The sequence below is a fragment of the Oncorhynchus tshawytscha genome, linkage group LG20 (assembly GCF_018296145.1).
Source record: "Oncorhynchus tshawytscha isolate Ot180627B linkage group LG20, Otsh_v2.0, whole genome shotgun sequence".
Classification (NCBI taxonomy): domain Eukaryota; kingdom Metazoa; phylum Chordata; class Actinopteri; order Salmoniformes; family Salmonidae; genus Oncorhynchus; species Oncorhynchus tshawytscha.
In genome coordinates this window covers 11,470,996-11,759,353 of record NC_056448.1, presented here as the reverse complement: position 1 = coordinate 11,759,353, position 288,358 = coordinate 11,470,996, and the positions used below count along the sequence as shown (strand labels likewise).

Here is a 288,358-nt window from a genome sequence, read left to right as displayed (position 1 = left end):
GTATCTCAGATTGTGAGAAATATCTGAACACAAAAAACATATTGAGAGGAAGGATGTTTGACATGCTTTTTACATTTGTATCACAAACCATATTGAGGGGGGGGGGAAATCATGATGAAAGTGGCCATCTTAGAGATAAATGCCTCCAGTAAGTAAGACCCCATGATCTGTGAACCGTACATGATACAGACAACATCTGGGTGTCATTATACTCCTTATAGTGTTCTCTTAAATATGGAGTATGTCTAGATACTGAAATAGTATTATTAATATTTCAAAAGCACTCTTTTTGATTTTGTTATTTTTCTCCGTAGTTTGAAATCAAATCAAAATGTATTTGTCACATACACATGGTTAGCAGATGTTAATGCGAGTGTAGCGAAATGCTTGTGCTTCTAGTTCCGACAATGCAGTAATAACCAACAAGTAATCTAGCTAACAATTCCAAAACTACTACCTTATAGACACAAGTGTAAGGGGATAAAGAATATGTACATAAAGATATATGATTGAGTGATGGTACAGAGCGGCATAGGCAAGATGCAGTAGATGGTATCGAGTGCAGTATATACATATGAGATGAGTAATGTAGGGTATGTAAACAAAGTGGCATAGTTTAAAGTGGCTAGTGATACATGTATTACATAATGATGCAGTAGATGATATAGAGTACAGTATATACATATACATATGAGATGAGTAATGTAGGGTATGTAAACATTATATTAAGTAGCATTGTTTAAAGTGGCTAGTGATATATTTTACATCAATTTCCATCCATTTCCATTATTAAAGTGGCTGTAGTTGAGTCAGTGTGCTGGCAGCAGCCACTCAATGTTAGTGGTGGCTGTTTAACATGGCCTTGAGATAGAAGCTGTTTTTCAGTCTCTCGGTCCCTGCTTTGATGCACCTGTACTGACCTCGCCTTCTGGATGATAGCGGGGTGAACAGGCAGTGGCTCGGGTGGTTGTTGTCCTTGATGATCTTTATGGCATTCCTGTGACATCGGGTGGTGTAGCTGTCCTGGAGGGCAGGTAGTTTGCCCCCGGTGATGCGTTGTGCAGACCTCACTACCCTCTGGAGAGCCTTACGGTTGTGGGCGGAGCAGTTGCCGTACCAGGCTGTGATACAGCCCGACAGGATGCTCTCGATTGTGCATCTGTAGAAGTTTGTGAGTGCTTTTGGTGACAAGCCGAATTTCTTCAGCCTCCTGAGGTTGAAGAGGCGCTGCTGCACCTTCTTCACAACGCTGTCTATGTGGGTGGACCAATTCAGTTTGTCCGTGATGTGTACGCCGAGGAACTTAAAACTTACTACCCTCTCCACTACTGTCCCGTCGATGTGGATAGTGGGGTGCTCCCTCTGCTGTTTCCTGAAGTCCACGATCATCTCCTTTGTTTTGTTGACGTTGAGTGTGTGGTTATTTTCCTGACACCACACTCTGAGGGCCGTCACCTCCTCCCTGTAGGCCATCTCGTTGTTGTAGGTAATCATGCCTACAACTGTAGTGTCGTCTGCAAACTTGATGATTGAGTTGGAGGCGTGCATGGCCACGCAGTCGTGGGTGAACAGGGAGTACAGGAGAGGGCTCAGAACGCACCCTTGTGGGGCCCCAGTGTTGAGGATCAGCGGGGTGGAGATGTTACCTACCCTCACAACCTGGGGGCGGCCCGTCAGGAAGTCCAGTACCCAGTTGCACAGTGCGGGGCCGAGACCCAGGGTCGAGAGCTTGATGACGAGTTTGGAGGGTACTATGGTGTTAAATGCTGAGCTGTAGTTGATGAACAGCATTCTTACATAGGTATTCCTCTTGTCCAGATGGGTTAGGGCAGTGTGCAGTGTGATTGCATCGTCTGTGGACCTATTTGGGCGGTAAGCAAATTGGAGTGGGTCTAGGGTGTCAGGTAGGGTGGAGGTGATATGGTCCTTGACTAGTCTCTCAAAGCACTTCATGATGACGGAAGTGAGTGCTACTCTTCAAGCACATCACATTTCCAGAGTGGCTCTCTGCTACTTGAATACTTATGTAAATGTGATATTTCAGTTGATTTTATTTCACAAAATCAACATAAATCAACATAAAATAAAATTCTAAAAAACAGTTTCTGCTTTGTCATTATGGGGTATTGTGTGTCGATTGAAGAGGGAAAAAAGCAATTTAATCCATTTTCGAATAAGGGTGTAAGCTACCAAAACATGGAAAAAGTCAAGGGATCTGAATACTTTCCGAAGGCGCTGTGTGTGGAGGGAATCAACCAATCACTGCACACCGTACATCAGTTTGTGAAAAGAGCAGCTATCCTACACACAGTAGACTACAAACCATGAAGTCCAATAAGGAAATGATCCAAGATATATGATCTACAATTCTGTCATCATTCAGCCTGGGCTGGTCTAGGCCCGTCAATAAGGGGTTAAACACCACCGTTAACATTTAAAGGGCCGGTAAGTGGATCCATTAGCCTGGCTGACTACTGCTGCTGCGGGGTAGGAGGTAGGGGAGGTGAGTAGGGGACAGGCTGGGGATGAGGTGCCCCTGAGACATCCGGTCGTGGTGGAGGCAGGAGCAGGGGGAGGGTTAGCTAAGATAAAAACCATCATCTGCCACACACATATTAAAATGAAAGCTGCTGCACAGTTCTGCCATCCATCCCAGCAGACGTCCTAGTCACAGGAAGCACCTCGGGGGTTGGCATTTATTTGTCATGAATCTTGTCATGGATGCAGCTCTGCAGGGTGGTCACTAGCTGGAAACCGCTCAGCTCTGCCTCCAGGACAAGACTCATCCCAATAAATGTCAACCTGCCCCTCACAGGAAATGAGAGAGAGAGAGAGACTTTCATTCATGTGGTCTATACTTTTACCTTCAAAGAAACAAAACAGCACTAAACCCATCTGAATCTTACAGGGAACTGAGCATCGGTAGAGTCTTTCGTTGTCTATTAGTAGCTCCTCAGTAACTTAACCAGCACATCTAATCACTAACCAGCATAATCCCCTGTTCTCCTAATTGGGAAATGAGGATGATGTCAGGGGAATACTAACGAGTGCGTACCTGTTTATTAGTTAGGACTGTTCATCAATAGTTGAGAGATGGTCAATGCCTTCCTGTGTGGGCAGTGATTGGTTGTCTGTGATGGTGGTTGTGGTTGGCTAGGCCTCCGTGTGTGAGGGTTGTGTGGGCTATACAGGCTATGTGGGCCAGGCTGAGGTTGCCGTGTTCACACTCACTCAGGCCTGCAGCAGCTACCCCTCTCTGGGCCTCCGGGCCCTGCTCCTTCAGTTAGCACCTTCTAACACACAGGCCTTGGGCTGAGCACCTACTGCAGAACACACTGACCCACCAGGACCCTCCGAATCCAACACACACCTACTCTGTCACACACACCTGCTCAGGGTCTCTGCTTACGGTCGGCTATATCATTACCTCATGTGACTCATGGAGCCAAGCCAAAGGCCAAGCCAAAGGTTTAAAGACGAAAGTAAAAGTACCATATGCTACTCTACTGAACCATCACAAACTAAACACGCTCTAGTCTCTACAACACAGAATCACACACACAATCACCTATAAGCATGTTTCCCCTAGTAAGGCCAGCTCTAAGTAAATAGATAGGACTAGGTTGACCCACTACATATGTCACCTGGTGGGACTTCCTTTGAACTGACACACTGACAGCACTGGGCTCCTATGGGACCTTGTTGTATCACACACACACACACACTCACACACTCACACACGCTGACTGCTGGAAAACAAGGAACACATGCCAAGCTGAATGTAACTGTTCTGACTTCTGCTTTCTCCCTGATAACACACACACTCAATCACACACATGCACGTGCGCTGAGGAGGAGAGATATGAAATTCGTATTTCATGTGTCCCAGCCTGCCGCTGTCTGTCCTTTATGGGCCGGCCCAGTAAATCTATGATGGTGAAGATGGGTTCCAGCCAGAGCTAAACATTTAATTCATTAATCTACAGCTTTCATTTCAATTTGAGCTTACACAACACAGCTCAGCAGTTTGCCTGGTAGTAAGGGAAGATCTGAACCCAGAGCTTTAATAAATGTGTTAATTCGTTGCTCACGAGGTAGAAACAAGGCCATCATCTGAGATACATTTCCCCTGCCTCCGTCAGGTCCACAGGGGAGGAAATTAAGACCATACATCACATCACACAGCAGCCATCCCTGTGTCTGTGACTCAAATACAGCTCTGTGTGTGTGTGTGTGTGTGTGTGTGTGTGTGTGTGTGTGTGTGTGTGTGTGTGTGTGTGTGTGTGTGTGTGTCTCTATCTGAGGGTGTTTGAGTCTACAGTCTATGGGCTCAATATTTAATCAAACCTGCCTTGCGGTAAAATTACATGGTGGGAAATGGTTTCTGGGTACTGAAATGAAAAACAGGTAACATCCTCATAGTTAGTCACTCACAGGTTTAGAGTTAGATGTTCAGTGAGCAGTATTTATGTAACCCAAACTAAAACATTAACATTTTGGACCGAATGTAGCCATACCGTATGTCTACTTGTGCGAAGTCGGTGTGTCTGTCGTGTGTTTGGTGTGTGTTTCTGTCTTTCTGAGCCAGTGTGTGTGTGTGTGTGTGTGTGTGTGTGTGTGTGTGTGTGTGTGTGTGTGTGTGTGTGTGTGTGTGTGTGTGTGTGTGTGTGTGTGTGTGTGTGTTTGATCAAAAACATAGTAATGGACCGAATGTAGCCATACCGTATGTCTACTTGTGTGAAGTCGGTGTGTCTGCCGTGTGTTTGGTGTGTGTTTGTGTCTTTCTGAGCCAGTGTGTGTGTGTGTGTGTACGTGTGTGTGTGTACGTGTGTCTGTGTGTACGTGTGTCGACCTCTTGAGCAGCCAGGAACTTTCTTATTACTGAACGAGGCTCTGTTGAAGTGCTAGCTGCTTCTACTGAACCTAAACACTTCTACTACTCCACCAGCATAGCACAGGCACAAAATCCTTTCGCTGGTCTTTGAAGGAAAACATCTTTACAAGATTACTATGTCTGATTACTATGTTTTTGAACCAAACACTTCACACTCCACCAGCACACACAGGCACAACACACACACTGGTCACAGGAAAACATCACAACACACACACACACACACACACACACACACACACACACACACACACACACACACACACACCTTTGAAGAAACTGGGGTCTGTCACGAGACCTAGGGTCTCCCTATTTTCAAAAACACAGAACCCTTGTGCCAGGCACTCTGTCACAGCTCTATTATTAAACTGCAGAAAACACACACACACACATGCTCACCAAGAAATGGAGAGAAGGAGAAGAAGGAGAGAAAGAGAGGAAGCAGAAGTTCCTCTCAAATATGATTTCCTTTCCACACTGCTCGGAGTGTTTGTTTTTGATGGAAGTGGAGAGTGTGTGGAGGAGAAATGTACTGAGAAGTCTGGCTCATTAGTGGGGTTTACCACCATGTGCATGACAAGTTCATAATGAAGACATCTTCTACACAACATCACACACCACAAATCTAAATCACTGCCTATGTGTACTGCCACTGAGACTTACTAACAGCCTGCACATAGACACTGGTGGAAAACTCCAGTCGAGTGTTTGGAGAAATAACTGAATGATTGATACAGACAAGGGACTATATCAGCTGAGTAAGTTACCCTGCTAGAAATAAGAAGCTGTCATAAACTTGGCATGCATTTTTCCAGAACTACACTGTATATACAAAAGTATGTGGACACCCCTTCAAATTAGTGGATTCGGCTATTTCAGCCACACCCGTTGCTGACAGGTGTATGAAATCGAGCACACAGCCATGCAATCTCCATAGACAAACATTGAAAAGATCAGTAATGTTCCACATGGCACCGTCCTAGGATGCCACCTTTCCAACAAGTCAGTTTGTCATATCTATGCCCTGCAACAGTTTGAGGAAGGCCCTTTCCAATTTTAGCATGACAATGCCCCCATGCACAAAGCAAAATGATTTTGTAATGAGATGTTCGACGAGCATGTGTCCACATACTTTTGGTCATGTAGTGTATGTTCCACTATACTCTTTTGGTCTTCCCTGCCCCTTTCCCACCCCTCCCTCTCTATAGTCATGGCTAATGCTCTCTGGGAATGGGATTGTATGTACTGGAGGTTAGAGGTCAAGTTTGTCAAAGTCTGGGATTGCTCAGAAAGCTCCTCGACTCTGACAGGCCTACATCACACACACAGCCTCTAATCTTCCCCCAGGCATCCAGTTAGTGCCCCTCTTACACACACGTGCGCGCACACACACACACACACACACACGGGACTCAGGTTCCGGACCATCAGTAACCCTCCACTCTACCACCCCCCCCTGTTTCCTGGTAATGTCTTTTTAAAAGGGGGCACTGAAAGCTTTTCTCCTTCCTCCTTTCAGAGTTTGTTTAAACTAGCTAATTAGTGTGGGTCCTCAGTCAGGTCTCCTGCTTGGCCAGTCAGGCCACTCTCTTTGTGGTGACAAAGGCCCAGTAATACCTGTCTGACTGACTGACTGACTGATGGAAGTAGTTAGGAAAGAGAGGCACACTGTAGCTCAGTAGAGAACAGCTGAGCTGTGGAGGAGCATTCAGGGTGACACAAAACACAGGAACTACAAAGTGGTAAAAGAGAAACATCTCACTAACAGTCCATAACATGACTACAAAACAATGGCTGTATTGAGAGTTAAATGTGCAACCGTCTCCATGAACTTCTTCTTTCAAGTCAAAGTAAACTCCTTGTTGAGTCTGATTACAGTGCAACCCTGAGGTGACCTGTGTATTCTACTTCTGGGCCTCCCTGAGGCAACACTACAGCAGCCGTACCTGTATTGACATCATCATTGTAAAACTGTGGATTACAGCCTCCCTCATGTATGAGTACTCCTAATCAGTATGCATCAACGACTACCCCCAATCAATAAATCACCAATGGCAACGCTTTCTCCTCCCGGAGAGCAGTCCTTATTGATCATAAAGGAAGTAAAAATGGATCTGCAACTAGCCAATCCATCTAAAGCATCTTATTACTCACCTCAGGAAATACTCTTATCAGCTCTAATTTATAGCTACCTATGTAATTTCTCAAGTCGTCTGAAGTGAAATGCTATAGCTCATCAACACTTCTACATTACTAGTGTCGTCTCATCAACACTTCTACATTACTAGTGTCCGCTCATCAACACTTCTACATTACTAGTGTCCGCTCATCAACACTTCTACATTACTAGTGTCCGCTCATCAACACTTCTACATTACTAGTGTCCGCTCATCAACACTTCTACATTACTAGTGTCCGCTCATCAACACTTCTACATTACTAGTGTCCGCTCATCAACACTTCTACATTACTAGTGTCCGCTCATCAACACTTCTACATTACTAGTGTCCACTCATCGACACTTCTACATTACTAGTGTCCGCTCATCAACACTTCTACATTACTAGTGTCCGCTCATCAACACCTCAACATTACTAGTGTCCGCTCATCAACACTTCTACATTACTAGTGTACGCTCATCAACACTTCGACATTACTATTGTCCGCTCACCAACACTTCTACTTCAACATTACTAGTGAACGCTCATCAACACTTCTACATTAGTGTCATTACTAGTGAATGCTCATCAACACTTCTACATTACTAGTGTCCACTCATCGACACTTCTACATTACTAGTGTCCACTCATCGACACTTCTCTCGACATTACTAGTGTCCTCTCATCAACACTTCTACATTACTAGTGTCCGCTCATCAACACCTCAACATTACTAGTGTCCGCTCATCAACACTTCTACATTACTAGTGTACGCTCATCAACACTTCGACATTACTATTGTCCGCTCACCAACACTTCTACTTCAACATTACTAGTGAACGCTCATCAACACTTCTACATTACAAGTATACGCTCATTAACACCTCTACATTACTAGTGAATGCTCATCAACACTTCTACATTACTAGTGTCCGCTCATCAACACTTCTACTTCGACATTACTAGTGTCCACTCATCAACACTTCTACATTACTAGTTACGCTCATCAACACTTCGACATTACTATTGTCCGCTCACCAACACTTCTACTTCAACATTACTAGTGAACGCTCATCAACACTTCTACATTACTAGTGTCCGCTCATCAACACTTCTACATTACAAGTATACGCTCATTAACTACATTACTAGTGAATGCTCATCAACACTTCTACATTACTAGTGTCCGCTCATCAACACTTCTACTTCGACATTACTAGTGTCCACTCATCAACACTTCGACATTACTAGTGTCCACTCATCAACACTTCTACTTCTACATTACTAGTGTCCGCTCATCAACACTTCTACTTCGACATTACTAGTGTCCACTCATCAACACTTCTACATTACTAGTGTCCACTCATCAACACTTCTACTTCTACATTACTAGTGTCCACTCATCAACACTTCTACTTCTACATTACTAGTGTCCGCTCATCAACACTTCTACTTCGACATTACTAGTGTCCACTCATCAACACTTCGACATTACTAGTGTCCACTCATCAACACTTCTACTTCTACATTACTAGTGTATGCTCATCAACACAGAGAGGTGAGAGAGAGAGAGAGAGAGAGAGAGAGAGAGAGATAAAACTCAGGAGTGTGAGAAGGATTGCATGCGTGATGAACCTATCCATCCCCTGCACACCTGCTGTCCCTGTCATTCACAGCCCAGGCCTGCTCTCTTCCTCAATCCTCCTAATGAGTTATTTACATGAGCAGCGCCGGACTCTGTCCCTCTATCTGGTAGCAGACACGCTAACACCATCAATGCTGACATTGGGAGACTTGGAAATCAAAAAATGCCTTCAAATGCCTCATTTCAGCTATCTGCTCTAGCCGGCTCTATTCCCTATTGGAGAAGCTAGACTCTGAAGGGAACCAGACTCAATATTGCTTGAAGCGCCCCTCTTCTCCTCTTTTTCTCTCTTCTCTCTATTGGTCTTCCCCTCTTTCCCCCACTTATATGTCTGGGGATTGATCACACTTCTTTAATGACCGAGATTAATGTTAAGTAGAATTATGTTAATGGGGGCACTAGACTCATTCCACTTTATTAAATAAAGCTGTTAGAAAATGAATATGATTATGGATTTTGCTATTGTTAATGAAGCGTGGCAGAAAACAGTGTAGAGTATTTAGCTAATTATTGTTTTGATATGATTATTAGGATCTGTTCCGCTGGGCTCGGTACTGTTCTGAGCACCCAGCCACAAGGGTTCTCTGTCACTCATACTGTGTGTGTGTGTGTGTGTGTGTATCAAAACACAAGATCGTACTATAGTTTCAACAAGCTGTACAGATTTTCAGTAGCACGGAAATCAAAACCTGCTCTTTCAAAGTATCAACCATACACAACTTCTCTAAGGTTTTGTGAGCCAGTGTGAGATCCCAACCTCCCTCTGAGGCAGATCTGAAGATCTTTGAAGACAGAAACATGAGAACTGTCTGGATTAATATACATCTCTGAGATGCTCCACCTGTGTGTGTGTGTGTGTGTGTGTGTGTGTGTGTGTGTGTGTGTGTGTGTGTGTGTGTGTGTGTGTGTGTGTGTGTGTGTGTGTGTGTGTGTGTGTGTGTCTGTGTGTCTGTGTGTGTGTGTGCGCGCGCGCGACACTGCACACGTGGGACAGAGGCCAAACTCATAACGGCTGTCTCCCAGCTGTGGACTTTCTCCTTTGGGCCAATCTCTACAACCTACCCTCCTGCTAGTCACCTCTCCTGCCATCCCTACATCCTGAGGACCAACCTCCCTGAGAAGCAGACACCAGGGCACTTAACCCCAGTAGCCCTCCCCAGAAAACAACGTCACTTCAGCTCAGCTCACATTTAGCCTGGCAAATAAATGATTCATGAAATAAGAGGGGGAATAAACATGGCGTTTGGGCCTGCTGCTGTCAGTGGCTCTGTGAGCTCTTTGTGTTCTGCCAATCCAAGATGTCTGAGGTTGGGCTCTGCAGAGCGGCTGAAGGTTTGTCGTTTTAGGCTTCAGCGTTGAAAGGGAGAAGGCCAGAGTCCTCCCCCCTGTCCTTGTCAGTTTAGTTTCTCTCACTGAGAGAACTGGGATTATCCACCAATTCATTTGGCTAATTACACTGGAATGTTTTCCCCCAACAACAAAGTAACAGATGACATCAAATGATGGCGTATCTGTTGGATCTCTGGATCATAAACATGTTTTCTGGAATCTTCCATGAAAAATTTGTGAACTACAAATCTGAGGCAAAATGTACAAATTCAGTGAAAAAAGTACAGAAAGCTATAGATAACAAACCGATTTCTTTATCTCTCTTTCATGCAGAGGTAAGTTTGGTACTCCTGCTGTGGAAAGGTGAGCAGGACCTTTTTCAGCAAATTGATTGGTTTAAGAGTCTGATGATTCACTATGTACAGTACGGTTTTAAGTGGTGCAACCTCTTCTACAACCCCCCCCACACACACACACACCGTCTGAGAGAAGGAGAGGGGAAGGACACACACCGTCTGAGAGAAGGAGCGAGGAAGGACACACACACACCGTCTGAGAGAAGGAGCGAGGAAGGACACACACACCGTCTGAGAGAAGGTGTTAAGAGGGTAGGGAGTAGCCTAGCAGGGCGAGGTGTTAAGAGGGTAGGGAGTAGCCTAGCAGGGTGAGGTGTTAAGAGGGTAGGGAGTAGCCTAGCAGGGTGAGGTGTTAAGAGGGTAGGGAGTAGCCTAGCAGGGTGAGGTGTTAAGAGGGTAGGGAGTAGCCTAGCAGGGTGAGGTGTTAAGAGGGTAGGGAGTAGCCTAGCAGGGTGTGTGAGCTGTCTCAAAGGGCAGACTGTACTGTAGGAGAGACTGCCGGTCTAACGTGCTGTACTGACCTCATCTAGTGCAGTTCCATTAATAATGACCCCACCCTTCCCAGAGTCCTCTGCATTCTCTGTACCGACCGACTTGCGGTGGTGTTAGCTCCCAACAGGAGAAAATCCCGAATTTGACATAGATTAAAAGTTCAATTCTGTTCCAGCTCACCTAAGGTGGAAAATGTGCTGTATTCTACTCAGACATTGTCAATAAGCTACACAGGCGAGACAACCCCTAAAAGCAAGCCAAGGGCGACAGTGATGGTGACAGCAGAGTGCCACAGAGCTCCCTGAAGTTCATATGGACTTACTGGTAGGAATTATTTTGAGCTCAGACAGCTCTCTCCTACTCGTCATCTCGCTCTCTCTCTCTCTCTCTCTCTCTCTCTCTCGCTCTCTCTCATTACTCCCCCACCTCTCTCTCTCATTCCTCCCTCTCTCCATCCCTTTCCTATGACAGTTAAGGTCGCAGAGTGTTACATGACAGTGGCGATGCCCTCCCTAAAGCCCTATGCTCTCTTGCCTGTCTGTCTGTCCAGCTCCTATTCCCTGATGACGCCCAGCCAAGCCAAGCCTTTTCACACTGAATGAAAGAGAATATAAAATCTCTTGGAGCGTTGAGTGATATTGTAAGAGGGTGAATGGGAGTGGAGGACACATGAAGCCTTTCCAGCGGGCAGCCGGGCACTGTGTGTCTCTACCCTCCACATTGGCTGGGCCTGTTGGCTGGTGCTGGTACGCCAGGCCAGGGCGGGGCGGTAGGGGTGGGGACTGGCGGGCACTGTGTGTCTCTACCCTCCACATTGGCTGGGCCTGTTGGCTGGTGCTGGTACGCCAGGGCGGGGCGGTAGGGGTGGGGACTGGCAGGCACTGTGTGTCTCTACCCTCCACATTGGCTGGGCCTGTTGGCTGGTGCTGGTACGCCAGGGCGGGGCGGTAGGGGTGGGGACTGGCGGGCACTGTGTGTCTCTACCCTCCACATTGGCTGGGCCTGTTGGCTGGTGCTGGTACGCCAGGCCAGGGCGGGGCGGTAGGGGTGGGGACTGGCAGGCACTGTGTGTCTCTACCCTCCACATTGGCTGGGCCTGTTGGCTGGTGCTGGTACGCCAGGGCGGGGCAGTAGGGGTGGAGACTGGCAGGCACTGTGTGTCTCTACCCTCCACATTGGCTGGGCCTGTTGACTGGTGCTGGTACGCCAGGGCGGGGCGGTAGGGGTGGGGACTGGCGGGCACTGTGTGTCTCTACCCTCCACATTGGCTGGGCCTGTTGGCTGGTGCTGGTACGCCAGGGCGGGGCGGTAGGGGTGGGGACTGGCGGGCACTGTGTGTCTCTACCCTCCACATTGGCTGGGCCTGTTGGCTGGTGCTGGTACGCCAGGGCGGGGCGGTAAGGGTGGGGACTGGCGGGCACTGTGTGTCTCTACCCTCCACATTGGCTGGGCCTGTTGGCTGGTGCTGGTACGCCAGGCCAGGGCGGGGCGGTAAGGGTGGGGACTGGCGGGCACTGTGTGTCTCTACCCTCCACATTGGCTGGGCCTGTTGGCTGGTGCTGGTACGCCAGGCCAGGGCGGGGCGGTAGGGGTGGAGACTGGCAGGCACTGTGTGTCTCTACCCTCCACATTGGCTGGGCCTGTTGGCTGGTGCTGGTACGCCAGGCCAGGGCGGGGCGGTAAGGGTGGGGACTGGCGGGCACTGTGTGTCTCTACCCTCCACATTGGCTGGGCCTGTTGGCTGGTGCTGGTACGCCAGGGCGGGGCGGTAGGGGTGGGGACTGGCGGGCACTGTGTGTCTCTACCCTCCACATTGGCTGGGCCTGTTGGCTGGTGCTGGTACGCCAGGGCGGGGCGGTAAGGGTGGGGACTGGCGGGCACTGTGTGTCTCTACCCTCCACATTGGCTGGGCCTGTTGGCTGGTGCTGGTACGCCAGGCCAGGGCGGGGCGGTAAGGGTGGGGACTGGCGGGCACTGTGTGTCTCTACCCTCCACATTGGCTGGGCCTGTTGGCTGGTGCTGGTACGCCAGGGCGGGGCGGTAGGGGTGGGGACTGGCGGGCACTGTGTGTCTCTACCCTCCACATTGGCTGGGCCTGTTGGCTGGTGCTCGTACGCCAGGCCAGGGCGGGGCGGTAGGGGTGGGGACTGGCCGGCACTGTGTGTCTCTACCCTCCACATTGGCTGGGCCTGTTGACTGGTGCTGGTACGCCAGGGCGGGGCGGTAGGGGTGGGGACTGGCGGGCACTGTGTGTCTCTACCCTCCACATTGGCTGGGCCTGTTGGCTGGTGCTGGTACGCCAGGGCGGGGCGGTAGGGGTGGGGACTGGCGGGCACTGTGTGTCTCTACCCTCCACATTGGCTGGGCCTGTTGGCTGGTGCTGGTACGCCAGGGCGGGGCGGTAAGGGTGGGGACTGGCGGGCACTGTGTGTCTCTACCCTCCACATTGGCTGGGCCTGTTGGCTGGTGCTGGTACGCCAGGCCAGGGCGGGGCGGTAAGGGTGGGGACTGGCGGGCACTGTGTGTCTCTACCCTCCACATTGGCTGGGCCTGTTGGCTGGTGCTGGTACGCCAGGCCAGGGCGGGGCGGTAGGGGTGGAGACTGGCAGGCACTGTGTGTCTCTACCCTCCACATTGGCTGGGCCTGTTGGCTGGTGCTGGTACGCCAGGCCAGGGCGGGGCGGTAAGGGTGGGGACTGGCGGGCACTGTGTGTCTCTACCCTCCACATTGGCTGGGCCTGTTGGCTGGTGCTGGTACGCCAGGGCGGGGCGGTAGGGGTGGGGACTGGCGGGCACTGTGTGTCTCTACCCTCCACATTGGCTGGGCCTGTTGGCTGGTGCTGGTACGCCAGGGCGGGGCGGTAAGGGTGGGGACTGGCGGGCACTGTGTGTCTCTACCCTCCACATTGGCTGGGCCTGTTGGCTGGTGCTGGTACGCCAGGCCAGGGCGGGGCGGTAAGGGTGGGGACTGGCGGGCACTGTGTGTCTCTACCCTCCACATTGGCTGGGCCTGTTGGCTGGTGCTGGTACGCCAGGGCGGGGCGGTAGGGGTGGGGACTGGCGGGCACTGTGTGTCTCTACCCTCCACATTGGCTGGGCCTGTTGGCTGGTGCTCGTACGCCAGGCCAGGGCGGGGCGGTAGGGGTGGGGACTGGCCGGCACTGTGTGTCTCTACCCTCCACATTGGCTGGGCCTGTTGGCTGGTGCTGGTACGCCAGGCCAGGGGGGGGCGGTAGGGGTGGAGACTGGCAGGCACTGTGTGTCTCTACCCTCCACATTGGCTGGGCCTGTTGGCTGGTGCTGGTACGCCAGGGCGGGGCGGTAGGGGTGGGGACTGGCGGGCACTGTGTGTCTCTACCCTCCACATTGGCTGGGCCTGTTGGCTGGTGCTGGTACGCCAGGCCAGGGCGGGGCGGTAGGGGTGGGGACTGGCGGGCACTGTGTGTCTCTACCCTGCACATTGGCTGGGCCTGTTGGCTGGTGCTGGTACGCCAGGCCAGGGCGGGGGCGGTAGGGGTGGGGACTGGCGGGCACTGTGTGTCTCTACCCTCCACATTGGCTGGGCCTGTTGGCTGGTGCTGGTACGCCAGGCCAGGGCGGGGCGGTAGGGGTGGGGACTGGCGGGCACTGTGTGTCTCTACCCTCCACATTGGCTGGGCCTGTTGGCTGGTGCTGGTACGCCAGGCCAGGGCGGGGCGGTAGGGGTGGGGACTGGCGGGCACTGTGTGTCTCTACCCTCCACATTGGCTGGGCCTGTTGGCTGGTGCTGGTACGCCAGGCCAGGGCGGGGCGGTAGGGGTGGGGACTGGCGGGCACTGTGTGTCTCTACCCTCCACATTGGCTGGGCCTGTTGGCTGGTGCTGGTACGCCAGGCCAGGGCGGGGCGGTAGGGGTGGGGACTGGCGGGCACTGTGTGTCTCTACCCTCCACATTGGCTGGGCCTGTTGGCTGGTGCTGGTACGCCAGGCCAGGGCGGGGCGGTAGGGGTGGAGACTGGCGGGCACTGTGTGTCTCTACCCTCCACATTGGCTGGGCCTGTTGGCTGGTGCTGGTACGCCAGGCCAGGGCGGGGCGGTAGGGGTGGGGACTGGCGGGCACTGTGTGTCTCTACCCTCCACATTGGCTGGGCCTGTTGGCTGGTGCTGGTACGCCAGGCCAGGGCGGGGAGGTAGGGGTGGGGACTGGCGGGCACTGTGTGTCTCTACCCTCCACATTGGCTGGGCCTGTTGGCTGGTGCTGGTACGCCAGGGCGGGGCGGTAGGGGTGGGGACTGGCGGACACTGTGTGTCTCTACCCTCCACATTGGCTGGGCCTGTTGGCTGGTGCTGGTACGCCAGGGCGGGGCGGTAGGGGTGGGGACTGGCGGACACTGTGTGTCTCTACCCTCCACATTGGCTGGGACTGTTGGCTGGTGCTGGTACGCCAGGCCAGGGCGGGGCTGTAGGGGTGGAGACTGGCAGGCACTGTGTGTCTCTACCCTCCACATTGGCTGGGCCTGTTGGCTGGTGCTGTACGCCAGGCCAAGGCGGTAGGGGTGGGGACTGGCGGGCACTGTGTGTCTCTACCCTCCACATTGGCTGGGCCTGTTGGCTGGTGCTGGTACGCCAGGCCAAGGCGGTAGGGGTGGGGACTGGCGGGCACTGTGTGTCTCTACCCTCCACATTGGCTGGGCCTGTTGGCTGGTGCTGGTACGCCAGGGCGGGGCGGTAGGGGTGGGGACTGGCAGGCACTGTGTGTCTCTACCCTCCACATTGGCTGGGCCTGTTGGCTGGTGCTGGTACGCCAGGCCAGGGCGGGGCGGTAGGGGTGGGGACTGGCGGGCACTGTGTGTCTCTACCCTCCACATTGGCTGGGCCTGTTGGCTGGTGCTGGTACGCCAGGCCAGGGCGGGGCTGTAGGGGTGGAGACTGGCAGGCACTGTGTGTCTCTACCCTCCACATTGGCTGGGCCTGTTGGCTGGTGCTGGTACGCCAGGCCAAGGCGGTAGGGGTGGGGACTGGCGGGCACTGTGTGTCTCTACCCTCCACATTGGCTGGGCCTGTTGGCTGGTGCTGGTACGCCAGGGCGGGGCGGTAGGGGTGGGGACTGGCGGGCACTGTTTGTCTCTACCCTCCACATTGGCTGGGACTGTTGGCTGGTGCTGGTACGCCAGGCCAGGGCGGGGCTGTAGGGGTGGAGACTGGCAGGCACTGTGTGTCTCTACCCTCCACATTGGCTGGGCCTGTTGGCTGGTGCTGGTACGCCAGGCCAAGGCGGTAGGGGTGGGGACTGGCGGGCACTGTGTGTCTCTACCCTCCACATTGGCTGGGCCTGTTGGCTGGTGCTGGTACGCCAGGCCAAGGCGGTAGGGGTGGGGACTGGCGGGCACTGTGTGTCTCTACCCTCCACATTGGCTGGGCCTGTTGGCTGGTGCTGGTACGCCAGGGCGGGGCGGTAGGGGTGGGGACTGGCAGGCACTGTGTGTCTCTACCCTCCACATTGGCTGGGCCTGTTGGCTGGTGCTGGTACGCCAGGCCAAGGCGGTAGGGGTGGGGACTGGCGGGCACTGTGTGTCTCTACCCTCCACATTGGCTGGGCCTGTTGGCTGGTGCTGGTACGCCAGGCCAGGGCGGGGCGGTAGGGGTGGTGACTGGCAGGCACTGTGTGTCTCTACCCTCCACATTGGCTGGGCCTGTTGGCTGGTGCTGGTACGCCAGGCCAGGGCGGGGTAGTAGGGGTGGGGACTGGCGGGCGCTGAAAGGAGTGATTTAATGGTGGTCCCCAGGGCCCTGCGTTAGAGAGGTCATATAAATCTGACTGTGAGGACTGCTCTACCATGCTCACACACACACACACACACACACACACACACACACACACACACACACACACACACACACACACACACACAATGCTCTCTCCCTCGCTTGTTGTCTCTCTCTCCCTTACTCTCTCTTCTCAAAGTTCTGTCTGATACACTCTCCCCCTCTCTCTCTCCCTCCCCCCCTCTCTCTCCATCTGACACAGTGTCTTATTCATTATTCAGGCAACACACGGGTAAATCGCTCCCCTGCCCTCACCCCTAACCCTTAGCCACCCGTTCCCTCAGATCAACATTCCACACTGGGTCCAAAAGGCTCTGGCACACGAGCAGGAGCAGGTATTCGGGGGAAATAACCCACATTTGAAGAGGTTTAGGATTTCATCAACACACCTTGATCCTTTAAAGCTCCTTTAAGCCTGATTCCATTTCATACGGCAGAACAAAGTCTGGTATGATGCTTAAGGGAGAGAGATTGACGAGTATCATGTGAGAAATAGTTAGTAATATAATACATGTGTTTGTCCCGTCAACAACACTCTGTGTGACTCTCCTGTGTGTCCGTGAGGGGACCGTATGCACCGTTTCCATTTTGTGTGTGTGTGTGCACGCCCTCGTGCGTCCATGTGTATGCATTGTGCATGCACGCAGTTGCCCTCCCCACAGGGTTGCTGTCCCTCAGACACATTTTCTCCTCATCTGTGTTTAAGGCCATTAATATTGCACCAGGCGCGGTGACAGGGTTAAATGGATGAGAGAGGAGAGGAAAGGGGGCTGAACGTCAGACACAACCACTCCTCCTCCTCCCTCTCCTCTCTCCCTCTCCTCCGCTCTGATGCAGCGTGACATGGGGAGTCCTGGGTTTGTCATTCCTCGGGACAGGATCAGGATCCAGAGGCCACAGCAACAACATGTGTTCCCTGTTTGGATGAATCTATGATCCTTTGTCTCGTTCATTTTCCATTTGATCCCCATTTCAAGAGGATAACAGCACACCTCTGTTTGCCTTATTCCACTCCACTATCATTTAAATTCCCTCAAATAACCCCCAAGTCTATCTTTCTATTTAAAGGGATACTTTGGGTTTGGAACTTGGTAATGTACACTAATAGAGACCCACAGACTCCCAGTCACTGCGCTAACGCTAGTTAGCATTGGCTCACGGAACTTCCTCTAAGGTCCTTCCTATTGGACACGGAGACATCTGACTCTGGGGAAGTAGATTTTTGCCAAAATTAAACTAGAGGCATGTGAGAACCTGTATGAGTCAACTCAAACACGTAAATAAACCCATTACTAGACAAAGGATCCTTCAGCATAGGAGTCAGTCGTCTAAGGACAAAATACATTAACCAACCCCTTTCTAGTCGACAGAGCTCAGAGGCTAAGAAGGATTGACATCAGCAGGGTCACCTGGAGGTTATGCAAACGGAACGAGCAACTAAAAAATTAAAGGCATGAGCTCACGAAAGCTGCACTCAGAGCATCAGGGCACAATTGGTAAGATCTGGAGAGGAGCTGTGAAGAGCCTGTGGACACACACACACACACACACACACACACACACACACAGAGATAGGTATGCACACACACACATCCACACTCTGCTGGTATTAATGCAATGCATTCACTGCACTGACTCCACATTGCCTTCCACATGGCTAACAGACTTGCACACACACACACACACACACACACACACACACACACACACACACACAAAACACATTCACACATCTATTCCCAGTGATTGACTGCTCAGTGAAGTGAGAAGTGAGGGATACAGACAGAACCTCTACAGATGCACAGATATACACTCCCATGGACAGATGACAGACAGATAAGGCATACACACATACATACACACACACACACCACACACACACACACCACACCACACCACACACACACACACACACACCGTGCTCCCTGTGATTGAATGCTCAGTGGAGTGTAAGGTGCAAGCTGCACTCTGTGTTGTTGGGCAGGGTCAAGGGGCTGGGTGCTCCATGCACTCCATCTCTCCAAGGTTACCTGCCCAATTACAAGCACTGTCAGTACGCACCACTGGAAGAGCCAACCACACACTATGATAGGCTGGACACACAGAGGGGGTGGATCTCTGAGGGGGAGGGGCTATAATTGGGGAATGATAGGGACCCCCACCCCTGCTTTTCCATAAATACACACAGCATTAATCTAACACACAAAACAAACTGCAACACCTCTAGAGTAGACATGCCATTGTGCTACCTATCTTAGGTGCTATGTGCTATGTGATATGATATGTGCTATGTGCTATGATATGTGATATGTGCTATGATATGTGATGTGCTATGATATGTGATATGTGCTATGTGATATGATATGTGCTATGTGATATGTGCTATGTGCTATGATATGTGATATGTGCTATGATATGATATGTGCTATGTGCTATGATATGTGCTATGTGATATGATATGTGATGTGATATGATATGTGATATGTGCTATGATATGTGATGTGCTATGATATGTGATATGTGCTATGTGATATGATATGTGATATGTGCTATGATATGTGCTATGTGCTATGATATGTGATATGTGCTATGATATGTGATGTGCTATGATATGTGATATGTGCTATGTGATATGATATGTGCTATGTGATATGTGCTATGTGCTATGATATGTGATATGTGCTATGATATGTGATGTGATATGATATGTGATATGTGCTATGTGATATGATATGTGATACGTGCTATGACATGTGATATGTGCTATGATATGTGATATGTGCTATGATATGTGATATGTGATATGATATGTGATATGTGCTATGTGATATGATATGTGATATGATGTGACAGTGATGATTCTGTATCCCTTTGTTAGGATGTTGTTTTGCCTCTGCCTTCAGAAAGCATTCCCACCCCTTGACTTTTTCCAAATTGTGTTGTGTTACGGCCTGAATGAAACATTCATTACATTTAGATTGTGCCACTGATCGACACACGACACCCCGTCATGTCAAAGTGGATTTATGCTTGAAGACATCTTTACAAATGAATACAAAATGAAAAGCTGAAATGTCTAGAGTCAATAAGCATTGAACCCCTTTGTTATGGCCTAAATAACTTCAGCAGTAATCAATTGCTTAACAAGTCAGATAATACATTGCATGTTTAACATGATTACTACCCCATCTTTCATTTGGTGGAGATTTGGTGGAGATTTGGTGGAGATCCCACAACACAATGTGGAAAAAGTCAAGGAGTGTGAATACTTCTTGAAGGCACTGCATATTATAATTCGGACTCAACTGTCAGACCAGGGACTCACCTGTCAGACCAGGGACTCACCTGTCAGACCAGGGACTCAACTGTCAGACCAGGGACTCAACTGTCAGACCAGGGACTCAACTGTCAGACCAGGGACTCAACTGTCAGACCAGGGACTCAACTGTCAGACCAGGGACTCAACTGTCAGACCAGGGACTCACCTGTCAGACCAGGGACTCACCTGTCAGACCAGGGACTCACCTGTCAGGGACCAGGGACTCAACTGTCAGACCAGGGACTCACCTGTCAGACCAGGGACTCACCTGTCAGACCAGGGACTCACCTGTCAGACCAGGGACTCACCTGTCAGACCAGGGACTCACCTGTCAGACCAGGGACTCAAAAGGCCTTGGAATAAACTGTTTTTTTTTCTCTCTCTAAAATATTAACTCAACAACTCTAAACTCATCAAGTCACCCGAGTCTCGTGGACCAAGTCAGCATGCCACCAAAACTGGACACTTGGACTGTCCAAGGCAATTATCTTAAATGATGTTTACAAGTGGAAGTTTTCACATTTCCAGAAGCATCCTGACACTTCAGACACCAAATGTACCTGCCTCGTTAAAACTAAAATTGAGGGAAATAAATATAAATAATAAACAGCTATTCAATTATTCCCGAATAAATTGAGTTAGACGCTCTCCCCGAGGCGTTGTCTGAGGAACATTTTGAGCGTAGCCCTGGGTAGGCTGTCAGTGTCGCAGTGTTTGCTTAACTCCTACTGTGTGTGTGCTTGTCATTGAGTTTTCTATTTGGACTTTCTGGAAATAACCCCCAGAATTGTTCCCTTTTCCATTCCGCATAAGGCTTACGCAACCCCCCTTGGTAATACCAGAGAGAAATCAACTTTGTGTTGTCAGAAGTGGGTAAGCTGGGGTTTTTCCTTCTATCTTCAGAGTCCGTTTGAGTTTAGAGAAGGGGGGGGGGGGAGTTGTCATTGCTACTAGGAATTGGCTCATCCTGCCTCAGTGTATTTCAGCTGCTGCCAACTGCCCAGTGTTCTGGTTCCTCTGTGTGTTCCTCTCTGTGTCTCACCAGAACTGTGGTTTGTCTGTTAAGATGTGATTGATGCAGCCCAGATGCTGGGCTGAAAGTGTTCTGAAGTTGTTTTGCATCAGACGACGCCATTGAGACGGAGCGCCTGGGTTGGATGGCTAACCGATTCATTATTGAACTAGTAATTGAACTAGTAAAAAAAAAAAGTGTCTTTACTTGCTTCGTTGTTGTCTGCCACAAAGTGTGGCTGTCTCCAAAGTTCCATGGACAAAGTCATCAATTAGAAGCTTATTTGAACTATTTTACAGCCCCTGTCCTTGTTGAACTAATTGCCTTTCAATGAAATTGCAGGTGCAACTTCATTGATTTTAAAACATACCGTGTCTTGCCTGGACTGATGAAAGCAAACATCATTTAAGATCATTGAAATGAAAAACAACCTTGAATATCTTTGAACCAGTCCTTTGAGTTAGTTAGCACGACACATATCTCTGTCTATGTTTCACTCATCGCTGCACTGCAAACATTTTATGTGATAGCATAAGAGCAGTGTAGATAGGATACAAGGCTTTGGTGAAATTAGAAGGAAACACAGGCCTGTCATTTAAATTTAATAGACAGGATCACATCAAGGTTGAAGTGAAGGATGAAAAACTGGCGGGAGGTGTGTGAGAGATTATGTGTGTGTAGAAGAGGTGTGTGTGTGTCCTAGTGCTCTGCTTTCATCACAGCAGGTGCGTTTGTTTACTTTTAATGAATGACTACATGGGTAATTTTCACCTGTGTAAACGTGGCTCGGACCTCTTTCGTCTTCGCCCCTCAACCACACACATCCCCCTCAGTAGCATGAGACGCTATCTCACCATACCCGGCGGTCTCAACACGACATCACAACAACTCACACTATAACTGCCTTGTGTCAAAATCCCTAGAGAACTGCACGTCAGGTAAGTAGCCATCCAAATGGAAAACTCCACCAAACAGAAGACTAGAAGACTAGCATACAAAGTATGGTGAGAAACAGGCTAGTAAAAGCTAGCGAAATAACCCTCTCTGTTCAGTCAGTTCATTGTTCTGTTAGCTGGGTCAGACTGCTGAGTCCGGTTCAGAGGATGTCAGTGACTCATTCATTCGGCCCCCAGGGTCTCCTCTCTCCTCCTCTCATACTGTATATCTTCCCCTTTCCCTCTGACTGTGTCTCTCTTTCTTTCTTTTATCCTTTCTTTCTAATGGTCCTGCTTGCTCCCTCTGTTGCTCTATCCTACAACAGCTGTGAGGCAGGGTTAGGGTTGAATGAGAACACACACACACACACACACACACACACACACACACACACACACACACACACACACACACACACACACACACACACACACACACACACACACACACACACACACACACACACACACACACACACACACACACACACACAGGGATCTGCTACTGTTAGGCTTGAATGCGGCTGAGATGAGGGAGACACAGGGCTGTATTTTCCCATGCCAACAGTTGGCTGCTGGATAAGTCCATGACTGAGGAGAGAGACCTCTGCCGCCCCTTGTGTCCCTCGTCTGGCCCCTGGCCCAATGTCCCTGTCCACTCTCCTGCTGTGGCACTGAATGGACTGCCTGTGTATGTGTATGTGTGTGCCATAATAGCCAATCACAGGAGGGGTTCTGCCATTCAGCCACCAGTCCCAACAACCGGCCCCCGGCCCCAGGATCTAGGCAAATCATCTGTCTTCAAACTGGGAGCTCCCCAGCCTCTCCCTGGGGAGGCTTGCTCCATTTCTCTTCTTCCTCCTATATTTATTCCAGTTTTATGAATGTGTCTCTGTCTCTCTTTTTCTCTCTGTTCTCTCCATGTCTTACTATCTCCTTCTCTTGTTTCTTTTCCACTCCCTCCCTTCCTCCGTCACTCCATACCCCTCTATGTCCATCCAGTCCCTGAGTTTGTAAAGAGCCTCCCCTGCAGAGGGAGTTGAAAGCATTCTGTCATCAGGGCCTTTTGAATAACTATCCCAATAAAGTCAACAACAGTGCCCCCCCCCAGCCTACCTCTTTTCCTCCATCCTCTCCATGCCGGCCCAGCGGCCCCCTCCCTTAGTGGTGATGAATGGGGCCATCAGGCAGGCCAGCTGCCCCGGAGGTGAGCAGGCTGCCCCCGCAAGGCGAAACGGCGGAAGAGGAGAGGGGGAGGAGTGGAGATGAGGGAGGATGGGAGGACAGGGTTGGGCCAACATGCCAAAGCGCACACTGGGCTGAAATTGGAAGGAAGAGGTGTAGTGGAAACAGAGGAGAGGGAGGGACGGGGAGAGGGCTGGCCGAACAGAGGGGTACAGGATACACACACAAACAGGTGCCAGTCCCAGCGCCAACAACTCAGCAGGCAATATGGATACACACACAATGTGTTTGTGCCCACTGTCCACAGCTTCAGGCTTGTGACTTTCCATCCAGAGCTACCTCTCGTGACCCTCCCTCTTCTGAGCTTAGGGTGTCGACTGTTATTTTGCTTGATGCTTTGAAGTGAAATGTCATCATTCATCCCATCCCCCACCATAGATGATCATGCATGCATATTCATTTTCTGTTAAGGTCAAATGGAATTAGATGTAAGAGACATGAGAGAAGTGTGTCTCAAATGTTCTGCATGAAACTATCTATAGCATGCCTCAAGGTTCATAGTTAGGGCATGGACTCTACAAGGTGTCGAAAGCATTCCACAGGGATGCTGACCCATGTTGACTCCAACGCTTCCCACAGATGTGTCAAGTTGGCTGGATGTCCTTTGGATGGTGGAACATTCTTGATACACATGGGAAAACTCAGTGGTGCGCCTGGCACCTACTACCATACCCCGTTTAAAGGCACTTACATTTCGTTTGGTCTTGCCCATTCACACTCTGAATGGAACACATAGACAATCCACGTCTCAATTGTTCCCCCGGCTTAACATGTCTCCTCCCCTTCATCTACACTGATTGAAGTGGATTTAAGTGACATCAATAAAGAATCATAACTTTCACCTGGATTCACCTGGTCAGTCTATGTCATGTACTCATAAACACTGCATGGAAATTCTTGTATAGCTACTGCCAGCAGCTAGATGTCCAAGGTAGAGAGAAAGAGAGAGAAAGAGAAAGAGAGAGAGAAGGGAGCCAGAGAAGGAAAACAACAGATAATCAATGGGTAGGAAAATACAGTAAGACTTTGGGGAAGAGAGGGAGGAAGAGGGAGAGGATATAGAGGACATTTCTTCCGCGCATCAATCTGAGACTAAAGGAAGGGAGGATGAAGTCAGGGATGAGAGAGTGCTATTGAACAGGGATGAGAGAGTGCTATTGAACAGGGATGCGCATCAAGCCTGCAAAAGCCATATGGCTGAGGCACTATGTACTATACGAAACACATCACAACACTAAGTCAGTCAAAACATTAGGGAAACAGGTGGGCTGGAGTTCTGGGTAGTTTACCCAGAACTTCCTCTGACGCCCTTGATTTGTTTTTATTCGTCTTGGAGCTCCCGCTCCTCTCCCCGCCGGTGCAGCTAACAGACCAGAACAATTCTCTACATAAAACATCTCTCTCCAGCTCACTTGCTCTCCTTACCTTCCCATCCTTACTCAATTGGGAACTGTTTCTTTTCCTAAGCAAGCCGTGCTGCCAGTACAAATTCAGCAGAGCTCTGTGAAGATGGCTTTAAAGGAAGGAGCCCTGACCTCTACCTGAGGGACAGAACGTTGTCTCTCTTCTAGCCCCAGCCAGACCTCAGAGCCGGCCCAGCCACAGCTGTGTTGAATATTTCCCTCTCTGTTCAGTTCATTTGGAGGTGATGTGAGTCCTGTTAGCCCCCAGGACATGGTGTAGTGAACAGGGCTGGCTATCAAAGCAAAGCAGCAGAACCACCCAGTCAGACAGACTGCTAAATGAGGAATATGAGTCCATGGCCACTGGGGCTGCAGAGACAGGACTGGACAGGCAGCTGCACAGAGATGAAACCTTATACATTTACACCATTGGATAAAACCCACCCAGTCAGAGTGGTATGTCTGGAGTTAGACTACCATTTCAGTCTGGACATACAGGAGTCACCAGACCTCTGACCTGACTGTCTTAACTTCTCCTTGACCTTTACAACTCTTCCATGCACTCAGTGGTGCGAAAGATGAGAGCGGGCCATGGAATTCTGCCAATCTGCTCCTTCTCCTTCTTCTCCTCCCTCTCAGTGGTTCAGACTGATAACTGCTCAATCATTCATCACAGCTCAGGGCCGAGAAGCAGCAGAGGGCTTTAAAAGGTGACTGTTGTGCTGTTGCTCACTGGGAGGAGAGGAGTGCTTCAGGAGGAGAGGAAGTGGGAGGATGGATAGAAAGGTAGATGAAGGATGGGGATACCGTTAGCCAGCTCGGAGTTTTTCAAACCAGTGCAATGTGGTGTGCGGTTTGGATTTCCAGATCTGTGCATGTGTGTCTGATGGCGTGTCAGGCTGGTAAAGACACCTGCACAGAGCAGCCAGTGGGAGGCTGCGGGCCGTTCAATTAGAGAGAACTAATAGAGTTAAACCTGGATTGAAAGACTTGTCTTATCTCATCCCTTCCAGGCCCTCTGAGCCTCTCCTCTTAGCCTCTCCTCCACACCAGCTCCAGGCTTAGCAGGCCGTGTGTTTATGTCTCCAGGATGGGGATTTGGCCCGGACGTGACCACACAATCCGCTCATTCACAAAAAAGCAAAAACAAACAGTGACCTTAATAGGCCCAGTCTCCACGTGGCAGTGAAACCCTGAAACTTAGGAGCAGGCAGCTCAGACAGGCCAGACATACTTAGTGCTGCTACTGCTGCTACTGCCCACATCCTCCCCAGCTAAACCCAGGCTCACTACCTCTAATCCAGGGCGAGGCCTGGGGAAATGACTGTGTGTATCTATTGTAGTCCTGTAGCCTATTACAACACAACTATGTGTGAGGACCGGTAAGAGTGACCAGAAAAACAACACCCTGCTTATTGTGTTTAAGGTTTAAGTATTGTGTTAAGGGGTCAGTGACTTGGTACAACCTCACGACTACTATTCTCAGGCTGGCTTAGTGGGCATGCATAGAATACAGCTTCGGTACAGGAGAAACATTAACAGTATTGGAGTCTTAAATAAAGAACACACTGAAAGCTAGAATATCCACCAAAACAGCCGGCCACAAATACTCCACCCATCTTCTAGATTTGCTTCAGTAAGGACCATCCGTTCACTCCAGCAGCAGGAAAGGATGAGATGACCGAGTGATAATAATGACAGGCTATACAGTCAACATTGCATTAGATTGGAGGATGGCTTGTTAAACCAAGCAGAAGGGTTGAGCCCAAGGGATATATCTACTTATCTCCAGTGTGCAGCCAGCTCTAATGGTGTCAAAGTCTATGAGTGTTACTCTGCCCAAGAGCAGCACAGTGTGAGTGGCTAGTCAAGTTAAATGGCTCGCGCTAATGCTAATTGCTGCTAACGGCCCAGTAACAGGAGTCCATCATCATCGAGGAGAATAAAAGTACAGTAGCGGTAGACATAGGCGTATAGTGTATAATAAACTGCTTGTGGTCAAAGTGATATTCAGCGATATCAGTTATCTAATGTACCCTACGCTGCCTGTATGCTAGACGGTGTCCTCGCTAATCTCCCTTCTACTCAGACACTACTAGAGCACGATAGGTCATTTGGCTGTGCATTCAGCGCTCACTCAATTAGCCCATGTCAGCCAATTTGTTTTAGATTGGTAAATGAGTCTAGCGGCCAGCTATCTAAACTTGTCGTAAGCACGGTCGACCGGGGTGGGGTCCATTGATCATCACATTAAAAACTGCAAACATTTACCTCTACCCGATGGCAAAATGTGCAGAATTGCAGGGAATTAACTTTACATTTGTTATCTTCGCTGTCACAAGGGGGCCGCTCAAATGTTTTGCTCAGAAGGTGGTGGGGGGGGGTGAGCCACTACAGTCCCTCATGATGAGTTCTGTGTTTCTGTGGCCCCCACCCCCATCGAAGTTGCCCATCCCTGCTCTAGAGTTTCACCATCCGTCTCCTCTCCAGGGATAATTCCAGGAAGGGCTTTAAATATAGACTGTGAGTCTCGCCGCCCCAATTACCATGCGACACTGTGGCTTCTAAAGTACTACGGGACAGGGAAACCTGACAGACTTTGGAGACTGCAGTCTGTGGGCTCTTTTTTTTTTTTTTTGGGGGGGGACAGACACCCTGTGCAGCGCTGAGTGTAACCCTATTTTACAGAGAGGTAGAACTACATCAACTACAGTGGGAGTGAGTTGCACTGCCCAGCTATGTCACCTTACCATGTCCACTTTAATTGTATTCCATTAAATTCTCTTTCATTCCTGTTGTAGCACTTTTACAATGTAATTGCTTCAGAGGACTTTAACAAGAACTATAACCTTCAATACAGGGCTCTTTCTTTGTGACTCTCTCTCGCTCCATTTTATATTGCACTTCCTCTGTCTTTCACTCTCTTTCCTCTAAGGTATGAAAAATCTGCCTAGAAAAACGAATGGTGAAAAAAAGTTTCTAATTGAGTTCACGGGAGGTGTGTCAGTGTGTGTGTGCTGGCACAATTACCGTATAACCGCGGTTGTGGATGAAGATAACTGATAACCGTTTTAACATGGACTCTTAACAACGCCCCTTGCCAAAACATGCAAGGTCTTGCAGCAGACGATGAATAGAATGGGCTTGGAAACTATAACCCTGGCAATTGGATTACACTCGCAATGGCTGCCTGGTATTGTGATGCAATAATTCCCATGGTCATGTAGAATGTTTACTAATGTGGCTCATGCAATGGAATGTATTTTTTGTAATGTCGGTCAAGTTAAATCAACAAATCACAGCACATTTTTATGGATACACTTCCTGCTTCTACTTCCTGCTTTGCTCCTATGGGCAGAGGCAGAAAATGAAGCAAGATACCCCACTCACTGTTTTTTGTTGTTGTTTCTGGTTTAATAAAAGTCAATGAACAAAGACCAGACCCAGCTGCTATTGCATTAGTGTCTATGGGAGACACATCCAGTTAAGTACAGTGGAACTGACCATTTCTTTTCAATGGTAAACGGCCTTAGTGAACTATCTTCATTTATCCACCTTCTTTGCTATGTGTACACTAGCAATGGCTGCCAGTCCACCAATTATGACTTGAATGGGGGTGCCAGTTATTTTCATTATATTTCTATAGCAGCACATTCAGTCAAGGAGAGGAAGAAAGGATTTAATTTTTTTTTTGTTGCTATTTGAGCAGTTAATATGGAGAACGTGGTCATTTGGCTGACCAATTACCATCATCCAAAGATTCCATGGTGTCATAGCCATCCACTTAGTACCTTTTTTTATATCTAGATTATAATCTAAAAGGGTTCTTCAGCTGTCCCTATAGGAGAACCCTTTGAATAACTATTTTTGGTTCCAAGTAGAACCCTTTTCGGTTCCATGTAGGACCCTTTCCATGCAGAACCCTTGGAACCAAAAACAGTTCTACCTGGAACCAGAGAAAGGGAAGCCTTTTCTCTAAGAGTGTCGTGGAGAGGTAGGACGGTGAGGACTGTGAAAGGCCGCATTGTTGATCTCAGGGCCAGTCAACATCAGCGGGTCAGTTCAGTTTCAGTGGGAGTCCCTATCTCTTGGCTTTCTGCCCCTGTACACCCACTGAGCCCACCGTCTACCCCAGTACAGAGCCACACACACGGCTCCACAGCCCCCTGAAGACGTCTATACTCACCACGGTTTACTCTGAGCCTAACGAACAATGTTTTGAATGGTGGTGTAAACGTCAAGAGAGTTTAGGGGGAGCAGAGAATTACATGGTATCCTTTGTGTGTGTGTGTGTGTGTGTGTGAGAGAGAGCATGCCTACAAGTGTGTGCATGCAAGTGTGTGTGCGGTGTGAAAGTGTGCGTGCGTATGTGTGTGAATAGGCTTGGTTGTTTTCCATCCTGTTGGCTGAGGGAGAGAGTGTGTGAGGGCCTTCACTCTTCTCTCTGAATCTGATACAGACAGCCATTACACAGGCTTATTCTCCTCAGCCTCAAATGTGTTATTCATGACCAGCAACATTTTTTAAAAAAAGACTCATATCTTGAAGAAGAAAAGCTGAAGGAAATGTGATAACTTTATTCACTGTATATTTCAGATGATACTTACCTGGTATTTCCCTAAGAATAGATTGGACATAGTATACTGTATATTTCAAAGAATTCAACAGATTTTGTGCCAAGCGTGCCACCTACACGTCTGTGGTAGTGTAACGAGACTCCCAGTGAAGCAGCCCTCCTGTCCCCTCTAGCAAGGGAGGAGGGCCAACCACAGGGCTTTAATTACACAGCCTAAGCCCATTAGACCTGGGTCTGTGTGTGTGTGTGTGTGTGTCTGTGTGTGCGTGCGTGCGTGAATTAGTAAAGTCAGTCACCAGAAGCTGCGCCACCATGTCAGGAGGAGATTTAACAAGCTTTAATAACAAGCCTTAATGAGCTTAATTAGGCGTCCATGCGATCTCCATGGAAACGCCAGAACCCTACAGAATCTGACTCTGGGTGTCTGAGGCTGTTTCAATAGGATTACTGAGGCTAATGTCACTGAGACACAACGCAGAAAACAAACAAAGCGCAGAGGAGGAGGATGAAGAGGGGATGAGGGAGGATGAGTAGGAAGACAGGGGCTGCATCCCAGCAGCACAGGACCTGGCTGGGGAAAGGGAACATACCTACAGAGAGACAATGAGGGGGGGGTCCAGGATTACCAGTAGGATTAGTGTCTCTGAGATTTGAGGACAACGGCCCCTTGCCTTCCCTCTCTCCCACTGAAGATTATTCCACCCAACCTGACTGATATGGCTGACTCATACCCCTACCCACCTCAGCCTCATTATATCTCGCTTGTCGTCTCCTATTCTCTCTCTCCTACTCTTTTTCTCTCCTCTAACATTCTCTCTCCTCCTCCCACTCTACCTCTGCTCTCAACTCCCCACCAGCAGGAGGGGGGTGTACCAGATCGGTTGATCATGCTGTGACTACCAGAGGGTCCTGTGGAGAAGACAGGGACAATGACAGAGTGACCTTTCATATCACTGTGACATGACTGGCCACCCCTGTTCTCCCCTGCTCTCCCATTCCCTCACCTCCTCTCCTCCTTGCTGTTCTCCCCTGCCCTCCCATCCTCTCCCCACTCTTCCCTTCCTCTCCCCACACAGGCATATCTGATGACCCTGTCTCTGACAAACCAGCCCCCAGGGAGTCTCCCACACATAGATCCTTGTTTTCAGGCAATGGATCATGGGATGTCAGCTGGCAGGTAGGGCCAGGAATCCACTGTGTAGTGCACCCTGGGAGCTGCTGGGAACAGAGGAGAGCGGGGTGAGGTGGGAGGGGGAGATGATGACCTGCTAGACTATACAGAGGTCAGTGAGGTCATCAAGACAGGATGTGCATCATTTGACCATTTCTCTAGACCAGGGATGGGCAAATGGTGGCCCGGACCCCCTTTGAATGCCCTCGGATAAAAATAAATCAAATAAAACTCAGTCAGACCTCAACTTACTGTTGGGAATTAGAACAGTACAATACACAACGTGCATCAGCAGTTTCTCTCTTGTCGTGTCAGTCACTCATAGTCACTCAATAGGCCATGTCAGCTAACAATATTTAGATTGGTCAATTATTCTAGCGGCCAGCTTTCTAAACCTAGTAATCATGGTTGAATTACAGGCCGGGGGCCCCCATTGATTTAGTTAGTCACTCTCACTCAGATATCATATTAAAAACTGCAAACATTTCTCTAAAAACTGGCAAAATGTATAGAATTTTCAGGAAATTAGCTGGAAATCACCTACTTTTCCTCTCCGCCCCATGGCAAAATGCGTAGAATTGCACGGGGGGGGGGAGTTGTACGCAGACCCGAAAGCAACTATGGCCCCTCATGATGAGTTCAGATTTTTTTGTAGCCCCCACCCCCATCAAAGATGCCCATGCCTGCTTTACATCATAGAATGTACTTGATTTCAGGGGTTCAGGAATGGTCTCATTCTATTCCATAACTTCTCCCCTCCCTATAGCATCTGCCCTCTCGTCTTCTCCCCTCCCTATAGCATCTGCCCTCTCGTCTTCTCCCCTCCCTATAGCATCTGCCCTCTCGTCTTCTCCCCTCCCTATAGCATCTGCCCTCTCGTCTTCTCCCCTCCCTATAGCATCTGCCCTCTCGTCTTCTCCCCTCCCTATAGCATCTGCCCTCTCGTCTTCTCCCCTCCCTATAGCATCTGCCCTCTCGTCTTCTCCCCTCCCTATAGCATCTGCCCTCTCGTCTTCTCCCCTCCCTATAGCATCTGCCCTCTCGTCTTCTCCCCTCCCTACAGCATCTGCCCTCTCGTCTTCTCCCCTCCCTATAGCATCTGCCCTCTCGTCTTCTCCCCTCCCTACAGCATCTGCCCTCTCGTCTTCTCCCCTCCCATCTCTCCTCTGTACAGAGCGCAGCGTGGAGGCCTGCTGCTGTGGAATGAGGCAGAGGGCCATCATTATAAATCAGCCTGTTAAGAGGTAGAAACATATTAAGAGCTGCTCTCTGGATTCAAACTGGGCTCTCCAAGACAAATGGCTGCTTACATGGCAACACGGAACAAAATCAACACAACAAAATCCTTAGTGACCGTTTTCAAATCCCCAACTCCGTATTTCTCTTTTCTCAGTTATCTCAGTGTGTAACTCAACTTCCGTCTGCCAAGGAGTTGGAATGTGTAAGCGAATATTGTTCATATTAAACAGACAAAACCCCCACACATCATTTAAAATATACAGACACAAATAACAAGATAAGGACAAAACATCTGGTTTATAAAATACACTCCTATGATTCATTAGAAATCTGTACGTTTCTCAGTTTCCCACATGAAATATGGAGCCCTCTCAAACATAAGAATAAACAGGAAGCCGGTAGATATAAGACATAGTATACATGAGTATGCTGCAACACAGAACCCTGGATGAAGATTGATACTGTCTTGTGTCCCATACCTCAGGCTAATCTTTCAACACCCTCACCCTTCCACCAGGAGACCTCTACGAGTTCTCCCTTCATCTGCTTAACGCAATTAGGAGAAAGGACTCTAATCCAGAGAGACATTCTTTTTTCCTAACCCTCAAGTCAGTCCACATAGCTAACGGGTGGGGGAAAAAATGAAGGAGAGGGGAGGAAGAGGAGGAGAGGAGGGTGTGTTCCTCTCCTCCTGCTGTGGTCGCTGGCATAGGCCTAGCCGCAGACAGGAGACAGATAGCAGGCATCAGAGCCCTGGGAACGACAGAGCGGGAGGAAAGAGGAGAAAAACAAGGCCACACAGCAGGAGCATGAAGATGGAGGGGCTCGGAGAGGGGTGTGAAGAGATGCTGATTAGTGGAAGGGGAAAAAATGATGTAAAGAGTTTAAAAACACAGCAGCTAAACACACACACACACACACACACACACACACACACACACACACACACACACACACACACACAGAGAGAGAGAGAATGGATTTTCATTGTGTTGCTGCCTGAGGGAGGCTGCTGCGCTTGTTGCTACATGTGCTGTGATCGAATCAAATTTTATTTGTCACATGCGCCGAATACAACAGCTGTTACAGACCTTACAGTGAAATGATTACTTACAAGCCCTTAACCAACAATGCAGTTAAGAAAAATACGTGTTAAGTCAAAAATAGATATAAATAAATAATAAATAAAAAACATAGTTAAAGAGCCGCAGTAAAATAACAGCAGCGAGGCTATATACAGGGGTTACCAGTACAGAGTCTGCTCCTCGCCAGTGGGCCAGCGGAGGGGGGCGATTAACGACAGCAGGCAGAGTATGTGTAAGTGTGTGTAAGGCCTGATCGTTACAACGGACAACTCGTGTAACACAATTACAGGGGCTTGCAGAGAAACTGCTAATGTGCATGCAGGCAACTCCGTCGGACGGATCAGGTATTGAGTTCTCTCCGTTTAATTCACTTTCCAGCGCACACACTGGGTGCATTAGTTCGATTAGACCAGGGGAGGCTGGGGGGAGCCGAGGGGAGGAGAGGGGTGGTGGGCGACAGACAGATTTGTTTAGCGCGGCTTGTCAATTGCAGTCCTGACCCTTACACTAAATGGCTGCTCATCCCGTAGGAAAAGAAGGGGGAACTGGGGGAACTGAACAAAGCCTCGAAGTGATTGGTAAAGACAGGGCCATTTGCCATGGGAGATAACTAGTGACATGTTGTGGAGCCACACAATAACCACAATATCTAGCATGATGCCTCACCAATCAAACAGAGTGCTGCACGGGGCTTGAAAGCTCAGCCGTTATTCACATTGGGGGGAAATGACTGTAGTAAGCGTTGTTATTAACAGGTAGTAGCAATGGGACCAAACAATGCTCCGTGGCAGAGTTAGACAGGTAGGTACTGTGGAGAGATGAGCTGGAGAATATCTGACAAGCCGTTAGGAAATGCCACCTTTAATCCAACAGATGGATGTGCTAGAGGTGTATATCGTCTATAATCCACCCTACAATGCCACATTGATCTACAACCCCATTGGATCATTTTGAAATGATCAAACTCTAATCTGCATGCGGCCTATATTTTTTCCATCCTTTTTCAGGAAAGTTATTCAGCTTACTAAAGTGGAAAAACTGATTAAAAAACTAAGTAAAAATGACTAGCAATTATGTGGCAGAAGCTTTGAAAACCTCCCCAAAATGTGTGTCCTTGCGTCTGTGTAGAGCAATTACAGACTTTTTTCACCAATGCTGAGACTATCCACCTCAGGGGAAGATAAGGAGTGTGGCACTAGTTAGAGTCATTATCAGCCCTCTCCCAGAGATCAGCTAAATAGAGCATCAGTCTACTGCTGCCGCAAAAACAGCTCTGGTTCCACAGCTTCTTAGCTTCTCCAGTAGCTAAGTGAAGAAGAAGAAGAAGAAGGAGGGGAGGGGGGGGGGGGGGGTTACGGTTTCCAGCGTAAACACTTCCCAACCATGTAAACACACATCACAACAATATGGCCGCTGCAGCACAGCCAAGGGCTCGTAATCTTATCACTTAGTTTGAAAGGGGCCGGGGGGGGGGTGAACCATTATTGCTGTTTGGCAGTTTATTTAATTAAAATGGCTGCCTTGCTCCCCTGAGATCACCCCTATACAAAGGCGCCACATTTTGGCCATGTTACTGGGGCAAGGCGAACAGATGTAATCTTGTAAGCATTTTCTAAAGAACCCTGTCTGCTCCCCCTGACACTACACTTGCCCTCCGTCACCTCCCTCTCTCCTCGAAGACAAGAGGAAGCAAAAAGAGTGCATGCTCCAAAGACAAAGAGAAAGAGAGAGAAGTAAAAATGAAGAGTTTGCTTCGATGTGACAGGAAGTGAAGAGGGGACGTGGTGCCGCTGATAGAGGTTAGACAGTTACATCCCCTCTGTGTGGCACATCCATCACGCTCTTCATCACTGTAGTCCTCCCTCTTGTTCACCAGATACCCACACTGTGTCAGCACTGTTTTAGACTGTCCACTCCACTTACACCATCAGCCGCTGACTATCCTGTTGACCCTACAGGGGTGACCATTGACGCTCCCTGGATTTGACATGGACATTTCGGAAACGCTACATTCTGTCAACAAACTACAGGAACAGAGCCCAAATGGAAGCTACAAAATTAAATATTAGAGATGACGTTTTCTCATGCCCTAGTCTCTCAGAATAAAGCAATGGTGTAAAAAAACTGGCAAAAAGAAAAATGTGTGAGATTTTACTGGGGACTGGGGGACATGCCCCCCCACATTCTGAAATTGCATTGTTGTCCCCCCCAGATGTATCATTGGAATGTGCTACAAAATGAGGCAACGGTGTGCTTTAGAACCATGCGGACGCCTCCTAGAGGTGGACTGGATCATTTTATTTATTTTTATGTCCCCCCCACTTCTAAAACCAAAGTTGCGCCCCTGCTCCACATGACAGAAATACAAAAGGGTCCGGATTTCCATACCCAATCATTCCCAAGAAGACGACGAAGGGAAACAAACACACGCCTATGAGAGGGAGGAAGTAAAAGCAACCCAATCCCTACGAAAGATTAGTTCTTTCAACATTGTTGTGCTTGTTTACCAGACTTAAGGTTCTTTCTATGAACAAAGCAGCCAACAAAGCAGCCCAGAATAGATGTGGTTAATGTGTCTGGATCCTGCTGGTTCCACGATGCGCTCGTCCTGTTCAAACTGCCTCTTAAAGCCACACAGCTTAGGAGAAGCGGCTGTGCTATCTCTGTCTCCTTCCTCTCCTCCTCCTTCTCATCTTCCTTCTCCTCCTCTTTCTAGTCCTCCTCTCTGGCCTGTCTCTGTGCTTTTGTTGGCGGAGCCAGCGCTCGCTGGGGCTGAACAATAAAACATCTTGCATGGAACAACAGCGATAAAACACAGAAAATGTAACCGCCGGAAAGCTAGTAAGTTTTTGCAGCCTTGTTGTAAAAAACAAAAACATTGTGATTTAGTAATGTGTTCCTTTGCAAATGAGAGGAGTAAGGGAATGTGTAGGGTAGGATTTATGCAGGTGGCTACCGGCGGAAACTCCTCAGGAGGTGTGATTTACATTGCAAGGTATGAACCGTTCATACGGCAACCGTTGCCGTGGTGCGTGGCTTCCCCATCCACCTCTCGGTGGTGCGGTGAGTAAACCCCTCAGCTCATACCTGCCAGCTCGGCTTACCCCGTGTCAGCCTAAAAACCTGGGAACCCCAAAGCTTTGTGTGTCACCAGTGAGTTATCGGTTTCCGGTGCACATGTTGCAGCATAGCTACAGCAACCCATTATGGTGTATCGGTTTCCACTGGTGAGCTGGATCTCTTACAGCTGTGTTACTGTATGGGGTCATGGTTTATAGGGGTCTGGGCTGGCAGGAATAAGCCCCCGTCATCTCATTCCATATCAATCGTTTATTCCGTACACAAACCTCCTTCCTCTATAACAAACCTCTTTTCTATAACAACCAAGTGGGATGGATGGCTTGAGGCTTGTGAAAAATAACTGATACAAATCTACAGTCAAATTAAATAAACATTGCTTGGAAACATTCCAACAACGTTTTATTCATGTACATTCCCGTACACTGCCTTTTAGCATTGCATAAAACCACAGCACAGAAAGCCATCAGAAATGTCTTCCTCAGTCAGTCTAGACTATATTTACAGTCCTCTTAACCTTTGACCTTCAAAATAGCCATTTTGTTGTTCGTTTCTGTTCCGGTCTGATCATCACAACAACATTCATTATTCATCCTCTTCCTGCGGTCTGTTTGGTCAGCTACTTCTGGACTGTTTATCCCATTCTACCCTCTACCTACCTTAACTATTTCCATACTTTCCTCAGAGTATGAATCCAAATATGTGCTGTGCAGATGATTGCTATAGGGTGCCTCTGTGTGCCGACTCCCTGATGACCTACCGTTTGAAAAAGTCATAGAATATTGCACCAAAAATATCTTCACCCCTCAGATTATTGCTATTCTACACTTTACCTGTGTTTTCTTTCTCCCATCAGACTCAGACCCAGTTCTGGTTTTGTGGGACCATTACAGCCCACACACACACACACACACACACACACACACACACACACACACACACACACACACACACACACACACACACACACACACACACACGACCCTGACCTAATTTCCAGGTCTGTGAGTAATGATGTTTAACTTCCACCTAGCCCTTTATGTGCAGCTTTCTGTCACGTTCACATCATCCCCATACTGCTTTTCATTCCACTGGACTAAGTGGTACAAGAAGCGTCTCTCTGGGGCTATGGAGTAAAGAAACTCTCCGTCTATGAAGCCCTTAATTTGGCAGACAGCTTCAGATTTAACAGTAGTCTACACTTTGGTTCCTGACTGTGTGTCTGAGGAGACATACAGTACAAACAGCCTTTATCTAGCGAGCAGACATACTGTAACTTTATGAAAATGCGGTTCACAAACAGAATAAGTGAAGTCGTAAAGCAACCCTTCGCAATGGGGTTTCTGACTGGGCCCCATTTAAATGAGCCCCATTGAGCTTGGCCCAGTTTAACGGTGCCTGCCAGCGAGCTGCTCCTGCCACTGGGGACTGATCACAGAGATATGGCACACACACCAGCACACAAACACATGCTGTACAAACACAGAAAGTGCTGACACCCGAGAGCCATTTTGAGCTGAGAAGTAATAGTGGAATTACAGTAACAAGCCCCAAACTGGAGAAAAGAGGTCAGAGTTTGGGGAGGGGGTCCATCACACACACCACAACCACACACACACACACACACACACACACACACACACGAGAGATGCATTTAAACACATTAGAGGAATAAAACAATATGCAATATGGACAGAATAAGCAGAGTAGATTATTTGATGGTGAGTTCCAGTCTCCACTAAAACATGTAGAGAGCATTATTAAATCAAAACTAAAATAACAACCTTTCATAATTACGATATAATTATAGATGACTACAACACCGTTTGACTTCTAGGCACCTATGCCTTTTGACACACACAGTCGTCACATTCCTTCCTTTTATCTCAGTCAATGACGCGAGGGGGAGGAGAATCGATCAGATCACACACTCACCCACAGCACTGCAAACCAATGGCAGAGGACTTTAATTTAGCACCTCACTGAACAGAGTAAGAAACAACAACATCACACGTTGACATTCTGGCACACATTGAATGGGGTCTTGGTCATAATGGCCTGCTCTGTTTAAAAGTCTGTTGGCAGCTCTGTAGATAACAGATGGAAGAAAAATGAGGGGAATTATAAGACATATTGATTTCCTGGGGATGAATGGCCTGGTATTCTCACAGATTTATCTAGAGAAGACTTTCCTCCCAGGGTCAGACTCTGTTACTATCGGACACTCGGACACACACACACACGGACACACACACATACACTTTAACCCTGACCTGTCTAAATAAAGTGTGTGTGTGTGTGTGTGAGGGGGCGAGGGTCCCAGGGAAAACAGGTAAATGTTTAGCAGGACAGGTCTAGCAGTAATCTCTGTTTCTGCAGTGGTTAATGTTGTCTCGAACCAGCCTTAGGGATTTAGGGGTGAGACACAGAGCTGTTATTTCATTAGATAACACAGACACACCCTACAACACACACACACACTACCAGAAAATCCACTTACTCCTTCCTGGTAAGATTGGACAATTACATAGCTCTACCCTCATTCCCCATTACTGCACCCTCTGACTCGTTCAACATACAGCGATTAGAGTTACTGTAAGACCATTCATTAGTGTAGGGGGAAGATGAAGTAACACTGTCCTTCAAGCATCCCCAGTCTGCCTCCATTGAGCTCTAATGTAAACCAGAAACCATAACTCTGCTTGTGAGATCACAGAGCTGGGGTAGGAATGGAGGATGTCATTTAAGCCCCATAAAAACAAGGAGGCACAAACATTTATCTGTGCTGGCCTTTCATCAGGCGTTTTAAGAGCCCGGGGATAACAGAGAGGGAGATGCTGATAAACGTTAGACAGGAAACGCAGAGCGTGGGTCTCCTGATCTCATGTTTCCACTAAAGGGCACTGGTCCCATATCTCCCTCCCCCCATGTCTCCCTCCCCCCGTCGCCTCAATGCTGATATACACTGAACCCCCCAAAAAAACGCAACATGCAACAATTTCAAAGATTTTATTGAGTTACAGTTCATTTAAGGAAATCAGTCCATTTAAATAAATTCATTAGACCCCAATCTATGGATTTCACATGACTGGGATTTTTTAATGCTTCATTTAACTAGGCCAGTCAGTTAAGAACAATTTCTTATTTACAATGACGGCCTACACCGGCCAAACCTGGACGACGCTGGGCAAATTGTGCGCCGCCCTGTGGGACTCCCAATCACAGACAGTTGGGATACAGCCTGGATTCAAACCAGGGTGCCTGTAGTGACACCTTTAACACTGAGATGCAGTGCCTTAGACCGCTGCGCCACTTTGGAGACCAAATACAGACATGCATGTGTTGGTCACAGATACCTTAAAATAAAAAGTAGGGACGTGAATCAGAAAACCAGTTAGTATCTGGTGTGACCACCATTTGCCTCACGCAGTGCGACCCATTTCCTTCGAATAGAGTTGATCTCTTCAATGACTGTGCGAAGTTCCTGAAATTGGCGGGAACAGGAACATTTTCAGCTCACAGGAATTTTGTACAGATCCCTGTGACATGGCAGTGGATGAATGGCACCACAATGGGCCTCAGGATCTTGTCACGGTATCTCTGCATTCAAATTTCCATGGATAAAATGCAACTGTGTTCGTTGTCCGTAGCTTATGCCTGCCCATACCATAACCCCACCGACACCATGGGGCACTCTGTTCACAACGTTGACATCAGCAAACCGCCATCTGTCCAGTACAGCTGAAACCCGGGATTAATCCGTGAAGAGCACACTTCTCCAGCGTACCGGCGTACCAGTGTGTATGTCATATTTTTGAGAATCTTTTATTTCAGCTCATGAAACCAACACTTTACATGATGCGTTTTATATTTTTGTTCAGCGTACATACACCACAGCACTACCAAGACCCATGCCAGGTGAATGTCCCTACAATTGAAAAGGATAAGGCCCAGACAACTCAGGAAATAACGTGCTGATGGGGCGTGACGATTTTATCACCGTACAAATATAATTATATGTCCAAGTTTACGACATCTTCCGTATCTGAGTTTTTAAGCTTAACAAAATATCAGGCAGGAAGACACATGGTTTCTATCATGGATTAATGCTGTTTCAATTCTTTGAGGGGTCCTAACATTTGATTGAGTTATGTTCTTCTCCTAGTGTTCCACAGGGAAAACAGCAAGCTTTAGCTGTCTGCACAAGAAGACATCAGGTGACCGGATTAAAGGTTTAGCTTTGTCAATCATAGACGGCACATAGGCACAGATAGGAGCTCTCTGAAGAGGCATGATTTCCATAGCGGTTGAGTACAGTACACTAGGACCCAGATGATGCCTGCTCTGCTCCATACTGTGTGGTGGTGTTGGTGGTGGTGTTGGAATAGTCAACACACCCATCAGCTCAGACCAGCCACTTCCTGCTGCTGCTACTGGGAGCTACACCCAGGTCTTTGTCATCTGAACTGCATGACTTTAGGATGACTTTCTAACGACTTTCCACAGAAAGACGGCGATGTAGTTTTCTCAAATGTTTGTTTTTTTTTAAAAGGGGGGAAAAAAAGAAGCAGTATGCCCACTGCAGGCTTAGATTCTGTATCCTGTGGAGCTCGGGGGTCTGAGGTGCATCGCAAGTATGACACGGCACACAGTGTCCGTTTTTATTCACCTACCTCCTCTAGCTCTGTACAGTACTATAGCCTACTGTAGTGTACCTGCTGGGACGAGGCAGCGCCAGGAGTCTGAAAGGAACACCATTAAAGGAACAGCAGGGAAATAACAGCCATATGACTGTTTGGTGCTCATCAGCACTTTGGGGCTTTTTATAGTGTCTGCCAGTGTGTAACATCCGTGTGCCAGCAGCATTCCAATTCAGTCCCAAATCCCTCCACTCTTACTCCGCCTATTTTGTGTCCTAATCCTCTTCTTTTTAAAGGAAGACTAACATGCATAGCAAAAGGAGAGGATATCAGTTTGATTGCGTGTCCTCTTATTGTTGATGTCAGTTGTAGTAGGCAGAAAGGGGTATTTCACCAGGTGAGTTACACAGTGGCTCAAGAACTGTTTTAAACATACAGGTACAGTGCTTTCCATAGTGTGCGTTGGAGTATGAGTGTTTGGGTTGAATCTATTGTATATTCCAAATTCCCTGTCAGTCAACTCATAAACAACAATCTGCAAATGTTAAAAGCGTACTTGGGTATGTTGGCAACGAGGCCATATATCTACTTCCCCAGAGTCAGATGAACTCGTGGATACCATTTTAATGTCTCTGTGTCCAGTATGAAGGAAGTTAGAGGTAGTTTCGCGAGCCAATGCTAAGTCATTGCGCTAACACTAGTTAGCAATTGCGCTCGCGCTAGCTAGAAACTTATGTCAAAAATGCACACATAGAGGTAAAAAGTGTGTGCATCCGACTCTGGGGATGTAGATTGAAAAAAATATCCCTTTAATAGCAAAAGAGTTACAAACCATCCCCCCATGTCATGTTAACTCAGCTATGTAGCAGATCTGTGCTCAGTTGTGCTCGTTGCAATGCCAAACATGTAGCTTACGGCATGACAATGAATTACAAAAGGCTTGGATTAAGCACATACAGATTTAGATGGCTAGTCACATAACACAAAAAACATCCAATTCTGTAGCAACAAACATTGAAAGCACACCTAAGATCACATAAAATCCTGTATTTGACCTGTCCTGTCCCCTGGCTGCTCTCCTGTTAAGGGCATGGAAAGATGGAAAAGCAACAGGGTATTTGTGGTTGCACCCCAGTGGGCCCACAGGGAGAACAAAAGCCAAATTAAAGGGCAGAGGATAGAGTGTGTATTTGTATTCGCTCAAGATGTGCCCTGTCAGTCTCTGCTTAAAATGGCATGAGAAGGGCCACTTAACTGGAAATCACTTCTCCCTCGCTCTCTTTTTCTCTCCTTCTCCCTGTCTCTCCCTTTCCCTCTGTCCCTCTGATCCTCCATTTCTCTCCCCTCTGATAATAATGTGCCTCTCCGTGTGGAGTGGGGGCTGTAGTGTACCCTTGCACCACCTCTCCTCTCCTTGCCTGGGATCCTTCAGTATATCCACTGTAGTGTTCGCTGATTCACCCTCTGAATGTGAAATTACTGAGAATGTTAGCAGCCACCAACCACCTCAGATTGGGAGAGCCATGATTTGGTATTCACTCCAAAACAGAGGTGACAGCACAGGTAACCTTAAACATGATCATAACAGTCATCATCCCTTATCAAAGCTGGTAGCACGGTTGATTAAGTACAGGAGCTCTTTTTTTAATAACCATTTTTGTCAGTGACTACATGTAGTCAAAAGGCAAAATGGGACACAGTACTCAGGCAATAGCAGTTGGACAGAGTGTTCGCTCACTGAGCTCTCCAATGCACTGTGTCACTCCAAACACTGAGCTCTCTAATGCACTGTGTCACTCCAAACACTGAGCTCTCTAACGCACTGTGTCACTCCAAACACTGAGCTCTCTAATGCACTGTGTCACTCCAAACACTGAGCTCTCTAACACACTGTGTCACTCCAAACACTGAGCTCTCTAACACACTGTGTCACTCCAAATACTGAGCTCCCTAACACACTGTGTCACTCCAAACATTGAGCTCTCTAACGCAGTGTCACTCCAAACACTGAGCTCTGGTGAAATCAAAGGCGCACGCACACACACAGGCACACACCCACACACAGGCACACACAAGCACACAGGCACACACACAGGCACACATTATGCACAACACTTCAGCTGTGTGTATGTGATGTGAATGGGAGGCTTTCTGCTCTCTGGGTGGTATTGAAGAGGAGTATCCGTTGTGCTGAAACAGAGGTCAGCCGTTCTGGCACAGGCCTGCTTGTCAAGGGCTGCTACTTGTGCTGGGCCCTGCTAATGCACTGCTAATAGAAGTGAATCTTGCACTGTGACGCTCCCCTGTAGTTTAGAGTGTCACACTGCAGGGTGATTAATGACACTTTCCTCTCATCTTCTCTCTAACCCCGTCATCTCCTCCTCGTATCTCTCCCTCTCGTCGTCGCTCTCTCCCTCTCGACTCCCTGTCCTCTTTGACTCTCACCCTCTCCAGTCTGCCTTTCCTCTCTCCTCTCTACTGTATCTCTCTGCTCTCTGCCTCCGCCTCTCCTTTATTTTGTATCTCAGAGAATAAGGCAGATGACAGAGGATGTTGTGAGTCGTTATTGTGCCCATGATACAGTATCTAGCCGTATCCGCACAGCTGGAGATATCCGGATTCAACAGCACTGCTGCACACACATCAGGCCCAATAACAGTCATATATATACCCTTTCCCTTCAACAAAAATAGAAAGTGATGTCAGGTGTGGGGACACAAACTCAGCAGCCTCTTTTCACAGTAATTATCACCCTAAACCCCACTCACACTCCATCTGGAGTAGAGCCAACAAACACCATGTTTTTCTGACATCATCCGCCTGAGGAAAAGGCTCCAGAAGGCCATTTCTGATGACATACACAGCGTTGGTTGTTGCCCTTTGCCATCAGCTAGGTTGCATATGTTACTGAGTCTCACTTTCCCTCAATGAAATATGGGCCTGAAAGCATTAACTGCATAATCTTGTCACCTTCTGGGCATTGCCAAAAGGTCTTAGCGCTAGATAATTCGCTAGCATTCCTCCACAGGTACAATGTGCTCATTGTGCGTGCAGACGGCATTTGTGAAATGACTGCAGTGGCTGTAACCTTAGCAGCTCGGCTGGGACCATAGTTGTCAGGCAATTGGGGAAACGTTTAGAGTAATAATGATAGCAACAACATTCTCACTTACCCCGTTTTTTTAAACACACTGTGATCAATCTCGAAATACGAGTGTGAGAGTGTGTGTGTGTGTGTGTGTAAGCACGTTGTGTGTGTGTGCCTCTGCGAATGTGGTTACATTTCCATCCTAAGTTTCCCTTCACTTAAAAAAATAACAAACTCTTATACTGTCTGGTTGTTTGAACAATATTTTTTATTGTTCAAAGAGAGAGAGAGAGAGAGGATAGAGGGAGAGAGAGCACTGGGGGGGTGTAGTATGAAGTATAAGGAGGAAAGTTTAGAAAAAGTGGCTAATGGCTGTGTCCACAGACTCCCTAGGTTGGGTTTGGTTAGATTGGGTTTGCCTCTGCACAGTGTCTGAAGCTGCAGTTTCTGAAGATGACAGAGAGGCTTAGTTGGCATCACACTGGTCTTCATTATGAAACAGCTTATCTCATGTATCAAATAGGCCTGTCATTTAAGTAAAAATGTACTTAAATCTTGTTAACAGATTTGACTTTTAGTTCAATATATTGTGTCATTCCATACCGGAGTGACAGCAGGGTGGGTGTATTGGCTGGGATGTATTTGAAGTAGGCTTAGACATTGATTTAGATATGCACTGTTTGGAGAACGATCAAAGATAAACCTTCTCTTCCACTGCCTCTTCTCTCTCATCCTTAGCTCATCTGCATATTCAGACAGTCACAGAGCCCAGGTCTGCTCCTAAATACGCACACACACACACACACACACACACACACACACACACACACACACCACACACACACACACACACACACACACACACACACACACACACACTGCACACCCTGCTGTGTGAATGGATGATGGTGTGGACGCCTGCCCCTTCTTCAAGAATGCCAATCAAGCTACTGTCCCTGAATTGGAAAGCATTTGGCTGCTGGCTGGCTAACCCCATATTTCAATTCCTGCTTTGTAAAGAGTTCGGTAGGTTAAAAAGCTATCTTCTTTAACCCCCGTTCCCTGATAGCTAGACAGCTATCCTACTCTCTCTCTCTTTCTCTCTCTCTCTGCTGGAAACAAGCTAGGTGGATTACCTTGTCAAGAGTACAAGTTCAAACATAGACTAATAAGAAGCAGAGCCTGTTTAAATTCACCATGAGGAGCTACCATGCCGAGAGTCCGTCTCATACTATCTGTGTCACAACCGGCTTTGATCAGGAGTCCCATAGGGTGGCGCACAATTGGTGAGGGTTTGGCCGGAGTGGCTTTAGTTGGCTCATCGCAATCTAGTGACTCCTTGTGGCGGGCCGGGCACCTGCAGGCTGACTCCGGTCGTCAGTTGAACAGTTTCATCCGACACATTGGTGAGGTTGGCTTCCTGGTTAAGCGGGCGGGTGTTAAGAAGCACGGTTTGGCGGGTCATGTTTCGGAGGATGCACGACTCAACCTTTAACTCCCGAGCCCGTTGAGGAGTTGCAGCGATGAGACAGGTTGAAATTGGGGAGAAAAATGGGGGTAATTTTTTATTTTTTTATTACATTAAAAATAGAAAAGTCGGTTGCCGGGTAAGTGAGACACTAATCACCAACCGGGTGAGTCCTTTTGAGCTGAAGAGACTCTCCAGTGGAATTTGCACAGGCAGCTCATCAGTGCACAAAGAAGGCAGGGCCATTAATTACCCCCAAACAATGTTCTCCAGGCTTATCGACTTCTTAATGGACAGGGAACGACCTGGTTCGTGTTCCCACTCCAGTCAACGACACGACCCTCTCCGGGGTTCTGGAATGGCCATTATGTCATCCCAGCCCTGCCCTTTAGAAACCAGAGCTGTTTTTCCTCCTCCGTTTTTCTCATTCCTCATTAACTATGTAGGAATCACTGTGATGCTGTGGCTGAGGCTGGGGCCCGGGACTGAGAGCTGGGGCAGGATCTATGGCTGGGAGCTGGGGCAGGGGTTGGGGCCAGGACAGACTGAATTGGGTTGCTGACAGACCCTTTTCCCTGTATGGATCATCTGAAATTATGGTTTTAGGGCTGCAATTTGAGATTGCAGGGGACTCTTGGACTGATCCAGAGCATGAAGGGCGAAAGCGTGACTTCCAAATTACTCGTTAAACTGTTGGGAAAACATTCTTTCCTCCTCCAGCTGGTTCCGTGTTAATAGAGCCCTTAGTTCTGACATAGAAAATGTGAAAAATCCTCACACCATTACTTCCATTGTTACATTATGTGTGCGTTTGTGTTTGGGATATTCACAATGCATCTATGGTAAGAAAGAGGCCACCCACCTGCCTCCGGAGAAAAAAACACACACACAGGGATGCACATTCAGCACACCCTAGGGGATGGTTTTTTGCCTTTTTTTTTGTTTGACAGACAATCCAGCTCAGTTGGGAATGGATTTGGTAAATGGGTTTTGGTGTTCGAAGCTCTCTGCATGCTATTTGAGATTTGACTGCTATTTGAAATGGCAGCATGCAGGAAAATAATGAAGAAGGATACAAGCCTCAACAAAACAAAAATCAGAACCATCTGGAATTAATAACATTCAACCATTGAAACGTTATGCTGTATGTAACCAATAAAGCCTTCCATTACTATTGTTGACCAATGACTCTAGCCTCAGCGTTGTGGGCCTACCACTGCTCAGACAGCTGCAGGTGAATATCCAAGGACAACAGATGTGAGAAGAGCAACTCTCCTGATGGATGAGGCAGTGGCCTATGACCCTGAACTTTACCATCCTTTCAACAAGTGTGAGAGATGGAAGAAAGAGGGAATAATGGAAGGAAGAGGAAAATGAAAGGCGATGAAAATCCACAACAACAGGCGACAACTATACCTCATTATGAAAGTCTATGAGTGCATTAAAATCCAACGCTGAGATTGATCTAACTCATAGTTGCAAAAAGCTGATATAAAGGACAGAATATTTACCGGGGGGTTGTCGAACGTTTAGTTTTGTTTTGGGGAGGGTTGTGTGTGATTTTTTTTATTGGGCACAGGGGAGGGTAATGCGTTTTGTTCCTGGTTTACGTTTGCAGGTTTTACTATATAATGTCTTCCATCCTAGCTAAATGTCCTCATCTGCTTGTATGTACCTCCCTTATATCAAGGTGTTTTGGTACTTCCCTTTTGCACTACGCTTTCCTGCACTAGCTTGTACTATACCCCAGGTTAATATAGTCCAGTCTGTCTATCCCGCCCTCTGTCCACCAGTCATAGTGACAATAGTGCTAGGTGGATTGTTTGTCCAGATCTGCAATAGGCTGACTAGCAATCGTTCCACACATCAAATCAGTGTGGCCAGGTGCATCATGGAGCATGAAAGAGCAGTGAAGACGTGAGACGCACAGCTCAAACAGCTCCTCTATTGATCTTGTTCAGGGACAACATAATGCATAGACTAGCCGACAACGCCACATTGCAATGAATAGTTGCATTATTGTTTTCAAGGGAGTACAAAATTCTACTCCAGGCTGCAGGGAAAATGTCATTTGAATAACGGCGCAAAAGCCCTGTGATTTGAATGTTTTATTCCATTTGGATCAGTTGTGGGTCTACACTCAACAGTTTTAGAAGGCCTAGAAAGGGCTGTATTTTTACTTTTGATACTGAGATGCGCTGTCTGTTGCAGATCATCATTCTCCCTAGTCGTCCTAAAGCAATGTGGCTTCATATGCTCCCAACAAGGCCCAGTTATTCAGATACATCAAATATAATTCCAGTGTCCTCAAAATGACTTGACGTTAACCAGGTTTCCATCCAACCTTTTTAAGGGAGCAAAGTATGTATACATGTCGGATCATTTATCTGTTTATGTCATCATGGGAAAGCATGGAGTTTATTAGGCTACATAGGAAATAAGTTATGAGGGACTTCATGGGGTGGTAAACGTGCACGGTCATCGTGATGCTCCTTTCCAATAAATATTGAGGGTCTTGTTCTGGTGATGTATGTATTCTGCCGTTTGACAAATAAAATAATATTGCATTCGTCATGCAGTAGGCTCTACCCGCACTGTATCTGCCGCTGTTGGCTAGAACGCCAATGTCAACACCAGAGTGGGTACATTCCCTATACCTACGCAACATTTTTTTGTGACAAAAGCATCAGCAGGCCTAGAGTTGAAAATACCATGGAAACTAATTTAACTTGTATTTTTTTTATTCGGTATGGGAATTTAATACCAAAATACATTTTTTATGTGCACGATGTATTTATGCCCAGACTTTTATCCTCAACGAGTCAATTTGATGGAAACAACTCTGATGAGATTTTTTTTTAAACATTCACATGAAAATCTGTTGCCAATTGAATGGAAACCTAGCTACAGACACCCTAAAGACTCTGGAAGGTGGGCTAGTCCAGTTTCATTGATAATGCCTACACATCATGGTCCACCAGCAGCCCCAAACATCTAAAGACCAAGCAAAACAAGAATTGTACTTAAACTCCCCTCTCATACTCATCTGGAGGTCGAGCAGTTTTTTGTCAGCTTCTCTGTAATCTGTCTATCTATGTAATAGAGCCCCACATTGGAGGTGTCATAATACCCATAAAACCTAGCAGTAAAACAGGGAAATGGTTACAATCGTTTTTCCACCGTTCATTTTTCCCCACATGGGATTTTAGAAACACTTAAAATAAGCGCTGTGCTTCGTGTAGGCTTACCCTGGCATGACGTTTTCATAACCATGTTAATCTCTCTCGGACATGGTGACTTTTATCAATATATTCGGCTCTACTTAGTCTCAGACTCAAAAATGCTAATTAGCATCAAAGTAGACATGCAAAACTACAATCCCCTGCAAGCTCCTGCACCTCATTGCTAGCTGACACCTTTGCTAACAGGTATTGTGTCAATTTAAAACCTGCACAACACAGTTCACAGAATTGTCCATTTCAAGAAATGTTGCCAATTTATTAATTACCACATTTAGCTAATGTGTGATAGTTAATCCAGAGATTCTTACCTTTGCCTCGATTTGACTGTCTCAACCAGATCATCATGGCATTTGTAGTTCTTTAGCAGCTAATTAGCATTTCATTTTGGGGGAGTAAATACAGGCCAATATATTGATTAAAGTCACCTTTTCCTAGAGAGATTTGCACAGTTATCAAAACGTCACTACTGGGTAAGCCTGACTATGTGACTTCATACCCCTTCATTCAACTTTTTGTGTTACAGCCTGAATTCAAAATTGATTCAATAGATTTTTTGTTTTCTCATCTACACACAATACCCCATAATAATAAGGTGAAAACATGTTTTTTTTTGTTTGTTTTTTAAATATCTAATTTACATAAGTATTCAAATCCAAACTGTAACTCGCCACTCAGGCACATTCACTGTCTTCTTGGTAAGCAACTCCAGTGTAGATTTGTCCTTGTGTTGTAGGTTATTATCCTGCTGAAAGGTGAATTCATCTCCCAGTGTCTGGTGGAAAACAGACTGAGCAAAGTTTTCCTCTGGGATTTTGCCTGTGCTTAGCTCCCTTCCGTTTATTTTTTTATCCTGAAAACTCCCCAGATCTTAACGATTACAAATGTACCCATAACATGCTGCACTATGCTTGAAAATATGGACAGTGGTATCCAGCATTGTGTTGTATTATTGGATTTGCCTCAAACATAACACTTTGTATTCAGGACTTGTTGCAAACAGGATGCATGTTATGGAATATTTGTTATTCTTTCCTTCTTTTCAAACGGTCAATTAGGTTAGTATTGTGGAGTAACTACAATGTTGTTGATCAAGCCTCAGTTTTCTCCTATCACGGCCATTAAACTCTAACTGTTTTTAAAGTCACCATTGGTCTCATGGTGAAATCCCTGAGCGGTTTCTGTCCTCTCCGGGAACTGAGATAGGAAGGACGCCTGTGTCTTTGTAGTGACTGGGTGTATTGATACACCATCCAAATGGTAATTAATAACGTCACCATGCTCAAAGGGATATTCAATGTCTGCCTTTTAAACGTTTACCCATCTACCAATAGGTGCCCTTCTTTGTGAGGCATTGGAAAACCTCCCAGGTCTTTGTGGTTGAATCTGTGCTTGAAATTCACTGCTCAACTGAGGGACCGTACAGATAATTGTATGTGTGGGGTACAGAGATGTGGTAGTCATTCAAAAATAATGTTAAACACTATTATTGCACACAGAATGAGTCCATGCAACTTATTAGGTGATTTGTTAAGGACATTTTTACTCCTGAACATATTTATGCTTGCCATAACAAAGGGGTTGAATACTTATTGACTCAAGACATTTCAGCGTTTCATTTTTAGTAAATTTGTAAAAATGTCTAAAAACATTATTCCACTGACATTATGGGGTATTTATTGTGTGTCGGTCAGTGACAAAACATCTAAATGTAATCCATTTTTTTATTCAAGCAGTAACACAACAAAATGTCAAAAAAATTGAGGGGTGTGAATACTTTCTGAAGGCACTGTATTTATGTACAAAAAAAAAGGGACCACAATGGAAATAATTTCCCGACTTTATAGTGCAATCCCAGTTACTTGTAAAAATATTTGTACTGTGTGTAAATATATGCATTTTTTTAACTGAAAAATAAAACCAATCAATCCAAACTGTGCCATTTGATGAAACACCAAACACCAAAAAGTTGAATGACATTTGGATACTGGGTAAACCTACAAGGTAGGAAGGGATGTATTTTCTGTTTGTCCAGATTGTCATAGTCTATTTATTGTTGTGTTGAAAACACAAACCATGATATTGGTTTGTTTGTTGGTTGTGTGGTGCACAAATGTGGTGTATATATTTTATATAATTATAAATATGGCATAAAAAATTTTGAAAATCTGATTTCCCCCTAGCTGATCATTGTCTGCAGCCGGCTCTGATTGTAGTGTAATGAAACAGGCAGGGAGAGTGAGCTTGTCTGTGGTGGTCGGTGAGAACCCTCAACCTTCTGGCCTGTAGCCCTGAGTAGCATCGCCTGCACCACAAAATCATGCTGAAGTGGGAAAGTCTATATCCACGTTTATTAACACCGGGTCGCTATAGTTATTGTTATTTGTGGTATTAAACATGATTTTGAGTTAACTCTACGAGGGGGGTGCAGTTTATTTTAAATGTTGGGGAGACAGGTGCAGTTCTTTTGACACCTTAAGTTGGACCAGTAAATTTCGAACTGCCCCTTAGGAGTATGATGAAATATAATTAAGCCTCCACGGGCAGTTATTGAATTTTGCTGATAGGGTTAGAGTCAACGTTCCTTAAACGAAATATTTTCAATTGCTGTTTAAGGCCTAGGCTACTATGTAAAATGCCGGAGAAGATTATTTCTTTTATGTCTCGATATAAGACATCCCGCGCACTTTGATCCGCACGCAAAGTTGAAGTCAACTGCGTGTTTGTGTGTGTGTGTGTGTGTGTGTGTGTGTGCAGCGCGCGAGAGAGAGGGATAGTCTAAAGAAACATATTGTGACTACGATGACTCAGGTGTAGCTTGCTAATCGTTCGTTTATATAACAACAAAAAAACGATTAAAAGTATCTTAAAATTGAGCAAAAATGGCTATGGTCAGGTCTGTTTTACACCAAGCAAAGGCTTTATTGAAGTTGTGTCCTTTTAACGCATAGCCTTACACTTAGGTAATAAACACGTTTGAAAAACGTCGATATCCACCACATTCCAGTAGTCGATATGGAAGAAACAGTAATTAACTGTGTAAATATCCCAGAGCGCACCATAGTACAGCTGTGACTATATTTTTCACTCTATAAGGTATGCGACTCTGGGATTCTTCTATTTTGTTGGGCAGAAATGGACAAGTCTATGCTATTCATTTACGGTGTCAGCGAACTATGATTTTCTGTTGTTGCAAAAATCCAGCACAAATCTTCGACTTTGGCCATCCGCAAAACACTCGAGCGCTGGAGCTTTTTTCTGCATGCAGGTATGAATTCGATCGCTTACCTTGAGCAGCTCCGATATCCACGAGGGCAATTAGCAAAACGAAAGATATGGTGATCATCTGCAGTAAGTATCCTGTGACTCCTCTTCTTCCACTTCTTGCAGTTTGTACACTATACCCCATGATGAGGAGTCAAAAACTCCGCGATGAGGCAAGTCCAGTGGCTATCAAATGCTGTTTCAAAGACCTACTGCCTTGCAGCAGCTGCAATTGAAATCTTTAGGAGTCTCACACTTGACGAATAGAAGGGGAAGGTAAAAAAAGGGGGGGGATGGATAGAGAATGAACAAATTCCAGGACTTCAGAGAATGAACAAATTCCAGGACTTCAGCGAAACAGTTTTGAAATATGACAGATATTAAATTGTCTTATGAGAAGCACCGCCCTCAGTCATTTGAAGGTATGCATGAAAACCTTTGCAATTACCGTTTGCTCTGTTCACTTTTAATGCTTAACGTGTCTAGCTGACTACCTGGGCCGATGTCTGGTTGATATGAAGTTCATGTTCCGAATCAGAAAATTCACAAAAGTCCTCCGTAACTGCCGCTACCACGCTCCGCACTCTGTCTAGCGACAGTATACAACCTCAGTACCGCGCCTAGCGCTCTACTGATGGAATTGAATCGGACAAGGCTCCGTCTCTGTACCATGCTACTTCAACCAATCCAACAACGACCGACTCCTGTCTGTGGCGGCCATATCAAAACCCGGCTTGGAGCCTCGGAATGGATGTTATTTATCGAGTATAAAGTGGTGAGGAGGAGAAGCTCCATATCCGGAAGTAATTTGGCCATTCATAGTAGCAATTGACGCTATGTAGAGTCGTTTTTTTTTTTTTAGGTTATGGATACAAGACTGTGGACATATCTGGCTGTGTTGGCAAAACCACTACATATCCCATCAAACAAAGTGGGTAGAGGCTGCCTGTTATCACAGTTGGCAATGATGCCGAAGAGACCTTGAACCAGTCATGGCTATTCAAAAAACACTAAATAATTTTCAAGTTTCTTTCCAGGTAATTTCTTAGTTACATGATTGTATAACTAGCAAAGGACTTTTGAATTTGAGGGTGTAGTATTTATGAAGTTTGGGAATGAGGATGAAAACTAGCATAGCTTAGCTAGCCAGCTAGTTTAGCCAGGGAAAACAAGGTAAAAAAAAAAACAAGCTCGAGACAGGATATAGCTGTGCGCACTAGGCTAATTCAGGAGACAGATTGGAGTTGTTATGCCCTGATATCAGGAGCTGGCAGCGAAAAGTTTGATTAAACAATTCAGAGACGAAAACGAATACATCAGTTCACAAATATTTAAGGAGAACGAATCCCGAAATCAGCTGTAACTGTCAATATTAAAACAAAGCTTAAAATGATGTTTGAATGAACCTGAATCCAGGAAATGAATGGTGAAGTCGCTTCTGATAAGCATTAGTCTACCATCAATTATTTCCCTTGCTATGATGGTCAAAATGAGCAATCAGCAGTTGCTACATCCATTCTTGGACTTATGTAAATTCATGATAATATGTGCCCATTGATTCTTGAAGAATATAACTTATAAATGCCTCATGAGCTTAGTTCAACTGTAGTACCCCATCAGAACCCAAAGTATAAGCTTGTTTCACTCCTATGTTTGTAAACAAAGTAAATGTAAACATACACTGTACAGCCTAAAAACATGTTTAAAACTATAATTGTGATATCATGGATGGTCAGTCCTTGCATCCATAGCTATCTATGAATTTGAGAGTGGTTATATTTCTCCATCCCCATTCCTCAGCTTTTTTTTGGAAACAGTGGCAGTAGCAGTACTTTGTTATTATTTAAATTCCTGATTGCCGCTTTAAGTCGAATCCTCTTCCAAAATTCCACCAAAATATAAACAAATAGGTAAGGCTATATTGAAAAGAATAGCCTGTAGACAGTGAAATTGTTGGTTATGTTGGTTAACATGGTTGGTTATGTAGCAGTAGCCTATAATCGATTAGCTCAGAATTGAAATATAAGGTTTTTACCACTGATGTTCTACCCTAAAGTGACTATCATTTTAATCTGTCTATTACAATATCTTTTGTGAAGGATGTTTGAGCAAGCATATTGCCTGCTGAGCAAACATAAGGCAACATCGCTTTATACTGCTGTAAGACCGCAAATGTAATCACTGTTGAAATTCAATCAAGAAACACATTTTCTCTAACTGGCATTTGTTCTCGTCACAGTCGCACTGCTGATTCTCGTTTAGACACGGTCATTAGGACTAACATACAGCCATGTCTAAAGACCTGATCAATAATTACCACAGAGGGACAGTGGAGTCAGTTCAGCTAAACCTTTTTTTTTTTTTGGGGGGGTCTGAAAGTTGAAGCTCATTTACTGCATTTCTAGACAATTTTCAAACTCTAAAATGCTATTTGGAGAACACCAAAAACAAAACAAAAACGCAATATTAGGTTTAGAGGTCTGTGGAACGACATGTACAATGTGAACCACTACTCAACCTTATCCATAAATTGACTTGTGTAGTGGTCCATACTGTGCAACATGAAATAGATGCATAAAACATGCTATGCAGTCACAACGAGGTCGAATTCAAAAGTCGACATCAATGTGAAAGTAACCGGTCCATAAAAAAGCTGGCTTTGAGGCTTACAGGGCCGAGTTCAAATGCCTACATCAAATTAAAAGCAAATCGGCGCACTTGCTAAATGGCTGACCGGCAAAGCAAACTGTTTGGCGCTGTCTCTGCTCTCTGCTTTCTTAAAGTGAGGGAAAGGCGCGCAGCATGGCAACCTCTCTGAGCGATGCTCCGCATGGTCCTAAAGCAAGCCATCAAATACGCTAAACAGTCGTTGCATTTTAATTGGGATTGGAATGATTTTAGTGTTCTTTTTTGTAGCCTACTTTGACATTTTTGGTCTTGAGGTAGGGTATGGCGACTGCCTTACCCAGCTGACGGGCATGAATGAGTTACAACACCCTTGTCTGACTCCTCCAGTCCCCCAGTGCTCCTACAATCTGACTGGTGCAGATCAATCCTGCTTAGTACTCCAGGGGCAACACATTTTATGAATGAACCATGACCTGGTTGGCTATATCAGAAAGCAAGAGCAAAGTTGGAAACAAGTAAAAGTGGGGTTTGTTGAGTTTATACAGGCACACATTGTTTTAGGCTTTGGGGAGCTCATGATTCCATCCCAAACACTTTTCAGAAATCACTGCACTTCAATCAAGGTCTATGGAGAGTCTAATGCACACATACCATTGCCTTATTTAATATTTTTTGGACATAACTTTGTTTTGCAAAGTGAGAAAGTGGCAAAGCCTTTATTGTATTTAGGGCAATACTTTTTCCATTAGAACATAATGTTTTTTATTTTTTTAAATTTACTCCTGCTGAAATATTATGTATGTGTGACAGAATTGTACACTACCTTGACTTTCTGGGATTAATGTGAAATGTGAAGTTGACGGCCGCTCTATGCCTCACAAAATTGAAAAGTGAAAATGACAATTTTTAAATGTAATTTGAGAAACAGGGTATTCTCATCACCTTCCTTCCATTTTAGGTGAATGTACAATAATGTCAATGGGCCACTGTCATCTCACTGGCATTTCAGTTTGAGTTACGAGACGCAGGAAATTGCTTTTGGAACTCTTGTGGGATGGGAGAGACGGGTTGACTGAGGCATAGGGCTCCAAAACATCCATCCCTCAAATTGACTTCTGATCATCAAAATCTGGTTTAGTGCCATTTCATCCTAAATCACTTTCAGTGTGGTGATTTGCATAGTGGTACAGTTACTGTAATATGTTAATAGCTAATGTCGTGCCATTCGTTACGTTTCTCATGAGCCTGAGATAAAATGTTGTTTTAAAGCTAATTTCCTGCAACTCTACCCATATTGCCATGAAGCAGAGTTGAAAATCTGCAGTTTTATAGCTAATCTTATGCTCTTCTACACATGTTGTTATGAGGCTGGGAGAATTTAGGCATTTTTAATGCACATTTTCTGCCCCCTTATATCATTTCAATCAGTATTTTCATTGGACTCTCTAACTGGACTTTGAATGTCATAAATAAAAAGTCACTGCCCACTGGGCACAGACGTCAATTCAACGTCTATTCCACAATGATGTGGAAACAACATTGATTCAACCAGTGTGTGCCCAGTGGCTGGTATAATCGGTTGTTAATTCATGGGGAAAAAGCTGATGTTACTATCGCAGTACTGTTTATATGGTAATTGCATGCAATAAACACATCGGCTACTGTACTTTCTGCTACATATTTCAAATCATTTCACTATTTTGTAACTACTTTGTAAGGATTATTGAATCCCCAAGAAACAGAAAATGCTTATTGCGTAATGATATTAGCTAGTTATTGCCTCCTTGACACTTCTAAGTAGATACAGTACCATGTAAATAGTGCATGGTAAAACAGTACCACCAAACAGTGGACAGATGAAGCAGGCTGCTCTTTCCTCCACTCATACCGCTGTCAGATTTGAATTAAGGAACAGTAAAAGTGTATTAATGGTATGGTTGTTAATTAGAGGACAGGAGGAGAGGGAGGTGGTGTATTGTGGTAATGAGGTTGACCACACCACAGACTAAATTGTATACTAAACAGCAGCAGTTAAAACTCTGTGCCTCTCTATTGCCCTGCTGATAGCATAGTTAGGGATAGTAATGTCCCCACACTGTCCAGGCTCTAAAACACTTGAATATTCTCAGTGTCTCATCAGGGACTCCTTGGGATTGAAGTGTTGCCATTTGATTTTGGTACTTAGGATGAGGCATAACAGTCGCTGAGTGATTCCCAAAATTATTTCCTCCCTAATCAGCGTCTAACAACTCTTGCTGGGCCTTTGTTCTGCTCTCTTTAGCCGGCCGTCCAGATATATCACTAACAGAAACTGTGTGTCAAAGGTCACAGCATCTTTACAGAAAGTAGTACGGAACAAACAAAGCCTCCCTGTACTGATCGATCACCTCACTCACTCAAGCAGCAAGGGATGTGAAGATGATGTCACCACCCGAAAGAGCTTCTTTCTAATTTAGAAGATACACATCTCAGAGTGAAATTTGAATCGGAAATTAATCCTGCCTGTGAATTGCAGCGTCTTCGTAGGGTTGCCTGTCCCCTAACAGTGTGACACAGAATGAGGGTACCAAGCTGTAAGAGCGAGAAAGAGTTGGAAATTATTGCAACCGACCTGATATGATTTGTACACAAAGCAGCAGTTTGGAGGTGATTTTTATTACTGTAAGCCACAGAGAGACAGTGACTGTCTGCCAGTCGTTAATGACAGTATGTGACACACAATAAAGCTATTTTCCATGACTTCAGGCTCTATACTTTACTGTTGCCCTTGATAACAGTATTAAAAAGTGATTTGCAGCACCGTATGTGGCAAGGAATCAAAACTTAATTTCGGCAGATAAAGATGCCATTTTGCAGGGAGATAAAGTGCTGCATCATGGACGATGTGTCCTCCCTGCTCTGCTCTCAGCTCCTCACTCGGCCTCACAGATTTACAAGCTACTTTTTCCTGCCCCATAAAACGGCAAATCTGCTCACCAGGCGACACAGGGAAATGTTAATGGATTCATTTGTCAAGAAGCCTCCACTTATTTACAGTCCTCTTCCATTACCATCGTTTTTCCTGTAAGACAAAAATCAGGTGCCAAAGTCAAAATATCGATCTACCTGTCTGTCATGGCCATGAGTCATCGTAGAAAACACACAGAGCCAAAGATGCTGCCGACAGACCTGCCTACCGCAAGGATGGATTAGTCTGTTTCACATCAATAGCTTCACAGTCACATTAGCATAATCATTTTAATTTGCAATATAACAATTCTTTAGAAACTGACAATGAGTGTAATTACAAATACAGCTATGACAATATGCCAGAAAGACTCAGTAAATGAACGGTAAGTTGTCTGGCTCATATCACTGAATGCTGATTGCTTTCACCAACACAGTATCAATACTTATTTTCATTCTATTTCTTTAGTTGTTTTGCCACTATGCAGTGCCGTGTCTGACCTCTGTCAAGCAAAGTAGAAAGATCAGAGATGAGTGGTGCCCAGGAAAGTCCTACGATTTAGCATATGTCACAACCATTCCATTGACCTATGCCTCTTCTGTCTCAATGGCTGCAAACTAAGAGGTATTTTCCTTGCTCTCACTTCTCGTCCACAACTTCTGTGCCTCCACATTAACTGCCGCAGAGAATCTATCCGAAATAATTGGTTTTCTGACATGATTAATATATTCTGCATAACCCTGTGAACCTCTTAAAGAGACTGAAGTCTTTTGGTTTCTGAAAGGGTTCATAATGGCAGAGGGTTAATTTGATGTTATACTCCTCTGTGGGTTTGCCAGAACAAACTGGGCAGCTCACTACTGGCGAGTACATACTGGAGAAAGAAGCGGGTTGGACGAGGAAGAGCTAAACTGGAAAATACAGTATGCATTCATTTATCAGACAATGAAGTGGACCAAAATACCCAAATAAACCTGACCACAATCATTATTAATATACGCTATATGTACAAAAGTATGTGGACACCCCTTCAAATTAGTGTATTCGGCTAGTTCAGCCACGCCTGTTGCTGTCAAGTGTATAAAATTGAACACACTGCCATGTAATCTCCATAGACTAAACATTGAAAGTAGAATGGCCTTACTGAAGAGCTCAGTGAATTTCAACGTGGTACCATCACCTTTCCAACAAGTCAGTTTGTAACATTTCTGCCCTACTAGAGCTGCGCCGGTCAACTGTAAGTGCTGTTATTGTGAAGTGGAAATGTCTAGGAGAAACAACGGCTCAGCCGCGAAGTGGTAGGCCACATATGTACTGTAGTACGCAATTTTAGGGGACCACTTTTGACTCGTGAGCGCTACTTTCAGAACTACTGACTAAAAAGTATACAAAAGTACTGGAGAATCTCTTTAATACTGTATTTTGGCACACTTCATTGTCTGATAAATTAATGCATACTGCATTTGTCCATATGTGTTTGTTTCTGGTAAGGGACCACATACAGTACTGTACTATTCTGCCCTTCACATGACGAGTACTCTGCTTCTCCTTTGGAATTTGTGCCTACTGGGCCTCTGTAGACCACCACTAGTGTTCAACAGTGACTAGTGACTTAAGCCAGATCTTAACCCTAACCACTAGCCTTTGACCTTTCACCCTATCTTTCCTGTGAGATTGTGTCAGCAGTGGAAGAGATGGAAACCTGCATACTGTTGAAAAAATAGGAATAAATCCAAAATGGAGGCTTAAATGCAAAAATGTAGATGTTTTATTTGGATATCACGGTGGCCAAAACCTGATTGTGCAGAAAAGTGCATAAGTAAAGAGTGAAAACAAAAAGACAAACCTTTCGGCATCAAGCCATCAGTAGTGTGAAATAAAATGATACCTACACAGGACCTTTAAAGAGTGCTGATGGCCTCCTACCATTTCTGAGCTTGTGTCAGCACAAATTACCACAAGATAAGAAGGAAGACACTAAGGATCCAACATGGTGCTGAGGTTCAGCCACAGATCATCACTAAAGCTCTCTTTTCACTGTCAAATTCATGATATAATAGATGTCACACAGTATATTGTCATCTCAGTCGATGGCATCTCTTGTGACACTGTAAACGCACTTTTATGGCAGAGGGTTTGAATAATAATAAAACCACTTTGAATAATAATTCATAAGAATATATCAGTGATTCAATGAAATAGTTTGAAGACAAATATCAGGATCATTGACATAAAGTTTACAGGTCAAATCAAACAGCCCGAGACGAGGATAGAATCCAGGGTCTTAAAGCAGCTATTCTTCTCCACATGTACACACCATGGCCCAACCTTATAGCAGTGTTAAGAGTTCCATTGACCCACTGTCACTCCCGCTCTTGTACATAGCACGGAAACATGACAACCCTGTGACTGTTCCCAATAGCCTGTGATACAATAAGATTGGATAAGACAAATATCCATTTTGGCTATTGTATCGCAACCCTGTCACTGTTTCAGTAGCCTGTGATATAACTGGAAATCAGAAGAACACCCATTGAGTTATTGTATCTCTGAACCATTGTTTGATATACCATTCTAATCACCACTGAACGCAACCTTGGAGGAAATGTTTGTAAGCCTCTGCATCCAACGAGCATTCTATGACTCAGTTCCATAGAGATTTGTTGTTTGCCTTCTGTAACAGTATGAAAGGTTTTGTTTATTTCTCGCCCACCCCGGCACACAGGGTCCAAAGAGAGTTGGCACACAGAACCTCTGCTTGGTTCACTGTACTCCCCTGTAGGCCTGTGAGAATACCACACACAGTTCAACACATACACAACACACGCACACAAACTTTCTTATACACACACACATACGTCAAATGCATGCACGCAAACACACTCAAATCGAATTCATGGGGACCGTATGTACAGTATATGAAGCAATGAGCAATTGCACTTCAATGTACCCTCCCTCCACGGGAATGGTTTGGCCTTCCGGTGTAAACAGGCATTAATCACTCTATCTGACAGAAATGTCAAGGGGAGAGCCCAAGGCATCTGAGAAGGGTTGGTATGTAGGCGAATGGGACAGGGAGATAGATGTTGCCCCCCCCCCCTCCTGGGAGCTGGACTGCACCAGATGATGGGGTCAGTGTGCCCACCACCTTGAGAAAGTGTGTCAAGGACACCGAGTGAGGAAAGAGGGAGGGACTCTACTAGGGTCTGGCTGAATTCATCACTCCAACCCAACACAGCACAGACGTGTTAGTCCAAGAACCAGTAGCTGGCAGTGCACCATAAGTACTCCTATGTCCTGCTTTCAGCTGCTGCCTGGGACAAGCAACGATACTCAAGTGTATATCTTACATGAAAATAGATAGGGAGGAACAAAGAAAATATACCTCGAATTGCTCAGAGCCTTCTCTGCTGTCAGTCAGTAATATCACATAATTGAATTCTTTGAAACTATTATTTGATTTCTACTTTCGAACGTTTCATGACAGTGTGCAACCTAATTTCATTTCTGACAGACGCATTCAATTATCCTCCAACAACCGTTAGCATTCTTAAAATTAAAAGTGTGATCTCTCACCAAGCGCTAGACCAAAATAAGTCTGCCAGAAACACAACTGTCACGAGGAGTGAATCAGAGATTTTTCTGTGTTGGGTTGTCCATTACTAGCATGCTGCTGGAGGCTAGGTCTCTGGTACAGTCCCCTGCTCTTAAAACAATGGATCCCTGGCCTCCAGTATAAGACACAACCACTTAGACAGAGAGCATATAGGAGACATATGTCCCTCATCTTAAGTGGTGCTTTAAAAGATATTGATGGTTTAAAAGCAGGCAGTAAGTAAGTAGGTGATCAATGAGGAGATCCGTGTCTGTGGGTTGTCATCATGTTGCTGCCTCCTAAACAATGATATACTGTACAGATGGAGCCTGTCAGACTGCTCCGATCCTCCCTATAGACTCCTTCAGTTCACTGACCTCTCAATTAGATGACTGAATTCTCATTCAGTTCAGATTAAATTCCAAATCTTAGACCTCGCGATAGTCAATTAAGAGGCATCGGAGGTCTATTGTTGTCTTCCCCCCTGTGCCATTGTGCACAGAACATTGCCTATTTTTGCTGAGGTCTTGAGTAGTATTTTAGAGAAACAGAAAACGTGTGATTTGGGTAAGAAAACCAACTGTGTTGTGTGAACTGGCACTGCAGGAGCAAAGCTCTGCTGATTGCAATCAGTCAGAGTGCCAGGCGATGTTTGATTGCAATTGTACAGAAGGGATTTTTTTTCTTACTCAGTATATTTTTCATTCCATTCTGTAATGATCTAAACTCCGACAAATAGCAGAACAATTTGGAGCATGTGAAGTACACAGGTTGACTGTTATTTCATTGATTGTAGGCTACATAGTAAAATACTGCAGCCTATGTAGATTTCTGACACTGGTATTATGTGTATGAATATACAATTAGGATTATAGTACACTGTAAAACCCAAAGCATTTTTTCCTCAAATACTTCTAGTAAGTTGAACTCAAAGTCAATTACAAGTCTTTATTACTTAAACTGTTTATGTGGTACTGACTAAAAACTACATGAGAAGTCACATCAACTTTGTTCTTTAAGTTATGATAATAAATGATAACTAAGCAAGTACAACTTTATCACAGCAATTGTGCTTTTATTATTAAACATGGATGATGTTTTTTTAAGTAAGTGATTTAAACAACAGATATGTGCGTTTCATTTATTTAAAATTTACTAGTTTATTTTGTTTGGCCAAATAGTTTGTCTTGTTTTTTTGGTGGGGACAGAGCTAATTAGAATAATACCCAGCATGCTATCCAAATGTTAGTTTATACATTTACATTTTGGTCATTTAGCAGACGCTTTTATCCAGACTAACTTCAGTCAGTGCATTCAGCTGAAGTAGATTAAAAAACGTTTCTGGTAAGCATTACTGAGAATGTCGTTGTAGTTGTTGAAGTGGTCTGTTGGTTGGGCCATTTTTGACATGGGTGTTAATGACAGTTCTAAAAAAGCATACAGAAGTGCAAGAGACAGATAGGAGCCTTAATGTTCCCTACTGAATTCTCTGTTATGCTATTATTAATTGGAAATTAAACTTTTGAATGTGACATAATGCTTCCTTCATTAAGTTGTGTTAGAAACTGGATAAAATACTTTCTTTGTAGTTTCTTTGCGGTTGGGAAAAACAACGAAGTTTGGAAAATATTTTTAAGATTTTTGAAATATTAAGCTTGAAAATATTGACTAGGATATGTTCATGTAAGAACAAAATGTCTGTATTCTAAGTTCAATCAAATTAATATTAACAATTTCTTAACACATCTGTTTAGTCCCAGCCACTAAAAAGTTTTGCATTTAATTAACAATGAGCTTAAACTTCAATTAACTTTTAAAACCTTTCTTGATTTACTCAAAATTGTCAAGCTGATACAACTCAAAAACCGACTCTATCGGTTTGAGTAATGACTACAAAATCACTTCAAGTAACTGTACTCTTATGGTACAGTAGTGCAACGGGTTTGTACAGAAGTTTTGAGTAATGACAGCACATTGGGGTTTACAGCGTCTGTTCCCAGAAATAGGATTTTAGTTGACATCTATGGTTTTACCCATTTTATCTCTGTACAGTATTTCCATTTGGACCTATTTCCCTGAATTCATACGTAAGTTATAGTTGAATGAATACCATACTTTTTCAGGTCCACTTATTTTTACTGCTCAAAATGCTGAATTTTTAGAAACAACTTAGTATGCACACTATTATGCTCTCACTTACCTCCCCTTATTTGATAGCTCTAGCATTCGTTAATAGCTTTAAAAGCACCCTGACTGTCATTGTAGCCTACTCAGTTTGGCAGGGATACAAACAGAAATCCACATTCCTGGCAGGTTCGGGGGTGAAAAGCTTAACATAATGTACTGCGGCATTAGCGTGCCGCTCTCCACATTCTGGGAGACGCTTTCATCTCGCTCTCTGGAACTCAACCCTCTCGTTCTTTGTTAGGGGTGTGAGCTTCAGTAATGTTTCTAGCTGAGGCTACACAGCCAGCCATGTTTGTACATCCAGCGTAGAAATTCCTGACTAGAGAGGACTATGTGGTGATGTCTGGGCAGGATGTCAGGAGCTGTCTGTTAACGATGATTTATGATGGTTTCAGGGGGAGGCTGTGAGGCCTGTGGGAATGCAGCCGCTAGTTACAATGCTACTGTAAACACAGCGTAGGAAGCCTGATGAAGACCTCACACCAGAACCCAACACACTCAAACACATTCCTCTCTATATGAACCTGTCTATCTAACCTTCAGTAACAGTATCTTCCTCAATCCAGCAGAATGCTGTTCCTCTCCCAAGTCAAAACTGTTGCGCCGATGAAATAGATCAGTGAATATGTCTCAAACAGAGAGAGAGAGAGAGAGAGAGTGCGAAAGATCAGATGAGAAGTATATTTTGTTCCGTGAAAGTAGTTCTCAACTTGACCAGAAGCACTGCAAGCAGTGGGGTTGTTGTGACTCTCTATCAATAGCATTTCAGTGGCCTCTTTAGTTTGAAGTCCTTGGAGAAGGCTCCCTCTTAAAGACAGGGACTCGCTTATCACGGTGTGATCACACCAACATCACAGACATAGACCCGAATCCTATAACAGTTGTGTGTGTGGAGACCAGCACAGGGATCATGGTGTGATGTTACTCTAGACCTTGACCCATCAAAGAGGCTCTGATAAGCAGACGGGACATTTCTCAGAGTGCATCCTGTGGGGCTGCTGGTCGCCACGGTGACGGGAGGGGGCACTGTGTCAGACTCCCATCCTGCCCCATTACTCAGCACTGCCTCATTAACATATCTGCCATCTGATCTGCTCTGGTACAGGCGAGAGGGGACAAGTAAACACATAGAGAGAACAGGGAAGTCAGAGAGAAGGAACGGGGGATGGGGTGATGGGAGGTTGTGATTATTCGTGCGTAAAGCGCACATCACTAGAGTACTGCTCCTTACCCTGCAAGGTACGCAAATAGCATGTAGAAGCAATTATGTTGTGTACCTACAAGGTCAAATCAATCGAAGAAAAGCTGATTTACTTTTACTGCAGATGTAATCTCTAGGGGTTATTAAATTGAGGGAGGAGGAGGAAAAGTGGGGGGTTGTCCAGTGATGTGTGTGTGTGTGTGTGTGTGTGTGTGTGTGTGTGTGTGTGTGTGTGTGTGTGTGTGTGTGTGTGTGTGTGTGTGTGTGTGTGTGTGTGTGTGTGTGTGTGTGTGTGTGTGTGTTTGAGTGTGTGTTTGAGTGTGTGTTTGAGTGTGTGTTTGAGTGTGTGCATGTGATAGATCGATTTGGATAAAGAGAACATGTGCCTATTCAAGTGTGGTAGCATGGTAAGCACCTCCCTTGCCGATAAGGACCTGTTTGCCTCATTAATAGATTGTAGCTGAAGGGGAAAAATATGCAAACCAAGCAAGAAAAATTTGAATCTAAATATTTTCTGTCTTCCTTGGAGTTCTCTGGGGAGTGTCTCGACCTCTAGACAGGGCAGAGTGTGTTCAGAACACAACATGTTGTTCAACACAGCAAACACAGCTTCTACAGTATATTAACGACTTCCGCTTTAACATTCAATATAGAGGTGTAGGCTGGCCAATCAATACTTATTGCATTTCGGTTGTAGAGTCTTATACAAAAGTGTCTGAAGTGATTTCCTTTTGTGCAATAGATATTGTAGACTGCAGCTCAGTGAAGAAAGAATGCTTTAATCTTGGTACAGTCGCATCTTTGCCTTGAAACTAGAACAGCCTACCCCTTACTCCTAGGAATAATGAACAAATAGGAACACATGAACGAGTAAAAAGTCAATGTTCTGAAAACCTGGTAGAATAAGAGAATGGCTGAGATATTGCATCCGCCAGAGAATCCGTACTATGCACAGTAAGCAAACCACAATAGTTAACACAACAGTAAACAACAGAAAACAACAACAGAGAACACAGCACAGCATAGCATCCTAACCTAAACACAACAAAGCAGAGCAGAGAGCCCAACTCACCAGGAAACCAATGCCTGTCACGTTGACTATCGCCCAAGGTATAGAAACCAGACACCAAATGCCAAAACCCCAGAAATGGGAGGGAGGGGGCAATGATAAAACAAAATAGGGTTTTAATTCTACTTTTCTTCTCCCCCTGCTGCAGACTGTAGCCCTGAGAAAAGGGTTTGTGTCTCCAGCAAGGCCCCCTGCAGAGAGGGGCTGGTGCTGGGAAGATAGGGACTCCAGACAGACTGCTCTTCAGACTCAGAGCAGGGGATATGGGGTTTAGAGGGGCCCTCTCCAGACCGGGGGTGTGAGATAAACCGGGAACCCCTGCTCTGATGGAGCCCCAGGTTACAGCAGCCATAGTAGGGGTTCCCTCAGTCACGGAGGGGGGAGCTCACCCCTGGATGAACCAGGATGAACCTAGGTAGTTAAAGGGTAACTGTCATCAAACACTTTAATGTTATATACCTGCTCTGTTAGTCCTCATGAGGAAGGTACTGCAGGGGATATTGGGGACATTCAAGATGGAAGGGGGGAGGGGTTGATTACAACCAAATCAAACGGGAATCACTTGAATCATCTGCCACCCTTTAATACAAAGACTTCAGATTTGTCAAGTATCCCCTGTGGTAAGACATTTTCGGCAAGAGTCTCTTCCAAAACCTCACCACATCCTACCCATAAAATACGAAGAATATTTTCGGTGGTTGTTTAGAGCTGGGAATAGTTATGTGACGGACACAAAATGAAAACAGAAATCCACCCATAAGAAGAGAAAACAATCAATGAAGAAATCCAATCTTCCTGTAGCCTCTGAAACACTCAAATCTGTAACTACCGGGATCCATAGACTTTACTGTGCAATGCAAAGCATCCTGAAACGGAGTCTTTACTTCTCAAGAACCATATGGGTGTTATGTGGGTACTCAAATCAAACAAGTAAACAGTAAATAGTCAACAACAATAGTAAAAAACAACACCAGAAAACAGACTAGCACAAGATCCTAACTCAACCTAAACACAACACCCAAACACATACTTCTTTTATAACAGGCATGGCAAGGCAGACTCTCACAAGTGCTGTTTAACTGTGAATTTGGAGTGACCTATTTTTAAATAAGAGGGAGAAATGAAGAGAAATGAACTATTCATACATGCAAAAGGCAGCAGCAGCCTACAATAGACCAGACTCCTTTCAAATGCTGGAGAAATTGAATTTTCATGTAGGCAGCTTGAAGCTTTTATTCCACAGAGGCATTGCAGTGCATTGAACCCTCAGAAGTTTGAGAAGTCCTCAGGAACCAGAGTGCTGGTTTAACCTATCTCCATCACCTTCCCACACCTCTTTTTTTACTGCAAGGGGCGAGCCGTCTTGTAGGTACAATGCAAACATTGTTGGTCTCAATTTCATTGACATTGTTGCCGCACTTAAGTGCAGTCACTCGATCCCTACTGAAACAGAAGGGTTTCAACCTCGGCCAGAGGGCCGGGAGGCACAGAGAGAGGAGTGGGAAGGGAAGAGGGGGTGGTGAGGGATGGGTGTCGTTACTGCACTTACAGCATTACAGACCACTATGGAGGAAGAGGCGGGGGCCTTGGGGTTATTTAGATAGGGTTCCCTTACCCCTGAGATGTTAAATTCAAAATCACATTTATTATCGCGAAAAATGCTTTTCTTTCAACATCTGCTCGCTTAATGTTAATTATAGCTTCCCTTTAGAGGAGGGAGGCCATTAAGCTGGTTTGGGGTCTTAACTCACACTGCTCTCTCAGTGTGGAGTAGCTACACTGTTTCTCAGCTAAGTGAAGACTATGGAGACTATGTAGCTACACTGTTTCTCAGCTAAGTGAAGACTAGGGAGACTATGTAGCTACACTGTTTCTCAGCTAAGTAAAGACTAGGGAGACTATGTAGCTACACTGTTTCTCAGCTAAGTGAAGACTAGGGAGACTATGGGTTGAGGTTCATGGAGTTATTCTTCATTCTCTAATTGCCATCATTATTTCAGTAAACACTACAGAGTTTTCCACATTGAGAAAGCAATCCTCCTTAAAGGTGAAGGCAAAAACGGTCTACTCTAAAATGGTTGATTTTACACCAGTTTACAGAACAGCACATTGCTGGGAGGGAAGATCATTAGTGAGGTTTTGCATTGACTCGGTTGTTGTGGAGACGCAGGCGGACAAGTTATATTCTGTATAATTACCGGGGAGAAGTACAGTAGGTAGCTACAGTAACTGTAAACATGTTCTAGTTTAGTATTTATTCAAATGCTCCCTGCACGTCTGCATGCTGTAATCTTTGGTGTCTTTGTCATTATTTTTCCCATTTTCCCACAATGTACTATAAGTAGTTAGAGAGTACCCCACTGGAGAGATTAGCTGTGTTTCCTGTTGGTGAAGCTTTGAAGTTAAGTCCTCAGGGAAACCAACGCCATACAGTCCTGTTCCCTTCATCTGTGTCATTCAATGTATAGCACTGTACAATCACCTCCAATGTCAACCAGCCATTCACGCTCCTGGCTTTGCCCTCTTACACACAGCGATAGCAGGCCTGTAATTGGAACAGCATGAAAAAAAGAGGTTTGGTTTTCTCTTTGAATGTCACAGTTACAGCTTTGCATCTCTGCTGACAGAGAACTGCATAGTGCGACTGGGTGACTGGGAGAGCATCCTTTGAGCTACAGGACATTTTATCTGAATCCTCAATCAGTTCAACTGCAGTTGGCCGAAATTATAGTATATATAAGCATCACGAAGAGTAAGAGATGAAGTATGTTTTCAACACAATTATTGTATATCATTTCAAATAAAGTGAGGTTCAGTAGAAACATGTTCAAACGTGAGTGTAGATACAATAGACTAGACCTTCTGACTTATGTTGTAAGTTAGATTCCACCATAACATAAGATGTCTGAGTGTAGAATTGTTCTCTTTCAGGTGCTTTTAGAGGTCCTAGCAGTGGCCAGAACAGTAGTAGTTAGGAGTAGTGGTTGGAGGAGTGTGTGGTATAACAGTAGTAGTTAGGAGTAGTGGTTGGAGGAGTGTGTGGTGTAGCAGTAGTAGTTAGGAGTAGTGGTAGGAGGAGTGTGTGGTGTAACAGTAGTAGTTTGGAGGAGTGTGTGGTGTAACAGTAGTAGTTAGGAGTAGTGGTAGGAGGAGTGTGTGGTGTAACAGTAGTAGTTTGGAGGAGTGTGTGGTGTAACAGTAGTAGTTAGGAGTAGTGGTATGAGGAGTGTATGGCATAGCAGTAGTAGTTAGGAGTAGTGGTAGGAGGAGTGTGTGGTGTAACAGTAGTAGTTAGGAGTAGTGGTAGGAGGAGTGTGTGGTGTAACAGTAGTAGTTAGGAGTAGTGGTATGAGGAGTGTGTGGTGTAACAGTAGTAGTTAGGAGTAGTGGTAGGAGGAGTGTGTGGTGTAACAGTAGTAGTTAGGAGTAGTGGTATGAGGAGTGTGTGGTGTAACAGTAGTAGTAAGGAGTAGTGGTAGGAGGAGTGTGTGGTGTAACAGTAGTAGTTAGGAGTAGTGGTTGGAGGAGTGTGTGGTATAACAGTAGTAGTTAGGAGTAGTGGTTGGAGGAGTGTGTGGTGTAACAGTAGTAGTTAGGAGTAGTGTTTGGAGGAGTGTGTGGTGTAACAGTAGTAGTTAGGAGTAGTGGTTGGAGGAGTGTGTGGTGTAACAGTAGTAGTTAGGAGGAGTGTATGGCGTAGCAGTAGTAGTTAGGAGTAGTGGTAGGAGGAGTGTGTGGTGTAACAGTAGTAGTTAGGAGTAGTGGTTGGAGGAGTGTGTGGTGTAACAGTAGTAGTTATGAGTAGTGGTTGGAGGAGTGTGTGGTGTAACAGTAGTAGTTAGGAGTAGTGGTAGGAGGAGAGTGTGGTGTAACAGTAGTAGTTAGGAGTAGTGGTTGGAGGAGTGTGTGGTGTAACAGTAGTAGTTAGGAGTAGTGGTAGGAGGAGTGTGTGGTGTAGCAGTAGTAGTTAGGAGTAGTGGTAGGAGGAGTGTGTGGTGTAGCAGTAGTAGTTAGGAGTAGTGGTAGGAGGAGTGTGTGGTGTAACAGTAGTAGTTAGGAGTAGTGGTTGGAGGAGTGTGTGGTGTAACAGTAGTAGTTAGGAGTAGTGGTAGGAGGAGTGTGTGGTGTAGTAGTAGTAGTTAGGAGTAGTGGTTGGAGGAGTGTGTGGTGTAACAGTAGTAGTTAGGAGTAGTGGTAGGAGGAGTGTGTGGTGTAGCAGTAGTAGTTAGGAGTAGTGGTAGGAGGAGTGTGTGGTGTAGCAGTAGTAGTTAGGAGTAGTGGTAGGAGGAGTGTGTGGTGTAACAGTAGTAGTTAGGAGTAGTGGTAGGAGGAGTGTGTGGTGTAACAGTAGTAGTTAGGAGTAGTGGTAGGAGGAGTGTGTGGTGTAACAGTAGTAGTTAGGAGTAGTGGTAGGAGGAGTGTGTGGTGTAGCAGTAGTAGTTAGGAGTAGTGGTAGGAGGAGTGTGTGGTGTAGCAGTGGTAGTATGTATGCCTAGAGGTACAACATTAGTAGAAGTATCATCGTATGTCTGCCTTTAAAATGCTCTTACCTCTAAGATAATAATAGTTATGAAAGTCCCATCTGGTGCTGTGCACTGCTCCCTCTTGTCCATTTGCAGATGGAAAGCTGCGATTATTCTGCCAGAGAGAGAACATCACAAGATGAAAACCAATACCGCTTCCCTTTGTGGGTGTAAAACAGATAAGGATCTTGATGAAATTGGCAACGTTATTGTACGAATTATACTTTCAAATTAAATATAGCAAATATAAAAAATTGGCCAAATCATATAAAATGACACTACAGTATGTTTTTTGGTATTATATGCACCTACGTCAGTCTCATTAAGAGTGCAGTACTGGTAGTGTACAAGCTTTAATCACAGAACACAACATAACAAATGAACTGGAATGACAATCCAGCTCATGGGGGGGCCAATAAGCACAAAGTCACGCCCCCAACAAGCCATGCCTCCAAGTCTTCTAATAGGCTGCCACCATTAAAATAGATTTTGTCAAAATGCACTTTTGTTGTACTTGACACATACCAAAGCACTAACATGCATTTAAATAGTGGCTCCATGTCTTTTATGTGCATATGACAAGTAAACAATGCATTGCAACAACCACCCAAAAGCTATATTTTGGCATTTGTTTCTTTAGTCCATTGTTGACATAGTCCCAAAGTGTTTTGCTTGTCAGCAATCAAGTTGTCAAGATATGTAACTTTCAAAATACAGAAATCACACAGTATGAAGCATTTTGCATCATATGATGCTGCGTTTTGCATCAAATGGGATGATTTCAGTATCTTGAAAACCCTTTTGGAACTATGGCAACAATGGATAAATGAAACAAATACCAAAATATAGCTTTTGGGTGGAATTTTCCTTTTAAACCTCTACAGGATCGGTGGGTCCCCCGCGGGACGGTTGAGCTAAAGTAGGCTAATGTGATTAGCATGAGGTTGTAAGTAACAAAAACATTTCCCAAGACATAGACATATCTGATATTTGCAGAAAGCTTAAATTCTTGTTAATCTAACGGCACTGTCCAATTTACAGTAGCTATTACAGTGAAATAATACCATGCTATTGTTTGTTTGAGGAGAGTGCACAGTTATGAACTTGAAAATGTATTAATTAACCAATTAGGCACATTTGGGCAGTTTTGATACAAACATTTTAACAGAAATGCAATGGTCCATTGGATCAGTCAAACACTTTGCACATACACTGCTGCCATCTAGTGGCCAACATTTAAATTGTGCCTGTGCTGGCATAATACTTTATGGCCTTTCTCTTGCATTTCAAATATGATGGTGCAAAAAAAATACAAAAAAACACTTATTTTTTTAAATGATCTTTTACCAGATCTAATGTGTCATATTCTCCTACATTACTTTAACATTTCCACAAACTTCAAAGTGTTTCCTTTCAAATGGTACCAAGCATATGCATATCCTTGCGTCAGGTCCTGGGCTACAGGCAGTTAGATTTGGGTATGTCATTTTAGGCGAAAGCTGAAAAAAAGGGGCGGATCCTTACAGGTACTGGGACGTTCCACAAAATGAATTTCCTTTTGCATCACTTTGATGTGTTAATTGGATATTATGCACCAATATTGAATTTAAAAGCCTATTTAAAAGCCTGTTATAGGAAATGAAGTGCCCTTTAATATAGACCACATGGAGAATTCAATAAATACAATTTTCAATATGAATAAAGACTTAAGTGGCAAAATGTTGCATTTTGACATGTCCCTCTGTGCACCATCTGTGACTTCTAGGAAGATTTTAACCCACTAACGCCTCCAAAATACTCAAAGTTTTCCCAATCATTGAAAAGCCCTAGTTATGTCATTACTTGTACAAGGTTATTTGTGAAGAGTATTATTTATTTCATGTGATTAGTGATTAAGTTACCTCTGTTCCTCATTTTAAGGTGAACTCTGTTATGTGAACTGAACTCTCGTTTTAATATGGTGAAACTATTCCTTTTTAAATATCTGTTTCGAAAGAAACATTGAACATCTAATAGACAAATCATAGTGTAAAATAAGGGGAGCTGGTTTTAATCTTTTTGGATATTTTCTGGTGTTTTGTGGAGAAAACCTGAGTGGGTCGAGCATACCATCTTAACCCTGTTACACCATAGATAGGCTAGACATTTTTTAACAATTACATTTTTGGGGTGAATCTTGCATTCAAATGCCTCTCCCTGTTGCACACAACAAGCTTTGATTCCCCCGGTCACAAGGGGATTCGTGGCTGATTTAACTAGTAATTACCAGTTGGAGGGCCTTTCAAGTAGATTTTTCCCAGATGTGGTAAATTCCCACTTTCCACTTGGTTACGAACGCACCGTAACACCGCTAACCATTCGCTGTAGAGCCGTATAATACCACTTATTGGAAGCACAAGACCTAGACCTACAAATTGTAAAGCGTTGTACGATGGATGTATAGTTTGTGTTTAAATCGCAAAAAAAAGTCCAAAATGTGTATTTTTAAAACAACCTAGTGCCCGATCTTGATTGATTACCTCCATTGATCAATACGTGAAGAGTAATTTAAGAAGACGAATTAGGAAGCACTTTGGCCACCCTGTAGACTAGATGTCATAGCCATGCATTTCTGGAATATTGTCAGGAATTACATGCATTTGAGCAAAGATGGACATTTGACGTGACTTTAAATATATTGAAATGTATCTTTTTTTCGTATGGGTCTCTCGAAAGGACGGAGACCACAGTTTTTTTTTTAATTCAGCTTCTCAGCTGGGAGCGGCATGAGCCTATCAGCAGAGGTACAAAAAATACAAAAAACAGCACCAGCTGCAGTAACATACTAAAACAGGAAGAGAGACAGCGGCAAATCTGCACATGGACCTTAACTGAACGTTTCTTGCATGTGGAGAATATTCTAGTGTTTACTGTAAACTCTGCATTCTATATATTTCATATTGGGGCATGCAGAGACCATCAGAGGGGATTTAGGATGAGTGGGGGGACATCAAAGGGACCACGAGAGCTGAGGAGACAGTCAACTGAACAGCAGGGTGGGATAGCTGGGAAGGTTTGGAACAGGGGAAGCATGTGCGTACTGCTATGTACACGTATGTTTGTGTACTTTTTGTGAGCACTATGAACGGCTGTTAGTATTTTCTGTCCTTTAAAACTTAAATAAATGAAAAACATGTTATCCAAACACTAAATCTTAATAATACGACAGTAGGGGTTGTGCTATATTTGCTAAAAATCACAGAATATATGGGGTGCAGATTGACTAGAAACCAATACGGGGAAAATAATCCCATTATTCATGGGCATGTATAGCAGAACAATTTTGTTTTGGGGGAATGATTTTCATTCTACTTTATTTCTCTCCATTTTCTTCTTTGTAATATTAATTCTAATTTAAGCAATATTTATGGTTGTACCTCTGCTACGTTTGGCTAGCCTCACAGCTGCAGCCCCCCTAGAGCTGTCAACGTGATTGACGATTGAGACAGTGCATGAATTTAAAATCCTGCAGGAACATAAGGGGCCTAGAACATAAACAGGTACAAAACTCCCAAGTAATAGGACTCAAACGCAGGCAATTACAACTCTTGCATGTAAATCAGGTGCATGTGCAGCAGTCTGAGGTTTTTTGTTGCCATTACTTGTCAGCGAAGCATGGATCTCCCCCCTCTGCTCACTCATCAGAAATTGGCTAAAGAAAGCAGGGTCCCTGGGCCCTTTGCCGCCAATTATTGGCCTCTTAAATCCTCCAACCCCTGAGTGAAGAACAGCTTCTACAAGTTGGCCAGGCAATGTAACAGACAGACAGACAGACAGACACTCCCTGTTTTCATATTAGAGTATGGGAGCGTATCCAAGCAAGGATTTGAGTCTTTTTTTCTTCACAAGTAGGCTGATGCAGTTGCTTCTCATTGAATAATGTTGGCTCTGGTGGGACAGCAATGAGTCTCAGATAAGATATTTTAAAACACCAGATCACCTAAGGGACAGATTCTCTGAAAATAACAGAGAAAACCTCCAGGATGGATTGATATTCTCATGTGTCCTGTATGATGGCAGTGAATGAATGATTAGAAACATACTGTATGCATACTCTTTCCATGTACTCTTTACAACATGTGATAAATTAGTCCGTTTGTGTATGGGCCCTAGTCAATGTAGCCAATTGACAGCTTCTTTGATGGACTCGATTGAGCAGAGTTGATGAGAACACAAGACTGTGATTTACCAGATGGCACATTAAGTTCTTGTTTCTTGGCAGTGTGACCCTATTGAATATTTAAATGAGAGACCAGCTTGGGTTTTTGTGGAGAAAATGTCTTGCAGGGACAACGTTGCCTATCTTACTACACTGTACTTTTGTATTTGTTTGAATGTGTATCGACTTATTAAGTTCTTCCAAGTTTGCCTTCTCTTGTTTTATTAAGTAGGACAAGCCATTCTGGGAGAACAACCAAGTTAAACAGAGGCTTTGGAGTGTTTATATATTGTTCTGTGAAAGACTGTGATAATAGCGCAGATAATCAGATATAAGTACTCAGATATCCCGGAGCAAAACTACGCTGTTTGACACTAAGGGCTCTATTCAATCTGCATTGCTGAAGCATTACAGATTGCGAGATAGAAATGTAAAGGTCATTTCCGATTGAGCCGACATGCAGTGTTTCGCGTGAATGCAGTCTCAGCCAACGCGGGAACGTTGCCTTTAAATTTCAATTGGGCTTTGGCGCTGAACTCCCACGACAAAACATTCTAAGTTGGCTACATCTCTGATATCAGATCATCTACAGTATAGGACTACATTATGGGTTCACAAATATAGAGACTTAAAAAAAAAAGAATGTTCATTTGAATTAAACCCTCAAACATCTCATTGCTACGTACATGCATAAGACCTGTTTTGTAGAGTCATATGTCAATCACGACATGTTTCACCCCCCTGAGAGATACAAGTCTATCCAGACAGTGGCAAGGCCAAGTGCTCCGGGACAATGGCAACCAGCGTCAAACGTACAGTTGACATTATTATCATAAGATAAGTTTGGTACTCCCTTTTTAAGAGTATGTTTTAAAGGACAATCTCCAGTGTTTTTACTGTTACTCTGCTGGTGCAACACAGTACAGGTGTACCACCAGGACATCTCCCATTAAACAGCAGGCCTTTCCGGCCCAGCGGCCTGCTTCAGATTTGAACCTAACCTTAACACAGGCCCCCTATCTTTTCATCATGGGCCCCTAGATCCTTTCATTAACCTCTTTCATTAACCGCTGAGCTGGCTTTGTCACAGATTGGAAACAGCTGTGGGTGGGTGGGAGAGGGGAGTGGGCAGACCCAAAAATAAAACATGGGGACCCTCTCACCTGAGCACTGATCCCTTGAGTCGGACATATTAGACAGAGCAGAAGTTTATGAGGCTTACCTAGTACACCATTACACAGGAAGGCTGAAGGGAGGGGGTGGATATCGGTAAGATGTAAAACTAAGGTAGTAAGTGTGTGTGCATTTGTGTGTGTACTTGTCTGTGGGTCTGCATGCATGCATACCTGCGCAGATCTTTGTTTCTTTATGTCTATGTGTCGTAAAATGCAATGATAGCATAGTGACTGATAGCACAAATTGGGCATCAGTCATCGTACCGTACTTCACTGATTCATCATATCCTCAAAAAGTTCTACAGCTGCACCACTGAGAGCATATTGACTGGCTGCATCACCTCTTGGTATGGCAACTGCTTGGCATCCGACAACCAGGCGCTACAGAGGGTAGTGCGTACGGCCCAGTACATCACTGGGACCGGTCTCCCTGCCATCCAGGACCGCTATACCAGTCGTTGTCAGGTGAAGTCAGAGGAAGGCCCTATACCAGGCGGTGTCTTAGGAAGGCCCTATACCAGGTGGTGTCAGAGGAAGGCCCTATACCAGGCGGTGTCAGAGGAAGGCCCTATACCAGGCGATGTCAGAGGAAGGCCCTAAAAATTGTCAAAGACTCCAGCCACCTAAGTCATAGACTGTTCTCTCTGCTACTGCACAGCAAGCAGTACCAGTGTACCAGTCTAGAACCAACAGAACCCTGAACAGCCATAAGATTGCTAAATAGATAGTTAAATAGTTAACAAAATAGTTCCCCGGACTACCCTTTGACTCATCTCATACGTTGCTGTTACTGTTTATTATCTGTACATTTGAAGTCGGAAGTTTACATTAGGTTGGAGTCATTAAAACGCGTTTTTCAACCACTCCACAAATTTCTTTTTAACAAACTATAGTTTTGACAAGTAGGTTAGGATACCTACTGTGTGCATGACACAACTCATTTTTCCAACAATTGTTTACAGACAGGTTATTTCACTTATGATTCACAGTATCCAGTGGGTCAGAAGGTTACAATCACTAAGTTGACTGTGCCTTTAAACAGCTTGGAGAATTTCAGAAAATTATGTCATGGCTTTAGAGGCTTCTGATAGGCTAATTGACATAATATCAGTCAATTGGAGGTGTACCTGTGGATGTATTTCAAGGCCTACCTTCAACTCAGTGCCTCTTTGCTTGACATCATGGGAAAATCAAAAGAAATCAGCCAAGACCTCAGGAAAATATTTGTAGACCTCCACAAGTCTGGTTCATCCTTGGGAGCAATTTCCAAACGCCTGAAGGTACCACGTTCATCTGTACAAGCAGGAAGGAGATGCGTTCTGTCTCCTAGAGATGAACTTACTTTGGTGCGAAAAGTGCATATCAATCCCAGAACAACAGCAAAGGACCTTGTGAACATGCTGGAGGAAACAGGTACAAAAGTATCTATATCCACAGTAAAACAAGTCCTATATCAACATAACCTGATAGGCCGCTCAGCAAGGAAGAAGCCACTGCTCCAAAACCGCCATAAAAAAGCCAGACTATGGCTTTGCAACTACGGTTTGCAACTGCACATGGGGACAAAGATCGTACTTTCTGGAGAAATGTCCTCTGCTCTGATGAAACAAAAATAGAACTGTTTGGCCATAATGACCAACGTTATGTTTGGAGGAAAAAGGGGGAGGCTTGTAAGCCACAGAATACCATCCCAACCGTGAAGCACAGGGGTGATTGTTGTGGGGGTGCTTTGCTGCAGGAGGTACTGGTGCACTTCACAAAATAGATGGCATCATGAGGATGGAAAATTATGTGGGTGGAAAATTATGTGGATATATTGAAGCAACATCTCAAGACATCAATCAGGAAGTTAAAGCTTGGTCGCAAATGGGTCTTCCAAATGAACAATGACCCCAAGCATACTTCCAAAGTTGTGGACAAATGGCTTAAGGACAACAAAGTCAAGGTATTTAATTGGCCATCGCAAAGCCCTGACCCCCATCCTATAGCACATTTGTGGGCAGAACTGAAAAAGTGTGTGCGAGCAAGAAGGTCTACAAACCTGACTCAGTTACACTACCTCTGTCAGGAGGAATGGGTCAAAATTCACCCAACTTAGTGTGGGAAGCTTGTGGAAGGCAACCCGAAACATTTGACCCAAGTTAAACAGTTTAAAGGCAATGCTACCAAATACTAATTGATTATACAGTGGGGCAAAAAAGTATTTAGTCAGCCACCAATTGTGCAAGTTCTCCTACTTAAAAAGATGAGAGAGGCCTGTAATTTTCATCATAGGTACACAAAAAATCCAGAAAAATCACATTGTAGGATTTTTAATGAATTTATTTGGTCAATATGGTCAATAACAAAAGTTTATCTCAATACTTTACATACCCTTTGTATACCTTTTGTTGGCAATGACAGAGGTCAAAGGTTTTCTGTAAGTCTTCACAAGGTTTTCACACACTGTTGCTGGTATTTTGGCCCATTCCTCCATGCAGATCTCCTCTAGAGCAGTGATGTTTTGGGGCTGTTGCTGAGCCACACGGACTTTCAACTGCCTCCAAAGATGTTCTATGGGGTTCAGATCTGGAGACTGGCTAGACCACTCCAGGACCTTGAAATGCTTCTTACGAAGCCACTCCTTTGTTGCCCGGGCGGTGTGTTTGGGATCATTGTCATGCTGAAAGACCCAGCCACGTTTCATCTTCAATGCCCTTGCTGATGGAAGGAGGTTTTTACTCAAAATCTCACGATACATGGCCCCATTCATTCTTTCCTTTACATGGATCAGTCGTCCTGGGCCCTTTGCAGAAAAACAGCCCCAAAGCATGTTGTTTCCACCCCCATGCTTCACAGTAGGTATGGTGTTCTTTGGATGCAACTCAGCATTCTTTGTCCTCCAAACACGACGAGTTGAGTTTTACCAAAAAGTTATATTTTGGATTCATCTGACCATATGACATTCTCCCAATCTTCTTCTGGATCATCCAAATGCTCTCTAGCAAACTTCAGATGGGCCTGGACATGTACTGGCTTAAGCAGGGGGACACGTCTGGCACTGCAGGATTTGAGTCCCTGGCGGCGTAGTGTGTTACTGATGGTAGGCTTTGTTACTTTGGTCCCAGCTCTCTGCAGGTCATTCACTAGGTCCCCCCGTGTGGTTCTGGGATTTTTGCTCACTGTTCTTGTGATCATTTTGACCCCTCGGGGTGAGATTTTGCGTGGAGCCCCAGATCGAGGGAGATTATCAGTGGTCTTGTATGTCTTCCATTTCCTAATATTTTTTTGCCCCACTGTATAAACTTCAGACCCACTGGGAATGTGATGAAACTACTATTATTCTGATGTTTCACATTCTTTAAATAAAGTGGTGATCCTAACTGAACTAAAACAGAGAATTTTTTCTAGGATTAAATGTGAGGAATTGTGAAAGACTGAGTTTAAATGTAGTTGACTAAGGTGTATGTAAACTTCCGACTTCAACTGTACCTCAATTACCTCATACCCCTGCACATCAATTCGCTACTGGTACCCCATGTGTATAGCAAAGTTATCGTTACTCATTGTGTATTTATTATTATGTGTTTTACTCAGTGGTGTAAAGTACTTAAGTAAATATACTTGAAAGTACTACTTAAGTTGTTTTTTGGGGTGTCTGTACTTTACTTTACTATTTATATTTTTAACAACTTTTACTCCACTACATTCCTAAAGAAAATAATGTACTTTTTGCTCCTTGCATTTTCCCTGACACCCAAAAGTACTCATTACATTTTGACAGGATAATTGTCTAATTCGCACACTTATCAAGAGAACATCCCTGGTCATCCCTACTGCCTCTGATCTGGCAGACTCACTAAACACAAATGCTTCTTTTGTCAATTATATCTGAGTGTTGGAGTGTGCCTATGGCGATCTGTAAAGAAAAACTAAAAAAATAAAATTGTGACATCTGGTTTGTTTAATATAAGGAATTTAAAATTATTTATACTTTTACTTTTGATACTTAAGTACATTTAAATCCAAATACTTTTAGACTTTTACTTATTTAATTATTTACTTATTTAATATTTACTTATTTACTTATTTAATTATTATTATTTAATTATTTTACTGGGTGACTTTCACTTTTACCTGAGTAATTTTCTTTTAAGTTATCTTTACTTTTACTCAAGTATGAGAATGTGGTACTTTTTCCATCACTGGTTTAACTTTTCTATTATTTAGTCTATTTTCTTTCTCCCTGCATTGTTGGGAAAGGCCCATAAGTAAGCATTTCACTGTTAGTCTACACCTGTTGTTTACGAAGCATGTGACAAATATTTTTGGTGTGAAATATTATGAAGCACTCATTCCAACATAAGTCGTGACCTAGAGTAGGAAGAGTAGAGTAGGAAGCACCCACACACAGACCTACATTATTTATTAATGACTCTCTCAGTTACATCATGCCAGCACACATGAAATTACATGTTTGTGATACTTACCTGTGTGTTGTTAGCTTTAGTTATACAAAAGCTAACAATTAATTCACACATTGTATAGGAACTACCTCAGAGCCTTTTGATGATCGTATCTTCTGGCCGGGGGAGTTTTGTTTAGATCTTGACGCTTGCTCTAAACGTTAAACGTTGGAAACATAAGTATCTTTCATATCAGTGATAAATAAATATTTTTAAAAAAATAAAGTTGAAATTACTACACACCTTTATACAGATGTAGGATATTCATTTGAGCCAGTTTGCTACAGCAGGAAACGTGAATTACTATGTGGGTCATAATTAATGGACATTTTTGTAGGGGTTGATCCATTTTTCGAGCAAATGAAGTCTGACATTTTAAAATGGAAATGACAAACTTTCGAAGCCTTTTTAAACCTCGAATACACCTGCTGTGCAGGAAGATTCTCAGCAACAGAAGAGTGATCAAATGAAGGGTTAGGGTTCCCACACAGCTATATTTCCATGCTACACCGCTTGTTTATGGAAAAACAGACAGAAGACAGAGTGGACTACCTGTGCTAATTAGCTCTCTGCCTCTACGAACATCTGTGTGTAAACGGAAGACAGACATCTCAAAAGTGTTGTCACTGAAAAATATGGTTGGCTGCAACTGTGTTAAAACAGTGTACACAAAGTGTTTATTTTGCAGTTGTGAAGTCATTTTAATGTGTTATGAAAGTAGAGGGCTTTATGTTTCTAGAACCGTACCCCAATAGAGAATCGATTCACATTCACATAGAATATTTGGCTGTTTTGGCTGCCAGAGCCAATTCACCTTTAAACAGAACATTTAATGTCCTTGGACTATAAGGAGTAACGTTAGGCTCCTATAATCCATTATTGGGCTAAGCCTTACTTCCCAAGTCATTTTGGTGTAAGCTAACCTAGTCCTTTAAGGACCTTATGTTATGTTCAATGGTAAACTGGCTCTGGTACTCTCTCTAATACACTGACTGTACACTATTTTAACACAGTTGACAGTATTTCTCAGTTACAAAAAAATGTTCTGGTGTCCTTCTTCCATTACACACAGTTGTTAAGAGATGCTAGATAGCTGATTAGAACAGGTAGCCGCCTCTCTCTTCCGTAAACAAGCCATCATGTTAAAAAGTTGCTTTTGAAAATGTCCTCAATGGTATTAAAGTTAAGTTCCAAATGTTTCCAAAACTGTACTGCAAGTGAAGCGTATTAACGTTTAGACATCGCATCGGGCAGCAATGGAGCGTCTGTACAATTACCCTGGACAGCAGATAGGTTTGTGAATAGACAATATGTTTAGCATTACTGTCTATAAATGGGCTAGTCGTAGCTCAACCTTTCTTCTTCTTCTTCTTCCAAAAAGGTGTATTTCCGCCACCAACCGAACGGGTTGAAAAACAAAAACAAGGTTAAAAGAAAATCCATTTGTGATAGGGAAACTAACTTCATCCACCTAAATAAAAATAGTACATTGACAAAAAATAAAAAATAAAAATCTCCCACTTCTTCCTTTCAAATCCTTATATCTCCCTTCTCAGGCCCTAGGTCCGGAGAGGGTGGTAAAGGCTTGTGACAATATTCCATTTAACTCCTCCGCTGAGAAATCTTTCAGTCCCAGGAAACCGCTCCGCTGCTTCCAAAATGATATCTATGTTCCTGGACCTTCTCTCCACCATTAATCACCACAGCTATAAAGGCCACAAAGTCCACCTTCTTAACCTTTAAAATGTCAGGATCCTGCTGGTGAAAGGCAACCCTTGCAGTCTGCATTTAAGGCCCATCCACCACCATGGACTCTTCAGGTGCACCATTCAACCCCTCAACCCTTTTAACAGCCGCTGCATATGAAATGCTCTGGACAGCCCTGACTTTTCCCCCCTTATTCCCTTTCACCCTTGTCGGGCGATCATGGTTCCCGCCACAACTGCGACATGTCACATTTTCCTCACTTTTAAAACACATGACATGATCTTTTCCACAACTTGGACATCTCGGCTTCTCCCTTCTGCAAACACTTCAAACAGCACCAAAAGCTTTACAGTGGTCACACTGCTCTAACTCTGCCGTTTATAAACCCTAACTGCACTTGAGTAGAGAGAGACTCCATATCAAAGGAACAGATAGACACTTTTTTCACCATTCACCACACGATTCATCCGAAGTGCATCAATCACTCCAGGAACATTTTTAATCTCTTTAAAATTGACTTCCCACGAGACGCCAGATATAACCCCCTTGAGGGGTGCCCACACACGACACTTCCAACTTATCAAATCGGATGAGACGCAACGCACGTTCCTTCTGATCCGCAGAAGCACTAAAAATCGAAGCAAGCCCACCTCTCATAATCCTCACAGACTTCACTTTACCCAGAACTCTCTCCACCGGTTTGGATAACTCAAATGGTTTCTTCAAGATTGGTCATCTGTTTAGCCAGTCCTCATTAACAAACAATACTTCTACTAGATACAAAGGGACATTCTCATCCCAGTACACTACTTTGCTCCGTTTTCCATTCTTTTGGACAATATTCAAATTCTCCTTGATTCTACCTCCATTGGATTCAGAATCCACTTCATCCAGTCTTGAGTAAAACAGCTCAACCTTTGAATGTCATGCTTACTTTTGATCTTAACCATCGCAGAGATATGCACAGTCATAGATCGATTTATATCATTGGGATTTGGTTAGATGGGCAATTTATTAAGGTGGGCAAATTCTGTTATCTTTATTGTAACTCATTGAAATCAAAATAGTTTGTTGTTTCTATTGAATTTACCTGTCGAACGAAGTCCCAGTCGTCCAAACTGGAAGTGGCAAACCTGGGCCATGTTCAGTTCGCAAACGTTGTGAAATGTTGCAAATAGAAATGCCATGTAATTCCTTATTCTATACACCAGCAAGGTATGTTTGTTCTACATTATACATTCCTATCGGAACGTTGGCCAACGTTGTATCCTGCTGTAAGTTGCTCTGTATTGGGAGATTCCAAGGACAATAGTTGAGGGGTTCCCGGGGTTCAAACCAAGTAGGCCTGCTGTATAGGTGGGGAATTTATGAACTGTTTGGAATTTACACCAGATTGCTATAACATATTGGGTGTGTTCGATCAGTAAGGCTAACCAAATCGAAGTCGGGGGAGGTGCATCTGCAACAGCCGAAAGTCGGACACTGTAGGGGTTTTCCAACAGCAAGGCTCAGACCAACATGGCAGTGTCAACATAGCTGCTATTGTTTATACTTTTTTTGAATGGCGAAATAAGCATTCCTCTGTTTAGATGTTGTTGACGCCTGCCACATCTTACAACTCCTGGATAGGTATTTTACATATAGGCTAACCACATCATATGCCATAGCAATCTGATGGCATGGCAGGCAACCATTGGTTGATGTACTGTATGGAACATCTGAGCAGGGGGACGTGACCATGATGTGGTTAGCTAATACGTGACATACCTATCCAGATTTCACCTGGGATCCCCTGGTCAGTCTATGTCATGGAAAGCGCAGGCGTTCCTAATGTTTTGTATACTCAGTGTATAATAATTCCCACTGGGACCTGGAACTTCACATCTTTAGTCAAATAAACATGGTGACTCTGTACTGCTGCTTCTGTTCCAGTGCTTTCAAGCCTCCTACTGCTGGGACAACCTACTCTGAGATGTTGTGTGAGACAAACAATCCCTGTACAATGTTGTGACGTACATTCAACAAGATGTATGGAAGTGGCTGGGCTGCCACCTTGAGGTAAGGAGATGTACTTTTACAATGTCATGCCTTTCAAACTCTCCTGTCAAGTAAAATATGTTGATGGATGACCTGAACACAACTCTGCACATTGCACATTCTTTAGATAACTGAAACGTATGTCGACATGTGCCTTGATGGAAGACTGCAAACACAAGTATTTAAAACTTGCAATGAAAAAAAAATCACATTATTGCAGATATCAACAGTTTTCTTATATTTGAACCAGCTTCAAAGCATACTGTATATTCTTGCCTATCCCGGACTTCAGGTGTTAAGTATGTTATGGTCTGTTGTTGATACGGTCAACAGCTTGATTGGTTAGAACAGAAACCAACCAATGAAAAACGAGGGGAAGTAACAAACTGGGAGATCTGAGAGAAGCCTCATGCTACATTCATCCATACATTCATAATTGACCATCTAATTATGGTGAAATGACAGAGCCTTCAGGGGAGGCCATGCCCTACATCTCAGTGGCACAGCTCCCTATGATACTTGCTGATACAAGACACGAGCTTCTGTGTTATGCAGCTGAATAGCTGGCATGGAGATGGTCTGCTGTGTGGCTCAGTAAAAACCACTTGCTTCCTCCACTATATCAGAAGGCTTCAATGTGTGAGGGATGACGCGAGAGTGCTGGTTGTATGTCACAAGTGCGTCTGGGGTTTAGACTGAGACTGTAAAGGACACATGCTGTCGAATTTATAGTGGTATTAAATGCTATAATGCAGTAGAAATGTCATGAGAGGGAAATGGGATAGTTAATAACGCTCTCAGTGAGCTGCTTCCTCGAGCTTAGACAGGGTGTACAATCAGGTCAAGTCGACTGGAGAATTAGCGTAAGGGCGGCGTTTTTTTTAGGACTTTTCCACTTTGGAGTGTGTGATATGGGGCATTAATCACAGTAATGTTGCTGCATTGCTACCACAGACAGTCAATGATGCCTTTATATTCTAAAGAGAATATTTCAGCTAATTTATGTACTGCTGTGCCTCGACAGTAAAGCTTTCTGTGGATGCTTATTGCATCGTATCTCATAACGGCTAAGAGAACGCATTGGCCTCACTTATTAGGTGCTTCTGTTATATGGTAGCAAGCAACTGTGCTCGTGAGTAGAGGGCACTATGTGGTAGTGGAAAGGGAGTAGGGAACAGAAACCAGTATGGAAGCCTTCCATCTCCAGCAGGATATTGTAGATCCCCTACTTGGCAGGGCGATAACAGAGAGTGGGCTACCGTACCCTACTACCCAACCCCTATTAGCAGGGCCGGTCCTAGCTTTTAGGGGGACCTACAGTGGCTTGCGAAAGTATTCACCCCCTTGCCATTTTTCAATTTTTCCTTTTTGTTACCTTACAACCTGGAATTAAAATGGATTTTTGGGGGTATTCGTATTATTTGATTTCCACAACATGCCTACCACTTTGAAGATGCAAAATATTTTTTTCTTGTGAAACAAACAAGAAATATGACAAAAGAAACTGAAAACTTGAGTGTGCATAACTATTCACCCCACCAAAGTCAATACTTTGAGTGTTGCTTTAGCAGTATGCTCATTGTCCTACTGTAAGGTGAACCTCCGTACCAGTCTCAAATCTCTGAAAGACTGATCATTCCTTCAATTCTGACCAGTTTCCCAGTCCCTGCCAATGAAAAACATACCCACAGCATGATGCTGCCACCACCATGCTTCACTGTGGGGATGGTGTTCTTGGGGTGATGTGTTGGCACCAGACATAGCGTTTTCCTTGATGGCCAAAAATCACAATTTTAGTCTCATCTGACCAGAGTACCTTCTTCCATATGTTTGGGGAGTCTCCCACATGCCTTTTGGCGAACACCAAATGTGTTTGCTTATTTTTTTCTTTAATTAAGCAATGGCTTTTCTTCTGGCCACTCTTCCGTAAAGCCCAGGTTTGTGGAGTGTAGGCTTAAAGTGATACTCCAGTCTCTTTGCAGCTCCTTCAGGGTTATGTTTGGTCTCTTTGTTGCCTCTCTGATTAATGCCCTCCTTGCCTGGTCTGTGCGTTTTGGTGGGCGGCCCTCTCTTGGCAGGTTTGTTGTGGTGCCATATTTTTTCAATTTTTTAATAATGGATTTAATGGTGCTCCGTGGGATGTTTAAAGTTTCGGATATTTTTCTATAACCCAACCCTGATCTGTACTTCTCCACAACTTTGTCAGTGATCTGTTTGGAGAGCTCCTTGTTCTTCATGGTGCCGCTTGCTTGTTGGTGCCCCTTGCTTAGTGGTGTTGCAGACTTTCAGAACAGGTGTGTATATATACTGAGATCATGTGACAGATCATGTGACACTTAGATTGCACACAGGTGGACTTTATTTGACTAATTATGTGACTTCTGGAGATAATTGGTTGCACCAGATTGTATTTGGGGGCTTCATAGCAAAGGGGTTTGAATACATATGCACGCACCACTTTTCCGCTTTAAAAAAAAAAAATTAACAAGAATTTTTTTACATTTCACTTCACCAATTTGGACTATTTTTTGTATGTCCATTACATGAAATCCAAATTAAAATAAATGTAAATTACAGGCTGTAATGAAACAAAATAGGAAAAACGCCAAGGGGGATGAATACTTTTGAAAGGCACTGTAAGTTAAATTTTGTTTACTACAAGTTTAGATAGCTGGTTAGACTATTTTGCAAATCTAAAAAACGTTAGCTGACATGGGCTAATGGACTGCTAGTGGCTGACATAACAAGAGAAAAACTGCTGGTGCCCAACCAAATTTCAAAATTGCACAACAGTAAGTTGAGACCCCGACTGAGTTCCTAAAAAATATATATATATATAAAAAATGGGTGGGGGGCCCCCTAGCGGCTGGGGGCCCAAAGCGACCGCTTATGTTGCTTATGCCTGGGGCCAGCCCTGCATACTAGAGAGACAGTGGGGTACCTCACTACCTTCCCAGCCCCCTACTCATTTATCGCAGCACAATCTCTATTTATTTGTAACTTCTTTCTTTAGTTTAGCTCGATTTAACAAGCTACATTAGCTAATGGAGTGCAGCACAGTTTGAGGGGAAAGTTGGACCTTTTCCAAACACTTGAGTCTTTACTGAGCTCATCTGCCATGTAATTCAGATTTTACAGAAATCAACAGTTTCCATGGTGAGGAAACACAGTATGACATTGGATATGTTATCCTTGATTGTTTGTATTTAGTTGGTTAAATACACTACTGTATTTCGTGGCCTGTCTTCAACATAGTTTAAGGAAGCAAATAGTATTATAGAAAATTCATCTGTTCATGAGCGATCTAAAACAAAATATGCTACCCATGCCAGAATATGATGAAAAATGTTGTTAGGCTTATGCAACAGTTCACTTGTTAAGTGCAATACCTTAATGAGACATATGCAGATGAGAGCCTGTTGTAAATGCCCTTACTGTATGTACTGTATTGATTCATATTGGCTGGGGAAAAGGTCATTATCACTTCACGAGATTGTACCGAGTGTACTAATGGATTTATACAGTACACACACACCTCTATGCTACACGTACAGTACCTATACCTTTTGTCTTCATGCAGGTCAAGGTGGTGCAGGAGTTCAGTCCTACCTCTTTGGATGAAGGTCAGTCAGGTTCAGCGCAAAGGACAACATGGGCTGGAGGTGTAGTGGGTCTAAATGAGTAGCAGATGGTAGGATAATGACCAGCTCCAGAATGAAGAGGAATTTACAGGAAAAGGAAGTGACAGGAGCAGGCTGACGTATGGAGAGCAAAGACACAAGGTTGAGAACGGTCCTTTCAAGTACGTACACGCAAACATCCCATGCACGCACGTACTGTGTATTCTCACACACACACACACACACACACACACACACACACACACACACACACACATAGAAATGCATCATGTGTGGAACGCCAGTACTGTACACTTGCAAGCACACACACCTACATGCAAAGATATTGTTTGGTACTCGCATGCCAAAGATAAGCAACAGTAGATTTTCAATTGAATTATTCAGGAGCTTAATTTACTTAGCATAATGGAGCTAATTTATAATTTCCCTCTTAAACCATTATGAAAATGACACTTAACTGCATGCCTACACCATTAGGATAAATCACTCTAACAGCACTTCTGCTAACGGCATGTCAAAAAATATATACATTTAAAAGGAATATTCCAACAACTCCTGTCTCCTGGAAATAGATATTTGACTTTTAATTTTTCACAGTTTCATTAAATGATACAACATGTTGATGAACAACATGACTGTTTCATTGCTCAGGTCCATGTAGAATGAACTGCTGTAGGTGCTTGGCATAGGCTACTAAAATATGGAATGTTTCAAACTATCATGATTAGTAGAGCTTGAAAACCCCACCTGTCTCTAACCCCATGTCTTTGTTAACTGACAAACATAAAATGAAGGTTGTGGTTACACTTAGAAAAGAGTCTGGATTTTAGAGAGAGAGAAACCAAGATGACATTTCCAAAAGAATTTAGTGAGGTTTTTGGTCCAAATAAAAAAAGATAAACAGAAACGTTTCATCCAACACAGACCAATAAACAATTTACCAATCTGCCAGAATCTCATACACCCTCCCCCTTAGCACACGTACGCACGTACACATGGGACATAGCTGTCCCCACATTCTTCCCTGGGGGTGTGTTGCTAGAGATTTCACATAGCTGCTCTGGCCCAGTCACAGTAAACATCCTGTGGCCAGAAACACGATGGGATGGCTGTGTACATAGACCAGGCAGTGTGGGTTAAGAAGAACCCAACGGAGTTAATGGCATAAAAGCTATGACTGTATGGTCGTCATACATAGGAGTCATTGGGAGCATAACGTTAGGCACACACATCAATATGGACTTTGACAGAAGTAGGCCTGTAACATAATATTCAACCATAATAATCAACCATTGTATAAAAGACTCCAACCACCTAAGTCATAGACTGTTCTCTCTGCTACCGCACGGCAAGCGGTACCAAAGCACCAAGTCTGGAACCAATAGGACCCTGAACAGCTGCTACCCCCAAGCAATAACACTACTAAATGGTTAGTTAATTAGTTAACCAAATAGCTAGCCGGACTGTCTGCATTGACCCTTTTTGCACTAGCTGTTTTTGACTCATCACATACGCTGCTGCTACTGTTTATTATCTATGGTGTTGCCTGGTACTGTGTGTAAATATCTACCTCAATTACCTCACACCCCTGCACATCAACTCACTACTGGTACCCCGTGTATATAGCAAAGTTATCGTTACACATTGTGTATTTACTATTACTTTTATTATTATGTTTTTTACTTTTCTATTATTCCTCCATTTTCTCTCTCTCTGCAATGTTGGGAAGGGCCTGTCAGTAAGCATTCCACTGTTAGCCTACACATGTTGTTTTGCGAAGCGTGGGACAAATACATTTTGATTTGATTTGATGAGTGAATGGAATGAATAGTTTTCATGGCATAAGCCCGTTAAACGAAACAATTTAGCTGTAGTTGTAGGCCGCTTCGATCTCTGTATGACGATGTGATTCTTAACCTTTCCAAAATGATGAGTATGGTTGAGGGTTTCCAATCTATTCTGACAGAGATCACACCTGGCTTCTCCCGGAGTGAGAGAAAGACAATGATTTATGACATGCTGCTGATACAATATGCAAAGCAACCGAGGAAAGTTTGAACTGATGCTTGCAAGATTGGCTAATGAACTGCTTGTTGGCAGAGGAAGTTTTCGGGGAAGTGTGTTCCGTGTGGTGGGTGGGCAGGAGCTATGGACCTCGTATAGTACAGCAGATGGGGGTGTTCGTTAAGGCTGCACTCTCCAACACTGTAGCCTTGGTAACAGAAATGGCAGATGCTTACATGGTGGGGTGATGAACAATGCATAAAATATATGACAATGTCCTAGTTTTGATGGAAAAACCCCCCAGAGATGACAAGGGACCAGTTTTAATCCAGATAATGAGAAGTGCAATGGACCACCAACATACAAGGGGATCCATTTGATATGGGAAAGGGAAAGGGGGATACCTAGTCAGTTGTACAGAATGCCTTCAACTGAAATGTGTCTTCCTCATTTAACCCAACCCCTCAGAATCAGCCCAGCATAGCTGCTCTCATAACACCTTCATACATTGAAAATTCTTAATTACACAGAAAACACATTGTAAATGCCAGTTCATGCTAGTTTCCTGTTAGCGGATGACACCGTGGTTCTTTTCTAAACATGACATTTATGTGTAGACCCACCATCGTTCTCGGCTCCCTACGAACATGGATAGGTGAGGATGTAATTACGTTCATGGTAAGAGAGGGCAGTCATTTTCAAATGAATGTGAGGAGCCTTATGTCAAACGTAAATATCGAACAATACAACCACACCGCTTCGGGAGAAATCCACAGGGGCACACAACGTCATTTCAACATGGAAATGTGGGTATTATTCGGTTGAGATGTTGATCAGTGAGATTTCCTCCTTTATTCACCCACTTAAAAAGATGTTATCGCTGTGCTTTCAACCATCTAAAAGCACAACAAAGATCAAATGGGAACAATGTCAGATATTTTGTATACAGCAACTTCCTGTGTTATCACTGTGCTTCGTCTAATTACATTTAAAAAGTACATGGTGCAAGTGATCAATGCTGTTCAAGATTCTGCACAGATTATTATAGCAATTGTGAAGATCTCCACAGACCTGGGACCTTTTCTATCTTGAACATACACGCCTTCTATGATTACATAAGAAGACATTTATAGTTACAGTAACCTCAAAATGTGGCCATGGATGTGTTACTCATTTTAAGGTTGAATGTTACATTAGTTTGTAAGATAGCCTTAACTTTAGGCTGTTTACGGTATTACAAAGGTAATATTGAATTGTGTTTGGTAAACAAAGCAACCAAATATCAACATTTAAAGGTGATGTATCTAATGTTTGGGTAGTTGCATCCTGCCTCCGCTGACCTTATTGAAGCCATGAACTTTCTCAACCTTCAGTCTCATGATTATGAGTTTTAATTTGCTTGTTTTTGTTGTTGTTGTTGCAGTACAGCGCTTTGAGATTTGTTTATGTTATGAAGAGAGCTATACAATTTGAATAAATTATTATTACTATTATAAGTTTTATCTGAGCCACTGGCTTGATCCAATTATTTTACTTGTATTTTTGGTTTAGTTGGACATTGTCACGCCCTGACCTGAGTATTCTTTGTTTTCTTCATATATTTTGGTTAGGTCAGGGTGTGACATGGGTGATGTATGTGTTTTTGAACTGTCTAGGGGTTTTATAGGTTTATGGGGTTGTTTACCATCTATGTGTTTATGTATGTCTATGGTTGCCTAGATTGGTCCTCAATTATAGTCAGCTGTTTATCGTTGTCTCTGATTGGGAACCATATTTAGGCAGCCATCTTCCGTGGGTATTTCGTGGGTTATTGTCTATGTGATGTTGCATGTTTGCACTCAGTATTGATAGCGGTCACGGTCGTCTTGTTATTTTGTTTGTTTAGTGTCCTTCGTGTTTTTTCGTCTATCATTAAAATGATGTATTCACACCACGCTGCGCTTTGGTCTACTCCATACGACGATCGTGGCAGACATATAATTTGTTAACTTGTTAACAAGTTAATAGGCTATTTACTGTATTGCAACAGTGGTATTGAATTGTGTTTGGTTGTCAACACAACCAAATATCAACATTTGAAGGAGACGTGTCTTTTCTACCACTGACTTAGTTTGTCTACAAATGAATAATTGATATGTTGGATTCACTTCTCCATCTCAACCAAAAATCTAAGTTAAAGATTAGGACTAAATGAAAACGTTATTTAAAGTGGTTTTATTTTTGACTTGATTTGATTCAGTACTATTCTTTCACTTAGTTTTTTGGTTGAGATGGAGACATGAATTGAACATATTAATTATCAAGATTACATTTGAAATCCACCAAAGCTTGTAGCCCTAGGCCTATACACTGTCTATAACAAACATTAGGAACACATTCCCTACATTGAGTTGCACCTTGACATAAATAATAGATTATAGCTTTTACCTGGATTCACCTGGTCAGTCTATGTCATGGAAAGAGCAGGTGTTCTTAATGTTTTCTATACAAAGTGTATGCATTTTCAGTTGAATACTGGGTTGAATAGCTCTTGATTACTTTGCAAATGCTATGTAGGCCTAAATATCATCATTGATGATTTATAATTTATCAGTGGTGTAAAGTACTGAGGTAAAAATAGTTTAAAGTACTACTTAAGTATTTTTTGGGGGGGTATCTGTACTTTACTATTTATATTTTTGACAACTTTTGCTTCACTACATTCCTAAAGAAAATATTGTACTTTTTACTCCATACATTTTTCTTGACAACCCGAAGTACTCGCTACAAGTTGAATGCTTAGCAGGACAGGAAAATTGTCAAATTCACGTGGTCATCCCTACTGCCTATGGTCTGGCGGACTCACTAAACACACATGCATCTTTTGTAAGTCATGTCTGAGTGTTGGAGTGTGGCCCTGGCTATTCGTACATTTTAAAAACAAGAAAAGGGTGCCTTTTGCTTTGCTTAATATAATCCATTTGAAATTATTTATACTTTTACTTCTACTTTTGGTTCTTAAGTATATTTTAGCAATTACATGTACTTTTGATACTGTAGTATATTTAAAACCATATACTTTTAGACTTTTACTCAAGTACTATTTTACTGGGTGACTTTCACTTTTACTTGAGTAACTTTCTATTAAGGTATCTATACTTTTACTCAAGTATGACAATTGAGTACTTTTTCCACCACTGTAATTTATAAAGTATGGTTACATTTCATTTGCTCTGTTAAACTTACCCGTTGGAATGACTTCAATAGCAGCAGTGAATCTATTTAGTTATTAAGAGATCTCTCAACAATCCTTCTCACGACAGCACATTAGTAGTGGTCAGAAGACACATATCAAAGATAAACAGGGCTTGGTTAAAATCCTGGATGAGAGGTCAAATGGATAGATTAACTTTACTTTCCAGTAGGAGGTGCTGCCCAGCCTATAGTTTTTTCTTCTTCAAATAGTGGCTATAACATTGAAGATCTGACATTGTTTCAAAGGAAAAATTCAACATATTTTGTACAAGATTAGACTATGTTGAAAATTGGTTAACATGATGACATAATACTGTGGTTGAAATTTTACCCCCAAAACAACATTTTACCTTTACTTTCTCAAATCCACCATTGCTCCTTTACCACAGAAGCAAAGGTAACTGAACTAAATGACTATCGCCCCGTAGCACTCACTTCTGTCATCATGGAGTGCTTTGAGAGGCTAGTTAAGGATCATATCACCTCTACCTTATCTGACACCCTAGACCCACTTCAATTTGCCCCAATAGATCCACAGGCGATGCAATCGATATCGCAATGCACACTGCCCTATCCCATCTGGACAAGAGGAATACCTATGTAAGAATGCTCTTAATTGACCATAGCTCAGCATTCAACAACTTAGTACACTCCAAGCTCATCATTAAGCTTTGTGCAGCTGGGCACTGGACTTCCTAATGTGCAGCCCCCACGTAGGAAACAACACCTCCACTTCACTGATGCTCAACACAGGGGCCCCACAAGGGTGTGTGCTCAGCCCCTTCCTGTACTCCCTGTTCAATCATGACTGCGTGGCCACGCACGCCTCCAACTCAATCATCAAGTTTGCAGACAACACAACAGTAGTAGGCCTGATTACCAACAATGACGAGACCGCCTACAGGGAGGAGGTGAGGGCCCTGGATGTGTGGTTCCAGGAAAATAACCTGTCACTCAATGTCGACAAAACAAAGGAGCTGATCGTGGACTTCAGGAAACACACCGACGGGACCGCAGTGGAGCTGGTGGGAAAATGTGGTGTGCACATCACTGATGATCTGAAATGGTTCACCCACACAGACCGTGTGGTGAAGAAGGCGCAACCGCACCTGTTCAACCTCAGGAGGCGGAATAAATTTGGCTTGGCACCTAAAACCCTCACAAACCTTTACAGATGCACAATTGAGAGTATCCTGTCGGGCTGTATCACCACCTGGTACGGCAACTGCAGCGCCCGCAACCACAGGGCTTTCCAGAGGGTGGTGCGGTCTGCCAAGCGCATCATCGGGGGCAAACTACCTGCCCTCCAGGACACCTACAGCACCCGATGTCACAGGAAGGCCAAAAAGATCATCACCGAGCCACCGCCTCTTCACCCCGCATCCAGAAGCTGAGGTCAGTACGTTCAAAGCTGGGACCGAGAGACTGAAAAACAGCTTCTATCTCAAGGCCATCAGACTGTTAAATAGCCATCAGTAGGTGGCTTCCACCCAGTTATGTAACCCTGCACCTTAGAGGCTGCTGCCCCATATACATAGACTTGAAATCACTGGCCACTTTCATAATGGAACACTACTCACTTGAATAATGTTTACATATCTTTGCTTTACTCATCTCATATGTTTATACTGTATTCTATTCTACTGTATTTTAGTCTATTCCACTCCGACATTGCTCATCCTAATATTTATATTTTCTTTAATTCCATTATTTTACTTTAGGTTTGTTTGCATTGTGTGTATTTTTGTGAATTGTGAGACATTACTGCACTGTTGGAGCTAGAAACACAAGCATTTAGCCACACCCGATATAACATCTGCTAAACATGTGTATGTTACCAACATGATTTGATTTGATGTATTTTCCATGTAGATTCCACGTCACAATATGTGGACACATTATGTTGAACCAATGTTGATTCAACCAGTTTGTGCCCAGTGGGTGAAGGAACCACTATTCGTTTTCCTTTTGTATGTAGATGAGCTTCCATAGCCGTGTGAATCGTTAATGTGTTTATTGTGCTTATCAATTAAGGCCCTTCTCTGGGGTGAGAGCAGGCAGATGGGAATACAGCTGTGTGCAGTCAGAAAATGATCTCTGCCATTATCAGGGCTAATCTCCCAGGCAGACACACACAGACTGTCTGTACTGTGTTAAATATTGTAGATTGCATGTAGCTAAATACCAATGATATGTCAATGTAATTTTGCTGCAGAGATGAAACAGCAATAAGACAAGGAAAGCAATATCTGTTCTATCCATTTCTGTACCTGTGGTTTCAGCACAGCTTCTACACAGGGACCTAATTTCCTTTTCCCAGCATGCATATGTGGTCCGCCCAGCACCCTGACGTGGTTGTTGTGTCTGGGCTGCTCATGCAGAGAGGACTGTTTTTCTTTGAGTCACACTGAGATAAGCCCATTCCGTTACAGAGACTCACGGCCCATGCAGTCTGACACATTTTTGTTTTCAGCAAAAATAAAAGACAAAGATGCAAGTTGTTCAATTACAGTTAAAAAGAAAAAACAGAGGACAAACCTAATGTAATGGTAGATTACCTTGAAGAAATAGCCCACGTTTGATGGAAATCAAATGGTTGAACAAACGTTGCATTTTTATTTTATTTATTTAACTAGACAAGTCAGTTAAGAACAAATTCTTATTTACAGTGACGGCCTACCACAGCCAAACCCTAACCCGGACGACGCTGGGCCAATTGTGCGCCGCCCTATGGGACTCCCAATCACGGCCGGCTGTGATGTAGACTGGAATCGAACCAGGGTCTTTAGTAATGCCTCTGAGAACGCTGCGCCACACAGGAGCCAAAATAGCGCCCAACGTGGGCATACATATAGTACTATACAAAAACTGAACATGATTTTACATCGAAGTCTTACTTACAGTTGTACTGTTGAAAAACAAATGATAGTCCCACAGATGGCATGGCGTATCGCTGCAGAATGCTGTGGTAGCCATGCTGGTTAAGAGGGCCTTTGAAATCTTGAAATCTAAATAAATCACCAAAAGTGTCACCAGCAAAGCTCCCCCACACCATCACACCACCTCCTCCATGCTTCACGGTGGGAACCACACATACAGAGATCATCCGTTCACCTACTCTGCGTCTCACAAAGACATGGCAGTTGGATCCAAAAATCTCAAATTTGGACTCATCAGACCAAAGGACAGATTTCCAGCGATCTAATGTCCATTGCTCGTGTTTCTTGGCCCAAGCAAGTCTCTTCTGATTATTGGTGTCCTTTAGCAATGGTTTATTTGCAGCAAATTGACCATGAAGGCCTGATTCACACAGGCTCCTCTGAACAGTTGATGTTGAGATGTGTCTGTATTTGAACTCTGTGAAGGATGTATTTGGGCTGCAATCTGTGGTGCAGTTATCCTCTGCAGCAGAGGCAACTCTGTGTCTTCCTTTCCTGTGGCGGTCCTCATGAGAGACAGTTTCATCACAGCGCTTATTAATGGTTTTTGTGACTGCACATGAAGAAACGTTAAAAGTTTTTGACATTTTCTGTATTGACAGACCTTCAGGTCACAACACAACTGACTGGCTCAAATGCATTAAGAAGGAAAGAAATTCCACAAATGAACTTTTAACAAGGCACACCTGTTAATTGAAATGCATTCCAGGTGACGACATCATGAAGCTGGTTGAGAGAATGCCAAGAGTGTGCAAAGCTGTCATCAAGGCAAAGGGTGGCTACATTGAAGAATCTCAAATATAAAATATGTTTTGATTTGTTCAACACTTTTTTGCTTACTACATGATTCCATATGTATTTTTTCATGTCATTTTTCTACAATGTAAAAAATAGTCTAAATAAAGAAAAACCCTTGAATGAGTAGGTGTGTCCAAACTTTTGACTGGTGCTATATATATAATATCAGCTACTGTGAGTAGTGGATAGCGAGTCCGTCATTAATTTGATCTGCATAGGGTCAAAAGCTTCAAGTTCCTCAGTGTACACATCACTGAGGATCTGAAATGCTCTCATTGAGCTTCTACAGATGCACCATTGAGAGCATTCTGTCGGGCTGCATCACCGCCTGGTATGGCAACTGCTCCACCCTCAACCACATGGCTCTTCAGAGGGTGGTGCGGTCAGTCCAATGCATCGTCGGGGCCACGCTACCAGCCCTCCAGGACATCGACGGCACCAAGTGTCAAAGGAAGAACAAGGAGATAATCAAGGACCTGTCACCAGATCCACAGACTGTTCACTAGGCTGCTGTCTGACAGATGGAAACTGTACAGCTGCATCAAAGCCAAGACCAAGAGACCTAAAAACAGCTTCTATTACCAAACCATCAGACAGTTGAATAGATTCTATTACCAGGCCATCAGACAGCCATCTCTGGCCATCTAACAGGTAATGCGCACACACACACACACACTTCCCGTTTCACAAGGGTGTATAATATAATAATATTTCTACTACTGTAGATTGTGTTTTAGTTACACTTATGTTGGAGTGTATAAACAGGATATGTAGACTTCTGACTTCAACTGTATGTACGCAGGGTGAATTTACACAAGATAAACTAAGAATGATATGTACAACAGTAAATATATTAAAGTGAGCTATGTCAAGAATCCAGTATATAAATAAATATACGGACTCATTAAAACTCGTTTTTCAACCACCCCACAAATGTCTTGTTAACAAACTATAGTTTTGGTATGTCGGTTAGGACATCTACTTTGTGCATGACACAAGTCATTTTTCCAAAAATTGTTTACAGACAGATTATTTCACTTATAATTCACTGTATTCCAGTGGGCCAGATGTTTACATACACGATGTTGACTGTCCCTTTAAACAGCTTGGAAAATTCCAGAAAATTATGCCATGGTTTTAGAAGCTTCTGATAGGCTAATTGACATCATTTGAGTCAATTGGAGGTGTACCTGTGGATGTATTTCAAGGCCTACCTTCAAACTCAGTGCCTCTTTAATTAACATCATGGCAAAATCAAAAAAAATCAGCCAAGACCTCAAAAAAATATTTGTAGACTCCCACAAGTCTGGTTCATCCTTGGGATCAATTTCCAAACTCCTGAAGGTACCACGTTCATCTGTACAAACAATAGAACGCAAGTATAAACACCATGGGACCAGGCAGCCGTCATACCACTCAGGAAGGAGACGCATTCTGTCTCCTAGAGATGAACATACTTTGGTGCGAAAAGTGCAAATCAATCCCAGAACAACAGCAAAGGACCTTGTTAACATGCTGTAGGAAACAGGTACAAAAGTCTCTATACCCACAGTAAAACGAGTCCTATATCGACATAACCTGAAAGACTGCTCAGCAAGGAAGAAGCCACTGCTCCAAAACCGCCATAAAAAGCCAGACTATGGTTTGCAGCTGCACATGGGGACAAATATCGTACTTTTTGGAGAAATTTCCTCTGGTCTGATGAAACAAAAATAGAACTGTTTGGCCATAATGACCATCGTTATGTTTGGAGGAAAAAGGGAGAGGCTTGCAAGCCGAAGAACACCATCCCAACCGTGAAGCACGGGAGTGGCAGCATCATGTTGTGGGGGTGCATTGCTGCAGGAGGGACTAGTGCACTTCACAAAATACGCATCATGAGGATGGAAAATTATGTGGATACATTGAAGCAACATCTCAAGACATCAGTCAGGAAGTTAAAGCTTGGTCGCAAATGGGTCTTCCAAATGGACAATTACCCCAAGCATACTTCCAAAGTTGAGGCAAAATGGCTTAAGGACAACAAAGTTAAGGTATTGGAGTTGCCATCACAAAGCCCTGACCTCAATCCTATAGAAAATTTGTGGGCAGAACTGAAAAGGCGTGTGCGAGCAAGGAGGCCTACAAACCTGACTCAGTTACACCAGCTCTGTCAGGCTGAATGGGCCAGAATATTAAACTTCTGACCCACTGGGAATGTGATGAAAGAAATAAAAGCTGAAATAAATCATTCTCTCTACTATTATTCTGACATTTCACATTCTTAAAATAAATTGGTGATCCTAACTGATCTAAGACAGGGAATTTTTACTAGGACTAAATGTCAGGAATTTGAAAACTGAGTTTAAATGTACTTGGCTAAGGTGTATGTAAACTTTCGACTTGATACTGTTACAGTGATTATTTGGATGTGTCCTGCCGTTCTTGATTTCTTGGCTTTGGCTTTTTGAATGACATTTAACGGAATTGTTAGGAACTAGTAACATAAGCATTTTGTTGCACCTCTAACACCTGCTAAACTGTCTACAAGACCAATCAACTTTGATTTGATCTCTGGGGATGAAAGTGATCCTGTATCTCAGGATATGACCCAGATGCAGACACAGGCGGATGGTTCGCTTCTCAGAATATGTATTATGACAAAGGGGCAGGCAAAAGGACAGGTCGAGGGTCAAGCAGAGGTTCGCAGTCCAAGGCAGAGTCAACAAGGGACAGAACGGCAGGCTCAGGGGCGGAGCCGGGAAGACTAGAAAACAACAACTTGAGAACTGAAAACACATGGAAAACACACTGGGACAATATGACGGAACAAGACCAACTGGCAACAGACAGGCAGAAAATGCAGGTATAAATACACAGGGGATAATGGGGAAAATAGGAGACACCTAGAAGGGGTTGGAGACAAGCACAAGACAGGTGAAACAAATAAGGGTGTGACGTCCTGAGAAATCAGACTTCCTGTATAAAGTCTCACATCCCATATACTCATTGCCTTACATCTTTCTGATCAATTATTATCTTTGATCTTTTCCGTATCCCTATCTCTTTTCATGATAGTGTGACACAGAGTAAGGCTCTAGCTGCTAACAAAAAGGTTTCCCTGCCAATGGACAGGATAGGAAAACATAAAAGAAACATCAAAGAGTGAACTTTCAATTCATTCAGACCAGAGGGTGGCCAGTAACACCTACATAGGGCCAGTAGGAGGCACTCTTTCCTCTGGTCTAAAAAATATTCCAATGCCCCAGGGCAGTGATTGGGGACACTGCTCTGTGTAGGGTGCCGTCTTTTGGATGGGACATTAAACGGGCGTCCTGACTCTCTGAGGTCATTTAAGATCCCATGGCACTTATCGTAAGAGTAGGGGTGTTAACCCTGGTGTCCTGGCTAAATTCCCAATCTGGCCCTCAAACCATCATGGCCACCTAATCATCCCCAGCTTACAATTGGCTCATTCATCCCCTTCCTCTCCCCTGTAACTATTCCCCAGGTCGTTGCTGTAAATGAGAATGTGTTCTCAGTCAACTTACCTGGTAAAATAACGGTAAATTAAAAAATAAAATAAAAATATTTGAGAAACCAACTTTGAAAAAAGAACTTGTGCTCATTTCTGTCACAACTGCAGCAAGATCCATAATCAATGTGCATTTTATGACAATATTTTATTAACTCAATTTCACAAAGTTCAATAATGAATTGTACCGTTTCCAGGTCCGCTATGTTTAGTTTTGCGAGGGTGCTGTGGCGACCGTTGAAAATCAGAGTGAGTGACTGTGTGGTCTACATTCAAATGAGCTATGAATTCCTCCGAATATCTAGAAAACGCTTGTGAAGGCTGATAACTCTGAAGAATATACAGTATGATTTTTATACATGGGCCTACTTTTTGCATATCATTGATGTAGAAGTAGTGTACCTGTCATCTATCCACTCAGAAGGGCCTTTATGCTATTTTAACAGGCATTTATTCCCAGAGTGTTTAAATCAAGAGTACAGGACATTCAATGAAAATACATTTGTAAGCACCAACAATTACTCATCTATTTGAATAGCCATTATTCACCCGCATCCTTCACTCATCTCTCTCTCTCTCTCTGTTTCTTCACATGTTCCCATTCCTTCACAAACAGAGCTGTATACAGCAGCCGGCAAGTGGCTTCCTATGGGAGCTGGCCTACGACAACCAGCCTCTCTCTGTTCTACCAGACTGGGGTGGAATCCACTAATCGGCTTTGTTGCCAAACCTGATAAACCCTCATTCAGCATCAGACCAGTTTACCACGTGTCAGATTCCTGTGTCCCGTGTGAGATATGTGGCCATGCAGAGACAGACATGAGACCGGGCCCATCGTCTTAGAGACCATCTCCACTGTCTGTCTCTGTGAGAGAGGCTGTGTGAGAGGCTGTGTCTGCGTGTGCTTAGCCCAGTTTGAGGAGGCAGCATCAGGCACTACAGCTGGTGTCTCCAAGAGACACATTTGCATGGAATGGTCTTCATACACACTCTCAGTGTAGGGCCTCCTTGTCAGATACACACAAGCAATGGAGCGGCAGGTAGCCTAGTGGTTAGAGCGTTGGACTTGTAACCAAAAGATTGCATAGATCCAATCCGTGAGCTGACATGGTAAAAATCTGTCGTTCAGCCCCTGAACCAGGCTATCATTGAAAACACAAATTTGTTCTTAACTGACTTGCCTAGTTAAATAAAGGTAAAAAATAAAATAAAAACACCATGAGCTGACAGTGTGTGTCACATTACAGCTGTGCAGATGCTGCCAAGGTACTGGCTACTAAGGAGTATGGATGAACATTTTTGATTAACAGTCATTAAGATACACAACACATGCTGTATATGTACTCTATACAGATACTGCATGTGTACGTGTGCCTTAGGGCGTAGCAGAGAAAGGCGTTGTAGATCAACTGGCGAGAGTTTTTTTTTTTTTAATTCCAATTTCAGACTGATTAATATCAACAACACGGTTGGCTCTAAGCTGTGTTGCAATCTTGATAAATAACACTCCATATTGTCTTAAATCAAGAGGGGCCGTTTAAAAAAACACAAGTCGTTATTAGAGTTACTCTCATCATCGCTGCGTGGCTTATACTTTTCAACCGCCCCTCTTTATAGAGGAATTAAATCATGGCTCAGCTGAAGTGCACATTGAATCATTCCACCTGTTGTAAGAGGGGCTGGCAGGAATGTAAATGTGGAGGTGGCTGCTCTGCCTTAGATAAGGAAATAGGTCGACAAAAAACCTTGACGACAAAAGATCTGAAAGTCTTACACAATAGCAGCATGCCAACACATAGACACTCCCGATGCTCAGATTTACTGAAGGAAGCGTCTGCCTTGGAGGTGTTGGATTACAACCACCTTGCATAGCTAATGTAGGTGCCAACATGTTCACTTGTCTATACACTGCCTGCTTTACATGACTTCATGTTTAAGTGTTCAAATGAACAATGGAAAATATCTCCTCAAGCGAGGAGTAAAAAAATGAAATAGACAGTATTGTACGGCACATGAACAGAAGGGGGGCACCGAGGCCCTGGCAGCCATTTTAGAGAGCATGCCAGCCTCCTTATGGGTATGTGCCATCCACATTATGTGTGCCAGGGCTGGGAGCTCACAGACATGTGGAGATGCAAGGACCCTGTGCCCTGTGGGCGGCACTGCTGCAGGACAAAAGCAGACTATAGGCTACAGCCGACATAGAAAAACCCGTTCCTGTAATGTTCCCTTCCTACTGTATTAGTAACCTCCATTGACCTGCGTTTTTCACTGTGGATTCGGTTAAGATGGTAGTGACATAGCTGTTGACATCGAAATGCTTTCTCAGCATTTTTTGGGGGGGTCTGTCATGGGAAGGTATTAAATATATGTTTATTTCTCAGGTTGACTCACGCCAGCCTTCCGTTAGACATTTTGGACACATTGAATAGAACGTGTTGAGGACTTACACATATGGAGATGTATGATTTGGTTGAGTCATACTGGACAATATTTAGGACATCCTAGCCAGAAACAAATTCTCTGTGCCTACTTATCGTATTGAATGGCATGCTTAACTCAGTCACAAAGTGTCTCACTGTGAGAAAGATTTTCCAGGTCGTGTTTGTTGGATAAACAATATTCAAAACAGTTCTCTGATCTCTGCCGTCTATAGTCTCACTGTCAGTGTCATTATTCAGTCAAGGTGGCTTTGTGACGTCCCTCCCCAGTCAGGCCTTGGCGTTAAAACAACGTCATCCTCACCTCCCCCCATTCCTCAAATCCTCTCTCTCTCTAGATTTTTCTCTACCTCTCCTTTGTGCGCTCTGTTTTACTCTCTCCATTTCTACTGTCTTGATCTTTCTCTGTCTGACTCTCACTGCCCTTCTCACTGCCCCTCCTCCCGTACAGCACAATACGTCTGAGCCTCCAAGTAGTTTGAAGCAGTGTGGCTAGACTAGTCTGAGGAGTGTTCTCGTCGTCATTGCCCCTTATGACCTCCACGTTCCCTCTGGCTCCGGGTCAATTATTCACCACACCTGTGTCCCTTGTGGGTCTCCCTGACAACCAGCAGCAGCCAGAAAAAAAATGAGTCTATTACCATGGCGATGCCAGGTGATGGATTTCCTGTTTGCCAGTTTAGTGCAGGTAGAACCAAGGGAAGCCATCAAAGATGACCTTCACAGCTAAGGCACCATTTCCAACAACTCTCTCTGCAGACTCCCAGGAGAAGAGAGGAGAGAACAAAAGAGAAAGGAGGGAGAAAGAAAGGAATGAAATCCATGTCGGACTTGTTTGTTGTGTTTGATGGTATGATGTTGTGAATTCAGCAAGTCTCAACGACCTTCAGCTGTGTGATACCGATTTTTTTCCCCTGCTTCCACATTACCCTGTGGACTACCGCAGCTGTGATAATGTGCTCTGTCTATCAGCCTGTTAGAAATGGATCGCACCGGGCTTTTGTGAGACTGCCGCTTTATCTGTGGAGAGACAAACTTGTCGGTTGACATTCAACAATGACCGGTATGGTGTGGTAGGACAGAGGTCTGTGTCTTGAAGGTCTTGACTGAGAGGCGCACCAGAACTGAAAGTTTACATACAAGCTTTACTCGTTTTTACTGATGACATGGGGTTTTCAACTGAATTTTATTATTTCACTAAACGACTGAATTACTAATGCAATCACACCAGTACAATAGATGGAACATTTTGATCCTGAAATCTTGCACCTTTCGTGCCACATTGTCCGTACCCACTAGTGAGGTGGCATCTGTAGAGCTCAAGGCAGGATGGCGCCCATGTAGGGTAGCACCAACCCAAGCTGTCAGCCCTGCTGTCTCCTGATACAGTCGATGGTGGCACCACACCCTGCAAACCACATGCAGCCAGCACTCCAGGTCAACACACATGGTCATTACATGTGGTCAGCACATGTGGTCAAGACACACGGCCAGTGCACTATTCCACCGCATGCAAAAACATGGACCTACTGACCTAACTGCAAGCAAAGGTAGTTATTGAGTGGCTTACCCCAATATGGCCCGGACCTTCTCCTGCTCTCCTTGTGCCACGCCTGTGCAGTGGTGGTGGTGTGTGTGTGTGTGTGTGTGTGTGTGTGTGTGTGTGTGTGTGTGTGTGTGTGTGTGTGTGTGTGTGTGTGTGTGTGTGTGTGTGTGTGTGTGTGTGTGCTTGTGTGCGTGCTTGTGTGCGTGCTTGTCTGTGCGTGCTTGTCTGTGTGTGTCTGCGGGTGTGTGCACGCATGCGTACGTGTGTGTGCGTTCGTGCATGTGTGGGCGGGAGGAAAGTTGGCTACATTTTATAGGGACAGGTGAGGTATCCAGTGGGGCCAGGCAGTTTTTTGGATCTCCCTCTCCTTCCCTCCTCATCTCCTCTGCTGTCCAAAAGGCTTTCTGTACCGTTGGACGGTTGATGAGTCTGTCTTAATACCAGCGTGTGTCAGCTGTCCTCAGCATGCAGAGGCACTGAACTGTACAGCTCCAGTCTGCTGCTCCTCCTCTCCTCAGTCCCACTAGCTCCCAGGCCAAACCGCCACTGGCACACACACACACACATACACACACACACTCACACACAAGCCCGCCACAATACCACAGGCCTGGCACAGGCAGACCAGGAGAGGGTCCGGGCCGCCACACAACTCAGCCTCAGTCAGTCATCCTGTACTCGCTTTTGTTACAAAATAAGTCTGGCTGATTAGTTTCTCTCTCTTCCGAAGATGAAGCCGCTGAATAGAGAGAGAGAGAGACAGAGACAGAGACCGCCTTGGTTGGTTTGATTATAGTATATTACATTACGTTCAATTATGTGATTATAAATACATGCTAAAGGTCTGGTAGTGGAGCTAACAGTACATGCTTGGTGTTGTCATTGATATACGTACTGTATGTAGCTGTGATCTTCTCACACTGCTGGGCTTGGTCAATACATGCATATGCACATGGTCATTCATACAATTGACAGTGAATGAATGTACTGATAAGAGACCTGAGTAGAAAGATGGCAGACACACACTAGACACACACTAGACACACACTAGACATCTGTTATCCTCTAATCTTGCAGAGTTAATTACGTGTAATTTGAGTCTGTGACATGATGTGTCCATTAATGAGACGGTAAGCATACGCACTCCCCCTACATCTCCGTCATTAATCCCATGGACCAAGGTGAGGTGGTTGGTGGTTGAGTGGAGCAGGGCAGGGCTGGGAGATGGGTGGGGGGGGGATTCTCCCTCACCAGTCACCTCTAGTCAACATCTCTGTCTGCCCCCACCTCCACAATCTTTACCCTGGCATATTCTACTATGAATAGCCCAATAATTGCTATTGACACAAAGTAACGACAAACTATGAGCAGAGGTCCCTGCTGTCCAAACCCATGACCACTGCTCCAATCACCAGTCAGCTCCAATCACCCTTGTAGTATCAGAACCTCAATGGTCTAAAGCTGTTACTGTAGCCCCACAGCACCAAGCGTATTACAGTGAGTAAAGAAATATCTGTAACGATTCTCACACTGTCTGTCCTCTGCTGCCCCTAATGGTAGTGTCAGCAGATATCTTTCTCAATTTCTGAGTATCACATTGCATGGGTCCACTCTAATATTAGGAGCATTCTTGGTCCCCAGATGTTGATTATTGCCAGATGCTGAGATTTCTTTCTACCGTTAGAGCTATTGTTACTAGAAAGGTCACTCTTATACCGATAACAAAAGTTAACCCTTGTCGTTAGTGTTTGGGAGCACAGGAGGTTGGTGGTACCTTAATTGGGGAGAAGGGGCTCATGTTAGTGGAATGGTATCCTGTGTTGGGGAGACAGCATATGCAGGGCTGGTCCTGGCTGCTCTGCCGCCCTAGGCGAAGAGAAAAAATTGTCTCCCCCAGCAAAACTAGAATAGTCCCAGTAAGCAAAATTACGTTGAAAAGACGTCTAAAATACGTATTTTCCAGACGTTGAAGTCTGGAGTCTGAAGTCTAGGTTCTGAATGAAAGGTGAAAATACATGTTTTCTAGACTTTGAAATCAGGTACATTTTCGGGTTCTGAATGAGTTGAAAAGACCTAATTTGAAATGGAATTTTAGGAAGCCTCATCTATGTGGTAGGCCTACCGTATGTAAAACGGCCGGTCTGGACAGGACAAAAAAAAAGACGTCCAAAAGATGTTGGCATTGGTCCGTGCTTCCTGGGGAGTGGCCTACTGTTTCGGCCTGAAATGGAATTTTATGAACGTCCATCCATACGGTAAACCCATCAGTTATAAAACAGGCATTGGCTTTATTCGTCCTGATTTCTCTGACTAATCAATTTGGTATTTAAGCTCTGAATATCACCTACCCAACTTTATCAGGAGTCGCCCGTAGCGCATTTGCAATCTGTTTAAACAGAAGTATTTTCTTTTTTGCTATGATCAGCTTGTCAAAAATGTACAGATTAAAACTTGACAATTTAGCCCACGGGATGAAACTCCTGGCCAGCAGTTGTGAGTAGCCTGATTGTCCCTTCCATATTGTCCATTTCACTTTGACCTGTCCTGTTATTAAGATATGTTGTTTGTTAAACATGTCAGCACATTTTTTTATTTGATTGGGCACCATTTAGGTTAGGCTATTTGATCTGAGAATGCACGATCCTGCATGATGTAAAATGTTTCCGTCTCATCACACTGTCATGCATTTTATCTCCAGCCTGTAGGCTACAGAAAAGGCCACGTACTCTTTCTACCATATCCTACAGTATATCTGCTACGTCGATGCCGCAGCGATGCGTCTCTCCAACAGCACCCTGGAGAGGCGCGCTGGGAATGGACAAGATAAATATTTAGGATCCCTGCCTTTGACAAACTGGGCACTTCTTATTACAGGGCGGCATTAGCGCTCACCTAAAAATCCCATATGCCACTGGTTGAGAGAAATTGTCATTGTTTTTGGGCAGAATTATGTGAGGTTTTATGTGCTGTTGTTGGAGGTGTGTTTCGGTCAGTTTAGCTCAAATAATGCCTCCCTCGTCAATCTGCCACCCTAGGCGGCTCTGAACGTATGTGTGTTGTGCATCTGTGTTGTATGTCTACATCTGCACTAAGATGACGTTTTCATAAATCCTCTTATTGTAGACTCATCTCCTGTAATGAAGCTGTCTACAGACATTTAAACAGGCGTAGATGGGTAACCTTTCATGTAAGTCTGCCTGACTAATAATGGCAACAGTCTAACGGCAGATCATGTAGGAAAAGGTCCGACTACAGCGAGACAGACTATTCTAGTCTTGATATTTACACTGTTAGAGTAACTCAAATCAAATGCTTACTTACAAGCCTGTAAGCAACAATGCAGTTTAAGAAAATACCTAAACAAAATGTAAGAGATAAGAAATACAAATAATTAAGGAGCAGCAGTAAATAACAATAGCGGGGTTATATACAGGGGGGTACCGGTTCAGAGTCAATGTGCTGGGGCATCGGTGTCGAGGTAATTGAGTTAATTATGTACATGCAGGTAGGGTTATTAAAGTGGCTATGCATAGATAATAACTGAGAGTAGCAGCAGCGTAGGGGGAGGGGGGTGCAACTAGTCTGGGTAGCCATTTGATTAGCTGTTCAGGAGTCTTATGGCTTAGAGATAGAAGCTGTTTAGAAGGCTCTTGGACCTAGACATGGAGCTCCGGAACCACTTGCTGTGCGATAGCAGAGAGAACAGTCTATGACTAGGGTGGCTGGAGTCTTTGACAATTTTTAGGCCCTTCCTCTGACACCGCCTGGTATAGAGGTTCTGGATGGCAGGAATCTTGGCCCTGGTGATGTACTGGGCCGTACTCACTACCCTCTGTAGTGCCTTGCGGTCGGAGGCCAAGCAGTTGCCATACCAGGCAGTGATGCAACACGTCAGGATGCTCTCGATTATGCAGCTGTAAAACCTTTTGAGGATCTGAGGACCCATGCCAAATCTTTTCAGTCTCCTGAGGGGGAATAGGTTTTGTCCTGCCCTCTTCACGACTGTCTTGGTGTACTTGGACCATGTTGGTGATGTGGACGCCAAGGAACTTGAAGCTCTCAACCGGCTCCACTACAGCCCCGTCGATGAGAATGGGGGCATGCTCAGTCCTCCTTTTCCTGTAGTCCACAATCATCTCATTTGTCTTGATCACGTTGAGGAAGAGGTTGTTGTCCTCTAACCTCCTTCCTATAGGCTTTCTCGTCGTTGTTGGTGATAAGGCCTACAACTGTTGTGTCATCAGCAAACTTAATGATGGTGTTGTAGTTGTGCCTGGCCGTGCAGTCGTGTGCGTGAACAGGGAGTACAGGAGGGGACTGAGCACGCACCCCTGAGGGGCCCCCATGTTGAGGATCAGCGGGACGGATGTGTTGTTACCTACCCTTACCACCTGGGGGCGTCCCGTCAGGAAGTCTAGGATCCAGTTACAGAGGGAGTTATTTAGTCCCAGGATCCTTAGCTTAGTGATGAGCTTTGAGGGCACTATGGTGTTGAACGCTGAGCTGTAGTCAATGAATAGCATTCTCACATAGGTGTTTATTTTGTCCAGGTGGGAAAGGGCAGTGTGGAGTGCATTAGGGATTGTATCATCTGTATCATTGATGCGGTATGCAAATTGGAGTGGGTCTAGGGTTTCTGGGATAATAGTGTTGATGTGACCCATGACCAGCCTTTCAAAGCATTTCATGTCTACAGACGTGAGTGCTTGGGCACAGGAACTATGGTGGTCTGCTTGAAACATGTTGGTATTACAGACTCAGACAGGGAGAGGTTGAAAATATCAGTGAAGACACTTGCCAGTTGGTCAGCGCATGCTCGCAGTACACGTCCTGGTAATCTGTCTGCCCCAGCGGCCTTGTGAATGTTGACACGTTTAATGGTCTTACTCACATCGGCTGCGGAGAGCGTGATCACACATTCATCCGGACCAGCTGATGCTCTCATTGCATGTTTTAGTGTTACTTGCCTCGAAGTGAGCATAGAAGTTATTTAGCTCGTCTGGTAGGCTCGTGTCACTGGGCAGCTCTCGGTTGTGCTTCCCTTTGTAGTCTGTAATAGTTTGCAAGCCCTGCCACATCTGACAAGCATCAGAGCCGGTGTAGAACGATCCAGTCTTTGTCCTGTATTGACGCTTTGCCTGTTTGATGGTTCGTCGGAGGGCATAGATTTCTTATAAGCTTCCGGGTTAGAGTCCCGCTCCTTGAAAGCGGCAGCTCTACCCTTTAGCTCGGTGTAAATGTATCCTGTAATCCATGGCTTCTGGTTGGAATATGTACGTACAGTCACTGTGGGGATGACATCCTCGATGCACTCATTGATAAAGCCAGTGACTGATGTGTTGTATTCCTCAATGCCGTCAGAAAACCAGGAACATATTCCAGTCTGTGCTAGCACAACAGTCCTGTAGTTTAGCATCTGCCTCACCTGACCACTTTTTTATAGACCAAGTCACTGGTGCTTCCTGCTTCAATTTTTGCTTGTAAGCAAGGAATCAGGAGGATACAATTATGGTCAGATTTACCAAATGGAGGGCGAGGGATAGCTTTGTACTCGTCTCTGTGTGTGGAGTAAATGTGTTCTACAATTTTTTTCCCTCTGGTTGCACATTTAACGTGCTGATAGAAATTCTGTAGAACGGATTTAAGTTTCCCTGCATTAAAGTCACAGGTCACCAGGAGCGTCGCCTCTGGATGAGCATTTTCCTGTTTGCTTATGGCGGAATACAGCTCATTGAGTGCGGTTTTAGTGCCTACTTTGCTCTGTGGTGGTATATAGACATCTACGAAAAATATAGATGAAAACTCTCTAGGTAGATAGTATGGTCTACAGCTTATCATGAGCTACTCAGGTGAGCAAAACTTTGAGAGTTCCTTAGATATCGTGCACCAGCTGTTGTTTGCATAAATTCATAGGCCCCCGCCCCGTGTCTTACAGAGGCTGCTGTTCTGTCTTGCCATTAGACAACATACAGTGTTGAAACCAGTAGCCTGATGCAAGTCACCCAAGACCAGGTGAGTAGTCCCTCAACAGAGAGAGAATAATACTTGGAGAAAGTCTCAGTAGAAAATAACTGTTTAATGTATTTTGGTTTATGTATGAGAGGGAATATCAAAAGTCTAAAAACCTAAAAAAAACGAACATGAAAAGGGTTTCAAGGGTGTATTGAAAAAGGGAGAGAAACCCAACCAGAGCACATTGTGACCTACGGACAGACCCCCATGTACCTATTTAGACGAGAGAACATTTGAACATTCAAACAATAGAACAAAATACTTACATTTACTGAATTAGACTAACTTGACTACAATGTAGCCTACATGTATGCACTAAAATAACAATTGAATTATAATTGAATTTCACATTATCTTTGATTCATTATTAAGTTGCTATTTCCTCTTAATGCCCCCAGCAGTGGTGGTTTATGGACCGAACCTATTTGAGGCCTGCTTTCATTAATCCATACAGGACCCCGGGCGTCTCCTTCTCCCTCTGAGAGGGTACCCACCCTGCCTTTGCCCACATCAGGGATGGAGAACAAGACTGATGGCAGGAGGGATGGAAGGAGGAGGGAGAAGGAGGTGGATAGAACAGGAGAAGGCCAATTTGTGTGTTAGCCCCTGCAGCAGGACAGGCAGGCACTTAATTCAGTGGAAGCGCATCATTATACGCACCATTTACCAGATGCTCATTTAACATGCAATAATTAGATCACTCAGTTTGGGGAGAAAAGGAGTGAAGAAGTGGGCTACTTAGATGGAGTCCCGTTTCCATAATATTATCTAGCCCCCACAGGGGCGATTGTCAAAACTGTTTGAGGGATGATTTATTTGGAGTGTTGAGGGGGAAAAAAGGTAATGTATGCACTATCTATTTGTGTTTTGGGTCTTTGTTTTCCGTTGTCTACGTTTGATCTCTGAGACTGATCTAGAAAGTTGTTTGAACAGTGTGTTTTTATCTGATCTCTACAGTACAAACTAATTACAGTACTCCTTGTCCTTCTATGACCTCTTTCTACGAACATTCCTTATAACATGTATTTTTTACAACAGTATCCTTTTACCTTTTATACTTTCGATCTTGAGATTGTATGTAGTTATATAAAATGCTACTTTGGAGCAAGAATGCCATAATGGCATTATTATTGACTTCATATTGTTCCTAATAAATGGAAAAGCATTCCATCTCTTCATGGAGGTTTCAATCTCCGTCCATATCTAAATGGCCTAATATCCTTGCCATAATGTTTACTGACTCGCTCCATCATGAAGCACACTGCTTGAGACTTCCACACACTCACAGTAGGGCTCTTACTTGAGAATACCAGTCAACTAAATTCCATTTCATCTGTTCAATTTTATGTCATCCATTTTCATATGAAATATAGTTTCTTCAGAGTTTCACTCCATGTCACCCAGTCAGTCCAGAGACAGACGTTGGGTCCACGGAACCTCTAGACCCCCTGTGAAGTGGAACCAAAGCCTTGCTGACCTCTATCTCCAGAAGCAGATGTTGGGTCCACGGAACCTCTAGACCCCCTGTGAAGTGGAACCAAAGCCTTCCTGACCTCTATCTCCAGAAGCAGATGTTGGGTCCACGGAACCTCTAGACCCCCTGTGAAGTGGAACCAAAGCCTTGCTGACCTCTATCTCCAGAAGCAGATGTTGCCTTGCCTTCGCTGAACATCCTATGCCTTTAGTAGAGCCTTTATGGAGATGTTAACGGAGTCATTTATGGAAGATATAAAAATGAAACAGGTCATCAAGAGTCCTCCAGCTTTCTCTCCAGCAGAGCCCAGTGTGTGTGCTGGCCTGTGCCTTGCTCCATTCAGCCGAGAGGAGCGGAGCCATTAAACCCTAGTGCAATGGGTAGGGTTGGAGGAGAGGAGAGAAGGAGAGGAGAGGAGTCATTAAACCCTAGTGCCTTGGGTACAGTTGGAGGAGAGGAGAGAAGGAGAGGAGAGGGAAGCACGTGAGGGGGTTAATGGGTTGAGGAAGACATGGTTCAAGGTGCATTTATACTTTATGGCCCTAACAATGTCCCAGCATCAATGTCCTCATATGGTGCATAGAGATACAATGTAGTGCTTCTGGTTTAGTAATGTTTGGTGCATTTGTGTTAACGATCTACTTACTCAAACACAGAAAGGTGTACTGTTCTGTATAGTATCCTCCGTGCGCCCAGGAGGTGTACTGTGCAAAACTGCACTGATGAAATGATGATAATGTATGTTTGATGGCCCATAGCTTACCCCCTCTGTATTGAGTGTAAAAATGGACCAAGTTGTGCACCAGAAAGGCTCAAATGGAGGGAAAGTGGACCCTATGAACCTGTCTCCTGGCACTAGCTATATTCCCTGTAGTTTTCTCCTCTATTAAAATAGGAAAGTACCCCTTCTGTCTCAATTGCATGGTACAGCACCACTGGAACAATAGGAAAGGGGATCTCTTAGTGCCATAGCACCCAGTGGACATGAGATTGGCCTACAGTTTGGTTTATGTTTGCCATTATGTGTGACTGGCTATTTACACCAATTGCTATGTCTTTTAAACTTAGCAAATAAATGGGACATTGTCTGTAATATCTGCATCTCTTTATTATGGTACTTGTAGATTGACACTTGGGATCACTTCTGGGATTTTTCATTTTGTTGGGAATTTTGGTTTATCATTTTATGCTAACAAATTAGCATTGCATGATTCATTTGTTATTATGCCTGTGTGATGGTTTCTATTGCCCAGAAGCCATGCTGGGACCATAGCTGGGACCATAGCTGGGACCATAACGGAGCACTGTCATCAGGAGTGACAGGAAGGTAGCCACTGATTCACTTAGAAATGGAAGGCCCATTTTGTGAGTAATGCTTACAAATGGAAGGCCCATTTTGTGAGTAATGCAGTCATTGTCATATTCATTAGCTGTGTCAGCCATAGATGATATAGCCATCTAATAACACAAAGAGCTTTTTTATTCCTGTGTCACTGGGATTGGCAGCCTCTGATTGGCTGGTTAGCCCGTTTTGGTCTGCAGATAAAATTAAACTACCCTCGACCATAATTTATAAATGCAATTTCGCATGACAGTCGCAAGCCCATATTTGATGCCAATTTTAAGGTATGTCTGTGTGTGTTCGCTCCTGTGTGTGTGTGCAGAATAATTTCCACAACATTTTCAAAAAAGAAAGGATTTTTAAAGTGTTTATTCCCCTCCATATTTCTCTTTTGAACAATAGGCCCTAAGACACTGCAATCTGATTATAATTATCGCTCTGTTGTATTGTACAAATTAGTAACTAACCACTCCCAGGCATATTGATTCTAACAGAGACAAAAGGCATGCAGTATAGCTATTGATTACCTGTCTCACCTATTAGTCAGAAGACATCAGTTGTCAAGGTCAGCTGCATAAACAAGTACATACTAGCCCCTCCCCTTGGCCCCACTCTCCACTCCAGCCACTCTCCCTGACCACTTAAGGCAAACATTAGCCGGACACTAATCAAATCCAGAGTTTGTTTTCCCATTGGTTCTGGCTTTTAGCAACGATTCATACGAATCGATGAACACTGTCTATATACCCAATAGTCTTGGCAGTAACGCAGTCAATGGGCGGCCTGCTTATTCTGCAACTTCTGACACACACGAAAAGCATTGTCCATCGGGGAAAACAAACAAGAATGCACACATTTATTCTGCACTGCCAAATCCCGTGTTATTATATTGCCTCAACGGTGACGTTCACAATGTGTCTCTATTTTCCAGTATTTGACCTTTTGCTCTTGTCGAGGCTGCCTGAGGGTAATTGCTTCACATAGTACAGGTACATCAGTAGAGACTTAGTTGAGGAGGGGGGTCTGCTGACTTCTAAAGGGAAGCTGCTGAATCATGTGCGGATGGAGTGGGAATCTGGGGATGATGTGAGGAGCTGAGGCCTCCCTGCTCTGGGCGCAGAGTAACACTTCCTGTGTGATCCATTCGATTTATGAGAAATTTGGTCCGAAATCAAAGCGGAGGAAATTGGCTGGAATATGTGCGAGGCAGAACATCCATTTATCATCTCCAGATAAAACATAATTTCTCCGGCTAGATGTGATATTTCAAAGGCAGATTGATGGCTAGCAGGGCTGGCCAGAGAGGCTGTGCACAGTGTGTGTCTAAAAGCAGGGGCCATGGTATTACTATGTTGTGATGCTAGGATGTGATGTCATCTCAGGTAAGGATTTTGTCAAGACATCTGCATGTGCCTTCATCATTTTTCGTTACGTAAAGAGACATTATATGTAAATGCAGTTACGTTGCTGTATGTCAAGAACTTGAGTGAGATGTGATGAGAATATGTGTCAGCTGTCAGAACATTGTTGTAATATCTAGAATGTTTCTCAATGACAGCTGTCCTTCCAACAACTTCTGAGAAAATACATCCTAATGGTGCTATAATGGCAACTATCTAAAAGCACATGAAATGAAAAAGAATGTGATTTGAATGACTCTGACGTTAACAGGATGGCATAGAACAAGGTGTGAACGTATGTTTTGTACTTTGGGCCCCCCTACTGAGATCCGCCCCCTTGGCCAAAGGGTTCCCATTACCTAAATCAGCTCCATTAGTCTTTCTCTGTGGGGACCGCCAGGCTGCCTGAACCAAACCCACCAAACCCGCTCGCCCACTTGGAAACAGCTTTCAGAACGCCATTTCTCTATTGCCCTCCAGTTTTCTTTCTGATTTACATACAAATTGATCTTGAGGTAAATCAGATGTCATTTTTCTCCAGGTCACGGTGGGAACACGCTGAGATAATGAAATCAGGGTCCGATGAGTGCTATGCTACCACGGCGACCAGATGGGTCTCTCTGTTAATGTGTTTGTGTGTGTGTGTGTGTGTGTGTGTGTGTGTGTGTGTATGTGTGTGTGTGTGTGTGTTATTTCCTTTCTCAATGAAGGAGCGAATCATGTGTGATCATTCATTTGACGGTGTTGTATAGAGTACATGGCTCTTCTGAATGAGTCTGTGATTGGTTTGATGGGGGCTGTGATTACCTGGGTCTGCATGCCAGGATGCATTTCCTTCTACGCCAGCAGCATCCAGACATGGAAATCCCTCATATTCCCTACACACATATTACTGTAAGTTAAGAAATTGTCCACGAATACAAGTTTTTCTTACCTACAATTTATTCTGACAATTGCACAATGCAGTTGCACAGTCCAGAGGACAGTGTTAATCTTCTTTCCCATTTTGAAAGTTGTCCAATAGAGTATATTTCTATGACCAGAAAAAAAGCCACAAGCAAACCACTATTGACTAGATTGTAATGACATGCGACTCCCCCCTCCAGAAGGTGAGAGAGGCAAGAACGCATGCAGAGGGAAGGCCCAAGGCCCAGGGTGGTACACGGAGAGGGGAAAGAACTGAACGGACCATCACATCCTATTAATGATGTCACTGGGACATTAATAAGCAAAACATTTTTTCTCTAATGGAACAGACTGGTAATGTGGGGAGCCGTGTGTGACTGCATGGGGTAGCGTAGTTGTAAGCACTAATATTTGTTGATGAAAGGCAAAAATTACTCCTCCAAGTTCATTATGTCAGCGATTTCTTTAAATAAAAGCCTGTTTGTGCATGTGCTCTATAAATGCATATCTGCATATCCTTATGGAGAATAATGTTAGTTATGTCATGCTTTTTAAATGAGGTTTGCCTACTGTGACAACAGCATCAGAAGAGGTTAGTTATTATGGGCTCAGACGAGTGGTTCTCCTCTACATTCTACTCACCTCATACAATTCTAATTGACCGGGTATGAGAAGGTATTCCCAAGCTCTCAGTCATTGGGGGAATTGCTAATTGTGAGGAATTACATATCCTTTGTTTAGTTGTTCATCTTTTTTTAAAGGTTTTACCAGAGTACCCATTAGAGGAAGAAAAAGTGCAGAGCATTTGGCATTTAGGACAAAGAGTTCAATCTTGGTTTCATCAGATCAGACATCTTTTAGGTGCCTTTTGGCAAACTCCAAGCGGGCTGTCATGTGGCTCTTACTGAGGAGTGGCTTCCGTCTGGCCACTCTACCATAAAGGTCTAATTGGTGGAGTGCTGCAGAGATGGTTGTCCTTTTGGAAGTTTCTCCCATCTCCACAGAGGAACTCTGGAGCTCTGTCAGAGTGACCATCGGGTTCTTGATCACCCCCCTGACCAAGGCCCTTCTCCCCGGATTGCTCAGTTTGACCGGGTGGCCAGCTCTAGGAAGAGTCTTGGTGATTCCTAACTTCTTCCATTTAAGAATGATGGAGGCCAATGTGTTATTGGGGACTTTCAATGCTGTAGACATTTTTTTGAACCCTTCCCCAGATTTGTGCCTTGACACAATCATGTCTCGGAGTTCTACAGACACTTTCTTCAACCTCATGGCTTGGTTTTTGCTCTGACATGCACTGTCAACTGTGGGACCTCATATAGACAGGTCCAAATCATGTCCAATCATTTGAATTTTCAACAGGTGGACTCTGATCAAGTTGTAGAAACATCTCAAGGATGATCAATGGAAACAGGATGCACTTGAGTAATGCTCAATTTTGAGTCTCAAAGCAAAGGGTCTGAATACTTATGGAAATAATGTATTTTTGTTTTTAGTTTTTATTAATGTGCAACATTTCTAAAACCCTGCTTTTACTTTGTCATTATGGGGTGTTGTGGGTAGATTGATGAAGAAACCATTTAATTTAATCCATTTTAGAATAAGGCTGTAACGTAGTAGATGCAGTAGATCTAGCTGGTCTGTCATAATATAACAAAATGTGGAAAAAGTCATGGGGTCTGAAGGAGTAATTTGGAGTGATCTGTCAATGACAGATTTGAAATGGGACAGTGCCATTGTTCACTCCCCAGCTCTATACTGTACACTTTTTTAATATTTGTTAAATAACTTCAGTATGCATGAGCCAGTGCCCAGCTATTGTAATTCCAGCTGTCATGGCCCAATTAAAGAGAGGGTGAAAAATGACTGGCATGCTGGTGTTAATGTCCTCACTCTGTTACAGGACCGGGCTCTGCAGTACCACCTTTATACTCTACTGTTTTAATTTGTTAAAAAAATAACTCATTTCTAATTGGATTTGAAATTAGAACATTGTATTACCTGACCAATAATTAAAGATTCCAAAAAGATACTGGCAACCGCAGTGGGAATAGTCATTGTGCCATTGTCTATATGGTGCTTGGGTTGCCATATTTTGCCATTTAGCGTAATTCTTTCAAGGTCATCCTCCTCTTTTTAGTCCCAGTACAGTATGTCTTTCTCTATCATAACTCTGTCATCAGAGGGTATAAAGAGAGAATATAATGGGGCAGTAGTTTATATTCTACTACCAGTAGGTAGTGGTAGTCTCAGCAGGCTGTCTATGGCCGGTGAGTCCTAATCTTTGGCATGATGAGGGACATAAATCAATGGGACAATAACCTGGATGGCCCTCTCACTACCCAAGGGGCACCACTTGGAATTGATAAAGGTGGGGACTGACAAGCCCAGAACCAATAACAGCACAGTCTGGTCAAGATAAATGTAACACAAATTGTCTTGTTTAATTGGGTTCATGATCTGTGGACCTGAGTGTCAGGTGCTCCCAGTAAAAAGGCCTGACAAATGGAACGCACAGATCTCCCAGCGCCAGGCAATGCTATTAGAAAGATTAAAAAATACTGGAGGTGTCAGGGGAAAAGGAGATTGAGTTACTGCCAGGTCGTGTAGGCTACTCTACTACCTGGGTGTGAAACTGCTCACTAGTGCCTCTATTATGGATCAATCTCATTTACGACACCTGGTCCGGGCTGAGGACCTCTGGAAGGAGTCTCCTAGCTGTGATGCACAGTCAGTCACTATACTGGCAGTGTTACCACACTCTCTCTCTCTCTCTCTCTCACACACACGAACGCACACATTCAGACACACACACACACACACACACACACACACACACACACACACACACACACACACACACACACACACACACACACACACACACAAACAAACAGGTATGCTTGCTTTTACTGAGACTTACTATTTTGCACTAACTCTCCTGCACTGACTCTATACTCACACACGCACACGTTCTTACACTGAAACCCCAACACACACACACACGCACGCACGCACGCACACACTACATACACCCACACACACATAACACGTGCACACATACTGACGCCATACACACATACATACTGACGCCATACACACTTTCACAATCTGCATGACTGACGACTCAAACGGAATTCTTCCACTGCGCTATGTTCTCGCTATGTACTTCAGTCAGAGACTGTCTTTGTAGAAGTCCATTGTGGTGACATCATAATGAGGGCTTTTGTACCAAACAACAGTGATTGACTCATCTCTAACCAATCGTAGTATCAAAGCCAATTATACATGTTATAAATGTTCTGGCTTTGGCCCAACCCATTGTTTCCTGGGACCAATCAAACAATCTAGAATGCCTCGGATTTCACTGTTTGTCTACACCTGTTGTTTATGAAGCACGTGACAAGTAACATTTGATTTGATATCATTAATCAAAATGTACATTGGACTGAATAGGTAAATAACCAAATTAAGATCAAGATATTTCAATATGGACATTGTTAAGAGTATTGATACAATAACAACTAATCTGTTGTGGTACAAGGTATCTTACACTATGCAGGGATGATCTACCGGTGTCGTGTTTGTGTCCATTTGTTCCTCATGAATGACACTGAAACTGCAATTACAGTCTGTGATGATGTGCAGTCAAATGATTCCTGTCTGAACAGCGACTCCTACTGGTATATGAAGGGAACTGCACTTCAGTGAGAATAAGTCTACCAACCAGATGCCTACCTCCAAGTACCCTGCTTAGCAAACAAACTGTGTTCGATTCAGCTGAGTTACTATGTCAACACATTTAGATATTGATCAGCTTCCATACTCAGTTTCCTGTGTCTATCAAGAATGGTTCGCCACCTGAAGGACATCCAGCCAACTTGACACAACTGTGGGAAGCATTGGAGACAACATGGGCCAGCATCCCTGTGGAACACTTTCCACGCCTTGTAGAGTCCATGCACCTTGTAGAGTCCATGTTCTGAGGGCAAAAGGGACTTAACTCAATATTAGGAAGGTGTCTGGTAATGTTTGGTATGCTCAGTATATATTGAATATGTGGAATTTTCAACACAATTTCAATGTATACATAGTTCTGATGATTATGTTGAAATTAGATTGATGTAACAACCTGTTAGTCAAGTTAAGTCGATGTATTTAGGTTAAAGTTTTACCCTAATTTAAATGTTTACAACGCAGGTTGAAATTAGATGAAAACAGTACAGGTTCATGACTATTTTCAAATCCAATGTATTTTCAATGTATTTTCCATATTGATTCCACGTCACAATACATTGGCAAATTACGTTGAAACAGCATTGCTTCAGGACGGCCGATTTTAATCAGGAAGCCCAATTCTGATCTTTTGCCAAATTATCGGCAAAACCCCTGTTCTGATGGGTCAAAAGACCAATTATCGATAAAAGATCTGAATTAGACTGCCTGTGTAAACGCAGCCAGAGACACACACATCTAGTCAGTTCAGGCAAAGGCATCAGAAACACCTGGAAACAGAGTCTTACTAAACAGACATAACACCCTCACTGGCCAAGGCTACTTTACAGATGCAGGATGTGAAAGAGACTGATGGAACCAGCCACTCACACCAAATCAGAAGTCAAATCAAACGCATATAAGGCAAACAGACAAATTACAAATACAGTCAGATTTGATAATGATGGATTGATTGTAAAATGTTTAATATGTGGTTTGATTTAAATCAGTAACTGATGTGAGAACCCAATTATGCTAATCCATTACGTGTCCGGCTCCTGGTGATGCAGTCTGAGTAATGGTTCGGTAGATAGCAGATGGTGTGGCTGCCAGAATGGGAATGTGATTTTTGATTATGACTCATTTTGAGATGGAAATTAAATATATTTTCCTGTGCCACTCATAAGCTGCCTCACTGTGCTGTCTGTGGAGAGAAGTTCATTTATAATTGTCACACCATGTGCACAAACACACACACAGACAGACAGACACACACACACAGACAGACACACGCACACGTTCTGCACACCAGCCATACCTCCCCTGAGGCCAAGCTCAAATGTCAGTTTTACTCAACACCCCCACCCTCATATCGCTCTCTTCCTCTCTCTCTTTCTCTCATACTCACTTACGTACACGCACACATACACAGACACTCAGACACACACACATACACAGACGCTCAGACACACACACAACACACACGCATACATGTGCGGAGGGTCCGGGGGGAGGACAGTGGAACATGATATAGAGATCGCTACCCATGTCTGATAACTGTGTGTGAAGGTCATTTGTCCCCCGCCTCAGCCAGCCTTATCGTAAATCATTCTGGAATCACCACGATGAGTATTCATGGAGGCAGCAGATTACTACCCAGACTCCCTCAGTCTTGTCTCCCACAACATAGGCAGATGTGTACAATAAATAACACCCTGTTGTGACCATTTCATCCATTACCCTCATGAGTATGTTCCACACTGACACACCACCCGTCAACCCTGCCTCTGACTGTCTCCCTCTCTCTCCATCCTCAAGTATCTTCCAATTTGAGTTGGTTGGCTACGGTTCATGCTGTCTTTATTTGTCTCAGGGCCCTTGTTATTGTTGATGGAAGATTAGCAGACTGCTGCAGTCGTTTTATTTCATTCCTATTTGATTGTGAGCGTGTTTAATTAACCTATCCTTGGGCTAAAAAAAACATAGCTGCCCTTCAGAAAACGTACTTATTAAAACATCCAAATGAAACCCAACTCTTCCTGGTATCCCTGCACCATGTAACTATTCTTCTAATCTCTGTCACTTACCAAGAAGCAGTTAAGGCATGCAACCCAAGTGGGTTGACACCTTCTCGTGTGTGTGTGTGTGTGTGTGTGTGTGTGTGTGTGTGTGTGTGTGTGTGTGTGTGTGTGTGTGTGTGTGTGTGTGTGTGTGTGTGTGTGTGTGTGTGTGTGTGTGTGTGTGTGTGTGTGTGTGTGTGTGTGTGTGTGTGTGAAGGAAATAGAGAGTGGCAGGTTTGGACCCTGAGGCGATGACAGAGCGATCAAACTCTACGTGTAAAATATAAATTGCATTGAGCTCTTTTCCTCTTCGACTCATGGCTCTGTGGCGACAGGGGACATTTTATACCAACTGAAAATCGTGCTCAGGTCGGCAGACTATTAGAAAAACAGGGAATGTGGAAATTAACAGACGTATGTGTTTGAAAACTGATATCTTCTGGGAATGTGCATTTCCCATTTCCCAAAAGACATTCAAGAGACCATGACGTTCATTTCAATAAATTGCATGATAATGGAAATAATTCTGAAATAAAATGTTGCTGGTAATGAAGCAAATTATTATATTTCCAGATATTATGGCATTATCTCATGTTAAATAAAGGTTAAATAAAAGAAAGAAATACAATTCAAAAAAGATAATGCACTTTTACAGTAACCTAGAATTACTCCTACTAATAGACTCAACTACAGTAGGTGAGGAGGCAGCCTTGTGTTGTTGTCTAAAAATTGACCCCATTTCCACATTTCAATTCTTCAAAGTTGCATGAATTCTAAATACATTTCATAAAGAGATGTGTTGTCTTCAGTGGCCATCTGGCCAGAAGTCATGTTTAGAAATGGGCCTCGAGACACTTGACTTTTGAGTTACCAGCCGTGATTACTTTCTTGGCCTAATGCAATATTCATGCATTAGCCTGAGCGTTCATTAGTCTACTTTCTCTGGTCTCCTTTCCTCACTTCTCCTCATGCTGCTCTCAGTAATAGACATTTCTGAAGTGTGGCATGTTTAATAATGGAATTCATTTCCCATGGAAAGGGTTTGAGATTGACAATGCATTGAGAGTGGAGGCGGGAAGCGACTGTTTTTTTTTTAAGGGAAGAAAATGGCAGACTATGAGCTAATGAGCCATGTAGTAGGGTGCATAGATTTCTAATAAAATCAAGGACTGGTTTAACTTAGCTTTACTCTTGTTTTCACCTAATGCATGGACTTATTTAATACTGTACTGCTCATGAAGATCTGATGTCCATAACTGATTGAAAATGAAGAGGATGCAGCTGAGTGATCCATAAACCAGTTTAAGATGAAAATGTTCCATCTCGGCACTGTGAATATGTGTACTACAGTGCATTCAGAAAGAATTCTGACCCCTTCACTTTTTCCACGTTTTGTTAAATTACAGCCTTATTCCAGAACGGATTAAATCGCTTTTCCCCCTCATCAATCTACACACAATACCCCATAATAACAAAGCAAAAACATTTGCATAAGTATTCAGACCCTTTACTCAGTACTTTGTTGAAGCACCTCTTCTTCTCTACAAGCTTGGCACACCTGTATTTGGGGAGTTTCTCCCATTCTTATCTGCAGAGCCTCTCAAGCTCTGTCAGGTTGGATGGGGAGCATTGCTGCACAGCTATTTTCAAGTCTCTCCAAAGATGTTAGATTGGGTTCAAGTCCGGGCTCTGGCTGGGCCACTCAAGGACATTTAGAGACTTGTCCTGAAGCCACTCCTGCATCATCTTGACTGTGTGCTAAGGGTCGTTGTCCTGTTGGAAGGTGAACCTTCACCCCAGTCTGAGGTCCTGAGCGCTCTGGAGCAGGTTTTCATCAAGGATCTCTGTTCTCTGCTCTGTTCATCTTTCCCTCGATCCTGACTAGTCTCCCAGTCCTTGCCGCTGAAAAACATCCCCACAGCATGATGTGGGTACCACATGCTTCACAGTAGGGATGGTGCCCAATTTCTTCCAGATATGACGCTTGGCATTCAAATAGTTCAATCTTGGTTTCATCAGACCAGAGAATCTTGTTTCTCATGGTCTGAATTCTTGAGGTGCCTTTTGGCAAACTCCAAGCGGGCTGTCATATGCCTTTTACTGAAGAGTGCCTTCTGTCTGGCCACTCTACAATAAAGGCTTGATTGGTGGAGTGCTGCTGAGATGGTTGTCCTTATGGAAGGTTCTCCCATCTCCACAGAGGAACTCTAGAGCTCTGTCAGAGTGACCTTCAGGTTCTTGATCACCTCCCTGACCAAGGCCCTTCTCCCCCGATTGCTCAGTTTTGCCAGGTGGCCAGCTCTAGGAAGAGTCTTGGTGGTTCCACTGTGTTCTTGGTGTCCTTCAATGCTGCAGATTTTTTTTTACCCTTCCCCAGATCTGTGCCGTGACACAATTCTGTCTCGGAGCTCCACGGGCAATTCCTTCGACCTCGTGTCTTGGTTTTTGCTCTGACATGCACTGTCAACTGTGGGACTTATATAGACAGGTGTGTGCCTTTCCAAATCATGTCCAATCAATTGAATTTACCACAGCTGGACTCCAATAAAGTTGTAGAAACATCTCAAAGATGATCAATGGAAACAGGATGAACCTGAGATCAATTTCGACTCTCATAGCAAAGGGTCTGAATATTTGTGGAAATAAGGTATATCTATTTTTTATGTTTAATAAATGTGCAAAAATGTCTAAAACCCTGTTTTTGCTTTGTCATTATGTGGTATTATGTGTAGATTGATGAGGAAAAAACATAATTTCATCAATTTTAGAATAAGGCTATAATGTAACAAAATGTGGAAAAAGTCAAGGGGTCTGAATACTTTCTGAATGCACTGTATATCAGGAACGGTCATACTACAGAGCAGATAAACTTCATCAAATAGTGGAGTCAAAGAATGAATGTCATCATGATGTTTTTTTTATCATACAAGAGGTAGAGAGAGACAGGGGGAGAGAGAATCGGGATGTGATACAGAGTAGAATATGCAAAGTGATTTTTAAAAGTCCTGATAAATGGACCAGTAGGAGGATGGGGATTCCCAGCTGCTTGTTAGGAGGTAATGATCAAACTGGGTTGACCTCTGAGGCAGTTAATGCGGAGCAGACTTCAGCTTCCAGCGAGCTGGCCTGGATGTAAATGACGGACAGATCATCACAGGCAGAGAACAAAAGCCTGCAGCTCTCAGACCAGACCTGCTCAGCATGGCCATTCACTCATCACGCTGGGGAGACAGGGAACAAAATCTTCATCCCACTGCACATGTTTCGATCTAATAGTGAACATGATGGTGCTATTCTCTCTCTCTCTCTCTCTCTCTCTCTCTCTCTCTCTCTCTCTCTCTCTCTCTCTCTCTCTCTCTGTGAGAGTGGTGTGTTTTATAATACATTCCTTTTGCTCACCATCCACTCATCTTTTTTTTGTTTTCCAAACCTGTATCTCCCTCTTTGCCAAATCTCAGACTTCCCCATGTCTTTCTCCCTCTCTCCATCTCCTTCTCTCCTCCCATTACTGTAATATGTTTCTCCTTTCTCTCCTCCTCCTCTCTCTGTCTCCACCACCTGTTGTGTGGAGCTGTCTTTCTGTCCCTGCAGGCTGGCTGTGGGGGTGGAAGTGGCATAGCATTGGGGAGCAGAGATAGAGTGGGCTCCAGCTGGGGGATGTGTACACAGATGCTGCAGCAGCCAAGCCATAGACATATTAGGCTAATGAAATGTGCACAGGCTGTAATTATGGTAATAGAAGGGCCTGGGGAGAAGGCACTGTACTGTACAGGCAACCAGGCAGAGCGAGGGGAGAAAGAAGGGACAAGGAGAAGGACAAGCCTTCCAGCAAATCTATTCAGTTTGAGGAAAATCGAAAGGTATTACATCCACTACAATTATGACTGGATCTGTTTTTAATTTTTTTTTTAATGCTAATTGAATCCTGCCAAGAATCTTGTTTTTTTTTCTATGGAGTTTTTCTCTTGTTTTTTTTGTTGGTTCATTTACTTCACTGTCACCTTTCCCTTAAGATCGGATCTGCAGTATGTTTTCTAAACGCATTAAGAAGAGCCTCTCACATCTGTCAACACATCACTTATTTTAGAGACGGCTAATGCTACTGAGATCTGTCAACACATTATCACATTCCCTCCTACAGCAGGCTCTGTGCTTGTCAAAGAGACTACGCACCCACGCGTTTTCCAACAGTTCCATAATGAAGAAAATAAAAGGTTTGAACTTGATCTACATATAGAAGAGAGAGAGAGAGAGGGAGAGGGAGAGGGAGAGAGAGAGAGAGAGAGAGAGAGAGAGAGAGAGAGAGGGAGAGAGAGAGAGAGGGAGAGAGAGAGAGGGGGGAGTAAGTCAGTTGCATTCTAATACGTGATGATAACATCTCCTGAAGTGTCAAGTACATTTCCATTTAAAGTGCTTGCTTAAACACCCATGAAGGAGAGCTCTCTGCCTGCCTGCCACGCATACAGCTGATGACTAGGGAGTCTCTTAGGACCCTGGAGCCATGAGACTCACCTCTCCCTCCTCAATACCCTGCAGAAGACCTCCATCATTGACAGGCTAACATTGTGTTAAGAAGGTACAGGAGAGCCTTCTTAACACAACGGGCATCAATCATGGCGGAATATTAACAATGTCCCTGAAAACTACACTGATATGTCTTGTGAAATGTGTTGGAAAATCCCCCCAAAAAACACACAAGCAACACTAATTGTGGGCATGTGAATAAAGGCTCTACTTGTAGGGTATTGAGAAGCAGAAGGAAAAGTTGAGAAGCAGCAGCTACATTGACATGTGTTGGCGCAGGGTGTGAATTACTTCAACAGTGACGTTTTAAGGATGAGACTGGCTGCCTGCCATTGGCATGATTAAAATACAGCACTGTTGTTTGCCTTTGTGTTTGGCCTCTTTGTCTTTGTCATCCGAGTGCCCTCACCCAGCGCCAAATAACAGCCAGTAAACAACATGAATGATGTGTCGTGTACCACGGCCGCCCTTAACGCAGATTTATTAAATCACACTTTTCAGCCGCGCATCAGCTTTCTCCTTTGATTCATTCTCGTTAATGAGTTTGCTGATGTAGAATGGCGTGGTATAATGAAAAGGTAAAGACAAGCAAGCTGGAGAGGCATAAATAAGTCTAGAAGCTGACGGAATAATGACAGGAGTTTAATGTCCAATTAGATTAAAAGGCTCAGAGACACAAAGGCAGGATGTAGGATCTGGTGAATGCACTGCTCAATGAACCTCGGAGGGACATTGATTAATGCTAAACGGATCTATTACTCCCATCAGCGGCATCCTGATCAACAGCTCTGGCTGCCATCTCTCGCACTGCCGTGCCCTGACTGTGTGTGTGCGTGTGTGTGTGTGTGTGTGTGTGTGTGTGTGCGCACGTGCGTGCGTGTGTGCGTGTGTGTGTGTGCACTCATCCTCACCCCTTGGTGAGTTACGGTATTAAGAGAGCTGCCGAAATAATGTCCTAAGAATCCATGAAGGTTAGAACCGTTCTCAAGGGCATCCAACTGATTATTTATTCACCATTTGTTTTTGCTTATTAATTTTATTCATAAACTAAAAAGCAAGCTAAGCCAAGCTGGTTTATACAATCAATTACTTTTGATATATGAGTTTCATAAAACACACAGCTGTCTTCTCAAGAGAGCTCAGAAAGTCTTACTATCAATCAGTGCTACGGGTGACTGGCTTCTTCTCAAAGGAATGACTTAAAGACAATTTAGTGGGTTTACTGTCCATCTGCACAGTGCACTTTACACAGTCACAGGCCTCCTAAAAGACTTAGAGGTACGGAGTTGAACTTCCTTAGAGTAAGTTTGGAGCATCAGAGGAGCCATACATGAGCCAATTCTATCCTCCCCTGACCTGAGAGGGAGGAAAGTCCCCTACTGTTGTTCATTAGGCCGGTCACAGAGTGACTGAAAGAGTGATGAGTGATCTCCCTCCTCTGGTGAGGCCTGTCAACACCTCCGACACATCAGGCAGGCCAGACCACCTCCTCTCCCTAACCTCTCCCAGGCAACCCAGAGGATGTGGTTTACAGGGACCAGATCAAACACACACATATCACTACAAACTGTAATGAGTTGTCTCCCTAAGAAGACAGGGCAGAGAGCTCCCAACAAACGAAAATGGAAAGTTCACAGAATATTTGTTTGGTTGCGGCAACTGTTGTCACAAAACAAAATCTGTCCAGTTGTTTCGGTACCACAGTTTAGCTGAAGTACGGCCACCCTAGAAAGACAATACTCATAGACGGTCCCATAGAGTAGTCACATTTTTAATTCCAAATAAGACAGTTTAGTCATCAACTTTATACTCACAGGCAAAGTTATTAACATTTTAAAGATTCATGCTGTGACGTGGGCGAGCTAATGACACATGCATACACTGAAGGGAAATCACTTGCACGCTCTAGACCGGGACCTTCTCATTTGTGTCTGGAAGATTCTTTCCACCTGTTGAACAGAAGCAGCAAGAACCTGAATATACAGCTTTCAACTGCACCAAACATGCAATTCCGTCTATTTAGTTATGGATTTTGTCATGATGCGCATAGATCGATGGGTGATTTTGTGTTGTATTGGAAGCTAGCACGTAGCTAGCTAACATCAACTACCTTAAGCTTCTCGACAAGGCATCTTGACATGGCTTGTGGTTGTTTGCTTGTTATGCTTGCTTACTATTACAGCTAGCTATAGACACAAAATATTTGCTAAGATAATTGTGAGGATAAGCAAACATAGCGGCATAACTCTGGCAGCACAAGATAGCTATTTAGAATCCAAGTGGATGTGACAGACCTAATGTGACTCCAAGTCAGCCTGGCTATAACTAGACTATTATTGGACTAAAGTAGCCTAACGTTACTCCTTACAGTCCAAGGACCTTACATGTTCTGTTTAAAGCGCAAATTGACTCTGCAGCCAAAACAGAATGCTACAGTAAATAAGAATTTGTTCTTAACTGATTCCATATGTATTATTTCATAGTTGTGATGTCTTCACTATTATTCTAAATCCTGGAATGAGTTGGTGTGTCCAAACCTTTGACTGGTACTTGCATAATTAATTTGATGAATATTATGGTTTTTCTATTCCAAGAAAAACGAAAAACCCTCTGGGTTCCCATTAGGATGGAACGGAAAATATGGCACTGTACAACGTGACGGTCGGCAGTACAGTACTTGGCTACTTACAGTTGAAGTCGGAAGTTTACATACACCTTAGCCAAATACATTTAAACAACGTTTTTCACAATTCCTGACACTGAATCCTAGTAAACATTCCCTGCCTTAGGTCAGTTAGGATTACCATTTTATTTTAAGAATGTGAAATGTCAGAATAACAGTAGAGAGGATGATTTATTTCAGCTTTTACTTCTTTCATCACATTCCCAGTGGGTCAGAAGTTTACATACACTCAATTAGTATTTGGTAGCATTGCCTTTAAATTAAACTTGGGTCAAATGTTTCGGGTAGCCTTCCACAAGCTTCCCACAATAAGTTGGGTGAATTTTGGCCCATTCCTCCTGACAGAGCTGGTGTAACTGAGTCAGGTTTGTAGGCCTCCTTGCTTGCGCACGCTTTTTCAGTTCTGCCCACAAATGTTCTATAGGTGTGAGGTCAGGGCTTTGTGATGGCAACTCCAATGCCTTGACTTTGTTGTCCTTAAGCCATTTTGCCACAACTTTGGAAGTATGCTTGGGGTCACTGTCCATTTGGAAGACCCATTTGCGACCAAGCTTTAACTTCCTGACTGACGTCTTGAGATGTTGCTTCAATATATCCATATAATTTTCCAGCCTCATGATGCCATCTATTTTGTGAAGTGCACCAGTCCCTCCTGCAGCAAAGCACCCCCCCAAAATGATGCTGCCACCCCGAGCTTCACGGTTGGGATGGTGTTTTTTGGCTTGCAAGCCTCCCCTTTTTTCCTTCAAACATAACGATGGTCATTATGGCCAAACAGTTTTATTTTTGTTTCATCAGACCAGAGGACATTTCTCCAGAAAGTACAATCTTTGTCCCCATGTGCAGTTGCACACTGTAGTCTGGCTTTGTTATGGCAGGTTTTGGAGCAGTGGCTTCTTCCTTCCTGAGCGGCCTTTCAGTTTATGTCGATATAGGACTTGTTTTAATGTGGATATAGAGACTTTTGTACCAGTTTACTTCCAGCATGTTCACAAGGTCCTTTGCTGTTGTTCTGGGAATGATTTGCACTTTTCATACCAAAGTATGTTCATCTCTAGGAGACAGAACATCTCTCCTTCTTGAGCGGTTGTCACAACTTCCGCCGAAGTCGGTGACTCTCCTTGTTCAGGTGGTGTTCGGCGGTCATCGTCACCGGCTTTCTAGCTGCCACTGATCCACGTTTATTTTTCTTGATTGTACACACCTGGTTCCCATTATGTTATTATTATTTCCCTATTTAACCCTCTGGTTCTCATTATGTTTTATGATTGTTCCTGGTTTTGTGTTAGGGTTTGTCATCCCTGCGTGGATTTATTGGTTGATTATTTTTCAGAGTAAAGTACGTTATTTTACTCAGTTCTGTGTCCTGCGCCTGACTCCGTCCTCACCTTTGCACAACTGACACTTGACAGCGGTATTGATGGCTGCGTGGTCCGATGGTGTTTATACTTGCGCACAATTGTTTGCGTTTGGAAATTGCTCACAAGGATGAACCAGACTTGTGGAGGTCTATCATTTTTTTCTGAGGTCTTGGCTGATTTCTTTTGGTTTTCCCATGACGTCACGCAACGAGGCACTGAGTTTGAAGGTAGGCCTTGAAATACATCCACAGGTACACCTCCAATTGACTCAAATGATGTCGATTAGCCCATCAGAAACTTCTAAAGCCATGACATAATTTTCTGGAATGTTCCAAGCAGTTTAAAGGCACAGTCAACTTAGTGTATGTAAACTTCTGACACACTGGAGTTGTGGTACAGTGAATTATAAGTGAAATAATCTGTCTGTAAACAATTGTTGGAAAAACTTGCCAAAACTATACCTTGTTAACAAGAAATTTGTGTAGTAATTGAAAAATCACTTTTAATGACTCCAACCTAAGTGTAAACTTCCGACTTCAACTGTAGCTAAAGAATCCCCACAGGGCATGCGGGAGACCGGGGTTCAATTCCCTGACGGGGAGGAAGGAGTAGGCTGTCCTTGAAAATAAGAATTTGTTCTTAACTGACTTGCCTAGTTAAATAAAGGTTACACTAAGAGCATAACATTTCTGCACCCTAATTTTCTCATTTTTGTCTAACCAATACCTACATGGAGATTAAGTGATTAAGTGAAAATAAAAATCTCATTGATTTATCAAGACCAGTCCCCAATTTTCCGTAAACAAGCGCTGTAACATGGAAATATAGCCATGTCTGAAGCCGAAGCCTATAAAGTTGTGTATCAATTTAACCTTTTGTTTTTTGAAAATCATTTCTTGCTGAAATGAAAGATAAGGTCCTTCTTCTTCCAAAACCGTACCGCAAGCGATGAATGTCAATGTTCAGACCGAGCGTCGCGGCTCTTAACAAAACTCCCCCCTACAGAAGACGCCTTCGTTCAATGACTCGTATGTGTAATTTAATGGAACTGAGAGTTGTGATCAAGGGATTGTCCTTGAGTAAAGACATTTTGTCACCTCACCGTCCATTGAACATTAGTTTTAGGACATTAGCTAGCTAGCTATTGGTTTTCATCCAAGAGTTACAGCATACACTGAAGACATGTAAAAATAATATGAAAACTGAATTGCTTTATTTCTCTCAGCTAACTCATTTCATGAAATTCAGTGAAAGTGTAACAAAACATTTAGCCCAAATGCATCGAATCTATCAGACCTCAGGATAAGACCCAGATGCAGACAGTTTGAAATAACAAATGTTTATTTACAAAACAGGGGTCAGGCAAACGACAGGTCAAGGGCAGGCAGAGGTCAGTAATCCAGGGCAGAGTCCGTAAAATGCAGAACGGTAGGCAGGCTCAGGGTCAGGGCAGGCAGGGGTCAGTAACGCAGGGACAATGCAGGTGAAACAGATCAGGGTGTGACAGAATCGTTAAGTAATGTCTATCATGTATGGTCCTAGTATATATATATACACACACACACACACACATACATATACATATATATACAGTGCCTTGCAAAAGTATTCGGCCCCCTTGAACTTTGCGACCTTTTGCCACATTTCAGGCTTCAAACATAAAGATATAAAACTGTATTTTTTTGTGAAGAATCAACAACAAGTGGGAAACAATCATGGAGTGGAACGACATTTATTGGATATTTCAAACTTTTTTAACAAATCAAAAACTGAAAAATTGGGCGTGCAAAATTATTCAGCCCCCTTAAGTTAATACTTTGTAGCGCCACCTTTTGCTGCGATTACAGCTGTAAGTCGCTTGGGGTATGTCTCTATCAGTTTTGCACATCGAGAGACTGAAATTTTTTCCATTCCTCCTTGCAAAACAGCTCGAGCTCAGTGAGGTTGGATGGAGAGCATTTGTGAACAGCAGTTTTCAGTTCTTTCCACAGATTCTCGATTGGATTCAGGTCTGGACTTTGACTTGGCCATTCTAACACCTGGATATGTTTATTTTTGAACCATTCCATTGTAGATTTTGCTTTATGTTTTGGATCATTGTCTTGTTGGAAGACAAATCTCCGTCCCAGTCTCAGGTCTTTTGCAGACTCCATCAGGTTTTCTTCCAGAATGGTCCTGTATTTGGCTCCATCCATCTTCCCATCAATTTTAACCATCTTCCCTGTCCCTGCTGAAGAAAAGCAGGCCCAAACCATGATGCTGCCACCACCATGTTTGACAGTGGGGATGGTGTGTTGCTTTTACGCCAAACATAACGTTTTGCATTGTTGCCAAAAAGTTCAATTTTGGTTTCATCTGACCAGAGGACCTTCTTCCACATGTTTGGTGTGTCTCCCAGGTGGCTTGTGGCAAACTTTAAACAACACTTTTTATGGATATCTTTAAGAAATGGCTTTCTTCTTGCCACTTTTCCATAAAGGCCAGATTTGTGCAATATACGACTGATTGTTGTCCTATGGACAGAGCCTCTCACCTCAGCTGTAGATCTCTGCAGTTCATCCAGAGTGATCATGGGCCTCTTGGCTGCATCTCTGATCAGTCTTCTCCTTGTATGAGCTGAAAGTTTAGAGGGACGGCCAGGTCTTGGTAGATTTGCAGTGGTCTGATACTCCTTCCATTTCAATATTATCGCTTGCACAGTGCTCCTTGGGATGTTTAAAGCTTGGGAAATCTTTTTGCATCCAAATCCGGCTTTGAACTTCTTCACAGCAGTATCTCGGACCTGCCTGGTGTGTTCCTTGTTCTTCATGATGCTCTCTGCGCTTTTAACGGACCTCTGAGACTATCACAGTGCAGGTGCATTTATACAGAGACTTGATTACACACAGGTGGATTGTATTTATCATCATTAGTCATTTAGGTCAACATTGGATCATTCAGAGATCCTCACTGAACTTCTGGAGAGAGTTTGCTGCACTGAAAGTAAAGGGGCTGAATAATTTTGCACGCCCAATTTTTCAGTTTTTGATTTGTTAAAAAAGTTTGAAATATCCAATAAATGTCGTTCCACTTCATGATTGTGTCCCACTTGCTGTTGATTCTTCACAAAAAAATACAGTTTTATATCTTTATGTTTGAAGCCTGAAATGTGGCAAAAGGTCGCAAAGTTCAAAGAATACTTTCGCAAGGCACTGTTTATATATATATATATATATATATATATATATATATATATATATATATATATATATATATATATATATATATATATATATATATATATATATTCCACCCTATGAGATTGGAATAACACTGTGAAGTTGTGAAAATTATGAAAATGCCCTTTTAGTGTATAATATATTTCAGCCTGTTTTGGTGGGATGTAGTTTTGGCCTGCCTGGTGAAATCACCAGAAGGTAAATCAGTTAATAAACCAATATGAAAGATAGTCCCAAACTGCCAACAACAGCTAGTTTTCAGTTTTCCCCTCTCCACTTCAGTTTTCCCCTCGCACAAGTCAAATAATAGGCCCACTTTTCCAAAAACCTACACTGTTAGACATCACACTTTCAAAAAAATAACGGAAGCTACAGGTAAGTTTAGTTTCACTGTCTGTCACAAAATCCAACTGAATACAACTGATACAATTAAATACACTAGTGTATATAATGCAACAACAAATACTTTTATCGCAGTAATTTCAAAGCAGTGGTAGGACGATTGCTGGTTTTGTCACTGGAGGGCAAGCATAGCACAACTGGTTTTGATGAAGTTTTAAACAGCCCCGATGAGGATGTCTAAATAATCCATGTTGTCACATTGCCTAGCAACAATCCATGGCAACAATCTTATTTGTTTTTGTTTCATGTTCAACATTGTCAAGGGTTGTCAGCAAGTATTCATGGTAATGGAACATGTTGAACTATGGCTGACCACATGTTGAGCAATCTAGTTCTGATTTGTTTTGGAAGGTTTTTGTCTGTAAAATAATACATAGAGGAGAAACAAACAAATGTTTTCACAAATAATAATTATATTCATGAATGAACACATAACAGACAGGTGTTCTAATGATGCAACACATGAGTGAATCAATTAATGACATAAAAAGATATGATATTATTCAAGGTGTTCACAGAACCTTAAATACACCAGTTCACCATGCAGAGGATGAAGTTCACAGTCTCTGTCTCTCCCCAGATGGGAAAACAGCATTTGAAAATAAAGGAATTCATTACTGTAAAACTAGAAAAAGTTAATTAGCTAGGTGAGCCTTGGGGCTCTTACAAAATGCCTCCCCAAGCAAGATCAGAGAGCAAGAAGTACCCCCAGCTACAGCAGACCTGCTTACTGATACAGAAAATTTGATTGCTTTTCATATTCCCCCGCATCTTGAACATTTCCTTTTTTAGCTCTAGGACAAAGAGACACCCAGAACACATTAGAATAGGTGCATCGTGGGAATAGGGTGGGGGAAAGGGGGCAGGGCGTGGGGGAGTGGGGGAGTGGGGGCGGAATTAGTTCAATGTATTTTAATCAACAGCATTGAAAAAAAATGCAACATAAGTCAACTTAATGAAGAAATTAAACACTTGTTAAAGTATGCAAGTTGATAATGGAATACTGGAGGTGTGTTTGTCCAACTTGTTCAATTTATGTGTAAATCCAATAACTTAATGGAATGACCTCCTCCAGGTGCAACATGATATGACAATGTTTCTACCTAAAAAACATTTTAAGTGCATAATACAGTATATATCACGCAGGATGACATCACTGCACACGCTTCTCTAGCCTATGAGAACAGGCTGCCGTGTTTGAGTGCATGCGTTCCTCTGTCCAAGATTTGTCTCCACATGCCACATGACACATAGAGATGTCCTGATCTCTCATTGCATGTGTCCATGTGAATGCCACCAGTAATGCTCAAGCTATCCTGTTCACCCAGCTGTTCGCGTGAATGTAAGATAGATTGGCGTTCCCACGTCACGCAACCACTGTCTGTGTAGCCTACTGTCTGTCTGAGTGGTAGAACGACCAAGTCTGTCACTTTGTCTCTCTTTATTAGAGTCACAGTAGAGGATGATATGACAACAAGCAGGCTGTAAACGTGAACCCCTTCTGGAGTATGACCTTTGACACCATATATACGTACGGCAGGCTTGCTAGCTCCCAATGACTTATTGTAACAACACAGACATAGAGCAATATGATTTACTGCACATGCATTGTAATGAACAGATTCCTTCGAAGACAACAGTGTCTCTTATGGGTTTGTTCATGAGAAGAGTGAGGTTTTATTCCTTACCACAGCAGTCTGTGGGAGCTTCCTTGGGATACTGGTGTAATCCAGTCACACTAATGGTGAGGAGCAGAGGGAGTGGAGCCAGGACACCGGTGTCTGCCTCCTTCATGATAATGAAAATGATGAAGATGGATAACATAATAACTCTGATCTCTGGTTAGGAATCACTACAGAATCAGCTGAAGACACTGCCCAGTGGGCACGGACGTCAGTTCAACGTCTGGTTTTGATTTACATTTGGTTGAGATGTCAACTAACGTGAATTCAACGTGACATTTTCACCCTGTCATTAGATGCACGTTGATTCAACCAGTTTTTGCCCAGCGAGTTGGAACCTCTGAGACTGCTAGCAGTACCTAACCTCTGATCTACTGGTGTGTGTTGTTATCTTAGCAGGCATTGTGCAGTTGTGCACAGCAGTGAGTCAAGCAGCAATGAGTCAAGCTACAGATGTAGGATCTTATTTTTTTTAACCTGTATTGTCAGAGCAACATAATCTTGCAGCAACAGGATTTGAACATTTAGTCCATAACGTTGCTTGATTTGCGGTTAGGCTATTAGCTGGTAAATATGAGGCTAGATGGAAGGTGGACTATTGTAAACATAACTGTGTTTGTGTGCAGGTTTTTTCAGTTAATTGATGTAAATCACAAAGCTCATCTGCATTTCCTACGACTCAGGAAAACTTTCAGCAACGAAAGAGTGATCAAATTAAGATCCTACATATGTAAGGTGAGTCAGCTACACAAAGACCCCTGAACAGAGCAGCATGGCATATTTTCACATATGGTTTTGCTGCTCTATAATGCCTGTGCTCAGAGTAATATCTCTAAATTATGTGGTCAGGTTCAAAACAGCACACTGCAGTAATATTTTGCATAGCTCATAAAGTTAAAGAGACACCGGTGCACTATCCTCCAACGCTGACACAATCAAGTTTTGTGGATTTGCCTCAATCTACTGCATGGACCCAAACTATAATCTTGGAAACCCAGAACTAAAATCATGAAAATTGATGCTTGATTAGGTTCTGGGGAATGATGTATGTTGAAATATAATAATGAGACTAGCGACAGCCTGGCCTCAGAGCCATACAAAACATCTCTGATGTACACTACCGGTCAAAAGTTTTACAATACCTACTCATTCAAGGGTTTTTCTTTATTTTCACTATTTTCTACATTGTAGAATAATAGTGAAGACATCAAAACTATGGAATAACACATATAGAATCATGTAGTAACCAATAAAGTGTTAAACAAATTAAACAAATGATAGTCCCACCAAGCCCAAACCAGATGTGATGGCGAATCTCTGCCGAACGATGTGGTAGCCATGCTGGTTAAGCACCACAACACCTCCTCCTCCATGCTTTACGGTGGGAAATACACATGCAGAGATCATCCGTTCACCCACACCGCATCTCACAAAGACACAGCGGTTGGAACCAAAAATCTCCCCTTTGGACTCCAGACCAAAGGACACATTTCCACAAGTCCAATGTCCTTTGCTTGTGTTTCTCGTGTTTCTTGGCCCAAGAAAGTCTCTTCTTTTGAAGAATCTCAAATATAAAATATATTTTGATATGTTTAAACATTTTTGGGTTACTACATGATTCCATATGTTTTATTATGCTGAAAATAGTCTAAATATAGAAAAACTATTGAATGAGTAGGTGTTCTAAAATGACATGTTAAACATGTTAAGTTTGGTATCGGTATCTAAAAAATAAGGAAACTATTAACAATTAACGTTTTTGACCATGTAAAGCTAATGCTTAAAATAATCATAAAAAATCTTCTTCTCATGGACTAAAACTCTGATTCTTTACTTCAAATTTGGTCTTTGAACTCATGATAATAGTCCCTAAAGAGTTTGAGAAAATAACATTGATGCGTTCAAGGATGGCCACACAATACCAGTAGATGCATATTAGCACATACATTAATATGCTAAAATGTGCCAAAACAATCTTCTTCTCATTAACCATAGGACCAAATGACACCAAATTGCAATTTAGGCATACGGTACCGGTCTTAACTTGGTTTAAGAACAGCTAAGGGATTGGTCAAAAGATGGCTTAGTTTTTGACTAATCATAAATCACATTTTTTCATGTCCATTTAAACCATTGTAAATCCACAGAGGCCTATCAACTTCAAACTTATCATTGCTATCATGGACGTTCCTAAAATGAATCACACCGAATTCTTTGCATATGTAATGCTAATGCTCAAAATAATCTGCAATCATCTTCTCCTCATGAACCATACATCAGATTCACTCCAGATTTTGTATTTAGACTCATTACATCTTTCATGGGTTTGAGAAGCAAGTGTTGTTGCATTAAAATACGGTCGCATTTTACCTATAGATGCAGGTTAGCACATATGCTAATGCTTTAAAAAAATCCCTTCTCACGAACCATGAATCTGATTGCCTCCAGATTTGGTATACAGTGGCTTGCGAAAGTATTCACCCCCCTTGACCTTTTTTCTATTTTGTTTCCTTACAACCTGGAATTATAATGTATTTTTTGTGGTTTGTATCATTTGATTTACAAAACATGCCTACCACTTTGAAGATGCAAAATATTTTTTCTTGTGAAACAAACAAGAAATATGACAAAAACACAGAAAACTTGAGCGTGCTTAACTATTCATAACTAAAGTCAATACTTTGTAGAGCCATCTTGTGCAGCAATAACAGTTGCAGGTCTCTTGCGGTATGTCTCTATAAGCTTGGCACATCTAGCCACTGGGATGTTTGCCCATTCCTCATTGTAAAACTGCTCCAGCTCCTTGAAGTTGGATGGGTTCCGCTGGTGTACAGCAATCTTGTCACGCCCTGGTCTTAGTATTTTGTGTTTTCTTTATTTATTTGGTCAGGCCAGGGTGTGACATGGGTTTATTTTGTGGTGTGTTTGTGTATTGGGGTTTTTCATAGGTTTTGGGATTGTGGCTTAGTGGGGTGTTCTAGCAAAGTCTATGGTTGCCTGAGGCGGTTCTCAATCAGAGGCAGGTGATTCTCGTTGTCTCTGATTGGGAACCATATTTAGGCAGCCATATTCTTTGAGTGTTTCGTGGGTGATTGTTCCTGTCTCTGTGTTAGTTTAGGCTGTTTCGGTTTTCACGTTACGTTTATTGTTTTTGTATTATTCGTGTTTCGTCTTCATTAAAGATGTATCGAATTAACCACGCTGCATTTTGGTCCGACTCTCCTTCGACGGAAGAAAACCGTGAACAGAATCACCCACCACAGGACCCAGCGGCGTGGTGACAGGCAGCGACAGCAGGAGCAGCGAAAAGAGGAATGGACATGGGAAGACGTTTTGGATGGCAAGGATTGTTACACTTGGGAGGAGATACTGGCTGGAAGAGATCGCCTCCCATGGGAACAGGTGGAGTCACTTAGGACAGCAGAGGCAGCCGGAGATAGGAGCCGGCGATACGAGGGAACACGGTTGGCAAGGAAGCCCGAGAGTCAGCCCCAAAAATGTCTTGGAGGGGGGCTCAGGGAGAGTGTGGCAGAGTCAGGGTTCAGACCTGAGCCAACTCTCCCTGTTTATCATGAGGAGCAGCGATCACAGGACTTCTGGACTTGGGAGGAGATATTGGACGGAAAAGGACCCTGGGCACAGCCTGGAGAATATCGCCGCCCCAAAGAAGAACTGGAGGCGGCGAAAGCGGAGAGGCGCTGGTATGAAGAGGCAGCACGGCGACGCGGATGGAAGCCCGAGAGTCAGCCCCAAAACTTTATTGGGGGGGGCTCACAGGGAGTATGGCTACGCCAGGTAGGAGACCTGCACTAACTTCTTGTGCTTACCAGGGGGCTAAAGAGACCGGGCAGGCACCGTGTTATGCTATGGAGCGCACGGTGTCTCCAGTGCGGGTGCATAGCCCGGTGCGGTACATACCAGCTCTTCGTATTGGCCGGGCTAGAGTGGGCATCGAGCCAGATAAGGTTGGGCAGGCTCGGTGCTCAAGAGCTCCAGTGCGCCTGCACGGTCCGGTCTATCCAGTGCCACCTCCACACACCAGTCCTCCGGTGGCAGCTCCCCGCACCAGGCTTCCTGTGCGTGTCCTCGGCCCAGTACCACCAGTGCCAGCACCACGCACCAGGCCTTCAGTGCGCCTTGCCTGTTCAGCGCTGCCAGAGCCTTTCTCCTCTCCAGCGCTGTCGGAGTCTCCCGCCTGTTTAGCGCTGTCGGAGTCTCCCACCTGTTTAGCGCTGCCAGAGCCTTCCTCCTCTCCAGCGCTGCCGGAGTCTCCCGCCTGTTTAGCGCTATCAGAGCCTTCCTCCTCTCCAGCGCTGCCGGAGTCTCCTTCCTGTTTAGCGTAGCCAGACCCTTCCTTCTCTCCAGCGCTGCCGGAGTCTCCTGCCTGTTCAGCGCAGCCAGAGCTGCTAATCTGCATGGAGAAGCCAGAGCAGCCAGTCTGCATGGAGCAGCCAGAGCCTCCAGTCTGCATGGAGCAGCCAGAGATGCCAGTCTGCATGGAGCAGCCAGAGCTGCCAGTCTGCATGGAGCAGCCAGAGCTGCCAGTCTGCATGGAGCAGCCAGAGCTGCCTGTCTGCATGGAGCAGCCAGAGCAGCTAGAGCCGCCAGTCAGCCAGGATCTTCCAGATCTGCCAGTCAGCCAGGATCCGCCAGTCAGCCAGGATCTTCCAGATCCGCCATTCAGCCAGGATCCACCATTCAGCCAGGATCCGCCATTCAGCCAGGATCCGCCAGTCAACCAGGATCTGCCGGAACCGCCAGTCAGCCAGGATCTGCCAGAACCACCAGCTAGCCAGGATCTGCCAGAGCCAACTACCTGCCTGAGCTTCCTCTCAGTACTGGGCTTCCTCTCAGTACTGGGCTTCCTCTCAGTGCTGAGCTTCCCCTCAGTGCTGAGCTTCCCCTCAGTGCTGAGCTTCCCCTCAGTCCCGAGCTACCCCTCAGTCCCGAGCTACCCCTCAGTCCCGAGCTACCCCTCAGTCCCGAGCTTCCCCTCAGTCCCGAGCTTCTACCTCAGTCCCGAGCTGCCCCTCAGTCCAGTGGGGTCCTTGGTGAGGGTTATTAGGCCAAGGTCGGCGGCGAGGGTCGCCAATCAAAGGACGCGTTACAGGGGGACTAAGACTTGGTTGGAGTGGGGTCCACGTCCCGAGCCGGAGCCGCCACCGTGGACAGACGCCCACCCGGACCCTCCCCTATGGGTTTAAGTGTGCGGCCGGGAGTCCGCACCTGGGGGGGGGGGGGTTCTGTCACGCCCTGGTCTTAGTATTTTGTGTTTTCTTTCTTTATTTGGTCAGGCCAGGGTGTGACATGGGTTTATTTTGTGGTGTGTTTATGTCTTGGGGTTTTTCGTAGATTTTGGATTGTGGCTTAGTGGGGTGTTATAGTAAAGTCTATGGTTGCCTGAGGCGGTTCTCAATCAGAGGCAGGTGATTCTCGTTGTCTCTGATTGGGAACCATATTTAGGCAGCCATATTCTTTGAGTGTTTCGTGGGTGATTGTTCCTGTCTCTGTGTTAGTTTACATCAGTTTAGGCTGTTTCGGTTTTCATGTTACGTTTATTGTTTTTGTATTATTCGTGTTTCGTCTTCATTAAAGATGTATCGAATTAACCACGCTGCATTTTGGTCCGACTCTCTTTCACCCGAAGAAAACCGTAACAAATCTTTAAGTCATGCCACAGATTCTCAATTGGATTGAGGTCTGGGCTTTGACCCGGCCATTCCAAGACATTTAAATGTTTCCCCTTAAACCACTTGAGTGTTGCTTTAGCAGTATGCTTAGGGTCATTGTCCTGCTGGAAGGTGAACCTCTGTCCCAGTCTCAAATCTCTGGAAGACTGAAACAGGTTTCCCTCAAGAATTTCCCTGTATTTAACTCCATCCATCATTCCTTCAATTCTGACCAGTTTCCATTCCCTGCCGATGAAAATCATCAAATCAAATGTATTTATATAGCCCTTCTTACATCAGCTGATATCTCAAAGTGCTGTACAGAAACCCAGCATAAAACCCCAAGCGGCAAGCAATGCAGGTGTAGAAGCACAGTGGCGAGGAAAAACTCCCTAGAAAGACCAAAACCTAGGAAGAAACCTAGAGAGGAACCAGGCTATGAGGAGTGGCCAGTCCTCTTCTGGCTGTGCCGGGTGGAGATTATAACAGAACATGGCCAAGATGTTCACATGTTCATAATTGACCAGCATGGTCAAATAATAATAATCACAGTAGTTGTCGAGGATGCAGCAAGTCAGCACCTCAGGAGTAAATGTCAGTTGGCTTTTCATAGCCGATCATTAAGAGTATCTCTACCACTCCTGCTGTCTCTAGAGAGTTGAAAACAGCAGTTCTGGGACAGGTAGCACGTCCGGTAAACAGGTCAGGGTTCCATAGCCGCAGGCAGATCAGTTGAAACTGGAGCAGCAGCACAGCCAGGTGGACTGGGGACAGCAAGGAGTCATCATGCCAGGTAACCCCACCCACTTTGCCAAAGCACAGCCCCCACACCACTAGAGGGATATCTTCAACCACCAACTTACCATCCTGAGACAAGGCTGAGCATAGCCCACAAAGATCTCTGCCACTGCACAACCCAAGGGGGGGCGCCAACCCAGACAGGAAGATCACGTCAGTGACTCAACCCACTCAAGTGACGCACCCCTCCTAGGGACGGCATGAAAGAGCACCAGTAAGCCAGTGACTCAGCCCCTGTAATAGGGTTAGAGGCAGAGAATCCCAGTGGAGAGAGGGGAACCGACCAGGCAGAGACAGCAAGGGCGGTTTGTTGCTCCAGAGCCTTTCCGTTCACCTTCACACTCCTGTAACATCCCTTCAGCATGATGCTGCCACCACCATTCTTCACTGTGACATAGCGTTTTCCTTGATGGCCAAAAAGCTCAATTTTAGTGTCGTCTGACCAGAGTACCCCTTCTTCAATATGTTTGGGGAGTCTCCCACATGCTTTTTGGCGAACACCGAACATGTTTGCTTATTCTTTTCTTTAAGCAATGGCAATTTTTGCTAGCCACTCTTCTGTAAAGCCCAGCTCTGTGGAGTGTACAGCTTAAAGTGGTCCTATGGACAGATACTCCCATCTAAGCTGTGGAGCTTTGCAGCTCCTTCAGGGTTATCTTTGGTATCTTTGTTGCCTCTCTGATTAATGCCCTTCTTGCCTGCTCTGTGAGTTTTGGTGGGCGGCCCTCTCTTGGCAGGTTTGTTGTGGTGCCATATTCTTTCTATTTTTTAATAATGGATTTAATGGTGCTCCGTGGGATGTTCAAAGTTTCTGATATTTTTTTATAACCCAACCCTGATCTGTACTTCTCCACAACTTTGTCCCTGACCTGTTTGGAGAACTTCTTGGTCTTTGTGGTGCCACTCTGGGGCCAATCAGAACATACTGATATATTGAGATCATGTGACAGATCATGTGACACTTAGATTGCACACAGGTGAACTTTATTTAACTAATTCTGTGACTTCTGAAGGTAAATGGTTGCACCAGATATTATTTAGGGGCTTCATAGCAAAGGGGTATGAATACATATGTACCCATCACTTTTCCATTTGAATTATTTTTACATTTTATGGAAAAAGTTATATTTTTTATTTCACTTCACCAATTTGGTCTATTTTGTGTATGTCCATTACATTAAATCCAAATAAAAATCTATTTAAATGACAGGTTGTAATGCAACAAAATAGGAAAAACACCAAGGGGGATGAATACTTTTGCAAGGCACCGTAGACTCAATGAATTAGCCTCTAATGAACTTCAGAATGATTCGTTACTGCATTCAAAGTCAACCACAATACACCAATTGATGGCACCATATCACAGCAGGGCTATGAGAACTGAACCGATGAACCTGGGGCCACGAAATGTTGTATGTAAATCTTATGTGTATGTCCTTAGAAGCCGTATTAATATAAAGTCTCTGCAACCTTAGATGGCTGCACCAGACCAGTTAGTGGCACTATAGATGTCATTGGCAACGCAAATTTATGGGCCTAATAGTTAAGACATGTCATTTAATGGTAAAAATGTTTTATTGCCTTTTAATTTGATATGAACAACCAGTCAAACAAATCACTTAAATACATCTGCGCATGTTCATCCACTCAAAAATAGTTCCAGCATCAAAAAAGTTTCATTTCATGAATGGAAAGAGACCTCTGAGATACAGGATTGTCCCGCAATAACAAGTGAAGCCACATGTATAAAAAATTAATATGTAATCCATGAGACAGAGGTGGGGGGGGGTTGGAATAAGCTTGTTTGAATTTACCATTGTAGCAGTAGAAATGTCATTCTAAACAGGTAGGAGAGTGGTTAAATTAGCATTATTTAGAGCGGCCAGTGGCGATGCATGCCAGAGAAGCCAATACACAACACAACACTAAACAATACATGAATTGCACTATAACGGTGACAAACGGTGCCCACAAACTGTTAATTGCCTACATAAAGCTGTCCCAACAGCAGTCCCAACATCTTACCACTGCTACACATGGGTATCAGCAAAGCCATGTCTGGCAGCAAAACAATTCCTTCAGCCTCATTTACTGCCTTTAAAAAAAACATAGCTGATATGGCTGACTTGCTTAAACAAATGTGGTTTCTAATGACAATTGAGATGTACAAACTATGGCATAATGAGACAAGCGGATAAGAGGCAATCCGTAATTTCGATAAAGACATTAATGAGCGAGCTAGGACGGACGTAGTCAATATAACTATTTGTTGAGCACTTTTGAAATGTACAGCAACAGAATTCAGAACATGGGCTGTTCTTACAGTGTTCTCCCTGTACACCAAGTCAGAACCGTAGGATAAAAAAAAGGGGGCATATAAGCAGACAATGAAAGCTCTTACAATATTCAATGATTATGTTACTCTAAAACAGGTTATAGGCTACATGTGCACCACCAAGTCAGAACAGTAGGCACAATTAAGACGGGTAAATCGACTAAATTGTTAGGGTGAGGCACATGGGCTACTAACATCTTACTACACAACATACATTTAGTATTAATTTCTTAGCTAGAGTATACATATTTCCCTGGCATTTTGCATAATTTTTGCAGCAGCATACAATACATTTTTGGACTCACATTGTTGTGCTGTGCTCACGTGAACAAGAAGGTGCTGTGATGGGCCTTCATGGGCAAAATTTGTCATCCAAGTCTGGCATTCTCTGGATTCATGGTGCTTTCAAAACAACTGGAAACTATGAAATAAATAAGGTTGAATCATGATGACGTCATTGATCTCCAGGTCGTAGCTCTAGAAAGAGGCCGGATTTACAATTCAAATCCAATCAAATTTTATTTGTCACATGAGTGGGGCACTGGTTAGTCGAGGTAATTGAGGTAACATGTACATTTAGGAGGAGTTATTAACGTGAATATGTATATAATAACAGATAATAACAGAGAGTAGCAGGAGTGTAGATGGGTGGTTCAATGCAAATAGTCTAGGAAGCCATTTGATTAGATGTTCAGGAGTCTTATGGCTTGGGGGAAGATGCTGTTTAGATGCCTCTTGGACATAGACTTGGCGCTCCGGTACAGCTTGAAGTGTGGTAGCAGAGAGAACAGTCTATGACTAGGGTGGCTGGAATCTCTGACAATTTTTAGGGCCTTCCTCTGACACCGCCTGGTACAGAGGTACTGGATGGCAGCAAGCTTGGCCCCGGTGATGTACTGGGCCGTACGCACTACCCTCTGTAGTGCCTTGTGGTCGGAGGCCGAACAGTTGCCATACCAGGCAGTGATGCAACCCGTCAGGATGCTCTCAATGGTGCAGCTTTAGAACCTTTTGAGGATCTGAGGACCCATGACAAATCTTTTCAGTCTCCTGAGGGGGAATTGGTTTTGTCGTACTCTCTTCATGACTCGTGTACTTGGACTATGTTAATTTGTTGTTGTTGTGGACGCCAAAGAACATGAAGCTCTCAACCTGCTCCACTACAGCCCCGTCAATGAGAATGGGGGCGTGCTCAGTCCTTCTTTTCCTGTAGTCCACAATAATCTAATTTGTCTTGATCACGTTGAGGGAGAGGTTGTTGTCCTTGCATCACACGGTCAGGTCTCTGACCTCCTCCCTATAGGCTGTCTCCTCGTTGCCGGTGATCAGGCCAACCACTGTTGTGTCATCTGAAAACTTAATGATGGTGTTGGAGTTGTGCCTGGCCGTGCAGTCATGAGTGAACAGGGAGTACAGGAGGGGACTGAGCACACAGCCCTAAGGGGTCCCCTTGTTGAGGATCAGCGTAGCGGCTGTATTGTTACCTACCCTTACCACCTGAGGGGGGGCTCGTCCTAAAGTCCAGGATTCAGTTGGGAGGTGTTTAGTCCCAGGGTTTTTAGATTAGTGATGAGCTTTGAGGGCACTATGGTGTTGAACGCTGAGCTGTAGTCAATGAATAGCATTCTCATGTTCCTTTTGTCCAGGTGTGAAAGGGCAGTGTGGAGTGCAATAGGGATTGCATCCTATGTGGTTCTGTTGGGGCGCTATGGAAATTGGAGTGGGGTCTAGGGTTTCTGGGATAATAGTGTTGATTGTGACCCATGACCAGCCTTTCAAAGCACTTCATTGCTACATACATGAGTTCTACGGGTCGGGAGTCATTTAGGCAGGTTACCTTAGTGTTCTTGGGCACAGGGACTATGGTGGTCTGCTTGAAACATGCTGGTATTACAGAATCAGACAGCGAGAGGTTAAAAATGTCAGTGAAGACACTTGCCAGTTGGTCAGCGCATGCTCGGGGTATACATCCTGGTAATCCATCAGGCCCTGTGGCCTTGTCAATGTTGACCTGTTTAAAGGTCTTACTCACATCAGCTGCAGAGAGCGTGATCACACAGTCGACCGGAACAGCTTATGCATGTTTCAGTGTTACTTGCCTCGAAGCAAGCATAGAAGTTATTTAGCTCGTCTGGTGATTTCGTGTCACTGGGCAGCTCTTGGCTGTGCTTCCCTTTGTAGTCTGTAATAGTTTACGTGCCCTGATTCATCCGACATGTGTCGGAGCCGGTGTAGTACGATTCGATGCTAGTCCTGTAGTGACGCTTTGCCTGTTTGATGGTTTGTCGGAGGGCATAGATTTCTTATAAGGTTCCGGGTTAGAGTCCCGCTCCTTGAAAGGGGCAGCTCTACCCTTTAGCTCAGTGCGGATGTTGCCTGTAATCCATGGCTTCTGGTTGGGATATGTACCTACAGTCACTGTGGGGACGACGTCAACGATGCACTTGTTGATGAAGCCAGTGATCTGGTGTATTTCTCAATGCCATCGGAGGAATCCCGGAACATATTCCTGTCTGTGCTAGAAAAACAGTCCAGTAGTTTAGCAGCTGCTTCATCTGACCACTTTTTTATTGATCGAGTCACTGGTGCTTCCTACTTTAATTTTTGCTTGTAAGCAGGAATCAGGAGAATAGAATTATGGTCAGATTTGCCAAATGGAGGGTGAGGGAGAGCTTTGTACGCGTCTCTGTGTGTGGAGTAAAGGTGGTCTAGAGTTTTTTTCCCCTCAGATGAAAACTCTCTAGGTAGATAGTGTGGTCTACAGTTTATCATGAGATACTATACCTCAGGCGAGCAAAACCTTGAGACTTCCTTAGATATCGTGCACCAGCTGTTGTTTACAAATATACAATGACCGCCACCCCTTGTCTTACCAGAGGCTGCTGTTCTATCCTGCCGATAGAGTGTATAACCCGCCAGCTGTACGTTATTAATGTCGTCGTTCAGCCACGACTCGGTGAAACATGTGATATTTAATGTCCCGTTGGTACTGTAGGATATACATGCTTTTAGTTCATCCCATTGATTTTCCATAGATTGTACATTGACTTACAGTACAGATGGCAAAGGCAGATTAGCAACTTGTCGCCTGATCCTCACCCGATCTCCTTCCGCAAAATCTCTGTCTTTTTCTCCTGTGAATGACGTGAATGATGGCCTGTTCGGGTGTCTGGAGTAAATCCCTCCCGTCTGACTCATTAAAGAAAAAATCTTCGGCCAATTCAAGGTGAGTAATCGCTGTTCTGATGTCCAGAAGCTCTTTTTGGTCATAAGAGATGGTAGCAGCAACATTATGTACAAAATAAGTTACAAACGGTTGGTTAAGCACGGTTGGTTAAGGGCCAATAAAACAGCAGTTATCCTCTCCTGCGTTCATTGAATGCAATTCCGAGTTGGATGACCGCTCAAAACGTATTTTCTAATTCAGAGCTTGTTTATTCCCGACTTCCCAGTTGTCTTGAACTCACTGCGGTTAAGTTTTCGCAGTTCCAAGTTAACAGTTGTTTTGAACGCGGCACAAGTAATTTTTCATTGACAGCATGGCCAATGTTGAATGTTTATCATTTTAAACTTGGAAAAGAGCCTCTTATTCCCAGATTTGGGACCACACAGCTACATAACAGGCTAGTTATTGCTTTGCAATTCTTCATGTTAGCCACTGTCCCTGATTCCTTCCAAACCACTCATTGATGAATTTGCGATTTCCAACTTGTTTTGTAATGTTTCTGTCCAATGGCCCATGACCACCGAACAGTGAGCCAATCACAGCGTAACGCTCCGTGTTTTCTGCTGGCTTGCCCCACCACCACAGAAAGCACTGAGCTAGACTGAAACACCTGCATTTTTTGGAGTTGCCTTACTCAAGAAAACAAAAAGGAGAACATGTTTGTATGCGGCTTTATTAACTAAATGATATATTTTTTTTTACATTGTTTGCAAACTGATATGTGAATTAATGCCAAAATAACTTGCAAAACAGGCAAAAAAATATATATATACATATTTTTTAAAATTGTTGCTAAAAATGTGGTGCTCAAAACATGCCCTGAATGACGGGTTTGACTTTATTGCATTTAGGGGGACTCATGTCTCATTCAAGGGGTCTGACACCACCCTGGGCCCCCTGTAATTCACACTCTGCCTGCATCCTACACAGCTCCGCTGGACAGATGGGAGGAAGAGAGAGAGAGAAAAGCTTATGTCTCTATCAAACCTTATGAGACCAGGATTGTATAAAAAAGATACCGTAGTCATCAATCTACTGCTAAAGTTACAAAGTGATGAGAAGCAGGATCAGGGTGAAATACTGAGATACTGGTAGCTAATTACTGGCTTAAGAAGATCTCACAGCTTCTGGTTAATCAGGTGAGGTGCCTGTCCGCAGCAGTACATCCCAAACTGTATTATGGGAATGTCCTTTCCAGAATAAGAAGCCTCCACTAATATAGTATGGCCAGATAAAATGTCCTCTCGGACACTTTAGAAGCACAAGCTAAGTCAATTGCAAATGGGGTTTCATTCATTCTATGGCCATGAAAACATGCTGCCATACTGTCAAGACATTTAAGAAATGTTAACATCCAATTTCACCAAGTCAATTACTGTTAACTACAGTATGACCTTGGATGCAGATTGTCATTAAAAGTTTGTCCGTTTCCGGAAGCATGCATTGAAACACGTGGCTTTCTCATTGCTTTCTTTTGCAAAATAACTATGAATTAACAGATTTATTTTCAAGTCATTGTCAACATAAAGTGCATTCAGAAAGTATTCACAACCCCTTGACTTTTTCCAAATTTAGGAAAAAAAGCATTAAAAACTTAACACTAATATATCTTGATTAGATAAGTATTCAATCTCCTGAGTCAATACATGTTAGAATAACCTTTGGCAGTGATTACAGCTGTTAGTCTTTTTGGGTCTCTAAGAGATTTCCACACCTGGAAATTCCAATATTTGGCCATTATACTTTTCAACATTTTTTGAGCTCTGTCAAATTGTTTTTTTATCAATGCATTTTCAGGTCTTGATATAGATTTTTAAGCAGATTTAAGTAAAAACTGTAACTCGGACACTCAGGAACATTCACTGTCTTCTTGGTAATCAACTCCAGTGTAGATTTGGCCTTGTGTTTTAGGTTGTTGTCCTGCTGAAAGGTGAATTCATCTCCCAGTGTCTGGTGGAAAGCAGACTGAACCAGGTTTTCATCTAGGATTTTGTCAGTGCTTAGCTCCATTCTATTAAATTTTTTGTCATGAAAATCTCCCCAGTCCTTAACCATTTTGAGTATACCCATAACATGACGAAGCCACCACTATGCTTGAAAATATGGAGAATTTAATAATAAACTCAGTAATGTGTTGTATTGGATTTGCCCCAAACATAATACTGGTCATATCTCTGGTCTGTCTTGGAACATATGGGAATTGGCTCCAATTTCATTAATATGATTAAAATGCTATATGCCGTCCCTCAGCCATAGTTATAACAGGCAATATCTGCTCTGCTTCGTTCAGAGTTACTCGAAGCAGCAGACAAGGCGATCCAATTTTTCTTTTATTATCCATGGAACCCCTGGCCCAGGCAATTCGCCAATCGAATGAAATAACACACATTTCCCTCAAATCTACTGATCCCTTCATCTCGTCTCATATTTTACTATATCTAGACAATGTACTGTATCTCACCTGTTTCCAAAGGCATTGAAGATCATATATAAATTCACCTTAATCTCAAGTTATAAAACTAATATAACCAAATCAGCCATACTGTCTCTCAAGACCCCGGTGGAAGACTCCATTTCTACTTAAGAAATCTCAATAGTTTCCCATTTTAAATAGAGTAGATCTTTTTCCTTCCTGAGATAAAACCATTGCCAGAAACTTTAACAAAATGCTCAAATCAATTCAAAAGTATGTGGACATCCCTTCAATTTGTGGATTCTGCTATTTCGGCCACCCCGGTTGCTGAGAGGTGTATAAAATTGAGCACACGGCCATACAACCTCCATAGACAAACATTGGCAGTAGAATAGCCTTACTGAGGAGCTCAGTGACTTTCAACGTGGCACCGTCATAGGTAGCCACCTTTCCAACAGGCCAGTTCGTCAAATTTCTGCTTTGCTAGAGCTGCCCTGTTCAACTGTATGCGCTGGTATTGTGAATTGGAAATATCTATGTGAATTGGAAATATCTAGGAGCAACACCGGCTCAGGCGCAAAGTGGTAGGCCACACATCCTAACAGAACGGGACCGCCGAGTGTTAAAAATCATGAGTCCTCAGTTGCAAAACTCACTACCGAGTTCCAAACTGTCCGCACAAGAACTGTTCATCTTGAGCTTCATGAAATGGGTTTCCATGGCCGAGCAGCCGCACACAAGCCTAATATCACGATGTGCAATGCCAAGCGTCGGCTGGAGTATTGTAAAGCTCGCCGCCATTGGACTCTGGAGCAGTGGAAAAGCTTTCCCTGAAGTGATGAATCACACTTCACCATCTGGCAGTCCAATGGACAAATCTGGGTTTGGCGGCTGCCAGGAGAACGCTACCTGCCCGAATGCATAGTGCCACCTGTAAAGTTTGGTGGAGGAGGAATAATGGTCTGGAACTGTTTTTCATGGTTCCGACTAGGCTACAGCATAAAATTACATTCTAGACAATGCTGTGCTTATCAACAGTTTGGGGAAGGCCCTTTCCAGATATTTTATTTACACAAGTATTCAGACCCTTTGTTGTGAGACTCGAATTGAGCTCAGGTGCATCCTGTTTCCATTGATCATCCTTGAGATGTTTCTACAACTTGATTGGAGTCCACCTGTGGTAAATTCAATTGATTGGACATGATTTGGAAAGGCTCACACCTGTCTCTATAAGGTCCGCAGTTGACAGTGCATGTCAGAGCAAAAACCAAGTAATGAGGTCGAAGGAACTGTCCGTAGAGTTCCATGACAGGATTTTGTTGTGGCACAGATCTGGGGAAGGGAACCAAAGCATTTCTGCAGCATCGAATGTCCCAAGAACACAGTGGCCTCCATCATTCTTAAATGGTAGAAGTTTGGAACCACCAAGTTGAGCAATCGGAGGAGAAGGGCCTTGGTCAGGAAGGTGACCAAGAACCTGATTGTTACTCTGACAGAGCTCTAGAACCTCTGTGGATATGAGAGAACCTTCCAGCCAGAAGGACAACCATCTCTGCAGCACTCCACCAATCAGGCCTTTATGGTAGAGTGGCCAGACGGAAACCACTCCTCAGTAAAAGGCACATGACAGCCCGCTTGGAGTTTGCCAAAAGGCACCCAAAGGACTGTCAGACCATGAGAAACAAGATTCTCTGGTTGGATGAAACCAAGATTGAACTATTTGGCCTGAATGCCAAGCGTCACGTCTGGATGAACCTGGAACCATCCCTACGGTGAAGCATGGTGGTGGCAGCATCATGCTGTGGGGATGTTTTTTAGAAGTGGGGACTGGAAGACTAGTCAGGATCGAGGGAAAGATGAACTGAGGGATCCTTGATAAAAACCTGCTCCAGAGCGCTCAGGAACAAGACTGGGGCCTAAGTTCACCGTCAAACAGAACAACGACCCTAAGCACACAGCCAAGACATTGCAGGAGTGGCTTCGGGACAAGTCTCTGAATGTCCTTGAGTGGCCAAGCCAGATCCCGGACTTGAACCCAATCGAATATCTCTGGAGAGACCTGAAAATAGCTGTGCAGCGAAAAAGAATAATATCCTAGTTCTGACTAGCACGTGAACACGGCATAAGTTTGTAAGTGACAAAGTGAGGGCTTTGCATAGACGCTTTGTGGCGATTTTAAAATAATGTTGTTAGCAGTTATTTTCCGGAACAGTATAGATCACTCGGTTTGGGTTCTGCTCTTCAAATAATTGAGTTATTTTCCGGTGTTCGGTTCTGTTCCCTGAACCGGTTCAAACCCTTGATTTAAATACTGTACCTATAACACCCCCCCCCCCAACAAAAAAAGTACAGAATAAAGTACATTTCATCACCCCAAAAAAGTTTGCTTCAACACAGTCAAATGCCATGTCTAAAAAACAAACAAATAAAAGCAGGCCTTGTGTCATTCTCAGGTGACCTCGTGGAATCTCATGGAATTCCTCTGAGGGGTAGTTTGACTACAAAGGTGCCATTAAAGGGGTGATGTGATGGGTGTCCTCCAGGTAGTGTCCCAGTACAAGGAGGAGGAGGAGGGCTATTCATTACCATCTGCTCAGAGAGAGGCCAGCGTCATCTCTTTAATGAAGACGTATTTGTAGATAAGAGAGCCTGACCAGGAGGTGCTAGGCAGGGGGCTAATGACACAGAGGGTCCACTACCTGGTCCTGGCTTCCCACTGAGGCCAATGGGCACACCCATTAACACTCGGGGTGGGTTGCACCAACATGGATTAACTCTTAAACTGGGTTCAGTCAAGGTGTAGCTATAAATATTGTTTCACCAAAATGTAAACCTAGTTTTAAATCAATCCTAGTTAAATTCCTCTAAACTCAGTTTAATTGTTTTTACTTTAAACCAAGATCAAACGTAATCTTGTTGCTCCATTGTTACAAAATCAGATTTAAATTTAGTTTAGGGATTAAATCTTACTGGTTGTTATTTTTGTTAATCTAATGTCACTGTATGTGCAGTTTCTTTCGGTGTTATTAACAATTTTAGCTCTTGTAGTTTATCATGTTTGTAAAATTTAACTAGCCAGCGAACTAATTTGACAAAAAAGTACAATTAAGTTCCGAATTTAGCCCGAAGTCAAAACTCACTTTTGTTTCCACAGAAATATAATTAGAACATATTGCTATGGTGAATCCATTATGACACGTGTCTCTAATCATAATTTTGTGATTTAACCTTAGATTAACTAACCCAGGTTTAAAATTAAATGGTGCAACAACATCTCTAGCTTTACAAAGTCTAGGTTAGGTTTATTATAAAATGTATTTGAAGCATGTTGGTGCAACCCACCCTCAATATTAAAAGTAGACTCAGCGAAATGACGTTGCCACGAACGGCATTGCAGAAAATGAGATGAGCAAGATGCAAGACATTGCTCTCACACAGTCACACATAGTATCTGTGCATGTGCACGTCTTCGCTTCACGCTGTCCACAGCCTGTTAGCCTGAAGTTGAGCCTTCAACGCTCTTAGTTCTTGTGAAATTGACCCATTACGCTGTTTACTTTCTGCATCTATGTCATATTACAAACTCTACCTTCGACTCCACACACCCTCACCGCCTGTGTCAGACATCAGGACCAGTGAAATATTACTGTGGCATAGGCATTGAGTGACCCCTGCGTGAGCTTACACTTTTCAGTGAACCTCAGCTACACACTTATCAAATGCATCTTTTGAAGGCCTGTCACATTTAATGTGATGCTATGTCTGATTCAAAGAGGTTGAATATACATTTGAAATGGTCTGTGTCAGAAAATGAAGTCAAAAACATGTAAGATCATACGTAACGGTGATGTTAAAGTGGTTACGCCTCCTGTCTGAAGTGATGCTGCAGTTATATTGTAGTGTAATTTCAGAGTTCATGCTCAACAGCTCTCCACCCTTGAACTACTTGGAATGTTGTGACTCATCTCCTATGAGTGCTCATATTTACTCACTGCATCAAGAGGTGTCAGACAGGGACTACTGCAAATGAGAACTGTGTTCAACTCAAGTTCAATCCAATCCAATCTATAAAACCTGTAGGCCTACCTCATTCAGAAGCCTATTGATACTTTTTTCCTGGGATGTTCACAAACTCATCTGGCACAGGCCTTGCTTATTTCCTCAACTACCTCTCAAAAGTCACAATAGCTCTGGGAAATTGCAGCTCCGGCTCTTTTATGTTCATACATCAACAGATCACCACAGTGGAAGACAAGGGTCAATGATGAACATCACTGTACTCTGATGTTACTGGATTTCCAATAAAAATCTAAACAGAAAATACCTTTTGTACGTTTATTTCTTTTATTTTTTTATGACCTGGCCCATTTCAGCTTTTGAAGCAGAACAAATGTCCTGAAGCTTTTCATTACGTTTTACGGGGAAAAAACCTCCTCTGTTTGCCTTAATTTAGGTGACATGCTGGCCCAGATATCCTGGCCGATTGGCAGAGGGAGTAGAAGAGCTGTGGAGGATGCCCAGCGTGAGGCATCGCATCTGAGGTCCAATAACTGTGCTCTTAATAACATCCAAAGAGAATTGAGTTTACAACACACACCCTCAGGCCTGAACCTGCTGGCCTACTGAAATTAAAAACAAGCATTTGGCCCGAAACGGTTGTTTCCCTACACAAGCTGTTGTGTCAGCAGTCTTTTACTAGAGTCATCCTGTCCTCAAAGACAACAGTGAGAACAGAAAAACAACACATGACAAGAATGAAAGAGTGGTGGCTGCTGTCTATATCTGCGTCCAATCCAATCCATTCATTTTCCTCATTTAGTGGTTATTCTGTTGCAAAGGTCATTAGTGAAGTAGAATAAGATTGATGGATGGAAGTGAGAGGCATTTAGAGGCCCATCTCTCCCTCGCTCATCCCTGTCTGGAGGATGTGAGGGAGGGACTGCCTTCAGAGGGCAGAGGGATGGATGGCTTTACACTCCCCCTTTACATTGGCATTCACAGTGGACGGCATCATCTATACTTCAGATGAGAGGAGAGAGAGTTTATGGCCTTTAGAGTGATGATGAGGCATTGTTTCCAGGGCAGCTCAGAGAGCCAGCTCTTATTCATACCCTCTCCACCCCACAACACTGTTTACAACAGAAAGCCAATCATGAACATATTGCATGAGATTGCTGTATGTTACAGGTTGTCCGACATGCACAAAACATCCATCCTTTCCGTAATGGCTCTCTGGAGTATCTATGGAGTAGCTCTTCTTTTTTTCTGTTTTGTTTTGCATTCCAGGAAAAACGGATCATGTATCTGTGTAATTTATGTAATTGAATAAAAGCCCTGGGATTTTGAGGGATGATTCAAAGAAATGGATAACTTTAAATCACTACAAACACTCCCTCTGTCTCTCACTCTCCTGCACTAAAAGGGTTGAGTCAGCCTGCAGTAACCTTGTATTTGACTTGTATTGTCATTAGCAAATCAAACGTGGCTTAATTAGCCAGCACTCCAGCGGAATGTGCATTACACTAAGTGATTATAGTAATATAACTTCAAGAAAAATCACCAATGGTCTTTCACATTGACACCAGAATGAATGAACAAGGTGTTTTGGTGCTTTTGGAAGTGCTACTGTTGTCATCAAGTATGGACATTGATTATTTGAGTATTAGAGAGCCCATAAGTGCATTAATCCAATACAAATGGAACTCCCTCCCCAGATGGGTGCCACCCCTTTCCCCCGGTCTCTCTCTCTCTCTCTCTCTCTCTCTCTCTCTCTCTCTCTCTCTCTCTCTCTCTCTCTCTCTCTCTCTCTCTCTCTCTCTCTCTCTCTCTCTCTCTCTCTCTCTCTCTCTCTCTCTCTCTCTCTCTCTCTCTCTCCTCTCTCATACATACACAAATAAATGGTTGGAAAGAAACATCTTTAGGGGAAAAGGAACACTCTTGTATGCTGACTTTACCCTAAGGTTTACATTAACAGTAAATACCATCTACAATGGACATAAACCCAATCGTGGTGTTCCCGCTCTATCCGTGTTTGTAGTGAAGATGGAGTCAGAGGGCTGTTTGTGTGACTGTGTTGTTGCTCTGCCCCCAGTCCTACTGCTGTTATATTCCGCCACGCTCTGACATTTGAAAACCCACCGTGACTAGCTTAGCCAGGCGAAGGGAAAGGAGAGGCCAAATCACAGAGGGACCAGGGGGAGGTTGCTCCTTGAAGGAACACACCCTGCAAGTATACAACCCTCATGATAATCTTGTAAACAACATCCAATCACATCTAGTTGACCTCTACAGGCTGCATATGTGGTAAAAGGTACTGTAAGTCTATCCTAAAGGGACACTTAACTAATGTACTGTACTAGACTCCAAAATCATGTCATTGGTGTACTAACAGTACCCCCTGCTGGTAAGAGGGATAACTTTTTACATACAAGGAGTACAAAAATGACACAATGTACGTGCTGTGAGCTGATGAAAATTACACGCAGTACTACGCAATAAATATCAAATATTAAATGATGAATGGGGAATGAATTAATAATGACAGCAAGTGAGCAGAGGGAAAGGGATGGGCGGGATCCTGTGTGTTGAGGATTAAGGACAAGCCTTCCTTCGACTCTCCAATAGAGGTCATCATCATACTGACTTCCTGCTGAAAGCTGACACAATTACCAATCTGCCCCACTTCCACTCTAATACACAGCCTAAAATGTACAATGGAACATTACAAGTCAAAAGCCATATGAGTTAGAATCTAAGATGTATTTCTCCTAGTAATACTGTCATTACTTTAGCTGGGATTCGTCTTGACACTGAAACAGGTGTAATCAGAGACCCACTGACCCTAAAAGGCATAATACATCACTGCCCACCTAAGAATCTCAGAACGTCCTTGATATCACACTGATTTGGCTAAAAGAGAATGTACCCACCATAGAGATCCTATAAAATGAGTATTAAATTAGTAGGCTATTCTACTTCCTAATTATATGGTATCCACATACCGATACGTCAATGCTCAATGTCCCCAATATAGTGTTTTTGTCACACAGCCTACATATAAAATGCATTTATTTGGTATTTAATGTGCTGTATAGTCCCTCCTTTTTTATATTTCTCTTGATATTATTATTGGATGTGTTGCCCCGGCACAGAGAATTCCTCCTTTACAGGTTCCCAAGCACTACTACCTTCAAGTCACCCTAGAGTAAACACTGTGGTTGCCATGCCAACTTGGAGCAGGATCCACAGAGCAAACACTTTAGACGCCAGGAGAAAAGTGCGTAACAATGGAGCCTGAACTGGGGTTAGAGGGGAAGGGGGAGATGGAGCAGCACACAGGTAGACTGGGAACATTAAGTTCCATGTAGCTAAATAAACAGTGTTCAAAGTCTGGGGACACTGACAAGTTTATATCGAAAGTAAGTCATGTTCGCCTTAACATTAACAATTTGCCAATCTACTGCTATTTCCTAGCCATACCTATCAAGTGAAAATATGGTCAGAAATAGGCCTACTGGTATATAATATAATTATCTGTGTCTGTCTGTCTGTCTGTCTGTCTGTCTGTCTGTCTGTCTGTCTGTCTGTCTGTCTGTCTGTCTGTCTGTCTGTCTGTCTGTCTGTCTGTCTGTCTGTCTGTCTGTCTGTCTGTCTGTCTGTCTGTCTGTCTGTCTGTCTCTCTCTGTGTCTCTCTCTCTCTGTCTCTCTCTCTCTCTGTCTCTCTCTCTGTGTCTCTCTCTCTCTGTCTCTCTCTCTCTCTCTGTGTGTCTCTCTGTCTCTCTCTCTCTCTGTCTCTCTCTCTCTGTCTCTCTCTCTCTGTCTCTCTCTCTCTGTCTCTCTCTCTGTGTCTCTCTCTGTGTCTCTCTCTCTCTCTGTGTGTCTCTCACACACGCACACATACACACACAGAGATTATACTTAAAAAAAAATCTAACACACACTCGTCAAAACTAACCTAATAGCCTAATATTCAGCAAAATGTTAATAATTTTACCAGTTGTAAAACACCTGAAAACCATTGGATTTTCAATTTGCATAGAGCAGAGTTAAATAATTACCTCTTGCTGCAACCTGGACTCAGGGGTAGACATAACATAGTAAATGTAGAGCTGTTTCCTCCATTTAGAATGAAATTATATGTTATGCATTCCAATTTGTTGTTGCTAACATTAGCTAGGTGGCTAATGCTAACGTTAGCTATGGGTTAAGGTTAGGGTTAAAGTTAGGGTTGACGTTAGTGTTAGTAGTTAGGTTAAAGGGTTTTAAGGTTAGGGGAAGGGTTAGTTAACATGCTAAGTAGTTGCAAAGTAGGTAAAAAGTAGTAAGCAGTTGCAAATTTGCTAATTAGCTAAAATGCTAATGTGCTTGCTGAGATTCGAACACGCAAGATTTGCCTTAAGTAACCTGTTCTGTCATGTGTAACTATACAAAACATAACATATCATACTAATTTGAGTGTCCCGGATTTGCGTTTACTGTGTTACGTCTATTATATGAGACCAGGCTGCTTGAATATGAAATCACATCGCTCACACACAAGGGCAAAAGGGTAACCGATACACCTCCCTGCTGGAGATGATGACCAAAACGAATACGTAGCCTACCAACAAGAGGCTCAGTGACTGGGTGCAAAGAGCGCGTGGGACCAACTTCATCACAACTTCTCAACTTCTCAAACATAGATATGAATAATGTATCGAAAACGCGAACAGTAATTTCACCTTAACTGTGTGGTGATGTCGAAAATCTGCCTTATTTAGATAACTTAGCGATGTCATCATCACCTTGCCGTTTCGAATTTTGACCTGGCAATCTACCGAGAAATGATCATACTTAGATACATTATCTGAAGTCATTATTGCCTAGCTGTTTCGAGTTTTCACCTGTCAATCTACTACTTGACAGATGATAGTTTCAGTGCTAAAGAATTTTCAGGTGAGTAAACATGTAATTGACAGTATTTACAATTCAATAGAAGTTTGACATTGTCTTTAACTTTTTATTTACTTTAATTTACTGTTAATGTTAGGGTTGACAATGATAGGCCTACTACAAACATTTGAAATAAATGTTCTCACTCTGTGCTAAATCTACCAAATTGCTTGCCATTGCAATTCGTCTTTAGTAACAAAGTAGCCAACAGTAAATAGAACCTGCAATCTGTCTTGTAGAAAGTTGTTTTTAATGATAAAGCATGTACGATTTGATTTATAATATGCCTGTCATGTTTTTAAGACAGAAAGTGCATTTGTGGGGGGCTTAAATCAAATGTAAGGGATTTGCATTTTGTTTTCACATTGTATTCAAGTAACGTTACAGACTCAGCGCTTCAAAATGGTACATCATACACTGTAGTTGGATCAGACATGGGGAAGTAATGTTGCTTTAAATGTTGATTCATGTATAATTCCATTTAGGAGAAAAAGGCTTTCAAAGATTTGGCAGCCATTTACACACTTGCTTTACCATAATCCTTGGGAAACATGTATTTAGAAAATAAATATTTTCACCAAATTGCCAAAATAGATATTCTGTACATTATCTCACTAATTCCCTCATTAGGCAAAACATTAACGGTATTAAATTGCCTATTTGTTGTATGATAAAGATAACCTTTCATATTGAACAGCTACAGTGCTTCTCTTTGTTCACGCCCATTTAACATAGTTCAAACACTCTTAAGCCTTAGACCCACCCATCTCTTTAAGAATGCACATGTGAACCCATGTGACTGTGGCCATATGCTAAAGCAGTGAGGTACATTGCTTAAAAAAAACAAAGAAAATATTTAAATATTACAATATTGGATTAACTTCAGGTGCTAGTTTACAAGAAGGAACAACTTAAAACACCCAAACACATATCATAAGATCCTTTTGAGCAGTAGTGGTGCGTGGGTAAAATCACTGGGGAAGCCAAGAACCCCCACCACCCTTCAAAAAAGCAGTATTAGAACCCACACAACCGTGCAAAAGTTTGGGGTCACTTAGAAATGTCCTTGTTTTTGAAAGAAAAAAATGGCCAGAAGCAAATAACTTTCTTTTGAAACTTGTCAGTCTATTCTTGTTCTGAGAAATGAAGGCTATTCCATGCGAGAAATTGCTAAGAAACTGAAGATCTCGTACACCTCTGTGTACTACTCCCTTCACAGAACAGCGCAAACTGGCACTAACCAGAATAGAAAGAGGAGTGGGCGGCCCCGGTGCACAACTGAGCAAGAGGACAAGTACATTAGAGTGTCTAGTTTGAGAAACCGACATCTCACAAATCCTAAACTGGCAGCCTCATTAAATAGTACCCACAACAGTGAAGAGGCTTAGGGATGCTGGCCTTCTAGGCAGTGTTTCTCTGTCCAGTGTCTGTGTTCTTTTGACCATCATAATCTTCTCTTTTTATTGGCCAGTCTGAGATATGGCGTTTTCTTTGCAACTCTTCTGTGAAGGGAGTAGTACACAGTATTGTACGAGATCTTCAGTTTCTTGGCAATTTCTGGCATGGAATAGCCTTAATTTCTCAGAACAAGAATGGACTGACAAGTTTCAGAAGAAAGTTCTGTGTTTCTGGCCATTCTGAGCCATTAATCGAACCCACAAATGCTGATGCTCCAGATACTCAACTAGTCTAAAGAATGCCAGTTGTATTGCTTCTTTAATCAGAACAAAAGTTTTAAGCTGTGCTAACATAATTGCAAAAGGGTTTTCTAATGATCAATTAGCCTTTAAAATGATAAACTTGGATTAGCTAAGACAACGTGCCATTGGAACACAGGAGTGATGGTTGCTGATAATGGGTCTCTGTACACCTATGTAGATACTCCATTAAAAATCTGCCGTTTCCAGCTACAATAGTCATTTACAACATTAACAATGTCTACATTGTATTTCTGATCAATTTTATGTTTTTTTTAATGGACAAAAAAATGTGCTTTTCTTTGAAAAACAAGGACATTTCTAAGTGACCCCAAACTATTGTGTTGTGATAATTGCGTTGTTTTCTCTATAACCTGTTCATTCATATGCCTTGCAAATGTGATATATAAGCCTAAAGGTTGATACAATAAGAAGACACAGTAGCAGAATAAATTCAACCACACCTTTGTTTTATCACAAAACCAGATAGCAACCTCTGTCCAGTGAAGTCCACAAAGCATATTGCATGTACAGTAACAGACAGGTATATGACCTACAGTATGGTCAAGAAAGTTAATGTTTCCGCCATTTTTGGACCACTAAACAACTATTGATTTAGAACCACAGAGAGTTACCGTAAATCACAAAGAAAACAGGAGCTGTCTGCACTATTCCAGCACCATTTCAGCTTCAACATTTCAAAACCATCAAATCACCACTGCTTAGTCTAATACAGTGACAACTAAAAGATACAGAGTAAGCTAAATATGTTGTAGCTGTCCATGGTTCTGCTTTCTGTGTGTGTGTGTGTGTGTGTGTGAGTGTGAGTGTGAGTGTGAGTGTGAGTGTGAGTGTGAGTGTGAGTGTGAGTGTGAGTGTGAGCGTGCACGTTCATGCAAGTAGATTTGTGTGTATTAGGTAGTTCTTGTGGAATTGCTAGATTACATGTTAGATATTGCTGCACTGTCGGAACTAGAAGCTCAAGCATTTTGCTACACTCGCAATAACATCTGCTAACCATGTGTATGTGACCAATAACATTTTCTTTGATTTGACATGTTGACTAACCTTACTTGTAGAGAAACACCAATGCCATCCTCCTCTCTTTCATGTCTATCACTCTGTCATACTCTACACACTTATTTTTTGTTGTCCTAGGCTACCTAGCTAAAAATGCTTGCTCGCTGGCCTATCTTCCATTCATGGGCAACTTTAGCTAGTCAACATGAGCCTTCTACATTTAGCTACATATTGAACTTCCATCCTCTCAGGCCAGGGACACAACAATGTATGAATTAATGGTTGGATCAGAATCACCGTTATAATCATTGGCCAGTACGGAGAATTAAGTAAAACCACAAGTCCAAATCCCATCTCAATCCATGGTTAATTTAGGAAAGGGACAATATTAGCTAGCTAGCCACGGAGGACAACAACACAATGAGAAGCAACAAGTTTCTCTGTCAATGATGTATGCTCTCAATGGGATTTGATAGAGGTGTGATGGCAAAATCTAAGTTGGCTTCCTTTGACACTTTTTTTTGGTGCGCCAGGACCATTTACATTTTAGATCAACGCTGATTGGCAAATTTTTTATATATTTTTTTTATCAAGGGAGGCCAAATGCTTGCTGGCTTCCTTTGCCTTCAATGCTACGGGCGGCAACAATGTCATACTCGTTTTGGACCAGACTGCATTAGATAGATGGCCTACACTTAGAGAGACAGAGAGGTGCTGTTTCACTCGCTCGAATGCTTTCTCCTGTGCGATACATTCAGCCGGTTGCGAATTGAAAGAAAATGAGGAAACACAGAGAGACAAAAGATAAATCATTTTATGTATTTTTATTTTTTCTTGGTCAATTTTTTGGGGAAGCCCGGCTTCCCTTGGCATCCATGAATACACGCCACTGCCATTGAGTGACTTTGGTTCAGGTCATGTTATGATATGAACAAAGGAATCTATTTCTGACCTGCCATTTGGAGCAGGACATGGAATATTCATGGCCTTTTCATTCTCAAAAAGATATGTTTGCCGGGATGTGTCCAGTCCAGGGGATGCTTGCACATCTCTGGGAGGAAGGACGTCAACGTTGCAAAGCAGCTGAAATCTGGTTCCATCTGAATGAAAGCTCCTTGGCTACAACAACACCAGGCTCCAGACATTTGAAGCCGAAAAAGAGGAAAGCAGACTAAAATAGACAAGATTTTAAAACCTTGTATTAAAAATAACAAACCCAGCACTAACATTCACTGACCCCCAAGTCAAGCAATAAGCTCATAAAGTACAAATACAAAATACCGAAAGTGCTGCTTGTTCACCCTTGTTCATCTCCTTGTACTTGCAGAGGAGAGCAGGTTCTTCTAATGCTGAAAGACAAATTCCAGGAAATAGGTTAGAGTTAAAACAGAAATACATTCATACTCTAATAGCTTGTTATTGGCTGTTGACTGCTACAGCTGTACTAATTCACCAGCTAAAAAACAAGCCCTGTAGTCAACCTGCTTCCAGTCAAACAATGGCAATGCTGACACAACTTATTTAGCAAACATTTAACTTCATAATTAGCTAAATGTAAATGATATTCGTCTAGCTAGCCAGTTAGTTGAAAATGCAAAAAACGACATAAATCTAAAACTATTATCCAATCTAGATAGCTTTTTAGCCATTATTTAATTGTGGCTAGCTAGCTAGAAAACCTTAGCCTGTATGTACCTATCACCTGGCTAACATGGGTTAGCATATGCACCACAGTGGCTATTTTCGATGGTTAAACATGACCAACTGACAAACATGACAAAGATTATCATCATGTCATGCATGGCTCAGTACATCAACAATAAACATTAGACAATCTAACATTAGCTAGCTAGAGTTCTAGCCAGCTAAAGTTAGCTAGCTAGCATGCTACCTGTATTAGTGCTGTGTTCATTATGAGTTATTATTATTATTTGTTTATTATTAGTGCTTTTTGAGGTCGGTTCAGTTTCGGCACGATTATTTAAAAAATAATAAAGATTTTTGATTTCGGTTTTGATCATTTAAAAAATAAATGTTGGTTGAATAAAACAAAATAAAACAAAAAACACAGATTAAAACAATTAATAGAAGTGATGGTAGTGAATGTTCATTACTGCTTATCACTTACACATTACTTAACTTTATTATTATTATATTTACCCCTTTTTTCTCCCCAATTTCGTGGTATCCAATTGTCTCATCGCTACAACTCCCGTACGGGCTCAGGAGAGACGAAGGTTGAAAGTCATGCGTCCTCCGATACACAACCCAACCAAGGCTTCATAACACAGCGCGCATCCAACCCGGAAGCCAGCCGCACCAATATGTCGGAGGAAACACCGTGCACCTTCCCGCCACAGGAGTCGCTGGTGGGTGATGAGACAAGGACATCCCTACCGGCCAAACCCTCCCGGTCGCGAACCCAGAGTCTCTGGTGGCACAGCTGGCGCTGCAGTACAACGCCCTTAACCACTGTGCCACCCGGGAGGCCCCACATTACTTCACTTTAATAAAATATTTCAGTTGTTGTGTATAATACATTTGTTTTATTTGATGACTTTATTATTTAATTCCAAGTCATCATCTCATCTCTATAGAGCTGCTGCCTATGCTGTCTGACAAAATCACTATTTTAGTCGTTCAAAGTAAATAAGGCATACTTTATGTATCCTCTCTTGATCTCGCATTCTTCTGTGTCTTGTGTAGCAAGTGTAAAAGAAACACAGACTGTACGAGTAGCCGTGCAATGGATTATGGTCATTGTAGTTAATTATCACGTTTTCTGTGCTAAACATTGATGAACATTGGCCTGTTGGAAACTATAACTCCCTACTACATCTTACAGTTAAGGCATAATCTGATTTATCTCTCGATGAACTGTAGCGCAAAGTGAGCTCACAGAATAAACATTTTTGAAATATAATTCAGATAATTGAACCGACTTCAGTCAATTAGTAAAGAAAATTCAGAAAAATTCAGAAAAAAAGACTTTGTTTAATCGTTCAGCAGTAGCCTGTATGCAGCTGTTTAGTTACACAGCAATAGCCACTGGGCACACCACCTCATTTCAATGTGGATAATTGGGTAATATTTGGTAAATACATTGATCAACAACAGGACTAAATCAAATCTAACTTTAAATACACTTTAAATATAATTTGATTTGATGTAATCTTATTCTTTCAATTGTATTTTTGGTTTAGATGGAGACATGAATCCAACATATGTATTGTTAACTTGTAGATTCCATTTGAAATCAACCAAAGCTGAAACGTAGGCCTATATGTATTTTCTATTTTTAGTTGAACCCTGGGTTGAATTGCAACATTAGCTGTTGATGACTTCCCAAATGCTATACAGGCCTAAACGTCATCATTGATGATATATGATTGACAAATGATGGTTATATTTGATTTGATTTGTTGGGCCTACCCGTTGGAATGACTTCGATAGCAACAGTGAATCTATTAACTTGAGATTTTCTCAACAATCATTATCACGATAGCACATTGGTAATAGACAGTGACAAATATGTCAAAGCTAAACAAGGCTGGACTTGGTTAAAATCCTGGATGGAGGACCGAAGGAATGGCTGTAGATAGATCAACTCTATCTTTTTTTGTTATAGTGGCTATTATGTTGAAGATCTGACGTTGTTTCAGTTGTACAAATTCAACATATTTTGTTTGTTGAAATGTTACCCTCAAAATGACAGTTTTAACAAAGGTTCATAACTTTTTTCAAATCCAATGTATGTTCCACCACAGGAAGTTGGCTGCACCTTAATTGGGGAGGACGGGCTCATAGTAACGGCTGGAGCAGAATAGGTGGAATGGAATCAAATACATTAAACACATTGTTTAATGCCATTCCATTCACTTCATTCCAGCCATTATCATGAGCCGTTCTCCCCTCAGCAGCCTCCACTGTTTTCCACGTAGATTCCACATCGCAATATGTTGACAAATTACATTGATTCAACCAGTTTGTGCCCAGTGGGTAGCTAGCAACAAAAACAACTTTATGACACTGTGTTGAGCTAGCTAATGAAGTATGCACATGAAGCTAGCAAGCTGTTTCACAGGGAACTCTTACCTGCATATGGGTGATGATTAATCACAGCAGACTAAAACACTTTCAAAATATTCTTCCCACTCGGCATCAACCAGTAAGAGCTGCATGATACCAGCACCAGCAGAATTCAGGGCGACACTGTTGTTGAAAGCTGTAGCTACACTTAGCATGTTATCCATAATGGAAATATGAAATATGAGTAATTTTTCCAATATCCGCAGTATCAGAGAGCAGGATGTGACATTTGATAGAAGGCTGGAGGAAATTCGCTAGCTAGCTAACCAAATCAAAGTTTATTTGTCAAATCAAATCAAAGTTTATTTGTCACGTGCACCGAAGACAACAGGTGTAGACCTGAAATGCTTGATTACAGGCCCTAACCAACAGTGCAATTTTTAAGTAAAAAATAGGTATTAGGTGAACAATAGATAAGTAAAGAAATAAAAAACAGCATTACAAACAGTGAAAAATAACAGTAGCGAGGCTATATACAGTAGCGAGGCTATATACAGTAGCGAGGCTATATACAGGCACCGGTTAGTCGGGCCAATCGAGTGTACCTTACCGTGAAATACTTACTTACAACCCCTTAACCAACAGTGCAGTTCAAGAAGAGTTAAGAAAATATTTAACAAATAAACTAAAGAATTTTTTTTCTCACAAAAATAAATAAAAGTAATACATTAACATAACAATAACGAGGCTATACAGGGGGTACTGATACCAAGTCAGTGTGCGGGGGTACAGGTAGTTGAGGTAATTTGTACATGTAAGTAGGGGTGAAGTGACTATGCATAGACAATAAACAGCAAGTAGCAACATGTATAAACAAATGGAGAGGGGGGTGGTGTCAATGTAATAGTCCGGTGGCCATTTAATTAATTGTTCAGCAGTCTTATGGCTTGTGGGTAGAAGCTGTTTTAAGGAGTCTTTTGGTCCTAGACTTAGCGCTCCGGTAGTGCTTGCCGTGTGGTAGCAGAGAAAACAGTCTATGACTTGGGTGACTGGAGTCTCTGATAATATTATGGGCTTTCCTCTGACACCGCCTATTATTATTATTATTTATTTATTTATTTGTTTCACCTTTATTTAACCAGGTACCCCAGTTGAGAACAAGTTCTCATTTACAATTGCGATCTGGCCAAGATCAAGCAAAGCAGTGTGACACAGACAACAACATGAGTTACACATGGAGTAAACAATAAACAAGCCAATAACACAATAAACAAATCAATGAGACAGTAGAAAATAAATAGGCCATAGGAGCGAATAGTTACAATTTAGCAGATGAACACTGGAGTGATAAATGAGCAGATGATGATGTGCAAGTAGAGATACTGGTGTGCAAAAGAGCAGAAAAGTAAATAAAATAAAAACAGTATGGGGATGAGGGAGATAGATTGGGTGGGTATTTACAGATGGACTATGTACAGCTGCAGCGATCGGTTAGCTGCTCAGATAGTTGATGTTTAAAATTGGTGAGGGAAATAAAAGTCTCCAACTTCAGCGATTTTTGCAATTGGTTCCAGTTGGCAGCAGAGAACTTGAAGGAAAGGAGGCCAAATGGGGTGTTGGCTTTGGGGATGATCAGTGAGATATACCTGCTGGAACGTGTGCTACAGGTGGGTGTTGTTATCGTGATATATAGGTACTGGATGGCAGGAAGCTTGGCCCAGTGATGTTATGGGCCGTTCGCACTACCCTCTGTAGCTCCTTACGGTCAGATGCCGAGCAGTTGCCATACCAGGCGGTGATGCAACCATTCTGGTTGCTCTCGATGGTGCAGCTGTAGAACTCTTTGAGGATCTGGGGACCATTGCCAAGTCTTTCAGTCTCCTGAGGGGGAAAAGAACACACAACTGTCTTGGTGTGTTTGGACCATGATAGTTTGTTGGTGATGTGGACACCAAGGAACTTGAAACTCTCGACCACTTCACTACAGCCCCGTTGATGTAAATGGGGGCCTGTTCGGCCCGCCTTTTCCTGTAGTCTACGATCAGCTCCTTTTCCTTGCTCACATTGAGGGAGAGGTTGTTGTCCTGGCACCATACTTCCAGTTCTTTGACCTCCTCTCTACAGTGGCTTGCGAAATGATTTACCCTTCTTGGCATTTTTCCTATTTTGTTACCTTACAACCTGGAATTCAAGTAGATTTTTTTGGGGGGTTGTATCTTTTGATTTACACAACATGCCCACCACTTTGAAGATGCAAAATATTTTTTTCTTGTGAAACAAACAAGAAATATGACAAAAAAAGCGAACTTGAGCATGCTTAACTATTCATAACTAAAGTCAATACTTTGTTAGAGCCACTTTTTTTGCAGCAATTACACCTGCAAGTCTCTTGGGGTATGTCTCTATAAGCTTGGTACATCTAGCCACTGGGATTTTTGTATATTCTTCATGGCAAAACTGCTCCAGCTCCTTCAAGTTGGATGGGTTCTGCTGGTGTATAGCCATCTTTAAGTAATACCAAAGATTATCAATTGGATTGAGGTCTGGGCTTTGACTAGGCCATTTCAAGACATTTAAATGTTTCCCCTTAAAGCACTCAAGTGTTGCTTTAGCAGTATGCTTAGGGTCATTGTGCTGCTGGAAGGTGAACCTCCGTCCCAGTCTCAAATCCCTGGAAGACTGTTTCCCTCAAGAATTTCTCTGTATTTAACGCCATCCATCATTCCTTCAGTTCTGACCAGTTTCACAATCCCTGCTGATGAAAACATCCCCACAGCATGATGCTGCCACCACCATGCTTCACCATGGGGATGGTGTTCTCGGGGTGATGAGAGGTGTTGGGTTTGCACCAGACATAGCGTTTTCCTTGATGGCCAAGAAGCTCAATTTTAGTCTCATCTGACCAGAGTACCTTCTTCCATATGTTTGGGGAGTCTCCCACATGCTTTTTGGCAAACACCAAACATGTTTGCATATTTTTTTCTTTAAGCAATGGCTTTTTTTCTGGCCACTCTTCCTTAAAGCCCAGCTCTGTGGAGTGTACAGCTTAAAGTGGTCCTATGGACAGATACTCCAATCTCCGCTGTGGAGCTTTGCAGCTCCAGTCTCTTTGTTTCCGCTCTGATTAATGCCCTCCTTGCCTAGTCTGTGAGTTTTGGTGGGCGGCAATCTCTTGACAGGTTTGTTGTGGTGCCATATTCTTTCCATTTTTTAATAATGGATTTAATGGTGCTCTGTGGGATGTTCAAAGTTTCGGATATTTTTTTAGAACCCAACCCTGATCTGTACTTCTCCACAACTTTGTCCCTGACCTGTTTGGAGAGCTCCTTCGTCTTCATGGTACCACTTGCTTGGTGGTGCCCCTTGCTTAGTGGTATTGCAGACTCTGGGGCCTTTCAGAACAGGTATATATACTGAGATCATGTGACAGATCATGTGACACTTAGATTGCACACAGATGGACTTTATTTAACTAATTATTGGAGACTAAATATAGTTTACCTGTTGTTAACAATATAAGCCATGCCTGTCTGTTTTGCCCCATGGTTGCTCACATTTACATTTTCTGTTGTAGTTCTGTTTGCTGTCAAACGTCCCAGACAAGGACACCTAATTCAACTTGTCAACTAATCCTGCCCGCAATTAATTGAATCAGGTGTTTTTTGTCTTGGGATACAATTAAAATGTGTATTGTTGGGGGTTCTCGATGGACTAGAGTTGGGAACCATGAGTATGTGGTTCATTTATTACTCATAACTATAAATGTATGCCTGTCTCACTGATATATTTCAGATGTCTCTGTCCGTATGGATAGACCACTGAGAGCCTGAAGATGAGATGCTGATTTAGCCATGGATCTTCTGCTGACTCAAGCATGACTTTTGGGAAGAGGAGCATTGTGGGAAAAGTTGTTCTTGTCTCCTAAACCCTCCAAGGCTGTTTGTGAAAAAGAAACCGGGTCAGACATGAACGGTAAGGGCTGTCACCTCTTGGTCTCTCCCTCTGGTGTACCCCCATCGCTGGGCATGATCACAGGACAGCAGGCCCCCTCCATCAGGATGCCTATGCGCACCACCCTGTCCGCAGGATTCTGTGCCACCCTGAGCCCCTCTCCAGTGGGTAGCAGCTGGGGTAGAGGAGGGGGTGTCCACCACTCCCAGGTACCGCTCAGCTCCGGGACAAACTCTGGGAATTCTGGGAGTTCTGTCCTGCTCCCTGCCCTGAGCCTCCGCAGGCAGATGTTGACCAATGGGAAACAGCCAAATGTGTCAAGTGTCTCACAGATGTCAAGGCAACAAGTGCCAGCCCTTCAACTCCCACCCATCAGCATTGCAGCCACCAATCAGGGCATGGCGTCTGACTGCTCTGACAGTGGTGTCAAAGGTACGTTCTTGTAAGCTTTGTCGATATACAGTATTACATGCAGACTAATACTGTGTGTAGATGTGAGTGATGTCTTGACATTTTATATAGGATAAGGTCATTTCCATGTGAATGGTTCCATGAGCACCAACATGTGAAGTTCATAGGAGGATATCAAATTGGGTGTCAAATGAAAGCTAAGGCTCTATTTATGTTTTATTAAGACGTACATTTTTCAACCATTTCCATTCTAGAAATTAGGAATAAGCACAGGCTTTGATTTTTTGTCAAACAGGTGGAAAAGAGGTCTTAGAACACATCTACCAGAAAAAGCCTTAAAATCTATTAGAAATAAACAGCAAAAAAAAAAAACATCCCTTTTTCAAGACCTCGTCTTTCAAAGATAATTCGTAAAAATCTAAATAACTTCACAGATCTTCATTGTAAAGGGTTTAAACACTATTTCCCATGCTTGTTCAATGAACCAATTAATGAACATGCACCTGTGGAACGGTGGTTAAGACACTAACAGCTTACAGATGGTATGCAATTAAGGTCATAGTTATGAAAACTTAGGACACTAAAGAGGCCTTTCTACTGACTCTGAAAAACACCAAAATAAAGATGCCCAGGGTCCCTGCTCATCTGCGTGAACGTGCCTCAGGCATACGTGGGGCGGCAGTGTAGCCTAGTGGTTAGAGTGTTGGACTAGTAACCGAAGGGTTGCAAGTTCAAATCCCCAAGCTGCCTTGTTCAGTTCTGCCCCTGAACAAGGCAGTTAACCCACTGTTCCTACGCTGTCATCTTAACTGACTTGCCTAGTTAAATAAAGGTCAAAAAAAAATTAAAATACTACAAGGAGGCACTAGGACTGCAGATGTGGCCAGGGCAATAAATTGCAATGTCTGTACTGTGAGAAGCCTAAGACAGTGCTACAGGGAGACAGGATGGACAGCTAATTGTCCTCGCAGTGGCAGACCACGTGTAACAACACCTGCACAGGATTGGTACATCCAAACAGGTACTGGTCATCGTCTGTGGTGGTATGTCACAGCATCATTGGACTGAGCTTGTTGTCATTGCAGGCAATCTCAATGCTGTGCATTACAGGGAAGACATGTGGTACCCTTCCTGCAGACTCATCAGCATGACAATGCCACCAGGCATACTGCTCGTTCTGTGCATGATTTCCTGCAAGACATGGCTCTTCACTGACATTCCTGTCTTGAAGGAAATCACGCACAGAACGAGCAGTATGCCTCATCCCATTGAGCTGGGACCTGTTGGATCGGAGGTTGAGGGCTAGGGCCATTCCCCCCAGGACAGGTGGACTTTATTTAACTAATTATTGGAGACTAAATATAGTTTACTTTGTTCAGGGACACATTATTCCATTTCTGTTAGTCACATGGAACTGTGGAACTTGTCTGTGGAACTTGTTCAGTTGTTGAATCTTGTTATGTTCATACAAATATTTACACATGTTAAGTTTGCTGAAAATAAACGCAGTTGACAGTGAGAGGAAGTTTCTTTTTTTGCCGAGTTTACATCAAAACACAATAATGTTGAAGACCTCTGCCAACTAATATCAACATTTAGTTATGGGGAAAAAAAATCTGCCTTCTGTAAGTTTCCGTTGCAAAATCTTCATGATATTTTCACATTTCTCTCCCTCATTAGGGGGGAGGATAATGACAGTTCACAGAAGTGACAAGTAAAGGTAGACCTGCCAGTTAGTTCTAGTGTTTTTACTGATATTAATTTAGTTAATTTTGTAGACTAAGTGATTAAAACAAATTGGTTACATAATTTCTGCAAATGAATTAGCTACAATAGGAACTCCAAGCAGTCACAAATCACAGTTAGGTCACCTGCTACTGTCCTCCCATCCACTGGCATTCTGTTATGTTCAGCTGACAACTGTTTTCTTTCTCTTTCTGTCGTCTGGTGGTCAAAGCAAGTGTGTGAAAAGTCTAGACAACCCCTCCCTCTCTCACTCCCTCTCTCTTCAATGATTGTCCCCTCTCCCGGCTCTTACTGACACTCCCTTTCCATTTACTATAACCAGGATCCTCACCCACTGAACACTGACCGACACTGGACATCCATGGACATTGAAAAGTAGTTTGCATTTGGTCCTGGCCTTGATTTCAACATCCACAGACGTCTGTACTGACCTTCATTTGGCCCAAACATAGACGTCCATGATTCACAAGTTTGGACAGCACAGTACATTACAGTACAGTACAGTAGAGCACAGAAGAGTACACTACAGTAAAGAAATGTAGAGTATAGTACAGTACATTACAGTAGAGCACAGAAGAGTACACTACAGTAAAGAAATGTAGAGTATAGTACAGTACATTACAGTAGAGCACAGAAGAGTATAGTACACTACAGTAAAGAAATGTAGAGTATAGTACAGTACATTACAGTAGAGCCCAGAAGAGTATAGTACACTACAGTAAAGAAATGTAGAGTATAGTACAGTACATTACAGTAGAGCCCAGTAGAGTATAGTACACTACAGTAAAGAAATGTAGAGTATAGTACATTACATTACAGTAGAGCACACTAGAGTGGAGTACACTATAATGTACTGTACTGAACTATACTCTACTGTACTGTACTGAAGAATACTCTACTTGACTATACTGTACTGTTTTCTACTGACCTCTACTGTGTTGTACTTTGATGACCAAACTTGTGAAACATAGACATCTGTGATTGGTTAATATTTGGTCCAGTCTGGACCAACCAAATGTGGTCTTATTTGGTGGCGGAGCTCATTAAAATAATAGCCAGTGTGTAGAATAATACCTAAATCGGAGGATATTACATATTTATACCTTTGTGTACCATTTTAGGATACAACACCATGAAGAGAATGAAATGCATATCCATAATTATGCATTTCTGTGTAGTACAGATCAGGGACCAATGATGAAATTCAGTTACTGGGTGTAAATCCACTTCACTTACTGTAGTTCAATAACCAAAAGAGATTTAAAGATAAAATAGAAATAAAAATAGAAATAGTGACACGGGAACTAAACATAGTGCATAACGAATAACAATAATGAGTAAAAAATAACATGACTATTTACAGGAAGTAGCTATAAGCATCTGCACAGGTCATCCAGGAAATTGTTAAAAGTAGTCCTTGTGCAGAGAGTTATACAGTTCGTTAAACTTTGAAATCAAATGGTTTTTGTTTGGCATACAATTTAAGAGAGAAAAAAATCGGAGTCTCAGCGCAGTTCCTTTAGTGTGGAATTGCCCATAACTGTAATTGTTTTGATCAGTCTTGACTTTGTCCCCTCATTATGAAATATTGTGACCCTCGTGACCTTAGGTTAGTTATCCTCTCTAGGTGCACTCGTCCCTCCAAATATATTGAAAGCACCCTATTAAAGTAATCAGTTGTTTAATAGCTAGCTAAATGTTCCCTACCATAAACGACTGATTTAAAGCCTGATACCTATGCCCTCCAAAGAACCGGTATGGAGGACCTCTTCCTCCCTTTCAATTGAAAGATCACAGTGTGCACATGTCCCAGTGATATGTTGTAAACAGCATTTCAATCAGCCCCTCTCTTCTCGCCACTCTTCAAAGTAGCACTGATTTACATAGAAGTCTTCATACTTCACCTCACTTCAATGTCGTCCTCCCACCCTAACCTCCGTTCTTCCCCAGGACTCCTTTCTCCCTGGCTTGTTTATTGATAACTAACCAAGCAGAAAACATATCCCTAAATGAGCGATGGAGGAAAAAGAGGAAGAAAAAAACAATCTCATTCGTAATTAACAGAGCAGAAAGTGTCTCTGGGCAGTTCAGGTTTGTTAGGGTGAATTACAGGACTCATAAGCTTCTATTGAGCAAGACAAAAAACAAATGTAGGTTTGTGTTTGATTTCTGTTGATGATATCTGCCTCATGGGTCCCTGGTGTACAAACACAGTTTGTTGAAGTGAACTGTGGCGGAGATGAACAGACGCTGGACCATGGATTCATTGCGTCTCTATCAAAGTCAGATACTGCCAGTACAAACTAAGAAATGTGTGTCAAGCATGATTACAATGGTTGGATGCAAATGGCAATGCCACAACCACTGAAGTGTGACCATTGTAGAAGACGACACAGTAGTTGGAGCTCTCACGACAATTAATACACAGTGAGAGTTCTCCACAAGTGTCTCTCTATTATCTTGGTCTGGAATTTACTTTGAATGACTTGATTCCACAATTAATTCAAATTAGTATTATTTTTCATAGTGTTTTCTTTTTCAATCTTGTTTCAAGCTGTGTCGAACGATTTTGTTTGAATGTGGTCTTAGCACAAGCAACAGCACAGGAAGGCTGGATGCTCAGATGTAAAGTCCTCTTCTTTATTATGATTTTTATAATATTCCCAGTTGAACATGAATTTGAAACCGTGTTGATTAATTTATGAGACCTAACAAATGTCACTCGACATTTTAGACCCTTAATCATTGATACAGTATGTGGTTCCTCACTATTTAGATATTATTATGCATGAAGAAATGTCTGTATTTCTTTTATTTGTAAGGTATATGGTCTAATTCAAGCAAACCATGTCAAGTGATTGTATTTCCTACTGTATAACCCTGACGTTGGTGGTGAACCCTCAAAACTCTAATGGTGAACTTGTCTCTACCAGGTTACTCTGTCTCAGGACCAAGTATGCAGGTGTTGGGCCAGCCAGCTGGTGCTAACCTCTGGGTCACCAGTAGTCCGATGGTGGTCCAGAGCCAGAGTGCCCAGGCCTACACCTCAGGTCCTCTGGTACCACATGCCCCCCAAGACTCCCAACCCCCACAAGGCCTGATGGTACCCTACACAGATGCCAGGTGAGTCAACCTCTGCACCACTCTAGGTGGGGGAGTATACCTGCAAACTCTTTTCATTGCACTGATTTCTGAGCTACTTTCAACAAAATCCATGTATGTTATTAAACAGCTGTGATACTCAACTCTACCAGACTTTCCTGGTACTGCTATCCTTACTCACATACTACAGTGTTGTGCCTCAGGTCCTTGCTCTCCAGAGAGTCCCTGGCCTCCACCACCCTGAGCCTAGCAGAGACCCAGTCAGTTGTGAGTGGCAGACAGGAGTGGCCCTATGGCTACCGGGTCCTTCCTCCACTCTGCCCACAGCAGGGCTCAACCCTTGGCAGCGAGGGGGGTGAGCTGCTCAGCATGCCCCCTGGCACTGCCATGTCAGGGAGCACCAGCATCTCCAACTCTGCGTCCCTGCCTTCCTACCTGTTTGGCGGGGATGCCAACAGCCCCCGGCAGTACTCAGCCCGTTCCAAGAAGAGGGCCCTCTCCATGTCCCCTCTGTCAGATGGCTATGGCATCGACTTCAACTCCATCATCCGCACCTCACCCACCTCGCTGGTGGCTTACATCAATGGCTCCCGGAGCTCTCCGGCTTCCCACCACACCCTTTCACCCCTCCAGCCTGAGGTCTATGGCCACTTCCTAGGGGTGAGAGGGAGCTGTATCCCCTATCCTCAGTCTCCAGGCCTCTTCAGCCTCCCAGGCTCCACGCTGGCCCTGATCCCACTGAGTGACCCCCACCCTGGGACGGAGTGTGGCCGCATGCAGATGCTGGAGCAGGGAGGGGCGCTGGAGAGCCAGATGGCTAACATGGTGGTGGAGCAGCAGTGTCTCCCAGAGGAGGGAGGGACACTACAGGAGGCAGCCAGGAGTGCTAATGACCTGGTGCCATCTCTACACTTTCAGCTAGAGTTGGCCACCATCATCAGATCAGCTAGTCCACCACAGGGCCCTCCGCCTCCCTACCACTCTCACCAGCACCTCCACCTCCACAGACCTCCCAGCCACATCCAGGGCCCTGTCCCACAGGCTCCGCCAGCTCCCCCTGTGCATGGGGCCAGCCTCCAGCCCCATCCCCTGTTCCTGTTCCCCATGCTGGAGGAAGAGGAGGGGGAGACAGAGGAATACAGTGGGGGCCACTGCTGCCGCTGGGTTGACTGCAGTGCTGTGTATGACCAAAAGGAGGAGCTGGTAAGGCACATAGAGAAGCTCCATGTGGACCAGCGGAAAGGCGAGGACTTCACCTGCTTCTGGGCAGGGTGTCCACGCAGGTTCAAGCCCTTCAACGCCCGCTACAAACTCCTCATCCACATGAGAGTCCACTCAGGAGAGAAGCCCAACAAGTGCACGGTACATAGCAAATCAATCTCTGGTGAATGCCTCAAAACTGTCTATAAAATGCAAGTGTGAATCTGTTTAGTCACCCACTTTAGTCACCCGCTTTACCTGAACAAAATGTTACCTCAGGTATTCCACCCCCCTTATGCACAATGGTTAACATCTTTTTCCCATAAGTATGCTAAAGGTGGAAGTGAGTGCACCAGTTCCCTTCCAGACTGTCTCCCCTGTCTACTGTGAGTCAACCAGCCAATCCTCTAGACCGGAGCTGTAGAGGGCCTTTCAGCCTCTTAATAGCCTTGCTGAGACGGTTTAGAGGGAAATCGACATCCTGAAGTACGCACGTTGTACCTCTTTAAGGTCTTTGTGTACTCTGATGTACGTCCGAAGGCTGAAGGTTTGGGTCAGAAATATGGTCTCTCTCTCCTCTTAACTGTGGCCATGGGCTAATTAGTCCAGCTCTGTGATAGTTGACATGGCAGTTAACTTAATTATGTAGTTATTAAATCAGCACAAAGGCAGCGCAGCGCTTAAGTTCTGGCAGGGCACCAGTCAGCCAGCCTCCTGATCCCTGCTCTGCCACAGTCCCCTCTCTCTCTCTCTCTCTCTGAGCTACTCTACCAGGCAGTCACAGGGCCTGTCAGCAGCCAAGAGCCTGCCAGGCAGGGACAGACTTGGCTGGGGTTCTGGGAAGGTGATGTTCCCTGGCCCGGTTCTGATTGGGTCTGGTTCTGTGGCCAAGGAGAGAGAGACTTGAATGGAGCTCATCTGAAGGCCATGTATCCTTGGACCTGGTACTGATGAGGAGGATTGGCTGGATTCCCCTGAGACAGGTGCTCCCAGTCCTAGTGCTACTGGTGGTTCTCTCAGATGTGCTGTTAGAGAAGGCTATGTTTGGTTCTTTTGATTTCACGGCATGACAACATACCATGTTCAAAGCCAAAGTGTAGTTGACAGATGAGTTGTTCTGCTCTGGATTTAAAAAATAAATAAAAATATTTCACCTTTATTTAACCAGGTAGGCTAGTTGAGAACAAGTTCTCATTTGCATCTGCGACCTGGCCAAGATAAAGCATAGCAGTGTGAACAGACAACACAGAGTTACACATGGAGTAAACAATTAAAAAGTCAATAACACAGTAGAAAAAAAGGGGAGTCTATATACATTGTGTGCAGAAGGCATGAGGAGGTAGGCGAATAATTATAATTTTGCAGATTAACACTGGAGTGATAAATGATCAGATGGTCATGTACAGGTAGAGATATTGGTGTCCAAAAGAGCAGAAAAGTAAATAAATAAAAACAGTATGGGGATGAGGTAGGTAAAAATGGGTGGGCTATTTACCGATAGACTATGTACAGCTGCAGCGATCGGTTAGCTGCTCAGATAGCAGATGTTTGAAGTTGGTGAGGGAGATAAAAGTCTCCAACTTCAGCGATTTTTGCAATTCGTTCCAGTCACAGGCAGCAGAGAACTGGACCGAAAGGCGGCCAAATGAGGTGTTGGCTTTAGGGATGATCAGTGAGATACACCTGCTGGAGCGCGTGCTACGGATGGGTGTTGCCATCGTGACCAGTGAACTGAGATAAGGCGGAGCTTTACCTAGCATGGACTTGTAGATGACCTGGAGCCAGTGGGTCTGGCGACGAATATGTAGCGAGGGCCAGCCGACTAGAGCATACAAGTCGCAGTGGTGGGTGGTATAAGGTGCTTTAGTGACAAAACGGATGGCACTGTGATAAACTGCATCCAGTTTGCTGAGTAGAGTGTTGGAAGCAATTTTATAGATGACATCGCCGAAGTCGAGGATTGGTAGGATAGTCAGTTTTACTAGGGTAAGTTTGGCGGCGTGAGTGAAGGAGGCTTTATTGCGGAATAGAAAGCCGACTCTTGATTTGATTTTCGATTGGAGATGTTTGATATGAGTCTGGAAGGAGAGTTTACAGTCTAGCCAGACACCTAGGTACTTATAGATGTCCACATATTCAAGGTCGGAACCATCCAGGGTGGTGATGCTGGTCAGGCGTGCGGGTGCAGGCAGCAAACGGTTGAAAAGCATGCATTTGGTTTTACTAGCGTTTAAGAGCAGTTGGAGGCCACGGAAGAAGTGTTGTATGGCATTGAAGCTCGTTTGGAGGTTAGATAGCACAGTGTCCAAGGACGGGCCGGAAGTATATAGAATGGTGTCGTCTGCGTAGAGGTGGATCAGGGAATCGCCCGCAGCAAGAGCAACATCATTGATATATACAGAGAAAAGAGTCGGCCCGAGGATTGAACCCTGTGGCACCCCCATAGAGACTGCCAGAGGACCGGACAGCATGCCCTCCGATTTGACACACTGAACTCTGTCTGCAAAGTAATTGGTGAACCAGGCAAGGCAGTCATTCGAAAAACCGAGGTTACTGAGTCTGCCGATAAGAATATGGTGATTGACAGAGTCGAAAGCCTTGGCAAGGTCGATGAAGACGGCTGCACAGTACTGTCTTTTATCGATGGCGGTTATGATATCGTTTAGTACCTTGAGCGTGGCTGAGGTGCACCCGTGACCGGCTCGGAAACCAGATTGCACAGCGGAGAAGGTACGGTGGGATTCGAGATGGTCAGTGACCTGTTTGTTGACTTGGCTTTCGAAGACCTTAGATAGGCAGGGCAGGATGGATATAGGTCTGTAACAGTTTGGGTCCAGGGTGTCTCCCCCTTTGAAGAGGGGGATGACTGCGGCAGCTTTCAATCCTTGGGGATCTCAGACGATATGAAAGAGAGGTTGAACAGGCTGGTAATAGGGGTTGCGACAATGGCGGCGGATAGTTTCAGAAATAGAGGGTCCAGATTGTCAAGCCCAGCTGATTTGTACGGGTCCAGGTTTTGCAGCTCTTTCAGAACATCTGCTATCTGGATTTGGGTAAAGGAGAACCTGGAGAGGCTTGGGCGAGTAGCTGCGGGGGGGCGGAGCTGTTGGCCGAGGTTGGAGTAGCCAGGCGGAAGGCATGGCCAGCTGTTGAGAAATGCTTGTTGAAGTTGGATTTATCATGGATTTATCGGTGGTGACCGTGTTACCTAGCCTCAGTGCAGTGGGCAGCTGGGAGGAGGTGCTCTTGTTCTCCATGGACTTCACAGTGTCCCAGAACTTTTTGGAGTTGGAGCTACAGGATGCAAACTTCTGCCTGAAGAAGCTGGCCTTAGCTTTCCTGACTGACTGCGTGTATTGGTTCCTGACTTCCCTGAACAGTTGCATATCGCGGGGACTATTCGATGCTATTGCAGTCCGCCACAGGATGTTTTTGTGCTGGTCGAGGGCAGTCAGGTCTGGAGTGAACCAAGGGCTATATCTGTTCTTAGTTCTGCATTTTTTGAATGGAGCATGCTTATCTAAAATGGTGAGGAAGTTACTTTTAAAGAATGACCAGGCATCCTCAACTGACGGGATGAGGTCAATGTCCTTCCAGGATACCCGGGCCAGGTAGATTAGAAAGGCCTGCTCACAGAAGTGTTTTAGGGAGCGTTTGACAGTGATGAGGGGTGATCGTTTGACTGCGGCTCCGTAGCGGATACAGGCAATGAGGCAGTGATCGCTGAGATCCTGGTTGAAGACAGCGGAGGTGTATTTGGAGGGCCAGTTGGTCAGGATGACGTCTATGAGGGTGCCCTTGTTTACAGATTTAGGGTTGTACCTGGTGGGTTCCTTGATGATTTGTGTGAGATTGACGGCATCTAGCTTAGATTGTAGGACTGCCGGGGTGTTAAGCATATCCCAGTTTAGGTCACCTAACAGAACAAACTCTGAAGCTAGATGGGGGGCGATCAATTCACAAATGGTGTCCAGGGCACAGCTGGGAGCTGTGGGGGGTCGGTAGCAGGCGGCAACAGTGAGAGACTTATTTCTGGAGAGAGTAATTTTCAAAATTAGTAGTTCGAACTGTTTGGGTATGGACCTGGAAAGTATGACATTACTTTGCAGGCTATCTCTGCAGTAAACTGCAACTCCTCCCCCTTTGGCAGTTCTATCTTGACGGAAAATGTTATAGTTGGGTATGGAAATCTCCGAATTTTTGGTGGCTTTCCTGAGCCAGGATTCAGACACGGCAAGGACATCAGGGTTAGCAGAGTGTGCTAAAGCAGTGAGTAAAACAAACTTAGGGAGGAGGCTTCTGATGTTGACATGCATGAAACCAAGGCTTTTTCGATCACAGAATTCAACAAATGAGGGTGCCTGGGGACATGCAGGGCCTGGGTTTACCTCCACATCACCCGCAGAACAGAGGAGGAGTAGAATGAGGGTGCGGCTAAAGGCTATCAAAACTGGTTGCCTAGAGCGTTGGGGACAGAGAATAAAAGGAGCAGATTTCTGGGCATGGTAGAATATATTCAGGGCATAATGCGCAGACAGGGGTATGGTGGGGTGCGGGTACAGCGGAGGTAAGCCCAGGCACTGGGTGATGATGAGAGAAGTTGTATCACTGGACATGCTGGTTGTAATGGGTGAGGTCACCGCATGTGTGGGAGGTGGGACAAAGGAGGTATCAGGGGTATGAAGAGGCTCCATTGTAAACTAAAACAATGATAACTAACCTGAACAACAGTATACAAGGCATATTGACATTTGAGAGAGACATACAGTGAGGCATACAGTAATCACAGGTGTTGAATTGGGAGAGCTAGCTAAAACAGTAGCTAAAACAGTAGGTGAGACAACAACAGCTAATCAGCTAGCACAACAACAGCAGGTAAAATGGCGTTGACTAGGCAGGGAGCGTCGGATTAACTACACACAGAGCCTGAGTGCGGCTGGGGCCGACAGATAAAACATAAACAAGCAGAATGGAGTACCGTGATTAATGGACAATCCAGCATGCATCAGCTATGTAGCCAGGTGATCAGTGTCCAGCGGGCTGCGGTGGATGGGGCAGGGAAGCTGGACTGGCGAGTATTATCCAGGTTAAAAAACTGGCTGGCTGTGCAGAAGGTAAAAGGTAAAAGCCGCTAGCAGTGGCTAACAATGACTAAATAGCTTGTAGCTAGTTAGCTGGTTAGCTTCTGGAGGTTCTTGAGTGTGTTCTAAAAATTAAAAATGATAGCGATTCCGTATCACATTGGGTGAGGCAGGTTACCGGAAGGTATAAACAAATTAAAAATCGAAAAGAGATTGAAAGTAAATATGGGTCCAGTGAGTGTTTGGGACGCGGCGATTCAGATGGTTAGCAGGCCTGTGCTAACAAGCTAACAGTTAGTAGGCCGGGGCTAAACAAGGTAGCAGTTAGCGGACCGGGGCTAAACAAGGTAGCAGTTAGCGGACCGGGGCTAAACAAGCTAGCAGTTAGCAGGCCGAATTAGCAAGCAAGGAGCTAGCAAGGGCTAGAAAGTTAGCCTTTGCGGGGCGTCGCGATGGGGTGAGTCTGTTTATGCCTCTTCATGCGGTGACATCGATAGACCGGTCGTGGGATAGCCTTCCTGTGCTGTAATTGCAGTTATAGGAGTCCTTCAGGAGCCATAGCAGCACATAACCTATGCACATTAGTTGCAGTAGTGAGCTCGGGCTCTTTTCTAGGCTCATCAAGCTGGAAGTGTAGAGTTTTTTTCTTTTAACCGATTACTAAAATGAAACTGTAGAAATTATATTGGACCTACATTGAAACAGTCTCTTTACTCTTTCCAGGTTGCTATGAGTCACCGAAAAGAAAGCTGAATAGTTAGGAAGAATAAAACATTTTAGAACTATTTTGACTGCAAGGAAATCAAACACATTTTCTGGACTCCGAATGTGGCCCGCAGGCAAACTGACTTTGACATCCCTGGTCGAGACAATTGTAGAGATACCACCCGCCCTCAACCCCACTGGGAACATACTTGAGGTTCAGATGAGTAAGAGGCCAACAATTCTCATTCCTTGACTCGTTTCGCTGCTTCTTGGTTAGACAATTATTAACTGGGTGCATACCTGTGGTCGACCTTTCGCTCCAAAACACTCACTTATTAGTACCAACCAGTCACGTTGCTATGGAGGCTGCAGCTGCAGTCAGAGGGTTCTGTGTACCATGTAATCATGTGTTACAGGGGAAAATATCCAGGGTCATGCCCAAAAACAGAATATTGGAAATGGCACCTTATTCCCTATTTAATAGAGGGCCTATTTGGACATACCCATTGTGTGACATCCCATCATCCCAGGCTTGATTTCAGTGTACGCTGAAAAAGTCAGACTGAAAAGAAATAGAACGAGGTCAGTCTAATTGACAGAAACTGTCAGAAAACCCATACTTACTGAACAAAACAGTCTGAGCAATCAAAGTCAGAGCCGAGGAGCTAGACAGGCAGCAGAGACTCTCACAGAACGAGATAACCAGTTCTACTTCACTAAAAACGTCTTAGATGCCACGCCAGTCAATTGTCCGAGAATTACACTCGGTCTTATTGTGAGGAATGATTGACAGGAAGGATGGGGCTGGTGAATGGCAAACAGAGGCGCGAGCCGCCCGCCCAGCCGGTAGCATTACAATGAAGTAGATCTGATTACGCAGCACACTGCCCCACATACACCAGGCAAGCCATGACTTGTACCTGTCAGCTCTCAGTGCGTGAAGGTGATTGAGCACTTTCTTAACACATAGTTGATTCATCTGTGTATTTTTGTATATGCCTTTATCACTGGGATTTCAACACTTTCAACAGTTTTCAAACGGGTTTGGAGCTTTGGAAAGCACCAAGAGCAACGCCTTTGTAAACACATTAGCTAATCCTGTTTTTTGCTCTACATTCATTTGATGATTTACTGTTCGGAGGGTGAACAATTACCGCCATAGTTAATAATGGTTACATTTTCCAGCTTATCAGAACAGCTTTAGATGTTGTGCAATAGATTCATACAGTTTCTTGGAAAGCTGAACCATATCTCCTTCTACAGTAACTATATTATTTTCTAATGGAAGCTCCCTGTGTTGTTGGATCTGGATCATAGTTAATTAAATAGAGAGACATATGGGGTACCCAAGCAACTGTGGAGGCCAGGGTTCCTCTAGCTTAGTCAGTTTAATAAAGCACTCCATGGGAATACAGGCGTTCAAGTGTCATGGTAGCTGCATGGCTGTGCAATTAAGATGAACCAGTCAGCTCAGATAATTCCCGTTGGTTACTCAATCCACATTGCTGCAGTGTGATGTTCAGCTACGTGAATGATATAGACGATATCTTGACACATCCTGGAGTTATCGGTTTTGTTTGGGCCTCAAAGCATGTACATCTTCTGAATTATAAATGGTCTTGATGCTGGGTGTTCTATTCTGCGCTAGAGTACTTGAGTTGTAGGTTCACTTGAGGAATCACAGTGTGCATTTTAGCATATCTCTTATTGATGTTCGAAGACTGTAGCCGTTAAGGTGTAACACAACCCCAGTAGTTTGGTTTTAATCCACTTAGTTTCCCTTACAATGGACAGCTTGAAATTCTAGTCCTGCCCGCAACGGCACAGAATGCAGGCCTGATGGGATTTATGGTTTGCCAAGATTTTTAGCGCCATCTCTACAACCGTAAGGAGGGAAATAACTTGATTTTGCCGCCAGAAACCAGTTCAGACTTCAAAGTATTTTAACGCAGCAGCTTATTCTCCAGCTTCTGTAACCGTTTTCAGCTCTTGTTTTAAAGACCTCAAAATCTCATGAACTAACTTTTTGCACTTAAAGAAGATGACGATAGATGAGAAGATAAGAGGGAGAGGAGACGTTGACTGGGCATGAGGAGAGGATATGTGAGAGGGGGTGAGATTTGAGCGTTTGAAGAAGATAAGAAAGGGAGTTGAGCTGTAGATAAGAGTAAGGAAAGCGTTCTGTAAAGATGTGAGAAAGAACAGGGGGCACACGGAAGGGATGGAGAAGAGAGGGGGCACACGGATGGAGAAGAGAGGGGGCACACGGATGGAGAAGAGAGGGGGCACACGGATGGAGAAGAGAGGGGGCACACGGATGGAGAAGAGAGGGGGCACACGGATGGAGAAGAGAGTAGAAGAGAGAGTGGAGATGTGAGAGAGCGGAGATGTGAGAGAGCGGAGATGTGAGAGAGCGGAGATGTGAGAGAGCGTAGATGTGAGAAGGAGGAGATGTGAGAGAGTGGATATGTGAGAGGAGATGTGAGAAAGTGGAGAAGTGAGATGTGAGAGAGAGGAGATGTGACAGAGTGGAGATGTGAGAGAGTGGAGATGTGAGAGAGAGAGAGAGGGGAGATGTGAGAGAAAGAGATGAGACGTGAGAGAGAGAGAGAGAGGAGACATGAGAGAGAGAGTGGAGACGTGAGAGAGTGGAGATGTGAGAGAGAGAGAGGAGATGTGAGAGAGAGAGAGGAGTCGTGCGAGAGAGAGAGGAGACGTGAGAGAGTAGAGACGTGAGAGGGAGGAGATGTGAGAGAGAGGAGATGTGAGAGAGAGAGAGGAGACGTGAGAGAGAGAGGAGATGTGAGAGAGAGGAGATGTGAGAGAGAGGAAAGAGGCTGAGGCACTATAGAGGGCACTAGACTGACTCTGCTGGCACGCTGTGGGCGGGTCATTGTTCCCCAGGGCATGCCCGACTGCCAGGACCTGTCAGGAGGCTGGCTGTGGCATTCAGCTCCACTGAGGAGCCATGTTGCTGTCTATTCAGACCCTCTGTCCCTCACAGCAGCTAAAAGGGGACTCTAAGCTTTATTAGCAAGAGAGTGTGTGTGTGCGTGTGTGAGTGTGTGAGTGTGCATGACAGGCCACTCCTGGGCACCGCTGGGCTCCTGGCAGTATATTTGTGTGTGATGCTGGTTCTCAGTTCTCTTCCCATCCCCAGGCTGAATGGCTATTTATCCTGCTCATTCTCCCTGGCCTGTATTTTTCTTATGCTAGCCCGTCTGAATGGTCCAATGCTGATCCTTTTCTCTTCACTGTGGTTTGGAGTGTCCGGTCGTGGTGTACTTCCCTGGTATGCCACCGTTTTAGAGAGCATTTGGACAGAATATCCTGCTGTGTGTGAAGAAGACTTGTGAAAGACTAGAAAGACTATGGAATGGTGGTGGCTTTCTCCACTTTCAGGGATACTTCTGTTAGGTCATTACTCGTGTCCCCAGACAAGCAGGACATAGAGTGCAGTGGTAAAGACCCACAAGGAGATATATCGTCATCGTTGCATGGGAGACCTCATCTGTAAGCACTAAAATGCTGTTGATTGTGCCCCGAATTCACACATTCGCTATGATACAGTCATGCAGAATATGTTTGCTATCTCTAATAGGCTGGTGAGCACTGATAGAATTATCAGGCATATCTGCCTCCCTCTCTCCCTCTTGAATTACTTAAGGCTTATAAAGTCTGACTCCCATTCCTTTTGACAATATGAACATATGGTTGCCATCAGAAGGAGTCATAATGGCCTTACTGGAATTGAGGGTCAAAGTTAGGCATAATGAGTTTTGGCATAATGGCCGTACTCTGCTGGGGGTTTTGCTCGGCAGAGTGTACAGTATGTTCGCGCCTGCTGTTTGCCAGCTTCCAGACAGAACAACATCGAGTGTAGTGGCTGTTGAGTAGGTAACACTTTGCCTATACAGCACTTTAGAGATTTGAATTTTATCGCGATATTGTCTTGCAAGAAGAGAGTGGCAATGTTGATTCAGATAGAGTTCCGAGGAGAAATACAGTTGGGAAGTTAGCATTATGTTATTACGCAAATCAAAGGAATCAAAGGAGTGAATCAAAGGAATATGTCCCATAGCGATGCAGACGAATGTGATGAGTCAAATATTAAAGGAACTGATTCATTTGTAGTTGGTCAGCTCAGACTGAGGGAGAGGTATAGCTATGCAAGGAATCCAGTCCTGGAGGGACAATAATAAAATGGGTCATGGTTCCATGACTTTACTCTGTGAAACTGAAGTAAGGACATTCCAAGCCCTTTGACTGTGGAGTGAGAGAGCAAAGTACTAGTCTTGACTTACAGTAGGAAACTGTGATGATTCACATGTCTTAAGGGTGAGGTCATTGCAGTGAGGTGGTAGTACTCAGGGGCGGACTGGGACCAGAAGTCGTCTCGGGCATTTCTAACACACTGGCCTATTTTTCTTCTTGAGGCCCCCAGACACACCAAACTATTTTATTTCTTGAGGCCCCCACACACACCGGCCTATTTTATTTCTTGAGGCCCCCACACACACCGGCCTATTTTATTTCTTGAGGCCACCATTATTAGCCAGATAATGATAATTTTGCAAAAACAAGTTTGACAGGCACAATAGGCTGAAAGTGGAAGGCCATCTGGCATTTGCCCGAAGTGACAGATGGCCAGTCTGCCACTGGTAGTACTGCACAAAGGAGAGCTGTTTAGTTCTGCTGACTTGGATCAGCTTCCATCCACTACTCTTGAATCCCATAGCTTGTGACAGCTAGTGTACCTGGGCAGGGAGCAAGCCCTTTTGACGAGGAACAAACCCCTCTTTACCTTAACCTCTCTACCAGTTGGTGGTTGCATGTTTCTACAATGAGTTCATCTGTCAACACATTTAGATCCTACACGACCCTTGAGACGAGACAGATTCTACAGACTGAAGTCTGTGTACACACAGATACTGACCCCTGCTGGACACATTAACCACCACACCTCTTATAGTGTTAACCAGTGGTAGTTTCCATATCGAGAGCTTCTATCTGCATTAAAATTGGGTTATTGATCGACCCTTGTTTTGTGCAATGTTCCCAAATCTATATACTACTCATGTTGTTGTTAAGTCCAAAAGAAAACAACATAAAAATTGCTGACACCTTTCAAACCAATTATCCTATGTTTTGCAGATATAACTTTATAGTCTCAAGCTCTCCATATGCTGAATGTTTGGATGTTGTTTTGTGGACCCCTGATGTACAGTATAGGTTAATGATAGGGATATTAAGTGTACACTATCCCTCTTCTCCCTGTGCCCTTTGTGTGTTGTTGCAGTTTGAGGGCTGTCAGAAGGCTTTCTCTCGGCTGGAGAACCTGAAGATCCACCTGCGCAGCCACACTGGAGAGAAGCCTTATCAATGCCAGCACCCCGGCTGCCACAAAGCCTTCAGCAACTCCAGCGACCGAGCCAAGCATCAGCGCACCCACCTGGACACGGTGAGTTGAGTGGGATATCTCAGACAGACACACAGGAAACGCACGCATTGAGAATTGAGACACTGATCTCTTACTCTAAGAAGTGTTCTTCCTTGTTCACTCTCTTGTGCTCTCTCATTCTCTGTTTTTTCTTCTTTTCTCTGTCGCTGCCTTGTTTTCCTCTCTCGAGCTGGACTTACCCACATGGCAGCTAGCTAGCATTTCCACCTTCAAGAAAGCTGTACACAAATGCTTCTGTGTAGACTTTTATCTAGACAGCATCTATGTGATGTGTATGCTTTTATTGACTATATGGAACCCAGGACTCCCTGGAAAACAGTGGCTGAGTGGACTATCCTGGCTAAATCAAATCAAATCAAATGACATACATGCACACACTGCAAGTCAAAACTGGAAGCTGTTGGTTTTGTGACATTCCCAGTTGTGTGTGGCCGTGTGCGTGTTTATGCAGAAGCCGTACGCGTGTCAGATCCCTGGTTGTGTGAAGCGCTACACTGACCCCAGCTCCCTGCGCAAGCACGTCAAATCCCATTCATCCAAAGAGAGGCAGTTGAGGAAGAAGGTCAGTATGGAGCTGCCTGGACTCTACTCTTTACACTTGGAAATTTGCTCAATCCCCCTCAGCAATGTACACTTTGCAGTGAAAGGATCCCCTTGACTGTATCACGGTCTCAATGTCTTTTGAGACACCCGCTCTCTTTCACAGCCTCTTACTTTCCCCCACTTCTATAGTATCGCAAACACATCCACTTATACAGTACACTAACGCAGAGTGCCTCCACATATTGTTGTGTAAATCTAGTTGATTTTCTTTGCTGTGCTGTAATGCTCAGACCATATTAAACTCCCTGTTGGGGATAATTATGCTCATTAATTCTATCTTACAGTTAAGGTTACGTCACCATAGATACAATTTGCCGCAGGAGGTGGGCTGTTTCTATAAAAAAGTCTTGTTTTTACGAATGCTCCCACATTCACTGTTTTTTTCATTAGCAAGTTAGTTTATTCTCTACTTGCATTTATACTGATCTCTGTATCTCTGTGATTGGTCTAAAGCTGAGGTTGTCTGTTGACATGAGCCAAGAGGCATTAACGGATTGCCTAACCATCCAACCCCTGAAACCCAGCCTCTCTCCTCTGGACATGATTGACAGAAGGTTGGGCCAATCCCCTAGCCCCTCCATAGATCACTACACAGGTACACATCATCCAGATGCTCTGACTGTGCCTTTTATTTAGAGTTAGGTAGACCTATTCGGGGTTTGATATGTACGTATATTCTTCTTAATTAGAGTCTCAGTGATGGGTTTATGTTGCGTGTAGCCTTGTCCAGTGTATCTATATCTCTATTTTGTTGTCTGTGTTTTATAGATTTGCTGTCCAGTGGCCAGTCAAGCCACTGTGTATCTCTATCCATCCCTGTCCCTCCAGCTGTTCCACAGGACCAACGCTCCTCAAACAGCTCACACCTGGCTCTGCAGGACAGTTACAGGTACTGCAGCCACACAGCAGAACAACTAGTGTTAGTCTTCTAATCTATTTGAGTTCACCACAGAAGTTTATTCAGCTTTGACTATGAGTTTTTTTGTGTGTGTGTGTGTCATTGCCGGTTGTAAGTTTATATGCAGAGTGAACATTTGCATTTATGATAAACAATGGGTATTCATACAAGGGTGTTTTACCTATGCTCAAATGATGAAAATTCATTAGCAGCTGTCACAATCTGGACCATGCTAAACTTCCCTGACTTCTGTCACTTAGTACTTGTTTCTGTGGTAGTGATGTGGGAATCGTTTTCTAAGACATTGGTGGTGGAACATTTCCATTCGAAAAGTTCACTGTGGTGATATGTGCACAGTGCGTTCTACACTGTAATTCTGTATTAAATGTTAAAATGTGCAGGAGACTTAGTCTTGATCTAAAAAAGTGGGTGCTATTTAAACATTTCATCATGAATAGTCATATTTAGTCACATATCTGTAACTAAGGCTACTCATCATAAATGCAGTAATCAATTTACAATAAACATATAGGATTAGAAGTCGAGCAAGGATTTCTATAACTGCGTTCAATGTTCCTTCCTTGAGACTTTGAGAATTCAGTCATGTTCCCAGATCTTGTGTAACGGTTGAGGCATTTACATTGAATGTGTTTCGTAGTTATGACAAGTGCTGGCTCATGAAAGTTCTGAAAGTCATTACCTTAAGAACAGTCTTTCAGTCTCTCTCACTTCCTACTGGGTAATCAATTAGCAGCGTTCTTGGAATTCTGCAGGTGAAAAAATGATACCTGTATATTGTGAAAGAACTTACTTAGTCCTGTTGAAAGCCACAGCCCCTTCAAGACACTCTATTGATGGCTTTTGGCAGATACTTTTCTCGGTGTGTCTAAGACATTGACGGCGAGATATGTGTTTTAATGGCATCGCTGGTAGCATAATGTCTGGCTCTCTGACTATGTGTCAGACAATGATGAATAGATGGTTATATTTCTCATCCATCCTGGTAAAGTGGTTTGGTTTTTGAAACATGTTCACATCTACTTTCTGGGAAGAGAACCTGCTGCAGGCCCAGTTGCATCTGTTGGGCAAGCGACTTGGTATTTCTATTCATTTTGAGTTCCCGTTGGCAGAGTGACTGTAGCCATGACTGATTTAAATGCCTATCCCCTTTTCCTTCTTTTTTTTCTGATCTGAAACAAATAAGTACTTAAACGTCGGTTGTCATGGCTTCATGGCAGTAAGCTCATAGTTAGAATAATCTGATTAAAATAAAGCACCATTTTCTCCCCTTTTGAAAGACCCCAATGGGCTTTTTTGTGGCCCGCAGCACCTCAGCTGTGAAGAGAGCGGTTGGGAAGAGGTTTTACAGGTTGGGAATGGCCAGCAACACTGTTGCCTGGTCAGCCCACAAAAAAAAAACATTTCTTCATCCATGCACTTCAAAGGCGGTGAGAAGGAGTGTTTTCTGAAGTTTTGGGCAGCCAGATGCTCATGGCTTCTCAATGACACTGATTGATTGTCCTGGTAGCAGCGGTAGGCCGCAGCATTCACCACAGGATTCTGGGTACACAATCAGCCAATGAAAGCAGGCCTTGCTTTGCCTCATCAGTCTCTAGGGCCTGCATTAGTGGATGCTATAGCCACCATCTAGAGTGGCTCAGGAATTCAATAAGTGAATTATAAAATTGGAAAAATACCATTCAGAGGCTCTGGGAAGAGGATTGCTGTAATTACTTTTCTAGATGTTAAATCGATTGTAAAATCCCATTTGCTATTTTATTCACTGCCATTATGTGATTTCTTTATTTCCTCATTCAGCCTGTGCATTGTTATCCCCTTAATCAATTGCATTGTAAACACCTCAATTATTTTAATTATTACCCTGGTGCCAGCCAGCAAGAAAAATGAAAAAGGTTTACAGATACACCATAAAAGCACTCATTGTTTGGCTTTCCTTCTAAGGATGTTCTTCACAATATCCTCTTTCTTACTTTCTGATGCTTGGTATGAGAAAAGAAGGTTGCCATATTTAAGTAACCAGGCATTTTAGTCTGGGCAAACAGACTAAAACAAGTCATTAAGATTTCTCTCACGTATCTGTGTTTAGTTAACATGGGTTATTTAAAGTCTGAGAGGTGTGCTATGTTACTACCCCTCAGTGATGAGTTAGCGGCCTCTTTTAAACTTGTCAGATATCAGTGTCTTTTCACTGAAAGAGCTGTCTGTGGGGCAAGGGTGTAACTTTGTGTTGCTTACTGGGGAGGGGTCCACATAAAAAAACAACATCTATCTCTCTCTCGATTGTGCATTCTTCTCTCTCTCTCTCTCTCTCTCTCTCTCTCTCTATCTATCTCCATGTCTGCCCCACACTTATCTAAATTAGCAGGCATAGAAGAAACACACATACCGGACCAGTAGGCGTGCAATGGATTATGGTCATTGTAGTTAAATGTTTTCTGCTCTAAACTATGTAGAATACTAACACTCCCTACTACATCGCACGGTTCAGGCTTGAAATGATTCATCTCTAGAGAAACTGTGCAATGTGCTTATTGAGCTCACAGGAAGAAAAAAAATGGAATTCAAATAATTGAACCGAAGTCAGTCAATTAGTTGTTTAAAAGCCGGAAAATAACTGAAATGTCTGTTAATCACTCAGCACTAGTTTACACATTACACAGGCAGCCCAATTCTGTCCAATCAGAACACCTCTTTTGCAAAACCCCTTTAAGTGTCATAACCTATTATGCTTATTTGTATACTTTTCACTCTGCTTTTCACCCCCTCTAATTCTGTAGCCTACTAGAAACAAGATATTTTAAAGTTTATAATATTACCAAAGTTGTCTTTGAACTCCCAAAAATGTGTCCAATATACCCATTAACAATACCAGACAAAAATGAAAAGTTCCGTTACAGGTCATAGAAACGAGTTGCGCAGTGGTCTAAGGCACTGCATCTCAGTGCAGGAGGTGTCAGTACAGTCCCTGGTTCAAATCCAGGTTGAATCACATCCTGCTGTGATTGGGAGTCCCATAGGGCCCAGCATCATCTGGGTTTGGCTGGGGTAGGCCGTCATTGTAAATAAGAATTTGTTCTTAACTGACTTGCCTAGTTAAATGAAGGTTGCAATTTTGAGATGTCTCAAAAAATATGAATTGGAAAGCTGAGAGTGCTATTAAATAATATCAGTACTTGTTGCATTTACAACTTGTCTAAATCCTATCGTCAGCTGATTTCAGCCAGTGTATGGCTATGAATTGTTTGAATGGAATGTTGGCATATTGGCAGTTAATTTGAGAAAATTTATAGAATCATTCCTCTAAAACGGTTTGGCTAGCTAGGTTCAAACCGTGTAGAAAAATTATTCAAATTCCTTATTTTACACAATATCTTATCACTGCACTGCACATGGTTGACCAACTCCATGACCAAAATGGCTGACATTTATCCAATAAGAAGGTTCATGTCCACTCCAGTATTCTGATTCCTAATTCTATTGGGCCGACCTCAAAGGGGGCCCCCAACCTCAAGAAATCTAAATATATATATACATTTTGGGGGTTGGGTGCCCCCAAAGCCTGTGGGCCCCCCAGCTTGCGGGGGTTTGTGGTACACCAGTGACCCCCCCCCACCCACTCCGTTGGTTGTGCATGTTGATCTGCCCTGTACGGAGCTCGCGTGTGGCCGGTTGCGCATTTTCCCAGTCTGTCCTGTACAGAGATTCAAACATGCATGGCTTGAGAGATGCGACTGCCGATCGAGTGTGTGTAGCTAGCTACTTAGTTAAAATATCAACAGTACTGCCACAGCAGCATAACATTTGATTAACACTTGATAACACTTGATTTAGCCAACATCATCGTCAATATTCTGTCTGGTTGGCTGATACGTGCAGCAGAGAGATACAGAAAGACACAGAGGTCAATCACAATCAGTAAAAGAAATCGAGCTAGCTAACTAGCAGATTAACATGAATCATCAACATCAATGATCAGCTGATATCCCACTCTCTTTTCCCCATGTCAATCGTGTTTTTAGGAGGCACTGTAAATAGATTGCTTGGAGATTTGTGACGATGTATGAGTGTGTTGTTGCATAAAAAAATAAGCCTACTGCAGGGGCAGTATCACAGTATCATGATGTTTTGCAGCAGGTGTGCAGATTAAATTCTATATGTCGACTTGTATCTTGAACAACCTGATATTATTTCATATACCGGTTTGTGAAACATTTCAGGTTTGCCAATAGGTCCCCCCACCACCTCAGCCCCGGGTCACACCAAAACCAACTGCCTGGTCCCTCCACTCCTCTTACCCACCACCATCCCACTGGCTTATCCCTAAAGACCAGCACAGCTCTGAGTCATCCCAGTCACACTCCTGTGGTAAAAACAGACCACCACCCAGGTAAATTACATCTACCAAATACAGGCACATGAAATATGTTCACTGCATTCACCTACTCGGTGCTAATGTACTAAATTGAAGATATCCTTCCCTCGAATGTCAAAAGGGACAGCAGATCAGGTCAATAATGCGTCCCAGAGATCTGCATAGGATTACACCTGCACCTACAGGAGGGCGTAGCTTATTGACTGTGGAAATGTGCCTGCGGAAAGAAAACAATGGTACAATTCCACAGGGAAATGCCTGCTCTGAAATGAGAGTTACTGTTAGTTTTATTGTGTGAAAGTCTATTAAATAATTGTGTGGGTGGTTTGACATTCTGTTTCGACAGATACTCTCAGATATAGGATGATCATGGCTTAATGCAGTTTGTTGTGCAGCAGGTGGCTGATGTTTTTCTATTTCGGAAAGAAGAAGCAGCTTTACTCTCTAGATCATAGCTTAAAATAGACTGCACATTTTCCCCACTGGACTTGCCAGCAGTGCTTGATGTTGACAAGGTGTTCATGCTGTGCACCATTTCTATTGTTTTCATAAGAACAATGCTTCAAACTACTCAAAAGTACAGTTCTGTAGTATCAGATGAGTAATAGTGCTTCCATAAGGTGCCATGGTGGTTGTAAGGGTTCATAGAACTACAATTGAGTATTCTACCTTTTATCTATACCAGATTTATTTGTGCATATGAATATCAAGATATGAAGCCAATGTGCTTGTGGGAAGAAGTAACAATGAATGAAGATGAAAAGTGGGAAACACCAGAGAAGGAAAACAGATTCTTCAGTCTCCCCCTTCATCTATTCGTAAAATGTAAATAACTAGATGTACCTGTTATTGTCCTCCTCAGGTTTTAGTGGTCAGATCCAAATGGTGTACTCTCCGTCATACAACGATGATACACACAGATCCACCAAGCAGACCAACTCCTGTCACCTGATGCAAACCCCAGTGTTTGATGACAGCTTTGCTCCAACATTTACCACTCAGAATGGACTAGACATCTCCCAAAGAGCTCTGTCGTCTGGGCTCACAGGTAATGAAGAGACAAAGTACAATTACAGTACAGTACGGATCAACGTGCATTCATTTGCATCTATCGTATAACAATGACCCCTTGTGTGTGTGCTGCATCCACAGTATACGACCTGCAAGGTGCGTCACAGGATCTGCCGGCGCCAGTGATGTCAGAGGACGCTTATCTACATGTCAGCGGGGTGGACCGTTGCTCTAGCCAGCTCTCCGGTATCTACACTGAGGGTTGACGTCAGCAAATCTATTTACTTCTTAAGGCAGATGCTTTCTATAATACTCCTACAACAACCCTATTGTTCTCCAGCTCCATGCGCACAGACATTGACCTGAGTGTGATGCCCCTATTGGGTGAGAACTGTAGACAAGAGGAGACATACAGTAGTTTTAATGAATTAAATTGTCAAAATGAACATATACATATCACATATTAACTGATATTATTCAATCGACATTGTTTTCATAATGGCAAGTCATATGGTCATATGTATCATAAAAACTATTCTGAGATCCTTACTTTTGAAGTCTGCAAGATGCTGTCTTCATTCAAGTGAGTATCATCCACAAGAGGCTGCTGAGGGGTGAACAGCTCATAATAATGGCCGGGAAGAGAGCAAATGGAATGGCATCAAACACCTGGGAACCATGTGTTTGATGTATTTGTTGCCATCCCGCCAATTCCGATCCAGTCATTAACACAAGCCCGTTCTCCACAATTAAGGTGCCACCAACCTCCTGCGGTATCATCGGAAGTCTAAGCCCACAATGAAATATGCCTCCTAAAGATTGTGTTGTACTGAAAAAAATGACACTTCTGTGGGTGCCTATGGTCTTGAGCTTTGGAGGATTTTTTATGTTTACATTAGTTGAATGCATTTGTACTACAGTTGTATCGAAATATTGTCCCTCCTATTATGCAATTACTGTAGATACCATAAAAAGCACATGAAAGGCATGTTCTTTTGTTTTTAAAACATGTTAGTAGCATAGGAATTATACTGAACAAAAATATAAATACATCATGTAAACTGTTGGTCCCATGTTTCATGAGCTGAAATAAAAGATCAGAGAAATTTTCCATACGCACAAAAAGCTTATTTCTCTCAAATAAATGTTGTGCACAAATTTGGTTACATCCCTGTTAGTGAGCATTTCTCCTTTACCAAGATAATCAATCCACCTGACTGGTGTGGCATTTCAAGAAGCTGATTAAACAGCATGATCATTACAAAGGTCTTCAATTGTCTACCATAAGCCGTCTCCAGCATCGTTTTAGAGCAGGGTTTCCCAAACTCGGGCCTTGGTGCCCCCCCTGGGTGCACGTTTTGGTTATTGCCCTAGCGCTACACAGCTCATTCAAATAACCAACTCATCATCAAGCTTTGATTATTTGAATCAGCTGTCTAGTGTTAGGGGCATTAAAAAAAGTGCACCCAGGGGGGGCCCCAGGACCGACTTTGGGAAACACTGGTTTTAGAAAATTTGGCACTACGTCCAACCGGCCTCGCAACCGCAAACCACATGCACAACCGCAAACCACTCCGACCCAGGACCTCCACATCCGGCTTTTTCACCTGCGGGATCGTCTGAGACCAGCCACCCGGAGAGCTGATGAAACTGGGTTTGCACAACCAAAGAATTCCTTCACAAACTGTCAGAAACCGTCTCAGGGAAGCCCATCTGCGTGCTCGTCATCCTCACCAGTGGACAAATGCTCACCTTCAATGGCCACTGGCATGCTGTAGAGGTGTGCTCTTCACGGATGAATCCCAGTTTCAACTCTACCCGGCAGGTGGCAAGGGTCGCAAGCATCTGTACACAATTCCTGTAAGCTGAAAATGTCCCAGTTCTTCTGTGGCCTGCATACTCACCAGACATACCGTATCCCCCAAGGAGCATGGTTGGGGTGCTCTGAATCAACGTGTACGACAGTGTGTTCCAGTTCCCGGGAATATCCAGCAACTTCGCACAGCCATTGAAGAGGAGTGGGACAACCTTCCACAGGTCACAATCAACAGCCTGATCAACTCTATGCGAGGCAAATGGTGGTCACACCAGATACTGAATGGTTTTAGGATCCATGCTCTACCTTTTTTTTTTTTTTTTAAAGGTATCTGTGACCAACAGATGCATATCTATATTCTCAGTCATGTGAAATCCATACTGTAGATTAGGGCCTAATTTATTTATTTCAAATTGACTGATTTCCTTATATGAACTGTAACTCAGTAAAAAAATGAAATGGTTGAAATGGTTGCATGTTGCATTTATATTTTTGTTCAGTGTAATTAATGTTCTTGGATAAATCAAAGTTCTTTTGTGCAAAATATATTAGAGGAATCTAACCTGAATTGTGTGTGTTTTTCTGCTTGTCAGATTAATTAAATGTTTTAATGACTGAGCCTAGAGAAAATTGAGGTGCCTGTGCGAAGGCATGTCTGTACTATTGTACATCATTGTGTAAGAAGGGGGGAAAAAGCTTGTAATTTATTATATTTAGAGGCGTAGGTAGATGATTATGAAACACTGACTGTTAATTTGGACCTAAACAATAGAAAATATCTAGAGTGTAAATTACATGTAATTAATGACAAAGTAATGTGTATTACAGAAGTAACCTTAGTTTACTTTTTTCCTAGCTGGCTCTGAAAATGCCCATTATTGATTGGATGGAATAAAGCAATTATTTGTACCTTTTAAAGGTTAAACTGAAACATTCGAATGGCATCGATGGACCATATTTAGAAATAGACTCCAAAAAGTCCCTTATAGTAATGTCTAATAGGTTCACTATCCGTATCTGTGAACTGTTAGGCTAATGCAATTATGTACAGCCTTTCACTAAAACACAAGATTTTACATGATCTGGCTGTAGCTTCAAGTTTAATTTGGCTTAAAAATGACATATTCACTAATATCTCTGTGTTTATATGGTTTGTGTTGTCTGTGTCTGTCTGAGAGAGAGAGAGAGAGAGAGAGAGAGAGAGAGAGAGAGAGAGAGAGAGAGAGAGAGAGAGAGAGAGAGAGAGAGAGAGAGAGAGAGAGAGAGAGAGAGAGAGAGAGAGAGAGAGAGAAAGGGATGGATGGATGGTTGCCTCCTTTCTTTGTTATCTCAACCACTCTTTATCACCTATTGGTGCATGGTAGTCCCGCCTTGGGAAATAACCTGATTCAATGAACTAACGCGATTATTAATGTTGTTTGCCATGTTGTATTGTGCGCACGAAACATTCTGTGATATTTCTATTGCCATTTTTCATACATTTGAAGACTTATTGAACCAAGAATATTGTGATCAATCCACCCTAATGTGATGATGTTCTGAGTAAATGAAAGATGAAAGATTCACTAACGTTATATTGATGTTAATTCATTTTAATACCGCTTATAATACCAAGCAGTTTTTCTTTTATAATAATTGTTTTCTTCTTATCAGGAGCACATACATCGATTTATCAAATAAACCTTAATATGCATCCCTCCAACGCTCCCTCATCGCAGCTCCTCCTACAGAATATTCTGTTAGGTTGCGCCCGGTGAGTTTTATAGCAACTGTTGCCCAGTGAGGCAGCGCCATAGTCACCGTAGTCCTGGCGACTGTAACCCACCAACAACAACAACCTTTCGTTCCATCATTGCCACCTCCACCATCCTCACTTCATCCTCATCAACCAGTCCTCAGCCCAGGTTTGAATATACTTACTATTTCTAACAGCATCTGTTTTCTCGATTCTTCGCCAAAGCATTTTACTTTATGTATTAAATGTCTAGCTTGCTAGTTTTGTCATGAGCAAGTTAATGTCTGCCCTCCTTTATTAGCTACATGGTTAACGATAGTTAGCTGATCTGATGTTAGATGTTATTTCCTTCCAGCACTTGTTAACGTTGTTAGAAGAAAGCAATGTGCTTAACGTTATCTGCGAAAGTAAACTGGCTACCTAATGAACCAGGCTGTTAACAGTACGTCAAAAAAAAGATGTTTCTGTTAGTTAGCTATTCTACCCGAGTTTGCTGTGCTGTTCGTCGGCTGTCCAATGACAGCTAACGCTAGATAGCTAGCGCGATAGCCACCGTAGATAGCGTGTGTTGGCTAAGTTAGCAACGCAACTAACGTTAGCTAACGTTACAGAGCAGGTGTCTGATTTATGTGTCTCGTTCAATGACCGCTAACTTCCTGGTGTGATGTTGGTGGCTGTCAAGATACGAAACATTTTCAATAATATTATACAAGATATAACTACTTGCTTTGGCATTTTGAATAAATTCGAACTGGTACCACCTTCATTCAGCAATTGCTAATTGAGGTTAGCAGTAGCTTCTCCCTTTTGTCTTGGCTAGCCAGCTAGTTTCCTTTGTAGCTAACGTTAGCTTTGCGAAGCAGGTGCCACAAAGGCTTCGTCAGCTAGCTAACGCTGTTAGCGAGAGCGGATAGCCACGCTAGCTACTTTAGCTAAACCTTCAATTTGTATTGATCTCAGGTCTCTTATCACAAACCTTTACCCTTTTAACCTGCTAGTTTCATAAATTATATCCCATCTAGCTACAGCTAGTTAGGTGGCCAGTTTGAAATGCCTATGGCACAGTGCATTAGCTAGCTAACATTTTTGAAGCTAATACAAAAAGTAAAAGCAATAATAGCTGTCACGTTGACATTTAGCTACAGTTGCATGTGTGTCTCAGAGAGATATGTACTTTTGAGCAGGTAGAACAGTGAAGTAGAGACTGTCATCTTAAAGACAGCACATAATAAATGCAGCTGTCATAGGGCAATTCCATGACCATGGTAACTGAATTAAGCCGAGACTGACTTCCATCTTTTACTTTAAAATGTATGCCATCAAAAAAACATTTCAAAGTTTAACAAATCAAACGACTCTATGCAGAAGGACTACTTTGGACAATTTACACAGAATCATATTTTTTTATGCGACCATATTTTCCTAAAAATAATTGGGTGTCCGTTATGACATGACACTGTATTTAACGACCCGAACTCAATGGTAACTCTAAGCACTGGTGGTAGACCTATAGGTCCTGTGGTGTGTCAGACATATTTTAGCTATTTTCACAGGTGGAATTATGAGTGCAATAGCTGGTCATGGTGCGAAAGGACTGGGTTTTGATGAATAAACAAGTTGTAGGTGTGACAAGGGTTTGACCACTCACTCGCCAATCAACGCAACACGTGCCATGGCTTAATACTGCAGCCATTTGTCTCAAATTATGTAGGTTATTGACATTTGCATTGTGATCAACTCCAGTTCAGCATGGAATATTCATATCCTGGTCCATTGTGGATTGAAACTGTAGTTTATTAAATAGAATAGGCTACAGTAACGAGTATTAGACACAGTAAAAATTAAAACAATCCAGTGTTTGCTCAATAGCCTATGTTTGGAGTGTTGCAGTCAACATTGCTATATATAGGGAGTAGAAAATAACATGGCTATATACAGGGAGTACCAGTACCGAGTCGCTGTGCGGGGAGGTGTACGACGTATTTGAGGTAGCGGTAAAGTGACTACACAACAGGATAGATAATAGACAGTAGCAGCAGCGTATGTGGTGAGTGTGAAAGTTTGTGAGTGTGAGGCATCAGTGTGCATGTTGTGTGTGTGTGTGTGTGGGCATATGTAGTGTGTGTGTGTTGGGATGTAAGTACTGTACAGCCCAGCGTGTGTACAGTCCAGTGTGTGTGCGTAGTCGGTGCAAGAGAGTTAGTGCAAAAAAGAGTCAATGCAGGTAGTTCGGGTCGCCATTTGATTAGCTTTTTAGCAGTATTGTTTAGAAGTCTTATGGCTTGGGGGTGGAAGCTGTTTCAGGGTCCTGTTGGTTCCAGACTTGGGTGCATTGGTAAAGCTTGCTGTGCTGCAGCAGAGAACACTCTGTGGCTGGAGTCTTTGACCATTTTTCACGGCTACCTCTGACACCGCCTGGTATATAGGTCCTGGATGGCAGGGAGCATGGCCCCAGTGATGTACTGGGCCAAACACACTACCCTCTGTAGCACCTTGCGGTCGGATGTCAAGCTGTTGCCAAAGCAAGAGGTGATGCAGCCAGTCAAGATGCTCTCGATGGTGCGGCTGTATAACTTTTTTAGTATCTGAGGGCATTTGGCATGGGCCCTCAGGAGCCCCCATGCTGTGGGTCAGCATGATGGATGTGTTGTTGCCTACCCTCACCACCTGCAGGCGGTCCGTCAGGAAGTCCAGGATTCAGTTGCAGAGGGAGGTGTTCAGTCCCAGGGACATTAGCTTAGGGATGAGCTTCGACTTCACTATGGTGTTGAATGCTAAGCTGTAATCAATCAACAGCATTCTCATGTAGGTGTTCCTTTTGTCCAGGTGGGAAAGGGCAGTGTGGAGTGCAATAGAAAATGCATCATCTGTGTATCTGTTGGAGCGGTATGGGAATTGGAGTGGGTCCAAGGTGTCTGGGATGATAGTGTTGATGTGAGCCATGACCAGCCTTTCAAAGCATTTCATGGATACAGATGTGAGTGCTGCAGGATGATAGTCTTTTAGACAGGTTACCTTGGTGTTCTTGGGCACAGGGACTATGGTAGACTGCTTGAAATATGTAGGTATCACAGACTGGGCCATGGAGAGGTTGAAATCCTGGGCTCGAACCAGCATCTGAAGTGTTGCAGTTCCTTAAACTGCTGCGCCAGTCGGGGGCCAAGTGAGCTGATGTTAGACAGGTAAATTGCCGAACCTGGCATTATAGGGCTGTAAAATGCCAGTGCGCTCATTTTTAAAATCACAAACTAACGTGTGTTTGACACTAGTGGGTCCTTAAAGCCAGCTTTAAAAAATGGAGCCATTTGAGTTTGAAGAAATCTCTTTTGGTTATTGAACTACAGTAAGTGAAGTGTATTGACACCCAGTAACAGAATTACATTGTGGGTCCCTGATCTGTACTACAAAGAAATGAATAATTATGGATATGCATTTCATTCTCTTCATGGTGATGTAACCTGAATACGTACACAAAGGTAGAAATATGCAACATCCTCCTTTGCATATACCTCATGGGTGTTATTCTACACACTGACTATTATTTTAATGAGCTCCACCTGAAACAAGACCACATTTGGTTGGTCTGGACCGGACCAAATCTGAAACATCATAGCTGTCTGTTTCACAAGTTTGAATATCACAGTACAATAGAGCACAGTAGAGTACTACAGCACATCACAGAGTAGAGTATAGTTCAGTACATTATACTGTACTCTTCTTTAGTGTGGTCTACTGTACTAAACTCTGCTGTACTGAACTATACTCTACTTTTCTGTACTGTACTGTGCTGTTAAACTTGTGAAACATAGATGTCTATGATTGGTGACCAAACCAAATCAGAACCAATCATGGTCCAGACCGGACCAAAAACGTCCGTGGACAGTGAAATCAAGGCCACGGCGGGCTGACCAAATTTCAACTACTTTTCAACATCCATGGACGTCCTGTGTCGGTCGGTGCTCAGTGGGTGGGGATGCTGGTTAGAGTAAATAGAGAGAGAGGGGACTCATGGGTAGGTAACATTGAGGGGTCTACGTATAATACACAAATGGCAGACGGAGCGCAGTGTTGCAATGTCGTTATTTTGTCACAAAAGGGCAGCTCCGTCATTTAACCCATTTTTTTCCTACCTGGAAATCGAGACCCGACTTATTATTCCTTGCAAAGACTGAGGGGCAGTATTGAGTGAGTTTTGCAATGGAAGTCGCACCCCTGTGTGTCACATACTTTCCAGTATCCCTTCTGGTATAAACACAGAAGAGATCGATGTTCTGCTTCTTCGTTCTACTATTTGCAACCTTCCTTTTTTGTGCTTTTTATTTCGAGATTTGTTAAGCGCAATTATTTCTATGTTTAGTTTGGAGGAGCGTCTGTGCGAGCTGGTGAGACAATACGAGAACGTTTACAACCCTTTGATGCGGTTGTATTCGGACAAGCAAAAGACAACAGCTGGAGGGAGATATCACAGAATTTGAACACCGGTACTGATATCAAAGAAACATGGAGAAAGATTCAGGACCGGTATGTTTGCAATCTGAAAAAGGTGAAGGAGATGAGTAGTGGGTGTCTGTCCCACCGATTGTCAGACCACTAGATTGGCTTCGTGTTCACGTGAAGCATCATCAGACAGACACCAATATGCCAGATACGGTATGTACTCGTCACGCAGCCGAGTCGTTTTGTGCAGTCAGTGTGTGTGTTTGTGATCTTATGTTTAGCGGACCTTGTTAGAACATGTGAAATCAGCTCTTTTCTGAATGGGCAAAATTGTGAGTGTGGAAAATGTTCAGTGGCTGTGTTATCATACTGAGGGCTAGTTCAAACACCAGAAAACCTACAGAGTGGTGTGTGTGTTAATTAGATTGAGATGTTTATGAAATCATTTCTTTTGGGTAAACATTTCAACTCAAAGGAGTCCATGGAGATGGTTTAAGATTGCTTGCATTGTATTCACCATCTGCTTTTGTGGTGTTTTGGACAGTCCGGAGATGGAGCTGAGCCCTGAGGGGCCCCATCTACAGGTGGTTTATCGCCCCTTGATTCATCATCTCCCCGGCTAGCAAAGACCCGTGCTCTCTGCCCTGCAACTCCATCAACCTCCATCCCATCTCCCCGGCCCAGCTCCAATGGCCGGAAGAGGAAGACCGCCTGGGATCCTTTGGACACTGACATTATGCAGCGCGTGGATGCCTGCAGCAGGAGTTCCAGAAACCGCAGCAGTGTTCAGCAAAGGCTGTCTACGACGTCGTGGTACCAGGGATGGTGTCTATTCCTGCTGATCAACGTCTCTTGTTTGTCTCACTCCAAAAACGATTGTGCTTTAAAAAATATATATTATTCATACATTAGGGTGGTGGGTAATTTACTGTTTTTTTTTTTGCATATTTTTTTATACTTATTTCCTCATTCATGTGTTACTGGTGTTTACTTTGTTTTAAAAAGTCTTCCCTTTTCATCACACTTCACCTGTTTTTACGTTGCACCATTTTTTTCATGTGGTAGTAAATACATATCTAAAAGGTCTGCAAATGTATTTGTCTGGTTATTTGTACTTATACTGTACAAATATGTAAATGCAACATGAGTTACAGTTCACATAAGGAAATCAGTCAATTGAAATAAATTCAATAGGCCCTAATCTATGGATTTCACATGACTGGGCAGGGGTTCAGCCATGTGTGGGCCTGGGAGGGCCATAAGGCCACCCACTGGGGAGCCAGGCCTTGCCAATCAATTTGTTTTTTTTCCCCACAAAAGGGCTTTATTACAGACAGAGATACTCCTCAGTTTCATCAGTTCTTAGGGTGGCTGGTCTCAGACGATCCCGCAGGTGAAGAAGCCGGATGTGGCGGTCCTGTGCTGGCGTGGTTGCATGTGGTCTGCGGTTGGGAGACTGGTTGGACGTACTGCTAAATTCTCTAAAATGGTGTTGGAAGCAGCTTATGGTAGAGAAATGAACATTCAATTCTCTGGCAACAGCTCTGGTGGACATTCCTGCAGTCAGCATGACAATTGCCCATACCCTCAACTTAAGACATCTGTTGCATTGTTGTGACAACTGCGCATTTTAGTGGCCTTTTATTGCCCCCAGCACAAGGTGCACCTGTGTAATGATTATGCTGTTTAATCAGCTTCTTGATATGGCACACATGTCAGGTGGATGGATTATCTTGGCAAAGGAGGGAATGCTCACTAACAGGGATGTGAACCAAATTTGAGAGAAATAAACTTTTTGTGCGTATGGAACATTTCTGGGATCTTTTATTTCAGCTAATGAAACATGTACCAACACATTTCATCTTGGTTTTATATTTTTATATTACTGTTTTGAATCAGTCACTCAGTAAACTTGTACTGCTTTGTACATGAGCTATGTAGATGAGGTTAGTGTCTTGGGGGGAAACCGATCGCTGCCCACACCTGCCCGCTCATCTAGTATCACTACTCTGTACGGTTCTGACTTATAATATGTGGACAACTACAAATACCTAGGTGTCTGGTTAGACTGTAAACTCTCCTTTCAGACTCGCATTAAGCACCTCCAATTCACCACCAGTCTACAGCTGGACACTCACCCGTGTGCAAAAGCAGGAAGGTCTCCACTGAAAGGCCACTACACATGACCATGTGCAATCTTGTGTTATGTAGATTAAGTTAATGTCTCAAGGGTCTAGCCTAGGCAATTATTTTCCATGGAGGGCCACATTAGAATATATTTTTGCCATCGTGGGCCAGAATCATATTACAGGATTATACATGTGTATGACTGTGCTGACATGTATCTACTGTAAATCACGTCCAGATATGCTACTTATTCAAATTTTTTAACATGCACAGAAATAAACCACAATGTTCTCCTTTTGGTAGGTATTTTCATTATTTAACATGCAATGAACTACACAGAGCGAAAGTACACTGTGCATTCAGCACCACGGACAGAACTCTTGTTAATGGTTATGCACAAAAACACAGAGAGAGCTCAACATTTACGTTTAAACTACTCAATCAGCGTGAGGAGTGAAGTCTCTGATGGGCATTGACTAGAGCAGTGAAATCAGTTATAGTTTCTGACGTCGCTATGCGTCGGATTGCTGAGAGGTGAGAATCAGTAAGAGATGATCTGTGCCTTGACTCGTTATATTTCGTCACTGAAAATGTCTGTTCACATACATAGGTTGACCTAAACATCTTCTGAGCATGACTCCTAATCTTTGGAAAGTTTTGTTCATCGAGAGATGCATAGAACCTTGTCAGTGACATTGTGTTTTGAATAGTTCTCCAATCAGTCTTAAATGCAAGTAAAACTAAATGAATGCTCTAAAACCGATTGCTGCCCACACCTGCCCGCTCATCTAGTATCACTACTCTGTACGGTTCTGACTTAGAATATGTGGACAACTACAAATACCTAGGTGTCTGGTTAGACTGTAAACTCTCCTTTCAGACTCGCATTAAGCATCTCCAATCCAAAATTAAATATAGAATCGGCTTCCTATTTCGTAGCAAAGCATCCTTCACTCATGCTGCCAAACATACCCTCGTAAAACTGACTATCCTGCCCATTCTTGACTTCGGCGATGTCATTTACAAAATAGCCTACAACACTCTACTCAGCAAATTGTATGCAGTCTATCACAGTGCCATCCATTTTGTCACCAAAGCCCCTTATACTACCCACCACTGCGACCTGTATGCTCTCGTTGGCTGGCCCTCGCTTCATATTTGACGCCAAACCCACTGGCTCCAGGTCATCTATAAGTCTTTGCTACGTAAAGCCCCACCTTATCTCAGCTCATTGGTCACCATAGCAGCACCCACCCGTAGCATGTGCTCTAGCAGGTATATTTCCCTAGTCACCCCCAAAGACAATTCCTCGTTCAGCCGCCTTTCCTTCCAGTTCTCTGCTGCCAATGACTGGAACGAATTGCAAAAATCACTGAAGCTGTAGACCCATATCTCCCTCACTAGCTTTAAGCACCAGTTGTCAGAGCAGCTCACAGATCACTGCACCTGTACATAGCCCATCTGTAAATAGCCTATCCAACTTCCTTATCCCCATGCTGTTATATTTTTGCTCCTTTGCACCCCAGTATCTCTACTTGCACTTTCACCTTTTGCACATCTATCACTCCAGTGTTTAATTGCTAAATTGTAATTATTTCGCCACTATGGTCTATTTATTGCCTACCTCCCTTATCTTACCTCATTTGCATACACTGTATATATACTTTTTCTCTATTGTGTTAATAACTGTATGTTTGTTTATTCTGTGTAACTCTGTGTTGTTTGTGTCGCACTGCTTTGCTTTATCTTGGCCATGTCGCAGTTGTAAACTAGCCTACCTGGTTAAATAAAGTATGTCCCCATTACCAGTAAAACATAATCAAAACCTATTTCTTTCACCTTACTTGCTGTGCTGTTTCATTGTTCAGTTGTTATATTCTCAACCAGGATTTCATCATACATGTGAAGTTTCAGCTCTGTCTGTCCGTGACCTCTCTTCCTCGGTGCGCACTGTCACTGTGTCCGTTTCCATCTTGTCCAGCTGTGTATGGAACATCTCACGTAAACCCTGTTTCTTGTCTGTATCGACGTAGTGGTCCTAGTACCTAGCATAGAGCATGGTGGCGACACAGTAAAGAGGCTCAGAGAGAATGCCTGTTAAAGAAGTAATGGTCCTAGTACCTAGCATCGAGCATGGTGGCGACACAGTAAAGAGGCTCAGAGAGAATGCCTGTTAAAGAAGTAGTGGTCCTTGTACCTAGCATCGAGCATGGTGGCGACACAGTAAAGAGGCTCAGAGAGAATGCCTGTTAAAGAAGTAGTGGTCCTTGTACCTAGCATCGAGCATGGTGGCGACACAGTAAAGAGGCTCAAGAGGCTGTTAAAGAAGTATGTCCTTGTACCTAGCATCGAGCATGGTTCACTGCTTTGAGGACTTTTGTAAGTTTTAACACCACGGTCTGTCGGCAATTTTGTTGAGCAGGCATTTCAATCCATGACGGGGTATCACACGGGGTATCACATCTGCTGCAGATGCAGTTGATGAGCTTATTTCTCGAGTCAGTTGTTCGAATGGCGCTAGGAGTGTATTCATGTTTCCAGGTTTCAAACATGTTCTCAAATGCCATTGAAATGGCAGTATGAGAACCAGCTCATTCTTGAGCATGCAATATGGCTTTCCTCAGTACGAAATCCTCGTTGACCCACTTTGCTGTCAGACTCGGCTTGCTCATGGGGCTCACATCGCTGGTCCAAATGTCAGTCGTGAAGCTAATAGCAGTGACGCCCATAGCAAGTAGCTCATTGATGTACGTTTCAACAACACTGTGGAACTCCGGTAGGGCAACATCTGAAAAATAATGTGTACTGCGGCTTGACCAGTCGACGAAAGCCAACATCAGAGGACGGTCGACTGTCAAGGGCAATGAATGCCATTATCTTGCCGTTAATGGATTTTGCTGAAATGTTCTTACTCTTTCAAATGACTGCTCGACTTGAGCTTGTTTAGTTATTGGAAGTGTGCGCTTGGTATTTTTCTGCTTTTGTTCCGTGTAGCGCTGTATTTTTTGTGGCGTCATTACGTAATCTACTTATGTTATAGGTATGCACGTCATCTACTTATGTTATGGGTATGCACTTCATCTACTTATGTTATGGGTATGCACATCATCTACTTATGTTATGGGTATGCACGTCATCTACTTATGTTATGGGTATGCACGTCATCTACTTATGTTATGGGTGTGCACGTCATCTACTTATGTTATGGGTGTGCACGTCATCTACTTATGTTATGGGTGTGCACGTCATCTACTTATGTTATGGGTGTGCACGTCATCTACTTATGTTATGGGTGTGCACGTCATCTACTTATGTCATCTACTTATGCTATGGGTGTGCACGTCATCTACTTATGTTATGGGTGTGCACGTCATCTACTTATGTCATGGGTGTGCACGTCATCTACTTATGTTATGGGTGTGCACGTCATCTACTTATGCTATGGGTGTGCACGTCATCTACTTATGTTATGGGTGTGCACGTCATCTCTACTTATGTTATGGGTGTGCACGTCATCTACTTATGTTATGGGTGTGCACGTCATCTACTTATGTTATGGGTGTGCACGTCATCTACTTATGTTATGGGTGTGCACGTCATCTACTTATGTTATGGGTGTGCACGTCATCTACTTATGTTATGGGTGTGCACGTCATCTACTTATGTTATGGGTGTGCACGTCATCTACTTATGTTATGGGTGTGCAAGCCATCTACTTATGTTATGGGTATGCACGTCATCTACTTATGTTATAGGTATGCACGTCAGCTTTGACATCGGTTTTGCACATTGGCGTTAAACTAATCATCGGGCCGCTGCCGATGTTGGCATTTTTAGCTAATATCGTCCGATTCCGATATGCTCACCGATATATCATGCATCTCTAGTTCAAAGCGCGCAGCAGCGATATATACGTCTCTAGTGGTGTCGGAAGGTGTGTGAGATTGTTGGCTTCTACTTGGCGGGTCAGGAGGAGTAATTTTTCCTTGAAGGCTTTGACAAGGCTGTGCATCTGATGTGCAAAAAGGCCCTTCCCTTGTAGTTTGGAATTCAGTTCATTCATGAGGGCCATGATGTACATGGTGAAGGCAAAGTCAGCCAACCATTCTTTGTCTTGCAGTTGAGGGAAATCCACATATTTTCCTTTCATTAGCAAAAACTCAGCAATCTCTGACTTCAGGTCCCACACCCTTTTTAAGCACCTTCCCCAAACTCAGCCATCTCACGTTTGTGAGGTAGGGGAGATCTGCATGACCTGACTCTGTCTCTTCCAACAGTGATACAAACTGCCTGTGGTAAAAGATTTTGCTCTTATGAAGTTTACCACTTTAGTGACTGTGTCCACAACATGGCTCATTTTCAGAACACATTTACTGCGCAGCTGCTGATGAATAAATGCAATGCAGGAAAATAATTTTCTGTTCTGGGTTCAGCTCAGCTACCTGATCTGGTATCCTTTTAAAATTGCCAACGTTTTTTCCTGTCAAGTTTGGGCACCCATCAGTGGTCACACTGGATACCTTTTTAAAAACTCAGTCCCAGCTTTGCCACACACTTATTAACCCCCTCCAATAAACATTTCCCCGTGGCTGTGCTCTTCATTGACTGCACTGAAGCAAGCTCCTCTGTAATGTCAAAGTCTGGGATTATGCCTCATAAGAATATCAACAACTGTGCCGTGTCACATGCATCACTGCTCTCATCCAGGGCCAAGGAGAAATAGGTGCAATCCTTTACCTTGCCTTTCAACTGTTGTTCCATATTCTCTGCGATGTCCTCGACATGCTGTGTCACTGAAAATATTTCCCTGTCAAGACGAACAAACAGCTCTTTCTTGTCGGGGCAAATAGACATTCTTCAATGAATTGCCCTCAGCAAATGGCTTGCTATGTTTAGCAATTTTGTGGGACAGTACATAGCTAGCTCTCGCAATTCCGTCGCTTGCTGAATGCGGTTTTGTGCAACTCTTTCGATGCACTTGCCCTCTGCTCAGAAGACATATTCCTATATTTCTCTGCATGCTTCTGCATGCGTCTGGAAGTTTTGAGGACAAGTTGTAGTCTTTCAAGACAGTGATGCTCTCTTTGCACACTAAGCACACTGCTTTCCCTGATACCTCAATAAAGAAATATTTCGATGTCCACTCATGCTGGAACACCCTACATTCATTGTCTAATTTCCTTTTCTTGAAGTCTTTAAAAAAACAAAACATATTTTTGCGCAATTTCTAGCTAGCTAGTATTTGTAACTGTGATGTGTGGGTGTCAGCCTGTCAGTCACTGTCTGTCCTCGTGCAGTTGTTATTTATACGTGCCTTCAAAATAAATGTCCCACGAGCGGTGGGAGTTAAATAATTACACAAAGGAGAGTAAACATTGGGCTTTTAAGGTTCTTTAAAACATTTTTTTTAACGAGGCAAGTCAGTTAAGGACAATTTTTTTATTTACAATGACGGCCTACCAAAAGGTAGGTCATCTGAATCAGGGTTAGTTTGGCAGCTGGGATGAAAGAGGAGTGATTACGATAGAGGAAACCAAGTCTAGATTTAACTTTAGCCTGCAGCTTTTTTTGTGCTGAGAGAAAGACAGTGCACCGTCTAGCCATACTCCCAAGTACTTGTATGAGGTGACTATCTCGAGCTCTAAACCCTCAGAGGTAGTAATCACACTAATGTGGAGGGGCATTCTTCTTACCAAACCACATGACCTTTGTTTTGGAGGTGTACAGAACAAGGTTAAGGGCAGAGAAAGCTTGTTGGACATTAAGAAAACTTTGTTGTAGAGCATTTAACACAACATCCAGGGAGGGGCCAGCTGAGTATAAGACTGTATCATCTGCATATGCATCTGCATGTTGTTGTAATTTGAGTAACAAATACGCTTTTCAAAACTTCACGGTCGCAAATGATTTGATCTGATTTGATCATAAACAAAAATGTATATCAATAAAAACACTAGGCCTATAAGTAATATGTAGGTCTACGTTGTTACTTCTGTGAATGTGTATTATCCTCCCTCCTCATGAGAGAAATGAGAAAATATCTTTAAAGATATGTGCTTTTGGTAAACTTACAGAAGGCCAATCATTTGTCCAAAATTAAGTACAAGTGTTGATATTAATTGGCAGGTTTTTTTTACTTCAACATCATTGTTTTGATGTATTACCTTAATAATACTTTTTGGGGTAAGATGTTTTGGAAGAACCCTTTTCCATCCGTTTGACCAGAAATCAAAGCCAACATTTTATAAAAATGCATCAATGTCTTTTATTATTATTAATGTCTGATTATTATTATTACTGGAATAGGCTGGATGGCTTGTAATTATTATCAGGGCCATATCCAAGTCGGCCTCTCCACTAAAACATCATTAAAATGGCTTTTGGACACCCTTTTTACTCTCTTAAACCTCTGCAATTTGCATGAAAAGTTACGAATCTGCAGTATGGAAATATCCTAGGCTTCCTAAACAGAATGGCGGTTTGGTGTTTGCTCAGTCAAGACAGGTGTGTAAGCCTACTGCCCAGATTAAATTATGCTTTCCTCTCATGCTACTCCTTACAGACATATCTTTTTTGACTTCATTAATGATATATTTTTTTTGACTTCATTATTGTGTTGTTGTGTTGTTTTAAAGCAAATTGTCAATGAAAGTGTAGAGACACATGGATTTCTATATGTGATCCGTTTCCTCCTAGTGGTTTTGTGGCTCTTATGGCCTCTTGGCTGACTATAGATGGATTTGGACCCCTCTTATGGCCTCTTGGCTGACTATAGATGGATTTGGACCCCTCTTATGGCCTCTTGGCTGACTATAGATGGATTTGGACCCCTCTTATGGCCTCTTGGCTGACTATAGATGGATTTGGACCCCTCTTATGGCCTCTTGGCTGACTATAGATGGATTTGGACCCCTCTTATGGCCTCTTGGCTGACTATAGATGGATTTGGACCCCTCTTATGGCCTCTTGGATGAGGAAGGAAAAAGCTCCAGGGTTGTTGTGAGGAAGGAAAAGCTCCATGGTTCTCTGTGTTGCATCATCATTCTCTACAGTCCACTGGGTGTTCTCTGCAGCCAGCCGCAGCCCTCTGTTCCCACCTAGGGGAGAGGAACAGGTGTGTGTCGAGAGGGGGAGGTGGAAGGGGGGACAGGTGCACAGTGGGTCTTAGTGAGACTCCTGACCACCTAGGCTAATTGTTTTTGAGCCACCCTAAGTTTTTCCCTGACAAACATGCCAAGAAATGACTGGTATATATGTAGGTAGGCTATAGGCCCACCAAGCTTGCAATTAGGCTAGATATAACCATTTCCATGGTTACTGCAAGTTTATATGGGTAGCATCTCACAATAAAGTCATTTCAATCTGTCACTCCATATTCCACTGAATTTGTGTGGACCATGATGCGATAAGACACATAGCAGGCCTCAATCCCAAATGAACGGAACAGACTGGCAACATCTGGAAAATGTTACTGAAATTAATTAGCTTAATGATTATTTGCACAGCTTGATTTTAGTTAAAGTAAGTTATTGCTGTGATATGAGGACTCCAGTTCTCAACCGTGAGCATTTGAAGGTCTGTCTATTGACACTATTGTTTTGCATTGTAAAAAATAGGGCCTAGGCCAGGGATGGATAACTGGTGGCCCCTCTTTTGTAGGCCCATGGATAAATTCCCCCCACACACACACAAAAATATATTTGTGTACACTACCGGTCAAAGGTTTTAGAACACCTACTCATTGAAGGGTTTATCTTTATTTTTACTATTTTCTACATTGTAGAATAATAGTGAAGACATCAAAACTATGAAATAACACATATGGAATCATGTAGTAACCAAAAATGTGTTAAGCAAATATTTGAGATTCTTCGAATAGCCACCTGTTGCTATTTAACACTTTGCTTTGTTTACTACATGATTCCATGTGTTATTTCATAGTTTCATAGTATTTCATAGTCTTCACTATTATTCTACAAGGTAGAAAATAGTATAAATAAAGAAAATCCCTTGAATGAGTAGGTCTGTCCAAACTTTTGACTGATTGTATGTCTGTCATATATATATATATATATATATATATATATATATATATATATATATATATATATATATATATATATATATATATATATATATATATATATGACTCATTTGAGAGTTAGAATAGTAGAATATACAAGGTGCAATTTTAAAATGTTGTGCATCAGCTGTTTTTATCTTGTCGGTCACTGACAGTCACTCAAATTAGACCATGTCAAAAACAATTTAGATTGGTAAGTTAGTCTAGCAGCCAGCTATCTTAACTTGTAGCAAGCATGGTCGAATTACTGACCCGGGCCCCCATTGATTTGTTAGGAACTCTCACTCAGATGTCATATTAAGAACTGCAAATATTCGCTCCACCCCATGGCAAAATGTGTAGAATTGCAGCAAACCTGCATTAAAACGGTAACATTTTCTCTACTCCCCATGGAAAAAATGTGTAGAATGGCAGGAAATGAACTCTGAAACTTCACTTCGCTGTCAAGAGGGGGGCCACTAACATGCTTTGCTCCCAAGTTGGGGGAAGCCCCCAACAAAATGTTCCTTAGGGCCCGTAAAAGGCTAGCGCCGCATGTATGGATGTGGGTATGTAGACCCGCGAGCCACTGCAGATTTTTTGTGGCCCCCACCCCCATCAAAGATGCCCATCCCTGGCCTAGGCCTATAGCCTATTATAAGGCAATAATGGCATACACACCTCTGTGGACAGAGGACAGGATGTCAGAAACGGCTAGTTACCACTTACCTGAAGTCAGGTGTTGGGTGGGCAACAATAGAACCATGCCACCTGTTCACTGGATCCTGTTCCATTTCCAATCATTTAAAGAGCCGCTGATTCATTTGATTATTCATCCATCCATTTCCATGGCATAGCAGCATCAACTGGGGTTTTTGCTGTGCTATTTGCACGCACAGCAGCCTGTGTACACTGTTTTTACATTGCACGGTGTACTTTATCACTAACCTCAACCCTGTTCCATAGTTGTGAAGGAAATTGGTTAATGCTGCAGCTTCAGACAGTGTTTTTATCACTGCCAGCCTAACATGGCCACAGGTCTAACATGATGGAGACAGGAAGGAAATGAGATCAATACAAAGGAGACGTGCCTCCTTTATTTGGGGTTGTGTTTCTTTCACAGTGTTACAACTCCTCTCTAAAGCATGTTGTTTCTGGACATTCATCAGTACATTTTAGGTTGAGGACAATCCACTTGCTACCAGTCTCATGCTCACAATGGATATCCCAGGCATTAACAGCATTTTAGACTTTAAACATATTTTGTTTTGATCATGCCATTAAAGTTGCCCATATTATTGACTGTGGTAATGTGGTGAGATAACATTATAGATCTCGTTCTGATCATCTGATGTAATAAGTCCTGTTCCCCCTATTTCCCCAGCTGTCAGTCATATGGGGAGGAAGGACCCGGGGGGAGGGTGAAGGAGAGGCAAGGCAAGTGCTGCCCTCCTCTCTGGCCTTTGTTCCTGCGTGGGCTTGTAGAGCTTGCAGTTGTTCAGTTGAGCACAGCGCTTAAGTGGGCCACAGGGGAGCGAGAGCAAGCTGAAGGGGGGGGGGGGGGTGCTGCAGGAGTGAGGTAGGTGCCCTGTTTACATCCAGAAAGTCAATCCTCCCCTCATCTCCTAATCATCAGGGGCAGGCTGCAGGGAGCAGGTGGATTTGGTGTAGTAGAGGCCGATAGGGCCTCTCCTACTGCAGAGTGCATGGGGCAGAAGAAAAATGGTACCTGTAGAGACTAAAAAGAGAAAGCATGACAACCTCTGAATGGATCACTTGACTGCCATGTCAGCAGCATCTCCCTGGCACAAAGACTGGCACAATTTACCCTATAACCACGTAACTGATGGTTATAAAAGAACTGAAGACGGGATGGCCAGGCATTTGTGCGGTGGAATTCATTTTTGAGGTGACGTGGACTCTTAACAATGTGAATAAACTTTGTTGCTCAAGCAAAGTGTTGTAGCAAACGAGTCTTCGGTTGCCTAGGTGACGCCCGCATACCTGCAGCAGCAGCAGCACACATTGAAATAGTTGATGGTCCCAGTCGGTATTCACGCCAACAAATTGGGGGAAACCAACATTATTTTCTATTGACCCCCATTGTAAAAGAGGTAACTTCGTCATACATTTTTTTGTTATACAGAAATAACAAAACATGCCGAAAAGCTGCTGTGTTAGTTAATGTACATGTAACCGTGTCAAAAATCATGACCTCTGGTTCGCAGTGCTCCCACGTAGGGAAATAGAGCCTGTGAGTTCTGTGTGGGGGATGCGGTGTCCGAGGAGTCTACACGTACTGTAGATATGTGTGTGGGAAACATTAAATCACAGGTAAGACATAGCTTGTTTAGTACAGTCCGTTTGTAACTCCACTCACTACTTGCAGCTGAGCTGTATAGTCCGTTTGTTTGTGTTGTTAGTCTTGGCAAGTGTAATGTTACGGTCGGTAACCAGCTAGCGCTCAAGTGGCTGCTAGCATCGTCATGAAAAGGGGCATGAGGAAAGCCCTACAATATTACGTTTTTCTAAGTAGTGAGAACGCCAGGGAGCAGGCAATGTTGAAAATGAATCTCTAGACATGTTATATTTTTCTTAAATGTAATTTTGTAATCGACTAAAACAAGCAGACAACAAGTACTGCATTTAAAAAAAGGTAATGGGGTAGCCTATTGTGGGTAACCACAGGTTGTTTTCCCCAGAGGCGGGATGGGTCGCAACGTTCTATCTAATACCAACTGGGTCTATAGAAGAGGCTTGGAACCTCTAACACTGGCAATAGATGCAGTACAGAGGTCAAACGAACTCGACCAAAACAATGGAATTGCCATGGAAACGCGCGGAGGAAAGGGCGGTGTGGGAAAGATCCTTAGTCTCCTCATTGCCCCCCAGCAAAATTAGGCTACATTTAGTCTATTGTTTATATGTGTATTTCACACTATGTTGAGGTAACAATCTGAGTCTAATGCTTGTATGGATGTCAACCCCAACACATGTTCATGTCATCATTACTAATCAACTGCATTACAGTTAAAAATGACTCACTTCTACCACTGCTGCTAACCAGCTTATACATTTGGCATTTTTAGCAGTCACTTCTTCTAAACCTGAAAATAGACTTGTTGAAGTTCATAAATCATGACGGATTTGACTAATATCCACTTTGTCAGATCAGTTGAATGTGAGCCAATCTGGTCAATGGAACTATCTGTGTTCCATTGACTCCTTTACGGCATCTACAGTATTTGACTGGTGAACTCATGGATACACTCTCAATGGCTGCCTCGTATTGGGATGCAATCATTTCAATGGTAATGTAGAATGTTAATTCAAATAACTGATGTGGCTCATTCAATAGGGGCGGCAGGGTAGCCTAGTTGTTAGAGCGTTGGGCTAGTAACCGGAAGGTTGCAAGTTCAAATCCCCAAGCTGACAAGGTACAAATCTGTCGTTCTGCCCCTGAACAGGCAGTTAACCCACTGTTCCTAGGCCGTCATTGAAAATAAGAATTTGTTCTTAACCGATTTGCCTAGTTAAATAAAGGTTAAAACATATATTTTTTTAAATTGAATTATTTTTTGTCATGTCGGTTGAGTTGAATCAACAAATAACAGCACATATTGATGGGTACACTTCCTCTTTTTACTTCCTGCTTTGCTCCTATGAGTACACTCAATGGCGGCCAGTCCACCCATTATGCCATCATTGACCTTGAATGGGTATGCCCGTTCTATTCATTCTATATCTATGGCATCACATATAGTCAGCAGCAGAGGAGAGGAGAACATGTGCAAATAGGCTATTCAAACATTTGGCTGCCCAATAACAGTCATCCAAAATTCCATGACCGTCCCAGGCCTACCTGGCACTGGTTGTCACTGTCATGTTCGTTTCTGTCGTCTGCTGCCTTCCTACTAGCATCGCCCTGTGATCAGGTACCTGGGCTTTTGGAGCTTTTTAGACCATGTTGTCACGCTACCAGCAGAACATATGCAATTTGCTGAGCGACATTAAAAGGCCATATCAGATGGAACGATAAGTGTCTTGAATCATGCAGGATTTTTTTAAATCTTCAATGGATGCTGAGAGCTCTTCAGGATTGTTTAAGTCTTTCTGTCTTTGGTTTTATCAAATGGTAGGCTAATACATTATAGAAACAAGGGGAACACTTTTCTTAAACCCCTGCTGCACCATCAAAGTATAGACTATGTTCCTTCAACTGAGCGGTTTCAGTTTGAAAGTCCTGACTGATGGCAGAACAGGAGCGGAATGGTCTGACTGACTGGTCTCTGGTTCTTTCTGTGAACAGCATGGAGAACCACCTGTCTGAATCAGTGCTCAACTGTTTTAGTGTTTTAACAATACAGGATGGAAGAAAATACTATTCAATTCAATGCAGCCTCCTGAGTTAAAAGGAAACTACGCTGATTGACACCCTGTGCATGCACTATACTGTGCTGTACTATCATGCACTATACTGTGCTGTACTATCATGCACTATACTGTGCTGTACTATCATGCACTATACTGTGCTGTACTATCATGCACTATACTGTGCTGTACTATCATGCACTATACTGTGCTGTACTATCATGCACTATACTGTGCTGTATTATCATGCACTATACTGTGCTGTACTATCATGCACTATACTGTGCTGTATTATCATGCACTATACTGTGCTGTATTATCATGCACTATACTGTGCTGTATTATCATGCACTATACTGTGCTGTATTATCATGCACTATACTGTGCTGTACTATCATGCACTATACTGTGCTGTACTATCATGCACTATACTGTGCTGTACTATCATGCACTATGAAGGGAGAAATGCATCTGAACACAACCTCTGGTATATCACTGAAGATAGAGAGGATGAGTAGTAGGGTGGAGAGAAGAGGGGGTGGAGGAGGACAGGCAGACCCCGGAGAGATCCAGGGCTCTTAGGAGACAGGTTAATTAACCAGGAGAGGCTTGGTCATGGAAACTAAGTTCAGCAGATGAGGGGGAGTGTGTGGGGGGTCACCGCGGAGGACAGAGCAAGAGGAGGAGAGGTGGCTGTTCTATGATTAGCCTACATGCTGCTTTACTGTGAATGTCTCCCTCTGCCCAAGTCCTCATCTCACCGTAGCTCTGTGTGTTCAGGGTTGGGTCGTTAGCCAATAAAGATGGATTCTAAATCTCTGACACCAGCTACATTTTTGGACACCTATGCATGTGTTCCAATGCCGAGGTGTGAGAACAAAGTAAAAACCGTGGTTTGACAAATACGACCACATTTTCACAAAATTAGCCTAAATGTGTTTGGCAAGAATTAATCAACAAATGTCTGAATGATAAAAAATCGTTGGAAGATGTGAAGGGAACAGATTTGTGAGAGCAGAGAGAGAAAGATAAGCTCATTAGGGCTGTTAAATATTAACTGTTTTTTTATTGCTGTGAACACGGAGACAGGAGACGAGCTCTCTGCTCGGACCACTGACTCATACACTACCCTGAGTACATTCAGTACTGCTGGCCACAGCTGCCTGTTCTAGCAGCACAGCAGTCAGAATTACAACGGTGCAGTCAATGTGATGAGTTGCTTAAGCACTGACTCTCAAATGGACAGTTATTGTACACACAGAGTCGGTATTCTTATTCATATTATACCACAGAATAATGATGATATGGTATTGTGACTGTATTAGTACATGTTGTGCATAGATGATTGGTTGAGAGAAGCTTCTTCCCAGGAACCAAATCATCTAATCAAATGACAATTTTATTTGTCACATGCGCCGAATTCAACAGGTGTAGACCTTACCGTGAAATGCTTACTTACAAGCCGTTAACCAACAATGCAGTTCAAGAAAGAGGTTAAGAAAATATTTACAAATAAACTAAAGTAAAAATAGTCAAATTAAAAAAGTAACACAATAAAAATAACAATAATGAGTCTATATACAAGGGGTTCCAGTACCGAGTCAATGTGCAGGTTAGAAGAGTTATTTTGTATATTTAGGTAGGGGTAAAGTGACTATGCATAGGTAATAAGCAGCGAGTAGCAGCAGTGTGAAGACAAAGGGAGGTGGGGGGCGTGTCAATGTAAATAATCCTGGTGGCCATTTTGATTAATTGTTCAGCAGGCTTAAGACTTGGGGGTAGAAGCTGTTAAGGAGCCTCTAATAGTAGAGAGAATGATTTATTTCAGCTTTTATTTCTTTCATCACATTCCCAGTGGGTCAGAAGTTTACATACACTCAATTAGTATTTGGTAGCATTGCCTTTAAATTATTTAACTTGGGTCAAACATTTTGGGTAGCCTTCCACAAGCTTCCCACAATAATTTGGGTGAATCTTGGCCCATTCCTCCTGACAGAGCTGGTGTAACTGAGTCAGGTTTGTAGGCCTCCTTGCTTGCACACACTTTTTCAGTTCTGCCCACAAATGTTCCATAGGATTCAGGTCAGGGCTTTGTGATGGCCTTGACTTTGTTGTCCTTAAGCTATTTTGCCACAACTTTGGAAGTATGCCTGGGGTCATTGTCCATTTGGAAGACCATTTGCGACCAAGATTTAACTTCCTGACTGAATTCTTGAAATGTTGCTTTAATATATCCACATAATTTTCCATCCTTGTGATGCCATTTATTTTGTGAAGTGCACCAGTCCCTCTTGCAGCAAAGCCCCCCCACAACATGATGCTGCCACCCCTGTGCTTCATGGTTTGGGATGGTGTTATTCAGCTTGCAAGCCTCCCCCTTTTTCCTCCAAACATAAAGATGGTCATTATGGCCAAACAGTTCTATTTTTGTTTCATCAGACCAGAGGACATTTCTCCAAAAAATACAATCTTTGTCCCCGTGTGCAGTTGCAAACCGTAGTCTGGCTTTTTTATGGCAGTTTTGGAGCAGTGGCTTCTTCCTTGCTGAGTGGCCTTTCAGGTTATGTCGATATAGGACTCGTTTTTACTGTGGATATAGATACTTTTGTACCTGTTTCCTCCAGCATCTTCACAAAGTCCTTTGCTGTTACTCTGGGATTGATTTGCACTTTTCGCACCAAGGTACATTCATCTCTAGGAGACAGAAGGCGTCTCCTTCCTGAGCGGTATGACGGCTGCGTGGTCCCATGGTGTTTATACTTGCGTACTATTGTTTGTACAGATGAACCTGGTACCGTCAGGCATTTGGAAATTGCTCCCAAGGATGAACCAGACTTGTGGGAGTCTACAATTTTTTTTCTGAGGTCTTGGCTGATTTCTTTTGATTTTGCCATGATGTCAAGCAAAGAGGCAAAGTGTTTGAAGATAGGCCTTGAAATACATCCACAAGTACACCTCCAATTGACTCAAATGATGTAAATTAGCCTATCAGAAGCTTCTAAAGCCATGACACCATTTTATGGAATTTTCCAAGCTGTTTAAAGGCACAGTCAACTTAGTGTATGTAAACTTCTGACCCACTGGAATTGTGATACAGTGAATTATAAGTGAAATAATCTGTCTGTAAACAATTGTTGGGAAAATGACTTGTGTCATGCACAAAGTGATGTCCTAACTAGAGGTCGACCGATTATGATTTTTCAACGTCGATAATGATTATTGGAGGACCAAAAGAGGCGATACCGATTAATCGGCCAATTTTTATTTATTAATAAATGACAATTACAACAATACTGAATTAACACTTATTTTAACTTAATATAATACATAATTAAAATCAATTTAGCCTCAAGTAAATAATGAAACATGTTCAATTTGCTTTAAATAATGCAAAAACAAAGTGTTGGAGAAGAACTTAAAAGTGCAATATGTGCTATGTAAGAAAGCTAACGTTTCAGTTCCTTGCTCAGAACATGAGAACATATGAAAGCTGGTGGTTCCTTTTAACATGAGTCTTCAATATTCCCAGGTAAGAAGTTTTAGGTTGTAGTTATTATAGGAATTATAGGACTATTTCCCTCTCTACCATTTGTATTTCATTAACCTTGACTATTGGATGTTCTTATAGGCCCTTTAGTATTGCCAGTGTAACAGTATAGCTTCCGTCCCTCTCCTCGCTCCTCCCTGGGCTCGAACCAGCACAAGGACAACAGCCACCCTCAAAGCAGCGTTACCCATGCAGTGCAAGGGGAACAACTACTAGAAGGCTCAGAGCGAGTGACGTTTGAAACGCTATTAGCGCCGCTAACTATCTAGCCATTTCACTTCGGTTACACCAGCCTCATCTCGGGAGTTGATAGGCTCGAAGTCATAAACAGCGCAATGCTTGACGCACAACGAAGAGCTGCTGGGAAACCGCAAAGAAAGTGCTGTTTGAATGAATGTTTTACGCGGCAGCTTCTGCCTACCACCGCTCAGTCAGATACTTAGATACTTGTATGCTCAGTCAGATTATATGCAACGCAGGACACGCTAGATAATATCTAGTAATATCATCAACCACGTGTAGTTAACTAGTGATTATGATTGATTGTGTTTTTATAAGATAAGTTTAATGCTAGCTAGCAACTTAACTTTGCTTACTGTATTCACGTAACAGGCAGTCTCCTTGTGGAGTGCAATGAGAGAGAGAGGCAGGTCGTTATTGCGTTGGACTAGTTAACTGTACGGTTGCAAGATTGGATCCCCCGAGCTGACAAGGTGAAAATCTGTCGTTCTGCCCCTGAACGAGGCAATTAACCCACCGTTCCTAGGCCGTCATTGAAAATAAGAATAGTTTCTTAACTGACTTCCCTAGTTAAATAAAGGTATAAAATAATAAAAATTGGCGGCCAAAAATACTGATTTCCGATTGTTATAAAAACTTGAAAGCGGCCCTAATTTATCGGCCATTCCGATTAATCGGTCGATAGTCCTAACCGACTTACCAAAACTATAGTTTGTTAACAAGAAATTTGTGGACTGGTTGAAAACGAGTTTTAATGACTCCAACCTAAGTGTATGTAAACTTCCGACTTCAACTGTAGGTCCTGGATGGTAGGAAGCTCGGCCCCAGTGATGTATTTGGCCGTACGCACTACCCACTGTAGGGCCTTATGCCGAGCAGTTTCCATACTAGGCAGGGATGCAACTGGTCCGGATGCTCTCGATGGTGCAGCTGTAGATCTTTTAGAGGATCTGGGGACCCATGCCAAATCTTTTCAGTTTCCTGTGGGGGAAAAGGTTTTGTCGTACCATCTTCACGACTGTCTTGGTGTGTTTGGACCATGATAGTTCGTTGGTAATGTGGACACCAAGGAACTTGAAACTCTCGACCCGCTCCACTACAGCCCCTGTTCATTCGTCAACATGGGTACAGTAATACCATAGATATAATCTAGAATTCATGTCTCTGTGAGTGATATCGATTTTATACTCCCAGACCCAGATATTCCTTAGTTAGCACTTAAATTGTCCTGTACTGTGCATCTAAACCAAATTGAGACAAAGGTTTCTTGTGGAGTTCTTTGCAGTGGACTTTGTTCTGCCACTTTGGTGCCATGCCAGAGAAGAGCTTGTGGTTCTCTATAGTCCGTCTATCAATGTGCTCCCCTCCATCGATGGCTCTGGTGGTACCCAGTTGACCAATGTGTCCTCTCTCTCCTGCAGGCGCCATGCAGACCCCTGAGGCAGGCGCTGACTCCGCCTCCACTGTCCCTCTCCAGACCGCCGTGCCTGTGCAGCCCGCAGGCTCCGCCCAGCAGGTGACCTCTCAGGGGCCTGTCCAGCAGCAGGTAAACGGCTGTGTGTGTGTTTGTGTGTGTGTGTTTCATTTGCGTGTGTTTCATTTGCATGTGTTTGATATGTGTGTCGTTTCTAACTTGTTGCCCTACGGTTGCAGACCCAGACTGTTCAACAGGTTCAGCATGTATACCCAGCACAGGTGCAGTATGTGGAGGAGAACAGTGGTGTCTACACCAACGGAACCATGTGAGTGTTGCTCAACCACCGTTGCCTTTGTCACTCACTCTGCAGTGGCACTATACAGTGGTTTTATCGTCTTCTCTGTAGTCAACGGCAACAGCTAAAGTCACTTCACAGCAGTAGTTCTGCCACACACACATGGCGGGTGCGGAGGGCGTAAGTAACAGCACAGTGAAGTACTGTGTGATTGTGTGCAGTCACCTGGAGATGACCAGGAGTATGAATAAGTGCTGCGCACTCCTTGGCTCGGGGGACAAGGTTATGTACACACTCCACAGGCTGGGGCTGTCCCATAGTGAGTGACACACAGTCACAAATCGACCGACAGCAGTCTCTGATGGAGGGGCAAGGCCTGGCTAATAATCAGGACAGAAGAAGTGAGCTGAGCACACACCCACTTACTATTTGAGTCTGTTAACAGTGTGTTAGTACCAGCTGCTTGTCCCCTCCACAGTTCTATTGGGTTTAGAAGTAGATTCACTACACACCAAAAGAGTAGATGAGAAAGGGGCAGGAGGTATTTCTTACCGTTCAGATGATTTGTCAACGAGTCATTCCGGTGCCCTAAACTTTCCTCCATAACCTGGTATTTCTCCAGAGTTTCGGCATGAGTTTTATACACTCCTCTACAGATTTATTTGGACAGTGATGCTTTTAATTTGGCTTTGGATTTGAGATCATATGTTTTATGAGGCGAGAGAACAGAAATAGGACAGCATTCTGGTAAATAAACTTAAATTGACGTTTTTATTACTGCACTAAAAATATGTCAATTTAAGTTTATTTGCCGGAGCGCTGTCTGATTTCTGTTCTTTGGATTATATACAAGAGAGTACAGAATGTCACCTTTTTATTTGAGGGTATTTTATTACATATCTGTTTCACTGTTTAGAAATGAAAGCACTTTATGTATCTTGGCCCCAATTGTAAAGTATGTGGACAAATTCACTTATAATGTATTTCATTTTGTCAAGTTTAGTATTTGGTCCCATATTCCTAGCACACAAACACTGTGTCAAGCTTGCTACTCTACAAGTTTGTTGGATTCATTTGCAGTTTGTTTATGTTGTGTTTCGGATTATGTTGTGCCCAATAGAAATGAATGGTAAATAACGTATTGTCTCATTTTGGAGTCACTTTTATTGTCAATCATTATATAATATATTTCTGAACACGTCTACATTAATGTGGATGCTACCATTACGGATAATCACGAATGAATCGTGACCAATGAGCGAAAAAGTTAGAGGCATTATTATCACATATGACACAATACATTATTTACCATTCATTTCTATTTGGCATAACATAATCCAAAACATAACCCAACATAATCCAAAACATAACCCAAATGAATCCAACAAATTTGTAGTCACAAGCTTGATGTAGTCATTGCGTGCTAGGAATATGGGGCCAAATTATTTCTGCATGGTATACCGAAACTTCGGTACCTTTTTGATACTAGAACATGAAAAACATTTTGGTACTCAAATGTTTGTTTCTTTCAGCACTTCTGTCAAATGTGTCTCACTTTGTCTACTGATTGAGAGAGGATCAAGTCTTTTTATCAGCGAGTCCATGTCTCTTTTGTAGCGCGAGTGCACTTTGCCTGCTCCAATTACTCATTGCTAGCTCTAGCCTGAACCACTACACTCACTGGGAGTCTGGGCTGCGTAACGTTAGCTTCCCACTCATGCTGCATGGAAGCTAACACACAGTTTCAACACAATGTTGAAACTGTTGATTACTGTTTGCAAAACTATGTCTGTTACAGGCTAGAATGCTTTACAATGCAAGAAGAAACTGTTAGCTTCCAGTTGTGTAGGCTAACTTTTCTTGCTAGCTTACAGCTGAAGCGAACATCAATTTACTGCCCTAGTACTTTTTTGTGCAAACCATAATGCAAAATATGCCGATTGTCACCACAAACTTTATTAATTAAGTTCAGAGCAACTTGACTGTGTGTGTGAATTACTTCTTTACTGGGTCTTGAGAGACAGCGCACACTTTTTAAAATAAAATAGGAGATTGCTTCTTTTATGCAAACCTTGTTCAGCCGTATAATAAAATAAGTCCCAAATGGAAGGGAAGCTAATAGTTTTTTCCCTCTGTAGCCCCATGAAAGCAGCCAAATCAAGCTCAATATCTCAATACATGCACACACTCCTATTGAATATGCATTTCCCGTATTGAATATGCACTCCTATTGAATATGCATAAAGTGCATTCATTTCTTAGCGGTGAAACAGATATGTATGAAAATATCCTCAAGTAAAAGGTGACATGCTGTACTGTCGCTTCATATGAAACATTTGATCTCATATCCAAAATGGAGTATAGAGCCACATTTTAAAGTTTTAGCATCACTGTCCCAAATGTATATGTAGGGGAATGTATATAAAGGTCTGAGAGAGAGAATATGTTTCTGGTCCACAACACCTGTTGTGTCAAGGCACTGAAGGGTGTCATTATATCAGAGGCCAAGGTAATGGTCTGAGTCACTGCAGAGGAAAACGACAATCACACAAATCTCTGTCGGCACGGCGACTCCTCAGGTGATTTGTGTAACTATGGAAACTCCACTTTCATTAACACAGGAATATTGCCTTCCCGTGAAGGCTCAGAATGGCACCACTAATTCACATCAAATAGGCACTCTAGCACCATTCAAACTTTCCTTTATGTAAAAGGTATTATCCTGACCTATCACTCCTGGGGGAAATTCCTAACTTTTCCCTCCATTGTTTTTGCCCAGACGGACGTACTCGTACTCCGAGCCCCAGGTGTACAGCCAGAACAGTGGAGGGAGCTACTTTGACACGCAGGGCAGCTCATCCGAGGTGTCTACAGTGGTGTCGTCCCATGGCATGGCCAACAATGGAGGGGGGAACGGGGGTCTGACCATGGGTCTGGCCGGGGGGCAGATCATCAGCAGCTCTGGAGCCTACCTCATCGGGGGCAACTCCATGGACAACTCTGCCCCCCACCCAGCCACCCAGACTACCCGAGCCTCCCCGTCCACTGTGAGTGTACGGCCCCCCTTTACTTACTCTTCTCGTCCTGTCAGTCTGTCTGTCTGTCAGGCCACTCTCTCCTGCCTGTCATAATGCATATCTGAAGCCTTTCTTGAGTAACTATAGTACCACTTAGCTACTTTATGTCAGTGTCTGAGAATGTGTTATTTAGTCCAGTCTCGCTCTGTCCTGTGGTCTTCTCAGCTAGTACTTTCTATAGGTATCTACCCTTCCAGTGCTGTAAATTGGAATTTCCTCTCGTGCTGTGTTTTAACTAAAGATTAAAATAAATATTAAATCATATTTGTTAGTACTGCTTTACTGTGTCGTGAAGCTTTTAAGACAAAACACAATGGGTGTGTTTGAGCAGTAAGCATAACGAAGACTACCGTAGAGGGAAGTCGGCGAGTGAAGTCAGGGAGTTGCATCTTCGACAGCCGAAAGTCAGACACTGTAGGGGTTTTCCAACAGCAAGGCTCAGACCAACATGGCAGTGTCAACAAAGCTGCTGTTATTTCTAAACGCTTTCCTGTATAAATGTCACAAAACTTTATACCCCCATATCACACACTCACAAACTGAAATCATAACGGGGTCATACTTGCAAACATTAGAAACAGTTTAAATGTAAACAATTTCTCAATCTAAAACTGTTCATCAGGCAGTTAAAATCGTCGATTTTGATACAACGCTACATTGTAGCTAGTCCCATCAGATAATCTGGCACACGTTAGCCCTATGCTAACCTCACCAGATGACCGTGATTATTTCCTGATTATTTCCTGTCAAAGACCTTAGACTTTATATCCACCAACCAATGGCATTTTTTAAAATCAACCCTGGCCACCAGAGGGATATTTTAAACCTTAAAATTCAAGATTCACTTTTGTTCCATTGGTCTGTAACAAAATGTTTTGTTCCAATATTGCATCGAGGCATCCTTGACTAGACTACTAGCTATTAGTACTAACGATAGACAAAAGGTTCACGTTTTCGCATATATTTGACACATTCATGTTCTTTCACAGCAATAAAGATGTAAGAGGATTGTACAACATGTACGTTGTATATTCGTTGTATATTCGCAAATTGTAAAAAATAAATAAATAAAATCTCTGACGCTCGAGGTCTTGTCAAATACCCTACATGACCAAAAGTATGTGGACAGCTGCTCGTCAAACATCTCATTCTAAAATCATGGGTATTAATATGGAGTCAGTCCCGACCTTTGCTGTAATAACAGCCTCCACTCTTCTGGGAAGGCATTCCACTAGATGTTGGAACATTGCTGCGGGGACTTGCTTCCATTCAGCAACAAGAGTGTTCGTGAGGTCGGGCACTGATCTTGTGCGATTAGGCCTGGCTCGCAGTCGGTGTTCCAATTCATCCCAAAGGTGTTCGATGGGGTTGAGGTCAACGTCTGTGCATGCCAGTCAAGTTTTTCCTCACCGATCTCGACAAACCATTTATGTATGGACCTCGCTTTGTGCATGGGGGCATTGTCATGCTGAAACGGGGAACTAAGGGGCCTAGAACTAAGGGGCCTAGCCCAAACCGTGAAAAACAGCCCCAGACCATTATTCCTCATCCACCAAACTTTACAGTTGGCACTATGCATTGGGGCAGGTAGCGTTCTCCTGGCATCCGCCAAACTCAGATTCGTCCGTCGGACTGCCAGATGGTGAAGCGTGATTCAACGCGTTTCCACTGCTCCAGAGTCCAATGGCGGCAAGCTTTACACCACTCCAGCTGACACTTGGCATTGCGCATGGTGATCTTAGGCTTGTGTGTGGCTGCTCGGCCAGGGAAACACATTTCAGGGAGCTCCAGATGAACAGTTATTTTGCTGACATTGCTTCCAGAGGCAGTTTGGAACTCGGTAGTGAGTTGCAACTGAGGACAAACGATTTTTACGCACTTCAGCACTTGGCGGTCCCATTCTTTGAGCTTGTGTGGCCTACCACTTCGCAGCTGACCTGTTTTTGCTCCTAGACATTTCACAGCACTTACAGTTGACTGGGGAAGCTCTAGCAAGGTAGCAATTTTACAAACAGACTTGTTGGAAAGGTGGCATCCTATGATGGTGCCACGTTGAAAATCACTGAGCTCTTCAGTACGGTCATTCTACTGCCAATGTTGCCTAAGGAGATTGCATGGCTGTGTGCTCGATTTTATACACCTGTCTTGTTCTAATATACACATGTCAGCAATACACAAATTTCAAGGGGTCTCCACATAGTTTTGTGTGTATATATAGTGTAGCTGTAATTTACCCTTACTGCTAACATTAATTTGTGGCGTGATCCACTAAGGCAGTAAGCCCAGAGACGGCAAGGTTTTTATTTGAGGAAAAATCGCTCCATTGTTGGTCCTCAAGTCAAATAACTCATATGTGACAAAGTAGATGATTATAAAAACGCATATAAAACATTGTACATGTAAGTATAGCCTACATGTCTATGTAATATAGCAAATATTATTTATGTAGCACTGCCAGTAGCTTATGTGTCGTCTGGAAGAGGGACTCTAACAAGAAACTCCTCATAAAATATATTTTCGTAATCTTCATTTACAAGGTTTTGCCAACACACTACCACAATTAGTGTAGGCCTAATATGTGGTTTTACATTTGTGCCACCCCTCCAAGCCATGTGAAGTGAGTGATTTTAGGTTGTTTTGTTATAAATGTGCTTGTAATAGGCTGTTTGGGGAAAAGCTTCTCTGGTGAAAACACGTGATTGGAATGACTAACAGAACATACCATTTCATTTTTGTCATTTGCATCAAATGTAAGGTAAACGACAAGTTGTAGGTTACATTCGTAGAAAGTGTCTCCTTGCCAGACGAGGGCGTAATCGCTACGGGTATCCTCTACTAGGCTTTCACCTCACAGGCCTGAAAGCCAAGGCTGCCCTATGGAATAGTTGACCTGCATGGGGGAAGGTTTGTTCCTGGGTTGTCATGTTCTGTGCTAAGCTAGCAGTAAGACGAAATATGAATCGTCGAAGAGAGAAGTTGATCAGCTCGTCTTTCTATCCACGCCTTACACAATCAAGGACTCACACTTGAGCAACGAGGCAAGCAGAGACATGCTGTAAAATATGTGCTGGCGATGTAAATCAAGTGCTGTTGAGTTAATACATTTAAATACCGTTTTTTAAAGTTATTTTTCAATGGGATTATTAGCAGTTGTCACTATGACAATGAAGACACCCTGAAAGCACGGAATGACCTTGTTACCACCTTATTAGTAGGCCTACAGCGTGCAGTAGGGTGTGTTGATCAGTTGATTGACAGGTGTACTGTAGAACGATAAACATCAAACTTTCCTCTAGTGTGGATGCTTGCAAATGTGGGTTCTTTAAAATAACTTAACACTATTATTGCAATACTGCCATCTGTAGGGTGATAACAAGAGTGCTTGACTTTGTTAAGGACGCTGTTATGGAAAAGCGTTTGTTCACCTCTATCTATGTCAACATTTGTAATTGGCTGATGTAGAACCTGTTCCAGGAAATCATCACTGTCATCTGGTGAGGTTAGCATAGGGCAAAGGGCTACCGTGTGCCAGGTTATCTGATGGAACCAGCCACAATGTATCGTACTGTCATGTAAATCGACTATTTTACTTGGCAGATGTGTATTTTGAGACGGGTCCAACAAAAACAACCTAATGATTGGTTGACACATAGTGCCTCCCACAATGCAAGTGAGAAGCAACTGCAGCGACTTCATCAAAAACTGCATGACCTTTGATCACATCATTTTTGTAAAGTTCGTGCAGTCGACATGGAGTCGCAAGTCTGACAAATTTTTTTGAACTATAATACAACACTTTGAAAGGACTTGAAAAAATTGGTCTGCTCCAACATGCGCAGTGAGGTCTCCGCTCTCCTCTGGTGGCTGAAAATGGTAGTTTCACAGCTTCTGATTACTGTGGCGCTTGTTTATTTATGTAACCTTTATTTAACTAGGCAAGTCGGTTAAGAACAAATTCTTATTTACAATGACAGCCTACCGGGGAACAGTGGGTTAATTACATTATTCAGGGGCAGAACAAGAGGTTGTTACCTTGTCTGTTCCGGGATTTGATCCAGCAACCTTTCGGTTAGTGGCCCAACGCTCTAACCACTAGGCTATGTGCCGCTTGACTTTCTGTTAGCACTCTGCTTCATTAAGACAATGGGAAATGTAATTCAAAAGACAGGTGAATTTAAGTTTAAACTGACTTTGCTATGCTGGGCTTTTGGCATTAGTTTGGGTGACGCTTGCTTTCGGAGCTGTTCTGGATTTTTCTGATTTTCTATGTGTGTCAGTACTGTGTCAGTATTCTAGTGCAACCTTTTCCTTTGTTGTTTTTGTTTTTCCTTCTATTTTTTGCTCCTTGGTCTATCAGATTGAAATGGCGATTGAGACGCTCCAAAAGACTGAAGGTTTATCCAGTCAGAGAAGCTCGCTGCTCAACAGCCATGTAAGTCGCCACTCTAAACGCCTCGCCTGCCTGCCCTCTATAGCTGTTCTCACTCTCTAGTACCTCCAGAACTCTCCCTTTGCATCTCCCTCTCTTTCTCTCTATGGTGGTGGGGGTTCTTCCTGTGCTCCAATTTTAATTTTTCGCTGCTTTAGTTAATTGTGCTTTTAAAGCTAGGGAAGGGGGTGTTAGTATTTACAGACAAGTGGGGGGTGAAACATGCATCTGCTGTGGATTACAGAGAGGTGTAATGACATACATGTGTGTAATTGACAGAATATCTTTTCTCCCCCACAGCTGCAATGGCTACTGGATAACTATGAGACTGCGGAGGGGGTGAGTCTGCCTCGCTCCACCCTCTACAACCACTACTTGCGCCACTGCCAGGAGCAGAAATTGGACCCGGTCAACGCCGCTTCCTTCGGCAAGCTCATCCGCTCCATCTTCATGGGGCTACGCACGCGACGCCTCGGCACAAGGTGAGCTACTGAGAGGACAGACACGTTCTGATAACTCCCTCTGCACCTTGCACCCCCTCCTCTCCTTCTCTATCCTGTCACTGCATCTCAAGTCCCCCAGTTCTGCTCTCCCTAACTCTCCTCTGACGCCTTCAGTTTAGTCTTGTCCTTTCCTTTTTCCTTGGTTGTCTTCATTATGATTTCCTGTTTGGTATTACAGCATGAATTAAAAAATGTTTTAAAAAATGTAATAAAAAACACATTTAAATATTTTAGACTGCTAAATTAATATAGGGAAACACTGAAACTGTCTGTTTTGTGTGCTGTCTGTGTGTGTGTGTGTGTGTGTGTGTGTGTGTGTGTGTGTGTGTGTGTGTGTGTGTGTGTGTGTGTGTGTGTGTGTGTGTGTGTGTGTGTTGCAGTGTTGGAGGGAACTCAAAGTACCACTACTATGGGATCCGGCTGAAGCCGGACTCTCCTCTCAACAGACTGCAGGAGGACATGCAGTACATGGCCCTCAGACAGCAGCCTGTCCAACAGAAACAGAGGTACAATACGTGCATTCGGAAAGTATTCAGACCCCTTTACCTTTTCCACATTTTGTTACGTTACAGCTTTACTCTAAAATTGATCAAATTGTTTTTTTTTCCCTCAACAATCTACACACATTACCCAATAATGACAAAGCAAAAACTGGTTTTTAGAAATGTTTGCAAATGTATATAAAAAGACTAAAACTGAAATAACACATTTCAGTAAGTATTCAGACCCTTTACTCATTACCTTGTTGAAGCACCTTTGGCAGCGATTACAGCCTCGAGTGTTCTTGGGTATGACACGACAAGCTTGGCACACCTGTATTTGGGGAGTTTCTCCCATTCTTCTCTGTAGATCCTTTCAAGCTCTGTCAGGTTGGATGGGGAACTTCAATGCAAGTCTCCAGTAATGTTCGATCGGGTTCAAGTCTGGGCTCTGGCTGGGTCACTCAAGGACATTCAGAAACTTGTCCCGAAGCCACTCCTGCATTGTCTTAGCTGTGTGCTTAGGGTTGTTGTCCTGAGCGCTCTGGAGCAGGTTTTCATCAAGGATCTCTCTCTCTCTGTGCTCTGTTCATCTTTCACTTGATCCTGACTCGTCTCCCAGTTCCTGCCGCTGAAAAGCATCACAGAATGATGCTACCACCACCATGCTTCACCATAGGGATGGTGCCAGGTTTCCTCCAGACAAGACCAAAGCTAATTGGCATTCAGGCCAAAGAGTTCAATCTTGGTTTCATCAGACCAGAGAATCGTGTTTCTCATGGTTAGAGTCCAGTAGGTTCCTTTTGGCAAACTCCAAGCGAGCTGTCATGTGCCTTTTACTGAGGAGTGGCTTCTGTCTGGCAACTCTACCACAAAGGCTTGATTGGTGGAGTGCTGAAAAGATGGTTGTCCTTCTGGATGGTTCTCCCATCTCCACAGAGGGACTCTAGAGCTCTGTCAGAGTGACCATCGGGTTCTTGGTCACCTGCCTAACTAAGGCCCTTCTCCCCCGATTGCCCAGTTTGGTCGAGTGTCCAGCTCTAGGAAGAGTCTTGGTGGTTCCAAACTTCTTCCATTTAAGAATGATTGAGGCCACTGTGTTCTTGGGAACCTTCAATGCTGCAGACATTTTTTGGTACCCTTCTCCAGATCTCGACACAATCCTGTCTCGGTGCTCTACGGACAATTCCTTCAACCTCATGGCTTGGTTTTTGCTCTGACATGCACTGTCAACTATGGGACATTATATAGACAGGTGTGTGCCTTTCCAAATCATGTCCAATCAATTGAATTTACCACATGTGGACTCCAATCAAGTTGTAGAACCATCTCAAGGATAATCAATGGAAACTGGATGCACCTGAGCTCAATTTCGAGTCTCATAGCAAAGGGTCTGAATAGTTATGTAAATAAGGTATTTCAGTTTATTTAAAAAACTGTTTTTCGCTTTTTTGTTATGGGGTATTGTGTGTAGATTGAGGATTTTTAAATATTTTTTTATGCATTTTAGAATAAGGCTGTAACGTAACAATGTGTCGCAGTTGTAAATGAGAACTTGTTCTCAACTGGCCTACCTGGTTAAATAAAGGTGAAATAAAACAATAAACAAATTGGAGTCAACGCGGGCCAGCATCCCTGTTGAACGCTTTTGACACCTTGTGGAGTCCATGCCCCGATGAATTGAGACTGTTCTGAGGGGAAAAGGGTGCTCAACTCAATGTTAGGAAGGTGTTCCTAATGCTTGGTATACTCAGTGTACATATACAAACAGTACTGACTGAGGCATTGTCCTTGTAGGTTTAAGCCGGTGCAGAAGGTTGATGGTGTGTCTGGGGAGAACTTCTCAGGCGGTGGCCAGCACACCCCCAGTGCAGCGGAGCAGACCGTCATTGCACAGAGCCAGCACCACCAGCAGTACCTGGGTGAGTGAGCGGTGTGTATATTTCTGTGTGTTTAGACTGACTAAGTGACTTTCAGCATCAATAGATTGCTACTGTTTGATGTTCCCTTGTTATTAATACGTTTTGATACCACTTCATGAAAGTGCTCCTCCGCTGAGTGCTGTAAGGGTTCCCCTGTCGGGTTATATTCTGCAATGAACCACTGATAGGATTTTCTCAGCCTTCAGTATTTCCTTGTTAAATATCTACCCCTGTGTTCCTCTGCTTTAAACTGGATTCATAACGTGAGTTGTTGTTGACCTTGTCTGATTTCTATGCGTCTCTCCCTGACAGACGCATCCCGGGCGCTGCCAGACTTTGTGGAGCTGGACCTGGGAGAGACCAACGTGGAGAACATCGGCCCAGACGACATCAAAGCTCTCCAGTCACTATACAGAGAGCACTGTGAGGTCAGAGATTATCCATCACCTCTAACAAAGTTCTACAGGAAAGTTTGTATTATTCTCTACGGGGTAAATTCAGACCAGGTACACGCATGTAAATGGAACTTCATTCTATTTTCATGCACTTTCCTCTCTGCACACATTCTGACCTTGATCTTAAGCAAGGGGAATCGAATGTGCCCAACAGGTATTAGTTTGGGGTGGAGATTGCAGAAGATGGAGGTGTATCTACAAATCAAATCAAACTTTGTCACATGCGCCGAATACAACAAGTGTAGACCTTACAGTGAAATGCGTACTTACAAGCCCTTAACCAACAGTGCAGTTCATGAAGAGTTAAGAAAATATTTACCAAATAAACTAAACTACAAAATAATAACAAGTAACATAGTAATAACGAGTCTACATACAGGGGATACCGAGTCAGTGTGCAGGGGTACAGGTTAGAGGTAATTTGTTCATGTAGGTAAGGGTGAAGTGACCATGCATAGATAATAAACAGTGAGTAGCAGCAGTGTACAAAACAAATGGGGGGGCAATGAAATAGTCCAGTGGCCATTTGATTAGTTCAGCAGTCTTATGGCTTGGGGATAAAGCTGGTAAGGAGCCTTTTGTTCCTAGACTTGGCACTCCAGAGAAAACAGTCTATGACTTGGGGGACTGGATTCTCTGACAATTTTATGGGCTTTCCTCTGACACCGCCTATTATATAGGTCCTGGATTGCAGGAAGCTTGGCCTCAGTGATGTACTGGGCTTTACGCACTACCCTCTGTAGCGCCTGTTCGGCCCGCCTTTTCCTGTAGTCCACCATCAGCTCCTTTGTCTTGCTCACATTGAGGGAGAGGTTGTTGTCCTGGCATGTCGTGTTTGGCCACGCAGTCGTGGGTGAACAGGGAGTCCAGAGGGGACTAAGTACACAATCCTGAGGGGCCCCGGTGTTGAGGATCAACGTGGCAGACATGTTGCCTACCCTTACCACCCGGGGGCAGCCTGTCAGGAAATCCAGGATCCAGTTGCAGAGGGAGGTGTTTAGTCCCAGGGTCCTTAGCTTAGTGATGAGCTTCGTGGGCATTAATGGTGTTGAACCTTGAGCTGTAGTCAATGAACAGCATTCTCTGTTGGGGCGGTATGCGAATTGGAGTGTGTCTATGGTATCCGGGAGGAGGGTGTTGATGTGAGCCATGACCAGCCTTCAAAGCACTGCATGGCTACCGACGTGAGTGCTACGGGGAGGTAATCATTTAGGCAGGTTACCTTCGCTTCCTTGGGCACTGGGACTATGGTGGTCTGCTTGAAACATGTAGGTATTACAGACTCATTCAGGGAGAGGTTGGAAATGTCAGTGAAGACACTTGTCAGTTGGTCCGTGCATGTTTTGAGTACACTTCCTGGTAATCATCTGGCCCCACAATTTTGTGAATGTTAACCTGCTTAAAGGTCTTGCTCACATCGGCTACGGAGTGCGTTATCACACAGTCATCCAGACTGTGGTGCGCTCGTGCATGCTTCAGTGTTGCTTGCCTCGAAGCGAGCATAAAAGGCATTTAGCTCGTCTGGTATGCTCGCGTCACTGGGCCGCTCGCATCTGGGTTTCCCTTTGTAGTCCGTAATAGTTTTCAAGCCATGCCACATCTAACGAGCATCAGAGCCGGTGTAGTAGGATTCAAACTTAATCCTGTATTGACACTTTGCTTGTTTGATGTTTCGTCTGAGGGCATAGCGGGATTAGTGTCCCGCTCCTTGAAAGCAGCAGCTCTAGCCTTTAGCTTGATCCAGCTGTTGCCTGTAATCCATGACTTCAGGTTGGGATATGTTTATACGTTCACTGTGGGACGACGTTGTCGATGCACTTATTGAAGAAGCCGGTGACTGAGGTGGTATACTCCTCAATGCCATTGGATGAGTCCCGGAACATACTCCGGCCTGTGCTAGCAAAACAGTCCTGTAGCGTAGCATCCATGTCATCTGACCACTTCCGTATTGAGCGAGTCACTGGTACTTCCTGCTTTAGTTTTTGCTTGTAAGCAGGACTCAGGAGGATAGAATTATGGTCAGATTTGCCAAATGGAGGGCGGGGGAGAGCTTTGTATGCGTCTCTGTGTGTGGAGTAAAGGTGGTCTTTTTTCTCTCTCTCTGGTTGCACATGTGACATGCTGGTAAAAATTTGGTAAAACTGATTTAAGTTTGCCTGCATTAAAGTCCCTGGCCACTAGGAGCAGCGCTTCTGGGTGAGCATTTTCTTGTTTGCTTATGGCCTTATACAGCTCGTTGAGTGTGGTCTTAGTGCCGGCATTGATTTGTGGTGGTAAATAGACAGCTACGAATAATATAGATGAGAACTCTCTTGGTAGATGGTGTGGTCTACAGCTTATCATGAGGTACTCGACCTTGGGCGAGCAATACCTCGAGACTTCTTTGATATTAGATATTGCGCACCAGCTGTTATTGACATAAAGACCCACACCCCCACCCCTCGTCTTACCAGACGTAGCTTCTCTGCTCTGCCGGTGCATTGAAAATCCCTCCAGCTCTATATTATCTATGTCATCGTTTAGCCACGACTCGGTGACACATAAGATATTACAGTTCTTAATGTCCCGTTGGTAGGATAATCATAATCCTAGGTCATCTATTTTATTTTCCAATGATTGCATGTTAGCAAGTAGTATTGATGGCAGTGGGAGTTTACTCGCTTGCCTACGGAATCTCAAAAGGCAGCCTGATCTGAGTCTTCTTTTCCTCCATCTTTTCTTCATTCAAATAACAGAGAGATGATTGACAAATGCGGAGAGATTTAATGTGAAACTAGTCATATGGCAGTGAACTGAAACCCATATCAGCATGACAGGTATGTCTGCCCCTTACACAGAGTGAAGTATAAATGCTGTGACGTTATGCAGAATTTTGATTGTATGGCTTTTTTAGCTTGCCGGGATTCAACTTGGAGACGTAACCCAGATGGGTAGCCTACTGGTCACAGGGCAACAATGTGCGCAATGTCGCAACAAATTTAACCTTTGTGCACTCTCGATGTTTTAATCTTATACCCCAACTTTCTCTGTTTCCTATTTGTAGCCTATCATATTATAGCCTATCATATTGTAGCCTATCATATTAGCCACTATCAGTAGCCACCGCCAGTAATACTCACATACATTTATAACTGTCACTTTAGTGTTAGTTCCCTTAAATTTGTAGCCTACATTTTTGCATTATTCCATTACATGATTAGTTTAACTTTCTTTCTTCTATCACATCCATGTGGTTATTCCTCAGTCGCTAGCAATAATGGATCATATTATGTTAACATACAGTGCATTTTCCAAATTTTGTTACGTTACAGCCTTATTATAAAATTGATTACATTTTTAAAAATCCATCAATCTACACACAATACCCTATAATGAGAAAGCGAAAACAGGTTTTTAGAAATTTTCAAATAAAAAACAGAAATGCCTTATTTACATAAGTATTCCGACCCTCTGCTATGAGACTCGAAATTGAACTCAGGTGCATCCTGTTTCCATTGATCATCCTTGAGATGTTTCTACAACTTGATTGGAGTCCACCTGTGGTCAATTCAATTGATTGGACATGATTTGGAAAGGCACACACCTGTCTACATAAGGTCCCACAGTTGTCCGTGCATGTCAGTGCAAAAACCAAGCCATGAGGTCGAAGGAATTGCCCATAGAGATACGAGACAGGATTGTATCGAGGCACAGATCTGGGGAATGGTACCAAAAAATGTCTGCAGCATTGAAGGTCCCCAAGAACACAGTGGCCTCCATCATTCTTAAATGGAAGAAGTTTGGAGCCACCAAGACTCTTCCTAGAGCTGGACGCCTTGCCAAACTGCGCAATCGGAGGAGAAGGGCCTTGGTCAGGGAGGTGACCAGGAACCCAATGGTCACTCTGACAGAGCTCAAGTGTTTCTCAGGATCGTGGGAAAGATGGACAGAGTAAAGTGCAGCGATCCTTGATGAAAACCTGCTCCAGAGCACTCAGGACCTCAGACTGGGGCAAAGGTTCACCTTCCAACAGGACAAAGACCCTAATCGCACAGCCAAGACAATGCAGGAGTGGCTTCGGGGCAAGTCTCTGAATGTCCTTGAGTGGCCCAGCCAGAACCCAGAATAGAACCCGATCGAACATCTCTGGAGAGACCTGAAAATAGCTGTGCAGTGACACTCTCCATCCAACCTGACAGAGCTTGAGAGGATCTGCAGAGACGAATGGGAGTAACTCTCCAAATGCAGGTGTGCCAAATACAGGTGTGTAAGAAGACAACCCAATAAGACTCGAGGCTGTAATCGCTGCCAAAGGTGCTTCAACAATGTACTGAGTAAAGGATCTGAATACTTATGTAAATGTGACATTTCAGTTTTTAATTTTTAATTACATTAGCGAAAAATTCTAAAAACCTGTTTTTGCTTTGTCATTATGGGGTATTGTGTGTAGATTGATGAGGGGAAAAAAACAATTTAATACATAAGTCAGGGGTCTGAATACTTTCCGAATGCACTGTATTACAAGTTTTGCAATAATTTGAGACACAGACCACCCATAGCAGTTTAAACCTAGAGCCTGGTGCACGGTTCACATCAACTGGACCGTTGTCATCACTGTTCCATGATTAGTGAGGATTAGGGTTGATTTTGTAGGACAGTTGTTCAACCCTATTGTACACCTGTAGATGTTCCTCAAAGGAGGAAGGGGAGGACCATCCTCAGTGAATTGCATAAAAATGTAATTAGTGAAATATTTAAAAAAATATCCAGTTTTGCAATGAAGGTCTACAGTAGCCTCAACAGCACTCTGTAAGGTAGCACCATGGTGTAGCCGGAGGACAGCTAGTATCCGTCCTCCTCTGGGTACATTGACTTCAATACAAAACCTAGGAGGCTCATGGTTCTCACCCCATTCCATAGACTTGCCCAGTAATTATAACTTCCGGAGGACATCCTCCAACCTATCAGAGTTCTTGCAGCATGAACTGACATGTTGTCCACCCAATCAAAGGATCAGAGAATGAGGGGCGGCAGGTAGCCTAGTGGTTAGAGCGTTGGGCCAGTAACTGAAAGGATCGAATCCCCTGGCTGACCAGGTAAAAATATGTTGTTCTGCCCCTGAACAAGGCAGTTAACTCACTGTTCCTAGACCATCGTTGTAAATAAGAATTTGTTCTTATTAACTGACTTGCCTAGTTAAATAAAGGTAAAATAAAAAAATACATAAAAAATCTAGTACTGATAGCATAAGCTACCAGCTAACTGGTAATAAAATGTGGTAAGTAGTAGACTCAAAGAGAAAGACAAAAGTTGAACAGTTTTGAACAAATTCAAGAGTCTTTTTTTATACATTTGTTTTACTTTCAATTACTTAGCTAGCAAATGCAGCTAGCTAGTTTAGCCTACTCAAACAGAGAGATGCTATGTTAGCTGGCTATGACTATCCAACACGGGAACTTTTACAAATCACATGCTGACCAGACCGGACACGTTGCGTGCGTCGCAAAATAAATGTAGAAATCCATGTTATTCAATTATTGCACCCACACTGCTCGCACGCGCCAACGAGCATCTGCGATGCCACGGGCTAAAATAGAACTCCTTTCTATTTTTGACGCAGATCGTGCTGAATGTCCTGCCTCTTCCATCTCCTCATTGGTTTATAGAAGCAGGTACCCACGTGCCATCTCCTCATTGGTTATACCCACGTGGGTGATTGAAAGACTAACTGTTTTGCCGGTAGTCGTGGTAATACTATTCAAGTTTAGATGCCTATCACCATATAAGTTCAACGATGAAAAGGCCTGGAAGGAGGAGAGATGACTAGAAACGATTCGGTTGGCCGTTTTATGTGTGGATTAATTTGTCGGAGTAGAGGACCTTGTGCAGATCAGGTAAAATAACAACTCAATGTTTATATCGTAGGACAAATTAGCTAGCAACAGCAAGCTAGCTAAATAGGACAAATTAGCTAGCAAGTGCAAGCTAACTAGCTAAATTGCCATACATGTTTAATGCTTTTCGATCTGTCCCCAAATTAATGTCATTTGTTCAGAGTTTGTTTTGGTATTTTAACCTGCGTGTCGTGATCGCGTTTGGTGTAGGGGGACAAAATACATTTATGCACGATAGCGCACGCATGCAGCCGGTTTGGGTTCCGTGTCAAGGTAAGCTTTTAGTTTTACAAGTGTATTGCCACCGGCGGCCCACAGGTGTAACTGCTTACTAACTGTACAGCATGATTGTAGCCGGTTTACTAACCCGTTAATTCTATTAGCTATGCTGACTATGACGTTACTTTAGCTAATATGGTGACAACGATGTAGGCTGTGAGTAGCGGTTATGATATGAAGGTTTGGCTTGGAAAGTTTTTTTTTATATCTACAGCTTTATTGGTCATTGAAGTCCACAAGTGAAGGGAAACGGTGAGAAGAGGAGAGCGCATAGATGCGAGAAGGAATACAATGAGGTGATTCTGTTGAAAAACGTTCTTAAACAGAAGCTTACGGAATTAAATGGGAATAAACATATGTGAATTTGTCCAAATGAAACTTGTTTGCAACTTTTAAACTAATGATTACACCCTAAATCAGCTAGATGCAGGCAAGAGTGTGCAAGGCTGTATTGAATGTGTCACTGTCTGTCACCTGAAATCTTTCTCGACCTGTGTGCACCTGCGTTCTAAACTTTCATTCATAGGCTAGGTTGTAGCAACCTTATGATGGGTATAGGGAAAATTTTAGTATTATGTAGTAGCCTAGACCTATTGATGTTACATTGAGCTGGGTGAATGGAATATGAATAACAGTCATCCAATATGCTGTAATAAAAATAAGGCCATGCTCATAAAAACAAATATTGTCCTCCCTCATCTTAAACGGCACTGACCCCCACTGTTGTACACTTTTCTCACCTTCCAATAATTCATGGATTGAATATGGCAACTCACAGGATGAATCAAACCACTGTATTGTTTTATTCAACAATATATTTAGTGTGTAAAGGCTCTCCTCGACCTTAAAAAAAAAAATTCATAAATACATTCCCAACCCTAAGTAATCTACAAGATCAGAGTATTTTTTAATCTTAAATGGATGGCTTTAGATAAATGTACTGAAAACCCTATTGAGCGAACACTCCACGAGATAATCTATTGGCCAGCAAGAGTGAGGGATTTTCAGCAGTTGAATTGAATGTATTCAGTATGCGCAAGGGAGCCACACCCATAAGGTAAGTCTTAATACCAACTACTGAGAAGTTCTTGAATCAAAAAAAAGAAGAAAAGGCACAGATTTTCCAAGTCTGAATCGTCCCCCATGTGCAGATGAATGGGGGCTTTCTTTGGCATGCATGATATTTACAAGTCTTCATCTTCATTGATCCACACCAGCTCATCCACACTAATCAGTTTGACTGTGAATAGTTATTCAGCTCAGTTGTGTGATGCTGACCATGTCTCTCTTGCAGGCCATTCTGGATGTGGTGGTGAACCTCCAGTTCAGTCTAATAGAGAAGCTGTGGCAGACATTCTGGCGCTATTCCCCCTCTGACTTAGTGGAGGGCACCACCATCACAGAAAACAGGTCAGCTCTCTCTCTCTCTCTCTCTCTCGCTCTCTCTCGTTCTCTCCCTCTCTCCTGAAGGTCAGTTCTGGTGACTTTTTAAAAGGATATTCTACTCCAAAATTAGTGAAAATAAAATAATGCTGACAACCATCTAAAATATCAGTTTTACCTCGAGAAATGAGCCCAATATCATATTGGTAAAATAATTAGCAGAAATAATTTGTACATATTGGAACATGTTTATTATAGCCTGTGCATGCTCCATATTATCAGGTATACTATTAGCAATACACATTATCACCTGTATCTCGTAGACAGATGACTAGTACCGTAGAATCTGTTTGGACTGAAAGGGATGTGTAGGATAACGAGAAGCAGTAGTTCTGGTGTTTGGGTTTTTCGTCTCTGGTTATTTGGACAAATCAGAATTTTGCAGATGCTAGCATCTTTCATATTTTGGAAGGGGGGGGATATTTGGCCCATAGTTTGCAAAGAGAGAGGGTGGAGCTCCTCGTTCTAGCATTTCTTGATCCCTGTCTGTGTATGGACCCAGAACTTAATCGGGCAGCTGACTTTAGTTCTGTGTTAACCCGAGATTAAGTTGGCCTCGACTCTGATTCTTCTTGAATGCTTCAAATATCCTTTGATCAGTGGCAACGCTGAGGAGTATTTCTCTCTGCTCTGCTGAGGAGTATTTCTCTCTGCTCTGCTGAGGAGTATTTCCCTCTGCTCTGCTGAGGAGTATTTCTCTCTGCTCTGCTGAGGAGTATTTCTCTCTGCTCTGCTGAGGAGTATTTCTCTCTGCTCTGCTGAGGAGTATTTCTCTCTGCTCTGCTGAGGAGTATTTCTCTCTGCTCTGCTGAGGAGTATTTCTCTCTGCTCTGCTGAGGAGTATTTCTCTCTGCTCTGCTGAGGAGTATTTCTCTCTGCTCTGCTGAGGAGTATTTCTCTCTGCTCTGCTGAGGAGTATTTCTCTCTGCTCTGCTGAGGAGTATTTCTCTCTGCTCTGCTGAGGAGTATTTCTCTCTGCTCTGCTCTGCTCTGCTGAGGAGATTTCTCTCTGCTCTGCTGAGGAGTATTTCTCTGCTCTGCTGAGGAGTATTTCTCTCTGCTCTGCTGAGGAGTATTTCTCTCTGCTCTGCTGAGGAGGATTTCTCTCTGCTCTGCTGAGGAGTATTTCTCTGCTCTGCTGATTTCTCTCTGCTCTGCTGAGTATTTCCCTCTGCTCTGCTGAGGAGTATTTCTCTCTGCTCTGCTGAGGAGTATTTTCTCTGCTCTGCTCTGCTCTGCTGAGGAGTATTTCCTCTGCTCTGCTCTGCTCTGCTGAGGAGTATTTCCCTCTGCTCTGCTGAGGAGTATTTCTCTCTGCTCTGCTGAGGAGTATTTCCCTCTGCTCTGCTGAGGAGTATTTCCCTCTGCTCTGCTGAGGAGTATTTCCCTCTGCTCTGCTGAGGAGTATTTCCCTCTGCTCTGCTGAGGAGTATTTCCCTCTGCTCTGCTGAGGAGTATTTCCCTCTGCTCTGCTGAGGAGTATTTCCCTCTGCTCTGCTGAGGAGTATTTCCCTCTGCTCTGCTGACGAGTATTTCCCTCTGCTCTGCTGACGAGTATTTCCCTCTGCTCTGCTGACGAGTATTTCTCTCTGCTCTGCTGACGAGTATTTTAATCTGCTCATACAGGAGCAAAAAAGGCCTAGTGCACTTTGGTGCGATTTAAAAAAATATATATATTTTTTTTTAACATGGGTGAGTTAGTTCATTGGGACAGTGCGCGACCCCTGTAACTAATGTAAAACTTCAATCAATCAATCAAACGCAAATATCCGTCCCTTTTTAATAGCTGGGCAACGGCACACTTTTCAGCAAATAAACATCGGTTTTAAATAAATACCTGGTTTAAATGAATTGTTTACAGGGTTTAATATTTGATTTGCTACATTAATTAATAGTAGGCCGAGTGAGGCCGAGTGAGATTGAGGTGAATCTGATCCAGTATGTGTAACTTTGAACTCCGTCTCCACAGTGGTATGAGTGAGATTGAGGGCCGTTTGCCCTGCTCCAGGCTGGTGGTGCTCTGTAGGAACGAGGCTGTGCTCAAGTGGATGAGTTCCTGTGACCACCTGATGTACCAGGCCCTAGTGGAGATCCTCATCCCTGATGTCCTCAGACCCATCCCCAGTGAGTGGCTGATACACACAGTCACACACACACTTTCTCGCTCATTCCTAGTTGGGTATCGGAATTCAAATGGTGATCTTTATATAGACTGCTGTCCTCTGTATCTCTCCCTCTCTAGGTGCCTTGACTCAAGCCATCCGCAACTTTGCCAAAAGCCTGGAAGGCTGGCTCAACAATGCCATGAACGTCATTCCACAGAGAATGATCCAGACAAAAGTACAGACACTCTCTCTTCACTCACTCACTCTCTCACACACACACATATTGGCAAATAAACTTAAATTGCCTCTATTTTGTTTGATCCTGACTTTCCTCTCTTATCTTTTTTGACTGGCCTTGGTCTGATTTTAATTGGCTGCTGTTTGATCCTCTGTGTGTTTGATTGGCCTCAGGTTGCCGCTGTTAGTGCCTTTTCTCAGACGATGCGTCGTTACACTAGTCTGAACCACCTGGCCCAGGCAGCCCGCGCCGTGTTGCAGAACACCTCCCAGATCAATCAGATGCTCAGCGACCTCAACCGCGTCGACTTCGCCAACGTGCAGGTCCGTCTGTCCCTCTGGATGGCTGTCTGTCTGCCTGTCCCTCCATCTGGCTGGATGTGGTTTGGTCTGCCTTGTCTGTGTATTTAGTTAGAGGGACACGTCTGTCCACCGTATAGCCATCTGTCATTATCTCTATGTCCTCTCCCCGCTTGAGGTTGCTGTTTATTTCATCAAGGGGCGCGTGTGCATCTGTGTTTTTGCATGTTTGTTTGTGTTATCCCACACTGACCCGTCCTCGCTCTCTCTCTCTTTAGGAGCAGGCGTCGTGGGTGTGTCAGTGTGAGGAGGGTGTGGTTCAGAGGTTAGAGCAGGACTTCAAGGCCACCCTGCAGCAGCAGAGCTCTCTGGAGCAGTGGGCTACCTGGCTGGACAACGTGGTCACCCAGGTCCTACAGCCCTTCGAGGACAGGCCCAGCTTCCCCAGGGCTGCGCGTCAGTTCCTGCTCAAGTGGTCCTTCTACAGGTCAGCTACATATAAATTGAATGGGTTCTATGAGTATCATAGAATTCATCCAAATTTTACGGTGAGGAAAAAAACTCACAGAAAATATACACACTTACAAAATATATATGTTTTTGCTCCCTCAACCAATTTAAGTAGTGTGTTGTGATATTTATTGTTTATCATATCAATTGATTTGGTTTGGCAGCTTATTAGCAGTTTTCCAGTGGTTGATCTCGTTGTCCATCTCTTTGTCAGCTCCATGGTGATTCGAGACCTGACTTTGCGCAGCGCGGCCAGTTTCGGCTCGTTCCACCTGATCCGCCTGCTCTACGACGAGTACATGTTCTACCTGGTGGAACACCGCGTCGCCCAGGCAACCGGCGAGACACCCATCGGTGTCATGGGAGAAGTAAGGCCCCGATGAAATGAACACACACCACACACGCACATAATTGTAATGTTCCCATTACTCCTTGGCTCAGTCTCAGTGTGGTTTCTTTGTGCTGCTTAATGTATTGCAGTTCGATGACCTCAACGCCATGTCGCCTGCTTACATGGACAAAGGTAAGCCAACCCCAAGCTGCGTCTACAGGCTAAGTCTCTGTAGGCTTCTGCTTCCACATTACATGGAGTTATTAAGCCCTTTGAAGCCATGTCCGTTCAGCATTGCTGTGCGTCATTCTTCTTTTGTTACGCGTCGTACCTCCTTCTACCTTCGTCTCAACGTGCTGCAACTTAGAGGACAGCAGTTTCAATTATTACCCATTCAAACATGTTATGGTCAGCTGCAATCGAGAAGCTTTTGGATCATTTCACATTTTTGTGAAGTTACGTTTTAATACTAAGATGTTCATAAGAAAAGGCAAGGAGCTTTTGTTAAACAGTTGCCGTGCCTAAACACCAGACTGTTACTGTGGTTACGCCATGAATATCAGTCTGAAAGAAGTCGCTGTTAAAAAATAAGCGACAGTCTCTACAAGGCAGAATGTTGAGTGAGATGATATTTACACTTATTTTAACAGTTGTACATGCTGTTGGTCCTTTTGGCAGTAGGAGGTGGCGATAGGGTGTCCACAAGAAAGGGCTGTTTACCCAACTTTTTGTGGCGCCTGTTGGTTCTGTCGCTTGTATTTTCCATCTGTTGCACGTAATGCACAATATGTAAACAATAGCTGAATGTAACCAAATGTAGTCGTCCGAAGCACATTTCCTCGCAATCGGCTAGAAGTGGTTGCCGTTCGGTTCGGCTCATCCGTATTGTGAGAATATTTGTCACGTGCGAATTGCATCAGTATTGACAATAAAAACCGGAAATACAAACTATGTGCAGACCAACATATTGAAGGCCGGGTTGGTAACACGACTCTGAAGATATTTTGTCTCACAAAAGTATGTGGACACCTGCTCGTCGAACATCTCATTCCACAATCATGGGCATTAATATGGAGTTGGTCTCCCCCTTTGCTGCTATAAAAGCCGCCACTCTTCTGGGAAGGCTTTCCACTACATTTTGGAACATTGACTAGAGGACTTCCATTCAGCCACGAGCATTAGTGAGGTCAGGCACTGATGTTGTGCGATTAGGCCTGGCCTGCAGTTGGCGTACCAATTCATCCAAAATGTGTTTGATGGGGTTGCGATCAGGGCTCTGTGCAGGCCAGTCAAGTTCTTCCACACCGATCTTGACAAACTATTTCTGTATGGACCTCGCTTTGTGCCCGGGGCATTGTCACGTTAAAACAGGAAAGGTCCTTCCCCAAACTGTTGCCACAAAGTTGGAGGCACAGAATCGTCTAGAATGTCATTGTATGTTGTAGCATTAACATTTTCCCTTCACTGGAATTAAGGGGCCTAGCCCAAACCATGAAAATCAGCCCCTGACCATTATTCCTCTTCCACCAAACTTTAAAGTTGGCACTATTATGCATTGGGGCAGGTACTGTTCTCCTGGCATTTGCCAAACCCAGATGGTGATGCGTCATCACTCCAGAGAACGTGTTTACACTGCTCCAGAGTCCAATGGCGGCGAGCTTTTCGCCACTCCAGTGGACGCTTGGCATTGAGCATGGTGATCTTAGGCTTGTGTGCGACTGCTGGGACATGGAACCCCATTTCATGAAGCCCATTTTGGCCCATTCCTCCATGCAGATCTCCTCTAGAGCAGTGATGTTTTGGGGCTGTTGCTGGGCAACACGGACTTTAAACTCCCTCCAAAGATTTTCTATGGGGATCTATTGAGATCTGGAGACTGGCTAGGCCACTCCAGGACCTTGAAATGCTTCTTACGAAGCCACTCCCTCGTAGCCAGGGCGGTGTGTTTGGGATCATTGTCGTGCTGAAAGACCCAGCCACGTTTCATCTTCAATGCCCTTGCTGATGGTAGGCTTTGTTACTTTGGTCCCAGCTCTCTGCAGGTCATTCACTAGGTCCCCCCGTGTGGTTCTGGGATTTTTGATCTTGTGATCATTGCGTGGAGCCCCAGATCGAGGGAGATTATCAGTGGTCTTGTATGTCTTCCATTTCCTAATACTTGCTCCCACAGTTGATTTCTTCAAACCAAGCTGCTTACCTATTGCAGATTCAGTCTTCAAAGCCTAGTGCAGGTCTACAATTTTGTTTCTGGTGTCCTTTGACAGCTCTTTGGTCTTGGCCATAGTGGAGTTTGGAGTGTGACTGTTTGAGGTTGTGGACAGGTGTCTTTTATACTGATAACAAGTTCAGACAGGTGCCATTAATACAGATAACGAGTGGAGGACAGAGGAGCCTCTTAAAGAAGAAGTTACATGTCTGTGAGAGCCAGAAATCTTGCTTGTTTGTAGGTGACCATATACTTATTCTCCATCATAATTTGCAAATAAATTCATTAAAAATCCTACAATGTGATTTTCTGGATTTATTTTTTTCTCATCTTGTCTGTCATAGTTGAAGTGTACCTATGATGAAAATTACAGGCCTCTCTCATCTTTTTAAGTGGGAGAACTTGCACAATTGGTGACTGACTAAATACTTTTTTTGCCCCACTGTACATTAGATTAAAAAAACAAAAGAATGACACAACTGAACTAAAATGCACCCTAACACTGTAGCCAAACCATCCGCAAATAGATTTTGTCCCCCCACACCAAACGCGATCACGACATGCAGGTTGAAATATAAAAACAAACCCTGAACCAATTATATTTATTTGGGGACAGGTCAAAAAGCATTAAACATTTATGACAATTTAGCTAGCTAGCTTGCAGTTGCTATCTAATTTGTCCTATTTAGCTAGCTTGCTGTAGCTAGCTAATTTGTCCTGTGATATAAATGTTGAGTTGTTATTTTACCTGAAATGTGCAAGGTCCTCTACTCCGAGAATTAATTCACACAAAACGGTCAACCGAATCGTTTTTAGTCATCTCTGCTCCTTCCAGGCTTTTTCTTCTTTGGACTTTATATGCTTGTGAATTGGCATCTCATTTTCATAGTTACCACGACGACCGACCAAACTCAGTTAATCTTTCAATCACCCACGTGGGTATAACCAATGAGGAGATGGCACGTGGATATATGCTTCTATAAACCAATGAGGAGATGGAAGAGGCAGGACTTGCACTGCGTTCAAGCATAACAAATGGAACTGACTTCTATTTTAGTGCTTGGCAACACAGGCGCTCGTTGGTGCACACGAGCATTGTGGGTGCAATAATTGTATCCACATGTATGCTTACATTTATTTTGCAACACTCGGGCATGCGACGCGATTGGTGTGGCCACGGACCTCCCAGTCGCGGCCGGTTACGACAGCGCCTGGGCGTGAACCCAGAGTCTCTGGTGGCACGGCTGCAGTACAGCGCCCTTAACCACTGCGCCACACGGGAGGTGTAAGGTGCTTTTAAGATCTCTTTTAAATATGTCCACAGTTTCGGCCCCCCTCAGGTTCTCTGGTAGGCTATTCCCGAGGCTGGGGGCATAATAACTAAAGGCGGCCTCTCAATGCCTCTTGGTCCCAGGCTTTGGGATAGTTAAAGGCCAGTGCCAGAGGACCCGAGGGACCTACTGGGTACATAACTTAAAAGCATGTCTGACATGTATTGGGATGCGCAATCGTTGATTGGTTTAAAAACAATAGAATAATCTTAAAGTCAATTCTAACACTCACAGGCAGCCAGTGCAGAGACCTTAAAACTGGTGTAATGTGTGCTCTCCGTCTGGCCTTGGTCAGGACCCGTGCTGCAGCATTCTCTATGTTTTGCAGTTGACCAATGTCTTTCTTAGGTAGACCAGACAGGAGAGCATTACAGTAGTCAAGCCTGAGATTGTAGTAAAAGCATGGATGTGTGTCTCTGTATCAGTCAGAGAGAGAAACAGCCGCATCTTGGCAATTTCCCTCAGGTGGTAAAAAGCTATTTTGGTCACTTTCCTAATGTGTGACTCGAAGTTTTGTTCACAATCTAAAATAACACAGGTTTTTTTTATCTGGTGTTTTATCTTTATTGCTTGTGAATTCAAATGTGCGGCTAGATTTTCTCTCTGTGCTTCGGCTCCAAGTACCTTTGTCTTGATTTAGCTGGAGGAAGTTGTGAGTCATCCAAGTATTTAAATCAGTAATACAGTCCAATAATTAATCTGTGGAGCTAAAATCCTCAGGTGACACAGAAATGTAAAGTTGTGTATCGTCTGCGTAGGTGTGAAAATCAATGCTGTGCTTTCTGTTAATGCTGCCAAGGCATAACATATAAACTGAACAGTACCGGACCCAAAATCGAACCTTGTGGAATGCCACATGTGATATGTTTTTTCTGAGTTATGTTCACTAAGGGTGACAAAAAACTAATTGACTGGTTAAATAGGTCCAAAACTCATTTAGAACTGGACCTGAGAGGCCAACCTCCTCTCCAGTCTGTCCAGAAAGACGACATGATCAACAGTGTTGAATGCAGCACTTAAATCTAAGAGTACAACGACCGAGAGCTGTTATCTGTCAAGATCATTTACCACTTTAACTAAGGCTTTCTCTGTGCTGTGGTGGGCACAAAAACCAGATTGGAATTTTTCAGTTGGCAATACAGTTGGCACTTAAAACAATATTTTAGCTTTTTGAACACCAATTCATCCAGAATATTTCTTAAGAATGGAAGGTTGAGAATTGCTTGACTGAAATATGCCGCAAACTCATCACATTCCGACGTGGAAGAAGGTTCTCATAGGTTTGCGGGGGTGGGATTTATCAGGCCACCAATGGTCGAGAAGAGTGCTCTCTAATTATTCTGATTAATAGGGATCAAGTTAGAAAAATGAGCCCGTCTGGCAATTCTAATTGCCAACTTGCACTCTCAGAATATCATAATAGACCTGCAACTTTTACTTTCACCACTTCCGCTCTGCCTTTGTGCAATTTCTCTTTAATTGATTAGTTTCCTCACTTATCCAAGGGGCTCTGCGTTTGGATGTGGCCTTTTTCAACTTTACTGGAGCTATGGCATCAATGGTTGCCCTTAATTTGCTATTAAAGTTATCAACTAAATCATCACAAGATGAAGGCAGAATGGGTGGTGGATTATTGTTCATACACTCAATAAAATCTGTAGCAACTTCAGAGGTAAGAGAGCATTTCTTAATAATGCGTTCAGTATTACCCTGTGCTATGGGCAACAAGGTAGTAGAAAATACACAGTGGTGATCAGATAAAGCAACATCAACAATAGAGGATATGTCAATACAAAGCCCCTTGGCAATAACCTGGTATGGCTGCAGCTATGGGTGTGCCCGGTAACATGTTGGATAAAGTCCATAGAGCTCAAAAGATTCATAAATTCAATGGCGTTTGAGTCAGTCTCTTTGTCAACATGAATATTAAAATCGCCCAACACAATGATTCTATCATCTTAAGGACAATAGGCAATAGTTCAGATAAACCAGTAAAGAAAGTGGGGCAGTGCTTTGGTGGCCTATACGGGGTTATGGCCATCACTGGTGGCTGACTTTTAATCAGTACAGCATGATGCTCAAAATACCCAAAGTCGCCAAACAAAATGTCCATAGAGCTAAGAGCATTAGTAAAAATAGAGGCTGATAGAGTATGAAAATCTGTAGTCTGAGGGGGAGGCTTCAATAAGATCGGCACTAAAGTCTGATGACAGCTATGTTTCAGTGAGAAACATGCAATCATCTTAATGCTCAGTAATGAGGCAATCACAAGAAAGATTTTACTTGTGATTGCTCTAACATTTCAAAGCACCATATTCAATGAGTGTGGGCTACTCTGCCACTGGGGCATCTGCCTTCGAGGTAACCAATAGAATAACAACCAAATTATTAACGTTACAACCACATTTTCTGACAGTCTCCAATCTATCAGAATGGTAGGAGATAACAGTTTGTATAACCTCACTAGAAGGCAGAGTTAAAGGAACATACAGTGCCTTTGGAAAGTATAAAGACCCCTTGACTTTTTTTTTGCAAATGTATTAATAAAATACATAAATACCTTATTTACATATGTATTCAGACCCTTTGCTATGAGACTTGAAATTGAGCTCTGGTGCATCCTGTTTCCATTGATCATTGCCGCCCGGCCAAATTGAGCAATCGGGGGAGAAGGGCGTTGGTGAGGGAGGTGTCCAAGAACCCGATGGTCTCTCTGACAGAGCTCCAGAGTTCCTCTATGGAGATGGGAGAACTTTCCAGAAGGACAACCATCTATGCAGCACTCCACCAATCAGGTCTTTATGGTAGAGTGGCCAGACAGAAGACACTCCTCAGTAAAAGGCACATGACAGCCCACTTGGAGTTTGCCAAAAGGCACCTAAAGACTCTCAGACCATGAGAAACATGATTCTCTGGTCTAATGAAACCAAGCGTCACATCTTTAAGAAATAGGGCACATCTCTACGATGAAGCATGGTGGTGGCTGCATGGGGATGTTTTTCAGTGGCATTATGGGGTATTGCTTTGTCATAATGGGATATTGTGTGTAGATTGATGAGGAAAAATCAATCGATTTTAGAAGAAGGCTTTAACGTAACAAAATGTGGGAAAAGTCTGAATACTTTCCTGAAGGCACTGTAAATTGGGTTACTCACAATAACCATAGTGCCATTTCTACAGTCCTCTGTTGCTTATTCTGACAGGGAGCACTGGAGCACTACCAGACCCTGTCTGTCGGTCTCTAAAACAGTTTGTGATGATGATCGAAATAAGCCTGGAACCCCTGCGTTGTTACAAAAAGAGATTTTCCTGTCGTTGGAAAGTTTTCTTCAAGTACTTGTTCGGGGCAAAGAGTTGTCTGAAATGTTCCGAAGCCCTTTGGTAGCACGGGAGGGTGCCAGATATAATTATTCTCTTCTATGTGCTAGTGAGGGTGTTTAAAACATGTTTGTAGTCCTGCCTCAGTTCCGAATCCACTAATTTGAAGGGGTGTCCACATCATTTTCTGTTTTATATAGTGTTCCTTCAAAAGGACCAACCACTCAGACAACCGGTAAAATATAATTTTATTCAGCATTCTGGCTTATAGAGAGAGGTTGTGAGAGAGAACTTTCCTGATCCAAACACTCATTATTGCCCAACGTAGAATTCTATGCAATTCAAAGTCGGGTTTTCAGGTCCATCAGCCTTTCCTGCAAACACAATGGTCCAACCTGACTAATGAGAATCCTGAAGAGTCGGCATTCTAACCCTGTCTGTCTGTCTGTCTGTCTGTCTGTCTGTCTGTCTGTCTGTCTGTCTGTCTGTCTGTCTGTCTGTCTGTCTGTCTGTCTGTCTGTCTGTCTGTCTGTCTGTCTGTCTGTCTGTCTGTCTGTCTGTCTGTCTGTCTGTCTGTCTGTCTGTCTGTCTGTCTGACTGTCTGACTGTCTGACTGTCTGACTGACCCCTTGTCTGTGTCTCCAGACGAGGTGAGTGAGATGGACAGTGACCTGGAAGAGGACATGGAGGAGTCTGGGGAGCCGCTGGCCAAGCGGGAGAAGGCTGAGTTGCAGCATGAGCACCAGGTGATCCAGGTGATTCAGGTGGGGGCTCTGGAGGACGGCTGTAACCCCGTGGTGGGGGTGGTGCAGCCGGGTATCCTGCACTCCCTACCCCAGCCCCCCCAGGACCACGCTGAGCACATCCTCACCCCTTCTGCCGCCACCCCCACCATCCGCCACTGCAGCGCCACCGGCAACACCTACGCCTCCGTCTGAAGAGAGAGACGCCCACAAACCACTCTTCTCTTGATCTGTCTGTCTCTCCCTCTCTATTTCAATGGGTCACGCTGTCTCACACACACATCTGCACTATTTCTCTCTGTCATGTGCTGTGTTTTCTCTGCTCTCCTCCGCCCCCAGGCCACTAGAGGACGATGAAAATCACCATGACCACAGCCACTGGCGTCACACAAACCGTGGATAGATTAAGAGAGCTGGATGTGAATAGGAATGTGGGCGGGCCGCCTCTGTCTGCTGTCATCCCATATTTCTGTCCTCTGGGAGTGGATGCTGGGTGAGGGAGGAGGATTGGAAGGGGGGGGTGACCCATGAGATGCTGCCAGATGTGAGACACTGACTGACCCTAGCTGTGTAGAGGGGAGGGTATATATTCAAAGCTCAAATCCAAGCCACCAGCCCCAGATGAGCGATGTGATTGATTGATAAGAGTACTCTTGGTTCACTCTTAGATCGGGTTGTTTCGTATATAGTGCATATATAATAAACAAAACAGAGGTGCTGTTCTCTCACATTAGCAGATATTCCTCCCAATCATGAGGTGATATACGTTCTTACAGAGAAAGCATTGACACATTCCAGTTAAGGACAGAATTGAGTTGAACGATATGAGATTTTTGTTGTTGTTGACTTTTTTGTGTATTTCAAACCTTTGTTTAGATATGACATTCGGTGATGTATGATTGCTTGTGATGTGGCAGCTGTTTTGCGTTCTTTGATTTATTGAATAGTGTATAATCGTAGCCATGATCCCCTGATAACCCCTAATGACTTCTAGCCGTGAAGTTTGTTCTGCCCTTGAAGAAAGACGTACTCTTATGCGTGCTGCTACTCTATAGAAACACGAGGCGAGACAGACAGACGGACTGGATGTACTATACCACTACAACACTAGCTTTTTTACGCACTTCATGCATCGTATGGGATGCTCTTGACTTATTGCCTTGGTTTGGTTGGATTTAGATCCTGGATAGTGTGAAACACAAAAATGTAATTAGTTAAGACTCGTATAATCTACCGACATGTTCTCAGTGTGTGTGTTTGTAGTTTCTATCTTGGTAGATGTCTTAAGTTGTGAATGGACCAAAAAAACAAACCAACCAGAGGAAACTGGCAGAGAGTGAGAGCCATCATGGCCGCCACAGTGGTCCCGGCGAGGCTGCTGCGTGTCCCGTTTTCCTGTCCCAACAGTGCTGTGGGTGGTGTTGCAGAGCAGACTGAATGTCAGGGATTCTATGTACCTCGGCTTCATCCTAGTGCCTTAATAACCCTTACTGCAGCTGTCCATGTAGTCCTGACTGATTATGTGGTTGTGGGGAGGGATAGTACATTCTGCGTTACTGTCCCAGCCACAGCTTTGGCCCTCTCTCTGGTGACTTGTGGCTAGATTTGGGCTGGCTCGTTGGTGTTACTGAAGGCTGGGGAGGTGCAGGTTCAGAGGTGCTTGTAGTTTTCTCTGGATTGTGCCGGTTCTATCACTTTTTGTTTGTTTGTTCGGTTTCCCACTGATGTGGGTGTGTTGCCTCGTTCCTGCTCTCACTCTCTCTCTCGAGGCCTGCTCCTGCTTTGGCATGTGCAATCGGGTGAAGCGTGCGCGTGTGCCGACGTGAGCGCTCGACCTGATCGAGATGATGGTTGAGAGTAACCGTTGTGGTTGTTGTGGATGAATGAGTCCGAGCGTGGGTTTTGCACACACCCACTAGTCACCCTACCTCACACCAGCGGTGCCAGCCTTTTAACACATGCAGCACGTCACCAAACCTTGTTCTCACACACATATGTATCCTTCTACTCCCACGACACACCACAATAACACTATATGCCTCTCACACTACACAGCTAAAAATGCTCATTGTCATTTTAGCCCATTCAGTCCTCAGTCCACATCATCATCACTTGTTCTATCGGTTGTAAAGTGCATTTTTGTATAGTGGACCAAAAGTAGATATTTTCTGATATTTAAAGATATATATATATATATAGATAGATATATATAAGGATGATACAATACGTATGTATTCATCTTTATTTGTTTTGTTTTTCATGTGGTTGATCTGTCATCCGTGGTTGTTTCGTTGGTAGCTAGCTCTTCTGTGATTGGTCGATTGACTGTGAAATTGGCGGGGGCATGGGGACCAGCTTCTGACGACACTGGATACACATTTTGTACTTGAACTGTTATTGATCACTTTTAGGAAATGGACAACACACTGGCAAAAGGTGTTGAACTGGAAGAATCTTGTTGATACTACTGAAATTACTTTTCTGTTTTTTGTTTAACTCTCATATCTGGAGAACTGTATGCACCAATGCTTTGCCTAGACTTTATTTATTGGTATTTATTGTGCTTTTGTTTTACTATTTGAGAAGTTATTCTTAAGTTATGCACACGTATCCATACCGGTCTTGAAAATGAAATTACACTATATATACAAAAGTATGTGGACATCCCTTCAAATCAGTGGATTCAGCTATTTCAGCCACACCCGTTGCTGACAGGTGTATAAAATCATCGATCACACAGCCATGCAATCTCCATAGACAAACTTTGTCAGTAGTTTGACCTCACTGAAGAGCTCAGTGACTTTCAACGTGGCACCGTCATTTCCAACAGGTCAGTTCGTCAAATTTCTGCCCTGCTAGAGCTGCCCCAGTCAACTCTAAGTGCTGTTATTGTGAAGTGGAAACGTCTAGGAGTAACAACCACTCCGAAGTGAAGTGGTAGGCCACACAAGTTCACAGAGCGGGAACACCGAGTGCTGAAGCGCGTAGCGCGTAAAAATCGTCTCTCCTCAGTTGCAACACTCACTAACGAGTTCTAAACTGCCTCTGGAAGCAACGTCAGCACAAAAACTTGCAGGCACAGACCCTGACCTCAACCCCATCGAACATCTTTGGGATGAATTGGAAGGCTGAATGCAAGCCAGGCGTAAAAGCCTTCCCAGAAGAGTGGAGGCTGTTATAGCAGCAAAGGAGAGACCAACTCCATATTAATGCCCATGATTTTGAAATCAGATGTTCGACGAGCAGGTGTCCACATACTTTTGGTCTTGTGGTGTATGAGTTCTGACGATTTTTACTACTGAGAAACAAAATGTACCTGCTAAAAAACTGGAAATTATGTTTTCAGAGGATCATGAATTTATTTTATCAACTACATTTTCTTTAGATATATATGGTACTTAGCAGATTGTGCATGTGTGATTTACTTTATGAGAAAGGGCCATTCTACTGATAATGCCTTTTACTAGTTCACTGAAGATAAAGTGCATTCACTTTAGACTGAAAAGGCAATTGACCTTGCTTACAGGTTATTGAAAGCTTTGGGCATTTGTTTACATGTCAAACTCTGACCACACAGAAATTACAAGATCTTACTCAACCTGACTGTACAGTCAGTCACCTAACATGTCATTAGAGATGGCTCTTGAACTTTGAACATTGACCTTTTTGTCCGGAAAATACTGAAGATGTTAAGATGAATTGTGTATTCATTTGTGCCTGGAGTGCAAAAAGCTTACAGATGTGCTTTAGAATCTTGAAAGTGCTTTTTTTGATCTTGCATGCCTTTTTGTGCTGCTAGAATCTATTGGTTCGTCTACTTTGTGTTTGGTTTTCTTTGGAATATGTGCCAGATTGTAAATGCTGTATTCACTCTGCGACCTCATCAAACCGGCCTGTTTCAAAACTGGACCAATTCTGTCAACAAAAATTATGTTGTAATCACAGATAACCATTCACAAAAAGTAATACGTTTATTTGTTTGGAACAAAAAATATTATAGGTCCTTCCCCATTGTCTTACGTCACTGATGGCTCCTGGCAACGTGTGGCGTTAGAAGACAATAAGGCCTTGATTAATTGAGCCCATTTCTAACCTAAAAGGTTTGATACAGCAACTACAACAACAAAAAATGAAAAGGAAACAATCTTGACATCCTGAAAAACATATCAGCTATTCTCAAACTGTCAGTTGGAAGTGGTGAGAATACATCAGCTTCACTGATCCACAAGACTCCAGTGCCTTTAATTTGACCCAGACAGCTGGGCCTAACGTCTCTGGTCTGACTCCATGGCTCCAGACACAGGCTCTTTAGAGCAGACTTTATGGAAGAGGTGAAAATGGCTGCTCACATGTAGAAGAGGATATGGGCCTATGGGATCGTACAGTCCTATCCTTAATTCTGACCTCATCCAACTGACTACTGGTCAACTGTCACTGACCAATGACCAAACATGACAGTTTACACTGGGTGGGGCTTTCTCCACATATTTGCTGTTGGATGGAGCTTTAGGAGAGAACTACTACAGATTTACATTATCACTAAACTAAGAGAAAGATTGGAGTACTACTGGACTGGGATATTTGCCAATGGCAACACTGTACTATCATTATCATTTCCTTTTGTTGTATGATATTCACTGATTGCTGTATGGTGGCTTTATTCAGTTTGATTTTCAATATTTTCTTGATCTATTTTAAGTGCCATTTGACGGTCTAGTGAGTTGTGGCCCACTGTAGCACGCTCTAATGCAAGCACAAGCATTTGGCAGTGGATATTAGGGAAACCTTTTCCTTGAACCCCTTTCCCCCTAAGATGTAAATATAGACAAAATGGGAAGAAATATTTATTTGTCTCTTAAATATTTGTTTTGTTCTTTTTGGATGAGATTTCATCTGATATGTTGGCAAAAGTACTTTGGTGATTTCTCTTGTTTTGGATAATGTATTGTATTTATATATACATATCATGTGACTTTCTTTTTGTTTCAAGTTACGTCTTAGTATATACTATCTTCTGAAATTGGCAAGAGAAAACCAATAAGTGTAGGGTGATTTGTAATGTGTATTTTACATAAAAGATGAAACTGTGGAACTTTTATATTTATAAAGGCATATTAACATTAAGGCCAAGGGCTCTATTCAATTTAAAGGCAATGTTCCCACGTTAGCGGAGACTGCATTCACGGTAAACGCTGCATATGTCGGCTCAATCGGAAATAACTTTTACAGTTCTATTGCGCAATCTGTAAAGCTTCAGCGATAGATTGAATAGAGCCCTCAGTGTGTCGTAATGATGGAAATATAGGAACTATTAAAGACATGTAGTTTGGTTTTCTGAATATTTCAGACTTGAGCTCAGGCTAGCTTTGTGTTGTTTTCTTAATTTGTGGCTTGTCTTTAAATTAAACTTTTTCTTGTTAAAAATAAGTCATTGTAATGACTGTTGTCATAGAAGGGACACACAAGATGAACAGATAAAAGTATTGGTGATGAACTGCTGTATAATCAGTGGTAAGGCAACATGTCGAATCGGCTGGAAATTTACACTACATATTTTTGTCAGAGGCAATAGGACAGCCACCTGCTGAAGTACTCGACTGATGTGTTTCCTCTTATACACCACAGGGAGAACCTTGCTGTGTGCTAAGACCAAGCGAAAGAATGAACACAACAAATTATACACCATTTTATTTCCATTAATTATGAAGGTAAAGGACAAGCACTGGATCACATCTGTCCTTAGCCTACATATCATTTTCTAACTTTAAAACATATGCTCATAAGGCAGAAAAATATATAATTAAGCAATAAGGCCCAAAAATGGAGTGCCACATTGCTATTATAAACATGTTACCAACATAATTAGAACAGTAAACAAGTAGTTTTGCATCATACCTGTGGTATATTGTCTCATACCACGGCTCGAACAACCCGGTGACAAGTAGTCCAGGCCCACACAATTGCTGATATTCTCAATGCAGGATCTGGTCATAAAAACATGTATTTATTTACAACTTTCACAATACTGACACACGACTGTGCTCTGAACTGTTTCCTTTCATATGGGTTCATTTGGCATCAATATGGCTTCAGACTTCCTTACCTTTCCTCCATTATCTCCAAGGAATGTTACCACAAGTCAATTCATCAAAGTCACGATTACAGAAATATGAAGTGGAGATAAAAATGTTAATGAACTGAACACCTGTCTAGACATTGAGGCATCTGAAAACATTATTGAAGTGAACACCATCTGGCCTGGATCCCACTCATCGCTACAAAAGCTGAATATTCTAAGATAAACTAGAAATGTTTGTGGAAACTACCCTTCCTCACACTGTATACCTAAACATACTGAAAACAAGCACATGAAAAGCAAACCAATAAAGTGCTTAATTAAGCTAACATACTGAAAACAAGCACATGAAAAGCAAACCAATAAAGTGCTTAATTAAGCTAATATGCCATAAAAAAAAAACAGCATTGAAACTCAAATACAGTATATAAAGTGTCATGTCATGGCCTTCTGTCAGTCAATGAACAGGATGATATGAATAGAACAGAATGAAAAGCATCCATGAGTAATGACTGTATATCCTGATTCTGAGGCAAGTAGAAAACAGATTCATGAGCTGGTATCTTCAGAGAAGGAACCCTGTCTGGCTTTGATGCCAGTGGGTAGAAAAAATTAATAATTCACACCCCTCTCTCATCCCGGACAGCGTTCAAATGGCTAGCCTACGCGGCATGTGCAGTCAGTCAGTCCAGCATGTGTCGAGTTAGTGTTGCCGTTCTATAACTCAGTCCAGGGGCTGGGGGTCAGCGATGGGCATGGTATGCAGCACCTCATCCAGTAGCTGCAGGGCACGGTGGAGATGGATCTCAATCCAGCACGGAGTCTCCTTGATGCTCTGCCGGGGGTAGTCAGGCCCCCAGCCCTTCACAAAGCTCATCCTCAGGATACACAGCCTGCGCAGGTCGTCCACTCCTATACCTGCCGCCGCAGACAAACCTGGAGGGAGAGGGTTACAAACAAGTTACATTTTCTATTTATTTAACTAGGCCAGTCAGTTAAGAACAAATTCTTATTTACAATGACGGCCAAACCCGGATGTTGCTGGGCCAATTGTGCGCCGCCCTATGGGACTCCCAATCACGGCCGGTTGTGATGCATCCTGGATTCGAACAAGGTACTGCAGTGATACCTCTTAGACCGCTGCGCCACTCGAGCCCAGTTAGAGGGTAGTACTACATATTTGATAGAATGATTCACTACCTATATAGAGTTACATGTCTAAGGCAGTGCACACATTTAGCCATTTCTGTAAGGTCCTGAGATGCTCGGAGACAAGACAGATGGATATATTGCTTGGCAGACAGGTTAAAGGATGAATAGTCTGAAGAGAGAGACTCACTGATGGCGGGGGCGATGCCTCCTACAGAGCCAGGCCCGGGGATGTTTCCAGCCACTGCCGCTGCCTGTGCTGCGGCTGCCGCCTGTGCTGTGGCTGCCTGCTGCTGCATCTGCCTGTGGCACTGGCGCAGGTCAAACACCTGCACAGCACACAGGGAGGGTTAGGAACTACACACAATGGGGCAAACTACACACATTTTCCGACAAGATAGAACTGCCAAAGGGGGCGGAGTTCTGTTTTACTATACAGGTCTGTGAGCTTCTACTTTTAAAAATCCACCTTTGCAGAAACAAGTCTCTCACCATTGTCGCTTGCTATAGACCACCTTCTGCCCCCAGCTGTGAATTGATTGCCCACAATCTATCTTCAGACCTCGTGCTGTTAAGTGACCTAAACTGGGACATGCTTAAACACCCAGGTCATCCTACAATTTAAGCTTGATGCCCTCAATCTCACACAAATTATCAATGAACCTACCAGGTACAACCCCAAATCCGTGAACTCGGGCACCCTCATAGATATCATCCTAACCAACCTGCCCTCCAAATACACCTCTGCTGTCTTCAACCAGGATCTCAGCGATCACTACCTCATTGCCTGCGTCCGTAATGGGTCTGCGGTCAAACGACCACCCCTCATCACTGTCAAACTCTCCCTGAAACACTTCAGCGAGAAGGCCTTTCTAATCGACCTGGCCCGGGTATCCTGGAAGGATATTGACCTCATTCCGTCAGTAGAAGATGCCTGGTTAGTCTTTAAAAGTGCTTTCCTCACAATCTTAAATAAGCATGTCCCATTCAAAAAATTTAGAACCAGATATATCTCTTGGTTCACTCCAGACCTGACTGCACTTGACCAGCACAAAAACATCCTGTGGCGTACTGCATTAGCATCAAATAGCACCCACGATATACAACTTTTCAGGGAAGTTAGGAACCAATATGCACAGGCAGTTAGGAAAGCAAAGACTAGCTCTTTCAAACAGAAATGTGCATCCTGTAGCACAAACTCCAAAAAGTTCTGGGACACTAAAGTCCATGGAGAATAAGAGCACCTCCTCCCAGCTGCCCACTGCACTGAGGCTAGGAAACACTGTCACCACCAATAAATCCACAATAGTTGAGAATTTCGAAAAGCATTTTTCTACAGCTGTTTACCCCTATCCCGGTCAACAGCCCTGCACACCCCACAGCAACTTGCCCAAGCATCCCCCATTTCTCCTTCACTCAAATCCAGATAGCGGATGTTCTGAAAGAGCTGCAAAATCTGGACCCCTACAAATCCGCCGGGCTAGACAGTCTGGACCCTCTCTAAAATGATCAGCTGAAATTGTTGCAACCCCCATTACTAGCCTGTTCTACCTCTGTTTTGTATTGTCTGAGATCCCCAAAGATTGGAAAGCTGCCGCGATCATCCCCCTCTTCAAAAGGGGGAGACACTGTAGACCCAAACTGCTACAGACCTATACAGTGCCTTGCGAAAGTATGCTCTCCATCCAACCTCACTGAGCTCGAGCTGTTTTGCAAGGAGGAATGGGAAAAAATGTCAGTCTCTCGATGTGCAAAACTGATAGAGACATACCCCAAGCGACATACAGCTGTAATCGCAGCAAAAGGTGGCGCTACAAAGTATTAACTTAAAGGGGCTGAATAATTTTGCACGCCCAATTTTTCAGTTTTTGATTTGTTAAAAAAGTTTGAAATATCCAATAAATGTTGTTCCACTTCATGATTGTGTCCCACTTGTTGTTGATTCTTCACAAAAAATACAGTTTTATATCTTTATGTTTGAAGCCTGAAATGTGGCAAAAGGTCACAAAGTTCAAGGGGGCCGAATACTTTCGCAAGGCACTGTATCTATCCTACCCTGCCTTTCTAAGGTCTTCGAAAGCCAAGTTAACAAACAGATCACGGACCATTTCGAATCCTACCGTACCTTCTCCGCTATGCAATCTGGTTTCCGAGCTGGTCATGGCTGCACCTCAGCCACACTCAAGGTACTAAACAATAACATAACCGCCATCGATAAGAGACAATACTGTGCAGCTGTATTCATTGACCTGGCCAAGGCTTTGGACTCTGTCAATCACCACATTCTTATCGGCAGACTCAACAGCCTTGGTTTCTCAAATGACTGCCTCCCCTCGTTCACCAACTACTTCTCAGACAGAGTTCAGTGTGTCAAATCGGATGGCCTGTTGTCCGGACCTCTGGCAGTCTCTGTGGGTACCACAGGGTTCAATCCTCGTGCCGACTCTATTCTCTGTATATATCAATGTCGCTCTTGCGGCTGGTGATTCTCTAATCCACCTCTACGCAGACGACACCATTCTGTATACTTCTGGCCCTTCTTTGGACACTGTGTTAACTAACCTCCAGACGAGCTTCAATGCCATACAACTCTCCTTCCGTGGCCTCCAACTGCTCTTAAATGCAAGTATAACTAAATGCATACTCTTCAACAGATCGCTGCCCACACCTGCCTGTCCATCCAGCATCACTACTCTGGACGGTTCTGACTTGTGGACAACTACAAATACCTAGGTGTCTGGTTAGACTGTAAACTCTCCTTCCAGACTCACATTAAGCATCTCCAGTCCAAAATTAAATCTAGAATCAGCTTCCTATTTCGCAGCAAATCATCCTTCACTCATGCTGCCAAACATACCCTCGTAAAACTGATCCTCGACTTCGGCGATGTCATTTATAAAATAGCCTCCAACACTACTCAGCAAACTGGATGTAGTCTATCACAGTGCCATCCGTTTTGTCACCAAAACCCCATATACTACCCACCACTGCGACCTGTATGCTCTCGTTGGCTGGCCCTCGCTTCATATTCGTCACCAAACCCACTGGCTCCAGGCCATCTATAAGTCTTTGCTAGGTAAAGCCCTGCCTTATCTCAGCTCACTGGTCACCATAGCAGCACCCACCCGTAGCACGCGCTCTAGCAGGTATATTTCCCTAGTCACCCCCAAAGACAATTCCTCATTCAGCCGCCTTTCCTTCCAATTCTCTGCTGCCAATGACTGGAACGAACTGCAAAAATCACTGAAGCTTGAGACTCATATCTCCCTCACTAGCTTTAAGCACCAGCTGTCAGAGCAGCTCACAGATCACTGCACCTGTACCTCATCTGCACCTGTACCACTACCTCATCCCCATACTGGTATTTAATTTATGAAATAAATAAAATAAATAATAATAAAATAAATAAGAGGGGTTCAACTAGAGATGGGCAAATGAAATAATTTCACTATTCAAATAATATATTATGAAATTTGATATCCGGATAGTCGAAATACATTGGGGTTTTTTGTACTTATTTTCTTTAACCTGAGCACTTATTGCTGCGCGAGGGACAAGTGGTGGCACTCTGCTGTTGCAACGGGGGGAGGGGCCGGTGTGTTTGGGACGCAGGAGTGCAGGGCAAGCAGAGAGAGATGTAGAATGTATCAAAGCCGACTCATGCTAGTTAGAAAACTTCTAGCTACCATAGGTTATTTATCATCCCATCTGATAGTGCTGGTCTTGACTGCAGGTCTCGACTGCATCGATTACAGCAGTGTTTCCCAACTCCAGTACCCCCCACATGTTTGTCGCAGCCCCAGACAAACATACCTGATTTAATTAATCAAATGGCTTGATGATTAGTTGACAAGTTGAATCAGATGTGCTTGCCCCTACAGTACACATTTTTATTGTAGCTGTGGACAAGTTTTCCATTTTAATTTACCGGACATGAGAGAAATCTGCCGGACCCTTATGCATTGGGTGCGTAACCTTTAGGGTGTCCACCCGCGGTGCTCAGAATGACAGAAATCCCATGTAGATTATGGCAATTCATATTAACAGAACATGCAAGTCGATGATGCAACAATGTGCAGTCCTTACCGAATTCTGATGTGCAGAATTCAGTAAGAAGTTGGTTTTTAGATATGATCTATTCTATTGGTCAGCTTGTCGAGGTAGAAATAGACTATTCCAAACAGACTCTGGGACAGTTGTGGGAAGATAGATGCCAAATTCATACAATCAGTAGGCCTAGGTTACATTTTTTGTTGTTGTTAAAAAGCAAATGAGTCCGATGCAACAGATCAGAAAGTTTAGCTTAAAATGTTGCTGAACTATTCTTCACATTATAAGCACAGCAATGCGCACAAGGCATTAGACCATGCGCAAATGTTTGATCCATAATGCAATTAGCGGGAAAACACAGTTGTCAAAAGGGCACCACCCATGCAAGCGGTTTCATGAGACAGACGGCACCCCCTGAAAAATCAGTTTTTGATACAAAAATAATGCACTGGGCCTTTACTAGTCCTGTATTAGCAGAACAATATAACAATATAGCAATATCTTTTTATAACCCTAACGGAAACCTTGTGTTGGAGGTACTTGAGGACTGGAGTTGGGAAACACTGGATAAAAGAAGCCAGCTAGGCTAATTGGTGCTATATTTTGTTGTGCTTTCTCCCTGTCCTTGTTTACACATAACACCCATTCAGATTAAACAACCTACCTGTTGGCCTACTCCTCCTCATTAGTTAACTTTTAATTCTGTCATTTTGATTCCATCTTGCATTGATTAAATATCTCATCAACTCACTTGCTAGAAATGTAGCCTTTAAATGAATAAAGTCCCGCTTCGATTGGCCGACAAAAATAGAAATATATATGTAAGCTACTGAGCGTGCATGTCATAAGAACTACATTCAAACATTTGTTGTTTATTACATCAAATGTCATGGTATATCCTTGTATGTAACAATGTCACGTGGATAATCGAATTTAGCTTTTTAACTTTTAAAACGGGCCTTATTTGTATCTTCTCAAAAATGAATACTAAAGTCAGTTCAGATATTTGAAAAACTGTGCTCATCCAAAGGTTCAACGGTCTAAAACGTAAGGATTTTAACCATTTTTGTGAACAATCAACCTTCCATAGCAGTCAAATAACCACTGAGACACAATGCATGTAAATAATACAGATCAGAAAACATGTCCTTGTTTACTTAGGGGTGCCATTCCTCAGCAGTGAGTCTGTGGGCTGTGATTTCAAATATATTTGTCATATCCACAGAATACGCATAGTGTGTACACAGTACAATGACATATTCACTTGCAGGTAACCCTCTCAACTATACGACAAAAATAAGAATAGAAGTAATTCAAATAATAAAAAAAGTACAAAATAAAAGCTCAATGGAATACAATAAAAATATATAATATCTCACCTTGATGTAGGCGCTGGGGTAGATCTTGTGCACTGCATCTCCAGGAGCACGTCCTGCCTCCCTGTCCAAGTAATAACTCTGCACAAACACTGCATGATCACTAAGGCAACGCACCCACACGTCCCCTTCCCCTTTACACTCCAACTGCACCCCTTTACCAATGTGAAGTCTATAGAGCCAGGAAGAAAGAAGGGAAGAAGAGAAGCAAACAGAGAGACAGTATGACAAGATATTTTATCCAAAAAAAATACTTTATATTGCTATGGTACACTAATACTCTTCCAAAAATATGAATGATATAAAAAACTGAAGGGAGTGGAAGGCACTCGACTTAGCCATTTCATTTCGCAAAGACATTAAATCCTTCCTTTTTCTATGGTAGAGTACCTGGCTCTCTCGATTGCCTCTGTCCTGTGGACATTGCTGAGCTGACCCAGGCAGAAGCGGTCCCCTCCCGAGGGATCCACGTACCCGTCCACAGTCACCGTGGGGCAGCTGGCCGGAACCTTGAACGTCTCCCCAACCTGAACATCCATTTCAAAGTAGGCAATGGAACACCAGTAGTCAGGTGCTGGAACAGAACGAAAGAACCACCATCAATTGGTCTCAGTCTCTATACCGTCTACAATCCCTTCAGAAAGTATTTATACATCTTGATTATGTCCATATTGTGCTATTACAAAGTAAGATTGAAATGGATTTAATGGTCTTTTTTTGTCAACGATTTACATAAAATACTCATGTCAAAGTAGAATTGTATTTTTATATGTATGGAAAATAAATGCACTTAATCTTCATTAGATACAGTGCCTTGCGAAAGTATTCGGCCCCCTTGAACTTTGCGACCTTTTGCCACATTTCAGGCTTCAAACATAAAGATATAAAACTGTATTTTTTTGTGAAGAATCAACAAGTGGGACACAATCATGAAGTGGAACGACATTTATTGGATATTTCAAACTTTTTTAACAAATCAAAAACTGAAAAATGGGGCGTGCAAAATTATTCAGCGCCTTTACTTTCAGTGCAGCAAACTCTCTCCAGAAGTTCAGTGAGGATCTCTGAATGATCCAATGTTGACCTAAATGACTAATGATGATAAATACAATCCACCTGTGTGTAATCAAGTCTCCGTATAAATGCACCTGCACTGTGATAGTCTCAGAGGTCCGTTAAAAGCGCAGAGAGCATCATGAAGAACAAGGAACACACCAGGCAGGTCCGAGATACTGTTGTGAAGAAGTTTAAAGCCGGATTTGGATACAAAAAGATTTCCCAAGCTTTAAACATCCCAAGGAGCACTGTGCAAGCGATAATATTGAAATGGAAGGAGTATCAGACCACTGCAAATCTAGCAAGACCTGGCTGTCCCTCTAAACTTTCAGCTCATACAAGGAGAAGACTGATCAGAGATGCAGCCAAGAGGCCCATGATCACTCTGGATGAACTGCAGAGATCTACAGCTGAGGTGGGAGACTCTGTCCATAGGACTACAATCAGTCGTATATTGCACAAATCTGGCCTTTATGGAAGAGTTGCAAGAAGAAAGCCATTTCTTAAAGATATCCATAAAAAGTGTTGTTTAAAGTTTGCCACAAGCCACCTGGGAGACACACCAAACATGTGGAAGAAGGTGCTCTGGTCAGATGAAACCAAAATTGAACTTTTTGGCAACAATGCAAAACGTTATGTTTGGCGTAAAAGCACCACAGCTCATCACCCTGAACACACCATCTCCACTATCAAACATGGTGGTGGCAGCATCATGGTTTGGGCCTGCTTTTCTTCAGCAGGGACAGGGAAGATGGTTGAAATTGATGGGAAGATGGATGGAGCAAAATACAGGACCATTCTGGAAGAAAACCTGATGGAGTCTGCAAAAGACCTGAGACTGGGACGGAGATTTGTCTTCCAACAAGACAATGATCCAAAACATAAAGCAAAATCTACAATGGAATGGTTCAAAAAATAAACATATCCAGGTGTTAGAATGGCCAAGTCAAAGTCCAGACCTGAATCCAATCGAGAATCTGTGGAAAGAACTGAAAACTGCTGTTCACAAATGCTCTCCATCCAACCTCACTGAGCTCGAGCTGTTTTGCAAGGAGGAATGGGTAAAAAATTCAGTCTCTCGATGTGCAAAACTGATAGAGACATACCCCAAGCGACTTACAGCTGTAATCGCAGCAAAAGGTGGCGCTACAAAGTATTAACTTAAGGGGGCTGAATAATTTTGCACGCCCAATTTTTCAGTTTTTGATTTGTTAAAAAAGTTTGAAATATCCAATAAATGTCGTTCCACTTCATGATTGTGTCCCACTTGTTGTTGATTCTTCACAAAAAAATACAGTTTTATATCTTTATGTTTGAAGCCTGAAATGTGGCAAAAGGTCGCAAAGTTCAAGGGGGCCGAATACTTACGCAAGGCACTGTAAGTATTCAACCCAGAGTGTTAGAAGCACCTTCGGCAGCTGTAAGTCGTTCTGGGTAACTCTCTACGAGCTTTGCACACCTGGATTGTACAATATTTGCCCATTATTCTTCAAAAAAATTCTTCAAGCTCTATCAAGTTGGTTGTTGATTATTACTAGACAGCCATTTTCAAGTCTTGCCATAGATTTCCAAGCCTATTCAAGTCAAATTTGTAACTAGGCTACATTCAATGTCGTCTTTGTAAGCAGCAACTCCAGTGTATAGTGTATTGCCAATGAGAAGTGTATTGCCAATGAGAAGCATACCCATAACATAATGCAGCAACCACCATGCTTGAAAATATGAAGAGTGGTACTAGGTGATGTGTTGTGTTTGCCCCAAATATAACACCTTGTATTCAGGACAAATAATTACATTTCTTTGCCACATTTTTTGCAGTATTACTTCAGTGCCTTGTCGCAAACAGGATGCATCTTTTGGAATATTTTTATTCTGTACAGGCTTCCTTCTTTTCACTCTGTCATTTGTTAGCATTGCAAAATAACTACAATGCTGTTGATCCATCCTCAGTTTTCTCCTATGACAACCATTAAACTCTAACGGTTTTAAAATCAACACTGGCCTCATGGTTAGAGCGGTTTCCTTCCTCTCCGGCAACTGAGTTAGGAAGGGTGCTTGTATCTTTGTAGTAACTAGGTTTATTGACACCATCCAAAATGTAATTATTAACTGCACAATACTCAAAGGGATATTAAATGTCTGCTTCTTTTTTACCCATCTACCAATAGGTGCCCTTCTTTGCAAACCATTGGAAAACCTCCCCGGTCTTTGTGGTTGTGCTTGAAATTCACTGCTCAACTGAGGGACCTTACAGATAATTGTATGTGTGGAGTAGAGATGAGGTAGCCATTAAAAAAATAATGTGAAACACTATTGCACACAGAGTGAGTCCATGCAACTTATTATGTAACTTGTTATGCACATTTGTACTCCTGAACGTTAAGCTTGCCATAACAAAAGGGTTGAATACTTATCGACAAGACATTTCAGCTTTTCATTTGTTTAAAAAAATAATAATGTAAAAACATAATTCCACTATGACATTATGGGGTGTTGTGTGTAGGCCAGTGAAAAACATCTAAATGTAATCAATTTTAAATGTAGGCTGTAACACCACAAAACGTGGAATAAGTCAAGGGGTGTGAATACTTTCTGAAGGCACTGTATTTCACACCTCATGCCGGATCAGATGGGGACACATACTCTCTGAATAACATTGCACACAGACTCACCAGGGTGATTGGATATGGGGGTCTGGAATGCAATCTCATTATGCGAGAGCCCTGGAAGAGAATGGCAGGTAAATAAGACAACAATCCAGAGAATGGTGCTGTTTGTACTGCTCGTGCTAAATGAACAAAAAAATGTATGTTGAATGGCATAAGTACAAATTCACATAATTTCTGGAAAATAGCTCTCATTTCACAAGACCATAATCTTTGTTACATGAAATCAATGTTAGCTTGTTGCTTTGTGGGAGACAACATATGTTAGGCTCAGATGTTGGCGGCAGCACCACTAGCTGTATACCCAGAGAGGGGGCCAACACAGCCACTCACAGTAGTGTGGGGTGTTGGGCATGGGTTGGTGGTGCTGCAGGTGCCCATTCTGGTGGTGAGGCACTGAGGGGGAGAAGTTCCCGTTTCTCAGCCAGCCTGAGGTGGCACCTGAAAGCAGAACAATCACCCGTTGCGTCAGACCATCAATATAGCAAGAAAAGACCTAGCTTTGAACTAACCACAACTCAAAATCACACTTGACACATACATAGGTTACAGTCACAGGGGTGAGAGGAATTCTATAACTGACCGAGGAGGAATGAACCCGCTGGAGATGCAATGTGGTAATGCTGAAAAGCTTTTTTGAGAGAAGAAAAATGTTGAGAACGTCCAGGTTCTGAGAAGTTAATAGGGTTACTGTGAAAAGCAGCAGGGAGGAAATATGAAGGCTGTTATGGTATATGGAGGGCGGATGAATGTGAGTGCTACCTGTAATGGTTGCTTGTAAGTGCAGGTCATTTCTGTAATTGCTAATAGCATAGGCAGTGAGAGTTATATTTAGGCTGATGAATGCAGGTGCCCACTCCCTTTAAAGGTCAACTTGCCCTTAGAATCAACTTCTCTGGTTTTAAATGGCCTGTGGGGCATCAATACGAGTCAGAAATACACGTGTCAAAATTGACTACAAAGTGGAAATATGCTAATTTTTGTCCTAAATTCAGTCTCGTACAAAGTCAGACTCGTACTGAGTTTTGTAAATCAATTCGTCACGACTTACTGGAGAGTTGGGGATATGGATTATGATCATGCCCACTTTCTCAGTGCACACTAACATGAGAGAAGCATCTGTGCTGACTGTGCTCAGCTGTGCGCTCTATCCAATCATAGAGCCAGAACCTCCAGACAGTGTGATGGACCTGGGCTGCGTTCAGTACTTGTTTACGTTCTGGCATATTCAATTGAATGGAAACGGTGCTGTACTGAACGACCAGTTGAAAAACTGGGAGGTGTTGGGTTGTGGAACGCCATCAGCGTGGCCATCGCCCTTTAAGTACATCACTTATTGCCTCAAGCCACGCCCACCAAACGTACATCAAAGTCTGTTGTAGAACGTGCAAGAACGTTTTGGGGAAACGTGTCGTTCAGCACAAACTGTTCCGCAACATAGTAAACGTTCAAGCAAACTGAACGCACCCCTGGGCCTGGTTTCCCAAAAACATCTTATGGCTAAGTTCATCATTAGAACCTTAGTAGCAGCATCATTAAATCTCTGTGGTGTTTCCCAAAACCAGCGTAACTAAAGCTGCACTTGTTATTTATCGACTGCCTCAGACCACTCGTAGAACAGCTAAGTGCGTCGTTAGATAAAGATCTCCGCTAAACATAAAATCAAGAGGTTTGTCTGACTGTGAAGGCTGATAACTTCTGAACAGGGTTGACTACAAAGTCGCCAAAGTCTTTACAATGGTTACAAAAAAAGTGAAGGATGACTAGATGCTTCAAATGAAAACCGAGATGACTGCATTCAAATATATTTAGGCTACACGGGCCTATAATATATTTTTATATATTTCAATCACTTTCATGTTCAATCAATTGAGCACTATTGTGCCAATAGGCTACTGTCAAATTTCTTGCCTCAAAATATTTGTTGGGTAGCCTTGAATAATAAGCCACCTTGATATTTACAGCCATAGGTGATAGCGCTCTAGAAACTGATCCGTCATTATTGTGAAGCAATTATAATGTTAAAAGGTAAGATTTGAATGAATAAAGCTGATCCGAGAGCAGTGATGGTTTTATTTTCTATCCTCGAAGTATCTAACAACGCACTTAAAGAACGTTCTCTGCATGGTGTTTTGGGAAATGCACGTTACATCTTCGGCCGTTGTAGGAACAATGCATCGTTAAAACAAGTGATGCCCCAAATACACATCGTAACATATTTAATTTAAGCAATAAGACACGAGGGGGTGTGCTATACAGCCAATATATTTTTCCACCAACTGTTGTGTCGTCAGCGAACTTAATGATGGCGTTGGAGTTGTGCTTGGCCACGCAGTCGTGGGTGAACAGGGAGTACAGGAGGGGCCCCGGTGTTGAGGATCAGTGTGGCAGGCATTGCCGCCTACCCTTACCACCTGGGGACGGCCCGCCAGGAAGTCCATGATCGAGTTTCAGAAGGTGTTTAGTCCCAGGATCATTAGCTTAGTGATGAGCTTTGAGGGCACTATGGTGTTGAACGCTGAGCTGTTGTCAATGAACAGCATTCTCACATTGGTGTTCATTTTGTCCAATTGGGAAAGGGCAATGTGGAGTGCGATGGCGATTGCGTCATCTGTGGATGCCTTTTGCAGTGGGTCTAGGGTTTCTGGGATGATTGTGTTGATATGAGCCATGACCAGCATTTCAAAGCACTTCATGGCTCCCGACCTGAGTGCTACAGGGCAGTAGTTATTTAGGCAGGTTACCTTCGTTTTCTTGGGCACAGGGACTATGGTGGTCTGCTTGAAACATGTAGGTAATACAGACTCGGTCAGGAAGAGGTTGGAAATGTCAGTGAAGACACTTGCCAGTTGGTCCCCTCTGTATACACATCCTGGTAATCCGTCTGGCCCCATGGCCTTGTGAATGTTGACTTGTTTAAAGGTCTTGCTCACATCGACTATGGAGCGCGTTATCACACATTCGTCCTGAACAGCTGGTGCTCTCATGCATGCTTGCCTCGAAGCGAGCATAAAAGGCATTTAGCTCATCTGGTAGGCTTGCTTCGCTGGGCAGCTCGCGGCTGGGTTTCCCTTTGTGATCCGTAATACTTTGCAAGCCTTGCCACATCTGACGAGGGTGAGGGAGAGCTTTGTATGCATCTCTGTGTGTGAAGTAAAGGTGTTCTAGAGTTTATTTTCCTCTGGTTGCACATGCTGGTAGAAATTAGGTAAGTCTGCCTGCATTAAAGTCCCCGGTGCATTTTCTTGTTTACTTATGGCCTTATACAGCTCGTTGAGTGCGGTCTTAGTGCCAGTATCGGTTTTGTGGTGGTAAATAGACAGCTATGAATAATATACATTTAAACTCATAGTAGATAAGTGTGGTCTACAGCTCATCATGAGGTACATTTCCTCAGACGAGCAATACCTCCAAGACTTCTTTAATAGGATAGTAGTATAGTAGGATAGTCTCAATCATAGATCCTCCAGTTTATTTTCCAGTGATTGCACGTTGGCCAATAGAACAGATGGTAAAGGCAGTTTACCCACTTGCCAACGAATTCTCACAAGGCACCCCGACCTCTGCCCCCTGTATTTCCATCTTTTCTTGACACGAATGATGGGAATTTGGGCCTGGTCTTGGGGAAGCAGTATATCCTTCCTGTCGGATTCATTAAAGAAAAGTATTGTATCTGGTATTGTATTAAATTTGGAGGGCTGAGTGTGGGTGCTTACTGTGATGGTATGTGGCACTCTGTGCCAGGGGATAGCCGTTCTGCTGTGAGCTCTGTCCCTGTGCTGGGCCTGGCCCTGAGGATAGCTGCCGCAGACCTTCACTGATATGGCACCCTGACAGAAGGCTACTGGACTGGGCTATAGGGACAGAAGCAGGACGGGCCAGGGTGGGTGGGTATGGAAAACAATAAGCACACACAGCCAAACACAAACACACATACATACACCACGATACAGACACACACACAAACAAAAGTCATCAGGAATGACACATCTGAAAAACTTCTCAGCATGACCTGGGGTATGACTTGGGGTACGAGGGATCCACTGTGTCCTGTATTTATGTCAGAAGCTTATTCACTACAAAATTAAACTTTACATTTAAAGGGAGTAATGAACTACAAGACAGGGGAGGGTTAAACACAACACAGTGTCTCACTTGAAGCTCCAGCAGCGAGGCTGGAGAAGGCAGAGGTGGAGGCTGAGCTGCTGCCCTCGGGGGAAGGGAGCAGGGCCGGGCTGCTGAACTCCTGGGGACCCCCCGGTCTGGAGGGTTGGTGCTGGATGGTCTGATGGTGGCTGTCCGCGCCGGAGTGAGATGGCTGGTTCTCAAATTCATACTCATCTTTGACCATGAGTGTGCCTGGTAGGGCAGGTAGGGTGAGAGGGTTGAGGTTTTGGGGAACTTCACTTTAATCCTCCATTGTGAACTGCAAATTACTAGTACAGAGCGAGAGTCTCCCTTACCTGAGCTTGAAAGAGTCAGTCCTGAAAGGTCTGTGAAGAGAAGTAGAAGGACACAAATGAGATCCAACTTAGAATTCAAAGGAAAAGTCAGAGGGGCTAAACAACAGTATTCAAGAGAGGAGAAAATAAATCCCACTCACCAATCCCTGGTGATACCACCCTCTCGTAGTGGTATGGGTTAACACACACATTGTCAGCTTTGAGGTCAAAAGCAAACTGGCAGTATTTCACATGCTTCAGTTCATTTTTGTGCAGGTCAGGCCACCGCCACAGTCTTGCATAGATCACATGGGGGAAGCCTTTACGCCCCGCAACCTGAGCAGAGATGAGGAGACAAGAGTTATGAACATATTACACTTGCATTACAGGACTGCTGTACTATCTCCTCTCTATCACCAAGGTGGAATTCATTAGACACCAAAGGGACTGAAACAGTGAGGGACGATCAGAACTTGTCCAATAAGAAACGCTCTTTTTCATTTTAAGTTGCAAAATGTTTTACTTCGGGATGCCCTAATGAATGACCAAGCTACCACATTACCTGCAGGCGTCCATCCAGGGTGCGCTGTATGGTGACACACTTGCTGGGGTGAGCTCCGTTGGTGGTGATGGCTGTGATTAAAGAATCTAGCTCATCTTTCTTCTCCTTCAGTTTCTTAACAAGGCTCTCAATGGCTCGCTTGGCGAAGGTCTCGCTCTCTCCACCCTGTCTGTGGCACATCAGGCTGTGCACGATGCTCAGACAAGCGTCATTGCTTGTGGGGGTGTTTGTGATCGACATCTTGCTCACCGTTCCAGTCTCTATAACTTGGAGTTCAATCTTAAGGAGGCTTCCAGTTCAGTCGTCACTCCAGATCAATGAGTCAAAAACACATTTTCTGAAACCTTTTGCCTGGGTTAGAATGGAATGTGTCCCCTTCACTCTACAGGTGGGGTGTACAGGACAGACTGCAGTGAAGGAGCAAGAAAATAACGTTAGAGCACTACCGTACTATCAATGCATAGAAGCATTGACTGGCAGCAAATTAATAATGCCACCATGTTTAGTTATCTAGCAAGCAAACGTTAGCACCACAAACTTAGCTAGCTACTTTCCTACACAATCTTAGCTAGGTAGTTTCAAAAATATTACTTACAAAAGCTAAATATTTTGCATAAAATTCCTCGTTTTAACGTTAGCTAACGCAAATACCCAGCTTACTGGCTAAATAGCTATGGTTAACGTTTACATATGTAACAGCATAATACGCTAGCTAGCTAGCTACAGTAGTAGGCTCGCTTAAAATCAAAAAACGACGTGCCCCGTGTGGATAAGTTGTAGCTAATAGTCAGTGTAGCTGAAATTACCATTTCAAAAAAAAAATGCTAATACTTTCTCGTAGCAAACCTAAAATGTTATTATCGTTGAACTAGTTAGCTTGCTCGCCGACAACAAAACCAGTGTTCTTTGAATCGAAGTTCGAGCCAATACTTGACTATCTTCTAATTCTGAGATATGCTGCGACTCTTTGATGTTTCTCAATTGTGCCAGTGGCGAAACAAGACAAACAATGGTCGAAATATACTGACTGGTAAACAATGCTAAAGCGCTAGCTACGAAAATAAACAATTCCCTCTCTCCCTGCAACGCCCTCGCGACTCCAGTACAAATGTGCAATGGGGTGCATTGCTCCAGTGCTACTCATATCAGCAGGGGGAGCATGTTCTGTGAGTTCAGAGAACCAGGCTGGGCAGCAAAAAACATGGCCCTAGTTCCGTTTTGATTTCTTATCGGTGTGTTCATTCTGTTTTCCATTCATGACAAACACATGTCATTTATACAATATTAATGTAATTTTCACCTGCAGCTGTCCTACAAACTCATGTCCTACAAACTCATGTAGAAGTGTTCATAAGTCCCATAAATTAGGTTTGAGTAACCAAGATGTGCCTTCATGAGTCAATCTCTCCTCCTGGTTTATAACCTACAAGTGTAATTAGTTTCCAAGTAAATGTACCATATACCTATGTGCTTATCCAACATTCTGGAGATTTCATCTGGCATTTCATTCAACAACACCATATGCCAACCGTGTCTTCGTGCTGCAAAACAAATAAAGTTTATTTTTCCTCAAAATAATTAATTTCCACAGGATGCAATAAGTCTACTGAACTTTCACATGCACATCAAATTTACTAAATAAATAACCATCACCTTTCAAGTCATGAATAAATACTCTGAAATAATATCTGTAACAACTCAATAGCTATTAGGTACAGTATACAGTATAGTTTTGATTAACAAATGCATGGCAGTGAAAAGCAAATCTTGACTGAGAACCAAGTCCAGTTGGTTTAAAAGTTCAGCGTGATTCCATAGAGGTTGTCTCTCTTCAGTCCGCTGACAGCAGAAGAGGAGTGGTGATGTGACATGTTTTTTTTCCATCTGTACTGCAGGCAACACCATGATAAGGGCCCCAGAGTATCCATGCCAGAGAAGGGAAGTGGGAGTGTTTGGGGCCAGGCAGTGGTGAATAGAGAGAGACTGGCCAGTAAACAGAGGCTGGCTGGGGGGTGTATTGAATGTTCCATAGAGATTGTTGGTGTTGGGGCCCAGGAATCTGACAGCACACTCTCCCTACTGCTCTCCACTTGGAATGGTTTCTCATCCTGAGTGATGGTCTACACGTCTCCAGGCCCTAACACCTCCTTATCACCAATGCTTGCATTGCATGTGGCTCTAGAAGGATGTGTGATGGTGGGGTGGTAGAGGGTGTGAGTCGGACTGAGGCAGATAGATTAGCCCAATAATAAGTGGGCAGAAATTATTTAAAACATTCATTTGGTTCCATGGACATGGACAGTATATTATGTATTCAGGAAAAATAACTTTTTTCTGGCAAACTTAATCTAAGGCTTTGTACATCATCTGTACCTTTTTGCTTCTGCTTTCTCCAAATGTAGAGGTATGACATTTTGCAGAGACATAAAGTCATCTGCAAGAAAAAAATGAAATGAAAAAGCCATAACACCTTCTAAATTGTTCACCCTTTGATTTCACATTCTCTGACCTGATATGACACTCCTCTTGAAAGGTTTTAATATATATTTTTTAATTTAAAAAAATATATATTTTTATACCGAATACAAACAACCACTTACAGATGCACACAAACAACGACTAAATCTCTACTGCCCAGAACCACATGCTCTCATCTCCATCCCTAGTGCCTGCGTTATTGTTGCCACATGGCCTTAAATTGTACCAATTCACTTTTCTCGTTTGCCCTTGCTATTTCAATATTTCCATAATAAATAATTTGATTTTTCCATTGTGTTAATGATGGTGGATTAATTGATTTACAAGTATTTTATTTAATAAAATTCAAGATGAGTGATGAGAGGAGGCCATTTGGGTATCTCAATACACCTCCATATGCCATGTCTTGAAATATGCAGCAGATTAAAAGTAAATTTACATTGTAATACTTCAGACACCCAACTTTCTAGCTCTGCTCACAATTTCTGGATATTATAGCATAACCCAGACAGAATGGATTATTGAATCATTGTTAGTTTTACACTTCAGACCTGACTCTGCCGTTATGCTGTGGAATTTGTGAAAGTTGTCTATTCTATAATAACATTCTATATTCAAGGTTGCTCTGATGTCCAAAATATTTCAAATCGACATTTTGTGATATATAGCTTTTAAATTGCATGTATTTGAAACTATACATTGGTCAGTCCAAAATTACTTTTTTTACTTCTGTCATGGAAATAAAATGTATTTTCTGTTACCAAGTCATTTCTGGTTTATATGCCTTTGGTTTTCCATGTTTCCAGTGAATTCAGAAAAGCTATCCACGATTATTCCATAATGTTAATTTCCTTCCATATTGTTCTAGTGTTCTTAACTATGAAGTTGTTCATGTTCTTAGCTTTATCCTTAGAAAATAGACAAGTAAACAGATTCTGGGGATAAGCATGCTCATCTTCAATATGCACCCATTGTTCCTCTTTAGTGCATTTAACTATATGCGGCAAGTAAAAGCCTTGCTTTGCGAGTTAATACAATATTCCAAGTCTGGAAGGTTAAAAACCACCCTTAGAATTAGGTAGATGTAAAACCTACCTTTTTATTCTATGAATTTATTAGCCCATATAAAGTATGTTATGACCGAGTATACTTTTTTAAAGAATGTCTTCGGTAGGGTAATTGGTATTACCGAAAATAAATATCAAAACTTTTGGAGCAATGCCATTCTTGAAAGGTTTTTCATATGGCAGTTGCATTGGATCAATACCATTTTGCACAATGCCACTCTATTCAAATCTATGCAAGATTAACTTTTGTAGTGAACATGTATTCTTGGCTTGTCCACAGGCCTTGGTAAAAGACGACCTCAAACAAAGTTGCATTCCCATAATACATTTCTGGAACACATGTTTTTCTATAATACATTTCATTTCACATTTTATGACATCTAGTCCATCATGGAAGCACTCATATTTGAAATATCAGACACCATTCATCCTGCGCTCTTTTAGAATGAGCATCTGTCTTTGCATGTAGAATATACGGTTATATTTATGTAACAGCATGTATATATACTGGGCATGCAGGAGTGATCTGTTCTGTTTTTCTGTCATTTAAACCAAGAGAGTTTTGTGCATAGCTGACAGTACATACCAACAAATCGTCACGATTAAAGTCAAATGTAAGATGACAAACATATACAAACTATAAAGAACAGCATAATATTCACATTCAAATCTTTTTTGTGTTTCTCTTTTGTTTTTACAAAATCACATTATATTGCTGGCATTGTAAAATAGCATTTTATATCATCTCCATATACTAACAAATGTACTTTCACAAATGACAAATTTCCATCATATAATGCACCCTTTTGCTCTGTCATCTTTCTATTTACTCCTCCCTGTTTATCTTTATCTTAAAATGTAGTTGAAGCTGCGTGTTCATTAGATACTGTAAATATAAATTATTCATGCCCTACTATATATCAGTTACTAGCGCACAAAGCAAGTATCCTTGATGCTTGTGGAAATGGATTATTATTTTCAAATCGGCACTTTTGATCTGGATTTCTTCTTTGATAGTGAAACTGAGGACCACTCAGTCTATGCTAATCCAAAGTCTCTATAATTCTCTCCTGCACCTTTAGTCAGTTCTATGACTATCTACAGCCGCACTCTGCCACCACCATGCCCTCGTACTTGTGCATGTAGGTGACCACTCCTCCATCCTCGTAAAGGAGTGAGATGGGCTCTAGCTTGGTGGGAACACAGCAGGCTGGTGACACCTTCTGTGGAATCTTACTGCTCAGCCGAGTCTGGACAATGGCATGCTTGGTAGGCGAGACCTCAGAGGTCATAGGGTAGCTGCATACACCATTGCACTCGTAGGCTTCATAGCCCATGGGCTGTATGACCCAGGTATCCCAGCCAATGTCCTTAAACTCCACATAGAGAGGGATCTTCTTACAGGGATCACCCTTGGCGTTGCGGCGGATTCGGGGAGGAGTGTCGTAATAGAGGTTGGAGTGCAGTTGCATGAGAGTCTCCTCATCCAGCTCCACTCCATCCGTGTTCCTAGCATCGCTCCCAGCCTGGTCCCCCCGGTTCCCGTGTGGACTCAGCTCCAGGTCAGCCGGCACATCGTTCTCATGTTCCATCATCCGGTTGAGCTCCCCCTTGTCCTCCTCACGATGTTCTCTGCTTTGATCATCTGAGAAGACAATCACCACTGGCTTGTGTTTCTCATCCAAGCCCATGTCAACATACACATCGACCAACTCTTTCTTTCCAGCCTCTTTTCTGACTTCCTGGCGGGTCTTCCCACCTTTGCACCTCAGACTTGCAATGTGGACCTCCAGTCGGTGGGTGGAGCTCTCTGCCTTCCGCCAAAGGTTGACCTGATTGGTCAGGTCGAAGGTGACCCAGACATCGTCTTTACCATAGACATGCCGTGTTGCCAGCTCCTCCATTTCCTCAATTTCGTCTGTCTCCTGCTCATTCCTTCTCCTGTCCCTCCCCTCTTCTTTCCTCCAGTGCCCCCCCTCGTGTATCTTGTAAACAGTCACCTTGCGGTCAAGGCCGGCAAAGTGTCTGCGGTCCTTCTGGACCAGGGTGTAAAGGCGAAGCTCGGCGGTGAGGATGTGCTCGTGGTGGGGGATGGAGATGTTGAACAGCAGGGGGTGTCTCCTCACGCCCCTGACCGTCACACTGTAGGGGGAGGAATCTGGAATTAAAATATCAATGAAGGTCTGAATTGGGTTTAGACTTCAATTGGATTTAATCAATTTGAAATGAAATAATGCATCAATAATAAGGGTTTCATTTTAGCTCTTTTGTTAATGGTTAGATTTTATTGCAATCATATCATCTGACTTCAAGAAGAGGAAATTGTTAGAAGAGGCAACTGTTAAACCAATTTCAATTCAATAAAAGTTTCTTTAAGGGCAAATAAAATGTTTTATTCTTGTCAATTTAGGGCTAAAGTTCATAAAACTTGCTTTAAAGTCAATCTCAGTTAACCTGAGCCCAAAACAAAAAGTGATTTACAGTTACAGTCAAATATTAACTCCTCTAAAAGAAAACAAACAGCTGTGTATACCTTTTGACATACTAAATTGTATTAGTCAATATATTGTATAATGCTATAGTTCTCAAATTAAACAAAACTCATTTGAGTGGCTTTTCATGTTAGCTCAATTAACAATTAATAATATCAAAAGATACATTTTCAGGATGATAAAAATAAGAAAATGTCAAACAAAAATAAAAAATGTCTTCAGACAAATAGAAGTAAGTGTTCTACCTTCATTCTTGAAACTACGCACTATGTTGGCAGAGGGCACCGCTGTGTGATCGTTGGCAAAGCGGTTGTACAGTTCCAGCATGTATTCTGGTGGCTCTTTACGGGTGGCACGGGGCCTTGCCCGGGCCTCCAGCTCTGTGAGGTTCAACGTAGACAGAAACTGACCCAGAGAGTCCTGCATGTCCAGCTCTACATCCTGATCCTGCTCCAACATGGAGGTATCCACCAGACCCCTGGCCCCAGGGCCCCGTCGAGGCTCCTCAGGGGACAAGATGGGACTGCCCTGGCTCCAACCAGGCAGTAGCAGGGGCAGGAGGCTAAGAGAGTAGATGTATCCCAGTATGGAGAACACTGGAGCGACCATGACTGAATGACTCAAGGGCAGGTTCAGGTCCAAAGGATGAGTATCAAATATAGAAATATGAAAGGATCCTTAGCAGAGGACACCTGCGGAACAGTTCCCCCCTATCCAGCTGCAGTTTGTCTCGGTTGGGGCTGAAAGGGTGGTGTGTGGGTCGAGGGAAAACAGCTTTGTCCTTGTTGATCTTGTGATCGGGTGCAGAGGGCAGGGTGAGATGTGTTGTCCACCCCACTGTGCTGACATGTTTGGAGATGTCACTAGGGCTCTGCTCGCCCCCTGCCTCTCTCCGGGCCCGCCAGCCTGCTGACGACCTCTAACTCCAACTCCACTCATCTTCTATCTACTACTTTCTCTATGCATGCTTTTCTCTGGCTGTTCGCGGGCCACTGCTGAGGGGAGACTTGCTTTGTACACATCATTTTCTGCTTGAATGATCTTTTATGAAGAATCCACCTGAGAACATGTTGCTTAATGCTTGTAGGACAAACTATATATTTCTTTACAACGTCTGAGCGAGGGCACTAGATATCAGCATACATGCATTTTCAGAGTAACCTCTGAAAAGTGAGTCAGAACCACTGTCATTGACAAGCTAATGCAGTGCTACAGGTGTTCCACAAGAGGTCAGAGTACATCGATCCATGACAGTGCTTTCCTTTGTTGAGTTCACTGTATAGGGAAAGCGAGATACCTCATTAGTTGTAGAACTGAATGCCTTCAAGTGAAATGTGTCTTCTGCATTTAACCCAACCCCTCTGAATCAGAGAGGTGCAGGGGGCTGCCTTAATTGATCAACATCCATGTCTTCAGCACCCAGGGAACAGTTAACTGCCTTGCTCAAGGGCAAAAATACATATTTGTACCTTGTCAGCTCGGGGATTTGATCCAGCAACCTTCCGGTTACTAGCCCAACACTCTAACCGCGAGGCTATCTGCCACCCTATAGTATATTGGTTACAACAAAATGCTTATCAGTAGTTCTAATATTCAACAATGAATTTCCATACATTTCCTGATTAGATGTTTCAGCGACATTTATTGATTAGATGAAAAATAAATTAATTTAATAAGCATACTCTAAAATCTGCAAGACCAATTACAAAGCTTTGATATCTCTTGGTGAGGTATTATTGATTGATTGACATCTCACAGCTGATTTTAATGAAGCCCTCTGCGCTGCCTAATGACAGCCTCTGGGCAGACTGAGTAGTGCTTAAGGCTTTGATATACTTTTACAGTAGGGGAGAGTGGGTTAGGCTTACGTTTAGCAAAAGCATTTATTCAGCATCACTACATCAAGGGAAATATAGTATTATTCATAACAACGATATGTAAGTGAAAATCAAAGAGGGGCTATGCGTTCTATGGAAAATAATGAACGACGTGGAGGTGTGTTCGACGCGCTAGCTGAGTGGCATTGACCTTCCACTTAGTTTAATTATTTTCCAGAGAACGCATAGAACACCGAGTTGATTATCCCTTTTATACCACGACTATAATTTAACACATTTGCCTCTAGAAATGTGTTAATTTTGCCGGAAGAAATGTGTTCAACATCCACTGCAGTAGCCAGTAAGTTTACTAGAGAGCCGTGGTAGTTACCGTGGTAACCAAACAAACAGACTTGTTGATTTCGTTAAACCCAACCCTCAGTCCCAGCTTGCCGTCATGAAAATCGAATTTAACAATGCCAATAATGTTTTCAATTCGACTTTTGCTTTCAAACGGAGCTTAAACATAGAACATAAGAATTGAATTCCACCTTGCAAATATACTGTGCGTTATAGGGAAATAATACGCGCTCTAGAATGCCAATCAGAAACAAGTATTCAACAGAGGAGGAAGGGACGCGCTATTAAGGTACACAATAGTACATTTTGGTAGATAGAAGGTGCTCTTTGGTAAAAGAGGTAAATTGGTCATCAAAAAGAAAGGAGGACCAAGGCACTTTTCATATAATTAATTAAAATGCCTTTATTGGTATGGCATGTTCAATAGAAACAAAACCGTTTTTTAAAATGGTTTCTATTGAACATGCCATACCAATAAAGGCATTTTAATTAATTATATGAAGAGTGCCTTGGTCCTCCTTTTTAATGCCATGGTATATTTAAGCAATCAGGCCCGATGAGATGTGGTATATGGCTAAGGGCTATTCTTATGCACGATGCAAGGCGGAGTGCATGGATGCCTGGATACAGTATTTATACCACAAACCCCTGATGTGCCTTACTGCTATTATAAACTGGTTACCTACTTAATTAGAGCAGTAAACATAAATGTTTTGTCATAGCCGTTGTATACGTTCTGATAAGTGTAGTTATGGACTGAGTGGATCGAGTCCTGAATGCTGATTGCAGGGTTCGTACAGACATTGGCAAGTCAAACGTTCAAGTACCTTTTCAAGCATTAATATTTATTTTAAAGGACCAACTATTTGTCATAGTTAATATTATGCAATTGTTTGTAGTCGCCACCAGATGGCAGTATATCACCACAGCCTCATAAAAAATAACTAATTTAATATTCATCACTACGTTGTTTCACTACTTATTTACTACATACATGAGTGGTGAAGTCAGTACTGATGATTTTGTCATTTGAGCAAAGTAGTGATGAGTAGAGTTTTGGGACATGCCGCCTACTGGTTGGGACACACTTTTCCTATTCGCATTACTACACAATTCCAGCTTAATGACTGTGTTTTACTGGCCATTTGGGAATCTACTACTTAATAGCTACGAAATCGCGAATTGATTCGACTGGCAGCTTTGGTGAGGAAAACAACACCTGAGAACGGCCGCCAGAACTGCAGGAGCACGGATGCCACTTGATAAAGGGGTATATCGCAGGCGCTCCGTGCATGAGTTGATTGGCAAAACAGCTCTGGGTGTTATTGTAGAGAAAAAGTATCATAATGTAGAACTGGCGGTAGCATAGTATGCAGCGTTACGTCTTCCCCCCTTCACGTGGCTCTTCAGGGCCGACTCACCCATGTAATGTCAGTCTGAAGCATTTTCTGAAGCATTTTTTGCACCTTACAACGGTGTGTGTTGGTTGGGTCCAGTGATGTAGAGAGAAAAAGTTGGGTAAACTATACTGAACGGAAATATAAAACGCAACATGTGAAGGTTAGGTTTAAAATCTGATTTGAAGATTTTTTATTTTTTTTAATAGGCAGGGTTTATGACTTTAGCTATGGTAACTAATGACGACCATGGATGATGGTAGCTGGGTCCTTCCTTGCATGCTGGTGCTTTTTCTGTCCCCATGAAATATCAGTTCTTAATTAGTGTAAAATGTGGATTCTAAAAGACTTTAAATATAAGGTTAGGTGTGCTTTACCTTAAAAACAGTAAAATATAGATCCTGAAAGGGAATTTTACGCATTTTTAACACTTTTTGTCAGTGGATGTAGGCGTTTTTGCCATGTCCCCAGGTGTTATGTATCAACTTCCACAATAAATATAAGCCATAAAATAATTACAATTTTAAAAATGGTCCTCATTATTTTATAGTCCTATTTCTTGATTATTGTATGTGTGGCCCTGACACTACTTTCTACCCTGTTAGTTTGATGTAATTCTTCATTTAAGAAAACAACCCCTTCCTACAATGGCCCCACATTCATGAAGTGTCATAGGCTAAATTCTAGAAAAAAAAATAATAATAAAAATGGTAAAATACATTTGATAGAGAAGTTAAAATCCTGTTCAAGTGTTCACTATTATGCTCGCTCAACCTTGCTCACTCACAGAGCTATGGCTAATTTAGGCAAACAATTCCACCCTGTTAGGTTCCACCCTGTTATGATTATGCACCTATAACAAATTGGAAAATGCCTCCCAAAAATGTTTAGGTGCCTGAGCTTGACCAATTTTTTTTTCCTGAAAGTCAAATATGCCCTTTTTCTGATGGAATACATATTTTTTTAAATGGTACCACATTGTAGGAATGACCCAGCTATGAAGTAGCCAACTTCCTGTTAAGGCTTTTCCGCTTCTTCTCTTGGGTTTAAGAGGTGCAGCCACCTACTGTACGTTGTGATCAACACTTTTTTCAAGTGGGTGAGGCGGTTTAGGGAGTTGCATTTATTACTAGAAAGGGACCGTTTGTATTGCCTTAAATATATGTGCCTTCTAAAAGTTTAATAAACATTGCTTTGTGCCTTGTAATTCCGTTACAAAAAACCCACATATCTTTAAGATATTTTCAGATTTTTAAAGAAAGTTCACAGAAGTAACAAGTAAAGGTAGACCTACAAATTAGTTATCGTGTTTTTACTGATATCAAGCTTGTTTTTGAATTATTAACTGATTAAAACCTGTAATTCTGTTATTTGGGTCTTCGCGCTCTAGCGGCTCCTTGTGGCGGGCCGAATACCTGCAGGCTGACCCCGCCACCGGGGTTGTGGCTGGCTTCCTGGCTAAACTGGCGGGTGTTAATAAGGATCTGCCCCCTAGATCTGGTAGAAGATAATACAAAGAAAAAACAAACCTGTTTTTTTGTACCTTCATCTTTGAAATGCAAGAGAAAGGCCATAATGTATTATTCCAGCCCAGGTGTAATTTACATTTTTCCAAATGCACAGAGTATTGCCTCTGCATGGTAAGTCAGGACTGGGTCATTGCTCTTTCCCTGTAGATGTATCCCTTTTACAGATGTTGAACTCTATTGGCAGGCGAAAGTTCCTATAGAGCACAGTGAAAAGCTGTTTTGTTGTTCTGTTGAACTGAATTAAATCAATTGCAGCAGAATGTCACCTATATCAAGGTTCGCAGTTGAACCAGAGATGAAGTGCAAACGGCCTTGCTTCTCTGAATAAAATAAAAAGCTGGTTTAAAAATACAATAATATTCTTTGGTGAATAAGCACATCAAGTCATTCTAAGTGATAAAAACTAGTCCTACATTTTTCCCCATGGTTCTACCAAAATGCACAAAGGGTTGATCCATCTTCACTCTCAGATGTCGAGGTTTTTGTTTGTAGATGAAAGCCTTGCTTTTTTGATGAGCAGATGTTGTGATATAACAGTAAGATAGTATTAGTAGTAGTTGCTGTAGCTAGTTCTGTTTTGATTCCTTCGATCCAATGCTCCTGGCTGTTGATATTGCTGATGACAAAAGTGTCATTTTCTTATTATGGAAGTGATTCATTTCCATTGTGGCTGGCTATTTTCCATCAGAATAAAATCTTTGGCAGAATTGCAGAACATTTATTATCTAGGGTCACTCTGTTTCTGTTCTCGAATGCTGCCTATCCAAGGTGGTACAATGGTAATTCAGTGATATGTATTGTGTCTAAAGGATGACACCATTTCAAAAAAAAAGTTAAACCACTTTCAGAATCACTTTGCCAACTAAAGTACTGTACATTTCAGTGCAATCATACATTTTTCTCTTTCTTTACCTAAACTATTAAAATGTTTATGACCATAGTCCAGCAGTTCTTAAGCTTTTTCAGCCTGTGACCCAAATGAGAAATTCAGTGTTTTCCTGCAACTCAAGCTCATGAAAACATGACCCCTTTTTGGCACCCTGAGTGAGATTTGGTTGGTGGGACCCCAACCTTGCAGGTATGACGTGTGCTATGATATCTAAGTGAGAGTGACCAATAAAATCATTCGGGGCCCCCTTGAGGTCAGGGCCCCTGGGCACATGTTCTGCATGCCCGGTCGATATACGGACAGATTTACTACAAGTTTAGATAGCTGGCTAGACTAATTTACCAATCTAAAAATTGTTAGCTGACATGGCTAATTGAGTGACTGTCAGTGACATAGCAAGAGAAAAACTCCTGATGCACAACCACATTTCGACCCATACTTTATGCAAAACCACAAACCATACTTTGAAGGGGCAATCTGCAGTTGCTACATCCATTTTTGGACCTATAAATTAATGGTGATATGTACCCATTTATTATTGAAGAAAATAACTTCTAAATGCCTCGAGCTTAGTTCAACTGTTGGTAAAACTTCACTTGACACCCAGCGTCATAACACGTTATGATATGATCATAACCATGTCATAATATGTCATAACAGCTGACATAACATGTCACAACCTGTTATAATAAATCAAATGTTATTTGTCACATGCGCTGCATACATCAGCCTTACCGTGAAATACTTACTTACAAGCCCTTAACCAACAATGCAGTTTTAAGAAAATAGAGTTAAGAAAATATTTACTAAATAAACTAAAGAAAAAAAGTAACACAATAAAATAACAATAATGAGGCTATATACAGGCGTCAATGTGTGGGCGTACAGGTTAGTCAAGGTCATTTGTAATTTGTACATGTAGATAAGGGGTAAAGTGACTATGCATAGATAATGAACAGTGAGTAGCAGCAGTGTAAAAACAAAGGCGGTGGGTGTCAATATAAATAGTCCAGATTGCCATTTGATGAATTGTTCAGCAGTCTTAAGGCTTGGGGGTAGAAGCTGTTAAGGAGTCTTTTGGACCTAGACTTGGCGCCCCGGTACCACTTGCCATGTGGTAGCAGAGAGAACAGTCTATGACTTGGGTGACTGGAGTCTTTGACAATTTTTTGGGCTTTTCTCTGACACTGCCTAGTATATACAGTATCAGTCAAAAGTTTGGACACACCTACTCACTGAAGGGTTTTTCTTTATTTTTTACAATTGTCTACATTGTAGAATAATAGTGAAGACATCAACACTATGAAATGACACATATGGAATCATGTAGTAACCAAAAGTGTTAAACCAATCAAAATATATTTAATGTTTTAGATTCTTCAAAGTAGCCACCCTTTGCCTTGATAACAGCATTGCACACCCTTTGCATTCTCTCAACCAGCTTCATGAGGAATACTTTTACAACAGTCTTGAAAGAGTTCCCACATACGCTGAGCACTTGCTGGCTGCTTTTCCTTCCCTCTGCGATCCAACTCATCCCAAACCATCTCAATTGGGTTAAGGTCGTATCATTAGCAAAGTATCAGTATCATTAGCAAAGCACCATCACACCTCCTCCTCCATGCTTCATGTGGGAACCACACATGCGGAGATCATCCATTCACCTATTCTACGTCTCTACAAAACACGGCGGTTGGAACCAAAAATGTCAAATTTGGACTCATCAGACCAAAGGACAGATTTCCACCGGTCTGATGTCCATTGCTTATGTTTCTTGGCCCAAGCAAGTCTCTTCTTATTATTGTTGTCATTTAGTTATTTTTTGCAGCAGCAGCAATTCGACCATGAAGGCCTGATTCACACATTCTCCTCTGAACAGTTGTTGAGATGTGTATGTTACTTGAACTCTGTGAAGCATTTATTTGGGCTGCAATCTGAGGTGCAGTTAACGCTAATGAACTTATCCTCTGCAGCAGAGGTAACTCTGGGTCTTCCTTTCCTGGGTTGGTCCTCATGAGAGCCAGTTTCATCAAAGCGCTCAATGGTTTTTGTGATTGCACTTGAAGAAACTTTCAAAGTTGTTGATATTTTCCTGATTGACTGACCTTCATGTCTTAAAGTAATGATGGACTTTCATTTGTCTTTGCTTATTTGAGTTTACCATAATATGGGCTTGGTCTTTTACCAAATAGGGCTACCTTATGTATACCACCCCTACTTATACCAGCCCTACAACACAAGTGATTGACTCAAACGCATTAAGAAGGAAAGAGATTCCACAAATGAACAAGGCACATCTGTTAATTGAAATGCATTCCAGGTGACTACTTCATGAAGCTGGTTGAGAGAATGCCAATCGTGTGCAAAGCTGTCATCAAGGCAAAGTTGGCTACCTTGAAGAATCTCAAATACAAATGTTATTTTGATTTGTTTCACTTTTTTGATTACTACATGAGTCCATGTGTTATTTCATAGTTTTGATGTCTTCACTATTATTCTACAATGTAGAAAATAGTAAAAATAACGAAAAACCCTTGAATGAGTAAGTGGGTCCAAACCTTTGACTGGTACTGTAGGTCCTGAATGGCAGGAAGCTTGGCTGTGATGTATTGGGCCATACGCACTACCCTCTGTTGCACTTTACGGTCAGATGCCAAGGAGTTTCCATACCAGGCGTTGATGCAACCAGTCAGAATGCTCTTGATGGTGCAGCTGTAGAACTTTTTGAACATCTGGGGGCCCATGCCAAATCTTTTCAGTCTCCTGAGGGGGGAAAGGGGTTGTCGTGCCCTCTTCATGACTGTCTTGGTATGTTTGGTCCATGATAGTTTGTTGGTGATGTGGACACCAAGGATCTTGAAACTCTGGACCCGCTCCACTACAGCCCCGTCGATGTGAATGGGGGCGTGTTCGTCCTTTCTTTTCCTGTCGTCCACACCCATCTCCTTTGTCTTGTTGAGAGAGAGGTTGTTGTCCTGGCACCACACTTCCAGGTCTCTGACCTCCTCCCTATAGGCTGTCTCATCGTTGTTGATGATCAGGCCTACCACTGTTGTGTTGTCAGCAAACTTAATGGTGTTGGAGTCGTGCTTGGCCATGCAGTCGTGGGTGAACAGGGAGTACAGGAGGGGACTAAGCACGCACTCTTGAGGGACCTGTCATGCCAAATAATGTCCCCCTTTGCGTCACAATGAGATTGGATTACTATTAGCGTCGGTTGCTATATCAACGGTGTGATGACTTAATGATTTGAATTTTGGAGATCGTTACAGCCTAAATTACGTTATTTTCATCATCGCTACGCAAACAGGGCTGATTTCCGCAACAATGTTGCTGTTTAAACAAGGCTTGTTTTGCTAATAAAATGAAAACATTAATTCAAACTACTTTTGGGTACCTTGTTAACAGTACAACATGAAATCCTTGTCTTAAACTTTGCTATGTTTCGGAAATGGCAAAGAAAAGGTGTAATCTGCTTGACACAAAGTTACTTACCTTACAGATCACAAAGTCAGCTAATTTCCGCTCCATTCATATGCAAATCCATTTGATTCAAACTGGCTTGTCTGGCTGTCATGTTTTCGTTTTAACCTGCCCTTATCTTCGCTGAAATAATATAATTTCCGTACTCCTCTATTCTGATTCCTTTTGTTCTATCTCGCATAGCTCATCAGTACCCCCTTGTGGTTGAATATATATATTTATCTATTGTAGGTCCTAGGATGCAACGATGAATAATGCGGAACAAAGAAATGCCATCAAAGAATACCTTACAAATTACAACAATGAACACCTTGTGAAACAACTGTGAAAACCAAACTGGCAATATATAAGATTTGAATACATAATCGTTGATATTTTTGTAATGCAGGCGTGTCATTCATTTTCACAGATAATTGTTTGCACACTCACATGGCAATCAGACTGAAATACTTCATTCTGGTGGGTGGAATAGAGAGGTGGGTGCTGTGTGGTTGGGAGGTTCTGCCTGTCACCAGAATGTCAGCCAGTCTTAGAAGGGGGACTTGAAGAGGGAGAGTACGAAGTCCATGCACTACTGCCCTCTTTGTTCTGTTTGCAGTGCTAGTTTTTTTTCGTTCATCTGTGTATCGCATATATTATGTGCCCAGTATGATATGGCTAGCAACCTTTATTAGCAGATAATGACAGCAACCATAGTTTTAGATGATGTAATGAGATGGAGGAGGGGGATGGGATGAGTGGGCAGATTGTTGGGTAATCAGACGTCACTTGATGCAGATTTTACGTCTGGAGGGAGATGAGAGAAAGAGTTAAATGATGAGGAGATAGGAAAGAGACAGGTGCTGCAGCTAGTTCTTCCTGTCACGTGTCCTCGACAGGCAACGTGTCACGGTCGTCATAATGAGGAGACCAAGGCGCAGCGTGGTAAGCAAACATCTCTCTTTTATTAAAGAGAGAACACTGAGCAGATAAAATAACAAAACGAACCGTGAAGCAATATGGCTAGTGCAGAACAGGCAACTAAACATAGAATAACAACCCACAAAATACCCAAGGAATATGGCTACCTAAATATGGTCCCCAATCAGAGGCAACGATAAACAGCTGCCTCTGATTGAGAACCAATCTAGGCAACCATAGACATATAAACACC

The 288,358-nt window shown here is 43.4% G+C and overlaps 5 protein-coding genes across 12 annotated transcripts in view; 2 read left to right on the top strand and 3 right to left on the bottom strand.

The window, feature by feature from the left end:
• unc5c (unc-5 netrin receptor C) overlaps positions 1-52,125 on the bottom strand; it is a 184,326-nt gene extending 132,201 nt beyond the window's left edge. Inside the window, 1 exon segment of the mRNA XM_042302190.1 lies at positions 51,466-52,125. Coding sequence (XP_042158124.1) covers positions 51,466-51,586 — 121 coding nt within the window. The 5' untranslated portion in view covers positions 51,587-52,125.
• Positions 52,126-157,074: 104,949 nt separating this feature from the next.
• On the top strand, positions 157,075-193,825 carry glis3 (GLIS family zinc finger 3). Its single transcript, XM_024380782.2, has 11 exons — positions 157,075-157,423; positions 167,959-168,549; positions 173,208-173,397; positions 173,580-174,738; positions 185,662-185,823; positions 186,275-186,385; positions 186,880-187,021; positions 187,195-187,315; positions 191,563-191,732; positions 192,580-192,765; positions 192,870-193,825. Exons 2-11 carry the CDS (start codon positions 168,132-168,134, stop codon positions 192,992-192,994), a joined length of 2,784 nt encoding a protein of 927 aa, XP_024236550.1. The 5' UTR covers positions 157,075-157,423; positions 167,959-168,131; the 3' UTR covers positions 192,995-193,825.
• A 2,445-nt stretch (positions 193,826-196,270) lies between these two features.
• Positions 196,271-252,473, top strand: rfx3 (regulatory factor X, 3 (influences HLA class II expression)). Of its 5 annotated transcripts, none has more exons than XM_024380784.2 (17): positions 196,271-196,448; positions 220,485-220,609; positions 220,717-220,805; positions 223,555-223,822; positions 228,210-228,284; positions 228,582-228,763; positions 229,171-229,290; positions 231,061-231,185; positions 231,498-231,613; positions 239,087-239,202; positions 241,205-241,359; positions 241,478-241,575; positions 241,752-241,901; positions 242,156-242,364; positions 242,602-242,755; positions 242,868-242,910; positions 250,219-252,473. In XM_024380784.2, exons 2-17 carry the CDS (start codon positions 220,490-220,492, stop codon positions 250,509-250,511), a joined length of 2,313 nt encoding a protein of 770 aa, XP_024236552.1. In that variant the 5' UTR covers positions 196,271-196,448; positions 220,485-220,489; the 3' UTR covers positions 250,512-252,473. The 5 variants fall into 5 exon arrangements, with proteins under 5 accessions (XP_024236552.1, XP_024236551.1, XP_042158126.1 ...); XM_024380783.2 differs by having other exon boundaries at positions 223,555-223,828; XM_042302191.1 differs by lacking the exon at positions 196,271-196,448 and adding an exon at positions 213,148-213,239 and having other exon boundaries at positions 223,555-223,828.
• Positions 252,474-255,989: 3,516 nt separating this feature from the next.
• Positions 255,990-273,234, bottom strand: smad4a (SMAD family member 4a). Of its 4 annotated transcripts, none has more exons than XM_024380789.1 (12): positions 273,157-273,234; positions 271,694-272,100; positions 271,293-271,467; positions 271,153-271,182; positions 270,845-271,048; positions 270,406-270,543; positions 267,023-267,130; positions 266,696-266,746; positions 263,358-263,541; positions 262,971-263,139; positions 257,732-257,870; positions 255,990-257,328 (listed from the first exon to the last, which is right to left on the bottom strand). In XM_024380789.1, the coding sequence occupies exons 2-12, from the start codon at positions 271,931-271,933 to the stop codon at positions 257,117-257,119; spliced, it is 1,650 nt and encodes a 549-aa protein (XP_024236557.1). In that variant the 5' UTR covers positions 271,934-272,100; positions 273,157-273,234; the 3' UTR covers positions 255,990-257,116. The 4 variants fall into 4 exon arrangements, with proteins under 4 accessions (XP_024236557.1, XP_024236555.1, XP_024236554.1 ...); XM_024380787.2 differs by lacking the exon at positions 273,157-273,234 and adding an exon at positions 272,289-272,857; XM_024380786.2 differs by lacking the exon at positions 273,157-273,234 and adding an exon at positions 272,500-272,857.
• On the bottom strand, positions 273,229-278,615 carry LOC112219494 (bone morphogenetic protein 10-like). The gene is made up of 2 exons (XM_024380791.2): positions 277,976-278,615; positions 273,229-277,396 (listed from the first exon to the last, which is right to left on the bottom strand). The coding sequence occupies exons 1-2, from the start codon at positions 278,337-278,339 to the stop codon at positions 276,333-276,335; spliced, it is 1,428 nt and encodes a 475-aa protein (XP_024236559.1). The 5' UTR covers positions 278,340-278,615; the 3' UTR covers positions 273,229-276,332.
• Between the last annotated feature and the right edge of the window lie 9,743 nt (positions 278,616-288,358).

Excerpts from the sequence above, each read along its gene's own strand:
- glis3 (XM_024380782.2), top strand. The coding sequence starts at position 168,132 with ATGAACGGTAAGGGCTGTCACCTCTTGGTCTCTCCCTCTGGTGTACCC. Across the intron at positions 168,550-173,207 it reads CTCTGACAGTGGTGTCAAAG|GTTACTCTGTCTCAGGACCA; the intron begins GTACGTTCTTGT and ends TGTCTCTACCAG. Across the intron at positions 174,739-185,661 it reads AGAAGCCCAACAAGTGCACG|TTTGAGGGCTGTCAGAAGGC; the intron begins GTACATAGCAAA and ends GTGTTGTTGCAG.
- smad4a (XM_024380789.1), bottom strand. The coding sequence starts at position 271,933 with ATGTCGATCACAAACACCCCCACAAGCAATGACGCTTGTCTGAGCATC. Across the intron at positions 267,131-270,405 it reads GAGTGCCACATACCATCACA|GTGCCACCTCAGGCTGGCTG; the intron begins GTAAGCACCCAC and ends TTCTGCTTTCAG. Across the intron at positions 266,747-267,022 it reads GCCCAACACCCCACACTACT|GGCTCTCGCATAATGAGATT; the intron begins GTGAGTGGCTGT and ends ATTCTCTTCCAG.
- rfx3 (XM_024380783.2), top strand. The coding sequence starts at position 220,490 with ATGCAGACCCCTGAGGCAGGCGCTGACTCCGCCTCCACTGTCCCTCTC. Across the intron at positions 241,902-242,155 it reads TCGACTTCGCCAACGTGCAG|GAGCAGGCGTCGTGGGTGTG; the intron begins GTCCGTCTGTCC and ends CTCTCTCTTTAG. Across the intron at positions 242,911-250,218 it reads GCCTGCTTACATGGACAAAG|ACGAGGTGAGTGAGATGGAC; the intron begins GTAAGCCAACCC and ends CTGTGTCTCCAG.
- LOC112219494 (XM_024380791.2), bottom strand. The coding sequence starts at position 278,339 with ATGGTCGCTCCAGTGTTCTCCATACTGGGATACATCTACTCTCTTAGC. Across the intron at positions 277,397-277,975 it reads GCGTAGTTTCAAGAATGAAG|ATTCCTCCCCCTACAGTGTG; the intron begins GTAGAACACTTA and ends TTTTAATTCCAG.